The 243062-nt window shown below is 44.3% G+C and overlaps 75 protein-coding genes across 75 annotated transcripts; 39 read left to right on the forward strand and 36 right to left on the reverse strand.

Moving 5' to 3' along the window:
• Positions 1 to 1570: 1570 nt before the first annotated feature.
• On the forward strand, positions 1571 to 4083 carry FOBCDRAFT_246308 (amidohydrolase family-domain-containing protein; the record flags this gene model as incomplete). Its single annotated transcript, XM_059610754.1, has 6 exons — positions 1571 to 2494; positions 2600 to 2747; positions 2812 to 3252; positions 3334 to 3371; positions 3745 to 3794; positions 4044 to 4083. 6 exons carry the CDS (start codon positions 1571 to 1573, stop codon positions 4081 to 4083), a joined length of 1641 nt encoding a protein of 546 aa, XP_059466475.1.
• Positions 4084 to 5067: 984 nt separating this feature from the next.
• Positions 5068 to 5634, forward strand: FOBCDRAFT_150547 (uncharacterized protein; the record flags this gene model as incomplete). Its single annotated transcript, XM_059608347.1, has 1 exon — positions 5068 to 5634. One exon carries the CDS (start codon positions 5068 to 5070, stop codon positions 5632 to 5634), a length of 567 nt encoding a protein of 188 aa, XP_059468251.1.
• A 1143-nt stretch (positions 5635 to 6777) lies between these two features.
• On the reverse strand, positions 6778 to 7191 carry FOBCDRAFT_246310 (uncharacterized protein; the record flags this gene model as incomplete). The annotated part of the gene is made up of 1 exon (XM_031194211.2): positions 6778 to 7191. One exon carries the CDS (start codon positions 7189 to 7191, stop codon positions 6778 to 6780), a length of 414 nt encoding a protein of 137 aa, XP_031030832.2.
• Positions 7192 to 9716: 2525 nt separating this feature from the next.
• FOBCDRAFT_287423 (uncharacterized protein) lies at positions 9717 to 10382 on the reverse strand (the record flags this gene model as incomplete). Its single annotated transcript, XM_059611707.1, has 2 exons — positions 9717 to 10243; positions 10295 to 10382. 2 exons carry the CDS (start codon positions 10380 to 10382, stop codon positions 9717 to 9719), a joined length of 615 nt encoding a protein of 204 aa, XP_059468252.1.
• A 1918-nt stretch (positions 10383 to 12300) lies between these two features.
• On the forward strand, positions 12301 to 13341 carry FOBCDRAFT_282766 (thioesterase-like superfamily-domain-containing protein; the record flags this gene model as incomplete). Its single annotated transcript, XM_031194214.2, has 2 exons — positions 12301 to 12394; positions 12443 to 13341. The coding sequence occupies 2 exons, from the start codon at positions 12301 to 12303 to the stop codon at positions 13339 to 13341; spliced, it is 993 nt and encodes a 330-aa protein (XP_031030835.2).
• A 2099-nt stretch (positions 13342 to 15440) lies between these two features.
• Positions 15441 to 17144, reverse strand: FOBCDRAFT_254788 (glycoside hydrolase superfamily; the record flags this gene model as incomplete). Its single annotated transcript, XM_059611149.1, has 2 exons — positions 15441 to 16645; positions 16688 to 17144. 2 exons carry the CDS (start codon positions 17142 to 17144, stop codon positions 15441 to 15443), a joined length of 1662 nt encoding a protein of 553 aa, XP_059466476.1.
• Positions 17145 to 18685: 1541 nt separating this feature from the next.
• On the forward strand, positions 18686 to 20557 carry FOBCDRAFT_325149 (general substrate transporter; the record flags this gene model as incomplete). The annotated part of the gene is made up of 5 exons (XM_031194216.2): positions 18686 to 18907; positions 18961 to 19439; positions 19510 to 19847; positions 19923 to 20314; positions 20369 to 20557. 5 exons carry the CDS (start codon positions 18686 to 18688, stop codon positions 20555 to 20557), a joined length of 1620 nt encoding a protein of 539 aa, XP_031030837.2.
• A 1584-nt stretch (positions 20558 to 22141) lies between these two features.
• Positions 22142 to 23758, reverse strand: FOBCDRAFT_246315 (cytochrome P450; the record flags this gene model as incomplete). Its single annotated transcript, XM_031194218.2, has 1 exon — positions 22142 to 23758. The coding sequence occupies one exon, from the start codon at positions 23756 to 23758 to the stop codon at positions 22142 to 22144; it is 1617 nt and encodes a 538-aa protein (XP_031030839.2).
• A 1113-nt stretch (positions 23759 to 24871) lies between these two features.
• FOBCDRAFT_282771 (uncharacterized protein) lies at positions 24872 to 25667 on the reverse strand (the record flags this gene model as incomplete). Its single annotated transcript, XM_031194219.3, has 2 exons — positions 24872 to 25509; positions 25571 to 25667. 2 exons carry the CDS (start codon positions 25665 to 25667, stop codon positions 24872 to 24874), a joined length of 735 nt encoding a protein of 244 aa, XP_031030840.3.
• A 3063-nt stretch (positions 25668 to 28730) lies between these two features.
• FOBCDRAFT_149100 (uncharacterized protein) lies at positions 28731 to 31672 on the forward strand (the record flags this gene model as incomplete). Its single annotated transcript, XM_059608304.1, has 8 exons — positions 28731 to 28997; positions 29061 to 29120; positions 29187 to 29495; positions 29576 to 29788; positions 29872 to 30104; positions 30240 to 30567; positions 30738 to 30933; positions 30990 to 31672. Coding segments are annotated over 8 exons (2289 nt in total), but the record flags the coding sequence as incomplete, so codon positions are not given.
• On the forward strand, positions 31187 to 32453 carry FOBCDRAFT_234785 (uncharacterized protein). The gene has a single exon (XM_059609985.1). It carries the CDS (start codon positions 31673 to 31675, stop codon positions 32444 to 32446), a length of 774 nt encoding a protein of 257 aa, XP_059468254.1. The 5' UTR covers positions 31187 to 31672; the 3' UTR covers positions 32447 to 32453.
• Positions 32454 to 33901: 1448 nt separating this feature from the next.
• FOBCDRAFT_150164 (uncharacterized protein) lies at positions 33902 to 35099 on the forward strand (the record flags this gene model as incomplete). The annotated part of the gene is made up of 6 exons (XM_059608332.1): positions 33902 to 34013; positions 34061 to 34276; positions 34329 to 34382; positions 34438 to 34485; positions 34536 to 34711; positions 34764 to 35099. The coding sequence occupies 6 exons, from the start codon at positions 33902 to 33904 to the stop codon at positions 35097 to 35099; spliced, it is 942 nt and encodes a 313-aa protein (XP_059466477.1).
• A 715-nt stretch (positions 35100 to 35814) lies between these two features.
• FOBCDRAFT_246317 (superoxide dismutase) lies at positions 35815 to 36843 on the reverse strand (the record flags this gene model as incomplete). The annotated part of the gene is made up of 6 exons (XM_059610755.1): positions 35815 to 35864; positions 36145 to 36168; positions 36225 to 36328; positions 36372 to 36522; positions 36582 to 36761; positions 36831 to 36843. The coding sequence occupies 6 exons, from the start codon at positions 36841 to 36843 to the stop codon at positions 35815 to 35817; spliced, it is 522 nt and encodes a 173-aa protein (XP_059466478.1).
• Positions 36844 to 37109: 266 nt separating this feature from the next.
• Positions 37110 to 38327, forward strand: FOBCDRAFT_209793 (cytochrome P450; the record flags this gene model as incomplete). The annotated part of the gene is made up of 6 exons (XM_059609287.1): positions 37110 to 37155; positions 37317 to 37434; positions 37494 to 37597; positions 37711 to 37892; positions 38055 to 38145; positions 38197 to 38327. The coding sequence occupies 6 exons, from the start codon at positions 37110 to 37112 to the stop codon at positions 38325 to 38327; spliced, it is 672 nt and encodes a 223-aa protein (XP_059466479.1).
• A 411-nt stretch (positions 38328 to 38738) lies between these two features.
• FOBCDRAFT_246318 (Alpha/Beta hydrolase protein) lies at positions 38739 to 40519 on the reverse strand (the record flags this gene model as incomplete). Its single annotated transcript, XM_059610756.1, has 8 exons — positions 38739 to 38914; positions 38974 to 39005; positions 39051 to 39133; positions 39167 to 39194; positions 39225 to 39697; positions 39752 to 40229; positions 40260 to 40300; positions 40331 to 40519. 8 exons carry the CDS (start codon positions 40517 to 40519, stop codon positions 38739 to 38741), a joined length of 1500 nt encoding a protein of 499 aa, XP_059466480.1.
• Positions 40520 to 42174: 1655 nt separating this feature from the next.
• On the forward strand, positions 42175 to 44181 carry FOBCDRAFT_149832 (Alpha/Beta hydrolase protein; the record flags this gene model as incomplete). Its single annotated transcript, XM_059608327.1, has 7 exons — positions 42175 to 42393; positions 42482 to 42566; positions 42641 to 42955; positions 43031 to 43146; positions 43203 to 43500; positions 43566 to 43784; positions 43847 to 44181. The coding sequence occupies 7 exons, from the start codon at positions 42175 to 42177 to the stop codon at positions 44179 to 44181; spliced, it is 1587 nt and encodes a 528-aa protein (XP_059466481.1).
• Positions 44182 to 44322: 141 nt separating this feature from the next.
• On the reverse strand, positions 44323 to 45824 carry FOBCDRAFT_246320 (uncharacterized protein; the record flags this gene model as incomplete). The annotated part of the gene is made up of 5 exons (XM_059610757.1): positions 44323 to 44356; positions 44456 to 44588; positions 44721 to 44851; positions 44887 to 45328; positions 45752 to 45824. The coding sequence occupies 5 exons, from the start codon at positions 45822 to 45824 to the stop codon at positions 44323 to 44325; spliced, it is 813 nt and encodes a 270-aa protein (XP_059468255.1).
• Positions 45825 to 46924: 1100 nt separating this feature from the next.
• Positions 46925 to 47503, reverse strand: FOBCDRAFT_282779 (uncharacterized protein; the record flags this gene model as incomplete). The annotated part of the gene is made up of 2 exons (XM_031194222.2): positions 46925 to 47104; positions 47162 to 47503. 2 exons carry the CDS (start codon positions 47501 to 47503, stop codon positions 46925 to 46927), a joined length of 522 nt encoding a protein of 173 aa, XP_031030843.2.
• A 1231-nt stretch (positions 47504 to 48734) lies between these two features.
• Positions 48735 to 49922, reverse strand: FOBCDRAFT_150337 (uncharacterized protein; the record flags this gene model as incomplete). Its single annotated transcript, XM_031194223.2, has 1 exon — positions 48735 to 49922. One exon carries the CDS (start codon positions 49920 to 49922, stop codon positions 48735 to 48737), a length of 1188 nt encoding a protein of 395 aa, XP_031030844.2.
• An 817-nt stretch (positions 49923 to 50739) lies between these two features.
• FOBCDRAFT_193930 (uncharacterized protein) lies at positions 50740 to 52897 on the forward strand (the record flags this gene model as incomplete). The annotated part of the gene is made up of 3 exons (XM_059608764.1): positions 50740 to 51271; positions 51322 to 52130; positions 52273 to 52897. The coding sequence occupies 3 exons, from the start codon at positions 50740 to 50742 to the stop codon at positions 52456 to 52458; spliced, it is 1527 nt and encodes a 508-aa protein (XP_059466482.1). The 3' UTR covers positions 52459 to 52897.
• On the reverse strand, positions 52327 to 54304 carry FOBCDRAFT_325152 (glycoside hydrolase superfamily; the record flags this gene model as incomplete). The annotated part of the gene is made up of 2 exons (XM_031194225.3): positions 52327 to 53941; positions 53989 to 54304. The coding sequence occupies 2 exons, from the start codon at positions 54302 to 54304 to the stop codon at positions 52563 to 52565; spliced, it is 1695 nt and encodes a 564-aa protein (XP_031030846.2). The 3' UTR covers positions 52327 to 52562.
• A 554-nt stretch (positions 54305 to 54858) lies between these two features.
• On the forward strand, positions 54859 to 56329 carry FOBCDRAFT_282783 (uncharacterized protein; the record flags this gene model as incomplete). The annotated part of the gene is made up of 2 exons (XM_059611624.1): positions 54859 to 54934; positions 56040 to 56329. 2 exons carry the CDS (start codon positions 54859 to 54861, stop codon positions 56327 to 56329), a joined length of 366 nt encoding a protein of 121 aa, XP_059468256.1.
• A 575-nt stretch (positions 56330 to 56904) lies between these two features.
• On the forward strand, positions 56905 to 58366 carry FOBCDRAFT_246325 (Alpha/Beta hydrolase protein; the record flags this gene model as incomplete). Its single annotated transcript, XM_059610758.1, has 4 exons — positions 56905 to 57342; positions 57396 to 57468; positions 57521 to 58185; positions 58313 to 58366. The coding sequence occupies 4 exons, from the start codon at positions 56905 to 56907 to the stop codon at positions 58364 to 58366; spliced, it is 1230 nt and encodes a 409-aa protein (XP_059468257.1).
• Positions 58367 to 58701: 335 nt separating this feature from the next.
• FOBCDRAFT_209801 (uncharacterized protein) lies at positions 58702 to 59836 on the forward strand (the record flags this gene model as incomplete). Its single annotated transcript, XM_059609288.1, has 2 exons — positions 58702 to 58777; positions 59208 to 59836. 2 exons carry the CDS (start codon positions 58702 to 58704, stop codon positions 59834 to 59836), a joined length of 705 nt encoding a protein of 234 aa, XP_059468258.1.
• A 2509-nt stretch (positions 59837 to 62345) lies between these two features.
• FOBCDRAFT_193937 (uncharacterized protein) lies at positions 62346 to 65152 on the reverse strand (the record flags this gene model as incomplete). Its single annotated transcript, XM_031194230.2, has 2 exons — positions 62346 to 64659; positions 64713 to 65152. The coding sequence occupies 2 exons, from the start codon at positions 65150 to 65152 to the stop codon at positions 62346 to 62348; spliced, it is 2754 nt and encodes a 917-aa protein (XP_031030851.2).
• A 5634-nt stretch (positions 65153 to 70786) lies between these two features.
• Positions 70787 to 71720, reverse strand: FOBCDRAFT_193939 (S-adenosyl-L-methionine-dependent methyltransferase; the record flags this gene model as incomplete). The annotated part of the gene is made up of 1 exon (XM_031194232.3): positions 70787 to 71720. Exon 1 carries the CDS (start codon positions 71642 to 71644, stop codon positions 70787 to 70789), a length of 858 nt encoding a protein of 285 aa, XP_031030853.2. The 5' UTR covers positions 71645 to 71720.
• A 345-nt stretch (positions 71721 to 72065) lies between these two features.
• FOBCDRAFT_150549 (uncharacterized protein) lies at positions 72066 to 73364 on the forward strand (the record flags this gene model as incomplete). Its single annotated transcript, XM_059608348.1, has 1 exon — positions 72066 to 73364. One exon carries the CDS (start codon positions 72066 to 72068, stop codon positions 73362 to 73364), a length of 1299 nt encoding a protein of 432 aa, XP_059468259.1.
• A 538-nt stretch (positions 73365 to 73902) lies between these two features.
• On the forward strand, positions 73903 to 74891 carry FOBCDRAFT_209807 (uncharacterized protein; the record flags this gene model as incomplete). The annotated part of the gene is made up of 2 exons (XM_031194234.2): positions 73903 to 74294; positions 74342 to 74891. 2 exons carry the CDS (start codon positions 73903 to 73905, stop codon positions 74889 to 74891), a joined length of 942 nt encoding a protein of 313 aa, XP_031030855.2.
• An 827-nt stretch (positions 74892 to 75718) lies between these two features.
• Positions 75719 to 80865, reverse strand: FOBCDRAFT_149241 (uncharacterized protein; the record flags this gene model as incomplete). Its single annotated transcript, XM_059608309.1, is given in 4 exon segments — positions 75719 to 76244; positions 76261 to 77094; positions 77200 to 79519; positions 79569 to 80865. The coding sequence occupies 4 exon segments, from the start codon at positions 80863 to 80865 to the stop codon at positions 75719 to 75721; spliced, it is 4977 nt and encodes a 1658-aa protein (XP_059466483.1).
• A 929-nt stretch (positions 80866 to 81794) lies between these two features.
• FOBCDRAFT_209809 (uncharacterized protein) lies at positions 81795 to 85980 on the forward strand (the record flags this gene model as incomplete). Its single annotated transcript, XM_031194237.2, has 2 exons — positions 81795 to 84427; positions 84480 to 85980. 2 exons carry the CDS (start codon positions 81795 to 81797, stop codon positions 85978 to 85980), a joined length of 4134 nt encoding a protein of 1377 aa, XP_031030858.2.
• A 433-nt stretch (positions 85981 to 86413) lies between these two features.
• FOBCDRAFT_325155 (uncharacterized protein) lies at positions 86414 to 87582 on the reverse strand. The gene is made up of 3 exons (XM_031194238.3): positions 87081 to 87582; positions 86825 to 87024; positions 86414 to 86774 (listed from the first exon to the last, which is right to left on the reverse strand). The coding sequence occupies exons 1-3, from the start codon at positions 87488 to 87490 to the stop codon at positions 86491 to 86493; spliced, it is 894 nt and encodes a 297-aa protein (XP_031030859.2). The 5' UTR covers positions 87491 to 87582; the 3' UTR covers positions 86414 to 86490.
• Positions 87583 to 88624: 1042 nt separating this feature from the next.
• On the forward strand, positions 88625 to 92152 carry FOBCDRAFT_149403 (uncharacterized protein; the record flags this gene model as incomplete). The annotated part of the gene is made up of 2 exons (XM_059608319.1): positions 88625 to 90733; positions 90779 to 92152. The coding sequence occupies 2 exons, from the start codon at positions 88625 to 88627 to the stop codon at positions 92150 to 92152; spliced, it is 3483 nt and encodes a 1160-aa protein (XP_059466484.1).
• A 1532-nt stretch (positions 92153 to 93684) lies between these two features.
• FOBCDRAFT_282794 (uncharacterized protein) lies at positions 93685 to 95008 on the reverse strand (the record flags this gene model as incomplete). Its single annotated transcript, XM_059611625.1, has 4 exons — positions 93685 to 93943; positions 94015 to 94689; positions 94760 to 94872; positions 94934 to 95008. 4 exons carry the CDS (start codon positions 95006 to 95008, stop codon positions 93685 to 93687), a joined length of 1122 nt encoding a protein of 373 aa, XP_059466485.1.
• A 2906-nt stretch (positions 95009 to 97914) lies between these two features.
• FOBCDRAFT_234790 (uncharacterized protein) lies at positions 97915 to 99885 on the reverse strand. The gene is made up of 3 exons (XM_059609986.1): positions 98483 to 99885; positions 98251 to 98409; positions 97915 to 98190 (listed from the first exon to the last, which is right to left on the reverse strand). Exons 1-3 carry the CDS (start codon positions 99824 to 99826, stop codon positions 98044 to 98046), a joined length of 1650 nt encoding a protein of 549 aa, XP_059466486.1. The 5' UTR covers positions 99827 to 99885; the 3' UTR covers positions 97915 to 98043.
• Positions 99886 to 101141: 1256 nt separating this feature from the next.
• On the reverse strand, positions 101142 to 102923 carry FOBCDRAFT_209815 (uncharacterized protein; the record flags this gene model as incomplete). The annotated part of the gene is made up of 3 exons (XM_059609289.1): positions 101142 to 101636; positions 101729 to 102339; positions 102584 to 102923. 3 exons carry the CDS (start codon positions 102921 to 102923, stop codon positions 101142 to 101144), a joined length of 1446 nt encoding a protein of 481 aa, XP_059468260.1.
• Positions 102924 to 103847: 924 nt separating this feature from the next.
• FOBCDRAFT_150305 (uncharacterized protein) lies at positions 103848 to 104045 on the forward strand (the record flags this gene model as incomplete). The annotated part of the gene is made up of 1 exon (XM_059608338.1): positions 103848 to 104045. A coding segment is annotated over one exon (198 nt), but the record flags the coding sequence as incomplete, so codon positions are not given.
• Positions 104046 to 104202: 157 nt separating this feature from the next.
• Positions 104203 to 104792, reverse strand: FOBCDRAFT_234793 (uncharacterized protein). Its single transcript, XM_059609987.1, has 2 exons — positions 104742 to 104792; positions 104203 to 104683 (listed from the first exon to the last, which is right to left on the reverse strand). The coding sequence occupies exons 1-2, from the start codon at positions 104749 to 104751 to the stop codon at positions 104262 to 104264; spliced, it is 432 nt and encodes a 143-aa protein (XP_059468262.1). The 5' UTR covers positions 104752 to 104792; the 3' UTR covers positions 104203 to 104261.
• An 853-nt stretch (positions 104793 to 105645) lies between these two features.
• On the forward strand, positions 105646 to 106210 carry FOBCDRAFT_234794 (uncharacterized protein). The gene has a single exon (XM_031194247.3). It carries the CDS (start codon positions 105684 to 105686, stop codon positions 106176 to 106178), a length of 495 nt encoding a protein of 164 aa, XP_031030868.3. The 5' UTR covers positions 105646 to 105683; the 3' UTR covers positions 106179 to 106210.
• A 1724-nt stretch (positions 106211 to 107934) lies between these two features.
• Positions 107935 to 110284, forward strand: FOBCDRAFT_246334 (uncharacterized protein; the record flags this gene model as incomplete). Its single annotated transcript, XM_059610759.1, has 9 exons — positions 107935 to 108057; positions 108161 to 108309; positions 108371 to 108516; positions 108581 to 108700; positions 108733 to 108842; positions 109003 to 109608; positions 109672 to 109802; positions 109970 to 110110; positions 110170 to 110284. 9 exons carry the CDS (start codon positions 107935 to 107937, stop codon positions 110282 to 110284), a joined length of 1641 nt encoding a protein of 546 aa, XP_059466487.1.
• Positions 110285 to 110845: 561 nt separating this feature from the next.
• Positions 110846 to 112744, reverse strand: FOBCDRAFT_193949 (uncharacterized protein). The gene is made up of 6 exons (XM_054707966.2): positions 112446 to 112744; positions 112165 to 112399; positions 111943 to 112109; positions 111623 to 111883; positions 111370 to 111571; positions 110846 to 111315 (listed from the first exon to the last, which is right to left on the reverse strand). Exons 1-6 carry the CDS (start codon positions 112726 to 112728, stop codon positions 110931 to 110933), a joined length of 1533 nt encoding a protein of 510 aa, XP_054563941.2. The 5' UTR covers positions 112729 to 112744; the 3' UTR covers positions 110846 to 110930.
• A 264-nt stretch (positions 112745 to 113008) lies between these two features.
• FOBCDRAFT_234798 (cytochrome b5-like heme/steroid binding domain-containing protein) lies at positions 113009 to 113616 on the forward strand. Its single transcript, XM_059609988.1, has one exon. It carries the CDS (start codon positions 113096 to 113098, stop codon positions 113543 to 113545), a length of 450 nt encoding a protein of 149 aa, XP_059468263.1. The 5' UTR covers positions 113009 to 113095; the 3' UTR covers positions 113546 to 113616.
• Positions 113617 to 113814: 198 nt separating this feature from the next.
• On the reverse strand, positions 113815 to 115710 carry FOBCDRAFT_287445 (uncharacterized protein; the record flags this gene model as incomplete). The annotated part of the gene is made up of 3 exons (XM_031194244.2): positions 113815 to 114810; positions 114872 to 115051; positions 115111 to 115710. The coding sequence occupies 3 exons, from the start codon at positions 115708 to 115710 to the stop codon at positions 113815 to 113817; spliced, it is 1776 nt and encodes a 591-aa protein (XP_031030865.2).
• A 428-nt stretch (positions 115711 to 116138) lies between these two features.
• FOBCDRAFT_150463 (GPR1/FUN34/yaaH family-domain-containing protein) lies at positions 116139 to 117003 on the forward strand (the record flags this gene model as incomplete). The annotated part of the gene is made up of 2 exons (XM_059608343.1): positions 116139 to 116277; positions 116327 to 117003. 2 exons carry the CDS (start codon positions 116139 to 116141, stop codon positions 117001 to 117003), a joined length of 816 nt encoding a protein of 271 aa, XP_059466488.1.
• Positions 117004 to 117623: 620 nt separating this feature from the next.
• Positions 117624 to 121407, reverse strand: FOBCDRAFT_149264 (uncharacterized protein; the record flags this gene model as incomplete). The annotated part of the gene is made up of 7 exons (XM_059608310.1): positions 117624 to 117653; positions 117698 to 118885; positions 118945 to 119633; positions 119855 to 119890; positions 119979 to 120286; positions 120339 to 121038; positions 121113 to 121407. 7 exons carry the CDS (start codon positions 121405 to 121407, stop codon positions 117624 to 117626), a joined length of 3246 nt encoding a protein of 1081 aa, XP_059466489.1.
• Positions 121408 to 123014: 1607 nt separating this feature from the next.
• Positions 123015 to 124194, forward strand: FOBCDRAFT_234809 (C-4 sterol methyl oxidase). Its single transcript, XM_054707969.2, has 3 exons — positions 123015 to 123077; positions 123126 to 123228; positions 123283 to 124194. The coding sequence occupies exons 1-3, from the start codon at positions 123067 to 123069 to the stop codon at positions 124078 to 124080; spliced, it is 912 nt and encodes a 303-aa protein (XP_054563944.1). The 5' UTR covers positions 123015 to 123066; the 3' UTR covers positions 124081 to 124194.
• Positions 124195 to 124840: 646 nt separating this feature from the next.
• Positions 124841 to 126234, reverse strand: FOBCDRAFT_172459 (fatty acid hydroxylase superfamily protein). The gene is made up of 3 exons (XM_054707970.2): positions 125947 to 126234; positions 125315 to 125895; positions 124841 to 125224 (listed from the first exon to the last, which is right to left on the reverse strand). The coding sequence occupies exons 1-3, from the start codon at positions 126199 to 126201 to the stop codon at positions 125080 to 125082; spliced, it is 981 nt and encodes a 326-aa protein (XP_054563945.1). The 5' UTR covers positions 126202 to 126234; the 3' UTR covers positions 124841 to 125079.
• A 390-nt stretch (positions 126235 to 126624) lies between these two features.
• On the reverse strand, positions 126625 to 127417 carry FOBCDRAFT_150090 (ubiquinone biosynthesis protein COQ7; the record flags this gene model as incomplete). The annotated part of the gene is made up of 2 exons (XM_054707971.1): positions 126625 to 127158; positions 127211 to 127417. The coding sequence occupies 2 exons, from the start codon at positions 127415 to 127417 to the stop codon at positions 126625 to 126627; spliced, it is 741 nt and encodes a 246-aa protein (XP_054563946.1).
• A 983-nt stretch (positions 127418 to 128400) lies between these two features.
• Positions 128401 to 132293, reverse strand: FOBCDRAFT_193970 (glycosyl hydrolase family 3 C-terminal domain-containing protein; the record flags this gene model as incomplete). Its single annotated transcript, XM_059608765.1, has 7 exons — positions 131030 to 132293; positions 130939 to 130973; positions 130372 to 130646; positions 129559 to 130340; positions 128671 to 129502; positions 128500 to 128617; positions 128401 to 128451 (listed from the first exon to the last, which is right to left on the reverse strand). Exons 1-7 carry the CDS (start codon positions 132264 to 132266, stop codon positions 128401 to 128403), a joined length of 3330 nt encoding a protein of 1109 aa, XP_059468264.1. The 5' UTR covers positions 132267 to 132293.
• Positions 132294 to 132496: 203 nt separating this feature from the next.
• Positions 132497 to 133767, reverse strand: FOBCDRAFT_193973 (glycoside hydrolase superfamily; the record flags this gene model as incomplete). The annotated part of the gene is made up of 3 exons (XM_054707972.2): positions 132497 to 133202; positions 133255 to 133504; positions 133569 to 133767. The coding sequence occupies 3 exons, from the start codon at positions 133765 to 133767 to the stop codon at positions 132497 to 132499; spliced, it is 1155 nt and encodes a 384-aa protein (XP_054563947.2).
• Positions 133768 to 134337: 570 nt separating this feature from the next.
• FOBCDRAFT_325169 (general substrate transporter) lies at positions 134338 to 136112 on the forward strand (the record flags this gene model as incomplete). The annotated part of the gene is made up of 4 exons (XM_054707973.2): positions 134338 to 134488; positions 134545 to 135032; positions 135103 to 135360; positions 135442 to 136112. The coding sequence occupies 4 exons, from the start codon at positions 134338 to 134340 to the stop codon at positions 136084 to 136086; spliced, it is 1542 nt and encodes a 513-aa protein (XP_054563948.1). The 3' UTR covers positions 136087 to 136112.
• A 78-nt stretch (positions 136113 to 136190) lies between these two features.
• Positions 136191 to 138245, reverse strand: FOBCDRAFT_254805 (uncharacterized protein; the record flags this gene model as incomplete). Its single annotated transcript, XM_059611150.1, has 6 exons — positions 136191 to 136632; positions 136691 to 136975; positions 137049 to 137395; positions 137458 to 137773; positions 137894 to 137983; positions 138043 to 138245. 6 exons carry the CDS (start codon positions 138243 to 138245, stop codon positions 136191 to 136193), a joined length of 1683 nt encoding a protein of 560 aa, XP_059466490.1.
• A 2125-nt stretch (positions 138246 to 140370) lies between these two features.
• FOBCDRAFT_282812 (uncharacterized protein) lies at positions 140371 to 140778 on the forward strand (the record flags this gene model as incomplete). Its single annotated transcript, XM_059611626.1, has 2 exons — positions 140371 to 140557; positions 140642 to 140778. The coding sequence occupies 2 exons, from the start codon at positions 140371 to 140373 to the stop codon at positions 140776 to 140778; spliced, it is 324 nt and encodes a 107-aa protein (XP_059468265.1).
• A 3327-nt stretch (positions 140779 to 144105) lies between these two features.
• Positions 144106 to 145731, reverse strand: FOBCDRAFT_254806 (uncharacterized protein). The gene is made up of 6 exons (XM_059611151.1): positions 145630 to 145731; positions 145317 to 145544; positions 145060 to 145262; positions 144921 to 145009; positions 144697 to 144861; positions 144106 to 144642 (listed from the first exon to the last, which is right to left on the reverse strand). The coding sequence occupies exons 1-6, from the start codon at positions 145648 to 145650 to the stop codon at positions 144311 to 144313; spliced, it is 1038 nt and encodes a 345-aa protein (XP_059468266.1). The 5' UTR covers positions 145651 to 145731; the 3' UTR covers positions 144106 to 144310.
• Positions 145732 to 146810: 1079 nt separating this feature from the next.
• FOBCDRAFT_325170 (uncharacterized protein) lies at positions 146811 to 148568 on the forward strand (the record flags this gene model as incomplete). Its single annotated transcript, XM_059612127.1, has 3 exons — positions 146811 to 147339; positions 147391 to 148081; positions 148143 to 148568. The coding sequence occupies 3 exons, from the start codon at positions 146811 to 146813 to the stop codon at positions 148453 to 148455; spliced, it is 1533 nt and encodes a 510-aa protein (XP_059466491.1). The 3' UTR covers positions 148456 to 148568.
• A 156-nt stretch (positions 148569 to 148724) lies between these two features.
• On the forward strand, positions 148725 to 149057 carry FOBCDRAFT_282814 (uncharacterized protein; the record flags this gene model as incomplete). Its single annotated transcript, XM_059611627.1, has 1 exon — positions 148725 to 149057. One exon carries the CDS (start codon positions 148725 to 148727, stop codon positions 149055 to 149057), a length of 333 nt encoding a protein of 110 aa, XP_059468267.1.
• Positions 149058 to 151120: 2063 nt separating this feature from the next.
• FOBCDRAFT_149084 (uncharacterized protein) lies at positions 151121 to 151639 on the forward strand (the record flags this gene model as incomplete). Its single annotated transcript, XM_031194252.2, has 1 exon — positions 151121 to 151639. The coding sequence occupies one exon, from the start codon at positions 151121 to 151123 to the stop codon at positions 151637 to 151639; it is 519 nt and encodes a 172-aa protein (XP_031030873.2).
• Positions 151640 to 154064: 2425 nt separating this feature from the next.
• Positions 154065 to 155759, forward strand: FOBCDRAFT_149473 (uncharacterized protein; the record flags this gene model as incomplete). Its single annotated transcript, XM_059608320.1, has 3 exons — positions 154065 to 154155; positions 154233 to 154322; positions 154438 to 155759. The coding sequence occupies 3 exons, from the start codon at positions 154065 to 154067 to the stop codon at positions 155757 to 155759; spliced, it is 1503 nt and encodes a 500-aa protein (XP_059468268.1).
• FOBCDRAFT_234822 (nucleoporin autopeptidase-domain-containing protein) lies at positions 155546 to 156952 on the forward strand. Its single transcript, XM_059609989.1, has one exon. It carries the CDS (start codon positions 155946 to 155948, stop codon positions 156930 to 156932), a length of 987 nt encoding a protein of 328 aa, XP_059468269.1. The 5' UTR covers positions 155546 to 155945; the 3' UTR covers positions 156933 to 156952.
• A 1383-nt stretch (positions 156953 to 158335) lies between these two features.
• FOBCDRAFT_234823 (uncharacterized protein) lies at positions 158336 to 159334 on the forward strand. The gene has a single exon (XM_054707977.2). It carries the CDS (start codon positions 158382 to 158384, stop codon positions 159219 to 159221), a length of 840 nt encoding a protein of 279 aa, XP_054563952.1. The 5' UTR covers positions 158336 to 158381; the 3' UTR covers positions 159222 to 159334.
• An 818-nt stretch (positions 159335 to 160152) lies between these two features.
• Positions 160153 to 161114, forward strand: FOBCDRAFT_172482 (uncharacterized protein). The gene is made up of 2 exons (XM_054707978.2): positions 160153 to 160501; positions 160553 to 161114. The coding sequence occupies exons 1-2, from the start codon at positions 160217 to 160219 to the stop codon at positions 161051 to 161053; spliced, it is 786 nt and encodes a 261-aa protein (XP_054563953.1). The 5' UTR covers positions 160153 to 160216; the 3' UTR covers positions 161054 to 161114.
• A 543-nt stretch (positions 161115 to 161657) lies between these two features.
• Positions 161658 to 162278, reverse strand: FOBCDRAFT_102469 (putative phosphatase regulatory subunit-domain-containing protein; the record flags this gene model as incomplete). Its single annotated transcript, XM_054707979.2, has 1 exon — positions 161658 to 162278. A coding segment is annotated over one exon (621 nt), but the record flags the coding sequence as incomplete, so codon positions are not given.
• Positions 162279 to 165608: 3330 nt separating this feature from the next.
• Positions 165609 to 166383, forward strand: FOBCDRAFT_266267 (uncharacterized protein; the record flags this gene model as incomplete). The annotated part of the gene is made up of 3 exons (XM_059611379.1): positions 165609 to 165921; positions 166007 to 166050; positions 166111 to 166383. Exons 1-3 carry the CDS (start codon positions 165630 to 165632, stop codon positions 166381 to 166383), a joined length of 609 nt encoding a protein of 202 aa, XP_059463689.1. The 5' UTR covers positions 165609 to 165629.
• Positions 166384 to 168212: 1829 nt separating this feature from the next.
• Positions 168213 to 169416, reverse strand: FOBCDRAFT_246352 (uncharacterized protein; the record flags this gene model as incomplete). Its single annotated transcript, XM_054707981.1, has 3 exons — positions 168213 to 168817; positions 168876 to 169123; positions 169229 to 169416. The coding sequence occupies 3 exons, from the start codon at positions 169414 to 169416 to the stop codon at positions 168213 to 168215; spliced, it is 1041 nt and encodes a 346-aa protein (XP_054563956.1).
• Positions 169417 to 170818: 1402 nt separating this feature from the next.
• On the forward strand, positions 170819 to 172183 carry FOBCDRAFT_254811 (uncharacterized protein; the record flags this gene model as incomplete). The annotated part of the gene is made up of 1 exon (XM_054707982.1): positions 170819 to 172183. The coding sequence occupies one exon, from the start codon at positions 170819 to 170821 to the stop codon at positions 172181 to 172183; it is 1365 nt and encodes a 454-aa protein (XP_054563957.1).
• A 1465-nt stretch (positions 172184 to 173648) lies between these two features.
• Positions 173649 to 176537, forward strand: FOBCDRAFT_246354 (uncharacterized protein; the record flags this gene model as incomplete). The annotated part of the gene is made up of 9 exons (XM_054707983.2): positions 173649 to 173717; positions 173830 to 173857; positions 173914 to 174506; positions 175145 to 175220; positions 175677 to 175707; positions 175916 to 175933; positions 175981 to 176030; positions 176100 to 176237; positions 176284 to 176537. 9 exons carry the CDS (start codon positions 173649 to 173651, stop codon positions 176535 to 176537), a joined length of 1257 nt encoding a protein of 418 aa, XP_054563958.2.
• A 1687-nt stretch (positions 176538 to 178224) lies between these two features.
• FOBCDRAFT_172490 (uncharacterized protein) lies at positions 178225 to 179265 on the reverse strand (the record flags this gene model as incomplete). The annotated part of the gene is made up of 3 exons (XM_054707986.1): positions 178225 to 178662; positions 178715 to 178944; positions 179007 to 179265. The coding sequence occupies 3 exons, from the start codon at positions 179263 to 179265 to the stop codon at positions 178225 to 178227; spliced, it is 927 nt and encodes a 308-aa protein (XP_054563961.1).
• A 4221-nt stretch (positions 179266 to 183486) lies between these two features.
• Positions 183487 to 184608, forward strand: FOBCDRAFT_287483 (chaperonin 10-like protein; the record flags this gene model as incomplete). The annotated part of the gene is made up of 2 exons (XM_054707987.1): positions 183487 to 183547; positions 183608 to 184608. 2 exons carry the CDS (start codon positions 183487 to 183489, stop codon positions 184606 to 184608), a joined length of 1062 nt encoding a protein of 353 aa, XP_054563962.1.
• Positions 184609 to 186359: 1751 nt separating this feature from the next.
• FOBCDRAFT_246357 (uncharacterized protein) lies at positions 186360 to 187306 on the reverse strand (the record flags this gene model as incomplete). Its single annotated transcript, XM_059610760.1, has 3 exons — positions 186360 to 186833; positions 186905 to 186949; positions 187232 to 187306. The coding sequence occupies 3 exons, from the start codon at positions 187304 to 187306 to the stop codon at positions 186360 to 186362; spliced, it is 594 nt and encodes a 197-aa protein (XP_059468270.1).
• Positions 187307 to 187424: 118 nt separating this feature from the next.
• FOBCDRAFT_194005 (S-adenosyl-L-methionine-dependent methyltransferase) lies at positions 187425 to 188582 on the reverse strand. The gene is made up of 2 exons (XM_059608766.1): positions 188523 to 188582; positions 187425 to 188452 (listed from the first exon to the last, which is right to left on the reverse strand). The coding sequence occupies exons 1-2, from the start codon at positions 188534 to 188536 to the stop codon at positions 187552 to 187554; spliced, it is 915 nt and encodes a 304-aa protein (XP_059468271.1). The 5' UTR covers positions 188537 to 188582; the 3' UTR covers positions 187425 to 187551.
• Positions 188583 to 188847: 265 nt separating this feature from the next.
• FOBCDRAFT_246359 (uncharacterized protein) lies at positions 188848 to 189374 on the forward strand (the record flags this gene model as incomplete). The annotated part of the gene is made up of 4 exons (XM_059610761.1): positions 188848 to 188941; positions 189004 to 189149; positions 189187 to 189309; positions 189345 to 189374. The coding sequence occupies 4 exons, from the start codon at positions 188848 to 188850 to the stop codon at positions 189372 to 189374; spliced, it is 393 nt and encodes a 130-aa protein (XP_059466492.1).
• Positions 189375 to 218576: 29202 nt separating this feature from the next.
• Positions 218577 to 220969, reverse strand: FOBCDRAFT_282828 (uncharacterized protein; the record flags this gene model as incomplete). The annotated part of the gene is made up of 3 exons (XM_054707992.2): positions 218577 to 218586; positions 220392 to 220588; positions 220634 to 220969. 3 exons carry the CDS (start codon positions 220967 to 220969, stop codon positions 218577 to 218579), a joined length of 543 nt encoding a protein of 180 aa, XP_054563967.2.
• A 1545-nt stretch (positions 220970 to 222514) lies between these two features.
• FOBCDRAFT_287490 (uncharacterized protein) lies at positions 222515 to 223128 on the forward strand (the record flags this gene model as incomplete). The annotated part of the gene is made up of 2 exons (XM_059611708.1): positions 222515 to 222712; positions 223006 to 223128. Coding segments are annotated over 2 exons (321 nt in total), but the record flags the coding sequence as incomplete, so codon positions are not given.
• A 3737-nt stretch (positions 223129 to 226865) lies between these two features.
• FOBCDRAFT_282830 (uncharacterized protein) lies at positions 226866 to 227342 on the reverse strand (the record flags this gene model as incomplete). The annotated part of the gene is made up of 1 exon (XM_059611628.1): positions 226866 to 227342. One exon carries the CDS (start codon positions 227340 to 227342, stop codon positions 226866 to 226868), a length of 477 nt encoding a protein of 158 aa, XP_059468273.1.
• Positions 227343 to 227583: 241 nt separating this feature from the next.
• FOBCDRAFT_149385 (uncharacterized protein) lies at positions 227584 to 227805 on the reverse strand (the record flags this gene model as incomplete). The annotated part of the gene is made up of 1 exon (XM_059608317.1): positions 227584 to 227805. The coding sequence occupies one exon, from the start codon at positions 227803 to 227805 to the stop codon at positions 227584 to 227586; it is 222 nt and encodes a 73-aa protein (XP_059468274.1).
• Positions 227806 to 231280: 3475 nt separating this feature from the next.
• On the forward strand, positions 231281 to 232585 carry FOBCDRAFT_12847 (uncharacterized protein). The gene is made up of 2 exons (XM_059607839.1): positions 231281 to 232151; positions 232202 to 232585. The coding sequence occupies exon 1, from the start codon at positions 231370 to 231372 to the stop codon at positions 232105 to 232107; it is 738 nt and encodes a 245-aa protein (XP_059468275.1). The 5' UTR covers positions 231281 to 231369; the 3' UTR covers positions 232108 to 232151; positions 232202 to 232585.
• Positions 232586 to 243062: the final 10477 nt, after the last annotated feature.

The following is a 243062-nucleotide window of genomic DNA, read 5'->3' on the forward strand; positions in this document are numbered from 1 at the left end:
AATTTCCTTACAAAGGGAACCGAGGGGAAGGTTCTGAAAGCAACTTCGGAATGAAAGTTGGATGTAGTAATTCGAGCGACATTGTAGTCTAGATGTGAGATGTGGCCGATTCGTAATCTATGACGCCCAAAGTCGGGCATGTATGTCAATCTGCGCTAGAAACTACATCGAAATCGCGTAAAGTCGGTGTCTTTCCCACTGCCTAGACACTTGCACGATAGATGCGTTTCTCACAACCACGATAACAGTCTAGCGATTCAATCTCTTCATGAGTGCGCCAAGATGGAAATTCGTGAGCAAGACCAGTACGATACCCTCAATGGCTGGAGAGTTGTCGATGCCGCTGCAATCCGCAATTTGTGTACCCAGGCACCATCTACTCTTTGGGACGTTTATCTTCCTCACGGGTGTCAGTTCATTTGCCATCTGGCCATTTACCTCTAGTCTGGTTGTTCTTTACAGCTTTATCATCCTAAGCGGTATCGGCTGCGGCTTCTTCTTCAGCCTCGTTTCACCAATTCTAGGTCAAGTGTTTAGACCACAGAACTTAGTTAGGAATGGCTCTGGCACTATCTATTGGAATTTGGATATAGCAGTCTTTCCATAGATGCCCCGAGCGCCTTATCTGAGCCGAATGTTTAACATCTTTCAGGGGGGAAAAGGCATCCAACGACAGCAAAATGCCGTCGGATGGCGTATGAGCACTTATTCCCATGACATTTAGGCATGCCAGTGGCCCGGACAGAGGGATGTACTGGTTCCTGGAATCGTCTACGTAATGTAATCGAGGATGTCACATCGCCTGAGGACGGAAAGCACGCCGACATCGCTGTTAGTAACCGATTCATCCGCTTGTGGCCAAGATAAGCGCTGGTTTCTCTTAACAATGCCTGAAGGCGGGGTGTCTCTTACGATATACTACTGCCGAGCTGTCGACACTGCAGTGGGGGGGGGGGGTTCAAAAAGTATTCGCATACCCCCTTTATGGGGCACCGTAGTACTGCTTTTACACAGCCTCAAATGGTATCTTACAAAACATCTATGAGATAATACGAACCGCGTTAATGCTATAATGCTATAAACAGTCGGTATAAATTACCAATTCTGTTCGGATAGATATTGATAGATCAAGGTTCTAATCTTAAAGCAGCTATAGTACAATACCTTGATTCCGACTAGCCCAGACCCTCCTGTGCAGCGGGAATACGAATCCTTTTTGCCCCCCACTGTACTCCGTACCAACTGGGGAGTGATATCAGCCACAAAAGCGCAAACGTTGCTTATTGGCTTCTGGCTAGAACTAAAAAAGGCACTCAGCCATAAGCCGCAATTGGTAATGGTTGGTCGAAATAAGAACACCCCTGTCCCTGGTTTAGACAGGGCTCTTTCATGTTGAACCATCAACCACCTAAACCTAGTACGAAGTATATAATTATCCTCGGGCATGTGCCATGAAGACGTCCTTGTCACGACTACAGCCACCACTTAACTGTGATCGATATACCAGCACTTACTCTTATCTCTTTGAATCTTGTCTCTTCGAGCGCAGACTAAAACGAAATCCTTTATCATGGAACCACTGTCATCTGCTACCTGGGCCAATTCAGTAGCCTACTACAACGGTCGTGTTTACACCGTTAATGAAATGCAGGAATGGACAGAAGGCTTCATTGTCAACGAGACCGGGGTCTTCGAAGCCGTTGGCTCCAGCCAAGACATACTTGCCATTGCTGACAAGCGCAAGCTTGTTCGGTTTGACCTCCGGCAAAAGTTCATCATGCCAGGCATTCACGACGCTCACGCGCACATGTACTTTGCTGGTTTGGCTCAAATGAGTGAAGCTACACTGGAGCTTGAACCAAACGACGCCAAGATTGCGGAGAAGATTCAAAAAGGCCACTGCATGTGTTCTCACACCGGAGAGAGGCGCGATTGGATTCTCGGCAATTCCTATCTCCCAATTCATTTCCCCGACAACGTTCCGGATCGTCGTTATCTCGATGAGATTTTCCCTGATCGACCGGTCCTGATCCGCGAACTCTCAGTACATAGCATGTTGCTTAACACGACGGCCTTAGAACGGCTCAATATTAATGACGGTACACCAGACCCCCCGGGCGGTCGCTATGTACGTCGAGCTGATGGAACTTTGAGTGGCGAACTTTATGAGAGCGCCATGGAAAAGGTCTGGAATGCAGTTCCTTTCCCACCTATGTCTCACTACAAACGAGCGCTGAGCCACGCTGTGTCCATCTGCCACTCATACGGCATCACGTCTGCTCAAGAGGCCACTGCCAGCACCATGGAACTGCATGCCTTCAGAGAGCTTGAAGCTGAGAACCGTCTGGACTTTGATATCTACACACATATCGTCAGTGCCCCTGGTTCTGCTGTAGGAGAATCTGAAGATAGCCTTGCCGCTCAGATCAGCATCGCTGAAGGGTTTCGAACGAAGCATATCCATCCGCACTTTGTCAAATTTATCCTGGATGGTGTACCTATGGCACCCAACTTCACTCATGCCCAGCTTGATGCAGAGGGAAAAGTTGATCCGAATTTCTTGTTAGTTAAGCAGAATACTCTCTTGGAACGCATCAAGCTATATGACGCCAAGGGCTATACTTGTAAGGTCCACGCTGCAGGTGAAGGAAGTGCTAGACTGGCTCTGGACATCCTGGAACAAGTCCGAGCGCTGAATCCGAATGGTCCGAGACATGAGGTAGCCCACTGCAATTCTGTCCACGCAGGTGAGGAATTCTTGGAGCACAATTGCACACTATGGATATTGAAAGTTGACTGTCCTGTTTCCAGACGATGTGAAGCGATTTGCGCCATTGAGGGTGACCGCCGAGATGTCTCCAGCAATTTTCCATAATGAAGATATGATCAAAGCGAATCCCAAGTTCTTCAACTGGGACTTTGTTGGGATGCACAAGACCGGAGCCCTGACTACCATAGGTTCGGATTGGGTGGTTGTGCCCACTCCCAACGTGCTACCTTCAGTAGCTTGTCTCGCTGAGCCCATTGGTGCCGGGATTAAAACAGATGTAGATGACGGCCTAACAGACTTGCAAAGGGGAAGCCGAGTGATCATCCGCATGCTGACCCTTGGCGGCGCCGAAGCCGTTGACTCAAAGCGCTCAGCTGGTAGCATTGAGGTTGGTAAGAAGGCCAACTTCATTGCTCTGGATAGTGACCTTAGCGAAGGCGAGTTTGCTAATGCCACTTGCCTCCAGACATGGTTTGAAGGACGTATTGTATACACTGCAAGGAAGGATAGATCTGTGGCCTTGTAAATACAGCTTTAGTAGTTCGACGGTACTTTGTCTATAGGACGCTGCATCGCTGAGCTTAGGCTTTTCGTTCAAAGGGTAGGTAGGGTTCTTGCTTACACAAATCCTGATATAATGTTGATGAAGAGATTGTTGGAAGACTTGATTCTGCTCTCTCGCAACTAAACAGGGCCTTGACACGACTTATGTACTTGTTCAGAAACCAGGGCCCTACGTACTGATGATAAAGCTTTTATCCTCACCTTATAGGACCAAATAGGCTAGGTTATTTACAGTTCTAGGCCTTTTTGCTCGCGTCTCCTCGACGCCCCACGCTCAAAGGCGACTAATAGGCGGACGCCTGGGCCCTTTTATTCTTGGGCACTTGGGCGCGTTTCCTGACTAAACCAAGAGACGGTATATATATTATAATAATTGCTTTATAGGAGGTCTGTAGCCTATTGTAAATTAGACTGTTAGACTTGATCTGAATAATGGGTCGGACAAAGACAAGGGTATTAAGTAAGTAACCCCAGGAGGGAATTAGTACTTAGGTTTTTAAGACTATGAAAAAGATTTCATATCTTATATAACTCTTTCTAGAAACTTAGCTATTAGAAAGTATAAAAAATATCTTTTTAATAATTAGATTTGTATTTTTATTATAACTACTTATTAAACTTAGGGAATAATACTATTATTATATAACCTTAATACTCCTTAATACTAATTATTTTTAACTTTAAATAATTAAACTTCTATAAAACTTAGTATATTTTATTTTCCTTTTTCTAGTCCTAGAACCCTGTAATTACCCCCTTCTATGTTAAATATTATAATATACTTATTATAAAGTAAAGAGGGTTAAATGGATTATAGGATGTAACATATATTAGATTTATTAAATAAATAATATATTAATACATTATTAAAATAAATAAGAGAAATATAATTTATATATAAAAGATAATTATATAACTTAGTAAAAAGTAAAACTAATTTAAGGGCTAAATTAATAAAAATTAATACTACTTTATAATAATATAATCTTAAAATACTATAATTAAAGTAATTTAATAAAAAATAATTATTATTAAAATAAGTAATTTTATTATAATTAATAAAAATTATAAGGGCTATATAATATAATTTTAAAAGATATAATATAATATCTCCTTCTTATTAAGTTTTATTCTTAAGAATTATATATCTTCTTATTCTTATATTAGCCTTTAGGTATTAACTCTCTTTCTTAAATATTTTCCTATTATACTTATTATTTATCCTCTATGAACTATTTGCAGTTACCTATACAGGATAATCTAGAATCTGCTCTGCTTAATTTAAGTACTCAAATTATTAGGCCTAAAAGCTCTATCTTAGCGCTATCGCGGACGGTATCGCATACATGTAACATAGGAGTCACTACTTTCCCCACAGAAGGTGGCTTATCCTATTACGTATCATTGGCCTTAGCGTTCTGTATGTCTGGGGCGCTGCGTACATCGAGTTGCGCTATCCAGTTAGACCACCAAAGTCCTGTCAGCTTACTCAGAGCTACTACTGGATCCTCCCCAAGCCCCTGTCTTGTTTTGGGATAACAAGACAGCTTATCTAGGAACACTTCCCCAGCTGGTTTTATTCTTAAAGCTACTCTGCAATTGATTTTGGTATTGCCTATGATACTTACTCCGATACTTGATCGCAACAACTATACGTTCTGAATTGAGTCTGAGTCTTTCGCTACTTCGGTAATCTCTTAAGCTATCGCCATCAAGTCCCTCAACACGACACAATGGCTAGTAAAACATCTCAGCAAATCATATGGCTTTTGGTTTCAATTGTCGTACTGTCAACCCTTTTTGGACTCATTCTGCCAACCAAGGTCCTCCGTCTATTACCAGCCATATCATCAATAGTCAGCCTACAATTTGCTTACGACGAGTATGCCTTCCTCTCTTGCTGGATGTCACATCAATACCGCGTGCAGGCAAATGAGCTGCTACCGCGTTGGTTTACCAACTGGGGACCATGGGGAACCAAAGTCGTCTTTGGAAGTTTTACTCTGAGTTTGGCAAGCGGAATTGCGAATGCCGTGACTTCTTGGAATGGCACTGGGGCTCGGACTGTTGTTCTCTTTTACATGGCCGGAACTCTATTTGCGGCCGGTCATCTCCTTATTTTTGGACCGAAGGCACTCGGTTTGCTGGCCAGGATCCGGCGTAATGATGCTAATGCTTCAAGCACGGCATCATTAGAGCTGTGGTTGGAGATGCACCTGACGAGGTCTTTGGTGGTGGACTTACCAGCTGTTGTCTGCTTCATCATCGGTTTACTTTTGGCCATGGAGAGCGTGGTATAACTTTTGCAAGCAATTAATATAAAGGTTTCAGGGGTTAAGGAGAAGGATAAACATTGATTATTGATATGATTGTATCAGTTATCATTAGAATATATCAGACAAGTAGGAAATTGGCATCAGTACTGTAATGCGTCCGTTGACGTGAGGCTGACCTTGTATCTTCTTCTTTCCTGTTATAAATATCACAAATGTCAGCGATGGCAAATACCCGACCGGATCTTTTTCAGCTTCAAACTTCTTCCAGAACTCATTAACACCATGGTTACAAACACCATAAACTAGCTCTCTGATACTCTATTACCAATTGTCTTGCCAATATTTGAGCATATGCTTCTCTGACAGGGTTTCAATCATGTCGCTTTGTTCTAGTCGTTCAACGCTGCAAATCTCGTCCACCTTGGTGACTCCATTGGCTGCTGTGAGATTCGCGAGTCACCGTAAACAGCTCGGGCATGTGAGCCCATACCGAGCCTTCTGCTGTGACTGGGAGCTCAAAGTCGTACTCCAGCCGTTGAAGCTGGGCATCCGGTTTGAGGAGCTTGAAGATATTTGACGAATTAACGAGGGTCGCCATTAGCGATAGCTCCGAAAAATAAGTGAAGGTTGACGACATCGAATTATCCCTCATACTTTATCGGGAGGCGGCTGAAAAGCGTTCCCTGTGACCATGTCAACATTTGGTCATGTGTTTTCTTTCTCGGGGAACAGATCTCTGCTAATATCGAATCCAATAACAGTGGTCTTTTTTCCATATTGTGGGCTTACCACTTCAGTTTACCATATTCCATAGCCGCATGCTAAATTAACAAAACGTTTTGGCGATTCGGAGATCTCGGCCTGCGTAGACAGTGATTTTAGCTGCCACTTAAAGAGTTGCGTGGTAAATCGGTGCTGATTAGATTACCACGTATAAGCAAGTAAGGGAAGTCAAACCAATGTCTACTTCGCATAAGTATATTTGTGAGTCAAAAGCTGCTAAGTAAATATAGAAATGAGAAAACTAGAGGTTAGGATAAAATTGCATCAGTTCTCTGCAACCACACTCGCCACTACTGTTAGCTGCAATCTAGGAACAGCATGCTTGAATACATTATCGCCATCATACTTTCTTTTCAGGGCCAGCAGAACAGGGTAGTTGCGATTTTAAATTTTGTTGAGATCCATATCTTCATCACGAGATAAAGAGGTGTATGAGCCCTCTAGGATGTTCTCAGTATCCCCAGCCTCGAGATCAGCTTTCACTTGCACAGCCCACTTCACGCGCTCTCCTGCCAAACTTTCATCTGAAACAACTCGATTCATCTCGAGTATGTGATGGCTAGTCTGTGTCCCAAAAATCGACTTTGGTGCAGGCTCAAGCATAGATGGTACGGTATGGTATGTGAACACGAAACCACCTCCGAGTTTAAACGAGCAGTGTCTGGCTAGAACTTGAACAAGCTTCGCCATCAGCTGCTTGACATTCAATGTGAGCACTCGTCCGTACGGCGGCCATGTTACCAACCTCTCGTTCTTCTCAAGCGTCTCGGTGAGCGTGGTCTCTTCTGTAGCTTTCATGACGCATGTGCCTACACTTGCAAAGTTTTGCATCCATCGATTTCCCTCTTCCTTAGCTTCCCCATCTCAAACGGCCATTACTCCAGAAGTCAACACCTTATTTGGGTAACTGTAAGATGATGGAATGAAGCCGAAGGTATGCTGGAAGTTCCCGGGTGGCAACCATCTGTTCATAGTGCTGAGTAGATGCCATTATAACGATTTCCAAATCGCTAGAGTCATAAATGATTGTGGAAGACAACATCTGACAGGCTACTGGGTTAGTATGAATGGCGTCTTTCGGCCATCCATACCCGCACGGGTACCCGTGCAAATAAGATATCCTCACATCAGCAATGCCGATCAATTGCTAATACATATTATATATTATTAAATCGACCTTTTTTTGCTCAATTAAAACATATCTCTTTCACTCTGTTACGGCATTCAGTCCCCATTTCATTAGCAAGTAACTCAGTAGCAGCAAATACGCTGAATTCAGCCATATAGTAACCAGTCATGCATATACAAGCAGAAATTATATGTAAGGCAATATCACGTGTTCCTCAAGAGCTATAAACAAGGCATTACACTATTTAATATCCCTTCTACTGTCTCCCCTGCCAAGTCTACATAATATGCCCCTGTGGATTAACCGAGCTAATATGCATGCCATTCTGCTAGGCCACCTAAAGAGTCGGTGTATACATAGTTATTCCAACTCTGGGCGTAGGCCATATTGTACCAGGGACCGGAGCCCCTACTTGATATGCTGTATCTTGTTGCTGTAGACTTTGAGCTGTCTAGAAAGGCATAGAGTCAGGTACGGTGCTCGACACTGTCCGATCATTGTCCAACGCGGCGGCGTTCGACGCCTATATCTGGGCGACCGACTTGCCAGAGTCTATGCTAGATCGTATCATCAGCATTCTCAAAAATCAACTTTTAAACACCCAATTTTCGCCGAATCAGTTCATCACTTTGCTTCCAGGCGTTCAAGGGAAACCCATCTCCCTCCATAATGAGGGACAGTCACCTCCCTCATACGAGGCCTCCAACCAGATCACAACTCACGACGAGCCCACACCCAAGGTCTCATCCAAGAGACGTTATGTATCTCAAGGTCCCGATGCTCGTCCAGATATCGTTGCCATGATAGAAGATTTGCGACTGGAAATCTCTGATCTAAAGAACTAACAACAAGCAGACCGAATCGACATTAAGGACCTTACATGCGACGTGAGAGGGCAGGAAGCCGAAGCTCTGGTCATGGAGATCAAAGTTTGTGAGTTCGAGAAGGAAAGAAAAAGAACAAAGACAAGATTGTTCAAATAGAAAATGATATCAAGCACGTACAGGGAGACGTATCTGCCTTCGACGACAGGTACAAAACTCACGACGCGGATTTCCTCTAGACACGGGAAAAAGAGGAGGAATTGGTGAACAGGCTGGATACTATTGATGAGAATCAAGAGGAGCAGAAAAAGCAGCATGAGGAAACATAAGAAAGATCAGTGAAGATCTTCGCTGCGACGTGGCAAAGGAGTTGATGCAGGGCATAAATTGGGAGTAAGGCTGTGGTTCCCTACGATGTTACTTCAAAGGTATGTTTTATATTTCGATGATCAGGCTTTACTTATCTGACCAGATAAATCTTTGGCCTATATCTCAACAAGGACGATGATCTATATTATAGCATGAGTTTGGCTAGAGTACGTTTACTCGGAGGAGATGATTACTATAAACTGACAATTTGTCACTATTCTGTAGGGCCCCTAATGCAAACCTCCAAGGCAGCGACTGATAGAAGGAGAGCATCAAGCGCATCACAGCATTCGACAAGGCATCATTCCAACTGTTATGACAACTCTCCCTCAAGACTCGCTGTGACTTGCGGTATCAATCATAAGCCTTGAGATTCGCATCCACGCCTTGTCGCCCTGGCTTTGGTTCGTCCCGCAAGCGTTCCATCAGTCATCCCTTGCTTTTCACGTAGTTAACAGTTTCCTAAACCGAGCAGTGGGTTTGATCTGACCAATCAGAGAGTGCTGTGTTTCTCACAATGAAACATCTGGCTCTTGCCACAACGCCAAAGGCGCACATCGGTTCAGGAATAACCCAGAGAGAGACAAGACATAACCCGTATTTAGAAACCACATTCCCGAACATTATCACAAACTTTTTGCTGGCAATTTGCCAACTCAGCTTCAAGCGCAGAAAGTATGACATAGGGTGATAATTTGCGATACAGCAGCTGTAAAGTGATCCAATGCTAATGCCGGCAAGCACTGCTCTATGCGTCCTATATAGCCGACCCAAGCTGGGGATAATACAATGATGTGAATCTCGTCCAACCGTAGTCTTCAGACCACTTATCATGGCCTGATGGTATAGTAGATGGAGATATTTTCCACATCCCGGTGACAGAAACACTTATCTCAAGTCAAGTTAGCCTGGATAAACAGGAATCTTAAGCGGTTATCTAGATATATGTCCAAGCCTTATTTATTACAATAAGAGTAGCTAAACTAGCTTGCAAGCCTATCCTACAAATCCATCGGTAAATCGTATTCCCAAAACCCAAGCAACTGCTCAACATGTTTCATTGTTGACCTGGTAGTCAAGCTTATCATTGTCTTCTTTCCAGTCAGGGTATCAAGCGTAACAACGGATACCTCTACAGCATTGTTTAGTTTAACTTTGAGGTGATGACTCTCGGGAGAGAGATCGGAGGAGATATTGTTCTCAAGACTAGCACCAAGAGAATCGACAGTCTGCTGAATATTGGTGTTTCGATCCTTTGTTCGCTGGTGGCGCTGTATGCATAACATAGGGTTCTGGTAATTGATGCAGAGACATGGATGAAGCGACTGGTAGCGGAACATCTGATCCTCGATGTCTCGAAGATGTTGGATCCCTTGATGGTATTTAGTACACAGGCCTTCCCACTCTCGTTGTGTCGCTGATAGACCATCATTTAAGGGCGTCCTTGGCCGACTATATAAAGCAGAAGCCTCTGTTGAATCTTCAGTTTCCGAATCGTTCAAAGATAATAGGTCGTTCACGTCCACTTCTTTACCCTCTTGCATTAGTTTTATCAGCATTGTGGGTCAAGTCTTCTTACCCTCAAAGTCCGAAGTGAATGGGGTATCGATTCCTCCATCAGCAATGCTTGATGCCTCACTGTAGTAGTCACAGGTAAGATAGGTCATGGTCCGACGTGTTACTGGAAAGACGGGCCAATGTACAAGATAGATGTGATGTTCAGTACTGTCGACAAGTTTGTTTACTGAGCCGAATGTCAACAGGTTATGGAATCCCAGCCGCTTGAAAAGGAAGAACTTGCCTTCTTATGCCACCCTTTCTAGAGGTCAGAGCGGGGTAACTAAACTGTAAATCTACTAGCTTTGCCAAAAAGGGAGTGTAACGGTCATAAGCCAACGGCGATAACGGCGAATAGTGAAACAAACTTTGTAGCCACAAACTCAACATCCGCCGGAATAGGCTAGTTTACACCGTTTAGGATAACGTGTCTTTGACGATCCTTTCCGGTCACTTGTAAACGTTGTGGCCGCAGGTGGATGCTTCAGGAGGCAGACTTTTGGGCGGTGAAAGCTAAGGAAGTTGCCGTTCGAAGCAATTGCGTAACTCAAGTACATGACTAGCCCCTACACCATTGCGACACTCGACTGCGCCCACAACCTGTGGGGGAGGACCCACAATCGATCACGCATTTCAGTAGCATATAACATTTACAAAATCAACTCCAGCCCCGATAAGCAACGAAGCGAAGACAGCATGTAAATCTGCTGGCTTCAGGTCCAGAAAGAATGCCACTACGCACAACACCTTGGAGATCCATATCTCCTATCAAGTCTAGCGCGCGAGTATGTTATAACACAAAGCAAATCCTTCGGATAATTTAGGTGCAGAAGCTACTCCACGAGTAGAATCAACTCTACTTCAAGCCTCTTGAATTTTTATATAACATTTGATCATCCTTCGCTGTCAAGTTTTCGTTCCTCTGCTTCATCATTTGCAAAACAGTGGCTGTTTTTCACCATGCAGGTCTTAAATACAGGTATCTCGAAGACCTAGCTCCGCTTTTTGACGATGTCGGTGATGCCTTTATCTAGATCTGGAAGATATCGAGGTAAGGCGTGCAATGCAAGTATGAGCTGTCAGGTATATCAACTGAAAAACAGACTTCAGGCAGCATACCAACTACCCATACAATAGCTCGGTCATAAGATTTTCAACTCATCATCTGATCAGGTCTGGATGATATCAGCACGCTGATAGGCACAGATCCTGCTATGAGTGCCGGGAAACCTAAGCGCAACTCGTAGCAACATCTGTTCCACGACATTCATAAAAGCCACAACGACCCTTCAGATCACGATGGGTTACTTCGCTAATCCTCCGACACGTGGACTATTTACTACTCTTTACGCGATGCAGTTTGGAGATATAAGGTGAAACTGTGTAGAAGATTACTGCTTCTGCGAATGGCTTCTAGTATCAATGGCCCGCTTATAGGATGAAGATGCTAAGAGGCTTGAGTCGGTTCGAGATTTTGCGCTCTTAATACTGACTGATAAGACCAAACATATGTCACACTGTTTCAGTAAGCTTAGGTTTTTTTGTGAGTAGCCAGAGAGCTGCCTGCAATGTGCTTTTGGGAAGTTTTATTCAGAGTTGAGCTATCGCTTCTGGGGAGTCTACCAGCAACCTGTACGCTCACGCAAAGGGCTGGGAAATCCCTGAGCATGAAACCCATGATGGTGATGTATGCTGCTGAGTTGATACCTGTTGACTGCCAGAAAAATGCCACAATGTTATCATACGATAGGCAATGAAATAGAATAAAACTTAGAAGCTGGATAACTTTATATTATCATATTTCTCAAGCTATCTGAATGCTGCTGAATAAAGGCTAGGTAGAAAATAGGTAGAACTGTTAGTTACCTCGGTTAAATCAGAGGTTTGTTTGATCGTCAGCGCTAGCCTTTAATAGTAATAAGCATGCTTACAGTCATAGAAGAATAAAAGCACTCCAGAGCGCTCCCTGCCCTTCCCCTCTTTCAATTAACGATAGTCATTTGCCAATCCCCTAAGCATAAGGACAAGATGGTCGGAACGTTTCAACAGGAGGTCACGCCTCAGCAAACTGGACCATCGTCATACTCTGTATCCCCATCATATGATTGGACTATGGGCCCAGGTTAGTATCAATTGTGAAACAGCCAGTTCACTGCTTACATCGCCTTAGCTCTGAACGGTGGCTGCATTGCTGCAGTCATTCATTCTGTGGCTGTAAAACATTTCACCACAACCCTCGCCAAGTACGACCAACCTGATGTCCTTACCCTCCATCTCGAATACCTGCGATATTGCAGTACGGAAAAGCTCGACATCAACATCCTCGAGCTAAAGCGCGGCAGTTCTCACTGCACTATCCAGCTGCAGGTCTTACAGAATGAACAGCTCAAGGCCATCAGTCTTGCAACGTCCACAAACTTCGCCCAATCTCTTGGACCCACGTGCAATACCCGGTGGACTCTGAACCCTCCTTCTACGTCTAGACCTGACTTTCGTAAGGTTGAAGCCAACGAGCCTGACCTTACATGGGTTCCCGGACTCACGAAAGGCGAAGTTTTCCCTATGGGCCGCCGTATCGTATCTCTCTATGAGCGAGGCGGAATGCAAGTCGATGGTCTGCTGGATGGGTGGAATGGCTTTACCGGGGAATTCATGAACGCAACGCACATAGTTTTCATGTGCGACTTCATGCCTTCGATGGCAGATACATTACTACGCAACGGAGAAATGTATGATGGGCGAAATAATCTCCGCAAGATGGAAGAGTGGGCAGACAAGAATCCCGGGGTTGTTTGTGAGATGGAGACTTCTCTGGCTGAGGCAGCAAATGCGAAGTTCAGCGAGAATACATTGTCTTTGGATATCGAATTTAAGAGGCAACTTCCGAAGGATGGCCTTCGATGGATCTTCAGTCGCGTTGAAACGAAGAAGCTCCAAGGTGGTAGGATGGATATGGATATCACGATATGTGACGAGGGAATGGACTTGATTTGTTCGGCGAGACAAATCGTCCTCGTTCTAGATGCAAAGAAAAGGTATAATCCTGTCGCGAAAAAGGCGAATCTATAGAAATATCAGAACAGTCGCTATAACATGGTCAAAACGACTTTCGCCTGTGCTAGCATCTAGGCGCCGTTCTTCGCATATCAACGACACATCTACACAAGGAGGTCGTACGTTGCGCAGTTGAGTGATATATCTGATGTGAGCTGGGAAGGAAATCGTGGTTTGGCAGGAAGAAATTATGCAACAATTAGGGATCAAGGCAACAATGTATGCACAAGACTGCAATACTGTTCTAATGTCAAAAGTAGGGTAGCCCTGATCGGTTTAGCTTCCCTGACAAGGATCTGATGCTGCATCAGTATATAAGGAGCTCTGCTGGCCCCCTCCTATGATAGAATTAAGGCTCTTTTAACCCTCTCTTATGTGCCCCTCTGCTGTGCGTGCCACATCTAACCCTTATACAATGGCGATTGAACAAAGGACTAGTAAAGATCCAGCATTGTGATCTTCCCTACACAATGAAAATTACCCAAGTTGCCTTTGTCAGTGTCAATGCCGGCCACATAATTTCCTTTCTACCTAATATGAATAGACGTGAAGTTGACAGCTTGATCTCTGTTGTTACGATACTGGGCTCGTAAGAACTAATCATCTGAACATGTGATATTGAGCCAGCTGCACTCAAGTGAGGTTAGGAGTGTGACTTAGTTGCCAAAATGAGCTGGTCGAAGCTAGACCAATTTCGTGCATTTAGTCAGCCTAAATCCGCGCCGTATCTTAACATGGCTTATTAAGAACAGGATTTCCTTGGGGATGCGCCATAACGTTCAAGGGAATTTAGACTTATATTAAACAGGCGGTTTGCAAAAGGCACTTATCTATAAATAATGACAGTTCTCCACAGAAGCTATAGGCGCTTTTTATCATAGATGTGTTATCAAACAAGGCGAAACAAATCAGATCTTTTGTACATCGTTCTGGAAACGCTGCCAATTGAGTAATTGTGCATTGTTTAAGTAAGAACTGCTTGAAATCTCCTGGTCTTTCTAATGTATACTATCCTCAGCACGTGTATTGGATGTGTGTTGTTATTATTTTCGTGGCTTATATATCATCTTAAGATCAGACAGGCAGATGATTTAGAGCATCTAGGGTATCTCAGAATCCACTGCACGCAACACGACACGACGCATGTCAGCCTTCACCAAGTCAAGTTGAGGTCTAGCACTCTTATTACTAAGAATTAACGACAATATAACCACACATTGACAAATTGCACATTATTATTTACGTCAGGCAGTGTTTCTATTTGTCTTTGGCTTTCTATATCATTTTGCTCCCCCGCTTGCCCGTAACTGGCTAAATACCTTTTTAAACCCCTAATGGCTCTTATGGTGGTTTTCCTTTTAGCTCGGGCGCCTGCTGTGATAACTGACAACTAGACTCTCTCATAAAGTTGAGTTATCTATCCATGCAATCTGGGGTTAGGTCTCCAGCTGCGACAATGTCTGAGCTGGACGCTGCCAGTAGACATGGTGTGTTGGCGAAAGGAAGCTTGGGGGCAGTGGCCAAGTTGGCATGGTTGACGAATGTCGCTTTCGACAAGACGCGGACACTGACACGCATTGGGCTTGATCAAACACAGGGTCGACCAACAGAAAAGACACGTTATTAGTAAGGCTATTCTTAGATGGGATTATCACCACCTCAACAATTTGGAAAGACCTTTCGAAGTCCATCATCACCACGAATTTGATTGTCGCTGATGGGAAAGGATTTGCTGGAAAGCATTACGGCAAGATGATGGAGGCTGGACATCGTTGCCGGAAGTGCGAGGATAATCCAGGAAATTGCCGTCCTCCTATAAATAAATCGTCTTATGACCCTAATGATTGGTATACTAATTATATGCTGGATTAAATAGCAAATAGGCCAAATTCCTAACTCTAGAGAACATGTTTGGGCCCAGTGGTCGAGGAACTCGAAAAAGACTGGGAAAAATGGGACTGAACGCTTCTACTATTACTGGTTATAAAAGAACCAAAGCCATGCATATTTGGAAATATTTAACAGCTGCATTTAGTATTCTACTTAATCAGGGTAGCTAGCTCCTATTAAGGCCCACCAAGCCTGATGAACGCTGCGAGTCTTTACAAAAGAGGCTAGGCAATAACGGCCAGTCTGTCAAAATCAGGTGCCCAACCACCATTGACGCCCGAAATGGTAATGGTATTTGGCCCATTGGTGTTGAAGCCAGAAAGCTCTACGGCATAGCCCTTGTAGACATCCTTGTCCCAGTTGTAACCTGTCAGGGGAAAGCTCACAGTCTGCGCAGTACCGCCATTGACCTTGATGGAAGCCAGGCGCTCGTTGGTACTACCACCGAAACCTACATCGCCGTTGATGTAGTCGAATAGAACGTTTTGTGTGGCCTTGGACGTGCTGATATTCGAGAGGACAACCTGACCGTTGGAGCTGCCACCGAGGTTGCCGACCTTTGTTGAGGAGGTGCAGCCAGAACAAGAAGCAGTTTTGGCCCCTGAAGACAACGAACCGGTGGAAAGAGACGTGTACTTGTAATTGGCGGTGCTGCTGACTCTCTTGATGTTTGAGAGACGCAATGCGACAGAGCCGTGGCCGTTGACCTGTTTGGAGAATGAAGAAGCTCCAGTAGAAGTTTTGCCCGTCCACAGATCCTTGATGTCGGCTGACTGGAAGCCGAGAGCAGAAAGCTGGAGGCTGAGGGTTCTAGCACTGTTGCTCTGGTCGACATACAGAACTGCAATATCCCCGTTGGCAAGCGATCCCGCCCACAAGTCTCGATCACCGGTCCATCGTTGCACCAAGCTGATAGGCTTGACAGCTGCATCCTGGTTGATTGAGATCAAGTCCTTGTTCTGAAGAACAGCCACGGTCTGGGCCGACAGCGCCGTGATATCTGTGGAGATCATGAGAGCGGACTTGAGCATGGCCCATAGCGCGAAATGGGTCGCCTGCTCATCAAATGTCATGCCAGAGTTACCAACCTCGAGAAGATCAGCATCGGCAATGTGGCCAGGACCTGAGAGGTTCCTGTGTGCGATGTGGATGGCCTGGTTGGAGATGCGGTATACATTGCTCCAGCCTTCGCCGATGTCGTCTGAGAGGCGGAAAGAGGTGGATATGCTCTGAGTCCATTCCGCGGGACCTTCGAGGCCACTGGATGAGGAGTATGGAACACCCCATTGGCAAATGAGCATTCCAGGAATCCCAACCTTCTGCAACTCGCTCCACATTGTGCCGAAACGAGTGACAAAGTCAGTTCGTGGATCCTTGGGGGCGTTGTTGCTGGCGCTATCGGCGTAGCAGTTGTCATCTAGATTATACCCTGATTAATAGGATGCTATCGATTTCGCATGTAAATACTGACATTTCAAATACTCTGTATTCAACGATTTGAAGAACGCGGCGTCGACGGCTTCGTGGCCCAGGGATCCCAGCACAGGGGATGGATACTGGGGATCACACATGCGCTCACCAGCGTCGGAATACATAGTCCACTTCATGCCCTTGGACCTAGCCAAGTCGCTCAGAGGCTTAAGCCCGTCCGGGAAGGCATTGGAATCAACTTTCAAGGCTCCCGTGGTTGGATCACGCTGTGTATCGCGAGAGGCCCAGCCACAATCGATCTGGAAGAATTTGTAGCCAGCATCGACGAAACCACGGCTGGAGAGAGCTTCAATAGCTGTGGCGATGGTCTTGTTGTTGGGACTGCATGAAACCTGATTGTATGAGTTCCAGCCCATGACGGGAGTGGACTGGAAGGATTGACCAGAGGCCAGGGAGGGTATGGCGGCAACCGCCAGGATTGAAGGGAGGGACTTCATTGAGATAATAAACAAATTATGTTGTCAAAGGGATAGCCGAAATATATCTAGAGGAGGTCTGCTGAAAGGCTGATTTGATGGGGTTTCAATGCTGCCATGGCCTGCTATTTATGCTTCAAAAGTTCAGTCTAATACATCCAGCGATATATATCAGTAAGTTCCGTGCATTATTCTGGTCACAGCACCGCAATCGGGCCGTTTTTATTTCTTTCATGGTGTGCCCAAACTTGCTCAATGTATTATACCAGGGTAGCTACAACCTTGACTGAAGATCCCCCGTGGGGAAAGATCACGGGCCGCAGAGACTCGTTCCATTCCGCGATGATCTGCGCCCAGGCCTCGTGGCAGCGAGAAGCCGATATGTGCGGCTAACTAAACATAGACGCTGCAGGCCTTTCCCTGGGGATCTATTAGTGCGGTTCCCAGAATATTAGCTTCTTAAAGTTGGTTTGAACTTTATATAGGCGCAAACCCAAGTAATTGGCGCGCTTTCGTGTCCTCCTCAAATTACGAATATTCGTGGGTAAGTAATTCGATCTCTGATGAAGGGAGGGGGATAATGTCTTGTGTCTGCGGCCTCGAGAGAATTAATGCAAGGCTGAGATATTGAGCCATTCTTTAGTTGTTTGCTGAGTGTAGTGTTGTTTTGAGTTGATAGATCTGGCAGCTGATGCTTGCGTCGTGCCCCTTACCTCATTTGCTGAATGCGGTCTTGGAGATTAGCCATTGAGGAGATATGTCCTTTAATGCAGGTATTGAGAGGAGACTTTGTTCTCTTTCAAGTAATTTTGTTTACACGCATCAAGTGAACCTCGGCATTTAACAAGAGGTCTAAGCGCACTGGAATCCATGTCACGCGCGGTCGTGTCGGGATAAGTTTCGGGAGGCAAAGAGGAACAAAAACCCAAAGAACACATAACGCAAGCAGGGCTATTTAGCCATGTAAAAAGAGAGGGTGCCAGGAAACGCGTTGCCAAGGCTCCAGTCCCGGAATACGGCAGCGAACGGGAATAGACACTCGATGACAAGGTCTCCGGCTATCGATGCCGTGGAAAATACTCCAACGGCGCTAGAATGCAGCCTGGAGAAGCAGAAGCTACGTGCTGATAGGTGCGTCTAACACTAGCGCAACTCTAGTCGCGGTTGACGATCAGCACCACAAGACGCTTATCTCAAAACGGACTCTCAACCCCGTGGAGTTACCCCCAATACCCCATTCTTGACCCCATTACCTCCGTTCCCCCTCATGGCGCTAGAATCGAGTCTGGAGAAAGCACAGATAATACGGCCGAGATACCACCGTTTTATCCGCGATGCCAAGCTCCCATAGGCGCGTCTAAGACGAGGGTTTATCTCCTTGTCACACTTCATCAAAGGATTCTCGGATTGCCTATTCTCGTGCTCGAGGAGAAGCTGGAGATCAGCATATAATGAGTCCACCGTCGACCCCTTCCCGGCCATTACCAGCGTTCTCTCAATGACCTCTTTCGTCTCCTTTACTCCCTTCTAATCTATCAATAGTCGAGTAGAGTCCAGCCAACATGGGTATCTCTGAAAAAGAGGAGCCAGTCTCCGCCGCTGAGATTGAGACCCAGAAGCACACCATCAACCACCAGGCAGACCTCGATCACAAGGCTGAAATCGCCCAATTCAAAGGCGATGCCATCGAGGCTGAAAATGCCGAATTCAACATGGGCGTCCTCGAGGCCGTGCGTTCCTATCCCATGGCTACCCTCTGGGCATTCATCATGTCCTGCACCATTGTAAGTTCTACTCCATGGACCCTGGCCTTTTCTCCCCAAGCTGACAAAATCAGATCATGGAGTCATACTGCGTCTTCCTGATGGGAAACTTCATCGCCCTGCCCAAGTTCGCACAGGACTACGGTGTCTACAGCGAAAACGTCAACAAGTATGTCATCACCGGTCCTTGGCAGTCTGCCCTTCAGTGCTGCGGTCCCGTCGGTGCTCTTATTGGCGTCACTATTGCTGGCCCGATTACTAGCCGCATTGGGTACCGCTGGGCCACTATCGGAGGTCTGATGCTTCTCAACGCCTTTATCTTCGTTTTCTTCTTTGCCAATTCGCTGTCTGTTATGGTAGCGGCCCAGGTCCTCGAGGGTATTCCATGGGGTATCTTTATCGCCAATGCCCCTGCGTATTGCAGTGAAATTGTCCCCATGAGACTGCGTGCTCCTGCAACCCAGATGTTGCAGATGTTCTGGGCTATCGGTTCCATCATCGTCAACGGCGTGGCGTACCATTACAACGGACTCGAGGAGAAGGCAGCGTACAGGTACGTACTACACTACCCTGCCGTTTGAAGTTGCAAACAAGGATTCATTCTGACAATGTATGTCTTGCAGGGTCCCCATCGCTCTGCAGTGGATGTTCCCAACGCCCCTTGCTATCCTGATCTTCCTCGCCCCTGAATCTCCATGGTGGCTCACCCGTCGCGGCCGATACGAAGACGCAGTCAAGGCCGTCGCCCGCCTTGGTCGCAGCACAGTGGTGAAGAACCATGAGGAGTCCGTTGCTATGATGCGCCGAACTATCGAGCTCGAAAAGTCCGAGAAAGAACCTAGCTACCTCGAGCTTTTCAAGGGAACCGACCGTTACCGAACCCTTATTGTGTGCGGTGTATATGCTGCCCAGAACTTGACCGGCAATCTGATTGCCAACCAAGCCACATATTTCTTTGAGCGTACGTATCCTTGCTCTGCTACTCCAATCTTTTCAATCATCCATTAGACATGACATGTATTAATGTATTTGACAGAGGCTGGTATGACCACAAACACTGCTTTTGCCCTCGGACTTATCACTTCTGCTCTGCAGATGATCTTTGTCATGTTGTCCTGGATTCTGACTACCTACATTGGTCGACGCACCATCTACGTCTGGGGCTCATTCATCAACGTCTTGTTCCTTCTCGCCTTGGGTATTGCAGGTACTGTTGAGAAGAGCAACGCGTCCTCGTTGGCTCAAGCCTCATTGGGTCTGATCGTGTCCGTTCTCTTCACCCTTGGTCCAGCTCCTGTTTCGTACGCCATCATTGGCGAGACATCAGCTATTCGTCTCAGGCCTCTCACCACAGGTATCGGTCGTGCCAGTTACTACTTGGTTAATATCCCATGCATCTTCCTGTCGAGCTACATGCTCAACCCCAAGGTATGTATATCCTGCTTCTATCTTGGCTGTCGCGAAACTAATGATTTACTGTAGGAAGCTAACCTCGGCGGAAAATGTGGTTATGTCTGGGCTGGAACGGGATTTGTGTGCTTCGTCATGTCGTGGATCTGGCTTCCTGAGTTCAAGGGTCGCTCGTACCGTGAGATCGATATCCTGTTCAACCGCCGCGTCCAGGCTCGCAAGTGGTCCAAGACTGTTGTCGACCCCAACGACGATGAGTAGATGCTTCCGGGACTGACAGATGGCACTCATGATCTATATACATTCTTCTCGATATAGTTGAACCAGATTGACTTATATTCTTGCCCATACTGTGTGGTGAGGTTTGTCTTTCCGCAAACCAACCGGGTTTATAGGCCCGAGAGCTATTAGTCAGCATAGCAGGGCCGCTTCTATTAATGTTATAGATATATTGATATATTCTGGACCTTTCTCCATTGCGCAGTCCTCCTTCAGCACCCTCTCTTCTACTCAGCTAGTCGAAAGCTGTCTTCGAATGCTAGGGGAAGGGGAAAGACGATGTCATTTCAAGTATCAGCAGCAAAGTGTAAGAGAGTGGAGTGATCTTAATCCAGCGCATTGATGTTTTCAATAACACCGGCAAGCCTCCTGGCGGCTTAAGCACAATTATGAACAGACAATCATGCCTTTGGTTAATCACGGCCGTAGGAATGGGGCTCTGCTTCCACGCATCAACATCGATATCCTTGCAAAGAGCTCCAAAGCTATCATCTAGAAGCTCTTTGACAGGTCATTGTTTCCTGAAACTGCTAGTATGTGCACGGTACTCCGATTTTAAATCTCAAACCAGCCACCTGCCGGTGGATTGGTCTTGAGAAACGTTTTTAGTGTCTTTAAGATACCCGCAGTCGCACTTGATGGATTATTGACGTCTATGTTGCCATTAGAGAATTAGAGGTACGCGCGGGCAGTAGCATAATGAAAGGGTGTCCAGCCAAAGATGTCTCGAGCCATACCATTCTTCACTGGGATGCTGCTAGACTTATGGTCAGCTTTTCTGATATTTGGTGGTCGCATGCTGAGAATGCTCTCCAAAGCAAATCCTTCATCTCTTGCGTTGGTAAATTTGCGATGCAAATCTGTAAAGCCAAATGGGTCTATAAAATCGTCACTTGGCACCAGAGTAGACTAAATACTCTCATCGCGGTTCCACAAACAAGTGACGAAATAATCCACAATCGTCTTTTTACGGCCCTCAAGCTCGTAGAATAGGAACAACGTTTTAAGCGTATCAGAAAACGATCGTGAGAATAGCTCAAGAAGGGCGGCAAACTCATTGGAAGTCTTTCTCTTCTTAGGCCGATCGATGGCATGATCACTGGTGTTATCGGGCTCGGAATTGGCATCGCTTCTCACGGCGCTGTATCCAGGCCGCTCCGAGCCGGTATCTGGAGCATACCCCTCATCATCAGGTTTCAATGGCTGCTTTCTTTCAGATGGAGCCCTTGTATCGTTATTTGCAAGATCCAGAGCCATAAGATAAATGAACTCCATAGTTCCCACTACTCCAGCTATGGAATTGTATTTTCCCGGACTTGCACAGAACCAACATGCCTAACTGGTGAGCGATTGGGCCGCTCTCTAAGACCGCTATGTAGAAGGACCTGGGTAAGCATTTGCCGCAAATCGTTGACTAGGGACTAAAACGTGAATTGAGTGTGGCATGACAAGTCAAGCAAATTTGTTGTTATAGTTTGGTAAATAGAACAGCATATGAACCCTCTGTAGCATCGCAATCACTCCGTAACCTTGTCATCAACTCTCCCAGATCTCTCGGCATCACGTTCAGCTCTCAATATTACTCATCTTGCCCATAATGTTGCCAAGATCCTTATCTGCAGTCTTCCACTCCTCCTCAATAGCCTTGGACACCCATGGACCTCTCGGCTTTAGCTTGAACTTGAACGGCTTGGGCTCTGTCATAAACCAAACAACCTCCATCTCCATTAGATCTACATCTTCGGCAGGCTCAAAGTCAAATGCCCAGATCATCGCCGCAACCTGGGCGAACGTTCCGTCTACGGCGACGCGTTTGCCAAGACAGCTTCGCCGACCTTGACCGAATACTGATAGTGGAAGGGATGTCCTCAGCTCGCCTTGATTCTTAATGCCTGCGTCCATGCTTCCACCGTCTAGCCATCGCTCAGGAATGAATTCGTCGAGATCGCCCAGCGAAGGGTCAAATACAGCTTCATCGCGACCGATAGACCACGCATTAGTCAAGACGATGGCATTCTTGGCGATGCTGATGCCTTTAAAGTCGTCTTGCTTGTCCGCCCGACGAGGAACACCTCCAGGAGAAATAGGCCGCCAACGCAGAAGCTCAGATACAATGGCATCAATGTAAGTGAGGGAGGATCTGTCCGAGAAGCGAGGGAGTCGATCCCTTCCAACAACAGCATCCAGTACAGCATGCGCTCGCTTCATAAAGCTCTTGTTCGCCGTCGTAGCGATGAATAGCCAGAGCATTGTGCGAGTACTAGTCTCTATACCGCCTTGGACGCTCGTTGCGAGCGTGAAAGCAAGGTCAAGGTCGGATATCGGCTCCTTGGCGTATTTCACTGCAAGGGAGCGTGCTTGTTTCGTTGCGTTCCATCCAGAGCTGTCATTACCAAGGTTTAACAAGTGCAGGTTGAGGTCTTTCTGCTCATTGAATAGTTTGTCTGCAGCTCTGTGCCATGGTGAAATTGCTGCTGGGAGATTGGCAAGGAATGGGAAGATATCAGGCAGACCAGGCGTCGAGGCATACGAGGTGACCTTGGCCTGCGTCCCACGGACCCGGTCATATAGTGGCTCATCGAGGGTGAGAACCCGGACGCCATAGTGCAGTGCGAGAATGATACTCGCTTGCGCGCGCTCGAGGAAAGGGAAGACGTCGGCGCTGTCAACGACTGATAATTCGTGGCCGCCTAATTCGAGAAGGTCCCTGACGAGCTGCTTGGCTTCGAGTTCCATGACGGGCTGATATCGCGGAGCAGCGACACCCCCGAGCGACGGGGATAAGATGCGATGATGAAGCTTCAAATGCGCATCCATGTCATGCATCAGCGTGAACCGTGACTGTCCTGGCCCAGCGCCTGTAATCATCTCCATGCCCACGGACCTTGGGCGATTGCTATACCAAGCACCCCGCTTGCCCAGCAGCTCTGTCGCTGCCTCGGCTGTGTTGATAACGACAACCGGCACTATACCAAATAGTTTCGACGTTGCGATAGCGCCCTTTTCTTTTGCCCAAGCATCCCATCGCAGCAATGGCTTCCCAATCGGTGAGCTGTGGATGTCGCCAATGATGGGCAGTTTGAGCAGCTTCTTCCTGTCTTGTCTATCTGGTAACGAAAAGTACAACAACGTTGCACCTGCAATAATACTGAGGACCACAAGTGAAACTGAAGCAACCGCCATGTTGACTGGTGATCTATGGCTGTCTGAGGTTGCTGGAGAGCATTAGCCGCATCTTAAACCTCTCGCAGACCAAGACAATCCCCGCACGGGGTTACTTCCATATCTAGCCGTCCTCCGCAAATCCTATCATCAGCTTGCATTGCTGTGTCTAAACTGATAAGACGTCTTGTTCCAGTGATTCTAACAAAGACATTATCGGGGACCAAATTGATGCGGTATATGAGGTTATTCAAGCCCTAATATTAATCAGGGTTGAAGCCAAGGTAGCGGAATCTTGGTAGAAAGTATCATATCAGATCGGCAAGGCCTAATCAAGAAGTCCCCGCTCTTTGTAGGATCTCAGCCTTTCTGGGCCCAAACCCCTGCACAGGAACAGAGAGATGCAATTACTAGGGACGACTGATTCCCAACCAACGAACTTGCCAAAGCCGTACCGAGGGTCTTGGCACCTTCTGTCGCTTTACGCCTATCAAGATGACCGCAAGTAAGCTTTCAATGCTGAAAGGCTTCGTGTCGCTGTAGCCCCATTAGAAGCTTGTGATCAGTCCGGATGGTCTTCAGAGTCTTACGGGAGATGGCCAAGCTTCACAGATTGGACTAATCCTTGTTTGTGATAGTCAGATAGGTTATTACTAAGGCTGTAATACAGCAATCACTTCATGCGTGAATGGCGTTGGTGGATGTATAGCCCATAAGCTCGCGTTATTGGATTTCTTGGAACTTCGAGTCTCGCATAAGAGAATTTTGATTTCGCCCAAAGTTCTGCTGAGTTCAAATATAAATGACTTCAAGTCTTCAGATGTGAATTGATACCTTCCCAGTGATGTCTGCGACTCATGTCGAGCGATGACTAACATAGCATTCCTCTAGCACTTACGGGACGGCGAAGTTAAACTCACAAAGTATATCTGTGACTTTTATCGACCTTTCAGCCTGTTCTACGTAATCTATCTGTCTCAAACTATCAAGTACAGAATCTATCCTACATTTGATGTCTCTCAGTCCCGTGACCGGGCAGGCCTCTCAGCAATTCTTCTCCCCCTTGCGAGATGTACTGTGACTATTCATCTGATACTATGTTCCTTCTACCCCCGCTACAAATTGCAGGCTTCTTTATCTCTCGAGACAGGCCATGTTAATTAGACGCACAACCAATTCCATGTCGTCATCAGAGCAATCCTTTTTAAACCTTTCAAGAACACCCCAAGGCCAATCTCCATGTTTGCCCAGTTGCGTTCGCATTTTCGACCATGTTCCAGATACGTTATACTTCAGCTTTTCCTTCACGGAAACAATATTCACTTCAGCTGTCGAAATCTCACCTCTGAGTCTGTACACCTCAGCCCTGTGCCGCTCTTGTTCGATGTCGAGCTTTTCAAGATCTTCAACGGTACCCCATCGCAGCGAGGAACTCTCTGCCCATGAGTCTAGCTTGAGTAGGTTGTACTGACTCTCGCGTTGAGATTGGATTAGGGATAGATCTCGCATAATGGCTTTCCGTTGAGCTTCCTTTTCTTCAAATTGTTTCTCAAACGCGTTTCGTTGTTCTTCTGCATCTTGAAAGCTCTTCAACACTTCTTGGATGATCTGGCGGGCCTGGACTTCGGTCTTTGTGTCGTTTTGACCTTTTGTCTTGATGTTTTTCTTTCTGGTTGGCTGGAGACCCTGAGACGACCCTTCCTCTTGATCATCTCGACGCTGGGAACCAGCAACCGTGTGATTTGCTTTTGCGTATGGGTCCAAGACCCGAACTAGAGAAGTATGTGAGTTTTTCGTGAACACATAATTAACGTAGCTTGGTGAGGGGCATACGTAGGTGTGGTGGCACAGAGCCTGGGGCGTTGCGGCGGTTGCCAGGCCCGAACGTGTCCAGGGCGATCACTTGGCGGCTTTTTCGGGTTAGATTCATCAACGAGAAAGGAAGAAAGAAGAGGAAAAAGCAGCAATGCCACGAGGTGAAAATTTTAAAGACTGCATGACGTGCCAACGGGAGCTTACATATTCACCACAGTAACCAACTGATGTTGCACTATGTTGTGTTTGATTGTGAGCATGGACGAAAATTGCTCAACGTGGTATATAATACTCACATACAGAGTGGGAAGGCAAAGGCTTAGGAAGGGGTTCTAGTCAGATATGCGGAATCAGAAAAAGACTACATCCGGTTCCAGGCCGTGCTCCCGAGCCAGTATATCTCTCCTACCTTTCTGCTGGTCCAGCAAATACATTTGTCTTCTGGAACCTCAGGCACCTCATCCAAGTGCGTCAATAGCTTCTCAATTGTCAACAGTCAGGGAACGCAATGGGGATGACTTACTCCCGATGCTCAGGTTATACTCAGTTATGCAAGAAAGAGCCGCTGAAAATCCAGATACAATGACTCTTTTTGGCCTTACATCTCTTTCGATATTCATCTCTCACGAAATAGGATTTTGTTCAACGGGCCAGATTATTCGTCTTTGAAACATTTTAAGCATTGCTTCGACGACCGAGTGACAGCAATGCCATGAATCTTGCACGAGATGCCCTCAATCGTATTATGCCCCAGATAACAACCGGTGCTTTTGGCTTGTGCGCTACCAATGGCGATGGTGCTGGATGCATTCTGGACGAGTTTACGGGAGCGCCTTCCTTGAGGTTCTTTGGTGAAAGCATATTGCTCAAACAGAATCACGGCCTTTGATATATATTGAACCTCTCAGCGTGATCCAAGAATATTCGCCTTCCAGAATCATCCGAGGCTCAGCGGTGGCACTCCAACGGCGTGACCATGACGAGCGTCGGAGACAGCTTATAGTCTCCACTTCCAGACACCAACTCATTATCACTCTGCTCATGCCAGACAGAAGTCCTCATAGACCACTGGTATCCGCGTGACTCCTATCCAAGCCAAATCTCTAGGTAATTAGTAATCGGCCTGCGGGATTTACCACTGTTGCGGTGTAGAAGACTGCTTTATGAGTGTCGAAGTGGAGCGTAATCTTGCGATAACAAATTCCACTTGCTCTCCAGCCTCAATCAATGCGCAGTACACTTTTTGTCCAAAGTCACTGGTGGGACGCCAAATACAAGCAATATCAGTATTCATTCCAGCTGCTACATCAGCAGCATTGGAATCAACGCAGACTTAACCATTTGGTCACTATCTCCGTCGATACAAGCCGTTTTTCTCAGGCTCAGCACTAAAGGAGTTAAAATATAGTTAATTACAATTAATACTGTGCATCTACTACCTAAGCTTGCCACTATTATCGAAGAGCTTCGAGATATCAACCAGGGCATTCGGTAGCATCTCAATCGCTCCTAAGGTGGCAAGTATCTACAAAGCCAGGGATTATCATCAACTCACCTACATATAATCGCTTGGAGTTTCTTTGACTCGAGTCCGTGGCCAATATGGAGAAGGTGTTGATATAAAGCAGTAAAATGCTACAGTCACGAAAGGGAAAAACTAATATAAATTTAAGAAAAAGCTAGTTTTTCCTACCCTTGACCCTAGTATTATTATTAAGTTTAAGCCCTATAATTATGTACTAAACTTAATAATATATAAAAAATCCTAGTACTAATTAATTAATAAATACTATAAAACCCACAAGGCCTACAGGTCCTTATTTCTTTACAATATACTTATTAATTTCGCTACCAAAGTTTTCTAATATAAAAGCAAGAAAAATGCCGCTATAGACAGCAATAGTAATAGATACTGCAATGGCCAGCCATGATATAGCAATGAATAGCTAAATAGTTTTAAGAGTAAAGATATAGGATTCGGGGGCCCAAATATCAGCGGGATCGGTTATCTCCCCCATTATGACTGCAAATGTTAAGGCTCCAAAGACCGAGATAGCGATCATTATGACAACGAAGAAACGGAAGATCTCAAGGTCACCTCGACCACCATTCCGGATGGACCTACCAGACTTGCCTGGGTAACTGGTGGCTCTGCTGTCTGATACTTCTTTGAGCCTTTTTGAATTTCCGGCGTGAGCATAACACTTTGGAGAGGCTCCGCACTTTTGTCAATAGGTTGCCCATGCTGGGCGCTTAAGGACATTGAACTTTTGTGTTATTTCATGAGCGACAAACACTAGGCCAAATGTTAGATGCATATTCTTCTGAAAGCGGAGGCTATTTATACATGAAAATGAAATTCCCTTCTTTGTCTAGTTCCGTATATTTAGGTAAATACTACGTGCATAGCCGGCTGTACTTGTAACAGTATAAAAAGAGGAGCTATGAATTCAATCATCTGACTGCCTAATCCTTGAAGGGGCTTGGGTGGCTGATGTAATCACAAAGAGGTCTCTCTACCCGATATTTACCCGTCTGGCCACTAATCCGGCAGGATCGGCTACGAGAGAATTTTATCAGTAACCGTGGAATTAGGCACCACTCCTATCGAATTATGACATCTAAGTGAGCGCAGGGATATCATTCGGGGTAGACCCACCAGTGGGTGGCCTCTTTGGTGGAAATTGAGCTAATGATCACAAGGCATTCTGAAAATTGATATATAACTGTACATTGCCGCAGGGGTCCAGTTCACAACAGACTTTTCTCTTTTTTTACTCACCGATTTAAGTCACAATTGCATGCAAATTGAAATCTTGCCTTCCCACAACCATCATTCTAGATTTAAACGCAGAACAGCCGTCGCCGCTAGCTTAACTAAGTAGCAGACCTGAGTCTCGTCATAGTGTGACTGTTGTCATGCCTCGTCCTCCACTCGCTTTTATCTTAGCCCTCTTTATATGTGTGAGTATGTCCCTCGCGTCACTAATGATAGCTTCCATGTGACCTAGATCATTGCATTAACGTTATTTAAGTTCAGCGGGTTCTCATCTAGCCAAAAAGTCTCAAAAGAAGATAGAGTAAGGAACGAGTTTACAGAGAATGATGAAGGCTTGCACCTCCTCTACAGCCCGCCCAATTCGTGGATCGAGTGAGTTTGAATCGTCTGATCATAGCTATGGCTAAACCCTCAACCACTAAACTCCTTATCCTTAGTATCGTAGCTGTTCACGGGCTCGATGGTCATTGGAAAAGATCATGGACCGCCGATAACGGGTGCTTTTGGCTTAGGGATTTACTTCCTTCAATTATTCCTGGAGCTCGTATCTATTCGTTTGGCCATAACTCTAAAACTAGGGGTAGTACCGTACCGCTTGCGTATGATATTCCTGACCATGGGAAAGAGCTGGTTTCCGCGCTTAGTATAGAGCGACAATTAGAAAATGTGAGTAATCCTTTCTCTCCCTAAATGCCATTTTCGCTAATTATTCCATGCTTTGGCTTTAAGACCACGAAAGCTCCCATATTTTTCATCGGTCATAGTTTAGGGGGTCTTATCATTAAGAGTGTGAGCTTTCGTCGGATTGAATAGCACGTTATCGTTGATAGTGCTGTGGAAACTGACTGATTACAGGCCCTCTTACACGCGGATACGGCTCAAGTTGGCCACCTTGAGAGACAAAAGGCTGTAAAATTATCCACTTATGGTTTACTCTTTCTGGCAACTCCTCATCAAGGAGGTCAGGGTGTCTCAATCGCCAAAATCATCACTAATATTCTGTCCACGGTAACTTACACAAATAAGAAGCTCCTAGATCGAATCGAACCAAATTCCGAATGGCTTCAGGATCTCCAATCTAGATACAATTCCATAAGTCAAGATTTTGCGACAACATATTTCTACGAGACCCAGGAGATGAAAACCCCGATAGGAAGTCTGCTTGTTAGTCCACCAATCTCCCTCTGTGTCCTTCAATTTGGGATACAGGTGCTAGTCTCGAAACACTTACCGATTTGGGATAGGTCGTGCCAAAGTTCTCTGCAGTTGTGTTCGGGGCCGTTAATTCAGAGTCAGTGGCAATGGCCGCTGACCATTCAACGATAGCCAAATTTGCAAATTCCCAGAACTCAGACTTCCGGAAAATCTCTAGAATTCTTCAATTGTTCGCCAGTCAGGCGAAAGAAGCGGTGGCCTGGAACTGGAAGCGCTGGGAAGTATTCAGGGGTAACAGACAAGTACCCTCAACAAGCTTCCTTCAATAGTTGCTGACAGTTATTTAGATTATAGTACACCACCGTACCCCGAATCTCACTCACAGGATCGCTTCCATAAAGGATCTGAATTTTCGGCGTCAGAATTCAAGGTTGGCATCGCTTTCCATCTTATCAGAAACCCTCAGTTTTCAGGTCGACGAGGCATACTACAACGCTTAGATTATTCACTGCGGAAACCGTCTGGCGGTATTAACCCTAACATAGTTGTGCTATACGGGAGCGGCGGTGTAGGCAAGACGCAAGTTGCTCTCGAGTATGCTTATCGATCCAGGTCAAAGTATAGCTCAATCTTTTGGATCGATGGATCTCGCAATGATACGGCTATCTTTAGCGTGATATCATCGCTTCAGCATATCAGAGAGTACTATGAAGCGCACGGCATGACTAGTACTCCTCGATATCGCGTTATTAGGGAAGCACTGGATGAAGAACGGCGAGCAAATAAGAGTCAAGGATCCCGAAGATTGTTCCTTTCGTGGCTATCCTATGCCGATAATTGCTCTTGGCTTTTAGTTATCGACAATGTCGATGATTTTGAGGGATTCAACCTGCGCGAATGGCTTCCTTCGACGTTTTGTGGTGCCGTTATCATCACAAGTCGACGTCCAGAACTAGCGATCAATTGGGATTCTATCAAGATAAATCAAATGAATTCTCAAGAAGCCCTTTCGCTCCTCGAGAAAAGCAGCAAGATACAGATAGATCAGGTGCCAAGGAGTAAGTCTTTTCTTCTAAGGCTTGTTTCTTTTGCTAATCAGTACTAGAGGAACGAGACAGCGCTATAGAATTGGTCCAAGAGTTAGGCTTTTTTCCACTGGCAATCTCTCAAGCAGGAGCTAACATCGCCAAATCCGGACATGGGACCCCCATATATCACTACTTATCTCTTTTCCAAAAGTATCCAAAGGAGTCTCTTATGCAAAAAACAGCCGAGAGGCCATGGGACATAAAACAAGATACTGTCTTGACTACATGGGAGATTTCATTTATTGCTATTGAGAAACGGAATCCCTTAGCTATTCAGATTTTCAGTATCTGCAGCTTCCTATCTCCGAATTCTATCCGCGAGGAACTTTTCGTGCATCAGAATACTATACAAGCACAGGGTAGGTTCGAGTTTATAGCTTGCTGCTCCTAAGACAACTACTGACTAATGTGGTAGAGTGGCAGGTTTACGAAGCTTTTACAATACTTTCTTCCTATTCGTTTTTCAAACAAGCAATCCACGGCTCAAGCAGAACTTTCTCCATACATCCCCTGATACATTTTTGGACAAGAATCAGGATGGACTCTGAACAGCAGCGACAAACAGCCAGGCGCACAGTAAGCATACTACGAGATCTCTCTTTGAAGCACATTCCAACGAGTTCCCATGCAATTTTCCTCTCGTCACTTTTCAAAAAATGGTCTCCATGTGATAATGCACTTTCAAATATTATACCTATTACACCTGTGCCTCAGGAGAAAAGAATTTGGCCTGTGGACCTACGATTCGACACTACTACCCTAATCATCAATACTTTGAGGTTGCTTGGAAGAGAAGCATACGACCATGCGGCCTTCGCTACGCACAAGCTTTTAACAAATGGAAAATTCGAATCAGAAGACTGGGAAACTGTTGATTTGATCCCTACCCCAGATGGACCAGAGGCTATTAAAAATCTGGAATGGGTATTGTGTCACGCCACACAACGATTCTCAATCAAGGGCCCTCGCGTGCTCGGTATTGTCAGCGAGTATGCCTCTGTGCTTCTTGAGAATTCCCAAGGTGATGGGTCAGCCGCCAGAGCATGGTATTTGTGGTTACTAACTACATTGGCTGAGCAACTTGGCACCGATAATCCTATGGCGGTTCGTGCATACATTGGGTTTGGAACCGCTACAGTCGACTGTCGAGAGGCCTTATGGTTTCTAAGAGAAGCTTGGCATATCCTGAAGGATCGATATTGGTTACACCTCGACAAAAGAGGCGTCAATCTTGCTATGGAGAGGATTGGGCGAAAGGGTCGGGGCTGCTTCGCCGATGCGGGAGTAACCGAGGAGGAGCTTCATTGGGTGACCGCTCTGATCGACGTAGTGGGGCCACCACTGACCTCGATGGCATTTCGTGTCAAGCCTCATCCGCTGATGAGAGGGGCATCGGCTGATGCTGCGGTGGGATACTTGGAATCGCATTCTTTGGCAGAATACGATATTCCCCCTTATCTGTTGTTCCATCTCTTACGAGTTGGAAAGATTTGTGAGGCGATATACTTTTTCCCGCAACAATGGACAAAGACTCGGGAAGAGATTCTAGAGCCATTCTATAAGATGCTTTCAACCCTGCCTCGGGAACAGGCCAAAAGCGTGGGGCAGGGCATAGTCCTGGGTATAGATTGCGCAGTCAGGCCACCCAGGGATGCTTCTGAGCAGTTAGCCTTTGAATCCTCTTATCTCTACCTAGCTGGCCTACACCAAATAGCTCCTCGAGAGGAAATTTTGCAAAAAGGGTTAAGATGTCTAACTACTCCAGAAATCAAGAACCCTAGCTGGTATCAAGCATGCGATTGTTTACCGCCATCTTGTTTATCGCGCCATTTAGCTCAGCATATAGCTGATATTAGATTAGAGATATCATAGTTTAGGGTTGGTTTTAGTTATCATAAATAAAAACAATTCCTATTATAAATTCTGATTTAAGAGTACTTTTTTAATTTTAAAAAATGATACGTATATATATATATAACCTATTAATATATAAATAATATTTATAATTCTTAATTATGACATATAGCTTCTAAATATTAAGGAAGATATATCCCTTATTAAATACATTATAGGTTAAATAAAGGTATTAAAAGACTTAGCTTATTACTTAATACAGGGTTAAGATATATTAAGATAATAATAGGCCTTTATTAAGAGAATTATATTAGGTAATAGTAATACTTCATAATTAAATATAGTTTATAGAACTAAAATGCAGTCACAAAAGGTCACTACTACCCAGCACGCAAGTTGAATATCTCGGTCAGATCCAGCCCCAACAAGAATATACTGAAACGCACCTCTCTTGTTACAGAGTATCAAAGCTCTTATTTTAATAACCCCCGGCCGCTCTGTTATGCGCAATTTTGACTTGTGTCTTGGAAAGGTTACTGAATCTGCCTTGTAGAACACGAAGACAACAATCCGGGCGAAACCCGCGAAGAGCAGGTTGCGCAAATTGAACAAGACTAACTTGCACCACCCTAACAGTCTATGATGATTCGGCGGCCCACAGCATAATATTTGGTTCTATGTAAAGTACTTTGCGCGATTAGAGACGCTGATAATTGTCGCCATCATGAAAACAAAAGCCATGTTTGCGATGGTCCTTTCTCGATCATTATTGACTCTCCTCGACACAATCGCCTTCACAAGGCCCCAAAACTCAAAGCGATGAATCTTGTGGGAAGAATGAAATATTTCCAGACTTCCCCTGCTTCTTCTTCAATTCCACATTTTACAGTGCTGGCCAAAGCTGGTTTGAGGATATTATGCTGGAGAACCAGTCGTCGTCGGCACGCCAAGTTACATGTGACAACGCTATGACAGCACATCCGTGATTGTTTCCGAGAAGCTAGGTCCGTGCCTTTGACGCTCGGGTGCATTCTTGCTGTACCTGAACTCTGTTGCACGGGCTCCCAGCAGCAGATCCTGTCAAACATTCTTTCCACCTTCTCTTTCTGGACATTCACTCCACTTTCGCTGTCCTGAATAGTGTCATCAATATTTGTTTGAAACATCCCAGCGGCTGAAGATGAGAGCTGAACCTGACAAGCCTGAATCTCGAGATGAGAGGCCTTCCTAATAGGGTATAGTCACAGAAACGTGAGGTCATGGCACCTCGTTTCAGAACACGGTTTCTCAGGGCGTGCATCTATGTATAGCGCAATGTCGAAGATATCTTGAGATGGAAATCTGTTAGCAAGCACGTGAATATTCGCAGTCTGTTAGACTGTTAGGATATATATAGGTGTTTGGCATCCAGCAATCAGTTACTCATATCCTCCCAGTTATCTTATTTCTTCATCACTCATTACTTCTTTCAAAATGCTGACTACTTTGTTTCTTTCTGCCCTGGCCTGGAGCCACTTGGTGCAAGCCCATGGAACCATCACCAGAGTGATTGGCGCCAATGGTGTTGTTATGCCAGGACTTACTAGTAAGAACACTCCCAGGAAATTTGAACCTGGAGCTGACGGGGAACAGTCCTTGATGGAACTCCTCGATCTTCTACGTCCGCTGCTTCTGGAGCGCAGGTAGATACCAGCGTGATCCGTGACCCCGAACTTGGTACCAGTAAAGCCTCTGCACTTGGCCGAACCAGTAAGGGCCCAGTCGACGGCTCTCGTGTCATCAAGACATTTATGCAGGGTATCAAGAGCCGGTCCCTTGCTGACACCATTCTCGGGGGTGGAGAAGAAGGTATAGTGATATGGCAAGCAACGGAAGACTCTTGGAAACTGACGCTCTGTAGCTACGAGAGAAGCCGTATCTTTCGTGACCGGTAACGCTGGTGCAGTTGTGAACGGTAGGTCTTCATTGCGCCCTTTTTAGTCAGGTTTCTGATCACTAACTTATTTCAGGTGTACAAGACGGAATTGAAAGCTCCCCAGTCGGCGGTTTGGCCCTGGGTAAGTCGCTTTGAAGTAACTGATATTGCGACTCATATGCTAAGAGATAGTAGGAGCTGAGCACGGAGTCAACGGTCTTCTGGATGATTTCTTCCAAACCGCAAAGGGAGTTCCATCTCCTCGTGGATACATCGAAGACGGCGTCCAGAATTCCACTGGAGTTGGTGCCAAACTCGGGCTACCAACCACTGCATCCGACGGAACTCTCAAGTTGATCTACCATCAGGTTCGTGACCATGATTCTAATTCATAATTCATATTGACACTTCTACACTCAGGTCAACGAGGACGGCGCTGGCCCCCTACTAGTTGACATCGACTTTACTTCTGGAGGTACTGATCCGAAAGCTTTCAAGTCCGCTGAAGTGGTTCAGAACATCATTGGTGTGTTGGGCTTTTCGACCGTGAGCTCGACTGACTTCCCGGTCGTTGTCAAAGTTCCTGCCGGTCAGGTTTGTACTGGAAAGGTGGCTGGAGTTTCTGGGGTATGCATTGCGAGGGTTCGAAACAGTGCTACTGCTGGTCCTTTTGGCGGTGCTGCTGCTTTCACCCACAACCCGGAGGCTGCAAAGGGGAAGAAGGCCAGCGCAAAGTTCCGTCACCGCCGTATTTAGTTTGGCATTGGTCATTGAAGGACCTGGCGTCTGCTGGGAATGGCACTGTGTGGTGTCCTTGTGACCAGTTCCTTGGACTTGGTAACGATCGCGAGGGGGTACATTGGAATGATCGAGCAACACCCCCTGAACCACATCGGCAAGCTTTTTGACTTGATCAGGTGATCGCACGCCTTTCACAATATCGATTCTGACGAGAGGCATGGTTAAAATGTACAATAGTATTGGGATAAAAGAGTATTTTGAATACATATAGGGCTTAAAGTAAGATGCTTGGGAAGAAGTTCACCGGCAAAGGTGATTAACGCCTAAAATACTTTCCTCACCTTGCTGCTACTGGAAGGCTATTGGACTCATTGGGTAATAGTCATCAAGTGGTGATGTTATTACTATCGCATCCAAAGATTGCTAGATCCGCTTTGATCGGGTTGAACGGCTACGTCGGGATTTGGGGCACGGGACATGAATATTAATCTCTGGGACTTTGCTTGTATTTTCGTTACGAAGTAAGAGAAATCTAAGCTCTGATTCGTTACTTCAGCCTCTGAAGTGTCTCTGCTGAACCAATTCCTACACCCTGTGGCTGGTGTACCACGCAGCCCTTTATTACTCCACCACCATTTATAAGCTTCTAGTCACATAAAAGGATTTCCAGTTTGTTCACGGCTTTTCAAGAAGATCAAGGAACTTGATATTATGTAGTACCTAACTGAAATTATTTATTATGCCTAAATGTCGAATGCGTGACTGGTTCGTATGCAGAGCCTCCATCAGACAGCTTTTGGGCTCTAGCTCCCAACAGCGCTCGCAACAGCACTCTGTCACAACGGAATCACGAAATTCATACACGATTTTCCATATGAACCCTAAAGAAAAATCTTTGAATGCTTGATATTGACTTGCTATCCCAGAAATGATGCCTCTTTTCTTCTTGAACTAAAGAATGGGGACCGATCCCACATAATGATATACCGGTGTTACAAGTGACTCGTCGTCACTACCATGGCCGTTTCCACAGGACGGCGAGGTCTAGGATTGGCAGAACCGCTAGAAGATATACCGACCACGCCTATAAGTTATTAGAAACCAATAACGCGGAAAGTGTCGTCTGAGTAAGGTTCTTACCGCAAGCAGGCCTTCCGCCAGCATTCCCTGTAACTTTAGATTCCTTATCGGGTCTTTGGCCCAGGTCATCGGTCCCGCTATGAATGACGATTGTTGTCTGGTGGCTTGGTCAGTCCGGGTTTTCTCAAACCATTAAGTGGAACGTACTCCGATAACGCTCTCTGGCCTATTAGTTTCACCAAATGGTCTGTCATAGTGCCGATTGAGGTGCCGCTCGAGTCTGTCTGGGAGTTGCCCAAGTCGCCAACATGTCGCTCATGATGAGATGGAGAGCCATGAGTACTCCCGAAAGGATTGACTTGCCCAATGTCAGCCTCCCGTCAGTACGGCGTAGTCGATAGATAGATGCTAACGAACAATGCGGTCCAGCAGAGATGCATCCGTTGATCTTGTCACCAAACTCGTGGATATAGAATGCTCTTAGACTATTGGCATGGTTGCCGCAGATGTTCCAGGAGATGTTTGTTGGTGAGCTTTCGTCGAACTGCTCGAAGGTAATGGTGCCAAAGACGGTGGAAACACCTCGGACAGTAGCAACTGCAAGCCACAATGCGATTTTAGTCATCTGCACGCTCGAATGATTGTGTGAAACCTTAATCCATTTACTTGCCTTGACCATTCTGACTAATGAGAATTGTTGTGCGATTTTCCGGGCGATACTTTTGCCAAATCTGCAAGTACAGCATTCCATACTATATGCTAGACAATTTGGACGGATGGATAGACAATGACGTTGGCAGAAGGCAGTTTTGAGATATAAGATGAAGTTTATACATAAGAATGACGTCGGTGAGCAGGTAATACGGCTATGCCGGCATTATTATATTTACAACATCAGGATTGGTCCAGAAATCGACATCACTCAATACTCCTGCATTAGTACAGATGCAACGCTACACACTTGCTTTGCCGGCGCCTAGCCGCTCCGGAGGTCAGAAACTCTTAGATCGAGGAACTTGCGGAATTCGCGTTTTGGAACGTGTATGACGGAGAAAGGGTATATGTAAGGGACCCGTCGCATGTGAGTCTCGCTTGGGCCTGAGTGGTTTTTCTCCCATTCTATAAGTCGGCTTACTGATGAAACTTTCCAAGTACAGATTAACTATGACATTCTTGGCGTTGCCCTCAAGGACGTCGACTACTTGACCCAGTGTAATGCTACTCGTACTAATGGTAGTGCTACCGCGAGCGCGGCTCAAGATGCCAACATGTAAGCTCCTGCCATCATGAATCAGTAGTTTATGCATTGAAATTTAATCGACTTGATAGCGAGCTTCTGAATTATTTCGCAAAACTCGTCGACAAGAAGATCGAGTCACCAGAGCCAAGTAACGATGTCATAGGCTCGTTGGTCTCTAATGAGCTTGCAAATGGTGGATAAGAAGCATGTTATGGAACTCTCGTTCCTTCTCCTAGTCGCCGGGAATCTGACCATGATCAACATGATCGCCTTGGTATGTTCACGCCTTCTAAATACGTGTTACAGCGAAAACCAATGTTCGTGTTTTAGGTGTGTTAACTTTACTGGAGCAACCTAACCAACTCGACGCCTTGATTCAGGATCCGTCTCTGTTGAAACCGTTCGTCGAAGAGTTATGCCGGTACCATACCGCGTCTTCGTTTGCTACAAGACGTGTTGCTAAGGTCGATATCAAGATCCGCGGTCATGTTCGTCATCCCCGTACCCTCGTACAACTTTTATGCTCTGGGCGATCTCTGACAATCCTTTAGGAGGTAAAGGCAGGCGAAGGTATCATCGCCTAAAATCAAGCAGCGAACCGAGATCCTGATGTCTTCCCTGATCCGAATGTGTTTGAATTGTTCCGCAAGCGAGGGTCTGAAGAGGCCCTTGGCTTTGGATGGGGTGATCATGGGTGCATCGCAGCTTCCCTCGCTCGAGCTGAGCCTGAAGCTGTTTTCTGTAAGTTGCAAATCCCCTGGCTATTTCCAACACACTAATATCGGCATCTAGCTACTTTGTTCCAGACTCTTCCCACTCTGAAGCTCGCCATTCCTAGTTCTGAGATCAACGGGTCCGCTCCCAACAAGGACATCGGAGTATCAGAGCTGCCAGTTACATGGTCCTCTCCCCAAGTTTCTTAGTGAACAAAGATGCAACCAGCCATTATGGAGCCCATCGGTGGGAAAATATGCTGCTGGAGGGGGGTGAGTGTTTGTTATATCGGGCAGTAGTCCCTCTAGCCAATATAGACAAGTCTACCTTAACTAGAGTTAATACTCGATTATCACTATCTACAGCTACATTCAAAAGAATACGGTTTTTTAGGTGCATTATAACTTGATGCTTTTATGATTCTTAATTTTAACGTTTCTGGTTGTATTGCAGTTTGTGGAAAGAATTTAGGCTTAATACATCCCGAGTGATTATTACGTGCTATATTGGAAGTGGTATCGAGGTATGTGGTATCGGGTACGATGCCTCGGCTGTGTGCAAAAAATGCCCTGATCCTATTTTTGGATACGTAACAATGTCAAATACATAAGAAAATGCAGTTAGGGCCTGCTGAAATAGATAGCAGGTCTAGCTAAATATAGATTATCAATGATATAAGCAATCTGTTTGTGGCGGAACGAATCAGACTCGATATAAGCCAACCCTGTCACATTAACATCAAACACCAGATTCTTCTCAGACCGCTCTTGATACTGTGGCCAAGTGAGGGATTGAGCTATGCGTAAACATAATCAGTTAGAAATCGGAAAATTCAAGCGCCGAGGTTAATGTTACCGTAACTATTCGGATTGTGGTTAATAATAAAGCTAATCCAAGCTGTTGACATGACGTCTGCTAACTTGACTAGTCACGCGGGTTTCCCGGCCAATGGGTTGTTGGAGATAACTGTGTCGTATCCTTGGCCGTTAACATTGTTGAAAGTGAATACGACTTCCTGGAAGTGGCTTGCGCCTTTAGCTGGCGACACGTTCTCGACAAGGACGTTCCAGTGGTAACTCCACACTGGTATTTGCTGTTTGGCCCACGACTGGGTCGTGAGTCTTCGACCGGCATGCTGAAATACATCTCCGCTGAAGGCAGCGGCGCGCTTGTATTGCCGTCCAAGGTATGTAAGATGTCCTTCTGGTCTACCCTTGAGTGTGCCTGGTATGCCAACAGCAGGGTTGTTGGAATACAGCTTCTCAATGCTGTGGACTGCTGGCTTGGCAAGATCAACAGATCTAACATATTGAACGAACTGAGACGTTGTGTTAATCCCCTGAGGAGCAAACTCGGTGCCCTCATCGAAGTTAGTGCCCATAAGAAGAGGCACCTTGGCGAATTTTCCCTTCTTCAACAGGGCCCTTCCGCTTGCAGGGATGAAGTCGCCATCTACTACTTGACCCCAACTGGGCGGTGAAGCAAATGTGCTATTGAGAACCGCGCTGAGCTCGTTGGTGGGAAGCTTTCTAAGGCATGCCACTGGCTCTGCGACCGAACAGTTCGTAGTATGTAATAGCTTGTTTTAATACGGCTCCTAAGTGCTTGCAGTCTGGGGCTTGAGTCTGAAGACTAAGGGTGATCTGCTTTGGAGGATAGCGGCACTAAAGAGCTTGTCGTCCTGGCCTCCGTATGCGACCAGTTGAGAGCCGACAGAGAATGCTCCTGCACTCTCGCCCCATAAAGTGACGCGTTCCGAGTCTCCCCCAAAATTGGCAATGTTTTCCTTGATCCAGTGAAGGGCCAGCCGTTGATCTCTGTAACCAAGGTTGGTTGATCCCTCAGCCGCAAGCTCGGCGCTATGAAGGAATCCCCAGGCGTGAAGGCGATAATTCATGTTTGCGGCTATAATTGGCATGCCCTTCCTGACCGATTGTTCCACAATGAACGAGAGATTGTATCGGGGATCTGAACTCCCGCCATTCACCCAACCACCACCATGGATCCAGACAGCAACGGGGAGTTTGGTTCCTTCAGGTATACCGGCTGGGCGAACCACGTTGATACTCAGGCAGTCTTCAGAAACATGATTGCCCAATACCCAAGTATCACTGCCGTAGCCAATACAAGACGGTGAGTACTTGGTTGTGTTCCGGATGCCTGTCCAGGTACTATTCAGAGACTGTGGAACACGCAACCGGAGGTCATTGACTGGGGCTTTGGCGTAGGGCATGCCAAGGAAGAGGTCTCGGTGATAATGCTGATTGTAGGTGCCTCTGTAAGTGCCATTGGATAAGTCGACAATGGGGGCTCCATGATGAGCGGTAGGGCATGAGATGGCTAAGGGCGTCATTGACGTCACCAACAAAGCTCCAAGGTTGAGGACACTAATCGATTTCATGGTCAATGAGATATTGATGAGAATCAACTATAAGCTGAGTGACCTATTTCATTAATATATCGACTAGGGGCCTACGGTTAGTCATATGTACATTGTCAGCTCATTCAATCCCAAATCCAGTTCGACAAAATGGCACCCCTGCCCCGCGCACCCAGACCCCAGAATTAAAGTCTAGACCACGTGCCTATGCAAGCTAACGGACCTGTGCAGATCATGTGCATTAATCTGGGTTCCGACGTGTGGTCCCCGTACCTGTAGCCGTTATAGCCGTCATAGCCGCTCCGGGGGTGCAAAACTTTTGCAAGAGAACAACCTGTTATAAATAGGCCTTTTAGCCAAGCCATGTCACTAGCTCAGAGGCTGTTAAATAGTTATCGATCCTCATAATGGGCAGTCTCGATCGGCGTAACCGACCCAAACTGTTGGTATTACTCACGGTCGCTCATATCGCGATGAAGCTACGCCGCCTTTGTGAAAGAAAAGCTCGATATGAAATATAGACAGATGAGTCATATAAGCTACCTTTGAGAATCCCAACCGAAATGTTATTTGAGTCAGTACAATGTGCTCTATAAGGTGCGCTGGATTGGATTGCTTCGTATTAAAGTTGGCCGTTCTCAGTTGGCCAACTTTTCCTCCCACCCCGGAGCACAATGATTCGCCCCAGGTGCATGAAGACTAGGCTATAAAATTCGGACCGAAGAGGTGTTTCTTAATCCCTGGCTAGTTGTTTCGGGGAAGTTTAGCATGGCTGGGTTGGTCCGAGGTATGACATTGAACGCATGGAGGGATAATCGTAACGCTCTATCTCTTATCGTGGAAAGCGACTTGTGTTTCAAGGAAGAAGGAAAGCAGATTTGCAGCTCTATAAAGAGAGAGATGTTCTAGAAGAGTAGTAGTTTATCATAAAGTATGTTCTTAATACAGATTCGTGAGCGATTTCCCTGGCGACTTTGTTGATGAAGAAGCAGTGAGCTATAGCATTGCTCAAGAGGAAAGCTTGCCTTGAGCGCATCTTATCATAGTAAGGGGACTGGTCGGTTGGAAGAAGTGGAGTGTACAGAGTTAAAAGTTGTACCGTTTGGAGTGGCGTGGGTGGGTGGCTAGAAATACATGCTGCAAGGGTCAGGAATGTTAATTCCCGCGATTCCGCTTATTTCTTGTCAAAGTGGATGGGAAATCTCAATTTTGATTGGATCTCCCAACCTACGGGAGGCCAGTAAAGCTTACCGACTGTGGAGGCGGACATGAGCGAATTGTGGGTGATCACATACAGCATACCCCCGTCAACATTGTAGACTCCGTGGGACCTGTATTTGAGGGGGCTGTCAAGTTCAAGCTTGTCCTCCACACCCCAGCAAAAAGCGTGGACAAAATTCCCCCACAGTTTCCGCATGTACGGCTCACCTATTTCCTGGGGGTTTTTAGATCAAAATAATCGGCCCGGAAGCTCTCTCACAACATCATATGACAGTCACCGCATTGATGAGAGTTGCTACAGCACCGGGGAAAGTAGAAAGACTAGAGTATAAAGACATCATTTTTGCCAATGGTTACTTGAATCGAAAAAAAAAAAACGATTCAGAGATTCCTACTTGATTGGCTCTTTTATTACGTGACTCAGTATCATAAACCTTGTTTTTCACTCCTTCATCATGCAAACGGGCCCTTTGTTTGGCGTGTTGGGGCTATTAGCCACTACACAAACAAAACAATTCGATCCTTTTCTCGCCGACTTAACTCATCAGGGACCGCGGACTTTGCACCATGGTTGGGCTAATCTGACCGTGGAAACAAACACTGGAACATTTATTGGCATGTACAATGATACCTATCCTAACGTGCGCCAGTTCTTGCGCATTCCTTTTGCACAGGTACGTCAAGCCTTTCACCTGGGTTTTCAGCGAGGTCTAGCGTCCCGATATTCTGTTTGCAGTTGGCTTATTCGATCCTCTTTGGCAGCCGCCGGTGGGTGATCTCCGTTGGGAACCACCCCAGAAATTATCCAATTCCTCCAAAGTATACGATTCCACCCGTTTCGGTCCCGGTACGTGGCATGTTGCCTCGAGTATTATACTGTATCTTGCTATCGCTGACATTAATCATCTGGTATACCTGTAGCCTGTCCGCAATATGTTTCCTCATCACATGTTTTCTGGAACAAATATGCGCCACCTAACCCATTGCTCAGTCTGGGGGAGCGACGTGATCAGGGCGCTGTAGCCTGGTCCTCGGACGAGGACTGCCTCTCCCTCGCTGTGTGGACCCCTTCGTATGCAAATAAATCGTCGCAGTTGCCCGTCGCGCTCTTCGCCACAGGTGGCGGCGGCCTCACCGGAGGCATCACCGTCCCATCTCAGTTACCGGAGCAGTGGGTGTCACGTTCCCAGGAACATATTGTCGTCACCATCAACTACCGTGTCAACATCTTTGGAAGTAAACCAACCCCACTCTGAAAACCTAGGATCTATTCGTTGAGCTTGTAGCTGACGTGTTACCTTAAAACCCCAGACCCCAAGTCTCGCGCCGTGCAGGAGACGTCACTCACGCTGCTCGACGTAAGAGCCGCTGTTGAGTGGGTCCATGAAAATATTCAGCAGTTTGGAGGCGACAGAGACAACATACTTGTAAGTTCTTCGCCTAAGCTCCATCACTCCAGCGGGTTTAGCATTGACGTGTATAGTTGTGGGGAGAGTCCCAAGGCGCTAGGTTGGTAGACATGTATACCACGGCTTTCTGGGAAATGCCTCTCGCCACCAAATTTGGTCTTCTTTCCAACGGCCCAGACTACATCATCAACACCACTGAAGTTCAAGACCCTTACGCCGACTTCGACGTTGTGGCCAAAGGCCTTGGCTGCGACTACGGCGACGATTATAAAGCTGAGCTTGAATGCATGCGCCAAGTTTCTTGGGTGCAGATCGAGGAGTTCATCAACAGATATGATAAGAAGCCAAGCATTGCGTTCGACAACTATATTCGTATGTACCTACCCTCAAGCAATTCTTTCGAAAGGTGTTTTTATTGACCGGACCTGTTTCATTAGCCGATGAGAAATACATCTTTGCCAACAAGTCTGACCGGTATGCGAAGCACCTCGTGGCACGAGGACCTGCCATCCGTTCCACAACATCAACCGAGCTGCAGCCTTCGCCCAACTTGACTCAAACTGCTGAGGTTGCTCGCTACTTTGACTGCTTTGCATTACGTGATATCAAGTTGCGTGAGTCCATTGGCCTGGAGAGCTTCCGCTACTTCTATGTTGGTATGTGCCCATCGCACCCCTATCAATGTGGTTCTGTTCTTGTCCACTAAACTCAATGTCAGGTAACTATTCCAACATTAGCCCCCAGCCGTGGTTGGGTGCCTATCACTGGACGGATTTACTTATGATCTTTGGCACATACGTCAAGATGGTTGGCGATACTCCCCAGGCTGAAATCGACACATCTGCCGCCATGCAAGACTACTTTGTCGCTTTCCTCAAAGAGGGTGCCAATGTGACGAGCTCCGTGGGATGGCCTGTTTTTAAACACCAGGGTAAGAATAATGGCTCTATTATTGAGTTTGGGGCGCGTGGTTCTCCAGCTCGAAACATTACCGGTGATTATCTCGATGCTTCCTGTTACAACGCGTCAGTTCCCTTTCCTATATTGTCCTGAATAGAGGCAACAGGAACACCGCACAAGCTTGGATACAAGTGCTTGACGCTTTACTGGATCTGATTGCCGGGCTTATGTAGCTATCTAGTCGTACATTTGCCTAGGGCCGCGCTTAGCGAGACGATGAACACGTTTGGAGACTTAGCGAGGATAGTCGAGGCACCAATATTTAATTCTACTTCAACATAAGTGCATGTACGCTACATATATCACAACTTTGAACCATAAGGCGTTTGGCCTAGCACCCTGTTTGCCTGGCGCCTTAATTACAGACAACACAATATCCCTGGCCGGCATGACTTCTTTAATCAGACCCACCCTGGTACCTGCATAAGTTGTGATTCTACATTTTGGACCATATTCTTCACTCACTTTCTCTAATACATCCAAGTAAAGGTTCTGGTTGTCTTCCTCACTCAATCAGTTGACTGAATCAATATATGTCTAGTTGATCAGACCTCGGCCATTGTAGCAAGTTGGCCATCCATGAATATTACGGACTTTGTCGTATATTGTTGTTCGAGCAGTACTGCATCAACCGTCAGGTGCCCGCAGCGCCTCCTTCAGATAGCCATCTGCAATGAGGGCCTCGGGGCTTGCTAAGAATCTTGTTCCCAGCAAGCGTCCTTGCGCACCCAGTTGCACCAAGGCGGCTAGTCCCCGACCGTCACTGATCCACCTGCTGCCAGCAACTGAATGGGATACTCGACACGTTGCTGTTGTACTTGCATTTCTTGTATCTTATCATGCACCTCTGGCACCAGCGAGATAATGCTAGCGCCTCGAGCCAATGCATGGCCTCCAGCGTCTGTCCCCTGTACGACTAGGACACTGGGCCGCAGTAATTCGGTAGCCAAGGTAGCATCTGCCACCGAGCCAATCTGCACCCAAATCTTGGTTGCGTGCGAGGTCGCCTCCCGGATCTGCTGTACCCAAGGAATCAAGTCATGAATGCTTCTCGGAGGAGCAAATAGCCAAACCGCATAGGGTCGATATTTCCTCAGCGCAGGTATAGCAACCTCCAGCGAGGCGCTCCAAGTGATAAATCCTACCCCAACAGGCAGGGTACCACTCTCACCTATAGCAAGAGCGTCATTCCCTTCGGACAGGAGATTCGCGGCTTCCTCTAGTGATTCTTCCAAGGGATCTGAATTTTATGGATTGATTCTCTTTGTATCATACAGGGAGATACTACCGATTAGGCGTGGAAAGCATCCCTCATGGGGAAAGTGTTTCAGGGTGCATATTTATCAATCGCTACTTCCCAAGCCTTCGATGATTACGAGGGCTTTTTAACCTCTCGAAACCCCCCTACTTTGATGCTAAGAGTCTTCACGTGTGGAGGTCGAAGTACGAACATTTATCTTCAACTACAAAGGAGCTCTAATAATTTGTATGACCTTTTGGACGCGAGGGCTTGGACTTTGTAGGAGCGATATTTGTCTCGTCGCCAACTTCGACTCTTAGAAAACAAAATTCTGTGGGAGTGTCAGGAAATGATAACAGACGAGTCCGAAAGAGATCCAACTGAAGATTACATCAAGAACCACATCACCATCCCTCAACTTACTGAGACCAGTATTTGGGATAGGGAGGTAAACGATCAATGGTATTGAATGGTGTCTGGCTACTCTATTCGACATTTAACTTTCAAAAGGGACAAATTCCCGGCCACCTCTGGCTTGGTAGGTATTGTAGCCAGACATCGTGGCGACCGATATTGTGCAGGCATGTGGTGGAGAGATATTGGGCACGACATCTGTTGGAAGGTAAACCGTTACAAAGGGAATGCACCAAGACCAAAACAATACATCGCACCGTCCTGGTCTTGGACATCGGTTGCAGGGCTAGTCAAATTTCCGGCTACAGGAGCAAATCCTTCCTTCAAGGCGCCAGAGCCTCTACACTCAGTCAAGTACCTTGATTATGGACTGCAATATCGTAGTCAAGACATTTACGGACAACTAAACGGCGGTTGGCTTCGTCTCCAAGCACATGATGCCCCTCTCGTTAAGTCAACCCACAACGTGTCGAAGGCTTATCACTATCGTATGGGGGGTATTGAGGACATGGACCGAGCCAGCATTAATTTTGACATTCGAGGACACGAATAAAAGATGGTCCTGAGGCTTGTCTTGATGCGTGCGACTCGATCGACAAAAAGTAAAATAAGGTGGCCAAAGGATGTGATGCTCTCTGGCATTGCAGTGCAAGAAGTAGAGGGCAGGTTAGTAGAAGTTAATGGCCAAACACTCTGGACGGGTCTTTATGAGAGGGTTGGTTTCTTTGGGATTCAGGCTATGAAAAGTCAGGAATATGCACTTATTAACAGGGAACCAAAGAAGTTCATTCTAGTTTAAATATACAAACTTTTGTTATATAATCCTCGACCCCTTTCCATGTAACCCTTTCCATGTAATCTGATAGTATTCTTGGCACGGCAGTATAGGTACCCTTTCGAACATATGAATGTCAGCTTAAGTGGAGTTGAATTACACAGCAGAAGCGCTTAACACAACAGTCTCCTCCGTTTGTGCATAACAAGGTTCATCCTCCAAGCGGCTCGTACCCGAATTGTGAGACATGGAAACGTCAATGGCATTTATAATAGTTATAGTAAGAAGAAAACAAGATCTGTTGCCAAGAAGCTGTAACTAGCTAGCTAGACCTTGCTGTTGTAGTTCCAGATGCCCCAGGCTGGGGTGACGTTACCAAGAACACATCCAAAGGTCTCTCAAGAAGACTAGAAGTATGGATGATGGGACGTGGTGTTCTTTTCCATAGCCTGCAGGCAATCCCAGTGCTCAACAATGCAAGAGCCCTTGGTTCTGTAAACATCAAAGACATTTGTTAAAGAGTCATTGGCACCCCCAGCCCTGATATGAATCGTCGTATACTCCGGCCCTACCATAACACGAGCAATCTTGCACAATCATGTCAGTTACACCTTCATTTCACGCCACCCAAGACGGAAGTATACCTCAAATGTATTCTCTTTAGAACCAAACAATGGCGACAGGATCTTGACAGCTGCATCTCTCCCGTCCGGAATGCTGGGGTTATGCTGCACGTAGTTGCTTGCTACATAGCGCTCAAATGCACGCTTGACGTCTTTTTCAGTGTAGAATGTATACGCGAAATCGTTCATGGCGGTTTGAATCATAGATTGGCTGAGATCGGGACTGGTGGTTGAGGGACAGTCCCAGATTGTTACGTTGCTGGTGTTGATGCCGGCAATTTCCACGACGCGCTGCGTGTTTGTCGCTGTTGCTTTGTTGACGAATGTGAGCAGTGCGCTCAACACTAGTGAGTTTACAATCATCTTTGAAGAGTTCCTACAGCATTGCTGGCTAGTTTTACGTCCCATGAAGTATGAGTGGGACAACTGTTATATATTTATCAGGATGCATTGCTAATACGACTAAAGCGAAAATCCGGGGAAAAACCTGGGGGTGGAGGTCCCGACCCGGTCCGAGCAAATCCGAGCCGAACTATTAAGGTTGGGTAGATCCAAAACTATTATCACGGACTTGAGCCAGATGGAAGCCCCTGGTGATTTTGCTACGACTTTATCCGCCATCGAACTCGCCGAGGAGAATAGTGGCAAGAAGGTGGGTTCGTCTTCCCTCTGGCAAGATCATACGCCATCCCGATTTAAAGCAAGAGGTAACATTTCGGCTTTGTGTAAACGGTCAGGAATCCAGGTCCTGCCAACAGTGGTTGGATAGAATGAGAGTAATGATGGTTAGGTGACCAGCTGCCAGGTTTGCACAATTAAATACACTATTACTTGAACACGACACTGGGGTATGACGTTGAAGCAACTCTGAAGGTGACTGGCCATGCACCTGCATGAGAGAAACTGTATTGTTGAAGATGTGAATGTATGTAAGCTGGGGTTACAGCGTGTATTATGAAGTAGGAGATGAAAAATGATAATCAAAGCCCAATTAAGCCCCAGCCAAGATAGAATCCAGCCGCCACATCAAAGAACACCGCCATTCAGTGTACATATGTTAAAGGTCATGCCTTGCAAACAGGGCACGCGACAGCGACGCGCTGTCACGTGTTATCGTGATTGGCGACATCCCTGAATTGGTTCAATGGCGACACATTATTGATGCGTTTAGGTGAACTATTAGGCTCTGGCTTAGGGTTAAGTGCAGAACCCACGGGATAGAACCACTAAGGTCGACCAGAAGTTAGTCACACTCATTGTATACCATGATTTAATGATCTCGCTTGTTGAAAAGGATTTGATGAATATGTCTGAATGTGTGAACTGTAGCCATTGATGCAGTGAATTATTGGCTTATGGATATAGACTGGTGGTGAGATCCACGACAACATCTGAGTCAGTGGCAAATTATGCCAAAGTAAATCAAAGAAAGATTGCTTAATATAAAAGAAATAACTAATTGCAATCCCTCTCAAAAAGAAGAGTACTACCACTAGACAGATTTCCAACCAGGATCAGTTGAAAGAAATACGGTCTGCCAACCACTCATCCCATCCTACCAAATCTACCCAAAAGGTTAAGTCAAATCTACCGTTTAGTTCCGGGGATAACTGGGAATATCCACGAGCCCATCTGCAACATAGTTGTAACAGTCTCCTGAACAACCAATATTTCCGCCATTTGTAATAAGGAGCTTAGGCTCTCCCTCAGCGGCACTATTATCGGGAGTCTGAATAATTCGTAGCTCACGCGAATAAGCCGACCACTGCCCGACATTAACCGGCTTCCAACCATTAGGGTCAACAGCATCTGTGTTGACAAAGACTTCCTCCCGGCTGTTGCCGTTAGCGATGAAGATCCCGCTGCCCTTCTTTCCGGGCTCAGGCGTCCAGATCACAAATGGGCTGCCGTTGGGGTTCAGTTGTCCGTCATTAGGAATGATAGGCTGCGCAGTAGCGGATCCGAAGGCGAGAGGGTCGTTGGATACCTTGTAGTAGACAGGGCAACCGCCAGTAAGAGGTCCACCACAGTACTCAAACGTCATAACGTATTTCTTGGAGATAGGACTGTAGGCGACAGTCGCCATGCCAGGACGTTGATTGGTGTTAGGATAGGCAACGTCGTCAACAGCCTCGCTCCACTGTCGCAAATCCTTGGTTGTCTTGTGCGAGAGCTTCTGATTGTACTTGGGGTCGACTTGGGTGGAGAAGTAACAAACAAGCTGGCCATTGTGCATCATAAGAAACGGCTCCCAAACGGCTTGATCGCCCTGCTTGACAGTCTCCGGTCCAGGGCCGTAAACGATATGGCTGACAAACTCCCAGTCTTTGCCCTGATTCTTACTGGCATAGAGGTCGATGTAGGCTTCGGTCAGATTGCGAGGAGTAGAGACGCCGGCTAGCAGAATAGTGCCCTTACTGTATCCGCCAAAGTCCTGGGGCAAGGCGTAAAGAAAGGGTTGGTACCAATTACCCCAGCCGTTGACCTGATCCTCCACCCTAGCAAAAGGCGTGTATGTCGCACCGCCATCTGTAGACTTGTAGATAGGGAAGTAGGTGAACTCCACATCAGGATCGTAGTCCTCCCACGACAGAAGCAGAGATTTGTCGGGGAGCTGCAGAGTTCGGCCGTAGAGGGTTCGCCAGCTGGTAGCTTCCTTCTTGGGATAGAAGACAGCGTTGTCGTTGAAGTTGGACCAGGGCTTTACGGCCCGCGGTGCCAGTGACGCTGCGAGACTTGAGGTCGTGAGAACCGCGGTGGCGAATAGGTGGCTGAAAATCATGGCGAAAGATGATTGGGAAGCCAGAAGAGGGTGGTTGGTTTGCTTGGTGGCTCCTGGCGAGTGATGTTGACTGAGACTGAAGCTGGGAACGCTATATTTATAGTCATTTACGTGGTTTTATAACCCCGTCTGGCAGGGTCATGGATGGCAGTGAGCAGTAGAGACAAGCCATTTCGCCTTCTCATGCGTTGCTCGATTGATCTCAGACTGAAAAGTCTGTTGTCTGCGGGGTATAGCACACAAGATTTGTCAACCGTTGGCCAAAGCAGGAAATAGGTCAAGAATAATAGATGAAGTATCATCAATACGACCTGGCTTGGGCCAAAGCACCACCAAATATCCAGATTTACCGCCTACTTCCCCTTGTACCTTGCAGCATTACGAGGGGCAAGCGGCATTCAAGCCAATGAACATGTTTCATTTCCGATGCGGGGAATCGATCTCCTCGGGTGAAGCCATAGCTGGATAACGGCCTCTTGACCAAAGCGCGCGTATCGCAGAATCTCTCTCGACGCGCATAGATATTGATTGACAAACAGTAAGCCATTTCACAAAGACCTCACTTTTACCCCTGGTGATGGCTCCAAAGCTGATTGAGTTACTTTGTTAGCTTTCCACTCTTTACTCCGCTTCCCCACGCCATGACGATGGGCGGTCGGGGCAAGAGCCAATCAGAAATTGCCATTTCCGAGGACGAGAAGAATGCGGGCAAGCCTGAGATCAGCGCCCAAAGATTTACCCCGTGTTGTATTCCGCCCCCTGCTGTTCCCCAGATGATCCTAATTCCTCAAACAGAGAGTTTATTACCCTCAATACAATGAAACCCCCCAAAGCGTGCCACGAGTGCCGGAGAACTAAGCGGAGATGTACACGCCGAAGCGGCCAAGTAGGAGACTCGTGCGATCAGTGCCAAATTAAGAGTCTCAAGTGCACAGCTTCCTTGGCCAATGTCCCGGCCCGAACCCATGCCCTGCTGCCAAACCCAAGTCCCACGCGGCATCAAGACACTTCGATCGACGTTCCTGTTGACGTCGCTATTCGTCTTGTTGATTACTACCTCACCAAACTTCACAATCGACCTCATAGCTTGTTCCACCCAGCTACCCTGAAGAAACAGGTACAAAATGGCTCAGTCAATAAAGCTCTACTGCTCTCTATCTGCAGTATGGGTGCCAGATTCGACGCAGATGATGATGTTCGCTCTCTAGAAAGCACATATAATAATGAGTCTAAGCGCTTACTTCTGGCTGATTTGGAAAATATCTGTATCGAGAATGTGCAGACATGTATTTTGATCGCTAATCTCTATGCTGCCCATCTCAACCCCTCCTCTGAAGCCCTATTCTTTCGTAAGCTGCACCAACGACGTTCCATTCTGCCAGTCACTTACCGCTCACAGGTATCGGTGTCAACCTGCTACAAATCATGGAAGCCGGCACTGGTTCGGCGGCCAGCACATTGATAGATCGCGAGATAAGGATACGGGCTTGGTGGACGCTCTACATGGCTGATCGCTGGTCATCCTCCAGTCTTGGGCTGGCTCCTCAGATCCGAGACACCGATCTTGCTGTTGATCTTCCAATGCACGAGCCTATTTTCGAGTCTCTGTCTCCAGACGAGACAAAGCTGAATCTCCCGTGGCAGCCAGGACTTTGGGCGCACAAGATCTCGTTAGTTCGCCTCTTTGGACCGATCAAGGATCTCAACTATCGCAGTGTCTACGGAAACATTGACGATGAGGAAATCCATTCGAATGTTGCGTCCCTCTCCAAACTGCTAGATGACTGGGAATGGACTATTCCACCGAACGTCAGGCTGAGTACAGAGAATCTTGAGCGGTTCATCAAAGCAGGTCATGGGGGCGCCTTTATCGCTCTCCACTTGGGCTATCACCACTACGCCACGCTGCTATACTTTCGATTCCTCGAGCCCGCGGCATCATCATCACCTCTGGCGGCGATGTATCGAGCGAAGTGCAAGTTCCATGCTTCTTCATACAGCGATCTTCTGAAACTCGCTCGGCAGAAGGAAAATTGCGAAGTCATCTACCCGACTGTTGGCCATATGGCAGTAGTATCATCATCGGTCCTACTCCATACGCTTTTGTTCAGTGTGGATGAAGATGTTAAACCTGCTCGAGATGCCCTCAAGTCGAACTTTGAGGCGATCCTTGAACTGAGACGGTACTGGCCAAATACTGAATCCATGGTACGTGAGTCAGTTTGACCAAATGGCTAGGACTGATTCTCCACAGATTCATCGACTCGTTACCTTTCAGAATTATTGCCTGCTGTCCAGTGATTACAGAACACATACACTTGACGGCTGGATGCTGCGTTTCTTGATACAGTACTCACTTCCTTTGGGCGAGAAGGAAGTTGCACCAGTGACGTCGGGCATGGATCTTGACATGGATAGTTTTTCAGCTCGTACTCAAGCGGTGACTGAACAGGGGAGGTACACTGCATTTAATATTGATGACTTGATTTTAGATGACATGCAAATGTATTCTATGGAAGAAAATACCAGCAATTAAGAGATAAAAAATCATAGCAGGACAAAAGAAGGAGTCTGAGAATTAATCATTCAGATACATAAATAGAGGGTTTAACAAGATCAACAGTGTTTATGATCCATCACCTACTCGGAAATGGTATAAAAGGTGACCTCGGCAATCATTGTCCTCGCTGGGACAGTGACAGAGATAGGAAAGCCACCATAGTCAGGATCCTCGCCAGGCATCATGGCAAAGCTGCCACTCCTAGTCTCATCCCCGTTCAAGACGCGCACTGTTCGCAAGCGACCAGTTTCCTCGTCATCCACAGCCTTTTCCTCGAATTTGAGGATCCCCGTGAAGGTTGTATTCTTCAATAAACTCTTTGCACTAACATGGAATCCCCAGCCGATCAACAGGAACTTACCGGGCCCTCGATGAATAACCATGCCTGCCCCTGGTCCTGGTTTTCCAAAGACGAAGCATCGATCAATTGTGATGTCGAAATCTCCCCAGCTTCGCTTGATGGGGTGAGAGATATTTTTGGATGCGCCGTTCGGTATTTCATCAAAGCAGAAGCCAATAGATGAATTTGGCTGACGTTGAGCTTCAAGAACAATAGCCGACACTGACTTGAGAAGTCCGTAGTGCTTGGTGAAGGGATTGTCGGCTGGTTCTATGGTATCAACGCCAAAAGGAGCTACACCCATCGCCGCATAGGATCCGTAGGCAATCCACATACGCCGAGCGCCATACTCATCGCGTCGCTGTTCCGGAACAAAGAGTGGTTGATTTCTATGCCTATACTTTGCACAGGACCTTTCGTAATCGTTGAGATAGATGTCAGGACCGAGGAAGTCTAAGTTGGGCGCAAACTGCATCCAGACATCCATGACGTTGCTCACGGCACCACCGGAGGGATAATCCCCTGGCATACCGCCCCCACCTACAATAACCGGGAAGTCGTTGTCCGTATCGTCTCCGGCGTAGTTCATCCACATATTGGTGTAGTGCGGAATGGGATATTGTGTTTTTCCAGCTCCCGCCACTTGGTTGACGTAGAGAGCATAGTGGTATGCCATGAACAGTTCATCGGTACGAGGACTTGATCCAAAGACTGTCTCCCAGTCACCGCCTTCAAGTCCTGCAGGGTCGAAGTGGGCCAGGTTGTGCTTCTTGATATCTCCGTGAAGGTTTTCCCAGCTTGAAGTGAGGAACTCGATGAGCTCCTGTGGCACAGGTTGGCGAAACGCCTTTTCAGCTATTTCAGACCCATCACGCGAGTCGCCCAACAAGCCACTCTCATTCTCAACTTGAACCATGATGACAGTGGAGTGAGACTCATCCAATTCCCGGAGATGCTTCATTAGTGCGCCGAACGCTTTGGCGTCAGCCTTGCGAGATTCTGGGTGGAAGAGTGATACAACATCAGCGGTTTCAAGACGACCGCCAGCTTTGCGCAGTTTCGCTCGAGGGAATCGCTTCGGGTTCTGCTTAACCCATGATGGCACGTATGTCGAGAGCCCTGAGCCCATCAGTCCCTATCCACCACAGTATTTAGCGGGTTCTTACCGTTTTTGAATGAGCCGAACCAGAGCAACACAAGATGCAATGAACGCTTTCGCGCTGCAAGGATAATCTCGTCGAGAACAGAAAAGTCGAAAGTATCTTCTTCGGGCTCGATCATCTCCCAGGTCACGCAGCCTAGCAGAGTGTTGATGTTTGTGTCTACCATCTTCTGCCAAACTGGCTCCATGTACTCGACTGATGTCAAGGAAGAGTTTTGAAGTTCGCCTGCTCGTATGAGGAATGGGCGTCCGTTGACTATGAGTTGTTTGGAGTTCTCATTGCGCCTCAGGTGAGGAATGTTGATACTCAGTGATCCCATGCTGGATGGTTGTTAATCGGACGTGATGATTGTAAGATGCAGTTTTTTTCAAAATGCAAGGGAAGAAACACGGTTGGAAGTTAAGGCATAGAATAGAGTAACAGAGCGAGTAAGAAATAGGAAGAATAAGGGTGATAGTCCCCCGCCTCATACTGATCGGAAATGCCCTTTTGTGATTGGTTGATAAGCCGAATGGGCTTTGATGTGGCGGCCCGGAATAAAGTCTTTCTGAGTGGCTGCAATGCCGCTCCTCAAGAGGCCGTGGCGTGGTGATACGAAAATAAACCATGAACTCAAATTAAACCCGAATAGTCTAGAAATTGGGGCCATTCAATGAAAGTGGCTAAACCAATTCCTAAATCTGGGGTAAATGAATGGGGCGCCGTTTCTACTTCCCCAGCTTCAACAACTTCCAGTCGGGGCAGCATAAACTTGCCGCACTCAATTTCATGGCCTTAAGAATGTGATCTTTTCCCATACATCTCGAAAAGTCTTCACATACAATTAACTTTTATCTCTTTCTATGGCATTGACCTGTCACTTACTTGATCATTATGTCCTCCGAGAAGAACGACATGTATTCCGTCGAGCATGACGAGCAGCCTCATCTCCAAGTCCCCATGCAACATGGTACAAGTACTTCGACCTGCGCTGCTGATATATACGAATGCCACTGCTCATGCTCTGCGCTATAGTTAACGGCGTGAACAAAGACGAGGTCTTCTGAAAAAGACGCAAAGGCTGTGTTGCCTAGGTGTTGTACCTGTCGGCCTCTTTTACGCAGGACCAGTGCTGGAGTTGCCTTTGATCTGGCAAGACGACTGATGGAAGAACAGCATGGGCGCTGGTGTCAAACAACCGATCAAGCTCTTACGGTCCATTAGAGCTGACGACTTACTGCACCGAGAATAGGCCCTAGGCGAGTTGTAAAAAGAATAAGTCTTATTCATAGAAGGCTACATTAGAAACCAAGTCATTTCCGTCTCTGGCTTTGGCCGATCCTATAAGAGGAGTAAATCATTGACAGGGTTACAGTGACCATCAAGGGACATTAGATGAGTGCCGGTTTTCGCGTTCATCCTTAGCATCTTTGCAGGCCATATCATCAATGCTGAGTCTGCACCACTCCTTGCGCTACGGTGAAAAGGTTGCACGAAGACTTGAACGATTGCTCGTTGCGGTAGATGAGTTTCATGACAAGACCGGCCTCCCTGTTTCCTTCTTCCCTTCACCGACAACCTCGGAGCATTGGAATGAGCCCGCTGGGCATGATGCACCACGTGGAGATGTTTCAAGAGGCAGCATCTCTCTGCCCCAGGAACAACAACTCGCGCTATCATGATCATTTTCTTTGTCCATCGTCATGCTGAGCTTGATTGCGATGTTCTCTTTGAATCCGTCTTCAGACTCGATCTATTCGCGAGAAGTCTCTGGAAGGGTCCTCTGAAACGATTACCTTCTTTGTTCTATGCCCCAGTTTCTCGTTGTGTTGAATCCTAAACTTACTTGAAGAATCAACGCCCCCACTAATTCAGATAACCTGCCCTGCCATGACGTTGATAGTCTTTGGCTATCCAAGTTCAGGTCTATTGCGCTTATTCGCCTGTTTGATACTCTGCTGGCATGGGGTTAGTCTGTTCGTTTCTGAAGGCCAGTAAGTACTGTTAAGCAGGTCAAGTACCTGGAGCACCATCACCTTCAAGCTTGGGCATACTCCCGTCTGATGAATGTATAGATGGCATGGCTGTTCTATTTCACTGCATCCTGGTTTCTAGCTGGCCGCCCGTATTTGACCCTGTTGTGAAGCAACTACCTCCGGGTATGGAGCTTGACTATCGCATTCTGAGCGACGGTTGGAGAACGGTTCTCCCGAGCAACGCCATTGAATCTGGAATCAAGAAAGGATGTTCAAAATGCACAGAGCATAGGTTGGCAAATGCTCTTATGAGCGAGGAGAGAGATGTGTTGGTTCTGATCAAGAAGTTGATCAAGCCACCGCACGATGTTCAAGCCGAAAAGCTCTAGAAATATTTACTGTGCCGCAACTGCAGAATAAGCAGACCTGATCACACCGCGTCCAGCCTCCACCTCGGGCTCTTATTGCCTCGAGATGACATGGGACCGTACATGCCCATCCCAGGAACACCTACTTACGTTGAGATGCTTTTGTCACGCCGGAAATTGAGGTATTGCGAATACATGGGAAGCGAATCTTAGATAGCGAGTTTACCAGAACTCTCGAATGATTGTTAAAGAATGCGAGGGTGGGTGGTCGTGTACATCAGCAAGATACAAAGAAGCATGACATGACCAGTAACACCATCCGAATCCCTACAGACTATCAACGATACTGGTCCATCGTTTCAGCGATTTATCAACAGATACTAAGATCGAGCAAGTGGTTCAATTTACCAGAGCTCTTATCTATACATTCACGCTTCCGCCGAGTTAAACGGAGATAAGCTTACTTCCAGTCAAGGATTCAAATCCTGCCATGCATACAGATACTGATGGGTGCATATAACCCCGCTCTGACCCCAATCACAAGATTCTACCTTTCTATGCTTTCACAAACAATTCACGCCAGTGCTTTACGCAATATGTCGACTATAAAACCCTACCAGATAAACATACCCGACTCAAAGATTGAGCGCCTCAAGCAGAAGCTGGCACTGACAGACTTTCCTGCAGATAACAATCAGTCTTGGGAGCGAGGTGCACTAGTTGATGATGTCAAAAGACTGGCGAAAACATGGCAGACAACCTTTGACTGGCGGGCAGTTGAAGCCAGTCTGAATAAATTGCCCCATTTCATCACATCCATTGGTATCGAAGGTTTTGGGGCCCTTGACGTGCATTTTATCCACAAGAAAAGTGACAGGACAGACGCGATTCCTCTTCTGTTTCTTCATGGATGGCCCGGTAGTTTTGTCGAAGTGACCAGGGTTCTCGAATCTCTGGTCGACAGCAATGGCGGCCCCAGCTTTCATGTTGTCGCACCAAGTCTCATCGACTTTGGGTTCTCATCGGCGAGCAAGGTAATGACTAGTCTGAACCAAACAGTCTACATCGCGTACTGATGTTTTGACAGCCCGGATTCCAAGTTGAACATCACGCAAAGCTGTATGACAGACTTATGAATGAACTCGGATATGAGAAATACGGTATGAAACTTTCGCATGTGAGCATAGATATCGCGTGGCTAATGAGTCACAGTAATCCAAGCCGGCGACGTCGGAAGCATTATTGCGCGTGACATGGCGGCATCATTCGGCAACTCACGCTGCATGGCTCTTCACACCAACACGCCTCTGCCCAGTGAGCCAAAGGAGGATACCCATCCGGATCTGTACAAGCAATTACAAAAGACACCCCTTACCGAGGGCGAGCTCAAAGCGCTTGTACGTGCGGGCGAGGTCTCGAAAACCGGTATGGGATACTACAGCATCCAGTCAACAAAGCCAACGACAATCGGCTTCTCTCTCCGTGATAGCCCAGTCGGATTACTCGCATGGATCTACGAAAAACTCCTTCAATGGAGCGATGCGTATGAATGGACTGATGAAGAGATACTCACCTGGGTTAGCATCTATTGGTTCTCTACTGCGGGGCCTGATGCACCGAGTAACCTCTACTACGCATTTGAGCAATCCAACCCCGTCGCATTTGCTGCTGCAGGGGCGTTCATCGATGTACCTCTGGGCATCTCTCGGTTTATGAATGACCTTGTTCTGTTGCCCAAGTTGTGGAATCAGACTCTTGGTCCCGTCGTTTTTCAGGAGGAGCATGAGCGCGGTGGTCACTTTGCGGCGTGGGAACAGCCGGGCGCTATAGTTGGGGATCTGCGGTTGATGTTTGGCGATTCTGACATTGGACGGAAGGTTAGGGACAGGCTTCAAGCTAAGACTTCTGTTTGACGTGATGTACTGTACTGGTGCATGCAACAATTGACTTGGTGTAATTACTTAAATGTCATTGCACTTACTGGACTTCTTAGTTACAGACAAGTCTAGTAATCACTTCACTACTGATCACCTTACTAGTGATCGCTTTATTAGGTAAAGGAACCAATGAGCCACTGACAGACTTAACATTCAGCTATTCCCCGAGCATGATTTTCGACTTCCTTCTATTGGAAGGTAGAAATACTAATTAAATGGCATGAGAAAAGAGCCATATCCCTCATTCTCATCGGGAAACGCCCTTGAATGCCCTTGATAAATGATAGCCTGCGGGACATCAAATTTATCAGCTTGGCCTTACTCAATAACCTGATCCTGAGAAGTCGCCACTTGGATATCACTAACTGAACACTTGGTAAGCTCTAGAACAAGTAGGCAATGTTTATTTACAAATTCCAGATTGCCCATGCTTTTGGCTTTGTTTCGCGGCTCACCATGCCTGTTCTGATAGTCAAAGATTACCCTAGACGAATTACTTCAACGTTCGAAACAAAGATGAATGACATTCATAGTGCGAACAATAAAAATTTAACTGCACATATGCTTTTTCTTTCCCAACCATGCCGATGTTCTCACGAATGAGATAGACAACCCCTTCAGGTCTTTATGTTACTGAGTAGTCGAACTAAGGCAGTAATAACTTTCCATTTCTTGCTCGTGAACAACACCAGCTGTTCTTGATTTGCGTCAAAATAGAAGAGCCTCCACTTCTATAAGTGTGCAGTCTATTATCGCAAAGATGCTTTTCTTTCTTCACCAACTCGCACTGCGAAACAATTATCACGTTGATTACAACGCTTGTGATACCTTTTATCGTACCTGCAACTGATCATTAGCAAATTTTACGACAGAGATCTCACTTTTCATCAACAGCAGGCTTTCTCAATAACAACAACACTCTGAGTTTATTTCACCCTGCCGATATCCCTCCAACACTATAGATTCTGCCCAGGCTGCCCGTACCATTTCCAACCTCGAGCGCCTCGTCGACCGTGACGAGGCACTGATCCGCGACTGGGACGAGACCCGCGCACCCCGTCGCCTTCTTTCCGATGGAACGTACGACGAGACACCACGCCTCAGCAAGGCATATCTCAAGACCGACCCAAGATATGCTGAAGTCAGGGAGCAGCCTGCAATCGGACGAGCCTTTTCTCGTACCTTCATCGGTAAAGTTCAGCAGGCTGCTGGGTTTCCGGTCAGAAAAGACTTCATGATCCACCATTCGATTCCGCAGGACTGTGAGCTTGGGCAGGCCTGTAACCACTGGAGCATCTTGGATGAAGCGCATTGGCACAACCACCCTGAATCTCTTTGTCTTCAGGTCGTTGCGGTGCGAAGCGACTTTGTTGCTCTAGGTCAGAGCGGCTTTGGCCTGGTTCACATGTTTGATGATCGGGAGCCTCAACAGGATAGGATATCTACCATGCCTTCGTACATCTTCAAGTTTATAAAGCCGGATTTCAGCATCCTTGAGCGAGTTGGGTACACAGTTGTTTGTTGGAGACTGGTTGACGCTTCTCCCGATGCAGAGATCAAGTGGATGGATCAGTATGGACGTTGTATGTAAGGACAGGAGGAGAAAGGTGGCAATTAGAATGTTTGTTAGAGTTAAAGGGTAGGGGTAACAAGGAATTAGATAGCGACAATGGCAACTGCTGATGGTGTCATATGGTAGGGGTTTTGAAATCCAATCTGCGGCAATTGTGTAAACCACGTGAATTTAAGCTTTCGTCTTCTTTCTTGTTTTCTCACTTTATCCCCAATCGCAGCCTGGATGGTTAACCAACTATATAATAGCCGCTTCCCGCCCGGAGTGTCGCTGGACTGTCCCACCAAGAGCTGTCGAATGCTTCAGATAATTGGGATAATCGTAAGGCACGGAGCATTGGTGTTGTTTAGTGAACGTGGATTCATCTGATCGTGATGACGGAGACTTTCCCAAGGCATAAATCAACAAAGGAGATCTAATTCTTTACCCTTACTAATAAGCTCGATAAGTTATATGCAAGCACTTCCAATCGCGTCGCGTAATTGTTCCCTTCATGTTGCCTTCAACTCGGGGACTAGATTCATTTGAGAAGACCGCCATCTATACTACGCTTTGTGCTACCATGGCACACTGAAAGAGACAATTCTTCAGATACGGGCTTGTATTTTATTTGGAGCGAACGGTACGTCTGGGACCTCGAAGTCGTATGTGGCTCTATACCACTGGGGTCGAAACCCAGGACTGATTGCTTATGCTTCCATTATTCTTGACTCTTATTTCCCATGTTAGTACTAACAATTGACTGTGCGGATAAACTTAGGAAGATTGGCGAGGAGCGGTAACATAAAGGCAATGATGCTTTCCTCCAAGGTTGTGCCTTGGACTGGTGTTTGAGATGCCGCGCATCTTGGACATTTAATCCTTCACTGTTGTCGGTCTCTGGTATATTTGCATATTTTCCGCACCAGCAACCTCCTGATACTCCTGATTCGCATCTTCCAAGCTGGCTCTCGACTAGCACACCCAACGGCCCGCATATGCCTTTCCGCCGCAATCCAACGGCCCGCCCTCCAGGAAGAGATCCTCACTTCCACGCGATACCGATGCGACACCAAGTCCAAGTCGACCTGACCACCGAACGGAGAATATGTAGGAAGCGATGCGCTCCTCGATTCTTCAACTGCAGCAGAGTTGGTTCTCTATCGACAGCCCGACCACAACTCTCTCATCTTCTCATTCACGTCGCGCGATCAAGCCCGAGTCGATCCAATTATTGTCCGTCGCCGCAACTCCTAGAAAATGCGGCACACTTGCTTTGCCCACGGTCTGACTAGCCTCCACGTCAAGCACACCTTTGAGTAGTCCATGGCACCGTTTCTGTAAAACTCCATTATGTATCGTGTCGAGCGAGTTAGTATGGACTATGTCGACCCGAAGTAGATAACCTCGTCCTTCCTTGTTCGTTCTCGAGCTTGACCTTGCTGAGCTGGCGAAGAGCCTCCCGGCGTATACTTGAAGTCTTGCCAGCCGCGCGCACCTCCTTAAGTATGCCTCTTCTTTGAATCACGGCTTCAAATGAATGTGAATGGGGCACTTTCGAGGGATCCTCTTCGTATCTTTCAGAGTACAGGTCTGCAAGGTTGCGCCTTGCCTCAGCGACGCGGTCCTCGATGCAGGGCGAGCACAGTTGGGCAACGACGTCCACAGCTTTGGCGTTACGCTCGTCGATAGAAGCCTCGGAGCGCAATTCGGTGAGGTTTCTTGCCCGTCTGGCCGCAGAAATAGGGGTGTTGCTTCTACCGATATGATCTAGTAAGATTCCTTGTAGTACGAAGCCAGAATCCTACCTGTGATCTTGCTTTTCCTGACATTCCTGAATAGTAGATTGTAGCTTCGAGTCCTGTTTGTTCATTTCTGCAAATTTGCGTTCAAGTTTCTGAACCTCATCATCGAGCTTCTCCTGCAGCTCTTTCTTCAGAGCCATAACCTCTTCCTGCAACTTCTTGTTGTGCTTTTATTCTGACTATAACTATCAGAAAGTTAAATGCAAAGATCCGACTATTATTTGTGGCTGGTTTAGGCTCATATAGAATACAATTGCGAAGTATGGTATCCGATAAGATGATATCTGGCAAGGCAGGATATAATACAAGGACCTATTAGGTAGTTAATAAGACCTCTGGAGAAGAGTATAGCGAGTAGATTTTACTAAGTATATAGTTTATTATATTATTATATTAATTTAAAGACTATAGGCTAAGACTTTTAGAGTACTTACTTGTCTAGAGTACTTTGTTCTTATACATGTTAGCTTTACTTCATTTACTTTCATTTGACTTTCTCTCCTTTCTTTTTCTTTTTTCCTCTTCTTCCCTGCCGACGCCATGTCACTTCCCCGGCAGATTTCGCTGTGCCGGTTACCTCCCCAACCCGGCAGGGGTTTCCTCTTTTACTGAAAATGGGACGGACAATAACGATGTAGCTGATCTATTTAGGGACGATACAGACTTTGAGAATAATAAAATACAAAAATACTTTTTTATGTCTGCAGTAGAACAACTATATTATACAAAACAGCTTGTTAGTGCTACGTCCATTGTAGCCAAGACGTAATACTTGAGAGTAGTGATTGTTTCTCATCTTTGTTTTCAGTCATCTCTTGGATGCGATTGACCCAATGAGGTGGCAAGTTGATTTCATCAAGAAGCTCCATAAAGGTGAGGGGGCCAAAGTGTCCCTCCACTCTTGCTCCATAGTCTATCATAAGCTCCAGAGCAGCTGCTATCTTTTCGACTTCTTCGGGGCTTCGTTTCCGCGCAGCATGTTGTTGGCAAGTCTCCAAGAAACACCCCCATGTCGTTTTCCCATCGTACATATCTACTCTGGCGTTAGGGTTGGCTCCAAGGTGTAAGAGAAGTTTTAAAATAGGGATAATGGGAACTGTCTCTGAAGGTGACCTCAGCATAGTCGCAGTATTTCCTGGTCGTAGAGCGTAATCAAGCAGAGGTCGGCCAGTATTCAATTGAAGCTCTGAAGGGTGCCTGCGAAGGCGATCTTCGACATAGAGGAGCAATCCGGCCTGGACTGCAGGCGCCAAGACGTTATTCAAGCGGGGCTTTTTGAAGTAATCTTTTGAAAGATGCTCAAGATTGTCCAACAGATGAACATCCGGATTTACAGACCGTTCTGTATTAACCCTTGCCAATTCATCCAAGATGCCAAACATCTCGGTCAAACTGCCGAAACTGATTGGGGTGTCTCTATATAGGTCAGGCTGGCCGTACATGTCTTCGATAGTGCGTGCATAATACATGAGATCAGCAACGAATGTAGAGATTGACTGAAAGTTTGTCAGGGCCTTTGTCAAAGCCAGCATAACCTTACAGAGGGAGAGATGCGGATTGAAGTCCTGTGTTGGTCGTTCCTGAATGATCTTGTCTATCACCCCTGTGTCCAAGAAGAAGTCCCTAGCTGTTCGGTGAACAAAGTCGACTTGATACAGAAATACAGCTTCTCCAGTGTTTTTCGTGACGTAGAGCAAATCGCGGCAACGTGCGTTGAGGCGTGTCTTCGCCCGCTGATGGATCCTCTTATATCTCTCTTTCGACAAGGGCTGGGACTGCATAGTGATTGCATATGCGGGATCATCCACTTCCCGGTCTAGAAATTCAAAGCTTAGTAGTGGTAACGATTGTTCCGATACGAGAACAGTTCTGAATATTCGGGTAGTGTTGTCCCAGTAGACCTTCTCAATGGAATAGAGCATGTGTTCGAAGTATCGGTATAAGTCATCTGGGAGCTCATTCAGTCTTTGTTGGAGATCAGTGTAACTGTCATCGTTGCAAAGGCCTCGTAAGAGAGAGTTTACAACAAGAAAGACCCATAGGAAAACTCCTTGGGCTCTTTGAACAATTGTTTCTGGTATCTCAGAGCATTGTGGATTATTGTTAGACAGCTCTTGAAATTTCTGGTCGGCGCCCAGTTGTTCCGTCACATAGCTTCTGATGTCCTCTCTTGTTAGGTCTTCGAGCTGAAGTTGCCACTCGAGTCTGCCAAACTCTTTGTCGAATGAATTCCAAGGTCGACTAGACACACATAGCTTGATTGAAGGAGAGGAAGCTAGAACTCTTAATGGGGCAAGCAACTCCTCGAATGTGCCAGTATAACGCTGCTTTCCGGCTGTATACTCGTCTAGTCCATCAATGAAGAAGCAAAAATGCAAAGGGAGAGACTCTAGGCTTGAGAGCCTTTGGAAAGCTATGCGAAGTTCGTCGTCGTCCCATGGCTCTGCCAGCATAAGGTCCGATGGGTCTTTCCGGCACTCAATGACCATATCAATGAGCTCTGGGCACACCTTGACAACCTGGTAAAGTATCGTTTGAAACAGTCCAGTCAGGGATTTCTGCATTGGCGTCCCGGCATTCCAGAAGAAATGGCTCGCTGTGACAACTTTTTGCCCTTTTCCCCAGGTCTTCAATCGGATCTCTGTTTCGTCGTGGGTGGCAAGAAATTTCATCAGCGTTGACTTTCCACTGCCCGCCTTACCTTTAACCCAGAAGAATCCATCACCTGATTCAAGCCACTCTCCGAAACCGGTTTCGGTACTTGTAAATATCCACTGGAATGTCGCTTTGTGATGCTCCATAATAGCACTGTGTCTTTGCCTAATAGTAGGAAATCGAAGGCTCTTTAACAGCTTATGCTGTCTCTTCACCTGTTTCGCTTCGGTCGCAAGGTTATCCAAATGCGTTATCATCGTCGTAGCCCCGTCTGCGTCAATAGATGCAACTCCCTGGATGAGATTCTCAATAGACTCCAGTTTGCTTGTAGTATTGGCTTCCAAAACCGCGTTTTGCTGCTTCAACTGGCGGATGGCGCTAAGAGCAGATGATTGCTGGACACTGAACTTACGTTTCAGTGGCTTGAACTTGGTGTCAATAGGGGTAACACTCACTAAGATGTACTTATCAATGCAAGCATAAGATTATCTCGTGCTGCGATCATCTTCACTTCCAGGTTCCGAACATCCCTAGCCTTGAATTGTCGAAGCATGCTAATCTTAATAGATTGTAAGCCGCGAAACCCTCCAGACTTAAGACGCATTGGATCAAGAAGGGCTACAAGTTCGGATGCATATGCCTCACATATCTTGGCCGTCTCCATGAGGCTATCATCCAAGCGGCTCTCATAATGTTCTTCGGGAGTCCATTGGTTCTGATGGATAAGATACGCTAGTTTACGAGAGCGTTCGGTATCGGCCAGAAAGTCCCGGTCTTCCTTTATGAAGCCGTCTGTGGACTGATAAACTCTTGTCGCTGTGCGGGTCAACTTGATGCCGACCTCCAGAAACTGAAGGATATTGCCTGCCAAGGCGATAGCAGCAAGTTCGGCCATAATTCGAGATTCCAGAATGAAGATATGGAAGTGATGATGATCAGGCTGCGCAATGAGGCTTGGAGGTTGAAACATTTGGAGCCAATCCATCTGCCTTGCTGACCGGAAGATATGACGGGCCGATGCATAGCCAGCAGTTGGGCCAAATGGGGCTGACTGGCTAGATCTCAAGCAAGGTGAAATAGTGAAATATTGATAACTAAGAGACGTATTAAATTCAATCTAAAAAGAGAAAGTTTTTGAAGCCAAATCCTCCTTCATTCACAATCTGCGGCTGCTTAGCTATGATCCTGAGGGCAAATGGTAGTACCAACTCAAACGCGAAAAGTCGTCGGTGACATAAATAGCAACAAGAGGAATAAAAAAAGTAATTTAGGCAGGTTTTTTAAGGTTTTCTTATGTCTATAGATAGCTGGAATCATACCCTGACCTTATTCTTATCTTTTGTGACATAATAGCCTAGGCAGCAAGTTCTGCCTGAACTCTGAGTTAATTGGGCTTTTTTAATGTGTTAGCTTGATATATCTCGTTGAGATATGTCGCAGGCCGGGCTTGGTCTCAATGATCCTCAGGAACAACAGCCCTTAGTAATCAAGCTAGGTGATTTAAAGTAAAACCTGTGGGATGGAATACCCCACACAGAAGATAGAACCAATCAACTCACTACTGCTCATTATAAATGACCCAACCTTTAATCCATTTTAAGCACATCCAGTGCGACACCTCTCTTTATTTCTATCTTTTTATCTCTTTCTATCCCCCCTTTTTTATAGTTTTCTTAGTAATTTTCCTATTTTCTTTTATTATTTCTTAGGTATCTCTTTTAGAAAAATCCTCTCTCCTATTAAGCTTCTTTTTCTATTACTAGCTATTTTTTCTTACCAATCACCTTCGCCTCTTTTATTAAAATCATCTTTTACTTAACTCTTTCCTTACGACGTTCTAGAGGATTACGCTAGATCGGATTTGCATTAGTATAACTGCTATTTCCCTGAATAGCATCGCTTATTTCTAATTCATATTTAACGCCAAAGAAATATTCCTTCTATAACACTTAAGCTTTTAAATGGCTCCCTTGATATATTTATTTTCAATGCCTATTTAAGTATATATATACCAAATTAACTTATTGCCTTTCAACTAATTAAAGGTTAGAGCTGTTATTTAACCTTTTCTAGCGTTAAGTGGCTATCTTCTATTGCAAATATTAATTATTAAGACGTTTTTAGCTCCCTCTCGCGAGGCCCTTTAATAAGAGCCTTAAGTTTCTTGGCTATGCCCTGAAAAGCAGCAACTTCTTCACGGAGCCTTTCGATATTATCCCTGGCATTCTTTACCTCTCGGGAGTATTATAAGTACAGGAAAAGCACTTTGGCCGATAGATCGACTACTGTAATAACGCTGGATGCAATGCCGAGCGCTTCCGCCATTGAATCTGATTACTGCAACGCCTGGCATTAGCTCAAGGTCATGGCGACAGACCAAAAATGGGTCGGCGACGTGCTGATGTTATCATCCTTGGAAATCAGCATCTGGTTTCCTTACAGTAATCAACGGCATGAAACTCTTCTCTGTTCTCTCAAAATTCAGGGTCGACGTTCTCTGTCGCGTAACTCCAACACCACGGGCGTAGATAGCTCTGTGCGTTGCAGCAGATTACTCTTCAGCTGGAATTTCCCTACATGCGTTTGGTCATTCATGATCTTGTGAGGTGCTTATTTGGGGATAATCGGCACTCTTGATGCTTCAACTCAACATACCTACGCTTGCAACGTCCGGTTGGACATTTATGACATGTCTTTTCTTCCCCTGTTTCCAAGACGCCCCTGGGCTTTCCAGTCACCAGAATTCAACACTTCTGTATTGGTGTATCTCTGTGCTCTTAGTTTGCTGTCTTCCCCATATCTGGGATGCGAGGGACGGAAGTGTGAGCCGTACTGTTCCGGACTAAACATCGTGTTTTCGATCACTTCCCTCCTCATCCTTTCCTAGCTGCGAAGAACTTATCACTCTCTCCATCTGTTATCAACCGGAGCTTGCAGCCCCTACTGCATCGATATCGTTCCTTAAGCTCATCTCAATCCAATTCTTCTGGTCAGATCTCCTGTACTTCCACTAGTCACTATGGCAGCTTCACTTAGCAACGCCGGCTCGTCGGTTCAAAGTGACACTCGTTTTGGCGACTCTCAAGCCGCAGATCACAGCGCTCCCACAACTCCCCCTCAGAGAGCCACGGACGAGACCCCGTCGCCTCCTCCAATTTTCTCTGACCAACCTTCAACTCGCTTCCGTGACATTCCTGGAGCATCACCACATCGTCAGAATCTGGGCCATCGACGACGAGCTACTACCGCCATCGGGGGTCATTTCACCATTCCACCGCGGAGACTTCCCGTCATCAACTCTCGACACGAGGTACAGCGCCCTGGTAATCGAACTCCAGACCGAGCAGTTCGTCAACATCGCCGCATCCGTACCCTTGGCACCCATCGACGATCCGAAAGCTTCCTGCAATACCTCTCGTCTGTTCAGAATCTCAGTCGAGAAATCGCTGGCGTGCAGCAGACTGGCCTTCCTGGGCAAGGGAACAGACTACTACTTGCGAGTCATCCTCCGCGAATGCTTCCCATCAGCACAAACCGCCTGGTCTAATATCGGTCCTGGAGGGATCCTCCAACACCAATGCTTCAGCCGAACATCGCAGGTCTCGGGCAGAATGTGATCGGTCTATCGATTTGTACACGCAGATTTCGGCCATGTCATCTGCCAGCTAGCAGGGTGACTGCCCCGACTTCCACGCCGATGCCAGAGCCTTCTCGATTGAGCATGCATTCTTTGGGGAATACGGATAACCCCATCGCTGAGCATGATACTCAACTCTCTGTCCGTTTGAACGCTTTCCGCTGGCCGGGACACCCAATGCTATGCGAGTGCCAGATTTGCGTGGAGTACAATCGCTCGCCATAGCTCTTGATGTGGTTGGAGACTCAAGATGCGCGTTGGTGACGCTATTAGATATGGGTTGCTGAACTGAGCCTACACTGGACATTTTGAGGCTAGAAGTGGTACTGCGGAGTGACTGCGATGTCCTTGAAAGCATAGACATATTTGTTGTATTTATTCATGTTAGCACTTAAAATTTCACGAATTGTATCTCGCTGTCAATAAGAAGAAGTTGCTGCCTATAAGAAGTAACTGCTGTTAATTGCTATTTGTAGGAGGAGCTGCTGTTGATGAGAAGTGGCTGCTAACAATAATGCATTGCTCCTGGCATCTTGAGGCCTTTATGTCAAAGGTATACCAATAACATCAGAATCTACAGGCATGCGATACTGGCTTTTATATGCATTTACTGCATGCGATCTTGCGATAGAACGCGTTTGAAGAGCTTGACTCCATGAGTATTGCCCCATCAACCCTTGACCAGAAAGGGTTGCTGGTTCTTTTCTGAAACAGTTTGACTCTCCACTACTTCCCGGGAAGATAAGTACGGGTTCGTTGGCTCGGGTCATAGACTCCATGAACAGGCTGAAGGTCCATAAACAGCACCGAGGAATTCGGTCAAGATCTCGCCCATCCGCGCATGTCAGTAGAGCAAGTGAGTCCAGGACACCATACACAAATCATGGGTTCGTCGCTCTAAACGTTGGACTACAAGTGTCTTGTTTCCATTGCGTAGCCAAGACCAGCTACTTTCGTTGCCCAAGCGCATTTCCACCCATGCCTCGTCAAACAACAGGCACAAAGCATAGACATCATCCTCATAGTTATTGCTCTTATCCCATGAGGCCTTGGAGAAACAGGATTGTCTCAATCTATCACCGCAGCACCGTAATCTTTGGACAAAGCTGCAGTGACGAGTCAAGAACAATATGTCGATTTTGCTGTGGCTTGTATCTTAAGAAACGCGCAAAAGGGATGAATTCCTATGGTTCTGGCCATCGATATATTCCAGATCAGCCAGAGCAAGGGCAAAGATACTCGAAGTTACAACGTGGAGCGCGTTAATGCAAGAATAGTTTGACTGCCCTAAACCTGTTGCTTCGTGAAGAGCAGGATCTCTTGAGAAACTTGATCGCCAAGGAGTACTAAATGGATCTAGGTATTCCAGGAAGATCGAGAGATGCTTGACTGCAAAGGAGATATGCACCTATAGACAAGGAGTTGCTCACTACATTATTCAGAGCGAGGTTCTCAAGGACGAAACAGGCCGACCATTATTCAGACTCAGGAGGAGGCATGTAACATCAGGATTGGTCATGCAGATAACTTAACCAATGCTTAGAAAGAACATTCGGGTGACGCAGAAGCGCCCAAGATTACCAGACTTCTTAATTATCTAGAGACGGTTGTTTTGGGGATGAAGGATATAGCGTACGATGGCTCTCTTATCAGCTTCTTGACAGTTCTGTGTGCAAGCTGATTATGCTTGGGAGGGCTATGCAAACTTCACGTTAAACCTTTCTCCTACCACTCAGATAGCAGACGAAGACCAATAAGCGGTGAACACAGGATGGCGATCCCTTCCTCTGTTTCCTCCCCACTGCGGCCACCATCACCCATCTGGAATACCAGATGCGGAACTCGGCAACATTGACCAGCAAATCTGCACGCGTGCCGAATGCTCAAAGTTAAAAGCCATCCCAAAAGGTTCAGCCAGCCCAGTCCCAGTCCAAGCCATTCAAATCACCAACTTTGTCAGCAAAGATTCGACTGACCCGGCCAGCGTTGTGATAAAAGCCACTCCGGCCAATGATAACACCACTCTCGATATCTCATCCCTGTACACGAGCGTACTGCTGCTAGCATCGCAAACCACCAGGATGGTCCTGATGTATTGCCTGACTGCATATGTCAAGATCCTCACTTACATCCTCGACAATGAGGAATCGTCCTGTAGCTGTACATGACGACTAGCACGTTGACGTCTCCTCTGCATTGACAAGCTTGATATTAGGGTTATGACCGCTTTTGCTTGTTTCCTGATAAAACACCTACGAGTCTCAGACCAGAGAACTAAAAGTCTTACAGTTGAGCTCGATTCGCCGGCTGGTTAAAGTGATAGTTCTTCCAGCAATGGCAATAATATAGGTTCTCTTCAAGGATAATCGCATAAACAGCGGGACATTGAGTTGCAGAGAGATAATTTAATATAGCGCGGTAGGTTGGAAATAAAGGCTGTCGCTCTTTAAGTCCAGGGTAGCTCTGTAATTTTCAACAAGACGTCGCTTGCATCTAAGTCTCCGGTCTCTGTCGCTGTGTCCGGAGGTCTTTAAGAGCGTAGATGCAATTATATTGGAGTGAACCGATGGGTAGACGGACTTAGTATAAGAAACCGGGTCTGTTGTTGTAGCGCGGATCTTGAGATCCTAGCAACGTTTTATTCTAGCACCAGAGCGCAGGGTTATTTCTCCATGCCAGTAGCTCAGTTCCATTAGGCAATTATCATGACACCGCCCTAGAAACGATTGCAATTGAGCAAACTCTAATAACGATAGTCTATTTATTGCTGTAGACAGAACTCCGCAAGACTCAACTAAGTCTAAATAAAAATACAAATTTATAATACGTTGTACGAACTATTAAATCGGGTTGTGGCGATCTCAAGGAGAACCTCCCTAATCAGGAACAAATTCATGAACCTAGTACACGGCCAGATCCCTTGCGCGCAACAAAGATAGTTCCTGTCGCCTTAATACCGACGCCAGAGCCTGAGGGTCTGGTAAAAGGAACAGCCCGCTCCCGCACAATGTTCTTCATCACGGCAGCGCCCTTCTCCTTCTCCTCCTCGCTCCAAGACTGAAATGCCCTCGAGCCGAACCCATGTGTTAGAAGATCAGCGACTTCGTCGGCCGTCTTGCCGCCCAGATGCACGTCAATTACAGTGCTAGTATGTACGTCGAGCCCGGCACCTGACAGCACGGCCTTGGTATGCTCCGGGTCAAGCCAGATGTCGGGGACAGGCGGCTTGAATGGCGTATCGTCGGGGCGGATCTGCGCCTGGACCTCCTGAATGATCTTGATATGTCCCATCGTCGTCCAGCCGGTGACCACGGCCACTCCATCGGGGCGAAGTGTACGCGATATCTCTCGGGCGCCCTTGTCGGCGTCGGTGAAGTACATGAGGCCGAGGTTCGTAATGGAGTGGGTGAAGGTGTCGTCTGGAAAAGAGAGTTCCTCGCCGACCATGGCGGCCGCGTGGACGTTGGGATGGGAGGCGAACCGATCCCTAGCAATGCTGACCATATTCTCCGCGACGTCGATGGCGTGGATCTCAGGCTGGATCCCGGACTTAAGGATGATGTCAGTCACGATGCCGGTGCCGCATGCGTTGTCGAGAATCTTCGACTCGGACGTCAGAGGCTTTAGGTCCGCGATGAAAGAGATGGCATGCTGCGCGAGTTCACGGGTAGCTCCACCAGTGGTGGCCTCGTACTTGTCTGCAGTCTTGTTGAAGTGCTCGGTGGCTGTCAGCTTGGGAGCGGACGACATGGCGGCAGAGCAAATAGCTAAAGCATGACTTTAAGATAGCACCATCGGCATATTGTGACAGGTTCGCAGATTTATATTTCGTATCGAACTCTGATGAACGCTTCAGGTTTACGGATATCGCAATAATACTCTAATGATGTCCGGAAGTCGGAGGAATAACTGTTTACTCATCATTTCCGGGGCCCACGATCACACCTAACCTGAAGAGGCTAAGGTAGTTTATAAGGTTGGGCCGCTCTTAAGCATTAATCCATAATAGGCATAGTCTCTACTGAGTTCCCCAGCTCTGGACTGAAAATTAGAAACCCTCCGTGGAAATTTATGCAATAGTTCCCCCGGGTGGTCCAATTGCTTTTCGTGCTCTCGGATGTTTTCTTTACTGTTTTTGTCTTGTCAATTCTCTGACCATTGATCAAACAAAATGGGCGCGTCCATTCATCACTCACAACGGCGTGTCTCCTGCGAGGCTTGCCGGAATGCGAAAGCGAGATGCCAACGAATCCGACCAACTGACTCTCAGTGCGCGCGATGCTTTCTCCTGAAGATTGAATGCATTGTTGGACAACAGAGAAAGGTTGGTAGACCACGACTACCGACTTCTGGTCGACCTACGCATCGCGAACAGCACAACAATATTGCAAACGAGGTGATGCTATGGACAAGAGAAACTGGCGTTGTCGAGAATTCCAAACATTCATCAGATACACTTACGCCATCATATTATAACGATCAAGCCAGCTTGCTGAGTCCTGAATCCTCATTTGCCGACTCTCTTAGCGTCTTCAGCTCGGAAGCAAGCAGCTGGCAAGAAGCCATTCCTGACGAGGGCACTTCATCGACGTGGGATACATCATGGGAGCTAGACCTGGCTTCGCTCACTTCGGGTGGCAACGCCAGTTCTCACAGGTACAGGTTTCTCTCTCATCCGCCTTCGGTGGTGGATTTATCACCTTGGAGTCGTGAGGTAGCCTCACCGAGATACCCAAACATACAGCACCCGAGTCACACAGACAGCCTTTCCCAGTTGCAACGCATCAGTCTTGATCTTCACGTTCGTGCTGTAGCGGTCGAACACCACAAACAAGCACTCACTTTGGACATGATCAGCTATAAGCTAGGCCCGCTTTACAAAGATGGATTTACATTAGCCCAGTCAGTCTTGAAATCCTCTCAGGACTTTCTCGTTATCCTTGCTCGGCTTCATAGCTCCCGATCAGGGGCAGTATCGTCATCAATACCGCCACCCGCCCTCAATTTTGCTGATTTGGGTTTGCCGGTACTCCTGCCGCGTCCTTGTATCACGTACCAGCCCTTGAGTGGCCCTCTGGCTCTGACCATAATTAATGTGTTTACACAACTGATAGCTCTTTACGAGCTGATTATTGAAAAGCTCTCTGCACGAGTTAACCGTTCAGATGTTCTGCCGATCCCACCTATTCCTATTTCCGCCTTTGAAGGGTCAATGATGGTACACCCCTGCAAACAAGGCTTGCTTTTTACCCGTATGGCTGTGCCTCTATTAGAAAGAATGGAAAGTGTATTGGGAACTGTAGGAGGCCCTGAAAATTGGGAGGGTTTATTAACTCCACGACAATTGGACGTTCTGTGGATTGAGCTTGGCGGAGTGAATGGCGAGACTGACGTCGGTATGCTGCGTCCCATACGGTTGAGGAAGGCATTCCATGACGCTGAAATAATATTAAGGCGGGTTCTCTCCTAATGAAATCGAAGCAATGTTACATAGCCAATACGACTAGCTGATATTGATACTTAACTACTACTCCTGCTAAGTTATATGACAGTAGCTTGTATCTTGGCTAGAGGCGGAGCCGGTGTCACAGTGTGCCGTACTGGATTGCGAATACTACCGTAAGGACGCATTATTAGCCTCGTCCGTACACTCACGCTAACCTTTCTCTTGATGAACAATCAACCTCTGCGGTTTTTTAGCTTTTCCTGCGCCATAATCTTGATCGAGATGACGTGGATCTTGGTGTGGCGAAGATTACCAACCCTGCGTTCTGAAAACCCTCCCCGGAGGCTTTAAATAGAGAGCTACCTGGATCCTTGCACTATACCCGATATGGTGATAATGAATCCGTAAGTTCTCGTAGCATTCCCCCCAGAATGGAGTATATATCACATAGAGCTCTCTTCTTTCTCTCCTCCCCATGCCCTTTCTTCACAGCCTCACCACTAACCTCGTACCCAACTACTTCACATCCATAGCCACAAATTTGACAACCACCACATCAAACATGCCTCTCGTCGACGCCCTCATAATCGGCGCAGGTCCTGCGGGCCTGTCTGCAGCTCTTGCCCTTGCCCGCCAGCTGCACACAGCCGTCGTCTTTAACAGCTCGCTCTTCCGCAACGCACGTTCGGAGCATATGCATACCATACCCACATGGGATCACAAAGACCCCGCTGCCTTTAGGGGCGCGACACGTAAGGAGATCTTGGAGCGGTATAACACAATCTCGTTTAAGGATTGCGAAGTTGCCAAGGTCGAGAAGACGAGTGCGGGTGACTTTGCGGCCACGACTGTAGATGGGACAACATTTACTGGCAGGAGAGTCTTGCTTGCCAGTGGTGTTACTGATTTGCCGCTTGATATCCAGGGATATGTCGAGTGCTGGGGCCGATCCATGTGCGTGTTTCCCATTATGACATCCTGAATAACACTAACTCCTCTAGCTACCACTGTCTCTTCTGCCACGGTTATGAAGATATTGGAAAGCCCTCCGCTGGAATCCTTGCCCTCGGAGAGGTCTCCTCCCCCGCAGCAGCCACAGCCCTCGCGCGCAGTGCCAAGCAAATAACCTCCAAGGTTGTGATCTACACCTCAAACAACCCTGGCGTGCAAACCGCAATCGCAGCCCTCCTCGGCCAAAACAATACCGCCATCACAACAGACGACCGTGAAATCGCTTCTCTCGCTCTTGGTTCTGAAGGGAGCGGAATCATTATTACCTTTGCAGATGGAAGCTCGGTTCAGGAGGCGTTCCTTGCGCACAAGCCGCCTACGAAGCTTAACGGCCCGTTTGCAGAGCATTTAGGAGTGGAGTTGACGCCCGGTGGAGATATTCAAGTAACACCACCATTTGGAGCCACCAGTGTCAAGGGGGTTTATGCGGCAGGAGATTGCGCGGCCAAGATGAAGAATGTCATGCAGGCAATGCATATGGGGACGTTCGCGGGGGTAGGGATGGCGCATGACTTGCAGGCTGAGGGGTCCAAAATTTAGATGCGAGGGCTACGGGCTCTATGTTGCACATATACTCCAGAGACAGGGTTTGGATTAGTGTTAGGCTATCCTATCTAAGTTATCTTTGCCTAAGGGCTTTCTTTTAACTAAGATATAGCTATGAAGGGGGATAGATATATAAAGAGGTAAGAAAGGAAAATAAGAAAATAAAAACAAATAGTAATAAAATAAGAAAAAGGCAGATTAAAACACATAAGTAAGAAAATAAAGAAAACAAGGTTATAAGAGATATAGGTAGAAAGAGCTAAAAAGAATATATGTATATATTACTAGGAAGGCCATAAAAGAGAGAGGTAGCTAGAGAGCTATAAAAGCAGACTTTGCTATATAGCTTATATGTTTTTAGTTGCATATGCAGACTTCCTGTGCCGTCAAGATATGACATGGCGTCATTCATTGCAATAGCAGGGACTACTCATCTGAGCTGAGAAATCTATTATAATAACATCCTATATGAGATTCAGCTTTATTATTCTTTATTTCTATTCTATGGTTTATTATGGTATACGCAGCAAGTTAGGCTTCCTTGTAACACGTTTAACATCCATTGCTATTACTAACACTTTCTGTTAAACTAATTAATTCTGATATCTTAAGGTATACTCCTTGTTCCAGTATACTGATATAATTAAATTAATATAGTTGCCAACTAACTTTACGGTGAAGACTTTATGACAATCTGTGGAGAGCAAGTATATGAGCGAATTGATAGACGGCACTAATAGTTTGTTTGAGATCCTATCATAAATGTACCATAACTACTTAAACGAGTGACAAAAGATCGAAATGACGATCAATCTCCGCAGCTATCGAGTAAGAAGAGGTGCCTCAAGATACAAGTTCGTAAATCGCTTGTTTACCAAGTCCGGAATCTTGGCAATCTTAGAAAGTGACTCATCCCATTTGAAAGCCTTAGCCCATCGTGAGACCAAACCAGCCTGCAAATCGCCTTCATATCGCTCACTCCAGTCTGGCGTAGCCCACTTCTCATGGACCTTTTCAAATTGCTTCTTATACTTACCGGGAGCGTCATCGGGAATGGAGTCATCCTTCAACGGCGCGACTGGATCCCAATGTTCCAACGCCATTTGTTCATCTGGGAAGCCCTTGGCGGGAAGTATTCTCTCAAGATTAGCATCGAGGATCTTGAAAGTTTGGAGTTTGTCCTGTGACATGTCGGGTGGTGGTGCGATGAGAGATACACCCATCATGAGAGTTATGCCGCCGTCATCAGCTTTCAGAAGAGAGTCGATGTTGTTACCACTGTGGACGGGATCAGATCCACCATTATCTGGAATAATGTTAGTTGAAGACTCTGATGGAGAGAAAGTACTTGCACTGCGCCCACAATCCTGTAGGAACAGACTTCAACTCGCAGGCCATATCCCATCCAATGACATCTACTGGCTTATCATGGGCTTCACCCTGGGTGATGGTGAAATCAAGAGTAGACTGTAGAGGACGAGTTAACTCCATTGGCTTAGCATAGATGCTTGCCTTATTGTATGCCACATGGTCGACAACACCCTCTTCTTCGGTCTTGAGCTGTTCAGCCTTTGAAACAGCCATCTTGCAGCCTATCACAAGGGAGAAAGTACCACCGCGAACAGTCCAAGACGCATTAGGATCGCGCTGAGGCTTCTCACTGTCATTCATCAAACCAGACTGTGCAAGGAACGTGTGCCCTTGATTCTCTGGTGGTGTAGTGACGCTCGCCGATGAGACCTCTTCATCGTCGTCACCAACCTCCGTAATGCGAGATGGAGTAGGTTCTGCCAATGAGCTCGCACCACCGCCTTGACTGCTCGCTTGAAGAACAAGGGCATAAAACTGAGAAAGAGAAAGCTTCTTGTTTCCACTGTCAGAGTCACCAAAGTCGATGTGGAATTTGTGCACCTTGATGTCGATAGTAACACGACCTGCAAGAGGAGGCCCCCAAAGAGCCAGTTCAGCACCGACTTCCACAGATATACGAGCATGGATGAACAGGAAGTCTATGTCAGCCGCAACACCGACACAGATGCCGACGTCAGCCTTGAAGTAGAATGGCTGGTACTTGATGAGGAAGTTGGCAAATGCATCGAACCAAGCACTGATAGGGCCAGCATGGAACGCGGCATGGAGACGCCCACCAGCCATAGCTACCTTCGGTGTGATAGCAAAATAAGCTTGTCCTGTTATACTTAGGTTGCTTCCCAAATTCCAGCTGATACCAAGACGAGGAGGATTCGGGTATCCGGCAGGAAGGACAAACCCTTGGTGGTATCCTCCAAGAGTGTAGACAAACTCGCCAGCTATAGGATTGTGTCCATTCGGTGGATCGAACCAGTAGTACAGCGCAAAGCCTCCAGTTAGATGGCAGTCTGGGTGAAGGATATACGACTTAGGTGAAAGCTGAGCCTCAGCTTTGAAGAAGCCATGGACAAGATCCACCACGACAGCAATTCCTAATTCTACATGTGCAAGCTTTTCCTTGCTGTTAGAATTAGGAATATCAACTAAGGCAACTGCATATATGCCCATGATAATAGACTCTCCGAATTGCACCAGCGCCACAGCGTCTAGAGAGATCATCTGGAAGGCATCTACCTTGAGACCAGCAGCCGCCCAGTACGTGTCAACACTTGGTTTAAACCAGCCGTCGGCATTGGGACTGGTAAGTCTCTCAAGCGACTTGAGAGCACTTTCATCGGCATCAGCAAGGCCAGTTGACTTGATGAAGGGGAAATTGACCACCTGGTCTGGCGCTGGAGTTCGAACTTCAGAGTTATATCCAAAACCACCAGTCAGACCTGAAATCTCAGCGAACTCAAGAGTGATCAGTGGTCCATCTAGTTTGGCAAACACAAAGACGGAGCGGAACATTTGCTCCTTGGTTCCACCCTCGGGAATGCATTCACCGTAAAAGCCAGCTGCTTCGAGCTGATACGGAACCCATCCTATGATGAGACCTCCGGCATAGTACTCCGTGTTGCCTTCTTTGCCATGGCGAATAATACCCGCAATGGTTAGAGGGGGCTTCTCGAATGATGCTGACAAGCCTTCGAGACTTGGGAGAAGAGGCTTGATGTTCTTGAGCCCGTTGATCTCAAAGTTGAGTTGGAAGCCAATGAGGGAGAATTCAAGAGGTCCGAGGTCAAAGGTGGCAGTGAATTTGATACCAAGTTGCTTGTTCGCATATTTGAGACCGATGTTGCTGATGGACAGAGGACCAGCCTTTTTCTTGAGAGGAGCAGACGAGCTACTTCCATCTGAATCAGGTTTGACCTCTTCCGTAATTCCTTCAGCTGGAGCTGGAGCTCCATCAAGTTTATTCTCAATCTCCTTTCCTGTCTTGGGAGAAGAAGACGTCTTCTTCTTGAAGTCGTAGTCGAGAATACAGGTTCGATTCCCACTACTGTCCTTCGAGATAACAGCGAAGTGAGCTCCCGCGGTAACGAGGACATCTGTCTCTTTCTTATCTTTGAACTTGTCTCTGACAACAGGAGTGTATTCGGCAAGAGGACCTTGTAGAGTCTTCATCTCTTTCCGGGTCAAGCCAGCAACAGGGTCCTTCTTAGTGCTGTCCTGTACCCACATGATGTAAATCTCATCGAATGGCTGCGGAATATTGCCGATGAGAGGGATGGAAATTTCAGAAATTGGAGACACAAACGACACATTGATAAGCCTCTTGGAAGGGAGCTTGGGGTCCCAACCAGCCATGTGAACTTGTGCAAACAGCAAGTTGAGGTCCCATATCGTGATACGTGACACAAAAGTACTAGAATCTCCCTTGTGGTTCGCAACATCGAGGAAAATACCGCCTTCATCACTCTTTCCACTGAAAGGTGTATCTGCAAGGAATGGTGGAAGATCCAGATCATCGCCAGGAATGATGCTTGAAATGATATCTCCAATAGTAGCTTGCTTGTACTGTGGTGTAAGTTGAGCATTGAAGGTCCAGCCCTTTTGGTTCACAAAGTCAAACTTGAGTTGGAGTTCAAGCTCGCCCAGAAGAATGTCGCCGCGGAAATTGAACGAAGTTCCTTCTCCCTTGCTGTAGTCGTACTCAAAGGAAATATCCTTGATGAGAAGGGATTCAATCAAGGGAATCACCGTGTCGACAGACCCCGGATCAAATAGTTCGTACAAGTTTGAGCCATACAGATCGCTCATTGACGCCTGCAACTTCCAAGTGCCACCAGAAGTACCCCCAGAGGAATAGCTCAATGACCCCATCAATGCGGCCGTGTCTTGATGCTTGGAGTGCTTCCCAGGGTGCAGAAGCGTGGTAATACCTAGCTCAAGCTGGAAATTCGACTTACTGTTCCATTCAAAAGAGGCCTGGAGCATAATCTGACCAAGATCGAGTTGAGGCACTGTGCTCTCTTGACCGGGAAAGGCCTTTGATTGGAGCATTGCACCAATGGCGAAGTGCTTATCGGAAATCTCAATGCTTGCTTGTGTGAGCTGTGTTGGCACATTTTTGGGAATGTTTTCAATCTTCTCTCCGGCTATGAGGCTGGGGAGATCAATTGTCCCCGTTGGGTTTTGAGTTAGGGGTTGAAGATCAGTGATCTTCTCATAGCGAGGATCCAGGACCCTGGTCAGGTCGGTATTGAAGCCTGTAGCCTTGTAAGTCAAACGCCATGATGGGTGGAAGGATATCAATACCGTTCCAGAGGCGACCAAGCAAAGTGCCAAAAGATCCAATACCCCGAGTCCAAGAATATGTAATCAAGAACGGAACTCTCTTGCTCTGATCATTTTCGACACCGAACTTATCAGTGGAGACTTCAATGTCTACGCAGACACTTTCAAGTTGAATGTATCCTTCAGAAGTATCGAGATCAATGCGAACTTGGCGAAGGTGTATATGACTTGTGAAGAAGTTCTCTTTCCCAAGCAGCTTCTTAATATCATCGAGACTCTCTGAGTCAGGAAGAAAGCTTGCAAGCCAAAGGATAATGGTAGTAAGCGGATCGTCGTTCTGGCTATCTGAATTGAACTGAAAGACCAGGCTGTATCCCGTGGGAAAGATCTCGAGACCAACCAACAACTTGGCTTTGTGATTGTCATCAGCCTTGACGATGGCATCGATCTCAAACTCTATGCTTCCAGATGATAGAGGAAGATGGCCTTTATTGGTCACACAAAGAGTCTTTGAAGTCGTCAAGATCATCGCTGATTGAGTAAATTCCAGACCAGGAAGAACTTTAGTAAAAATACTGTTGAGCTCTTTATTATCATCGAGTGTGAAACGAAGCCTCATGATAGTCTCAAACTGATTCTCAGGACGAAACCACATGGCGTTTCTTTCCTTACCAGCGTCTTTGCGGATCAAGCTTACACCCCGATTCTGCAGAACGGGTGGCAAAACTTGGACAATACTGAGCAAGCCGGCCAGTTTGAAGAGGCCTCCAACTGTGGACTTCAAGTCATTTTGGGTTCGATTTATGTCAAGTCCAAAGTAGACCGGAGTTCCATCTTTGGTCATGCCTGGTCTGGGGACTTTAGCTGCGCTGGTTGTGAAGAAGTCCTCTCCACCAAAGGTGAAAGCGAGAGTTAGATCTGAAGAGCTGAAAGTGACGTTCCATGGTGCAGTGATTTCAAAGTTGAACGCCTGGATATTTAAATTGTCTTTATCGTCGAAAGTAACTGTCATCTTGCTTTGTTCGTCCCAGTTAGTCATCCAAGTCGCCCATGGATCACTGTCATCAAACTTTGCTGAAGTTCCATCTGGTTTGGCTGCAAGTACAATGCCCTTGTCTGGGAGGAAGCCAAGGAATTTCTCAAGATTGACATCATCACCAGAGATAGTGTGTACATTTGGTCCGCTTGGTTTCCCGGCGGCTTGTGAGTAGATGTAGAATTTCTTGTCGTCAGTTGCCGCGGCTTTAATCGCATGTCTTTTTGCGCCGGGGATGGCGGCTGCCATTAAGGCATCCTGGTAAGGACTCACTTTGACCATGTTGCTTGATAATTTAAGCTTAAGGATGATAGATCAAAGTGTGAGATGTTGGTCAGGAAGGTGGATTTTGCTGGTTCTGAGACGGTTGTCACCACCGCCAGTAACGCTCTAGTCAAAACACTCGGGGGATTGCCAAGTATCCCAACCAAACTATTGATCAAGACCCTCTCTCATAGTTATCACGCCACCTCTACCGCCTCTGAGTGATATGTACTGCGTCAATCCTGAATAGCGATTGTGAGCGAGCGAGGTGGGGGAGTGTTGGCAGCACTCCAACATATTGTTATATCGAGGCGTCATCAATTGAGAACTTCTGCTACACGCCACACCCAATATGCAACAAATCCTTGATCCGTCACTCGGCATATGCGACACGGCATATTATTGACCATCTTCACAGCCCATCTTTCAGCTTGCACCTTGCATATCCCTTTGTCGATCTTGACTCAAACTGGCATACTATCCTCTTTTGGCCAAACTCACAAGCATATATACAGGAATGCTAATATGACGGCAGCGGTTAAAGACGCTTTAGCCTTTTCACAAGTATTGACCTGCCAATCGAATTGTTGGCTTGTCACATGGGACTTTCGTTCAGCTCGAAACTATCATGCACGTTCAGACGTTTCAGGAAGAACTATTGAAAGAGGATGATCATATGTGTGATGAACAAGCAAGCCAAGGCTTGGATGGTGATGAGCTATCCGGATGCTCACGCACGCTGCAACGTGCCGTCATCATAATCATGATGTGACATGATTGCGGCAAAAGAGGCTAGTTGTCTAGGCCGAGCGGAGGCCCGTTGTAATTCCATCGGGTACTGGACGCTCCCCCGCATTGGTGATGAGTTCCATCCATGGTGAACTAGTCTCAAGGGACTCACTTCTGTCACTCATTGCACGTACCTATCATCAATCACATCAACCATCATGTCTGACAATTTACTACTCGTTCCAGTGCAATTGCACGCCTTCGTCTTGAATCCAGCTGTATGCAACGAGGAAGGCGACGATGGCGCCCGTATTGTTCCAATTACACAGCCCAATTACACCTTTCTACGTCTTGATAACTTTGTCGTTCAGAATGATGTCCTCAGACACATTGACGGCCACAACTGTGCTCCAGCATCCAAGAATTCACGCATGACTGACCTAGGGGCAAGAAACCAAGAAGGCAGCCCGGCGTATCGCCGCAATCGCCATGGTGTCTACATTCACTGGATCTTACCCCAAGTCTATCGCACCGGAGTCACGTCTGCAGACTCTGTGTCAAAGCAAACTCGCAATGATGCGCGTTTGAAGCATGGTCTCCAGGTGCTCCCTGATGGAAAGGCTGCTGAGGTCACGACGCCTGAGTTCATACAGCCGCCCACTAGGTGGCTTGTTGTTCGCAAGCTGGATATGAGCAGCATTGACCAGAAGGACGAAGTCGAGAAACACTTCAGGGAGTACCAGGCTTGGGTCATTGAGAGCGACTATCTCTGGGCTCTTGATGATATCCCGCTTGATTATGACCTTGAAGTCGACGTCACTCCCTTTGTCATGGGTGCAGAGGGGAGCAAAGTCAATGTTGAGCAGCAAGCTGAAGTTTTTATCGGTCGCAAGACTCGTCTTGAAGACTGGAAGCCTAAAAAGGAGGACAAACACATTGATATTACTCTTCTTCGGAGCAACAATGAACTGTTTGCCGACTTTCAGTTACATAACTCAAATGTTTTCAGCATGCTTGATAACTTTGACTACATTGGCGATGACGGTGAAACATATTATCTTGAGAACGCCAAGGCGAGCTATTATCTCTTTGGTTGGCACTCGGACAGCAAGAATGATCCACTCTGGGACAACCATGACTACACGCATGCGGAGAGGTTGGAGTCACTGTTCATGACACTTCAAGACACCGATATACCAGAGACTAAGGCATGGCTTGAATCATCAGAACCAGCTCGTCTATGCTGTCATGGAGCCATGTACGATGTCACCTGGGATCACGGCAACAAGCCTGCAAAAGTACCAGCAGATGACTACTCTGCTCGAATCAAAGACCAAAGACTCCCAGTTCTTTCTGTTGGCACTACCCCATTGGAAGCTCTGACCACTTACTGCAACGCTCACAAGAGCAAAGATCCTGGCCTTATTGGCCGAATTGAGGCTGATATCATCGCTATCGAAGCTTTGCTGCATACCAGAGACGATGGCGTCGAGGGCCAGAGAGAAGCTGCCGATACTGTCTACAACTGGAACTTTTCACGTTCCAAAGCCGGCACGCACTTTGAACTTGGCAGCAAAGACACATCCGGTAAACCAACCATACCGAACTCAGAGACTATCACTGCTCTGCGAGAGGTGAATGAATATCAACAGCTCTTGGATGCATGTGAACGCATGGTCAAACAGCGTCGTTGGGACATGTTCTCCCGATGGTGGAAATATGTCAGCGATGTTTCAAACCAGGATCGAGAGAAGAGATCGGATGAAGATGTCCGAGCTGCAGAACGGCTTGCGACACGTATCTATCAGCTTGAAAAGCAGATCGAGGACCTCAGAGGCAAGGTCGAAGGCAAGCTTAAGAAAGAAGAGCTGTCGGACACAAAACAAGGAGCCCAGCCCTTCTTTTACAGAGGCCGAGATCCTACTCTTTTAGTTGGCGGTATTGAATCTGGATGGCCTGATGACTTCTCTGAGAACGTGGCTGTTCGATTACCAGTCCAAACTGTTTCTAACATTGATGTACCACCCTTTCTTGCGGACCTGCTCACACTGATCCCGAGGATCTTCACTGACGAGATGTCAGTGAGGGCAGCTGAGAGTCTCCTAAAGGAGTTCTACAGCCTTCAGCCAGGTCTTGATCTGTATCCTGAAGACAGGCTGCCTCACGGCCAAGTATATCCCCAATTCCACGAGCCATCACCACCCGAAGGAACCACTTCTCGTGATGAATGGGGAGACACTCAACCCTGGTTCCCTCTGTTTGTGGAATGGGAAGTTGAATATTTTCACATCCCGTTTGAGAAATGGACTCTTGACGAGACTATCACTCACGTTTCTAAGCCCCCTCAGATGCGCTACGGAATTGACGTCAGTGACGGGAAGCCGTTGTGGAAAAAGCTTGAGAACGACAAACCACATGACGTCCGCGTACTCTCCGGACGAGTCTTGATCTTGCCTCAGCCCAGTTTCTCCCTCAGAGCAAAAGTTCGACAACTCTTTTCCGAAACCCCGCCGAGCATACTCGATGAGTATATCAAGGGCAAAGAGAATAGAGATCAGCTTCTCAAAGATATTGAGAAGTTGCCTTTTCTCTCATGTCCGCTGACGGGATTTACTGAGGGTCTCGTCACTATGCACCAGGGAACGCATATCAAACCTGAGAACAAGACAGTGACGTCTCAAGGAGAGAATGTCTCTGTGTTCGATGCAGCTGAGTTTCGAAATGCTGGTTTGACTAAAGATAAATTGGCGAAGATCATGGGTAACTCGGCCCTGACTCCGTTCGCATCATCGGTGAATTTCATTGATGAGAGGCACTGCCCCTTCAAGCCCGTTGAACATGGACAAATGAGGTATGTTTTGTTGCCCCGAAAGAATTGAAAATATCCCTAAAAATCCTGATAGATTCCGCAAGCTCAACATCATTGATAAGTTCGGTCAAGCCATTTTGGCCGTCGACCCCCAGCCTAGGGTAGGAGGCCCACCTCCTCTATACCCCTGCATCAGTAACTTCTACGAGCCACAGCATATGACCATCAATGGCAAGATAGTTCCCAACACGGTTCTAGAAAGCCACAACGGCCTCTGCGAGTTTATTCAGCTTCCACCGCAGATCAATCAAGATGCCCGCCTCAACGCCAACTTTGTCATCCCCACTACGGACGACAACAGGCCTGGTGACAAGTCTTATTGGCGACCCACAATGGAGTGGGAGATGCCTATTTGGGGTTGGATTCTTACCAACTACGCGGACTACGGTATTCAGCTTTTCCTTGCTGATGGTACTTTCTATGGTGAGGTACGCATTGGTGGAGCTGATGGCTCTATGGACTCGCCCAAGTGGTCTCCCTTTGAACCTCCGAAAGACTACAACCCTCAAGAAACAGCACGTCTGGATGCTCTTATTGCAAGACTCACAAGGCCCAATGACACAAAGTATATCCAAGGCTTTTGGACGATGCTCACCACTGCCATTGATAGTCTCCCCCCAGCACCATCTGCATACGCACAGTTTCTCGGATCTGTCGTAGGCAAGCCCTTCGCATTAGTCAACATGGGATGGTCTGTTGAGCTATCCGGTCCATCTCTTGCTATTCAGAGCACTAGTGCCAAGAAGACTGAACCAGAAAGACTTCTCATCAACCCTGACCCCAAGAACGAGGATCAATCTTACATCTTCCAAGTCAAGCTTGGTGATAAGGAGCGTGCATTCGACGGACTTGTCGGATACTTCGAAGGTTTCGACAAGCCGCATCCTGAAACCAAGGAGGAGCTGAACTACGATGTTGTTAACACGTACTTCATCCCTCGCGACACAGATGGCAATCCTATTTTCAAAGACTCTTTCAAGCCGGTGACTTCCGAGACTTACCCTAAGTTTCGCCCATACTGGATTCCCCCGGTTGAAGAAAGCAGGGACAAAGACAAACCCGCCAGCCCAGAGAGTTATGCCGACCAGCGTAACTCCAAGATGTCAATCTTCGGCGCCATCATCGATCCATTCACCTCCGTCCATGCATACTCCTCCTTCCTCCCCGCGAAAGAACTTGCCTTGCCATCATGGACATGCCAATCCGCCATGAACAAAATGCTAGCCTTCCTCCACGCAGGGCCAATGACGCTTACTTCCGATGTTGGACCGTTCAAGCCTGACCAGAGACTCACAATTGAAAAGGCCAAGCAGAAGCCACCCCGCGATCTTGGACTTCTTCCTATAGGGTCTGGTGACTGGAACTGGCTGCAGCCTTATGTCGATGGGGACTCTGGTGTACCTGCTTATAATGCTTTTGGGATCGATAAGAAGGGGAATTTGATGAAGCCGGGTTTTGAGAAAGGGCCGTACACGTCTATTGAGGGATTCTTACAGCTGAGGAGGCCTTTGATGGCGGAGAAGGCCGATGATTAGTTTGAGATAGCTTCACTACGTGTTTCTTACTGATTTAAATCTTTCGATGTTCTAACCATCGTGAATGTGAAACTTGTGTGCATACTTGTGATACTCTACAAGACCCTGAGTTGAACAGCCTTAAAGTAGCAGACCTCATTCTAGACACCAAACACCATGTATTCATAAGCTGTCGTGTCTACAGGAAATGTCCCCCTGCTGAGTTGATCATGTTAGTTGGCCTACTGCTGTGACTACTCGCCTATAACTTATCGATACAGTGGCTCGTTCACCTGCTAGGAAGCTATTACCTGGTGTTGACTTTGAGGGGTAAAGGTTACTTAAGCCCTGAACATTGATAAAGGCCACATCTCAATGACGACGCATAGGCAGTCTTAGCAGGATATAAGGCTTGATAACTATAGTAATTATAGCTATATAAGTCGATGACAGCAGATGTGCATAAATGAATGAACCCTCCTGACCCTATACTAAGCAAAAGGCTCTCCGTTCGATACTTCCAATGGCCACCTACCTCTTATGGAGGACATGGTTGATCTTGGATTTGGGATCGCCTTTGGCCACGTAGAATAGGTGGTTGCCCTTCTCGCTAGCAACGACAGTCAACTGACTTGCAAGATCCACCTTACTTCCCTTAACCTCCTGGGGACTACCCCAACTCTTTCCAACCTGCTTGCTCACAACGCGAATCTCCTGGCTACGGTTCGTGTAGTAGAGATAGACAGTTCCGTTGACATATGAAATAGCCGTAGTGGTGCCAGACTGTGCATCATCGGTGTACTTCAAGTGTTGAGCTGAGTTATTCGTTAGAATGCTTGAAATATAATGGTACTTTTACACTTACTGTCTCCGTCGCCGTCAGGAACGTACTCGTAGAATGTCTGGTTAGAAGAAGACTGGACGATCACACAGCGTCTATCATTCTCGGGATCATAGTAAGCCGCGACAGATGAATGCTGGTCAATCGAGATAGTATCATCAATGTCATGCTGCTCGCCTGAGTTGACATGCGTCTCAACCAGAAGGCGATCCTCAGGTGTTCCCCTGTCGTAGAATCAACATGTGATCTACCAAATGAACGTTCCAGGGCCATAGCTTACTTGAAGTAATAGACCCAAGCATCGTAGTCAGAGTTGCACGACGCAATGGTCAAGTTATTCTTCTCCGTCTTGTCGAGCGAGAAGTACACTGGACTGAGAACAGAGACACTGTGATACTTGTCATCATAATCGACGGCACCAGTATCAGCGACAGTAGCACCGTCCTTCTTCTTCTTGGTGAAACCAGTGACGATCTGGGTGCCAAGAAGGTATGAGGTGGCGATCTGACTGTTGTCAAGAATTATGCCTGGAATATCGTCGCTGCTAGAGATAAGAGTCTCGGGAGCGTCATTCACACGACCTTCATCACGATACTCAAAGGCGAGGTGGTTGTTAGTGGCTGTGTAGAAGATATGAAGCTTCTTGCCGTCGATGGCACCTGTGGTGTAAATACTACCAATGCCGGGCATGCTGAAGACTGTGATAAAAGTATAGAGTGGGAGATGATTTGATGTAGTGTGCTAAGTGGAGCGATGAATCTGGGTTGTTCTGGAGAGGGATTCTCTACGGGCTGCAAGTTTGCTGCCATTTATGCTTTGGCCACAAACGAACCTTAGAAATCACGCTCGGACTCTGTATTACCTGCATGTATATCAAACTAACGGTGATTCCGCAAAGGCTGAATATCACAACTGCGTTGGGACATTCAGCTTCTCAACATCGAGATTGGCGTTGAAAGATGGTCAAGATCATCTCTTTCCAAGAGCTGGAATGAGACACGGCTGGCGAGCCCCGCTCTCACAACGGCACACAAAGTAAGCATTAGTCCATCATTTTGGATATTCAGCTGGTGTTAGAAACAGCTATGAAACCAATTGACGCCATAGCACGGGCCGTCCCATTTGCGACCAATCCGCTTCCGTGCTGCGATACGCTGATCATGCAAGGGAAGTGCCCCACTGTCGCGTCATTCCGAAGGGACTAATCATGATGACCACTTGGAGCGGGGGGCAAGAGGCGGGTGAAAAGCGAGGATCAAGGGATGGTAGTGAGGGGTAGGGGGTGTATGCATACCACTCTAGACGCTCATGCATAACTATCTATATCTCTTAAATACATGTAGCAGCCATAAACTTCAAAGGATCGTTTTGACACCGTCACAACGGGCGCCATCTGCAGAGGTTGTCAATGTTGGAATTCCTATCACACTGCAGATTTCTGAAAACAGGATAACTCTGCTGCACTTATTCGTCATATATCGGTAAGTGAGGGGAAATATTGAATCACATGTCGTTTTCAAAGGCCGCTGAGACTAATAACTTCTTGTTGCTTTCATGTACCAGTACATGAGAATGAATCCCTCAGGCCGTGTCGGTTAGCTAAGGGTCTTAATCAAGTCTCGAGAGTCGGCTTGATGTGAACAGGGTCAAGGCGACCGCCCACCCGATTTCCAACTCCAAGTAGTCTCTTTCCCATGGATCCAAGTAGTCAATCGTTGTGACTTTTGAGCTTTGATCTTGGAACACCTTCATTTTGTTAGCCATCGTACAGTCATCTGTGGCCCATCAGTAATTAAACACATCCACGACAATTAATTGTCAAACATGGGGATCTACACAAGAGGAAGAAGCAAAGCTATCAACTCTCCACGTCATCTCACTCTCCGCCATGCTCGTCGCAGTGTAGCCACAAGCAAGTTCAATGCAGGCCTCACTGAAACGCACGAGGACCCTCCACCCCTTCTCAAGCCTGGCGAAGAGAAACTCAACTCCTTCTGGGCCCCAGGACTCGAGGCCGGCCCAGCTCATCTGATCAAAGCGACCCAGACAATCAAGTCGCCAAACCCCGGAGAAAATGACATCAAGCTCGTCTCTAAGCAAACCTTCTACGTTGATGCACCTCAGTTCTCACTACCCGAGGATTCGGTTTATTCTACATATCCGCCACCTGGATATTCTGATGATCATCGCATTCTTCCTCATGTCGTGCTGAGTGATCCTCATCTTCCATGGGAAAGACGCGGCAGTCCTAAGGATGATAAAAAGACGCCAAAAGATGAACGCAACAAAGTTCCGTGGTTGATCCTCCTCACCTTCACTGAGGATGAACTCAAACTAAAACCAGATGACCTTGGGACTGGGAATACCTTCAAACAGACGGTTACGTTATCTGTCAAGACGACTGTTGGAGATGTCCAAGACCTGACAACCAAGGGAAATGTTGTCAGCCCAATTTCTGAGATTTTGGACGTTGTCAAAAATGACACAAAAGAAACAGATAAGATCAGAAAATCTCAGGGCGAATTCATCTTCATGAAACCTGATCTCTTCAAGAGTGTCTTTTCCAATTTTGACAATAACAACGAACGTCAAGTTCCTGCCTCCCCCGACACGAACAAGTTCAAATATCTCTCTCACGTCAGAAATATCAACACCGCCGGTATGGCTGTCGCAGGTGTTGAAGAAGTGGGTGTTTTCTCTGTGGTTGTCGGCAGTCGAAGTGGCCCTTTGACCAACAAGGCCCCAGCGACTGCTTCAGTGCATCTTCTGTCTATTGAGGGTGTTGAAGGCATGAGCAGCTTTCCAGCTGACGACAAACTTGTTGCGCTCTGCTCTCTTCACAGCTGGAACTATACTGTCATGCCGCCTGGCATGCTCAACGTCTTTGATGCTTTCACATCTCTAGGTGAAACATTAGATGTTCTCCGTCCCCCAGAAGAGATTATTAAGGAGATTGCGGAGCCTAACGACGAGTTGGGTAAGAGACTCGCTGCTCGTCTTACAGATGGATATTCCATGGTCAAATATTGCACCCAGACAGGAGAACATACAGTTGCTCTTTTTCGAGGACCATTTACACCAAGCGTTGTTCTTCCAAACGAGTATCTTAACATATGCTCTAATTCTGGCCAGAACCTCCAGATTCTCGATCGAGAGGTTGGTATTATGGATATCAGCTATTCAGTTGCTTGGCAAGTTGGTCGTACCATGGCCCTCGGCGACCCTAACTTCTGCGGCGCTCTCTCACGATTCCGCACTGCTATTCATCAAGGAGCTATGAAAGAAGCTAAGATCAAAGCGGTTCAGTCTGCTGCTGGTGGTTCCGAGAGGTTCCGTCAAAAGGCTGATATTCTAGCAAATCTGTCTCAAACCATCAAGCACCTTGAGAGGATGCACCTGAACCACCAGGACAAGCACTTCCAGCTCAAGACGCCTTCTCAAAAGTGGCTCGGTCCACGACTGGGAAGAAAGGCATATCCAGCTCTTGGCTTCAACGCGAGCAAGATCAAAGATGATTACCTTGATCACGCGAAGAAGGTGGCTGAAGATCTTGCACTGTCTACAGACGGGGTGAACATCTACGACGAGACGAATGATCCCGTTTCAGAAGACTGGAAAGTCATTCTTGCCTGGGTCATGGATCGTATGTTTTTAGCCGGAGTTCCAGCCCACTACCTTATCACTGACCCAAGCCACCTTGAACATGAGAGGCTCAAGTTCTTTTATGTTGATCCCAACTGGGTTGATGCCATGATAGATGGTGGTTTGAGCTTGGCGAACCACATGGGTGAAGACCGCGACCGCGAGGCTATCAAACACATCATCAACAATTATGTCAAGCACAAAGCTGAGCACCAACTCCACACCCCTCAGATTCCCAGCTATGGCTTCTATCTTCGTTCTGATCTCGTTACTATGTTCCCTGATCTTAAGGTGGAGACGCTATCCAAGGCTCCTAAGAAAGCTGATGATAAAGAGTCTGGAGACAATAAAGTCGAGTCCCTTTCCGAACCTCCCAAAGAGGCTCATCCTAAGAAAGCTCCGCTTCTCAGACACAACATCATCGCAGATGGTGTTATGCTAGCACTCTTGGACAGACACCCTGGATCCGATGACTTTAAAGGTCTTCTCTTTACTCAACCGCCTCATCAACAGAGATTCGCCGTGGGTCATTCCCTATCTGATAGTGAGATCGGTATAAGCCTCCGTCGTCAATATACAGTGTCCCAAGAGATACGTGAGACGGATAAGCATCGCCATGATCCCTTGCAAAAGTTCACCAAAACTCGTCGAGATCGAGAAAATTGGTTCATCTGGAGCACCGAACCGGGTTCTCAGGCCAACGATGTGCGCATGCTTCGACTTCCCTACTTTGCTGAGCAGCAGATACAAATCCTGCAGAACATGCCAAAGCAGGAAAACGGAGAGAAATATTTCGATGATATTATCCCCAACTCTGCACTTCTTGCTATGCAGCTGGATGATCCGTACTACGAGTTCGCGGTACCCTTCAAGGACAAGCTGGCCGGTCTTGGTCCTGCACCTACCGAGTTTCGGACTCTGAACATGACCGGACATGCTCGTGTAATGAGACTTGCCAAACATGACGATGACCTCATCTGTCGTGGGGACGAGACCTCTGAGCCGAGTGATTCAGAGTCTTCTCCCGTCGACACCCCAGCCTCGTCTGATGACTCGCCATTTTTCGAACGACATGAAGAATACTCGCCAGCAGCTCACGTCCTGAGGCACAATATCGCGCCTCACGTACGGCAGCCTCACGTTGACGATGATGGATCTCATGTATCTCGCTTTCACTCAGCTATTAGTACCAGTGGATCAGGTGGTGGTCCATCAAATGTCCCTTCCTTCAACTGTGACATTTACAGTCCAGGCAAGGATGCTATTCATGTCAACAAAAAGAACCTTCCCGATGATCTAGTCTTCTCTGTGCTAGTCAGTGGTCAAGAGTATAGCAATGAACATCTCATCGAGTTCGATATCCTTGTCAAACTCGGCCCTGCTACTGACAAGCATACGAAACTCATGGAGAGCTACGATGGGCCTGGACCTCGTATGCTGAGTAACTTGAGGTTCAATATCTTGACGGCGATCATAGAGAAGAATGGGATGCAGTATCTCAAGCTGAGACTGCTGCCTAGGAATGCGATTGGATATGTCGTTGCGAATCGGATGAGTAATGAGGTCAGCTTTTTGCTGTGTTTGGCCAAGGTGAATATATTCGAGAAGCCAGAGGTTCTGGTTATGCTTGAAACTGAGGCGCATTATGTAAATCGGCCTCAGGTTTTCAAGGATACATTCACCATTATGGTGAAGAATGATAGTCTGTAGGGATGAGTTGTTCGGGAACGGTATGCATTTATATCAACTAGCAAATTGGTAATAATTTCTTATCTCAATATGTATGTCATTTCGTGACTCTTGCTGAGTCCTGCATGATTCGTATGGGAACCGTTATAGAGGCCTTTATTAGACAGCGAAACGGTTAATATCAAATTCTCACAAATATAACTGGTCAAAAGAGAAAGGTTTATATTCATAATCTATGTATAGTTAATTCATTGTTTAGTTCTTGTTTCCTATTCAAATATTGCATTATGATAACACAAGCTAGGCTGCCATCAATTCATCAGTTTGCCTTCACACTCCATTCCCCTCTTACATTTGTCGTTATCAAAAAAGGCTCTGCAAGCCAATATGCTATAATAAGCTCTTGCTTCTATGCGGCCTTGTCATAGCTCGTTGTCAGGCGAAAAGTTGTTTTGCCTGTTCCTCAAGGGACTCCTACATATTAAATGTCTGCAATTCGGACAAGCCCATAACGAATATACTAGCCTCCTCAGATCTCTACTGTGAAGAAAGCTGCCCAATTTTAATCTGTTGGGTGATTGTACAAGTACGTTCTATGCAACACCAAGCCATGCATGTCAGACCGCTGCATCATCCTCACAAAATTTCAACACCTGCAAGATTAATTATTTATTTCTAAAGCCAATAAATACAAGATGCAACAAAAGTAAGGCTATTCAGGCTGGACCGTTGTGGATTGGCCATGTTAATATATCACAATATGTCGGCTAACCCAGTACAGGCTCTTCCCCGTGACTGGACCCAGAATATCGTGTCCATGGGCGGTAATGCCGAATGGGGTGCTGACGGCGTTTCAGCCCAGGCCATAAAAAGAAAAGGTTCGCGGACCCAAGCCTTTACTTGGGTCAACTACTTACTCATGCAATGCCATGTTCTACTTCACGTCTGGTAGTATTTTTTTTATATGATGGCGTCGAGGGATCTATATGTACAGTTACGAAGCCAACAACAGTGGAAGCTATTAAAGACTTGGCAGCGAAAGACAGCCAGCGGGAGATTGAAGTTGAAGATCTTTAGGGGCAGTAATCTAAGATCGATCATATTTAAATCCCTTTAATATATTAAATTCTTTATTATGCTGTTGTATGAGAAATCAAGCCTTTAATAACTTAGAACCTAGTTACCTAGGGCAATAAAAGACCAACAAGATCGGTGTATAATATATCTGAAGTGCAAATAAGGATGCAAACAACAACAATAACCATGTCCGGAGTCTCTTAAACCACCTTTCCCTGATCAGCCTTACAGATCAGCTTAAGTATATTCAGAACAAAGATGTATTAAGGCTACTTGAATGAGCACATCTAGTTGAATTCAATTTGTGTGGCATGTTATCTCGGCCCGAACTACCCAACTACCTACACACTATCTGTAGGAATGTATAGTATCTGCTATAGTTACAATTGAATCACAGCCAAATACATTAACAAGCAAGCGAGAGGGCCAATGTGGATCCCTGTATTTTCCCATCCCCTCATCGCATCTTAACCGATCTACAGACCATTGTCTGGTGAAAAGTTGAAAACATTTGCCTGGGCCCTTCTGATCAAGTAACGGCAGTTCTCACAAGGCTGTCCTAAATATCTACGGTTCGGATAGGCTTTTCGGTCTTGGCCACGAAGTTGTTCAATGATTCTGTTGTAGCTGTATGGCATGGCCAAATCCGCGGGATCGCCAAGGTAGTCATACTTCAGCGCTAGGCCATGATATCTTGCCATCTCCTCGGGTCCCTGAGCTCTGTTGTGGCGATATCTGTAGTTGGAAATTATGAGTTAGGTCCCTTGCGGAGATTGTTTCCTTGATGAAGGTGAACAAAGACTTACCCAAGCATATTCATAAAAGGATACGTCTCAGCGCAGTTACCGAATCTCTGGCCAGTAGGGTTCCGTTCAAGAATAACTGGACTACGATCGAAATCATACTTCAAACCCAGGGGATGGTAGTTATCCGTCAGAAGCGCATAACGTGAGAACTTAAGCCCCAGACGGTTGAGGGGCTCGCGATCGAACTCTCTGGCTGGACGACCAAGCTCCCACTGCCCCACATTGCGACGCCAGTTGAATCCAGCAAGAGAAGCGCCGAGGAAGAAGGCTTTTGAATTGTCGTCCCATGTGCAGTTGTAATAGAACGATGAATTGCCCACGCCTCTGGGGTTTCCGCCAGGGCCCACTGGGTCTGGAGCTTCTCTGCCAGCGATAGTTCGACACCAATGCATGTACATGGCGGTCAGGGGCAGAAAGAAGTTCTGCTTGGTCGACCCGGCCTGGGCAGGACCGAGCTTGGACAAGAAGAGACCAAGAAGATCATATGGGGACCAATAGGGTTGCGCTATGGTTGAATCAATGAATTGATGATTCCAATTCTCACGCGCATGGAATTTGGATGCTTGTACGTCATTCCGCCAACCTTGATTCACTTGTCTGTATATGTGTTGATCCGGCGTTAGGCTTTGACGATTGAACTCAGCGTGTCCAGGGTCTCCAACTCTTACCGGGAGGCTGGGGAATACATTGTCAGTCGATGGCGCATACAGAGAAGGTGCCAGGATTTGTTTTGCAATCTACTTACCTCAATTGTTTGAGCCTGTTCTGTATACTTTGCAAGTCTGCAGCTTTGCCCTGGCCGCCTGGCACATTAAATGCTGCTGGGTTAGCTGCCACGTCGCGGAGAAAGTCATAGATCTGGACGTATCGCGGTGTTAGGTCATTGAGCTCTTTCGATGAAAAATGCTACCCAACGTACCTGGGTTCTGCTGTATAAGAACATAGCTTCAGGGCTTCTGTTGGCGATTACCGGAACAATATTTTGGTCGGCCATGGTGACTGATGCATGCAACTCTCTTGTCATGAATCAGGTTTTAATTAGGGACTGCTCACTACTAGAGTTGACCAAGAGTTCCAGGCGCATTGCCGTTCTTGGTGTCAATACCTACCTAGTTTATAGCTTGTTTTTTTAAATTACTCTACTTCGTTCCTTGGCAGCAAGTGTCTAGTTCTTTGACTCATGGAACGATCCGCGATACGTAGCATTATGTCCATGGTACACCGCACCTCATAAGATGACTTACAGTACAAGTCAGCTCAGGCTTCGACTATGCACGGAAATCCGATTCGGGAAATTGATAGCTCTGATGTGCTGTTATCAGCTAGCCACATACAGTCCTTCATTACGATGTTGGGCGGCTGTGTTTTAGAACGACATAATGGCGTATGGCTTTTGTGCGCGCATAATGTGGTTGCATCGGGAAATGCAAAGGTATTTTGTTATCACATTTTCCTTGGCCGTAACTAAGTTAGCTGTCTAAACGATTGGAAAGGGCGTGTTGCATATAGTGGCTACCTGAATACTGTTAAGCGCATATCTTCCCCGCTCCGCTGATCTTCCACAACGATTTGACCTTATCGCTCAACCTGAGTCCACGGAAAGCCACTTTTTATATCAAGGTTCAAAGCACCATATCTACCAGATAAAATCATCCACATTATTAGACCTAACAAAATGCCAGAAAATAAAGAGGTGAGCTATATGCCCGCGAGGTTATGAAGGACTGGCTCAGCAGCAACTAATGCCATATGACTCATGCAGGCCAAGCTTTCTCGAGAATGGACACAAGATATCGAATGGAAGCCTGGTAGCCGGGCAGTCGAGTCCATAACGGAGCAGGGTCTTACTGATCCGAAACCTTTCCTTGGGTCGACTACTGCGTCGGGTGACGCCACGTTCTATTTCACTTCTGGAAACAAAATCTACATGTTCGACGCATTTGACTCAGAGGTTTATTCAATTAAGAAGCCATCCACTGCGGGTGACCTTGTTGATCTGGTGGCACGGGGCAAGCAGAGAGAGATCGAGTTCGAAAGGTTCGAAGGACAATGATATGAGATGGTGCTTCATACTGTAGTTTTACTAGTGAAGCTGAATTATAATTCGCCGAGCTACACTAAAGTACTTCAGCTACGGCGGGTCTGTCTGACTGTTTTATACCAACCAACGCAACATAAGGCCTCTTCGCTTGCAGCTTTGACAGCTGAAGTTAGCTAAGAGAGACCTTTCAGGTGATGATTAGCTCCAATTCCCGAGTATCGCAAACTAGGACGCGGCAAGTCCATACAGTACTGTGGGGTTTCAAGGCAGCTGGGGACTAGATAGAAAAAAGAATAGTGTATCCCAGTGATTTGACAGCTACCTAGATTGGTACATCCCGAAAAGAACTTTTCAAACAGACCTAGTGGCGCATCGCTGAAAGGGGAAAGCATTTCGTGAAGGACACCTGAGTCAGTTGTCATTCCTTTCTCTAATTTCCTTGCTTTCTTTGAGTTATCGTCTGCAAGATACTATTGGAGAGGGGTCAGCTTAGTGCTACTGTAACCATACGTCCCATGCAGGATACCGTAAGTACGACTACGCATGATTACGTGTTTTGGATGGTTGACTGTTAGTATTCGGCATGTGACTTTCATGCGACTGCTAAGCTCATGGGGGTCAAGTGGATGCGCGTTCCCGCCAGGACTTATCCGAGCTGGCCTCCCCGGCCTTGTGACCGCGTCCTTAAGGCTCGGCGAGACGTCGAAATTACGGCTTGCGGACTCTCAGGGTAAATAGCAAAGGACTCGAAGTCCTGCTCATTTACCGTTCCAGATCTCTGGAGCGAGACAACTCGAGCCTCGGTTGTCTTGCTCATTGGCCGGCACCTGTTTCCCAATGTGTTTTTCCCGACAATGAGAGAACAAAACAGCATGCCGGCTAAAATTAGCGTCGTACCGGCTACGGTGCTAGGAAAGGCATGGTTCTCAATAATATCGTCTTTATTCAGCAGTTATAAAAGGAGGGGCAGATAGAAGGGCAAGTAGGCATATTAGGCGAGGATGTCGAGCTGAACGACGATACCAAATAACACCGCGGGATACAGCTCCCCCCTGCCTACTTGACTGTGAATATTAAGCGCGAGATCCGGTGTGTTGTCTTCAGTTCCCTTTTCTCGAATAACAACGACCGATAGGCCGTCTTTTCCAACATGGCCAATCCCCTCTTCAATTTCAAATTTGCTGGATATGCGTTTTTGAATGGTGGGCCCTGGTAAGGACATGAGCTCGGCGATTCCTAATGAAACAGGCTCACTGACTGCGCTCGTTTAGGTACTCATCCTGACCTTAGGTCTGGACGGCAGCGAAATCACTGTCCTAATAGCTTCCTGCAGGAACCATGATGACGCAAGGGACGCGATACAGTCTTACAGAGACAAGAAACACGGCTCTACACGTTGAGTGGCTATGGTGAATGTTATGAAATGCTTCGATAGACGTGGATGTCACTCTATAGACAACAGATTGAATACCAGAAGGCTGAACGGTTCGTCAAACGAATTCAGGATATGAAGAAAGAAGTAGAAGGTAAGAATAAAATAGAAACATACGTTCATTTGGTCGAGGAAGGACACCGCATCCAGGAGAGCGGTTATTGTCCCAAACAAAACAATGCGTAATTCTTTAGAACTCGATGGGTGCCAGAACATAACAGTACAAAGGTTCTTACCTAATCAAGAATCTTAAAATCAATACAGCTAGAGACCACTTACAAGAACAAAAACAAGAACAGTAGGCAAAGTCTGGTATATAAATCATTATGTTACATGCCGACAATAAATCTCTGAATTATACGGGTCATAGGTGTATCCGCGCAGCCCCGTCGCGCAATGCGTTAGATCTGACGCTTGAAAGTTCCTGATTTTAAACTTCAATATGTTTATATCTTCCATGGGCTTGAGACACATATTATTAGGTCGTGTTGCCAGCTAATATACTGAAGTAGAACAATGATTATGTAAAAGTCAACATATCTACCTTTGGACGCTATTAGTGAACTGAACGAGCCAAAGGGAACCTGGCGAAATCTTGAAAGTCATCCCAGTTGAGCGAGAGGAGTCCCTTCAGATCGCCATTGCAAAGAAGCTTGCAGTCAATTTTGTGGTCTTTCTCACTCCAGCCTGCCTTCTGACAGACCTGATTGGTATGGGATTAGCATCCTAATAGAATATTGGAAGTGGATTGTGACTGTCTTACCCCGTTACAGTACCAGAACAGCGAGCACTTCGCACACCTCTTCAAAGATGTAGCCTGTTTCTCGCACCCGTGACATAATCTCATGCCATTCGCTTCCATAGAAAACCTCTGGACTCGGTCGCTCAGCGCCAGCAAGTTGTCTAATGACAGTGGGAATATCTGTAGTCGGGGCGACGAGACAGGTTAAAAAGATGCCACAACTAAGTTGACCACAGAGGAATAGCAGGCATACCTTGAAAAATGTGGGGTCTTCGTGACGGATTCCTGGTTCCGAAAAGGCGAATGCATGCTGTTGTGCATAGAGAACTGCAATAGTATACCCCTTGCAAAGCTGTGACAGGTCTATTTCGCTGCCGCGCCTGTCTGTATAGAAGAAAAGCGGGATTATCATACCAGCCACGTCCCTAACTTCCATATGTAGACGAACGATTGTTGCAAAGTCGACGATTTCTGCCAAAAAGCACCAATGTCGCCAGGGCCGATAGTTGACCCCATCTCTGCTTTTGAAGAAGTCGTCATCAACATCTGTCTCGTCAGGCAGTAGAAGAAAACTCGGAAATATCACTTGGTTGCGGAGAATTCCCAGTTGCTCGAGTTCGTTTTCCTTCTCCCTCTTCCATATCCAGTTTTCAAACTCGTTTGAGTCAAGTCCCTGGGGGACATCATCCACGGCAGTCCTCCAAGCCGTTGAGTTCCCATATGTATCGTGGCTTGAAGGGTCTTGAGCAAGTTTCTTGGCGTTAAGCACTCTGGGGCTATCGTCACCTTCCAGGACAAGCCATCCAGCCGCCGCCCGTTCAGTAAAAACGCGTGCCCTGGCTAAGTCTCCGTGGGCGACAGTAATCTGTGCAGCATCAAAGAAAGCCCTGGGCAAGCCGACATCGTCCAGGGTTTGTTCATTGTATAGTCGGACTTGTTGATCCACGTATCCAAGTACTCGCTTTGGGTCCGACAAAATTCCCACGAGACCATCTCTACCAATACGGGCATCTAGCCTCAGGATCTCATCGAGCCGTCTGTCGCTTTCGGCGCTCAGATGTGGTGGCAATGAACAAAGGCTACATGAGCAGGTAAACTTGAACTTCTTTCGAAGGGCTTCTTGACGGGTTCTGCGATTGTTCAAGATACCGACGTAGGTGATGGTGATCTCTTCACCTTTGTCAATATCTCGCAAAGCATGGACCGTGTGCCGTTTGATGCCCTCATTCCAGGCTTTCTGTGCGTTGTTGTCGCAGGCGTGGTTGATGCGGCACGCTGCGAGAAAGATGCCACCTCCGCTATCAATGGGAAGAGCGTTTGTTCGAAAGATTCCAAGGTATTGCGAATCAGCTTCGCCGGGATAAATGTTGCACATAGATAGGAAGGCTCGCCGTTGGTCCGAAGTAAGTTCATCAACTTGCCTGCGTAGGGATGCTCGTAGGGCCGGACTGTCTGTCGCATCTTCAGGAATTCTGATAATGGGCTCTTCGGAGAGAACACGAGTGCCCTTGAGGATCTTATGGGTGGCAATGAGTCCTTTGCCTCTACCAGGAACCTCCCGAAGAGCGACCATTCCATTATCTGCTAAGCTCGACATTGTGGCTGTTCCTGTTTATCTTGGATATTGTGTCAAAGAATTACTACTGGTTGGGTAATGAAAGAGAAGTGAGGGTAAGAGACAAAGATGAGCCTCTAACGAGCTTAAAAATGTAAGAACAGAACTGGTGGGCCTCCTGCAGCCAAGGCAGGCTGGAGAAAGCTCGCCTTACGTAACCTTGATTGGTTGATTTCATTCACATGAGGCGCAGTATAAAGTACCGCCAGTAGCTACATAATATGCCAGTGAGACTCTAAATGCAGACAACGTTGGGCCGCCCTGCATATTAGGTACATATATGGTACTATATACTAAATAGGCTACTGTTTCTTAAAACTGCCATGATAATAAGAATATCTATTAAAGTGAGCAGGTTTAAGGAATAGAATTCTTCGTTCTGTTATATATTTTTCGCATATCTTTTGTCAAATTAGCAACAAACTACCACCGATAGCTTCATATTGGCCGGCGTTTCTAAAACTTCATTACTTATAACTAATATGAATATTTGCAGTCTTGCTCAACCGGGCGCCTATCAATCAGTTGCCTTATCGGATTTCGGTCTTAGTAACCACGAACACTCTACGAAGTCTAATAAACACAATTAATCTTGCGCCGACTTGCTGAACAACCTGCCGTAGGCGCTTTTCGGGCTGTCTTGGGTCTATGCCCACTCCAACAACGCCCGCCTTAATTAGTCCAGGCATGGCCACAGACATCAACATCGACTTTTTGAAAAGAAGAGGCACTGGTTGGCTGGACTTAACGCCTCTATCGATAGGCACTTTGGCAAACTTGGTGGAAAGCCCATCAAGTTGCTCGTAGCTGAGTTTGCCGTCCTATGCGTCTATTACCAACACGTGCGGTTGAACGAGAACCCTCGCTTCGATCAAGTCATACACATTTGACTCAATTATTTTGGGAGGGGTTGAGTTCCAAGACCAGATAAGATCTAGGTCAAGTGAAGAGACCTTGTTGAGATCTGTAAGCTTGGTTCGACTGTTTGAAGCATCGACCAGCTACCGCGACTGATCCAAGATTTCGAAATGAGGCGGAATGGAATTCCAAAAGCAGAGTGTTACTGTGTCGGAAGAGTTCGTGGTATTCCAACAAGATTGGACAACCAGTGAAATAGCGAATTGCATCGCCATAACTCGTTTTCCCACATGATCTATGAAGGAAACACGACAGGGGCCTGCACAATGCCGCGGTTTCCTCGCTGATGCGTTCGATACGGCCCAGGCGAGCCTCCTGGCACAGACCCATCTCTTGCCACTGGCTGGAATTTCTGTAGGAAGTCCACTAGATTCAATTCTCAGTCCAAATATGCTCTGATTGGGACCACTGAAGTATCGACTCCCGGAAAGATTTTGATCCCCAGAAGGTCGTCCGCTCGACGGTGAGAAATGACTGCCACAAAGATAACATCTTCGGAATCGAAGACTTGTGAAAGCACCATAGACCAAGCTGCCCGGCCTGGAACCTCAGTACTAAAGCCGCTGTGGTTGCCAATGTCCTGCATCACTAGTTTCATATGTTGATCCCTCTCAAATGCTGCGGTAGATCTGTCTCGAGTTGTTGGGTCAGAGGGATCAAGCCCGGCAAGCTGACTCTTCCAGAAATTGGAAGTGGCTCTTCTGTCTTTACCAGTCACGTAGCGGAAGAATCTGTCCTGGGGTCTGACTGACGCCTCTGATTCGCTGGAATCGATCATAGCGCTCGTGCTGCGGACGCAAAAACGGGCCCTGCAGACAAAAAGGACTGAATCGCTCATATCAGTATCGTACCGGCCTTTTGCACCTCGTCGTGACTAATACCCGCTGTTCGATAGTGCAAAGCAAGATCAAGGGTGCTAGGATGGAGATGGCCTTCGAGTACAAAATTGAACTCGTGCGAGCTGACCTGATGGTACTTCGCAAAGTACAACCGTTTGACACACAATAGATTGCTCCGAAGCAATGATACGATGGTGTTGAACAGTTGTCGTCGCTCATCTTTATTCCCCAGGTCGTGATGGATCTCCGCCAAAGAAGTCTGTTGATGGCGGCGGTGGCTCTTGAGATTTCTTGCTATCAAGGCTGCATCTGCTTCAAGAGATTCGCCTAGATCGGCGTGGTTAATGAGTATATTGGCCATGGGCCCGAAGATCCTGCCAATACCCTCCACAGGAACGTCTCTACCGGATATTATGTACCCAAAGAAAGTTTCGTCCATAACCGTGACATAAGATAGTACCAAAGCCCAAGCAAGGTGAACAAAGGTCGACAGGGTCAGCCCCACCTGCTTACATTGCTCGGTAACCCCAGTCATCGACTCAAAAGGTATGGAGATAGTATTATGGATATCTAGTTCTGGGCCGTTTTGGCACAACTTGGATACGGGAATCTGACATGGCTCTACTCCGTGTAGAAAAGGAGTCCAAAATGTTCGTGTCTCAGACATAGGTCGCCTCTTGATATGCCTGACAACATCACTGAATTGCGGCACATTCTGCATGACATCGCCACAATACACTGAGATCACATCCTAGCAAAATCGAAATAGAGTAGGAGTCGCATAAAGAGTGACAGATATCGAGCCTGCAGGTAACGCTGCCATCCTCCGATCGGAACATGGTGAAAGAGTGCTTCGGTTTATCATCCGTAAACTTTGGTCGAGATTGCCTTGCTAGCAGGGCCCCCGGGCAGGTTGGAGTCTGATATTGGGTTACAGGAGTCTCCGACTTATTGAGTACGATTTGAACAGAGCCATCCTCACTGGGGTGCGCGGCAAGTATCGTAGAAAAGGTTTTGTGTACTCCAACTACAGGATGATAAAATTTCCATATCCAGGCGGCTTCGTATCCATAGGAGCTTTGCAAGACTCCTTCCTGCAGCGGAGGGCAAGGAAGAATACCCGTGAGCTCAAAGGGATCGATATTCAAATCGCGAAGTTGCACGTTAACAAGATATTCCAATCCTTCGTAGGATGTAGCCACATAGGAAATCCCACCAGGAGCCACAGTGGTAGGATTCCGAGTTAGGCAATCACAGAGTCCTCCCAGGGCGTGAATCGATTTTTGGACCCATTCTAGGAATTGGTCTCCGAGCTCAGTCATTTGGGGATATCTCTTTAATACAGTTTACTAAATATATTGCATTTACTATATAAATAAGGGAATTATAAAACATATAATACTATTATAATAAGAAAATAAGTATGATATATAACCTTGGCAGAAGGTGTTCTATTATCCTAATGTTTTTCCCTTATCCAGCCTCTTATAATAAACCTGCTCTCAACGCCGATCACCCGCCCCCTCTCTCGGAAATGCATCTGCCTCTATACAAGAAATTAAGAGGCTCTAAAAGCGGCTATAGAAAGCGAACCGCCTATGCAAAGAAGAGTAACAATAATATAAAGCTGCTAAAGGTCGCGCCCTTAAGGAATAATATTAATATAAAGAAGAATAACACTAATATAAAGAAGCTGAGGAATATAGATATATTATAACTATTAATACTTTAATAATATCTTAAAATATATTATTTACTTAGCCTTAATATTAAAATAATAACTAATTATTCCTTCGTAATATAAGAAGATATAATAACCCTAAGTAGCTGAATTTATTCTTAATAAAGTATTTTATAAATTATATTTAAAAGAAAATAAGAAAAAATCTAGGATTAGCTTTTATTTAATTCTTATTTTCTTCTTAACCTGCCTTTTTATCCTAATACTAGTTAGCTTATATAAAATCCCTGCTTTACCTAGTTAATAATAAGATTAGACTCTAAAATAGTAAGCAAGATATTATAGAAAATATAATCTAGAAGTTAATAGATATAACACACAACGGCTCATCGCTAAGGAGTCATCTTAGTACTGCTAATAACTCCCTTTCCGATTTAATAGACCAAGTATTAATTAGCTCCGGACTATTTAGCCAAATAACTTAATAACATCAAAAGGCATAAGGGAAGGGCAGCCAAGGGGATTAATTCTGTATATACCGGACCCCTGATGATTAAAATGTCCCCCTGTTATTATAATTAAGTATAAAGTGTTATATAAGTGGAGATGCGGCAAGATTATCACAGGGCTGGCCTCAGAGATCCGGCTATATCGTGATGTGATTAACCAGGAGGATGAGGGATATGAAATCGCAGCGAGGCGATTACCACAGTATGATAGAGGCGTGTATGAAGACTTTATCTTCCTCAGCTACGGCGGGTGACCAGTCTTGAAGGGTTTGGGAGAAGTCAATACAGACGTCACTAACGAGATTCTCGCCGCACTCGGTCGATTGCATCAGCATGGAGTCCTCCAGCTGTTTTTATCCTAGATGTTAATATGCGTTGCTGTATTCGCTTGTCTGTTGCACTTATTATGTACGTTATTACATGCATAGTATCTTTCTCATTTGGAATTACTTGAGAACTAATACTTGAATTTAAATACAGATCCCTCTCCTACCAGTTGGACGCCTACAGATGTGACAATTAGTATAAGAATGACAAGTGACATCATAAAAGCAGCGAGGGTGACTGCATTGACGATAGGGTCCAGGAATCTCTACGTCTCGCCTTTTTGAAGTCTCTGTCTCTGCTTCGACCTCTATATCATCCTTTTCCAACTCTTTAATCAAGCTGTCAATCTGTTTGGTCATTTCCTCATCTGTCGCAAGAACAATTTTTCCATCGACTTCAATTACATTGCCACCGTATTTTTCAACCAAGGCTGTGTCGGGGTAATTTGCGCCCATTTCATGAAGTTGATCCCAGTTTGTGACCCAGATAGCATCTTTGGGAATCTTAATCGTGTACTTGGCGCTCACAAAGCTACCAGTAAGTAGGACTTTGAGGAAGGAGGATCCTGTCTACTTATTAGACCTTCACTCTAGCTTCGTCACGGTGAAGAGGCTTAACTATACCAGTCTTCATATTTGATAGAAGGTAAAGAGGCTTTTTGGTGGTTGTTTAACACGATAACACTGGGTAGACTTGCAGCTCTTATACCTGGATTCTGAACAAATCACGTGTTAGAGGCTGCGTGAGTATCGCCATTGTTGGTCGACAATAATCAGAGTGTACGGGGATTGAGGACCAACATGCATAAATCCTTCCTAAAAGGAAGGGTCCGTTGGAAAGAAATTACCGCTATGACAATTGAGCATACCGCTTTCCCGGACAAAGGCCTACAGATCAGTCTAACTTTCACTTTAATCTCATTTTATACTGGCCCATAATGAACCTTTTGAGTTGATATGGTATTGCCAGTATTACTCCAATAACAAGAGGGCGCAGCAATCAATCCGTACAAAGATGCAGGCGACGTCTCTAGTAATATGGGAAGCACCTTCGTGTGGTTATAAAACGCGGATCTAGCGGATCAGCTTCGGAACTCGGCACGACAAGTTGGTTAATATGTTCGATTTTGCAGGTAAAATGCATATGCATGTTAGTTGTTATCTTCCCATTTTAGATTATGATCTGTTTCAAGCTTGCCGAGAGCCGAGTATAATGGGACTTTTGGAGACTTATCTCGTATGCGAGCTTACGAATCTTTCAGTTTGTTGAGCCCTCTTTTGATGACTGGCCAGTGGGCTATGTGCTGTTAAGTTAAAGCGAATTTCTTGAGTTGACACATAATTTGGGTTTCATACAGGCCGAAGGTGCTCTTGAAAAGGCGCAACAGTTCTAGAACTTGTTAGTTCGGCCGATTAAAAGAATCAGGGTTCCAACTCGTATTACGTAACTATCACGTGTCATCACTACTGAAATCTGATTTATTTAAAGATAAGCCCACTCCCATGTTGAGCATTTATCTCTCACAATTCACCGCCAGTTTACATTCGATAAAATATTCTCTAATCATGTCTCAATCTGGTTCGGAGCATCAAGAGGCGGCTTATACTGAAGAAACTTGCCCCGGCATTACATACAAATATCTTTCGCCAGAACAACAAGAAATGAGCGATATTTTATATAAAATGGAGTGTCATGACCTAGACCTATTAGGCATTGTGCACCTCGGCCATGATGGGATTTTCCGCTACCTTGATGCTGATCGCAATATCCACTACGCAATTGCTCTAAGGCCTGCGTTAATAAAAGCTCTATTGGACCGCGGCCCTTATGATAAGGAGGAAGAGACAGTCTTTCGCGGAGTTGATGGAACAAAAGTTCCCAAAGAGCAGTGGTATAATCCACCCCTGGGTATCCTTCCCGAACCACTATCTGAGGAGCATCGGAAAGAGGGCCAAGAACTTATCAAGAAGAATAAAGAGAAGATTAACAGGAATCGTGAGGCTTCGAAGAATTACAAGGAACGTCTTGTATATATAGAGTCAGATCATAAGCTTGAATAAGTATACTGGAGTGCCGCCAGTTGAGAGACAAATATTTGCATGTAATCCGCCAACTTTATGTGACATGCCTGGTTCAGAAAGAGGCAAGTCGGAGGAGCCACTTGCGGGCCAAGCCGCACCGGATAAAGGTAACGAAATATAACTAACCGTCGAAAGGAGAGAATCAAAATCGAGGCACGTGTCCAGTGCGTCGGTGGAAGAGAAGATATAATATATACATAGGACGTCGGGCCCACTCTATACTTGTAATACAACTTGCCCTTACTATTATAGTAAAAGTCCATTTATTGCGCCAGGAGGAAGCCATCCCTCCTTAGAAGAATGCTAAAAACTTATGTTTCTATACCACTACAACTTCCCTAAGCCAGCTCGCGACCATAAGCATTGCTCGTTATATCACGACGGGCAACACCAGCAGCCTGCACAAGCTTCCTGGTAAACTCAATATACTTAATGCCTCGCTTGGTAGTAGTACGTTGCTGGGAAGTGATACTTGCACGGCAGTGAAGCGGGGACTTGGAAGTGCTTCAAGACGTTGATGGCATTGATGGCATGTAGTTCCTCTTGCTGATATTCCTCTTGTTACCTTTCGGTTTGGTTGGTAGCCAAGTTTAAACAAGACACTCACGGCGACCACGGTTGTAAGCATTTTAACAAGCTCACTCTTGCTATACCGGTAATGACTCTTGTAGCCATGAATGTTATTGGTAACATTGCATAGAAAGGACGAGAAGTATGCTTTCTAAAATTCCTCACCGAAAGCTAGGGCTTGAAAAGCAGTCTTGCTGCTGTCACCTAGCTTTGCAGGAAGAGGAGCATTGGATAATGTGCCGTCTGCTCGCCAAGAGATCTCCCTAAGCTGGTCTTTGGTGGGAGAAGGATATCCATCACTAGCGTCTGGTTGATTGGGCTTCCCACCAAATGGTTGGGCCAGAGTAATGCTGCTTGATAGCAAGACGACAATCTGAGTAAATTTCATTGTAATTAAAAGCTGAAACCGGTATAGATGGATGGAAGGGTTGACGTGAAATATTGTTCTGATCAGATGAGGACTGTATGCTGTTACTTTGGCAATGATGCTGCTTCTTATAGGACTGTCTTGAGTACTACGGCATCGGTTGCAACTGCATGAATGATTGTGACATAAAAAGGCCATTACCAATACGCTCGTAATAATGTCTCGGGACTTCTATCAACCGGGATCGGTAATAAACACAATAAGCACTAGAGTGAAGCTGGACGGTCAAGATAGTTCAGCGGCCGCCTTCATAAAAACTATGGATAGAGACTACAGCAAGCTTAATGATTCTCAGCCTATTACACCGCATTTTAGTGGGCATGTTGAAGACGCATATAAGTCCGATTTTTAAATAATAAATGCACGTTTTGGTTAAGTATTGGATGCTGTTGTGTTGGCTGCTAGTCTCGTGTAAATCCTGGAATGTAAATGCGGCAGCGGCAAAGAACTTAATTCCGTACTCTTAGTTAGCAGAGGCACTTGTCAGTAAGCGGCGCGGACCTTAAAAAACTGCCGCGCTCGGTAAGCAGCGTAAGTTATTGGAGCTTATTAAGTCCGCTTACCTCAAAATGGAGGGTTGTCTCATAATCACATTTATTAGTACTGACGTTCCGTGTTACGAAGGGTCTGCCTTCTATTCAACTGTCACTGGAATGAGGCTCAGACTAAAGGGGGACGTAATTCATATAGTTGGGATATTAGTACTGGGAGTTTATACATACAACGCGGGAGTTAATAATGACCGCTTCTAGGACGGACCAGTTGCACAAGATGGATGCCGTCTTGATTTGTTATATCCTGAAGCAGAGTCATGGTCGAAGTCATATGAGGTCTGAACATCTCAAGAACCGTTCAAGATCCGTATTAGTTTAAGCTACAAACATCTCCTTCTTACCTACCTCAATTCAGCCATTCCCTAACCGCAGACACTTCATTCCATCATGAAGACAAGACAAATGCTGAGTTTAATTTGACCCTTGCCTCGACTGTAAGCGCGACTCCGCTTCATCATGCTCCAAGCTCTCCTCAAGAACTTATAGGAGAGGCTCTCGATGCACTCGGCGGTGTTGGCCCAATTGGTAAATTGAAAGAATTGACCTATCAGGCTCCAAGGTGAGGCTCATCTTCAGGCTTGGAAACACAATACTAATATACCCGCTAAGTCGCGACATAGGATATTTCGCTCCCGTAGTCTTATGCAGAGCTACGATATGAGCAGGGCTGATACCTTTGTATCTATCCCAGGCTCGCAAAATATCTCCTTCCGACTTGACCAAGGCTTTTTGGAACAGCGTATCGATCGTCGTGCCACCCCCTCAAGTAAGTTATTGCCTTGAAGTCATAGGATAGAGGTGTTCCGGTTACTATTTACTAAATTTGATAGGCTACTGGTCATGGGGAAATAACGACCTGACACCTCTCGAATTCTCTCTGGTCATGAATGAGGGCAAGAATGGGTTTGCCTGCTATGTCCAAGGAAATAACCAGATTTTTCTCCCCCCAGGTCTCACGTCTGGTTACACTGATGGTATAAAGCCCCAAGTCTCTCTTCATTGGACACCGCTGATTCAGTTTCTTACAAAGCTGCTTTGACCTATCATCTCGTCCTCCAAGCTCAGATGCTGTCTCCTCATCTACTTTATCACGTAAGTTCACGAGCAGCGATGACCGTCACCAGCTATAAGACTGACAATGCTCAAGATGAAGGACACGAAATCGATCTCTGCCACTACCGTTGAAATTAACGGCATTGAATTCCCCGCCGGTAAACATGCCCTGGATCTAATATCGTATCGTGATTAATAGCCCATAGTTCGTGACCCCAGCCGGGAACTCACCGTAATATTTGACCCCAAAGCTAGTCTACCTTATATCATACGGACAATCGAAGACCACCCCATCTACGGGGAGTCGACCAAGGACTTGTATCTCTCGAGTTACAAGGTCGTGCAGGGTATAAAATTCGCACACACCGTTCAGACAATTTACAACTCTACCAACCAAGGCGTGAATCCAGTTCTTGAGGACTTTATCATCGACAAGGTCATTATTAACCCTAGTTTCCCTTCCAAGTTTTTCGATGGCATTTCTGAAGATAAAAGCCTTGCACCCAAGTCGGCAGCCAAGAAGATCCGAGGCATCTCGGCAGGTCTTATGACCGAGTATAACTCTAATATGCTTGGTACTGCCCTCAAGAACGCCAATATCGAAAACTTGAAGGTCGAGACTCCAGTCTCTGACCTCCCGCAGGTTCACTGGGTCATTGTTGACGATGATAATGATCTTGGTGTTAAGCAAATGGCCATTGAGTTTGAGCACGAAGTCATTATTCTCGATGCCCCGCCACAGTGGACCAAGGCTGTGATGAAGTGGGTTGCTAAGAACCTCAAGAAGCCCGTCACTTATGTCGCGGTATGTTGGTGTACATTGATGAATAATTTGCCGAATTATCTGCTCACATATTCTACTTTTCAGCCTTCGCATCGCCATCGTGATCATGCCGGAGGAATTGACAAGTACGTCGAAGCCGGTGTGAAGCTTATTGTACCCGAGGTTGCCGTCGACTTTTGGTCCAGCATCCCTGGTGCTAAGTTTGTGACCTTTAAGTAAGTGAAACAAACAGCTGCCAAGTAAGCTATTGAGCATGTTCTAACTCGGTAACAAGCCAAACACATCCCTATGTTCATCGTGATGGAAAGATTCAGGCCTAGTTCAACTGGGAGGATCAGGCTACCCATTCCGCCGACTGGTCGTACGTCACTGTAACCAAGAGTTGTCCTACCGCCAAGTCGCCTATTGTGGCATTCCAGGCTGATGCTTGGCAAGCTGGTTTGGACGCTGAGACATCGGATCAGGCCTTGATGAGAAAGTGGCTGGATCAGACCCTTCGTGATGGGTTGACTCGTGACGCCATGTAAGTGTTCTGTTCTCTTGAGATCATGTTTCAGAATTGAATCCTAACACGGTTCCTAGTGTTTTACCTATGCATGGGAAAGTCACGCCTCTTGGACAACTCATTAATATTACTGCTTATCCTTACCCTGACTTTGATGCTACTCATTGGCGTCATGGTGCAGCTCTATGCTAAGCCGCCTAACTATGAGAAGTAGATCTCATGGTCTAGACTAGTTAGTCGTGCCGGCCGGTGCTGCCGCAGTTCAACGTTATCTTTCTTTAGACCCACCCCTGTATTATAGATACGGATTTATAACAGAATAGTGATTCTCTTTTGTAACACCATACTAGTTGATACGGAGATGGGACGGTATTGAGGCAATTGCAGAGTTTTTCTATGGCCCTGAAGCCTTGGGGCAGAGAATCCAGAATAACAGGCTGCAAGCCGTAGCCCAAAATTCGAGCAATAATTTGTTTTAGCCATGATTGAGAAGAGAATAAAGAATGAATTTATCGGGCCAGGGCCAGCCAAGGAAGCGAACCCGTCGAGAGAGTTTGTGGCTAGGCTATCAGAAATTAGGATGAAGCTGCTTCTCGAGACTCAGATTCTGATGACGAGAGTCTGATTTCTGGCAGAAGTGAACGGAAGGCAAGTCAGTCACTAAGTGAGGAACCCTGAAATAGCAGTCGCTGCTTAACAGTTGAGTCTGGAAAGACCAAGCAATCAGAATATCGGGTCCGAAATGATAGAGTAGTCGAAGAAGGCGATGATGATATATATAATAGGTGACAAAGCACATAAGCCCATGCATACCGGGCTGACCTTCTTCTTAAACTATTTAAAATGTCTTTTGCATAGCTTGCTTTTTCTCTGGAAAGTCCCCTATTAAATGACGTGGGATCCCATGCGATAGTGATCCTGATGAGTCCATAAAGTACTCCTTCCTTCCCGCCTTATGAACTCGACCATTGATGATAATAACATTGAGCTTGTCGTGATCCTGCAGGATCGAGATGTCTTGCAAGGGATCGCCGTCTACAAGGATGCAGTCGGCATAGTATCCAGGCTGAATCTTCCCAAGCTCGTGGCCCCTCATCAAGAGTGCAGCAACTCCAGCGGTCGCGGCGATGATACTCTCGTGCGGGGTGAAACCGAGCAGGTTGACGAAATGTTCAAGATCACGCGCATAGGTTCCGTGAGGCGTCCACGCAAAGCCGTAGTCACTAACGCAAGTCAGTAATATACTTGGACAAGATAAGAATAGCGCAGTGGCTTACCCTCCTGGTAGAACGACAATGCCTCGCCTATGCATCTCGCGCAGTCCAGCGACCGCAACATCGAGTTCCCGCTTATATCCTGCTTTCTCTGCGGTTTCGTAGGCATATCCAAAGGCCTCGGCTTCATATGTCGTAGCAACCAGCCAGTTGATAGCTGGGACAACAATGTATTTTTCTCGCTCGCGTTCTAACATGTCCATGCCTACAGAATTAGCTTCAGGTAATAGCAGGGTCTAACGAACTTCACACACACCTTCGTCATCAATGTAACTGGCATGATATATCACATCCACGCCATGCTTCACACACATCTTGACCGAATCTCTAGCTCGAGCATGTGCACACAGTCGCTTTCCGCGTTTGTGTGCCTCATCGACGCAGGCAGCCATCTCATCGTCATGAAAGTAGCAGTCCTGCGCGGAACGAATCTCGGTGATCTCCTCGCCTGAGATGCTGAGCTTGATATTGTCGACGCCTATGTTTTCGATGTTGTGCTTGATAACCTCGCGCATTTCTATCAGATGAGCATGGGTGTTTGATCCGTGAGATACGAAGCATGATGACCGGACTTACCGTCTGGACCGTCCGCGAATCGCGTAATACCCGCGACCAATTCGCCATCAGTCTTGGCGATCTCTCTTGCATTAGCAAGATAACGAGGACCTGGAATATCACCAGCGTTGATGGCGTCTCGAACCACCACATCCAGGCGGTCTTTGGCTGAGGCCGCTCCAAAACACCTATGGGGGATAGGTTTTAATAACGCCAACGTAGCAGAGACATAACAACACTCACATGGTGTATCCCGAGTCAAGAAAGCACTGGGCACTCTTGATTGTCAGGAGAACATGCTCCTCGACCTCGAGATCTCCGAGTCTGTTGAGGTCACCTCCATTCCAGGTGAAATGAGTATGTCCATCTCCAAGGCCTGACATGAGTGTCCTGCCTCTTCCCTCAAAGACACGAACAGTAGGGTCTTTTTCAAGCGCTTCCCTGTTGGGAACTTGACCGACAGCACTGATCCTTTCACCTGTTCTTGGTAAGGTTGCGTTCTTGATTCAGTTTTTACAACATACCTCGAATCAATACATCACCCATGTACGGCTCACGGCCCGTAGACTCAATAATATTGACATTTTTAAAGAGAATCTTTGACTCGGGGTGTGTTCCTTCAATCTCGTACTCTTTAGGCTGGAGCTTCTTGTCGAGCTTCAAGTTGTTAATGAACTCGACATTTTTAGGAAACTTTTGGGCAAAGATAGTTTGCCCTGACCAGGAATCATGAGACCCCTGAGGCCACGAAGTCTTGATGAGTTCTCCTTTAGTCATTCTTGAGTATGTGAGCTTTTCTTGCGACATAAGACGAGCTTCTACATGCCCCATGGGGAAGCATAGTTATTTACAGGGGATCGTTTAGCGAGGAGACATCTCCGCTCGGGATCATGCGCCAGCCGTACCACGGCAATTCAGATCTCCGACTTGGAGCAGCCTTCCCCGCGCATCACCGCTTTCTCCGTGTGTGGCGTGTCACGGGATGCGGGGGATCGCCACCAACTTAATTCGAAGGGCTTGGGCATGGAGTAACCGAGTCCGGGCCGTCGGAGTTAAGGTACCTGTGCCATTTTCTTGCCGACAGATTCTTCAATCCAGCCAGCGGGATATAGTGTAGTAAACAGTTACACTATACACCAGGTCATTAGTTTGTTCTGTCCTCCACTCACTCGTCATGTTCTGGTCCAACTCCAAGTCTCGCTCAACGCAACCATCCTGCGCCGCCACGAAAGCTGATATTGAGCCGTCCGTGTCGTTTATTGAGAACTCCGACAGCCCAAGCCAATACAAGCCAGCGCCAACCACCACTGAAAACAACGCTTTACCTTTCATTGAAGCAGAGACTATCGCGGATGCCTGCCGTAACGGTCACCTATGGGTCATAATAGACGACATTATCTACGACTGCACAGATTTTGTGCACAACCATCCTGGGGGTGATCGTGTTATCGAATCATTTAGGGGCAGCAATTGCACCTGGCAGTTCTGGAGGTTTCACAGTCAGAAGGATCTGACCGAGTTTGGTAGATCGATTCGCGTAGGGCGGACTAAAGGGATCAAGAACAAGTTCAGGGAACCCCCGAGATTTGTTGGACTTCGGAAGTTTTGGAGCTCGGACAATTAGGCACCTTTAAATTCGAGAATACTTCAAAAACAATGAGGACGCCGATGCAAACAAAGAAATATGAGATCGAATTATGGATTGGTAATCAGTGATCCCCAAATCTATCTGTAGCTCTGTGTGAAACATTGTGAGAATGGCTTCTTGCTTGGGGAAAGATAAATATGTATAGAGAATTACACGCAGCTCCTTGAAAAGCTATGCTAGCTTGAGGGGATGGTTATGCCTTGTATAAATTCTATTCTGGCAGATCTTGCCTACTAATCTTGTAGTTACAGGAACTTGTCCACTGCTTGAGCAACACCGCCAACATCCTCAAAAACATGCCAATGCCCAACGTTGTTCAACACTACAAGTTGTGCATCTTGGATGCGAGACGCATACTTCTCACACAAAGAAGGAGGAGAAACCTTGTCCTCCTCACCAGTGATAATCAGAGTCTTGGCTTGGATCTGCTCAACCTTGAGCTCCTGGGTGGCTCCAGCAAGTGCCCAAGTTGCCTTGGCATAGGATTCGGGATCTTGGCCAAGTAGACTCAGTCTCACGGCAGCGATTGCGGTGGGGTTCATCTGTTTGGAGTTCCCAGAGGTTCCTGCATCCACTACAGCATCTGCAACAGCTCTCATACCCATACTCCTGACTATGGCCGCACGGGCATACGCTCCCTTGGATGCTGCGTCCGGTAGAGGGGACGGAGGAGGCCCGACAAGGACCAACTTGCCAACAAGGCTAGGGTTATCCAGCGCGAAGTTGAGGGCTGCCAAACATCCAAGAGAATGAGCGAATAGGGTGGCAGGAGCAGATGCAGTGATGTTGGCTGCATCGAAGATGGATCGAATGTCCAACGCAAACGATTCAATGCTCAACTTACTGAGGGGATGCGTCGGGCTGAGACCATGGCCCTCCAAGTCAAATAAGTGAAGGGAGTTGTTGTCAGCTAGGGAAAGCTTGGAGATCAAGGGGGTCCAGTAATCCAGAGTGCCTCCCAGACCGTGCACGAACACGATATGGTTATTTCCAGATCCTTTTCTCTGGTAGTTGAGTTGCTTGCCATTGAGTTCGGCCAGCCCAACACCAGCGCCAAGGGTCTTGGCCGAGTTCGTGATCTGGAATGGCGAATCTGAAGAAACCCTCTGGACTGTTGGATTGAGAATTTCCGGGGTTCCAATTTTGTTGGTCAAGGTTCCTAGACCTGTGACCGAGACAGAAACCTCGTCACCAGGCTGGAGAAAGACCGGTGGGTTCTTACCAATGCCAACACCGGCGGGCTTTGCATTACAGTCAGCAGAGATTCAACCAACATTCAATCAGTGAATGAGTCCAACTTACAGTGCCAGTAGCAATAACATCACCGGGCTGCAGTGTTTGGCCCTCAGAAATAGTCTTAATCAAGGTGGGAATGGAAAAGATGAGATCTTGGGTAGTAGAGCTTTGTCTAAGCTGACCGTTGACATGGGTCTCGACCTTAAGAACAGATGGCAGGTCGTCTTTCGAGACAGCAACAGGACCCTGTACAAGGTAGTTAGATTATGTGACTCATATTTCGGCCGAGGTTTGACTTGACTTACAATGGGACAGAAGGTATCGGCTGACTTTCCAATGAAGAACTGCTTGTGGTCGCGCTGACGCTCACGCGCAGTCATATCATTGATGATGGTGTAGCCCCAGACATAGTCCCATGCGTCAGCTTCACTAACGCGGTACCCGGTCTTTCCAACAACGACACCTATCTCTCCCTCATAATCCAGAGTCTGTGAGAACTCGGCATGAGGAAGTATAACATCGCCATGAGCGATGATGGACGTCGCCCTTTTGGTAAATATGACTGGATGGCTAGGCCGGTCTGTTTTATCAGAACTGTCATAACCCGAGCTGTTGAACTCTTTGGCGTGCTCCATGTAATTCTTGCCTACAGCCATAATGTCTCGGCCAGAAATGGTTGGCAATAGCTTGACATCTTTGGCCGCCAGCGCCTCACCGTCGGGAATGATTCGAGAGGCTCCTGCAGCTATGACTTGGTAAAGGTCCGTCACAGGAGTTCCAGAAATGAAGCTCAGAGGCTGGATGGTGCCATTGGCCAGGTCAAAGTGGCCGATACGAGGTAAGCCCGTGTTGGGTTGGACGTAGGCAGCGTATTGCATAATGTTGGAAGTAGACTGGGATCCCATTCTGGCTCACTGGTTGGGCAATGGTTAGTTCAGATTCAGATTAACCAGAATCAGCAGGATAAATAACAGCTGAAATAGGCATCGACTACTCTTGTCGAACCGCTTGGCTGTTCCTGTAGTGGGGATGACGGAGAAGGCGGAGATGACGGAGATCGCGGAGATCGCGGAGTGCGGGGTAGGCAATAAGGTAAGCGCGGACATTTTTAGGCTTGGAATCATTGCTGGGTTATCCGTAGAATGGGAGGAATTCCTGGGGAACCGTTTGACATTAGCTTCAGTAGCTCGGACCGGAATGACCGACCATGGAATCATGAATCTTTTTATTATTAAACCCGTCCCTCGCGATCGGAGACAACTTTTTGCAGTATCTTAGCAGTTTACTCCACTACTCACAAACCGAAAAGACTCCGAACGGCACATCAAGCACCATGTCTTCCGGAGAGAGCAAGCTACGACCCTGCACAACTGCAGGCGGTCATGTCGAGGATCGCGGGCAGCCGGCTCTCCCCGTCGTCCATAGGCGCTTTGCAAACCCATCCCCACTGGGTCTGCTCTCTTTCGCCACAGGTACCGTACATACTGAAGTCACCGGGGCACTCCTCAGCTAACCAATAAGGTATCTTCCTCATTTCCAGTTTCGGTGTCCACGCTCGCGGAATCCAGACCCCGAATGTCATGATTGCCGTGCTCATCTTCTTCGGCGGCATTTGCCAGTACATTGTCGGGATTATGGAATTTATCACTGGAAATACCTTTGGCACAGCTGTCTTCATGTCCTACGGCGCCTTCAACATCTCGTACAGCATGATCTACCTTCCTGGCTCGGGTATCATTGCTGCATATACTGATGAGTCGGGCGCTTTGAGTCCAGACTTCCAGCAGGCGATCGCTATGTATTTATGGGCATGGTTCATCCTGACAGTCATCTATACCGTAGCTGCAGTCCGAAGCTCCTGGGTGCTCTTCCTTGACCTTCTGGCACTGGATATCTGCCTCATCTTACTTGCTGCTGGCAATATGGTAAACAGCACCTCCGTCCTCAATACAGGCTACGCCTTTGGATACTTGGTTGCTGTTATGAGTTGTAAGTTGTTTCGGTTCCAGAGCCATGCCCTTACTAATCATCTTCCCAAGACTGGGCTGGCTGTGCAGGTCTTTTTGCTGGAGGTGTTACTCCATTCGAAGTCCCCACCTTCCCGATGTACAAAGAGGCATGATGCAGGATCCGTCAGAACTGTTGCTAGACTGTCATCAACATACTCTATGATTGATAATGGCTTTTGGTTAACCTAAATTGGCCGGCGCAAGCATTCTGTTGACTGTTGGTTGTTAATAGAGAAAATGTCACGAGGTGTCATGCCAATCAATGTGAGGATTTTACAAGACAGACTAGACCGCATCAAATCTTATGCTTCCTGGTACTTGAATGTGGAACTATACCAGTAGACTCTGTTCATCACCCTTGTTACTCGCCGTTGCCACTTTACCCACTTCAATAACATTCTGTCCTAAACCCTGAAGTACTTCTCAGGGTCTTGAACATCCATGGTTGAAACCTGTGGCTGAGGGCTTAGATCATCACATAGAACCTAGAACTTAGTGAACATTCATCGTGAGATACAAGACACTTCTGCGATAGGCCCTAAAGGGGACGTTCATATGCATAATGATATCCAAGACTTCGACATCGAATTTAGCAACTTTGAACTAGCCCACGTTCATTTCCTTCCACTCAAAATACATTTTCGATAGATCCATGCTCTAAAATTGTTGCCCAACCTTCCCAGCCCATGTTAGAAGGAGAAAGCCACTGCTGGGGGGCCAGATTCTCGATGTACTCATCAAATAGCTCCATATCATTTTCATAGGACGAATCTGAGTGATGGCATGTGGATTCTCTCCTTGCGCCCGAATCACGAGTATCCTGCGGATTCATCATGACCCTGTATTGATTAGCAGTGCATAGTCATGCCAAAGAAGTACATACGTACAATAGTTTCTCCAGAATTGGCGTTGCTTTGTTGCAAATTGCACTAATCCCAGTTTCCATGAAATACCGAAACACGTGAAGCGAGTCACGAACCAGTTTCTGAAAGGAGGTCTTGGTTTGAGGATCGAGATTCTTCCCGCTCATGCAGATATGAGCAAGACAGACTGCAGCATGAAATGCGTGAAAGCTCCCCAGTCCGCGGTTATACCATTGGTACGGAGAGAAGCTGGGATCTTCATGGAGTACCCGATGTATACCAAGCAATTCTTTCGAACTCTCAATGCATTTGATCTGGGAAGCCAGCCAGTCTTCGCGAGAATAGCCAGAGGCTCCTTGTCGCAAGACTGGTCGGTGGAGGAGGAGCGTGAGCTGGTGTGTATAGCCGAAAAGGATATTCAGCTGGACAGAGTGATGGGCTGCAATTGAGACGTCAAATAGATATTTGTAGTTCAACTTGTCTCGCATAGCTGATATCTCCGCATCGAGGGCCTGAACTTTGTTGTATGTGAGCGTGCGTGACGTTTCGAACACCTGGCTACATATGCGGGTGCAGAGGTCGTAAAGCTCAAATTTGAGTAATAAATAAGACATCTGGGTCGGCCCGTTTCGAGATTCCGGGATTTGATAGCCAACGACAAGCTCATCATCGTTGATATCAAGCGGAGGGTTCACAGTCGAAGGTATAGGAGTGGCGTCCAACATGCCCAGAGTCGTGTTCTGTATTGTGTAAAGCATTTTGAGTCCAGCCCAGCATCGACGTCTCTCCTCCACGCTGATTGGTTCTATCTGAAAGATTGTTGGCTCAACATGGCAGCCCAGAGAGAGTGCGATATTCCGTGCCGTGCCAAGCAAAGCCCAAGATTGTCCATGAGTATGATTGATTCCGTAGATGAGAATTACCATAGCTTGCAGAGTGTTCAGGTTATGTCTCCAGAGATAGTGGTCTGCTTCGAGGCACTTCATGACTCCTCCTCTATAGCGGCTGCTGAGTAGCGACATGCTATCGAGCGCAGAATTGCGTTTGCCTAGCTCTCGAAGAAGCGGGCTATCTTGAGGAAGTGCGATGACGGCTATGCTGAGTATGGCGAACAGCAGCGCAAGCCAAGGCAAGGATACTTTCTCGGGATCGGATTGAAAGCGAAGGTAGTCCATTTCGAACGTAGGGTCGTGTAGGATGTGGAAAAGCTATAATACGATCAATTGGACATTTCATTGGGCAGAAGATAGCACGATGGAGTACTCACAGGTGCAAATGCTTCGAAATAGAGGTTCTTGAGTTGCTCACAATACGAGGCAGGGGGGAGCAACTCCAGCAGGTCAGTAGTATTTGAGCTAATCATGGAAAATGGCACCGATCCCGATATATTCTCATCCGTGTTCGTCTTAGCGCCAATAACAACAGGGTTGTTTTGAATCACAGGCGACCATTGTGAAGAGGCTGGCTCGAATCGCTCATGGCCAGATTCAGATCGGATAATAACTCCTACTGGCGGCATACTTGAATGAGGTTGGGTGGGAGACGCATCACTTTGAGCGGAAGACCAAGTGGTTGCCGACGGATGCAGAGTCGATTCTGGCGACAATAAATCTACTGCCTGTTCCGGTTCCGGTTCTGGTTCCAGTTCGGGTTCGAGATCTAGCTCTGTATGTAGCTTCCTAAGCTCTGAACCCGCACCCGAGGCGCTTTGTCGCAGTAATTCTTCCAACCGGTCAATGCGAGCCACAAGAGCCGAGTTAGCGCCATGTCGAGGCATCAGGACGTTACGCCGTGACGATTGATCTCGTAGATAGATGCACTCAGTGACAGGTATACCCCTGCGTACACAAGTGTTGCAAGGCATTTGGCCACGGCTGTCGTTCCGTGGGCATTTGATCTTCCGTTGGCGACATGGCTCGCAACTGAGAGGCATGCGGCGGCTCCTTGGGCCTGGAACTGTCACTGGCATTTTGGCTGAGATGGATTGATGGGGGGAGGAAACGGGGGAAGGCGAAGATGGGGAATTGAGGTTCGCATGTTACCCCGGCATCTCCGCAGTTAAACTAACTACCACTAATTCCACATTCCCCGCAACTCGCATCATAGTTACCCCGGTACCATACACTGCCTCTAAGTTAAACCCACAGTTATCCAGTCCCCCGAACTTTCTATCTTACCCGTCTCCCTCGTGCGAGGCTCGTCTAGCAGCCTAGCTGCATAGTACTCTTACAAACTGTCCATGTAGTCAGATTTCTCACGGTTGACTGATGAAAATGGTGAATGATAGGTGGTGAAACTCACATGACAAGGCCATATCGCCCCCAAAATATGTTTGCAGCACATCACCTCCCCATGCGACGCCCGTTTGCGGTGCGTAAGCAACAGCACTCTTGGCGAGGGCGACAGCAATCATGGGCGAGAACTGTTCCAGGTCCTTCATCGCAGGTTCCCTGCCAGTAAGCTTCTGTATGATGCGCTGGTGGACATTGTGTGCGACTAATTGCCCCATGTGCATCGCGCCACTACAACGTTTGATCCCCGGCCACTGCACTATGTCGCCCGCTGAAAAATGATCTTGATAGTTTGGCGTTCCCGGCTTTAAGTTCAGACTGCAGAGTGTAAGCTTGCTGTGCAGATATTTTGAAGGACAAAGTGACTAACTTTGGCAAGACCTCGACGTAGCCATTCGAATCGAGAGCCGATGCTGGCAGGTATTCGGTCGAGGGCACGCTCTGTGAGATGGCGTATATGACTTTGCTAGCCACCATCTGCATGCCATTGTTGAATTCGAGACGGAATTCATGAAGTCCATCCGACGTCTGCTCATCAGTGATTTGGCTCAAACGATGATTCATCAATACCCTAACCCCAGTGTCCCTCAGAAGCTCGAGAATCTTTCCCTTGGCTTCATCAGGAATTGGTTCTGAGGATAGAAGTGTATCTCTTGAATGAGCGAGGGTTACTGTGAGTTTCGGGATACACGACTTGAGCTTTGCAGCTATTTCAACACCGACAGCCCCGCCACCAACAATGACGACACCACGTGAGGCACCTTCAACACTCGTCGTATGGTGCACTATATGAGATAAGAATTCATCTTTCGTTTTGGCTCGAGGGGCAATAGGCCAGGCACGGCGTAGACCTGAGGTTGCGACAAGAATATCGTAGGACTGGATCAGCCGCGTCTTGGTGGCTCTGTCAATGACCACTGCTTTCTTTTCAACACAATCGACTTCCGTCACGGCTCCGTGTATATGCTTGATAAGTGAACCATGCATTTCTGGGATATCTTGATACTTAATCCAGGTCTTCTTAGCATACTCCTCATCGAACAAGGCCAAAGGTGACCCGACAAGGTGGTCTATCAATATCATTAGTTAGCCAAGTTCCTTGACTTTCCCTTCTAAAAATCTATCCAGGGTCCGCCGTACGCACAGAAGCCATCGCGCTCATCTATAATCGTAATTTCGATGTTGTGCTTTGGGAGCTGGCGCTGATGTATATAGGGCTCTCTGCTTTGGCGCGGCTGCGAGCCACGCTGAAGATCAAGGAGATTGACAGCTGCAGAGAGACCAGCATAAGAACCACCAATGATGAGGATCTTGTATATGGGAGAGTCCTGTTGGACACGATTCATGATAGAGGGATGTCTGGATGGTGCGGTAAGAGCTGTGGCGTCGGAGTGATGAGAGGTAGCCGTGGTCAAAGTAGGAGAATTTAGAACAATCATGCTGTCCAAGAATTTCGAGGAAATTGCGCCAAAGTTCCGGTGCTGAGACATGGGGGGAAAGGCAATGAGAGAACTAGGAGTCGTTCGGGTCAATGGACGGCTAGCTAAAAGACAAGGGCGCACAAAAACGCTGTATAGCATGGTTGGGTGGTCCGAACAAATGTAACAGTAATAACAGGCATTAAGCCCCGGGCCAGTCGGAAATGATCAAGAGCATAAAGGATTCCGTCCGACTTATTATGGCCCCAACCATCTGTTATCAATCAGCACACTCCAAGCTTTATATATGGTTCAGTCAAGGGAAGGGTTATCCCAGATTTTACAAACACGCCATATCTTGCACCCGTGCTCGGAGCTAAATTTCGTTACTAATTCATTCGGGTACCTGATATGTAGGTGGGTTGCGTCGGATGACGTGTCACTAGATTGATAAGAAACACCTGTTTATCTGATCAAGGCGTTACGTATCAGCGCAAAGTTTGTGTTCACTGGTTATGACTCAATGGCGTGTAGTATTGGAGGTAGCAATCCATCGGGCCTTTTCTCAGCTTTCATCGGCTGGAAATATCCAGACACAAACTTCACATCACTGTATTGTATGTACGAGCTTATGATGCTTAACTATCATCTCCCAACCGAGACGATTAATGAATAAAGCTGCGGCAAGTAATATCCATTATGTATGTAGATACAAAGACTGTCCTCAATGCCTGACTAGCTGGCATAATAAAATGGCCCTCAAGTGTCAAGCAAACATTTGCCATCCCAGAACCCTGACTCGGTTGCCAGCGCGTTGGCTCACTCATTAGTAGACTAGTAAGAAAGAAAAGATTTTTGCCCCTGAGTTCTAAGTTAAACGCACCAAATTTTATGCCCTTGTCGCGAGCTAAGCACATATGAACGGAGACCCCGGAGATAGCCTTGGGGTACAATTCGGCAATTGCCGTCAAGCTTAGCCATATCTCAAATTGGTAAGAGTATAGGGTATGGCGATGATTTTTGTCACCATCCACATTGAGCAACCACGACGGTTTACAACTAATAATTGGCATTAGTTGATAACATTTTTCTCTACAGCTTTTAGCTAAAAGAAGAAACTAACTTGGAAAATGTTCTTTTAGCTTAAGTTATCCTCTATAGACGTATCACTTTTTATCAAAACACTAGGAACCTCAAGCATCGGAGATAATGGTTCACGCACTTTACTGCTTTGGGCTCTGCCGGAGATGCGGACTTGGCCACAGGTGGACACGATAGGTATCTCCGTTTCTTGGATAACGTCATATTGATATCCACAACACCCCCCTTTGACCCCTAAACTCCGATCACCAACAGTAAGAAATGGTCGGATGGCGTATTCGGATTCCAAGTATACGAGCTGTATACGACCGTATCCTCTGTGATTTCGCACTGAAGCCGCTAACATGGGTTAGTGGGGGCCAGAGGTGTATCACAAAAATATCCTTTGTGTGCACCTTGTTGACAATTCAACACGAATGGACCATTGGGGAGGCAAACAGAGTCTAATATTTACTCCACTAACTGGTGAATATATCTTATAAGTCTCATTCTTTAAGAACCTTTGAGCATTCATTACATTATAGTCCTCTTCTAACTTTCTTTTGGCCCGCACGATATCAACGAGATCCCGTTTTAGCCATGTATCCGTCGTAAGATCCTCGCCCGTTGCGCCCTGGCTCATCTGCTAACACTTGTAGCTTGAATATAACGAATTCGCTGCCTGGCCAGGGATATCTCGACGTCCTGGACCAAGTGTCTAGTGCCCATCCTGATCTCAATACGTTAGAACGTTTCTGGGCAGTGAGTTGGTCGCCTTCAAAGCCTTTCCAATGACTAATATGTGTATTTCTTCAGGCATGGTATGCTTTCATGCAGAATGATGTCTACGCGACCGGGATTATGAGTTTTGTTCTTCACGAGGTGGTTTACTTTGGCCGATGCTTGCCATTCATCATTATGGATAAGATTCCCCCCTTGAAGAAGTACAAGATCCAAACTCAGAAGATGCCAACACTTAGAGAGCAATGGCAATGCGCTATGATTGTCCTTGTCAGTCATTTCACCGCAGAACTGCCCCAGATTTGGTTTTTTCACCCGATTGCGACCTGGTCTGGAATGGAGTATAACGCACCATTTCCTCCAATCTGGAAAATGGTTATCCAGATCTGCGCTTGCTTTGTCATGGAGGATACGTGGCACTATTGGAGCCATCGCGCCCTCCATTACGGGCCACTTTATAAAAGCATTCATAAGATGCATCATACATATTCTGCTCCCTTTGGCCTTGCCGCAGAATATGCATCGCCTATCGAGACTGCGGTCCTTGGCTTAGGCGTCATTGGCTCACCGATCGTTCTGCTAATGAGAACTGGTGATTTTCATCTGTTCACAATGTATTTATGGATCATTCTACGCCTATTCCAAGCTATCGATGCGCATAGCGGATATGACTTTCCTTGGAGCCTTCGCAACTTTTTACCTTTTTGGGCTGGTGCTGACCATCATGATCTCCACCACGAAAAGTTCATTGGAAACTATGCGTCAAGCTTTCGCTGGTGGGATTATTTCTTGGGTACTGAAGCTGGAAGTGCCGCTGCTAGACGTCGCCGGGAGGCCCTGATCTCCAAGACTCGAGCCTCCAAGCAGGAGTAAATGCGTCTTAGTTGCAAAACTGTTGGCTAGAAACGGAATTGACCATAGGTCTGCAACAGACTCCTCGGTGGAGAGAAACATGTATTATAGATCAGATAGTGATCATTGTTTCAAATTGAAGCAAATTGAGATCTTTTATATCTGCTGAAATGTTAGTATTAGTGTTGTTTAATTTGAAGGGAAGTAGTTGTTAGTTTTCTAATTTGTGTTTTAACGTAGTATAGTAAGTCAACTCATGTTTGGTACTGCTTATGACAACAGAACATTAGTTGAATTGCTCTCATGACATCTCAATAAGGCACGTCGAGAGGCCCAGTCAAAAGAGCTCTCTTTTTTAACACTCTGAGCTCAATGTACAACACGACATTTTTAGACTCAAAGGCAATGCTGAGAGCATTGATCGCTGTTTTGATTGCGTATGTTACTGCATAAATTCAGAAGGTTCACTCTTCACCACTCCTGGCGCTTTATGCGCCAGAGAGGGCTGCTGAGAATATTAAAGTCGGTTGGTGTAGGAAATATTGAGAAATAGGGAGTAAGCATAGGCCGAGGGCCGACCAACTGTCAGAAAATACTAGTGCATCTTGAGAGCATCTTTAGAGAGTGGTTTTTATATATTATATGTTAAGAAGTTAAATTAGATCAACTAGAAAAAGAGTAGTAATAGCTCTTTTATAGCTATTATAATAATATTTCACTTTGTATCTAAAAGCTTTATCTTAGGTAACAGTAAAATTTAAGAGTATATTAGCCTTGACGGAATACATGTAACTTTACCTCTGGCAAATCGTATATTAGGCCCCCTAAAGCCTATTCCTTAACCATACTATACTCTTTATCAGAGGTAATACTAGATGCATTCCGTCAAGTGACTATTTTCTTTTCGCTACCAATGCTCCTGTCAAGGCTTGCTTCCAGATGAAGCGACGGAGTTATGAAGTCAAAGAGATTGCTCTTGAAGTCTTCTTCCTTACTGCCAGTCAACCGAAACTTGCTAGTTTAATCTAGCTTGGGAACTTCGGCTTTCCCGGCTCGCATTCCACGCTCTTTGGGTTCTTGCCGCTTATCAAACCATTCAGCATCTGGTCGTCGGTAGCTTCCACAAATGCGGTCCCATATTGTCAGAAACTGTCCATAATTGTAACTTAAAACGTTAGAATGAAGAAGTAGCAATATCAGACAAAGTAGACTATGTTGACTCAAGTAATACTTGGAAGAGAGCTGCTAGACTTACTTAAAGTATAAATGATGCGCCGCATGGCAAGCAGAGCCATTGACCAGCGGGTTATTGGCCAAGAAGTTACCATCGTGAATGGAGACAGTCCATATGTTGACGGAAATAAACATGCCTAAGAAGATAAACTTATTTAAGGGGAACAGCAGTGGATATATATGGTAGGGCATCGATTGAGAAAATCCGTCGAGTGGATGGAAGGCGTAACTGGCGTACGGGGTTGGGATAATCCATTTGTGGTGCGGCTTATGAAATCTTTTGTAGATAAGTGGGTGATGCAAGCCTCGGTGAATCCAATAGATTCCAAAGTCCGTGAACAGCATAAACAGGGGTATCTGAAGGATATCATACCAAAGCCCAGGACCTTGGGCCGTAGATTCGTACATTTTGCAGTAGCCACGGACTTCGAGAAGGAAGAAGAAAGCCGTCAACAAAGCCATTAACGGCATGGCTTCGGTAGCATGCTTAATTTCTCGCCATACCTGGTTCTTCATGACCTTTGGATGTGCTAGCGTTGATCTGTCAAATATGAAGAAGAATGAGATTGTTGCAAACAGGATGTAGTTAATGAGTCCGAAGATCTTAAGAGATTCGTTAGTCTATAGCTATCTGTGAACTGAGGATGAGGCTACCCATGTAAGCATAAGAAGGGTAATAAATTGTCGATAAGCATTATCCCTATTAAACGTGCTCATATATGCCGCGGGAGACGGTTCAAAGTGTATGAGGGCTGAGGCTGGCTCATATTTCCAATCAATCCGATCAAAAGCTGAGTGAGAGGATAAGGGATAGGGAGCATCATTTGTCTGATTTGAACCCTGCGGAAAAAGCCATGCGTAGATGTAGTCTGCGACAAAGGTATCCGTAAGCTCAAGAACAACGTCCATGGCCCAAAAAAAAATTGATAACTCAAAGTGAGACAAGTTCAGTGGCGCTAACGGAGGAGCAGCAAATGACTAGATCTGTAGGATAAAGAGCGTGGAAAAGCACTCTGATATAGCAGTATATCGATAAATAGGTATCTTTACGTGGACACTAGACGAAATACTTTTGCACTAATTAGCAAAACCAGCAGAGGCTTCAGCCTGTGCACGTATGGTCGGAGTTAGTAGTGGAGATGATCCACTACCGTTCCAAAGATATTATGAAACCCACCAGGCTATGTATTACGCACTCCCGATTCCGAATAAGACGTCGGATGTGATGTGCGGCGTCATGGTCAGGGGTCTTGTATTGCATTGAGTCGCAAATCGCGATATCCAAGTCATGCCTTTTCTCTTCGCTAATGATAGGAACTAGATGAGCTAATCTTAAATCCACTTGCTTACAAGAATTGCTCCTCTACACGACGCTCGGACAAAGCCGGTCAGTAAGTCATGCAGTGGCGCTTTCTTCGAGTCATGGTCAACCGCATGGTCCAGATGCTCTAGCTCCTCGTCCCGAATACGACGCAGCGTCTGAAGTAATTCAAGAATCTCAGGTCCCGTGTCGTAGCCTTCTTGCTCCCAGCCCTGTATAATTTTGATCACCTCTTGGACTTGTTCATTGTAATGAGTACCAATCTCAGTCTCGACAGCTTCAGTGCATGCCATAGCAGCTTCCTTTCCCATCATTGCCGTTGCCCATCCAAGCCCAGTTGCAAGGACCTGCCACAAAGGATACATAACAGTTGGGCGGATTCGATGTTTAGTTAGCAGATTGTTGAAGGTGCTTTGATGACCAGCTTCTTGATCATACATGTGCTGCATGAGCTGTCGCAGCTCTGGATGTTGGTTCACCAGAATGGGAGTCTGGGCGGCGTATATTAGGACGGCGCCTAATTCTCCTGTTTGGTTCACACGAATCTGAAGGCAGCGGTGAGCCACGGCACTACTCATGACCCTCAACCCTACGTACCGCTGCAGAAAGATAATCCAGCTGCTCTGGCGTCAGAGGTACCCGTCTGGGTTTCCTCAGAGTAGATTCTGGATACTGACGTGTTCGTTTGCGAGTTGTGAATTTTCTCGAGAGATCAGTAATTGAGGGTTTCCAAGCGACGCGATGGCGTGATAATAGTGGCAAAGACTTGAATAAAGCCCTTGGGGAGCTATTATGGATCGGCATTTCCAAGAACCACGGTACAGTATTGAGTACTTGCACCTTCCTCTCCGACAATAAATAACCTTTATTGATTAAAACAAAAAGTCCCATATATCGCCATAAGTATATATGCACACTATATATACTTTTATATATAACTAACAACCTGCAAGTTTATATACTTACCTAACAAAATTCAGCGGCAATACTTATTACTCATATTATCAGCTTATCTCCACTTCTCCAGATTTATAGCCTAACCCTCCACGCAACAGCAGTACTTCTAAGCACTTTTTTTACTTAGCTAGAAATTGCTTATACACCCATAAGGCGGCCAAATTCTCTCAAAACATCTGCATATAAGTTAGAGCCATGTACCCCTATAACCCTTCCCTAGACTTTACAAAGAGCATGTTGTATTGGAGCGTAAGGTGCAAGTGCTCAACACTGTACTCGTAAGAAGCGAATGCAGGGAAAAGTTTGATTTAACCCTCTAATGATACATTACTCTCACTATATCTATAGGTCATCATTCGGGCCGGTACTACTCCTCACCCAAAATTCGGCTATGGCCCATGACTTAGTGAAGTTCAACGAGAGCAGCAAATTGCATCTTGACATCAGCTCACCGCATTCTCGTACACTGTACATCTGGGCAGAAAATTATCTGAACAGGGGACTATCTGATTAAGAGAAACAGAAACGAATTGAATCGCTGTACCGTCCCTCGTGCTCTGTGCGCACTCAGTAAGAAACCCATATCATTACGAGTGCGACGTAGATACAGCCATTGAAGAGAGGTACTTAGTTGTCAGGAATAAAGAGAAGGGTAAGACAGGAAGATATAATTCTAAAAAGTTTATTTGTTCGCAGTATATCGGAATTAATAATACACATATTCTCGTCATCAGACTACACCTTTCTTGTCCATCAAAGCTCTAATATACCTTTGACTTCTGAATAAGCTTTTTGAAAAGAATTCGGCCCTTCAAAGACAAAAATGTGCCTCAAGAGGGGACCTCACTTAGCCCCGACTTTAAGATCTCGTCCCAGAAGTTCTAGTGATGTTAGTGATAAGCTAAATTAAACAGCAGTCTTTACGTTACCCAATCTATGGACTCGGGGTCGAGCCACTGCACGTTATCTATCCAATCATCAAAAGTAGTTCCAAATATCTGAGCAGTTTCAGAAGACCAAGGGATGCTGCCTGGAGAGAGCATTGACCTGTTATTATGTTTTGTTAGTTCTATTCTGACTCGAAACACCAGGGAACACACTGTAGCTGACGAAGAACAGGATATGCTTTTACATAAAGAGAACTCCGTTCTTGTAGCTTATTGAGACGCAGAACTGCGGCATCAAATGCCTTCCGCTCGGCAGAATCATCAATTTCTTGATCAGTTCGTTCCAGAAGACATGATGCCAATGTGACAGCGCCATGGAGAGCGCAAGATCCAACCACGCCATATGCATACCAGCTATAGCTGCTTAAACGGGGAAGTTCCATCCACTTCCGATGAATATCGAGAAGTACTAGGCTTGATGTGATGCACTTCTGTCTCGACTCCGGTCGATAAAGTGGTTGATTGGCGGGCCGTGAGAACGGCCGGTGCAAGAGGAGATATAGCTGATGTGCATAAACATCGAGCCCGCACCACAGAGCGTAGCTGGATGAGTCAAGAAGACTTGGGGCTCCATCCACGAGAAATATGGAAGCCCAGCGTTGTTGTTCGGAGGCTATCTCAGCATCCAGAGCCACGAGCCGGGCTTGGGTCAGTGGCGTCGCATCTGAAAGTTCTTTACAAATGCGAGCCGAAAGCCGGAACAGGGATATCTTGAATATCATGACAGACATTTGTGTCGGCTGTGTTGAAGGTTGTAGAATTCGATCGTGTAAAATATCAGTATCGTTGACGTTTTCAGGCATGGTTGTATAGTCACTAATAAGAGATGACATATCGACATCTCTAAACAGGATAGCCTGGTAGGTATGTAAGAGGAGTATACCGGCCCAGCATCGTCTGCGACGTTCCCTTTCAACAAGAGTCAGATTCGGATCTGGCTTGGCTGCATTACACTGCAAGGCTATGCCGATATTCGATGCCATCCCTATACTCAGCTGTAAGATTATTAATGGGCTTGGAACAAGGCATGGCAAGACTGACCGAGAATGACCCAACTTTGTTCAGCTCCCTCATTATGACTGATTGTGTAAACAAGGACAAGCAATGCCTCCAATGTACTTAATCGATAACGAACCAGAAATCTATCTTTACAAAGACAGATCATAGCCATGGCACGATATCGGTCTGATATTACTGCGATGTTAGGGCTGTGAGAGGAACTTGACGCGATGGAATCAATCACATCGTCGCCTTTATCGATTGTTTTTAGAGTGGCAGAGCAGATGAGAAAAAGCAGCGCCAGCCATGATAAGTCGCAACTAGATGTGTCTTTAAAAAAGCCTGCGAACTGTTTCTGGAAAGTCGGTCCATGAAGGATATGGAAAAAGGGAGATATGCAGGTGAAGTACCGAATGATCAGATATTCACATGACTCACGAGGTGGCAAGGCGCTCGTCAAATCATTGACTGTCACCTCTGAAGCAAGAGGAAATGGGAAATAAAAAGCTTCTGGTTGATGAAGGTTGCCCTGAGATGCAAGGGTGGAACGTCTGGTGTGATCAGTAGGTCTCTGCAACACTGCATCCCAGTGAGACTGAGTAAAGTCTTGGTAGAGGTTGCGATGTGGTTGGTCTTGATGCTGCTGTAGGCTAGCGTCTCCAAACGCCGAGGAATCCGAGGGAGGAGAAGGCTGTGAACCATTGGTTTCATCCCTCTGGGAGCTATCTGGTGATTGCAGAGGCACTGACAAGGGTGAAGTTTGGCTGGTAAGGTTGCCACTATCTGGCTGAGCTGCTGCGGGTGCCATCATCTCGTGCGTGTACCTGCATTTGGTAACACAATTTCTCCGCCTACATGATGCACATGGAGTCTGGCGGTCGCACCGTAATTTGCTCTGCCGACAAGGCCGGCAGCTGATGGGCGTACGATATCGGCGCCGCCTCCTCGCTCCACGTGAAACCTCGGTGTTTGAATTCATAGTGGTTAGTGTCCTTGTGTTGGCGGAGAAGAGCTGAAGTACTCGGAGAAGAGAAAATGAGCAAAGACTGCCATTGTGCTCCGTCATCTCCGTCATCTCCGCGTCGGAGATACCTCTTGCCGAAGCCCGATGACGAAGTGGCAATAATTAGCTTCATCTCCGTTTTACACCTAGACTGGTTTAAGACTAAGGTTAGATATGCAATTTCGGGGCTATCCGAAAGTCCGAGAATTGAAGTTTGAGGTCCTACAGCAGAGTCTCTAGAGATGTAAATCTAATTAAAAAAAAACTTTTTGTTCAACAATTACAAATGTGATCACGACCAACATTAAGCGCCGAATAATGTGTGTTTCGTTGGGCGTATTTTACTGAGCCTAGGCCCTTGTCGTGGCCCTTGCTGTCTCAAGGAGATAGGAAGACTACTGGTCCCAAAACGAGCCTACAGCCCGCGCCAATGCTGAGTGATTGGCACTTGAAACTGAGTAGACAGTAAGGATGAATCACTACTGTTACCAACAGATACTTTGTAACTACCTTCCTCCAGCAGCCAGGAATTGGTTGTTACGTCCCAGACGCTGACAGCGTTCTTGAGAGGAATTTCAACGGTTGCCAGCCTTGTTTCGCCAGCCGCGACGAAAAGTTTAGCAAATCCCTTCAACTCCTTGACAGGACGGCTAACTGACGATGGTGTAATGCGGCTCATATAGACCTGTATCACTTCTTTCCCGCTTGTGGTGGCCGAGTTGTTGCAAACGGATAGAGTGACGAGGATATTTGCGTCGACGCCGCTGCCCCTTAGCTGCACACTTGGTTGCTGGAGGATGAAGGACGCATACGATAGACCAAAGCCGAAAGGCCATTGCACCTTTCTCTTGGTCTTTTCATAGAAGCGGTATCCAACAAAGATGTCTTCGTTGTAATTACATGCGCCGGCTTCACTTCTGTAACTAAGAAAGGAAGGATTATCCTCAATGCAACGAGGCCAAGACAAGGGGAGTTTCCCCGAGGGACTCTCTCTACCCAGGACTATGTCTGCAATACCGTGGCCTAGCTCATCACCACCGTACCAGGTTTGCATCACAGCAGCAACTTGATCCCAAGGACCCGATACGGGAGTGCCAGACTGAATAATCACAACAACATGCTTGTTTACTGCTGTGACTCTGGATATCAGTTCACATTGCCTCCCGGGGAGTTCGTACAATGAACGGTCGGAACCTTCTGATTCCCATTCAGGGCCTAGGCCGACGCAGACAACCACTTGATCCGCAGTCTTGGCCAGTTCAACAGCGCGATCAAGCTCAAGGGACTCGTTGGAGCACCTGGCACAGCCAATACGGACACCGCCTGCCCCAAAGACGGGTGCGCCTGCTTTGTTCAAGTTGGAGGTCGAGGCACTGCCAAACTCAACTCGGAGCTTATAGACTCTGTTGGCGACGAGTTGTACATGGTTGATTTGCTCAACACTTCCGGAACCGAAGAAGCTGGTGCCCCTCTTCTGATCATGAGAGTTGTCAACGATGAGAGCGTTGTCTAGATACAATGTTGCGGTTCCAGCGACAGTGAGGCTGAAGGCATACGTATCCGTTTTCTCGACAACCAAGTCGGCAGTTATGGTAGCATAAACAACATTATCAGGTGCAGCAGCGTTGCTATAGTCGTACAAGACCACGTTCGAGTCGTTGAGCTGCAGGACGTCTATGGCCTCCCGCGTATCCGTGATTTCGCTATTGTTGGGTTGTATTGTTGGTGGCGAGGTGTAAATTCTCATCAGGAATTGCCCTGGAGTCCCGTCGGGAGCTGTAATAATATCGCCCAGCACTGGAAGTTGATTGTAGATCTGGCAGGCTTCGGCGTGCTCTACGGGCTGTTCGAGTTGATCTCGGAGACCTTCAAGTATCGAGACGACTCGTGTAGGCCGGAGCGATGCTGATCCACCACCGCAAAAGAAAGACTTCTGGGCATTAGGTCCGATGACTACAGTCTACTCGTCAATGTTAGTCAGAGGAGTAAGAAATAAAAGGGGAGACCTGCCTTCTTGTCGGCACGGAAAGGCAACACATGGTCGTCATTCTTGAGGAGAACAACACTTTCCGTCGCTAACCTCCTCAACACGCTACGGTCTTGGTCCGTATCAAGACATGATTCGGGGCCACCTTCGGGAATGCCAGATGCCCTCGCGCGATCAACGAGCTTGAGGACCGAGGCTACTCTTTCGTCAATGGTGCTGCTCTTGATCTTGCCAACTCCAAGTGCTGTCGCGACCCGTTTACCCCTCTGCTCTGTTGGGCCTGGCATTTCAAGATCCAACCCGTTATTGATAGCTGCAGCTGTCGAGTATGTTCCAAACCAATCGCTCATGATGCACCCTCGGTAGCCCCATTCATTCCTCACTATCTCTTGCAGTATCTCTTGGTGCTCACTCATGTGCTGTCCGTTGACTTTGTTATACGCTGTCATGAGGGCCCAAGGGTCGGCGTCTCGAATGGCGATCTGGAAGGGGAGGAGATAAATCTCTCGCAAGGCTCGGGGACTGATCCTGCAGTCTACAAGCGTTCGTTCGTGTTCCATATCATTTGCGACAAAGTGCTTTAGAGAACAAGCTATGCCGTTCTTCTGGACATTGGAGATGAGCGTGCTCGCCAGGCTTCCACCGAGCAAAGGGTCTTCGGAAAAGGATTCGAAACCGCGGCCGCCTAGTGGGCTCCTGTTCGGATATGTTAGCCTAGAAAAGCCGTGACAGGGGAGTTGCTTTAAACCTTTGAATGTTGGTTGTTGGGCCAAGCCATACATGGGCACTCTTAGCATGGCATCCCCTTGCAATAAGGTCTCCGGCCTCGCGCATCAGGTCATGGCTCCATGTGGCTGCCAGTCCAGTACCGCAAGGAAGACAAGCTCCGGGGACGCTGTTGAAGAACTTTGTGCCTCTGACTCCGTTGGGACCGTCCGACATGCGAAGTTTAGGAATGGATAGTCGCGGAATACCTTGCGTATGCCAAAAGTCGGAACCTGGGTAATGCAGAGATTAATTAGCTTAGTCCTTGTGATACTACCTAGAGAGGGATATGCTCACCTGATAAAAGGCTGATTTTCTCGCTCGTAGTCAGATGCTGTAAAAGCTCGTCGTATGGGAAGTTGAATGATTCTATGTCGCCCATATTGTTGTTGTTGTTGTTTTCGCCAAGGTTAGAAGGGTAATAGATGCGAAAGTCAAGGAAGGGAATCAACAGAAGGTGGCCGAGTCTGATCAAGAATGGTATCGAGAATGGCATCAAGTGACTTAGAGTAGAATATCAATTTCATCGACATGGACGAAGAACTAAGTTGAATGGGGTCGCCGAAGCAAGTCATCATTCTTTCTCATCGAGGCCATTCGAACGTTTTGTTGGGTGGCTTGTTCTAGGCATTGATCGGTGCAAAGTCGGATCATGCTTACAGCGAATCGGTGAAGCCTTTGCCGAAGCTCCCCGTTAGCGTCCTGTCGGCATCCACTCACAATGCCTGCCGAGTCTCCCCGACAAGAGACTATAGAACGGGCTCCACCTATCGCACTATTGAGCTCATACCGATCAGGGCTAGAGGCATTCTTTTTAAGCTTTGAATTGCAAATTCTGGGGATCCGGAGAAGGTGGATTCTCCATCTCGTGGTGTTTAAACCGGGGTAACGAACCAGGTAGTTCTTCGCAATTACATGAGAAGAAGAAAAAAGCATTTAAACATCAAAAGCAGGCCTTTGCTGCACTTGCAATCTTGCATCTCGTCTTGATTAAACAAGCCGTTCTTCACTCTATCACACGCACCCATATCTCATATCTGTACCGACGTTCCTAATTGCGTCTGAAATGCCTCCCACCAAGCAGCACAACGAACAACCTCTCCTGGCTAGCGTTCTTCCCAAAGAACAAAAGCCATGGTATCGTATCTCATACCTCGTCCAGCTCAATCTCCTTCTCCTTATTCCCCTCATGTCCTCCTCTGTAGCAGGATTCGACGGTGAGAAACGTTCCGTGTCTCCGTCATGTTGATAGCTTCGCTAACTTGTCGATGAGGCTCGTTGATGAATGGCCTACAGGCACTCCCTTCCTGGAAGAACAAGTTCGGTAATCCTCAAGGCCACACCCTTGGCTTCGTCAATGCTGCGCAGTCGTTCGGATCGATCCTTGCCCTCCCCTTCTGTGGCTCTCTGTCGGATAAGATTGGCCGCAAGAACACGCTCTTACTCGGCGGTGTGCTCATTATAGTGGCTTCTGTGATTCAGGCAGCCGCTATCAACTACGGAATGTTTGTCGCTTCCCGAGTGCTGGTTGGTATGGGCGCCATCACCATTATACAGCCCAGCCCTATGCTGATTTCAGAGCTGTGTTACCCAAGCCACCGAGGAGTCTACACGGCTCTGTTTTGGACATTCTACTACTTTGGCTCTATCATCGCTGCCTGGAGCACTTATGGTCTCCAGAAGCACATGCCCGAGAGTGTCTGGGCGTGGCGAGGTCCCTCCATCCTTCAGGGCTGTCTTCCCATACTCCAGCTAGTCTTTGTAAGTAGTCTGTTGACGCGTAATCCTCGACAACAAATGATTTGCTGGTATTTATCTTTCCTTTCTGCAGTGGTGGAAACTTCCTGAGTCCCCCCGATGGCTCATTGCCAATAATCGAGCTGACGAAGCGCGCGCTATCCTGGCCAAATATCATGCTGGTGGAGATTTCTCGAGCCCTCTTGTCGACTTCGAAATGAACGAGATTGTCACCGCTATTGAACTCGACCGACATGCCCAGGACGTCAAGTGGAGCGCTCTTGTGGCGACCCCCGGCAATCGAAAACGAGTTCTGATCTCTTTCTTGTTAGGCCTATTTTCGCAGTGGGTGGTAAGTCTTATATAAGCCCAGCCATTCTGCTTTTTGTAGTATTTCAGCAACTGACAAGTCACTTTCTTTCGAAACTTGTAGGGAAACAGTGTTGTTTCGTATTATTTGACTCTTGTCCTAGACACTGTTGGCGTCAAGAACCCTGATACCCAGACTCTGATCAACGGTCTTCTCCAGTTGTTCAACTTTTTTGCCGCCATCCTGGCCGCGTTCTTGGTAGACAGGCTCGGCAGACGTACTCTGTGGAACTGGTCAGGCGTTGGCATGTTGATCTCTTTCATCATATGGACTATTTGCTCCGCCCGGTTTGAGATCAACCCATCTAACGGCCTCGGTATTGCTGTCGTCGCGTTTATCTTCATCTACTTCTTCCATTACGATATCGCCTATACACCACTCGTCCTGGCTTACCCTACCGAGATTCTCCAATATTCTATTCGCTCCAAGGGACTGAGTCTGACTTTTGTTGCTATTTATTCGTCACTGATCGTCTTGTCTTTTGTCAACCCGATCGCGCTCGAGGCCATCGGCTGGAGGTACTACATTGTCTTTTCCTGCATTACAGGTGTATCCGTGGTTGTCAACTATTTCCTCCTGCCTGAAACGAAGGGCCTCTCTCTTGAAGAAATCGGAAGCCTTTTTGAGGAAAAGGGTGTTGCTGATGGCGAGATCGGATCATCGAAATTGGAAGGAGGAGAGGTTAGTCATGTTGATATTAAGCACTAGAAAGACCTCGGTAGTCGTGTGTCGAGGAACTGGTCCGAAAATTCCTATAAGTTCCCGGATAAATTTGATCTGGGTACCAATCGATCTAAATTAGGATAGCTTGTTTATGCAGACTTGATAATATCTAGACTTGCGCGCAGATCTCCAGCCTCGGTGCTCCAACTCTCCAGGATAGATAATGCCTTTCTCACTTCGTCCTGCCACCCTGGCGGCAGATTCATAGTATTAACTCTCGAGGCCGCCTTTATTGAGAGAGCAGAGCTGACTACCACACGCAGGGTATACCACGTCCCGTGATGCCGATGGTGATAGGTCACGTCGTTGATCGAGTCAATGCAGCTAACCAAGCAGTTGTATGCTAGTGGCTCCGCAATTGATCTGTGTTGAAGCAAATCGGATTGAGAGGCATGGATCATGATATAGAGTAACGGCCGAAGAGCCCAGGAACGATAGAGGAGATATCTGCTTCGGACATGTAACCCCAACTCATTTGACGATTCAGAGATAGGCTCAGCGACTCGTAGCTCATTAGGTAAGTTATACATCCTTATGACACTGTCAGTCGGTCTGTGATATTTGTGGCAACTATGAATGGTTATTTTACCATGCATCAAGCTTATCCAGTAGCTGTTGTGATCTAACACACAAACCAGGGATATCTTTTGTCCAAGTCAAGGGTTCTTGACTATACAACGTGCTGATGATCTCGTTGCCCACCCTACGCAGGGAGGTTTCAGACAGATAATACATCCAGCTTTCGAGCCCCGCGTTGGCGCCGGGGTCGAAAGGAGACGAGGGTCCATTTTGAGCTGGGGGTTGTGGGAATGCATAAGGGAAGGCTAGATGCTCGAGGCCTACAGTCGTGGTTCGCAGCTCGTTCGACAGCTCACTGATAATATACTGTAAGAACAAAGATGACAAGGAAATAACAGTCGGAGAATACGGAAACCGGCAAGACTCACCATTCTGATTGCATACACGACCAGTATAGTCTTTGCAGTAACCCACTATCCACTGAAGGATCAACTGGACAAGAAAAAGTTCTTGAATGGATGTGAAGCTTGAGTTGAAGGCTGGCTTGACTGAAGTGTAGCCAAGCGGCAACTGGACGAATACAAAACATCTCGTATACTCCACAGAAGAATCGACATTGGGTTGCCAAGAGCGAGGGCGGTTGCAAGGCCAAGATCTGAATGCCCCTGCGGAACAACTGCTCAGCCTGATCGTCTGCCGAGTTTCGCGGCACATGTTTCCTATCTCGGGATGGTACAAATGGTGACGAGCGGAGTCCTAGAGCGCAAGCAATAATCTGAGGGAAAGAACAAAAGTTAGTTTCCTGTCGGCCTGCAAAATACCAGAATCATGTTTTACCACGAGAGCAGATTCTTTACTCGTATCAAAGCCATTCTCAGAGCAGTATCGAACTGCTTCAGCTAACAAGCGAGAATCTAGTATGGGGTTTTTAGAATGGACGTTCTGCAAGAACATATGAATGGCATGATCAATATCGATATCAAGCCCAACCCCTGCAGCCTCAGAACTTTGCTCTGTCGGGTTGCCTGGTGACACATTGTAATCCTCTGAGTCTGAGTCAGCTATTGCCAAAGACTGGCCTTTCCTTAACGACGTAAGGTCTTCGAAGACTGGCCACTCGAGTATGGTTTCCATCACAGGATAATAGGTGAGCCTTGTATGGGCGGAAGAATTCGATATGTGGCTTTTATCACATTGGCTTACTGAGTTAACCATCGCTTCCTATAATCAAAATGGAGAAACGCCGATGGGATGGTTATAGGGAATGACAAACCTTGGTATGTTTCCTGTGCCGAGTCGTTCCTCCAAGTGCCGCTCTAAACTATCTAACCGGTCTATGATATGTACACTTGCTGCGTCGAAGCTGATACCTGTTGTTAGCCAACCAAGATGGCACATCAGGAGTAGAGCTCTGTGACGAACTTGGAGTAGTCAGACCGTTGATCTTCGTAGATACATATTGCGCCAGTCTGGAGGCAGAAACTGCATGACGGCCGGCCGTTATCACACTTGCTCTTGCGGCCACGGCAGATGTTACACGCCATAACAGAACGTCGCCGTGGATATACACTCTCTACCCGCTGTCTTTTCCTTTGGACAGTGGATGGAAGAGAAGGTGATACCATGCTGAGCCATTAATGAATACGTAGCCTGCTACTGTTTGGGTGTGTATCCGTGGGGTGTCGGGGGTACCAGATGGTCAGAAGTGCCTGTTTTAGCGTTTCATTAAAGGTTTTTAACAACAAAGCCTGGGGATTAGGAAGGGAGGGGCAAAGTTGAAGGAGACTGCAGTAGTAAATAGTCTCTTAGAAAGGGTTATGCACCTAAAGGGGTTATTCCCCTCGTCAAGCAGGCGCATGAAGCTAAGCCAGGCGACTCCACAGCTTAACCTATCGTGCTGCCAAAAGCACTGGCCACAGTGCCATGTCATGAAAGCCGTTCGTTTTGGTAGCCCGAACTTGTCAAAGATATCACAAGACGTTTTTTTGCTCTTAATTTAGACGAAAAAGTGAGCATAGCTGGAAAAATACCAGAATCTTGATTGGCTTTCAAAATGTTAAGATCGTTTTGTGGTCTTAGTCTTTAGGTCAAGCGACACCTCCAAATGTAGTGCTTCCTGGTCAATCAAGTGGCTTTACTCACATGTTTCGTTGCTATATAACATGTCATATTAATGTACATAATACAGTGAAACGGTGGATAAATGGAATATCGGGTCTTAACGCTTTCGACCGGCTTGTTCATTCCTGGTTATTTCTCATAATTCATCCAAGTTGGTGTTTTTTATAATCCAAACAAGACTGCTTACCCTACGTTGACAGATAAACCAACCATTTTCTGGAGCTATTCCTTGCCAGCCAAAAATCGCTTGGCGTTTCCGGCTCAAAATCTTGGCACCCTCACACCTCAGCTCTTCTACAACTATGTCTTTCGTTCAATGTAGTCGGTTAACCACGGCTCAATTGGCATCCCAAGCACTTGCAGGTATCACTAGATAGTGAATTACCAGGATGTACTATCCTCAGCCACCAGGAGCGTGTAGAAGTCTCCCAGGAAGGCTCGCCATTTTGCATCTACAGTTATTTGCCGATTAGCGGGCCCAGATTTCATCCCGATCAGGGATGAAAGTCGCGTTGTTCGTGGATAAGGAGTTAGGCCTGAGGATCGATTAAGAGCTGGAGGCGGGGAAAAATATTATCGTCAGATCTCTGGAACAGTGAATGTGGGGGACGGCGGGGTACCTAAAAGCTGACACTTGTTCCTGCAGTAGTAATCGACTGAAACGTAATTAATCTAGTTAGTCTACGTCTAGCCCACTGTAGATCAACAGTGCAAGCCACACGTGACGTAGGTGGTCTGTGCTTAATATTCTTTTCTTAAACAATGGAAGGCAGATGCTTATTTCGGTTTACCCTGTATATTAATATGTATGGGTACAAAGTGTAGAAGCTAGGGGTGGTTTTTTGAGGAATGTGGTGGCTTGAGATGGTAAAACGCCGGGGAAATCTGGGGTTGGCCGGTTTGGTACTGACGGTCCTCTGTATAGTAGTAGCTTATGCTTCTATGACCTCTCTCATAAGACAGGCGTCTGCGGCCAGACGAATTTGCTCCTGGCTTTAAACGACCACTTCTGCCATACAGATAATCTTGCGATGCTCATGGGTGAAGTCACGCCCGTCACGCAAGTTAATCGACAGCCTTGTTGCCCAATGCTGAAAACTGGTCTGAGTCTAATGCCTTTCACGGTCACATGCGGTAGCTGTGCCCTATTACAATTGCGAGGTAAGTAGCATTTAAACTCCTTTGGCATGTTCGCGTGTTATAAGGCTTAAGTCCAACGCCACTTCTGTCAGCCTCCCCGAACTTGAAAACTCAGCCCCACCGTCAATCGGCGGAGGTCAGCTTGTCAACTTGTAAAAGTCAGCCTTACTTCCATCAAGGCCTCAACTGCAATCAGGAACTTAAATACTTAAACGTCTCCCCTTTCAGACAGTTCAAGCTCACACAAATGTCAACAATAAATGAAACTCCAAGTGTTCTAGTTTATTCTACATTATCGCACATTATAAGCAACCCTAACCCATGCCCGTTTCGCATGTTTTCCTAAATCACTATCACCCCACGAACTGACAAGTCACTACCTCCGCTCGGGCATTTCAGTACTACAGACAGCTTCGGTTGTTCCCAAAGAAGAGAAAAGAAACTTTCTGCAGGAGTCAAGCCAGTTGTTCTGGACCATCATCGGCTACCATGATTGATCCGATTTCCATCACGATAATCACCCTCGCTTGCTCAGTAGCCGCTGCTTTGAAATCGGTCTACGATATGATCTGCAAGTTCTTCAAGTCGATCAGCAACTGGCGACTCTCCAGGATGTTCAAGGAGATCGGTTCTCTAATGCAGCAGTATAAGCGTGATGGTTGGCTGCCAGCCAGTCGTAAGTATTTTCAAGAAGCTAGAAAGCGAGGGTTGGAGAAAGATGTATATCGGACTGAATGCTAATATGATTATGATGAAATAGAAAAGGCCACCTTGAGCAAGTTAATGGAGCAAGCGAGGGCCGCTGACTGGAAAGGAAAGCTGCGCTCGGAAGGCCAATATAAGCTACTTAAAGAAGCAGACGGGATTGAGACGGATATATGCAATGCAACCAGCTGATGCTAGTTTTGGCGACGGAGCCGGGGGCAACAGGGGAGATAAGGAAGAATATCGTGGCTGAAGGTCTTTTTGTAAGGGCGGTCGTGGGCGTATTTTGTTGTGGTGCTCCTAGTAGAGATTATGAAGAGGGAATCATTCCGACGCCTAGTGGCTTGATGATTTAGATTGTTTATTTGCCGATGTTCTTTTGGTGGCTTGGTTCATTGTCGAGATGTGGAGGTGGCTTGGCAGTGCTTGCTGAGGCTCTTGTGTGAGAAATTCCAACATGATATCACAATCACAGCCTCAAGGGACCGGAATTATGAGATTACAGTAAAGAAAGGCAAGACTTGTCAAAGAGCACGAACGAAAGCTGGCATTAATATGGGTACATACAATTGTAGACAAGGGACTAGATTATGGATATAACATGAAAGCCCAATGTTCGTCGCCTCAAAACAACGCAGCCGTTATGCCTGGGCAGAGTCGTCAAAAGCTCCTTTGTCGTCGTGTGGTGTTTATCGGGTTCAAAGTCCCCAGTGTCGGACAACGAACTGTTCCCCGGTATTGTCCGTACATTCTATGTAGCAGAGTCGACGGTCTGATACGCCTCGGCCTGATGATTTGTAGTCTCAATATGTTTCGCTTTTTGCGGCTACCAGCATTTCTAGGTACATTATGATACGTTAAGATTCTTGGGCAGTGAGGACGGGCTAACCTGGTCAGGAAAATGTGACACTCAACGGCACTCTATTCTCTGATGGCCCTCGAGGTCGTTCATTTCAACCCCCGTAATACAACAGCAACGTAGATCTGAGATGGAAAAAAAATGTATTTTCAAGATATCTAGCCATCCAGGTACTCAATCAAGCTATACGAGACCAGGAGTTTGTGCTGTGGTTTGGAAAATCTAAGTGCTGATCCCCCTCTGGACTGATCCTGCCTTGCCAACTTCGAACCGTTAGAGTAAATATGTAATATTGTGACAACTGATTTGTAGAAATTGAAGAAGAGCATGGAAGCCAAAGTTTGTCAAATGAGAATGAGTAAAGAAAACCAGAGCTCAATATCTCAAGTTCAGAAGTAGCGCAAGAGGTTCGCTTATACCGCAACAGATATCTAGTTCATAAGACCCTCCTACTTACCTATGCCCCTTCACCATGTGATCTCGAAGCTTCCTAACGGATGACCACGCGACCAGCGTGTCTCTGGGGTATATGATATTTCAAACACTCTCGCGCTGTTGTCGCGAATTATAATATTATCATCTGTTACATCGATATTTGATGTAGCATGCATCGTAGTTCCTTGCTCATCATCAAAGTATGCAATGGCTATTCTTGCTGCATTAGGACCATCAACAAAGCATTCTAGAGGATCAGGAGAGATCGCCAGTGTGAAGCCTGGGAACTTGGCTTCCTGGGTCGTTCGACTAAAAGCAATGCAACGGAGTCTAGAAGGTATACCATCGCATACAATTTGGCATACATCCTGAAGTCCTTTCCCTCTGTTTCCTGCCCCCATATTCTTTCTGATAAACACAAGTACAGCAAATAAATTGCCATTGGGGTCTTCCTTGGCTTTAGTCAACTTCTGAATGTCCTTACCAATCAATACGGGTACCAAGCCCGTCGACAAGACTTCTCGCAGCTAATTTATGTCTTTTACAATACAGCCCCAAAGATGAAAAGGTTCCTGTTGTTCTTCATATAGAGGATAACAATGGTGACCAGCTAGCGCCTGTGTTTTCAAGTAGCTTGCTCTATCACGGAATGAAATAAAAGAGCCTATGCTCTGCAGAATTCCAACTGGTAATTTCCTTAATCCACCCATCCTCAGACTGCATTTTCTTATATTGCTAGAATTCTACAGCACCGAATGGAAGCGAGGATGATATATATGTTGTGCAAAAGGTCTAGAATAGACAACACCGATCTCAATATGGTAAAGCGCGAACCTAGCGTCAGGATTCAGCCTGTGCAGCTTCGCCAGAGGTGTCCCAGAGTGATCTAACGTGACCCTAAGCTAGGAATGACCTCTTTGTTTTCGCTGGCTCAAATTATCAACATCAACATCACGATTATCATCGCCATTATCGATTGACGTGGCTGCAGCAAATGGATTTCAACGCATCAATGCATCTAGTACCAAACTGGCTTGATACACTCCCTTTTGAACAATACCGCCACCTTCATCATCGCCATCCGATCTCAAACGACAATCAACGCCGCGTCACATGTTCTGTGACGATGTTACGAGCGAGGGCTTGAAACAGTCTAGGCCTGCTGTAATGGTATCAGAGTGGGAGGTTCTTCGTCGCGCTTCACGTGTCGCTGATTGGTCAGATTGATGCTCTCGGATGCCCAGTGACGAGGCGGCCTGGAACTGTCTTGTATATTGTCCTCTGCTCGACCTCTTTACTTTGGACGTGGGTCGGTCACGATGCAGATCATGACATTCTCGATTTTATATCTTAGTAAGTAAAGCTCCTACTAGAAGAAATGATGTCAACACTAACCCTCTAAGTATAACATCAAACATCGACTCTGTATACCATCGCTTCCCCGATCTTATAGCCGCGTCGACTTTGCCTTTTACTTTAGACCTGAGAATGACTCTAGTCTGAACTAAGACCGCTCTGCTATTCTGTGATTTGACTGGACTGCAGATAGGATGCTTTAATAGTACCCTTTTGCTATAAGTATCGAAACTAAGTACTACGGTGGCAATGCGGCAAAGGTGGAGCAGCAGATGGGAATCTGGCACGCGGCGCAGTGGGAATTTCTCACCACTTGCGCAGGTGCTGATGCGGTTTCCCAGCTACATTTCCTACCTGGCACTGTGATCTAGGGCCATACCTGGTCGCTTGTCATCACGACGAGGAACCACGGCACAACGGTAAGTTTGATGAGGGAGCTCTGGTAACATGGCTTGTGCTGATTTGTCTAGACTGTGCTTTGTAGTATCGAGTTTGGAAACACGAGCTCTGTCATTGGTGTGTTTCAGGTTATGGCTGGCCTGACGCGATTGTGGAATTGGTCTGTTGAAGTATTGTGGCCGTGATATAAGACGTATTTGCCGGATTGTGCGCAGATGAGGGAGCTAGTCTTGGTGAAGAAGCGACGACAACATGCCAATTACAAAGATAAATCTAGCACAGGAATATTACATACTAACCTTCGGTTCGGGCATGGTACCAAGCTGTGCACAGGTAAATAAGGTTGAATTATATAGATATCCCTCTATATAAAACATGATGTGAAGTACTACAAAGCTTGGTGATTAGTATTACAAGTAGGGAGAGGGCTGACAGGATTATGATATTACAATATGTATTATTGATCTTTTCAACTCTCTAGATCCTTAACCTTAAGCTATTTTAGAGGACCCAAAATGCAAGAAGGATATCCGCCTCTATATTTAATTATGATACATTCGGTAGTCAATAATTTGATCGAGCACTTAAGAAGATCAGGGAATGAGGGTTTTTTTGCTCCCTCGCTTGTCATACACGTTACGTTTCCTCCAACGCCAAACTCAAATATTCGTAACACTATACTTTAAAATTCTGACTGATTGCGCTTTGTCCGCTCGCGCTGCGAGTATCATCTGGATTGACCAGTTCGTGGGAAACGCGAATGTGAGTTACCAACTCGATCTCATCATCTCTTACGCCCCATTTAGCGTACTGCGATGGCGGGATTTGTCCTTTAGATGTGTCGGTATTCTGGCCTCTTCCGGTGATCTTTGTGTGGACACCGTAGCCGCTGGGCTGGTTCGACGAGGAGCGATTTGTAGATGTTTTAGATCGCATAATAAATCTTCGAAGGCCAGGGAGGCACACAACGATAACGGCGGTGCTCATCTCGGCGAGAGATAAGGTATCTATGCACTAGGTTAGCCTAAGAATGTTATAGAGCAAGGACAGCGAAGACATACTGCCAGATTGGTCGTCAAGCTCAAAATCAGTCGCATTATATGCAATAAACCGGGACAGGCTAACTATCAACGTGATAGCACCTAAAGAAAAGATCCCAATAAGGGCGATCTGTTGTTTTCTGTGAAGCTTTAAGTGTTTAAGCAGAAAGAAGGGGTAGAAAAAGACTATTTAGGGCCATGTTAAATGAATTCCTTCAAGTAGGTAGCAGGTACTTTGAACATACTAAGTAGATCCGTTGAGAAGTTGAGACCCCATTGAACACAAAAAGAAGCATATGAGTTCCATGCTGACTTTAGCTGGTTTTCGATAGACCTGATACCCGTCAGTCAGATGATTAGACAAGTCATGCCATTTAACTTTACCAATTATCAGAAAAAGGTACGCAAATAAGAGTGTTTACAAGCACTGATGTAAGCAAAGCGCAACCAAGATAAATCGAGATTGCAAGCAATACGCGTCTCAATGATCCCAAAATCCCAGGAATTAGCTTCCAATAAAACAAGACGATAGATATCTTGGGGAAGTAAATCCCAGTGTCGAAAAAGTACTCCGCTACTAATACTATCTGCACATAGTCAGCATCATAATTATCGTTCGCGCAGCTACTGCATTGCCATACCTTTAAGTATTCTACTGAGTTAACTATAAGTTCAGAGCCAACTGCAGGATTATCGATAAGAATTCGAAGTGCAAGAGTCGAGCAGATAAACCATCCTAAGCTAAAAACCCAACCCAGCCATGCGAGAATATCAGGCACGCTGAATAAAGCCTGCTTCATTAGATAATTCGCCCAGCATCGTAGGACCAGTACCACTAGTGCTAAAATAAGCAGCACTGCTTGGATACCCTGAAGAAATTAGTTACGACAAAAAGAAAAGAGAGGGAAAGACAGAAAAAGAAAAGTCTGGATTACATAGACTCGGCAAACATACAATTGAAGTATTGTTATCCATTGAGGCACTCGCTCGATAGAGCGACCCGAGGCTTTGGTTCTACAACTAGACTGAGAAGCAAACAGAGACAAGAGGGACATGGTTCGGCAGCAGAGGTTGGATAAAAACGGACTGAGGGATCTGCAATGTATTTAACCATCGAGGTTTAACTAAAAAATAACCAATAGAATTAACGATAGAGTTTAGAGCTGGCCTAAGCGAGTACCTGTGCAGAGCGCTATCCCAGGCTTGGAAAGGAGACGCTCGGGCACTTGCACATAAAGGTGGCGGAAAACGATAAGAGAAATAAAAAATCTAGTTTCATAATTTTGGGAGTTGAAGACCCACCGCCCCTGTAAAAATCGAAATCGATAACCTTAGCTCCTGCATACTTGGCATCGGGCTGCTGCCGCTGATCCTCCCGAAGCGACTTGGCGCAAATGCCAAGCCAACTAGCTCAGCTTCTGGAAACTGTACACATAATGGTATTTCTTCCTCTCAAGTTCAAGGGCGCTCATCAGTCTCGAGCCATATTCAAATTCGTGCTTGGAAGCGGTGCGGTTAGAGCAACAGCACGACATGGAATTGGTGGGTTAACGATTGAACGGTACTCCGTAATGAACAACAGAGCGCAATCCACCAAAAACTGTATTCGAGACCAAGGTAATCCGGATGTGGATTAGATCAATCTCCAATGCCCGTGCTCCGCGAATCGCAACTGTTGCATGTAGATTTCGGTGGACCCGATATAAGCGAACCTGGAAAACTAATTAGCGCGAGTCATGCCATCTTGTCTCCGATTAGCAGCGTCAGGGACCTACTTAGCTAGGTAAGAGCACCGACGAGCTAAGGGGCGCTACAAGACCAACAGCCTACGCTATCTGAAATTTGATAACTTCAGGGGCGAAAGCCGGCCTGGCCATGGCTAGAGATGCGGATGTTTTGCTTTATGTGATCAACAATGGCCTCGGGTCAGCATTGGGGCGGGGGGTTCCTCGGCTCCACCGGAGAAGTTGGGCGAACGAAGCTAAGGAATCATCGCGGCCTACGTATGCTCGGCGTGATGGAGCGTGCGATAGTTTAATTACTCCCCGGGGGGGTTCGTATAAAACCAAACTCCCTCCTTCTAGCTCTCTCAGAACTGTTGATCTCGGACACTCTTGTTACCAAAGACCACCAACATGAAGCAATCACCAGCACAGCTTCTGACTGTCCTTACAGCCTTCTTTACCGCAGCCGAGGCAGCCAGCCTCCCACCTCGAGATGAAGGAACCTGCAGGAAGACCAAGGTTGCTATTCTCGGAGCTGGTGTTGCTGGTATTGCTGCAGCCCAGAACCTGACCCAAGCGAAAATTACCGACTTCCTTATCGTTGAACATAATGACTATATTGGAGGTCGCCTGCGAAGTCAACAATTTGGCCGAAACACCAAGACCGGCAAGCCATACACTATTGAGCTAGGTGCCAACTGGGTGGAAGGCATCGGATCCCTCGAGACGCACGAGAACCCCATTTGGAAATTGGCGCAGAAGCACGGTTTAAAGACAACTTACGCCGACTACGATGCCCTCAAGACGTTTGACCACAAGGGCGCCAAGAACTGGACCGACAAAATCGCCGAGCTAGATGCCGCTTTTGAGAATGCGTCAGGCGACTCCGGTCACATCTTGCTGGATAACCTCCAGGACCTATCTGCTCGCGCTGGTCTTCGTACTGGAGGCTGAAGACCAGATAAGAACGATATGTATGCGCAGGCAGCAGATTGGTGGGGATGGGACTTTGAGGCTGCTTGGACGCCTGATGAGAGCGGTCTTGTTTTTGGCGTCGCTGGAGACAATGCTACCTTTGGTTATTTCAGCGATGTCAGCAACCTAGTTATCGACCAGCGCGGTTATAACTACTTTCTCAAGCAGGAAGCCAAAACTTTCCTCAAGGAGAACGATCCACGACTCCTCCTCAAGACTACTGTTGAAGGTATTGAGTATAACAAGAAGGGCGTCAAGGTCACAACCAAGGATGGTGGCTGTATAGAAGCTAGCTATGCTATCTGTACATTTTCTCTCGGTGTATTGCAGAAGGACGTCGTGGAGTTCAAACCGAAGCTGCCTCACTGGAAGCAGAGCGCTATCGACCAATTTGCGATGGGTACATACACCAAGATTTTTATGCAATTCAACGAGTCGTTCTGGGATACTGATGCCCAGTATCAGCTCTACGCCGACCCTATTGAGCGTGGACGTTATCCTCTGTTTCAGCCGCTCAATGGTAAAGGCTTCCTTGAGGGATCCAACATCATCTTCGCGACAGTCACTGGCGAGCAGGCCTACCAAGTCGAGCGACAAACGGACGAGGAGACCGAAGCGCAAGTCGTGGAGGTCCTGCAGTCCATGTACCCTGATAAGAAGGTCCATAAGCCTACAGCATTCACTTACCCACGCTGGAGCACCGAACCGTGAGTTGATAAACAGCCCCTTGTACCTAATTTCCATCCATAACTAACATGATATGTCTAGCTGGGCGTATGGATCTTACAGCAACTGGCCTGTAGGCATGACTCTTGAGAAGCACCAAAATATACGTGCCAACCTGGAACGCCTGTGGTTTGCCGGCGAGGCTAATTCAGCTGAATTCTTTGGCTTTGTCCATGGTGGATACACCGAGGGTCGCGAAATTGGTCATAGGATTGGTAGGATCATTAATGGAGAGGCTGGCGATGATGAATTTGAAATGGAGAGGTATGAGGTTCTGCATGGAACCACTCATAAGGACGAGTACAACGATGAGAACGGATGGTTGTTTCCTTACGATGTTGACGGTGACAACTGATCAAATCATGTTTCAGACATTCACAGTACATATTCATAAAGCGCAGTGCTCATAGTGCTTCGGGCATATACACAAATTTTCTAATGTATTACCTATCGAATTCAAGAGTGCAACATTTGTCGTTTTATGTCTTGAATGAGAACAAGCCAATGTGATATATCCTCGACTTAGCTGGGAGTCCTGCCGGCGAAGAATTACGGTAATCACTGTTCTAGACCGCGCGATACATTATCTCGTTCGCTTCAAGTGGAGGATTTTAAGCAGTTAATATGGATGTGACTGCGCTCTTCACAGCTGATCAATGTATACATCAAGGTGGAGATGACGCTATGTACATGTCCAAAGAGATACCAACTTCTTCCCATTTGACCATGACGGGCAATCATCTTCATACCGTTCCCATCTTGGGTCGTAACACCGAGGAGTCGGTACTTCGCATCAGTGTGCCTGTCATGAACGGATACGAGGCAACAGTCCGCATCAGGAAGAGCGGCGTGTGGCTGCTGATCATCGCCATAATCGCCTACGCAGTCAAGGGGGACATGGAGCTCTGTCTGGAGAAGGCGGTGGATGGCTACATTGCAAAGCCGGTGAACAGGTAGTTGCTAATTAAGAAGCTGCTAAAATGGCTTGCGGCACCCACCGATCCGGATGGCGGCCGCCAGGGTTTCCCGTGAGACCCTTCACCCGCCGAGCACTGTCTCTCTGCATTCTCGACTGGCGACACACATGCTGGAATCTAGACTACGGCAGAGTACAAGGTTAAACTTACGGTGCAAATGTGGACCGTGACCTGCCGCTTTTTCTCGGATGTTGCATCTCCTAATTATGTTAGATATCCTGATTCCCAGTAGACATCTGAAGCCAAAGCACAGAGAAGAGGATCCGGATTTAGCTGGCCAACCAAAACCTTTCAGTATCAGATGCTATCTCCACTGCCATCAAGGCCAAGTCTTAGCTCCCTCATAGCACAAACCTTTACACGGCCCGACCGTTCAGCCGTTGTCTCTGACCCTCCAACCACGTTATAGTGTCGTCATGACCCAGGTCGCCTTCTGAGAGGGATTGGTTAGTCAAGAGCCAGAGCGAGAGTTAATAAGCATACTAACCAGACAAGTATACTAACCACTACACAATGTAGCTAAAAATAAACTACCCTATAGTACTTTTGAGCTATAAATAAAATAATAAAAAATCTATTATAAATATTTTTTATAATAATATAGCTAATACTGGTATATTTTTTTTTTAAGAATTTTAAACTTTTTATCTTATATAGAAAGCCTTACAATTTAGTATACTTACTAATTTAGCTAAAATTTAAAGTTTATAACTATCTAGAATGTTTTTAAAATCTGTAAAAATATTAATATAACTTAATTTAAGATATATATACATATTATTAGAATTATATTTATTTTAGGCTTAAGTTAAGCTTTTTATAAGTTTTTATAAACTAAACTTCAAGGTGTATAGGGTAGTGGTCATTTTACTTGTCTAGTCAGTATGCTTATTAACCACGTTATAGTAAGAAGCGGAACTCGCTCAACCCCACACATCCGGACGGTCGGTGAACTGGAAGTACACCAGGTAACTCCTATTTGTTGTCAGACTCAAGCCCTTAGATGAGGCTGCGATTGAATTACGGAAAAGCAACTACAAGCTACAACGGGCATCCCATAGATTCCAGCTCCGGGAATCTGGACCCGGGAGAATGGTGTTGCCGCGCTTGACAGCGTTGATAGTGTGCGGGGAAATCGTATGGTTGGTGGGGTCTGAAGCGGGGAAGCACCTAAGACATTAATGATGGTTGTGTGTGCCCGATAGACTTCTAGCTCCTTTAGAGTATGACATTGTGCAGTTGTCGACTTCTGTTAGAGGATACTAACAAAAAGTCGATGGCTTCAAACCAGTGGTCATCAGGATCTTCTTCTCACGTGTGCTAACTCATGCTTTCCAGTTGCAGTCGGAAGCTCAGTATGCCGAAGCCTCTTTGTCACGATTAGTTCACTTGAACGAAAGCCATCAACAACTTAGATGAATGTGTGTTACTCAACGCGCTTGCCTATGATGTCAAGTTAGCTTCATTCGACAACAAGGATGTTCGTTCGGCGTGTTAACTCACCGGCTCCGTCGTCGATCCCTCCTCTTCTGTTTAGCCCTTGGCTGTTAAAGGGGCACAAATACTAATTTTTCTATTTAAGCTATTGGAGGAGTTTTGGACTGATCTAGACCCTCTAGAGACGGGTGCTTGACTATCAGTTCCTATTGTCGGACCAACAGTCTGGCCGGAGGACCTCGTATCCGATAAGATGGTGGGGTTGCGATGAAGGCGGCATGGCACTCGCGAAAGAATGACATAAACTGTATCTTACTTGCGTGGAGAGTCAACTCCGGAGGTGCAGGATAATTCTAAATATAGATGCAGAACTCAAGCTGAATTCACGGTAGATGGATAGTTAACGGTCGATGAACCTAAGGGGTATATATTAGAGGTAATCCTCTCTACCTCATGGTTTTGTTTCCCCTATGTTGAAGCCTCTGTATCTGAGATACGAGCATCTTCACTCTCGCGGTTTTCTTATTAGCAGTTAGCAGAGAGACCCGCTAAATTCTATATTCTACCTACTATAGCTTTATCTTATCAAACCATCCATCGGTCACCATGCTTCTCAAACACTTTCTCCTGGGCGCACTTCTTGCCCTGGGCTCCGTCACTGCACTTCCCAACCCCGAAGCCGACCTTCATGACGTCGAGGCCAGAGATAACAAGCACCACCGCCCCCGTTGCGGCAAGGACGCCGACTTTAATGATATAAAGAATAAGTGCATCTGCAAGGACGAGGGCAAAGAGTTCCATCGCGAACACAAGATATGCCGCTGCCCCGAGGACCAAATGAAGGATCCTGATGATCCCCATAAGTGCGTTTGTAAGGACCAGGACAAGGTGTTGATGAGGGGCGTATGCAAATGCAAGGGAGACTTGGAGTCGAGACATGGCAAGTGCAAGTGTCCCCAGGGAACCCGTCGGCACGGAGACAAGTGCATCTGCAAGGACCAGGACAAGAAGTTGATAATGGGGGTATGCAAATGCAAGGGAGACTTGGAGTCGAGACATGGCAAGTGCAAGTGTCCCCAGGGAACCCGTCGGCACGGATACAAGTGCAAGCGTCACGGGCATTGATCATGACCAAGACTGATGATGAATGATTTGGGCAATGGTTTCCTTTCACGTCCACTCTGCGCGAGCCTGCTTTGAGGCGTCGCGATTACGATCCTTAGACAGTTATCCCTCTTCTTCTACTATGTATAGTTTACTCAGATTGATCAAAAGCAAACAATACTGATATTTCACTTTGAATGACTGGTCCAACTTGATGTAGATGCGCTGACAGGCGTGCTTGAAGGCCAATTTCTCCTAGTGTTCAGCATCCTATCCTCAGCAGCTGAAGCACGGTCTGTCAAACTGAGACTGTGCAACGTTAGTGGGATTCGATCTGAATAGCTAGTGTGCTTGAGACTTTTGGTCCCTATCATGCCTCCCTGTTGCAGGGGCAAATTTGATCATCGCCCGTACTGCCCTGCATGTCTTGCGCCTATTTGTCACCGTCAGACGCTGCCTTTCCCCCCAAGAAGAACGACAGGTTTCCCATCCTTGTTCGTGAGCATTTCAGCATGTCTTCCCGTTCCGTTGTGCACCTTACACATCGAAATAGAAAATGCTCAACTGTCTCAGATGCTTAATCAGATTCGCACGTATCCGATTCCGATGCACCGATCCTGCGTAGAAAGCTGTTTAGTCTTGCATATTACTCTCGAGGCTGATGTGGGCTGCACAGACCCTGACACTCAACCGCCAAGGCAGCCCGAAACAAGCCCAGTTGTTCTTTAGAGCCGCTATCGTTGCATCAAGATTCGGCATTCTTTGGAGGTTTCTGTCGTCTCATGCTTCTATGAAGGACGTCGTCGCGATGCCTTCATGTCAGCGGGCGACTAGCGCCTTCGAATGGTGGCCAGGCTAGAACTCACGAGGGTCAAAAGACAAGTAGGAGGCTTGGGCTCAGTTCGCGAGGGATGCGGCAAGTATAAGTGGGCACGGAGTTATGGTCGCAAACAGATGTTCGGTTGCCTTGTCCCTTTTTACCACACCGAGTCGGATCCATGTTCCTCAGAATTACTGTTATCTAGTGTGGGTTATCTATCTATCTATCTAACCGCCAGGTAGATAAATAAAATATAAGGTAGATGCCAATTAAACTATTTAAGGTAGAGATACTTAAATATACTAGGATACTTTTAATCTATAGAGGTATTAGTACCCCTCCTTGTATTTTTACTTTTCTTTATATCTAGTCTTTTTCTTTCTTTTTAGTTTTAAGTCTCTTATTTAAATATAAATTAAATTTTACTTTTTAAATTCTATATATAAACTTATATAAAAATAAAGTATAATTTATATAATTATTTAATTAAATAAGTAAGCCTCTTTTTTACATTAAACTTAGTATTATTACTAAGATATTAATATAATATTAAGATTTATTTAAATTTTAATATAATAAAATCTTATTATAATAAGATAAGTTTTAAATAAGTAGACTAATTTATATTAAGTTTAATATTTTTAAAATTATAAAATATATATTAAGTAGTTATAAAGTATTATATCTCTTAATAATAAATAAAGTAGGTTAAGTATACTTAAATAAAAAAGACTTATTAATAGCTAATAAGCTAAGTTTTATAAAAGTATTAATTAAATATAATTTATATATTAAAGGTAGTTATTAAGCTTATTAGAAAGTAAATATAGTTTAAGGATTAAATTATTAGGAATTATTAGTAATTTATAGTAATAATACAGCTACTATTAATAGAATATTAGATTAGCCCTCTTCTATATATAGATTCTAGTCTCGGAGATTCTTTAGGTAGTATGCACATGCCTATAAATTGGTGTAGGGAGACTTGTCAATCCTCGAGTAACAACATACATGTACATCGGTTAACACCCATAGGTTTGATACTAACCATGTTCTTGCAGGAGGGAACTAAGGAGCTGTCTCTGTGTATGCTTACGACCCCATATCATATTTGTTTTTAACCCCAGACTAGGCTGGTATGTCTTGTAGGCTAATGATCAGGCTAATAAAAGTCCGTTTTATAGTTGTGAACCTATCCCAATCATAGTCTAGTATGGCTCCAGGCATACATTCTTTACAGGCATACATTCTTTACAGGCATAAATCATGCCACAAGGTGTATCTGCTAGTGACATGGCATGTGCTTTTGGGCTTACAATCTGTCGTCTTCTCGCCTACCCCACACCACCTTTAGTTGTCTGTTTAGTGGTAGCTTTGCTTTTACCAACGCCCAATCTTGGGTCACAAAACTATCAATGTGAGGTGATGACGCAACCCTAATTCGAACATCAGATCATGGCCGCATTTCCGAACAGCTTGCAACAGCTTCTTCTGCATTTATCTGCAACCGTCAGATCATATTGCGATCAGATGATATAGGAGCATGCTCCTAACCATCTGCAACTGATTCAAACATAAGTTCTGGAAGTCGCCCCCATGCGGCGATGACGCAATTCACTTTTCACAATGTCTGAATTTGGTAAGAAGCCTTTCGGGCAATGGCAGCAGCTACCGACCGGCTTTGACGCATTTGGATCAAACATTCACAACTCCAACCGTAAGATATCCTGCGGGCTTGCTCTTCCCTCTCATGAAGCAGAAATACCGCCTTTTTCAGCAATTAACTTATCGTAGATCCCAGTAGGTGGGATTTTGGTTCTGGCACGCCATCTTCCACTGGACCTTTTGCTACCACACGCGAATCATTATATGGAGCTTCGGGAGGTAAGATCCCTTTCGCGCCAAGTGTTATTTAGTTATTTATAGTTATCTAATGTCTACCCGAGTAATAAAAAGAGAATACAGCAGCAAACTATAATAAATAACCCTTCTCGCTCAGAGTTTATCATACTAAGTCAAGCTTTTCCAGATCCCGTCAGTTCGCTTGGACCCAGGTTGTCCAGCTCGGCGCCCACATTCCCGCCCACATTCCCGCCCACAAGAACCGGCACTGGCTGGCTTGAGCATCACAGTAACACACAAGGGTTAACTGTACTCAGCGATCCTGGCACAAGTAATGTCACAAATCATGCCGACCCGACCGGGTTTGGGGGCGGGTTCTTCGGTTCAAGCGCAAAGAAGACGGGCTTCAGCACAGGAATGAGCCCAAGTACAGCCGGGTTCCGCTCAAATGCTTGGACAAGATTCAGGACCCCTACGACCTCCGTTTTCAGCGCTCCGAGTCAGTCTTTTGGTGGTTGGGCCTGGGGAATCCTTGCGACGGATACTTCAAAGCAGCCATTCTCCCCATTTGTTGGAAGTGAGCTAGGCAACAGGCAGAAGAGTTCCTATCAAAATCTTTGCTTCCAAGGTCCATACAAGAACTTCTCACAGGAAGAGCTGAGGCTTGCCGATTATGCCCTCGGTCACCGGTACGGTCCAACATTTGGGTTCGGCGGCCCAAGTTTTGGAACCGGTTTTGGTACATCAATGCAGAGAAGTGCTTCTGGTCCACCTCAGACATTTGGAATCGGCTCCCAACAGGGTGCGTTTGGTACTGGTTTTGGATCCGCTACCACAACCACTTCGCCCTTCGGACAGACCAAGGCCGGCGAAACCTTCGTCTGGGGTCCAAAGTCTCAGGGTCCAAGTGTGTTTGGGACTCAGCCGGACGGTTTTCAAAGGCCAACAAGTAGCCAAAGAGATTTCGGAGTTTCTGGAAGCCCGGGATTCGGTTTTTCTCAACGGCCCTGGTATGGTAGTGCTCCACAAGAGAGTCACACTTCGTGGTCGAGTCCTTCCATTTTCCAGGCCCCAAGTCAACAACAAGCACAAGGATCGACATCTTTTGCTGAAGCACAAAGGCCAAGCAGTAGCCAGCCGCCTACCGGATCTATTTTTAGGACAGATTTGAGCACTGCTCCTAATCCATTTGCATCAGCGGCTACCCAAGTATCCGCTCTTTCAGGGCCCTCAAGCACAAGTCAAAGACTTTGGGTTATTGACAGGTACTCGACTACTCAGGCTGGGCAGCAGGCAACACAATTCCCTAGCACAGAGATGCCAGTTGGTAGAATTCAAGTTCCTCAACCATTCGGTCAACAGACTGAATATGGACAGACTGGCAATCTTTATTACCAGGTTCCTGGAAGGCCTTCTAGTAACACAAGGCTCATTCAGCAACCATTACAAGATGCTAGTCGTGCAACCATTCAACCATAATTGTTCGCCAAAATTGACGAAATTACTGCCTACGGACCACCTTGGCTATTCTTGACGACAGAGGAGAAGCAGCAACAGCAGGACGAAGGCCCGCTGGCCGTGCGGCGGGCAAGCAAGGGTAAACCCAGAAGCCAATCCGTACCCGCTGGATTTTCTTTTAGAAGCCCTAGATTGGCACCTTGTCATATGTCCCTAGGCTCTCCTAGGTCCAGCTTTCGTCATGCTTTGTATCCCGCGTCATACCCAGTCAAAAGAACACTTCTGAGCTCCGACTGGATGGGACCTCCAGACCTAGGCCATGAACTGACCAGGAGCCCATCTAGAAGAGGCTCTGACCAACGTCGCACCGGCGAAGACACAATATCAACCGGCGGCCATAGAAAGGGCTTTAACATAGTCGAGAAATCCCTCTCACAGATCTCTAAGCAGCTAAAGACACTCGAGATTGATCAAGACCGAGGTCGAGATCTATTAGTGAGTTCTTCTAACCGCAGGGGTCAAAAAGAGAATATCGACACAACGGCATTAACTGGCATTGCCGACCCCGGTAGGGAAGGAGGGGCAAAGAGCCAAACGCCAGGCACTAGGACTGAAACCAGCGAACATACTAGTAGTCCAACCAGCCCAGGTAACACTCTGGTAATATCAGATCACGAAGCGAATGTGGAACAAAACAAAACGATGACAGTACAGCGGCCGATTCCCGGCGGCGAGTACTGGATGCGGCCTTCAAAGGAAGACATTCTGGCTATGGACAAAGATCAGCGCAAAAGGGTGACGGACTTGACCATTGGCCGGGAGAACGTTGGTGTCATTCGCTTCAAACATCCAGTTGACTTTACGGGCATTGACCTTGAGAGTTTGCTCGGTGGTCTTGTCATACTTGAAAGTCGATCAGCAACGGTCTACCCCGACTCCTTTGGACTCAATCCCCCTCCTGGCGAGGGCCTTAATTTTCCTGCTTCAATTTCCTTGGAAAGTTCGTGGCCTCGAAAGAAGACAAAAGGAGAAGATCTGTCAGAGGATGAGGCCAGGCGTCAAGTTGCGAGCCATATCGAGCGCCCGAAAAGCGTTGCGGGAACAAGTTTTCAGAGTTATAGCAAGGAGGATGGAACCTGGACGTTCTCAGTCAATCATTTCTCGACCTACAACCAAGTCATGTGCAATTATTAAATTACTGACTATTTATTTACGATGCCATTTCATGTAATTAGGAATATTTTGGTTGACTGTGAATTAAAACCTTCCTGTCCTCAAATTTTAGAGCTCTAGTGACCAAACCTTCCGGAAGGCCTAACTATTCACGCCACTCTACAACTCACCACTGAGCTCCGCAGCCAGTAAACGCAATATGAAGCGTATACGAACAGATGATCCAGGCTTTCGTTCACGAGATCAAGTGGCTCGTCTATGTATATACTATTTTTACGTTCGATAGGTTTCATAGAATAGTAATTCTGAATGAGTGTCATGTTGATATTGATATTGATACAAAAGAAGTCCATTTCTACCGCCTCGATGCCATGCTAACGTATCCCTTGAGTTATGTTGAACCTCCCGCCAGGTCACAGCAGGGGGTTATAGCCAATTAAAGTGCATTGATTAAAAGATACCTGTCGCCCCCTTATTTCAGCCTGCGATAGAAGCACCAGCAATTTCTCGATTCATAACTCGCTATATCACATTGCTTATATTCCTAATCTATTAAGAAGTTCTACCTATGTATCTCCTAGAAGATAGTGGGCACATAGGGCCTGGTATGACCGGGAGCATATTGCTCGTCGGTAAGCGGTTCTGATGCGCTCAAATGAACAGAACCGAAGTTTGACAACAGCTGAGGGGCGTGTCCGGACTTTATGATGGGTGTAAGATGCTCGCTATGAGTTTCAGACGACTCTAGAATGTATTTTAGTGTTAGAACCCGAAGACCTTAAATGCCAGGTGAACAAGACATAGGGACGCATCACGGCTTCTTCAATTCAACGTCCCCCCGACGTGCATTCCATGACATGCTTTAGTGTCTGTCTCCTGATAGATCACGAGTTCGTGTATAGATGCAGATCCAAGGTTCACTTACGAGATTTTGATTAATTTCCTCTTCACATTCTCCCCGGAAATTCCTAGTCATCAATGGGTATTCATGTTAGATCCACCACATTGTCATCAGGCCTCCGCACCTCCTTCAGGCTATTAGAGTTCAGACTCGTATGAGCCCCCCCTTTCCTTGGCTGATGCACCCTTACCAGTCGTCTTACGACGTAGTCAGATCAACCGCAACCTTTGGACCCTATATCGCATGTTTCAATGAATCATTTCGTAGTCATGATATAATCTGGAAACCCTATTTCTGTATATTTTACCCTTGTTGAGGTAGAGAGAGTTTGGTGTGCTGCAGCCTATGATCTGATCTAATGGTGGGCCCATCTCTTGTCAACTCTAACGAGTCGGGGGCCTCCGAGCTGCCGAGCCACTGCTACTAATCATCTGATCCGTTGACGAACGTATTCTAGGGTGGGCAGAGGAATATGGACTATATTTATTGCAAACAAGGACCATTTTTCATTGACGTGGGTAAACCAGCGTCGGCCATCTCGCCATTATATGTTCTCAAACTAATTTGCAATGGCTTCATCTCGAAGTGGATTACTTGTGCTCGGTGCCGGCGGCATGGGCCTCGCCATTGCCCGTCGCCTTGGGGCAGGACGCCTCGTTTTTCTTGCCGATAACTCGCCGAAAGTCCTCGATTTTGCTGCATCTTCCCTCCGAAGTGATGGGCACGAAGTACAAACTCATATTGTTGACGTGTCAAGCAATGATTCTGTCAAAAATCTCGCCAAGATCGCTTCCGAGGCGGCTAGGTTGAACGCAGTAGTGAATACCGCTGGTATTTCCCCCGGGATGGGTACTGCTCGAAGGATCTTCGAGGTCAACCTGCTCGGAACAGCTAATGTCATTGACGTCTTCCTTGAGGTTATGCCTCCTGGTTCCTCGTTGATCTCTATTGCAAGTATAGCTGGCTATTTGGTCCAGAAGGCTATTAGTCCTGAGCTGGAGAAGCATCTCGCGACATCCCCAAGAGAACAACTACTAGGTCACGATGCTACCGACCTAGAGGGTTCACCTGAGCTGGCATACGGCATTTCCAAGTGGGGAAACATCGTTCGCATGCAGGCTGCAATTCGACAAGGACAAAAGAAAGGAGTGAGACTGAACACAATCAGTCCGGGTGTGATCATGACGGCAATGATACGAAAGGAGTTAGATTCAGAGTTGGGAGATCGGTTAAGAAAGATGATTCCGGAGACTCCAATTCCCAGAGCCGGCTGCGCTGATGAGGTTGCAAGTCTTGTCGCTTTCTTGTCAGGCCCGGATGCAAGCTTTATTAACGGTGCAGATTTTGTGATCGATGGTGGTGCTACTGCAGCATCCCGGTTTAGCGATCCAATCCTTGAGTTGGTTTAGCAGAACAAGTTATGCAGACGATGAGGTTTCTTGAGGGGTCGTTTTGAACTATAATGTTAGGTTTGCTGAACGAATAATATTTAATACTGAACCGGACGCTGTACTTGGCTTAACTGACTATCTTACCCTTCTCATTACCCTAGTCGGTGTCTGCATGAAGTTGATTGCTACTCATTAGGCTCCGGCGTAACTCGGCTTATTCCGCATACAATTATCGGCTAATGATCAGAGCCTTGAATCACATAATTTGACATACAGGTAGGGCATTCATATATTCATTTTTGCAAAATAATAGAGATGATAGAACATATTTGATTAGCTCTAAGTTTGCCTGATATCAATGGTTCCCGAGTTTCTTCCTACAACAATTTAATGACTCGTCTCCATTATGGAATTGGATCGGCCGTCGGGCCCCAGTGAATCCACAGTTTCCCAGTTCATCTGGATGGGCAAGGTAGCAGTTGTGACATGCGGGGCTTATAGCTGCTGCCAAAAAAGAGTTACTCGGCCACACGGTTTGAGGGACGCCAATAACTTGAGAAAGCGCTGAATGGTAACTTATTTTCACGTTCCTAAGTCGATTATTATTGAATATTTTTGGCATAATCTTCCCACCATGTGGCTTGGTTCAGATCATAGCGGGACTTTAAGTTGCCAGGTTGACGAATGAGCATCTGGGAATTCTGTCTTCGCATACGGAGAGTAACGCGCCTAATATCCTGTGGCTCATAACTACTTAATGACGTAGTAAAGCTGCCATTTCATCATTATTCGACACCGCATCGTCACGATAGCATGATTTACGCTATTAATTATCAGCTGCTTTAGTGCCTTCCTCCCTGGCGCCGAGATTTCATAGGGGGGATTTCTGCGCGGTCTATTTTAAGCGACCAGGACCATTATATTTGCCTTAACAAAGGCTTGCCTATCTCAGTAATGAACCACTCTCAGGCAATCGCCGAAGCACGCCGCCAGAGAGATTGGCAGCTTCTACAATGAGTCGACACGTCCTGATCATCGGCGGCCATGGTAGGATTGCTCAGATCCTTACGCAGCAACTACTCAAGAAGTCGTGGACTGTTACTAGCCTCGTTCGGAGCCAGGATCAAGTCTCCCAGCTCAACAGCCTGGCCACACCTAACCAGGGAAATTTGAACGTGCTGGTCCGTAATTTGGAACATGTCCATGATACTTCCCAGGCAAGATCGATCCTCGATGAAGTCAAACCATATACCGTTGTTTGGTGCGCTGGAGCAGGTGGGGAGGCAAGGCCTGACCGAGTAAGAAATATATTAACTCAATGGAGAATGACGACTAATAAACCTCGCTAGACGTTTGCCATCGACCGAGATGCTGCCATTAACTTTATTAAGGCTGCAGTCCAAGTGCCGACTGTTAAAAAATTACTTCTTATTTCGTATATTAACTGTCGTCGAGAGCGACCTAGTTGGTGGGATGAGGACGCCTGGATATACGCTCAAGAGATGCAGAGAGGCGGTCTCTTGAGCTACTGTCAAGCTAAATTAGCAGCAGATGAGATACTTCTTCAGGAGGCGTCCAGTCGAACTGACTTCTCGGGGATAAGTCTTCGCCTGGGCATACTGTCGGACGAACCCGCAGGGTTGATCGAACTTGGAAAAACTACAACGTCGAGGGGTAGTGTTAGCCGCGCATCTGTAGCTGAAGTTATTGTGTCGCTGCTTGAGCATGAGACGGTGCAGACAGCCTGGTTGGATATGCTTGATGGCGCTGAAGATATTGAAACTGCTGTTGAACGTGTAGTCAATGACCGAGAGAATGCGGCTGAGGAAGGAAAACGACCGCAGACCTAGATGGCCTCAACTTGAATCGTGGGTATATGGATGGCACTCAGAGTTTGAGACACGTTGTGATAGTGAGTATAATTACCAGAAGGATAAATATGAAGATCTGGCTATTTATTCGCGAATAGTTTACACTTGTGAACACAGTTGCAAAATTTGCTATTATCCTAGCTGATATCGATGGCTTTAATGAGACTAGCTCGAGGCCATCGAAGTGCTAACGAACCTGGTACATAACTAGATGCGATCTAACTGGAATCAGTGGTGTGTTGTCGGATCAATGCCGATTTATCAATGCTGGGAGAAATGTAAATAGGCTGAGATTTCGCGAGTTCCCTTTATAAGCTACACAAATTATCTCCATAACATAATAACAGCTATGGCGCATGATTCTAATTATTTAAACACTATCGCTCTCTGTCCCTTAGTGGGACCTAAAATGCCTTGAAACTTGGTGCAAGCGGCTGCCTAAAGTTAAATCCCCGGTGCGAATAAAAGCGCGTTAATATTTTAGCCTTTTCTTTTTTTCCACCCTGTCTTCGGAACCCTGGTTGAATGCACACGCGGAAGCTGGTTATAGCTACCCTTTATTACCCCAGCAGAGATATCTCTTTATAACGTCAACTTGAAAGTTGGTACCGGAATTATTATCCCAGTATTCTTGTCCGTTAACATCATAGCGTATACAAAGGAATAAAGGCTGTGCCTCAAAGTCAATAGTATCAGCCAGCATTATAGAGAAAACAAATCGATCATATCCGGGTATTTCGCCAGGATTAGTTTTATAATCGTATTTGGCTGTAGTTTCCGAAATAGTTTTCCAGAAATCGAATGTAAAACGGCAGATGACTGACTTTTCGAATGCCAAGTTGGCCACTATAACGGAACCTAGTATAGCCATTTGATTATTGCAAAGAGATACCCTCTCAAGCCTGACGGGCATGGTTTCATGAGCGGTAGTATGATGAGGGAAGCTAGGGGTAAATAACTCCCATTCATAAAACGATGTCCTTTTTTTGAGACTCTTATATGGAGGTGGGAACAAATCGGTTTCGTCACAATCTGTGACAGGTGATGTATCTTTCCTCACATCGAAGGGACGGTCCATCTCATGAAAATAGATAATATTCTCCAGGGCTGAGTCGAAACGAACCGATTTGTAAAGCGGGAGTGTGCCTGAAGACCGATGATGACGGCGTGAACGCAGAGCTGGTCGGATCTGTTCATTCGACTTTCTGTGGACGTTGTCGGCATACGTCCCGAGCACCTCATATTTTCCAGTATATTTTCTCAGCTCTCTTGGCGGGTTGTCATCATATCTGAAAACGCCAGCATGAGGGTTAGCTGCCTGGCGGAGAGGAGGAGACTCTACGCTCTTTCTCTCGTATATGCGAACCGTGCTACTGAGAAGGACTTTGCTGAAGCTAGAACGGATATTTTGACATCCGTCATCCAGATTCTGGTCGTGATTGTGATTCAGTGGCGATGTCCTGTATCGCAAGATATGATTGGTGAGGTCTATGATATCTTGTAGAGTTCTTGGATACTTCTCACAAATCTTTGGAATATGTCCATTATTGTTGCCAGGCAACGTCAAATCACGACGAGAGAGAGTCGATATTCCGTCCACGCCCCAATCCTGAGTCAGAGTGGGGGATTGCAGGCGGGGGATCGACGAGATAGTGGTTGCCATGGCTGGGTCCTCGGCTGGACCCCGCGGAGTCAAAAGGAACCACTGATTTATTACTAACGGCTGAGATTATCGCATATGACTTTTGGTGGCCCTGGGCTGTGTGTCTATGCAGGCCGAGATAATCACAGACTCAAGAAGCTGGGATTCGATATGACTGACATGCAAAGGCACCTCCGAAACAGCCTACCGGATATCCGACTTTGACAGTTGACCAATGTTCTGCGAACGAGGGATCGTCGTTAATGGCGGAAATAGGTAGCATAGACAATGTCGACTCGAAATCGTGTACGCAAGGAACGAGAGGGGAGAGAATTGCATACACGAGATTCAATGGGGAGATATGAGGCCCGAGGTTGGCATAACAGAGGGTCCTGGTGCAGGTAGAAATTCATCATTTATAGACAGGGTTATGAATGGCAGGTTGTAGCGCAACCTATAGCTTTGCAAGGGAGGGGTATTTAAGTGTACTAGAATGCCCATGTAGAGAGAACCTTCAAGATCGAAAAATTGCCTCTGGAGATGACCGTGAACTGTTGGCGGATACGAGGCTGTTTCCGAGTGTAGTAACGTCACAAAAGGTAAAGAGATGGAGGGCTGTCATCTATTAAACCTAGAATCATGTTATATATTATTGCCTTTATGTCAGATCATCGAATCTGCATCAAAGTTTGAAATCGCGTTAGTTTGACTCGACTCATCGCAAACCTATGAAGGACCGTGAATTCAAAGGATGGTAACTAAGAAATAACATGATATTTTGTCTGTCGATATCTGACCACCAGTTCGAATGCCGTGGGAAGTTACTGGAGCAAATGTCATCCCAGCGGCATGATCTGATGAACGAATGAATGGATAGGTGGCTGATTGGCGGCCGCTACACACTACGAATTGATATGTACACCACGTTGATTTCTAAATCAAATGTCTTAGCTATCATGTCGCCCAATGTCCAGCCAGCCATTTTCATCGAGCTATTAGGATCTAGGTTTTTATCTAATGTAAGGTAAGGTGTGAGGGAAAGCCCCGTTTGGTCGCTAATAGTCATCGACTTGTTTCATGTCCGATTGCCTTGCACATGTATCAAAATCAACGCACCGTAGCCACCGACGAGGCCATAATGATTCCATGTGCTCTGTACCGAGGTCGAGACCTATAATCGTTAGATACCACCTAGGAGGTAGGCAGTCGTTGGTTCTGGCTGGTGATCAGCTGGATCTTGACTCCAGTCCAGTTTTTAGCTACCGTGGTCAGTTGTCGCTGACACCCAGCTTGTCCCGTACACCATTAACCATACAGGTGAATCTCTACAACGCTCATGCTTTCTTCCTTTTTCTGCAACTTTTTATTGTTAACTGTATCAAACGAACCAAAAAAAAAAAAAAAAAAAAAAAAAAAAAAAAAAAAAAAAAAGAAAAAACACCAGGATCAGCCGTCGTATGGTTTAACATCGGTTAAGTTTTCTATTTGACTAGGTATCATGTGATAGTAGGACAATGCTGTGAAATCATTTTCCCAATTCGAAGCCATTGCCCGACCACTTACATGTTTTCACCTCTCACTTTGAAAATCTTTTGACAGCTGCAACGACAGGCTTGGAGAAAAAAATCGTCAGCAGATCTACACCGAAATGGCATCTAAGCCCAAGATTTGTACTGCTCTGTCTCGCATATTTATCAGGGACGAACGCTTCGATGCTCTTAGCTCCATGATTTGACTAGAAACTCAAATTAGTGACCCAACATTGATTCGGTGGCTTCGGATTCGCACTTCCCCGACGCGACTGGCAGGGTCATATCACAACGCCACTCGTGCCCCCGCTTACGACGAGCATATCTTCATGGTAGGTACCCGGGGTACCTCATTGCAAATGGTGAGGCTTAAGGCCTATTATTACTTCAGGAGTACGAACAACCAACGAGATTCTTCAAAAGGAACCTATTAGCATTGACTAAAAAGTGGAACTGTCCTTTTCTGACTAGTCTGAAAGCTTGGCTCAAGAACTGCTACAGGGGCGACTTATCCGAGTGACGTACGTTCTGGGGCGGTAGATGCAGGATGCGTCTACTCTCTTGACATCAGATCATTATATATTCTCAAAACAATTAAACTAACCACTCTTAGCAGACATATGTCAGATATTACGTGTATTCGGTCCATTGATGCAGATTGGTATATTCGTGTGGTGTTTTGTTTTAATCCTGTCCCTTAGAGGTTTTACCATTTCGGTTGTAATCTTAAAGTATCCCTGCTTGCATGTGAGACCCCAGCATCTGTTCAACAATATATACCCTTGTTAACCTAGATACGTGAAGTGGTTACGTCCCACAAATCATTCGGCGGGTATGATCTGATTCGGAAATTTTATCCCTTTCCCCTTCAGGACTCACAGCTCCTGTTAGTGACACTGCTCTCAATTTCGCTTTCAGAATTAGCAATGCCCGTTGAGCTGAAAAGGTGTTATATACACAGCTGACATTTATTATATCACCTTGGCTCCTGATTCAAGCCCTACACTTTTGGTTTCGAACTCGTCAGCCTTACCACTGTCTGGCCAACCCATTCGTGAGTTTGAGTCCGGCTAGAGATATTTTCTAAGAGCTCGGGCCACGACCAGTATCAATATGGCCAACTTGAGGGCCAAGACCGGCCATCCTCATGATGCCTCGAAACATTTACAGGAAAATTACAACAAACAGACACAACTCAATACATACATTTACGAGTATTTCCTTCACAATCTCCTAACATAGCTAACATGATACGTAGCAACAAAACTAGCCAAAGTGGAATGTTAGCTGGCCGCAGACCCAAAGCTCCTTACTACTACTGCAGGCTCCGGGCAGTGCCACCCATAACGCCTTCTATAACTCTGGCGAAGTGGGCGTAGGTAGCATGACTCCCGCAATCTCAGGTGTCCGAGATTGTGGTAGTAGCAATTCAGCCTCGCAGAAATCCCACGTGCAACTGACTTCGATGAAGCAGCAAAACGAGAATCAGATGACAGCGCGACAAGGCAGAAGCAGTCTGTATCGAAATGATGGAATATCTGGTGGCCGGGGAGGTCAGAGGCCTAGACAAAATTCAAAGCTTTTTCAACAACCCGGTCTACAAACATCAAGACCAGGCGCATTACCTGATACTACTAAGCAGATAAAACTCGGCACTCAACCAATAAACAACATCAGTGTGTTTTCCCATCTACTTTTTCGGATCTCGCCGTTATCTTAACTCCCTTAATTTTTTTGCCTAATAGCTTACCTACAGTATAGTACTTGATTTCCAGAAAGCAGAAGTAGACGGCCTAGGCGACAATGTGGGTGTAGTGCGCATGCATGACTGGACATAAGCCTCTAATTTACGTACTTTTCAACAGTCCAATAGCCAAACGACCCCGCCATCAATGACGGCGAAACAAACATCATTTCAACAGGAAGGGAACACGGATCACAATTGGTCGGTGCAGTGGCAGAACGATTCAAGTGAAAACCAGATTCCCGAGACGTCCCCGCGTGGGGTCCAGGGTACACTGCAAGAACGGTCTCGCCTCCCGCCAGTCCAGCCAGCAGATGCCAACAACAGTGTCAAGCCAAGAAGCACCGTTTCCCCACTGTCACAGACGAGCAAGCCTACCTTGCCAACTCCATAGCTTAGCAAAGCCGTTCGTGAGAAAATCCCCTTTCCCAAAGGGACTATTCTCAAGAGGAGGGCCACGAACGTCAAAGACGAGGTAATGGGCTTCTTGCATGAGACTGAGTTGCTTCCCCATTGCTAACATCCCGTAGATGATGACTTGTAAGATTCCGAAATTGAACGCTGGCTCTACAGCGACACGCCCCGCGAATGTTGCTCCGAGCCCAGTGCCTCATATCAACCCCGTCGGCATAAGGAAGGATGCCTCAAATTCTAGTCTTTCGCATGCCGTGCTTACGGGACAGCCAGCAGTAGCTCTGACACTTACACCTGCTTCTATGGCGGCTAACCCACCTTTTGACTTGGTTCAGAGCGCGACATTAAATATAGAAAACTGTAATATGACTGTAAATCCCGTTCTATCTCTTTAGGTACTGGTGAGGTGATAGCTAATATGGATGTAGGACTTTGCGAGTTTCCCTACGTTTGAGGATAAAATTGGTGAATTTGATTTGGGTGCTTTCCTAGAAAGTAGCGTTGAAGATGTAGGAGGCTTTCACTTCAACTATTTTCCGTCTAACATAAATACCGATAACATTGACCAAAGTTGACATGTTCATAGCTTCTAGATGTAGCCAATAGACAGCCTATGCCATCTGATTCCCTGTAGACCAATCCTGTTATCTAATCTCTAAGCCCCGGGGGGCTTCCTTGCCCGTGGCCAAGGAAAGTTCTCAGGGCGGTATCATGCCCAGACATATGCGGTCGTTTAATGTGATTTCTGCTATATATCATTGCGACGTTTCAGACACATATGGAGTCTATATCTGCTCACGAAGCGAAGGTTAATCCGGTCAGATGAGGATTCAATAGCACGGAAGGCGCGTCAGGAGTATGGTCAGACACTGTCGTCGGCAGCTGGGGAAGGATGACGTCGTTCCAGAGCTAGTGCGGGATATGAACAGCATCTATGCCAGCTCGAAAAAAAAAAAAAGAAGAAGAAAAAAAGGCACCCTTTGCTGGATACCCCTACGGTGAACAGTCAGCAAGGGATAAGATTAAATCGTCCAAGCTAAGAGACAACTAAGAAGCTCAGCGGCCAAAACATTCTCTACTTTCCCAGAGAACCCTATTATGGCAACTATGTTCTGCATCCCTGCTAACTTTGCCAAGCATTTTACAACTTCCTTACAATTCTACGACCACGACATCATCTGGCAATACCACCATAACACTACTGGGATAGTAAAACGTATTTATCAGGCAAAGGGTCGTATAAGATTCACTTAAGAGGACTAGTGGCTGTTTTAAACAAGACTATCTTGTAGATTTTACTATGAAAGTTGCAGAGAGCGTGTACCTTTAATAAATAAGCGAAGATAGGGGCCGAATTATATCATAGATATCCAAAAGAAGCCTCCAAAGGAAATAAGAATGGTAAGACAAGTTACAATCAGTGAAAGGTTAACCACGACGCCGTATTTGTTGCCCTCGCAGATCAGTTCAATTAATATTAATGGACTCGTGTTTCTTGACCATCAGGATAATAATACTTATGATGCCATCTTGGAAGCTGGCGCCGACACTATCCTAATCCATATAGGACGGGAAGCTGAAGGTATGGGAGAACTCGCTAACGCTGTGCTCAGCAAGCTAATACTTCGTCTTTTTATTATCTTTATCGCCCTTTTCTGGCTGTCGAGGTTGTTATTTGGTGTGGTCATAGCTATAGCTTTTAATAGCTCCATGCATAGATGGGCCTTTAACAAAACCTGCAGGAAGGTTCTTCTCGATTGTACCTCCTTCTTGTTCATACCAAGCTCGTCGATGGATATACCACTATGCTTAAATGATGTCTCCGCCAAATGGATTGCTTCCCCTTCCGTTACTAGGACCAGGGAATCTTGGGTTTCTACCAGGTCCAGTGGGATCCCATCGCGCTCCAGGCGGCACTTGAGGATCGAAGCCGGATGATTCATCGCCTCCTTGACCTCCAAATAATAGGTTATCAAAGGTGGGAGGCATAACCGAGCCACCACCGTGTCGAGGTAACCCACCGGTGCACGAACCACGAAGAGGATCATGGGGGCCAAGACCAGGCGGATTTAAGTCATCGTGGCCAATATTGTAAGGCGATTTACCAGGCATTTGAAGGCCGCTTCGTGGAGGCCGGTTCATTTCATACTCATCCTCAAATCCTGGAGGGGGAAAGTCGCCTACTTGATGAGGTCGAGGACGGGCCATCTCAGGGCGTGGAATCGCTGGAGGCGGGAGCATATAGGAGTTTAGAATGGGATCACCATGGCAAGGTCGGTTAGGGCCCTGCGCTACATGGGCCCTGCGCTCGGAGCGCGTGTTGACTTCTGCTTCAGCGGGCTCGACATAACCTTCGCTTCGAAGCTTAGGAATTAATTTCTGGATGATGTGGACTTTGAGATCATGAAGTATATCTGTGGAGGGTGTTCAGTATAAGGTAATAGATGAAAGCATCGACAAGGGGGAACACACCAGCGATGGCTAGCTCCGAGGTAAATAAGCCCCGAAGCTTTTCAGCAAGATCACTTCGATCTTCCTCATTGTCCTTAATTGTAATGCTAATGGGGAGTTCATTAGACTTCACGACTTCGCCAACAGATCGCTCAAAACGATGAATGTTGTCATCTCCAACCGCCAGTCCCAGGATCTCGACCTTTTTACCCATGGGATTGACACGGATACTGAAAGCCATGGACGACTGCTTGTACGAGTATAAAAAGCTATAAGAGCCAAAACCCGAGTTCCATTGTGGCGGTAGGCGAGGAGCCAACGATTAGCTATTGCTTTGGTGTCAGCTAAGACATGGTGGGGATGGAAGGGGATACTTACGTAGTTTCTTGTCCTCGTCAAAGCTTTGAAGCTTGAATCCAAGAGCGGCCAAGTAGGAATGAATGAGGAGAGCGATGGCTTCGTAGGACGATGCGAGATCCGATGAGTTATCGCTGGGAGGATGTGTAGGGAGAGCGTCTGCCATGCCACTGAGGATGGCGGTGACACTGAGGTGTTCTGGCATTATGGAGTGTGATGTCTTTAATGTTGAGTTCTTGATAGCGTTGATGAGTGGGATATTTTGTTGCTAAATACCTAGTAGGTAAGGTATGTAGTGGAGGAGATGCAAGTCAGAAGTTATTCCACGTGAGGTTTGGAGCCTGCATCATGAAGTAGTTGCCTCTCAGCCCAATATATGGATCCTTTGGGCATCACAGGGAAGTGATACTGAGGCAGTAGCGGGGCGTTTTGCAAGTTAAAATGCGATGCCTGGATCGGGCCCTGGCCATCTTATACCTAAAGGAGCATACTTCAAATTACATGTAGATACTATGAGATTAGCCAGGTAAATGGGTTTTGGTAGTGGAAACTCTCATTTAAAGGTATCAGGTACGACCACCAAGTCTAGGCACAAAATGCTACAATGTGCAGCAAGATGTAAGGATCCAGCAAGCCAACGCCGCAGAATACATACATTTACACATACACACTACAACAATAACAGATAAGGTACCGATTGGGCATAATGATAATATGTTATTTATTAGAATTTCCATATTAGGCGCTTCGGTAATTTGATGCATCACTTTTATGACGATGCTTACGTGATACCACTCTGTTGGCAACGAAATGTTTCAAGATGAGCTTGTTGGGAAGTAGTCCGCCTGCCATTGTAGACACTTCTTAGGAAATTATGACCCACAAAAATGCATGGAACTCTTCATAGCTCGTTGTTCTGACAGCCAACTGCCAAGGGTGTATATAGTATTGGAGGAGGCGCTGCCTTTATGCCTGGTGGGAGAGGACGCTCCATGACTCTACAGAGAATATTTGCTTGCCAATATGTTTTAAGCTCAACAGGACTCCACATGATCTGATATGATGATCTGAAGTGGCGGGTGCCTTCAAATGCAGCGCTAGGAATACCTGAGTAGGGAACCGTAGGGTTATGTAAATGATCTGACCTCTAGACGGCGTTTTTGACATTGTAATAATGACGTGCTTCCTTATCGACTTTACTATCCATGATCTGATGGTCAATACCTAGAGACGGTGTCTCCTGACCGAGGTCTTACCCCGCAATCGCCATTACGCCATTACAGACCTTAGGCCCAGTGAGTCGTGATGACGGGGCTGTCTAAATGGCATTATGTGATAATTTTCTGTGGGCCAGTCACATGATCCAGTCAAGCAAGACCAACACCAACAGCTAGGTGAGAGGATAGCTGTCTGAGCCACCACCATTTCGTCATACCTATTCTTGAATGGTTCCCACTAAGCGTCGAGGCCATGCATTTTGCCACCTTAGTGTACCTAACTCTGGATTTATTGTCCCGTTTTATACAAATCAACATGCCCATCTTAAACACCAAAGAGGAAGAAACGGCCTCGTTCTCACATATTCTTGTTTACTATTCATATAAAACATGCCTTTAGGTCTGGAAAGCTGTCCAGAACCTGTTGTCGAATGTATTGTTCAGCTGCTAGACCTCGACGATATTTGCAATCTTCGCCTCACCTGCAAATCACTTGCCTTGAGATCCTCTCAGTATCGTTTCAGGACGTTCTTTCGTTCGAAACACATCAAGCTTATGGTTGATGCTCTACGGACATTCGCTGAGGGTATTCAAGCTGGGGGTCTTCAATCTCTAATCCAGCACCTGTATCTTGTAGGTATCGTTGATGAATGCGGAAGCCGGAAACCAGGGAGGCAAAATTATTGGCAAAATGAAGAAACGCGGAGGACGCAAGAAGTCAATCTACTTAGCCAAGCATTCAACGGGCTTGCAAAATACAGCAAGAACGGAAGTCCTCGGTTGCTTACACTACGAGTAGCCATTGTCCGTAACGGCGAAGAAACAACCTTACCTGCCGATTCAGGGCCTTTAGTCCCCTTGCAGAGGAGTGTGTGGCTACGCACAATGCACACGTTTGATACGGTTGTATCTGCATTAGCCGCGAGCGGCTTGCGCATTGACGGCCTCAACATCTTCAGCGAACCGGACATGCATTGCTCTAGCTTGGCGTGCGATCAAATCAATGCAATCGAGTGGAATGACTCCGGTTTTGCTAAGACTTTGGCAACCCTAAGGTCATTATCAATAAGCCTCTCCACTCGGGTTTTCGCGTTTCCTAGAGCTCTACAAGAGAACAAACAGGACGTGGGGCGATCCTCCAAGAGGGATGCGGCTGAGGTACAAGCAGAGGCTGAAGATGAAAACGACTTTGTCGGCCTTTCAAGACTCCTTCGGCTATGCAACCAACTTGAAAACTTGGAAATAAATTATCTTCGGGTCCCAATAGGTTATTCGGCCTTAGTCGGTCATTTCTACTACGAAACCATTCTACAGCGCATAGTCGAACTCGATAGGCTGCCCATCCTAAAGCGTTGCAAGTTTTCTGGGATTTCTGCCAAAGAGGCGGATCTGCTTGGATTTATTCAGCGGGCACGAGTCCGTGAGCTATCACTCGAGAAGGTGATACTATGTACAGGAACATTTCGGTCAACCTTCGATTACTGTACCAGCAGGGCGGCAAGTATGACGAACCTACATTTTGACACTTTATATGAGACTTTATATGATAGTCATTATGTTGAGAAAAGGATTTTTTTTGCTGGTGGCGGAAAGTCTCGAACAGGCTTTCCTTCCGCACTCGCTACTGAAAGGCTGGACCGAGAAGAGGTGAGTGTTAGGACTTCTATTATTTACTATATCTCACCACGAACGCCGATCGACAATCCATGGATCCCAGAATGGGGGAGGTTCAGGCGCACGGAAAATGGCACATGATTGTGAAGATTTAGTTTTGATTCGCTTCTTCCTTTCCGCAACAGAAGTCTCTGATGAAATGTACGTTGCAGCGCAGAGCACACTGAACCTGTCATGGTTCTAACCGTGTGAAATAAATAACCCCTGTCAGTCATGGTGAATAATACCCTTCCTTCCAGCCTGAGCAAAGATCGTGCCACCGACCAAGATGTGAGTATGCTGCCTCAGTGTTTCGATAGACATGGTGGCGATGAATATGGCGGAAATTCTATTTTGAGGTGCGTATAATTCAATTGTAGAAGTCGGATCCTTCGTCTGTGCAAATAGTCACTAGTGCATATCGACTTTTCATCGCTGTAAGTCACTCGTAGAAGGCAGCGGCGGTCTGTTGACGAGAGGCAATCTGGCGGTGTCGTGACACCTGACACGGAGAGGAGAGTTATAGAGCGTGTTGTCTTAGAGAGGAACGGGATGAGGTGATAGGAGAATCAGACTGTTAGTGGAAAACTGTTGGTAATTTCTAGGCTAGTGTTGTCTTTTTGTTGACCAGCAGAGGTTATACGGTCTAGGCAGTACAACAAGACGGCATTGTGAAAAGGTTAAATTAATCTTTCACATCTCAATTTGGCCTGATCATAGTCAATTTTGATGGACTGAGGAATCAAGGATCTTGCCAATCAGAGTCAGATGACGGCTAGAAGGGCATTCGCAAAGTTTGACGCGCATCCGGCTTGTTCCATGTTGCCTGTCATCTCCTCTTCATCAATCACATGATTATTCCGTGGGCGGTTTTGAAAAGAAGATTTTAGTGGTCGAATTCTCACGACACTTTCCAATAACCACGGCATCTTTTGCGATAAGCCGCATACACTACGAATTCCAGCAATCCAGTTCGTGTTATCATGCTAAAATAAACCGCCTGCTCAGCTGTTTTCGCCAAAGTTGTTGCCAATACGTTCGATCAAAGTTAATAGGCTAGCAGCAAATAATGTCATCTCATCTACTCAAGGTGTATTGTAATGACACTCCATCTGACGCATCAAACTTAAGCTAAAGGTATGGACCGGTCTAGACCGCCATCCAGACAAAGCTTCGTTGACCAAGCCGAGGACCGGCCCGGGGTCGACCGCCCAACCCGGTTCCTCCATGGAGTTATCTTTACTCTGATAACTAATCAATGGGTGGACAAAACTCTGGAGGCGTGGAGGTGTCCGACGGTCAAGACATACGATCGATCTAAACTTGCTCACATCAGTCGATAGGATCTACGATTCGCCACTATCTTGATATGTAGTCCGTTATTGGCCCTGGAATTTCCGTCGAGAGTAAGCCATAAGATAGAATGGTAGAATTCATTTGTACAATGTCAGTTGCTCCTGGATGATATCGTAAACTTCATGACAAAACATTATAATTCATCTGATGTTCCTTTTGAAAGATTCATTAAAGTCCCCAACCGACTTAAAGCCCTAGCCATAACGCCCAAATGGCAACCGTGGAGGTTGATGGTATCCTTGACAGCCTTGCCCAAGGGTATGATGAATCCCAGTTTCAAGTAAGTTGCTCAAAGACTACTATTTACAGTCGGTAATACAGAGTAGTATGTGGGCATTACGCCTTCGCCTAATCTGACTTTGAGTGACCAGTGCAATGATAATTGTCTACAGATGCCTCCTGATTGCTCATCGGGGCAGGGTGAGTTTATTCCAGCCTGACAGCTAGAGCCACTACTTACAGGATCATAACAACAGCCACTATCAAGAGTCATATAACGAATATGAATGAGAATTTGACTTCTGAGCACCTTAACAACACATTCGGGTCATCTTGGCTTTCTGATTTACTGGAAGCCGATCTCTTTACGACCTACCAACCAAGTCTTGAGATGAACCTTGACTATATCTGCCCCGATACCAACAAAGAACCGCTGAGGGAGGCAACGAGTGGGCCATTGACTCTTCCTGAACAGGAGAGTAGCCCATCGGATCAACAAACCCCCAGCAAGAGTATTTCACTTCCTGCTCCCGACGTTCAACTTCGATCAGCATCGCGTGATTCAAAGAATCGCAAGCGTCGTGGCGCAGCTCCCAGCAACCAAGCACACGCCCGAGCAAGCCATAACCTTGTCGAGAAACATTACCGTGCCCGACTCAAGACGCAATTTGAAAGGCTTCTCGCAGTTCTGCCAGCGGCGCAGGCACTTAGCCTTGCTGACAGGGATACGGCAGCCAACCTTGGCCAGGTTCTTAGCAGAGGGCAAGTATTGGATATGGCAAGGAATCACATCCTCGAGTTAGAAGGAAAGCTTGAGGTTATACTGAATAAGAGAAGGGGCGGCTATTATGTATCATGATGGACACAAGGCAAGCAATTTACAATATGGGCACGGCATGGAAACCTTGTCATGGTGACCGTGTGATCTGAGATGAAAATCATTTTTGTTCAGGGCTATCAGATGATTTTAAGAGCAATTAGTCCACGACTTTTAACTTTTATCATGATGAAAAACATATTCAAAAAGGTACTTTTCGAAGCGCGATCTATGGTCTTGAAAGCGGTAGACTATCACTGGTCGCGAGCAGGCAACCAACAAAGTCATATTTACAGCTTTGATATCCTGATATATATATAACTTATAGAGTAACGTACATGATAAGCGTGCGGGTTAGTTAAGTGTGCAGGACAGAAATCCCTCAACCTTACATCTAACCATCTAATGAATTAGTTCTGAACTGCCTAGCATATCACAAACTAACAATGAAGTTAATATGCTTTTTTCACTTCGTTTCTATCAGGCAGATCCAAAACTAAGTCTCCGACGAAAGGTTATAGAGCTTTTCATCATATGCTCTATTTCTCGAATATAAGCCCTCTTAAGGGCCTAAAGCACCTGAAGCCAAGAGGCTGAAACAGGCGAGACATATGTGCCGGCATATAAAGTGTAATATTACTATTCTCCTTAATATAGCTCAACGTCGACAGAATGTTGACTTTGTTAGCCATCGAGGATTAGAAGACGATAGATACCAATTGCTTGCTTTAATAAATACTAGTTCAAGTGTTTTACCTACTTGAGACCCGACTTGTTATCTGTCTAGCAATTTTGGGTCGTTGCGATAGCCTAATCGCCCGAAATGTTGCATTCTTGGTACTAATTCTGAAGGTGATTTTGGCCTGCAACAACGATAAACGGCTCGATAGCCCAGCCTGCCGCATAAATCGCTTGGATTACCGTAACCCATTCCCGATTTCTAGCTTGTAAATTTATAGGTCGTCCATGCCTCTCTATATATGTAATGACCATACTGATTGAGAAAACGCCCATCATAAAGCCGGTCCCATCAAAGTTCCAGATATTATCGGAGTGGATACTTGTGGGGGGCAGACTCCTGTTAGATACGCACGAATACGATTGGATGAGTGTATCAAAAAGTGCGGGCTAGAATGTGGCAATGTTATGGTTCAATTCCCCCTCCTTTTCTGGATACAATGATAATATTGCCATAAAGGAAAGCGGAGCCCATTCCCAGCCACCAGTCTAACAGGTGTGTTGTTCACCCACAAATCATATCAGCCTAACTTTGTAGCCTATGGCATCAGGTGTCATGCTTGACTCCTTGGGTGAGGTCATAGTGATGCCACGGTCCTATAGCGCCCCCAGGTTGAGCACAATATCCTTGGGTCTTATAGTTGACGCTCGATCATATAATACGATGAGTTGCTCACATATTAGTGGCTTGATCTCCACCAAAGCAATCGTATAACCCAAGTGTGAGTGAAACATACATCTCAGATGAGTATGACTGACCGAAGTCAAGATTTAAGGCGTCCACGTCGGCTGTCGGCCAAGCCCGAATATTTCTGTGGAGTAAGGGTAACTACATCGGACTAGGCTAGACATACCAAACGGTGCTGAATAATCCCCCGATATTCCTAGCTCAGGATAAACAAGTGAGTTGTCCACCGGCCAATACGAGGTCACTTACCTTCCATCTCAAAGCTAAAGACAAACGCATCGTGTTCATGACAACAAGTATTTACAGTGAGGCTGCAGCCTTGCAGACCTTGATAGAAGGTACGTCCGCTTTCCCCGGCCAGGTTGCTAAGCTCTAACCCCCCAGCGAACCTGCGGGTGTTATACCCAATGCACCAAATGGAGGTCGTGACATACAAGGACGGCGGCGGTCAGATATACGCATGCGTAGTCGGGGTGCCGAGTCACCGTGAGTGGTACGTGGGAGAGATCGAGATTCTGCACAAGGGCGAGCCTGGAAATCCGCCATTGGGTTTCAAGCACTCGCTGGAGAGTGTTTTCCGCGAAACTCAGGACTTATTGGGGGCTCAACTACAAAGACAATGTCGCACGGGGAGATGAAACTTGACTGCATTATATTGTATTCCTGATATGTGATTGTGAAATGTATAAGTACTCCGCGATGTTAGCTTGCTCTCAGTTCAAGTACGCTTTCTCTAAGTGATTGTCAATACAAGATAAGCCAGCTCAATTACGAAATGAGCCATAACTCTGTCATTCTTAAAACGGCCTTTCAGCATCAACACATTTCCCAAAGTCTGGTTTCCCTTCTCGATTCGTCTCTGGTAGTTCAATTGCGTTGTGTATCTAAATTCAAACCTCTACCTGGAGAGTATCTGATATGGATGTTGGTCATTCTTTGTCACTATTCGGGAGATAGTTCTGTTACCCTGGATAATAGACAGTTCACCCGTGATTCCGTCTTTGGCCAATTCCATGTCCATCGGGCAGCCATAGTGTTATTCGGTGGTGCATCCCCAGCGGGCCAGCTGGAGGATCTCTACGTCGTTAAGCACGAAAACGGCTCGTTCTGCCTTTGACGTGGGCACATTGCGGGTTAGCGTGTATTAGTCACCATAGACCATTTTAATCTCCTTTTCGCCACGCTTCTTCTCCAAGATCAGATTAAGACAAGCATCGGATAAGAGCGGCTTAAAGACCTAAAACTCGTCGAGATTGACGGTCTCCTCTGACCTTGCATTCTTAGCTTGGGTTCATTTCGTGGTGTTGTGCTCTCGGCTGGATCCGCCCTAAGATCTGATGGACATGGTCTGTTCCACTGCCTCGCCATCTCACCACATCATCCTCGAACATGAGTCCAATAGGCCGAAGTCTCGAATCTCCATCCCTAAGTACATCTCGAGTCCAAAACTTAGTTAGAGACTGGCATGGGCGAGGAACCTACCTTTTTGTTCTGGATAAACACCAGCTAACCAGGGTTTCGCTATGTAGTCAGCCAGTAATACCAAGAACATGTGCCCCAGAAAGGCATAAATCTTGCCTATGACGAGATCTGGGACTCACCAGGCTGACAGTGGCAACGTACTGGCTGGGGTTGATGCGTTGATAGAATGTACCAAAAAAAAAAAAAAAAAAACTACACATTATCTGAGTTGCGTTAATGCCCCCGCTCTTGGCATATGACTATACAGAATGTATGATCTGCTTTTTAAACTTGCTTATATGATCAGAAATGATGTAATAAGAACAACAAGTTGGGAAATCCATAGGATTAGGTTCTTGAGACATAAAAGGTATACCTGATAATGAGCATATATCACCCACCACGAGCATTAGAAACAGGATAACATTTTCCTCATAAAAACTACATCACATATACAAACACATAACTCAAATATCCTTACACTGACCAACAGCCGAGGTTACATATTCTTCATCATGTCGAATAGTCCAGAGCTACTGTACCACATTATTCTGACGGTCATCGATTACCACGTCGACCCTTCTGGAGCTAAGCAATCCATCTATATCCCCGGCACTAATGCTACCCTCGAAGCCGCCAAAAACTCCGCCTTCAGGGTCTTGGGCACGCTGCGCTATAAACCTGAGGACTTAGGAGAGCTGGCTGATAGTGATGCCGAAACTTGGACTGAATAAATTTGTTTATTTTCAAGTTTAAAAAAAAAAAAAAAGATTACATTACTAATCAAGTCTGACGCAAGTGGCCGCTGTATACCAGATTGCCTAGCAGATAATAAAAGCCCAATCTGCCCACGGCATTCTTGGCTTAATAATTCCGATTGATCCAGTCAATAGTTTCGCTCAGTTCCTTCGCTGACTTAGCTATATGTGCCTCCTCGTCACTATCCAACGTCATCTGAATAGTACTCATAACTCCCTTCTTCCCGATGACAGCGGGCAAGCTGAAATAGCAACCAAAGTCAGGTTGGAAATGGCTGACGGGACGAACATTGCGCTTGTCCAAGAAGATAGACGCACACAAACTGGACACAATAGAGCCAAGCCCAAAGGGAGTCGAACCCTTAGCTCTGATTATGCTCTGCGACCAATGCTTGCTTTCATCCGCAAGCTCGACACGGTCAAGAATGTTGGGGGGGATTGATGTGTTAATGGGGACGCCAGCAACTGTTGCCGCTGACCATGCTACAACCTGGGAGTTTCCATGTACGCCCAACACGTGGATATCTATCGAATTAGCCGCAATCTAGAACTCCATTAGCCCAAGTTCAAAGATCGCAAGATCCATATGCACTCACTCCAGCCCGCATGGCCATGAGCCCACGGAGCCGCACCGAGTCTAGGAATGTGCCTGAGCCCAAGACTTGAGATGTCGGAAGTCCGGAGATTTCATGAGCGAGGGACGTGAGCAGGTCGACAGGGTTTGACACGACAAGCAGGATTGTGTCTGATCTGAACGGCTTCATTGTCTCAACTACTTCCCGAACAATTGACATGTTCCGGGATGTATAGTCGATGGTTGTTTGGCCTAGAGAACATGAAGCGCTTAATCACAGCAAGCAAACAGGATTTTCCTCTTTGACCGCTTACCTATCATGTGCTTGGATCCAGCTGTGATGACCACAATGTCGGCCTTGGCTGCCTCATGGTGTGAGGCCGCTCGCACGCGCGTGCTGCTGTTACAACTATAGGCCACGTCTGAAAGGTCACGGACTTGGCCGTCTCTCAAATCGATATCGATGTCGACGAGGAGTAATTCGCTCACAAAAGAGGTAAGGATGATGGAGTATGCTGCGGCGCCTCCGACCTGGCCCACGCCGACAATTGCGATCTGAGAAACCAAATTCATGGTTCTAGAGAGCTGTTCCAACCACCAGATTGATGCTTTTGCAGCCCCAAGGTACCCAAGTTGCTTTTAACAAGGCAATTCAGCCCCGTATCCTGTAGGAGCCCAGGGTCCGGCTTTCCGAACAAACCGGGGCATCGCCCGCACGCCGCATGGGACAACCACCTGACCCTGGTTTCTTACTTTCTTAGCGCACAACTAATATAAATACTAAGAATACCTTTTTGTTTATTGAGCGCGCCTAGGTTTCCAGGACCCCGCTTTACGCAAGTTCTGATTAACGATGACGACGATGGCATCAGCCACGACCAGCCCGCCTACAACCCAGATCCGTTCAATCAGGGAATCCATACTTCCACGAATCTTATCAGAGGCACGGTGCGGTAACCTTACAGTACCTCAGTTATTTGCTTATGGCTGATTACACCACCAACACCGCCGTAATAATAACATATACGTCTACGTACAGGTTGCTTTCGTCACTGCGCGTACATGGTGCAACGAATTCATCTGGTTCCAATGGGTGCTACGTTCCCAGGTTTCCGAGGCCTTTGGCCATGAAAATTGTGGCAGGGACGATGCGGAAGGGAATGGACCCGAATGACCAGTTTGGTAATATTTTCCATTAATAGCTTAAGGATGATCGCATCTCGTTGGTGAAGTGGTATGTGAGATTGAAGTTGGAAAACAGGGGAAACATGCAAATGATTCGGTGATTGAGACTTTCGGGGATGGAGAATAACTGTGCCTATTTAATTATTGCTATTGGCTGCTTATGACTCGGGATGATTTATATGTTGGAGGCGCCTAAGGCTGAGGAGAAGCACTCCTGTGAACTGTAGGTGTTTCAGGGGGATTCACCATGAACTTGTTTCCAACTCCACAGTTGCTGATAACCACTGCCAAATTCTTACCAAAACACCACATCTCTCCATGATCTGAATCTATGGACGGGAGGGTGGCAGAACTAAACTCAATAATTTTAATGCATTGATTCTGCCAAGAAAAAACAGCAGAAAGCAAAAGAGACTGGTAATATGAGGATCTACCTAATCGAGACGTCTTACAACCGTATCTTGCTGTTTCTTTGCTACAGCCACCAATACGTCGGCATGTTCGAGGCAAGCGCCTTTGATTTCATTAAAGAACACGCGATCAGAGTCGTAATCTATTGTGATCCGGGGGATATAATACAACGGGTCAGTATCCCCAGCCGTCGCGATGGGTTCGTCAGATGCAGCGAGCTGTCTGATGATCTGTTTGATAAAGATGTTTGCAGTAACGTTTTGCCCTGATAACCATGTTTCTGATTTCAGCAGTGGAAGTTTGCGCTTATTTGACAGTGTAGTCACTCTTATCTCATCCTCTAAATCTCTTATATTCATAGATATCTGGCCTGTCGTGTTATCCCCTCGACCAAGTTGAGGCTCCATTAAACATATTGCCCCACCTCAGTTATACGCGAGAAAGCCTTCTTAGTAAGGTAATACATGAAGAAATTCTTCACTAAAATCAGGATAATATTTATAACGCCTGTATCATGAGGACTTCGAAAACGGTGAGAATAGATGTAAAATAATGCATATCTTAACCTTTGCGAATTGTTAATAATATATCTCTTCATTAAACTGACTGGAAGCTTAACGAGCCCTCTTTGGTAATATGCCATACGCCCCTGACGCAAATGTTGCCCCATACAGCATCCAAGACCACTCCATGGACACCCCCAGCTAACGCACCACTAAAATTTTAATCCTACCATATAAATTCTGAATAACCTGTTTAGTATATAGTTCTAGGTGACTCCTTGACGATCCTGGTAGTCTACTGCTTGCCCCATGCTTGTTATCCAGTTAGCAAAAACAAAAGAGAAAGAAAAAAGAAGAAGAAGAAAACAAAACCTACAGATGCTTATAGTTCCAGAACCAAATTCATCTGCAGTAGACAACAAGGCACCGAAACAAAGACACAACTGTAAGCCAAGAAATGGCAGCTGAATCGCATAGTATAAAACAAGATGGGAAGCATAATTACAGTGATCCGCTGAAAAAGACCTTGATTGAAAATCCGTGAATGTAACCAGCGGGATTTTATGCGGGCATTAAATGAGACAAGAGGACAAAGCAAAGTATTCTAATGCCTGGGCCTCAAAGTGCAAAGGTTAAATAGGGAAGATTGCGGCATAGACTTCAACTGCATTTTAATCGATAAATATCTTGCCAAGAAGAGAAACAAGACGTGTCGAATTCTCGCCTTTTTCCTAGGCTCTATATTTCAACTAAATAGTAGTGAGGTCCTTATTCAGGACCTGAAATAATAACAACCCCTATTTTACTGAGGAACAAGGTCTTTAGATTTTGCTTAACGTGAAACCGAATCCTTTCTAAAACAAATTTCACTTATTAATATGAAAATGTTACTCTGTGTAATACTATGCAGAGATCTTATCAAGGATATTAAACAGCGGTACTTAATCAAGATTCCCAAGAAGGACCGTTTTGTTACTGATAGTATTAATCCTGGTTTTCAGTTAGATTTGTATTTTTCTGATATGTAGTTAAGGTCTTATGGTTAAGCTTTTGCTTTCACTTTCATAAGCCGCATTCTTGGGTGTTTTCACCGCAAAGTGTCCGATTGACAGATCGACTTGTCCCTATGTATCTATAGATCAGACAGTTTGCTTAGGCTACTTCCCGGGCCTGAGCCTTCCGCCCAAGCCAACAAAACTTTAGTTGGCTACGGTGTGGCTATCAATGTGCGCTTGCAAAAAGTGGAAGGTTGCTTGTGTCTTTACTGGTGGAGTCGCAGCGCCGACGATCACTATCAGGACTGTAATCATTGCAACTATTATCTTGATGGCTTGAGTGGGTAGCGAAGGGCAGTCTTCGAGCGACTTAGCTTTGCGATAACAACTCTTCTGGCGACAAGTGGCGGCTGATTGTGTATGGGTAAGGCTTTTGGAGTTAGGGGCATAATTGACCCAGAAGGAAGAGTATAAGATCATATACGAAGATAAGGAGTCCATGGATCCCTGGACATAAACTTTCCAGATCAGACCACAACAGGCCAAGGCCGATGGCGGACCATGGTCACAGCGCAAGAATACCAACGAGAAGTCCAAGATACGTATGCCTGATATAGGCACGAAGTGATTTATAATATAAATCCTGCAGTTATACGCTTCGTGCATTTTGGAATAATAGGTTAAGTAGTCTGATGAAGAAACCATTAAGCAATCACGACGATATTAAATAATACCCCACCAAGTCAAAACGACCAAACTTCAGGGCATCCAATGACTTCCTATCATCACCATTATCATGGTTTTTCTTATCTTATATAGCCTTCTCATATATAAGTATGTCGAGCCTTGGTCGACAAATAAGAGCTTATGGTACCAGAGCTAATATCAAGAATGTATAATTTCAGAACCCTTAGTAACAACCCACTCGCGAGCTCAGCGCAGTCAGAGAGCGTACAATCATCGAGTAGCACAAGGTACGAGGTTAGCAACTGGCAACAGCTAGACTCAGTAGCTCCACTGCAGACTTACAAGCAAGTAACATCAGATTTGGAAATCGAGGGCCCCGGAGAACATTGGGACTGGCCCGGCGCGCCTGTAATCTGGTAAGCTATTCCAATCATCAGATAGATTCATTCTTAAATTGACTGTTCTTGTTATATAGCGCGATATGCTTAGAAGGTATGGCAAATAGTGATACCGTCCGTTGGTTACCCTGCAGCCATACATTCGATTCAGGCTGCATTGGTCCATAGTACCTGGGGCAACCTAATATCTGTACCTTGTGCGTATCACACTTCATGCCATCGGAGCATGCACATATCAGAACGAACAGATGAAAAGCATAAGGCCTGGTTGTTCACCAACACCGAGTAATCATGACCTCACGAACTGTCACCTGTGATGCTAGTACAAGCTTTTGTGGCTCAACTTAAATCCAGTAATCAGAGTTTGTATCACATGGTTGAAGTGATATGGCTGCATTTTAACTTTATGGCTAGCCATCAATCATATGATACCTTCCGTGTTTAATTTAATCCAGCACAGCTTTGTGGAACATATCAGTGAGTTCCGTGGTTCCTGTTATGTGTCGAAGCTACTATTAAAAGTGGCAAGTTGTCTCGAATTCCTGGCGCGTATTGACGCATAGATGCTGAGCCGGCTCACCTTTGCTGATTTTTATTCCGAATATACTACCAACTATGCCTGTTATTGAAATCCCAAAGGAGCAATGGGCGCAAGTACTCGAAAAGCCCGGGGGCCGTATGTGTCTCCTTTTTTGTTTCAAACTTGGGTTCGCTAGATATTAATATCAGTTAACAGTGGTTGTTCATAAGAAAGTTCCCGTACATATGCCAGGTCCCGATGAGGTCTTGGTCAATGTAAAGTATTCCGGAGTCTGTCATACCGACTTACACGCTATGATGGGTGATTGGCCACTAAAGAGGAAGATGCCTCTAGTTGGTGGTCACGAAGGCGCTGGTGTCGTGGTCGCCAAGGGTGAGCTTGTCATGAACATAGAGATTAGTGACCACGTTGGGATCAAGTGGTTAAATGGCTCTTGTTTAAACTGCACTTTCTGCTTACAAGGCGATGAGCAGCTCTGTCCTCAGGCTCTCCTCTCCGGCTATACAGTAGACGGCACTTTCCAGCAATATGCTATTGCCAAGGCGGCACACATCACCCGAATCCCTAGCGAGTGTAGCCTGGAAGACGTTTGTCCGATCCTTTGCGCAGGACTCACCGTTTACAAGGGGCTTAAAGAATCTGGTGTTCGTCCGGGGCAATATGTCGCCATAGTTGGTGCAGGCGGTGGCCTCGGATGCGTCGCTCTACAGTACGCTAAGGCCATGGGTGTCCACAGCATTGCAATCGACGCAGGGAACGATAAATCCAAGGTTTGCAAAGATCTGGGTGCAGCAGCTTTTATCGACTTCCAAGAGTCCTCAGATATTGCCGCTGATGTTAGGGCCGCAGTCCCCGACGGGTTCGGGCCCCACGCTGTCCTCGTGCTCGCAACCCACGAGGTGCCATTCCAGCAGGCATACAAATATGTTCGATCACACGGCAGTGTTGTTTGCATTGGTATGCCGGGCTATGCATATCTCAAAGCACCAATCTTCGCCACTGTCGTTCGCATGGTCAACATCAAAGGCAGTTATGTGGGGAACCGCCAGGACGCAGCCGAGGCTATTGAATTCTTCCGACTTGGCCAGATTAAAGCGCCACACAAGCTTATTGGTTTGAGTCATCTACAGGATGTCTATGATATGATGCTTAAGGATGAGATTGTGGGTCGGTATGTCGTTGATACAAGCAAGTGATATCGGTTTCAAAGTTTTACCATGATAGTATGACTGGTCAAGTTGACAGAGATGGCATTGAATCGCCATATTGGCTGGCCACATTTTTAGCTGGAAAATCATTTTAGTTCATATAGTACTGGTATAAATGCTACTGATTCTCATACCTGCTACAGCCTAGCTGCCTTTAAGCCGTGGGATGTAGTATTTAGTAATATTGTTGCATTCTGCGCGATTGGAGACACCTGGTCCGAATTAAATTATAACTGGTTGGCTGAAATCATCCTTCGATTATCTTCTGGATCGGGATCGCTGCTAACCTGAGACCTAAGCTAAGCAACCGCCTTTTACGGTTTCTATCTTTGCTTTTCCATTTTCCTTTCTTTTAAGGTGCTCCGATGAGTCGTTCAGTCAGGGTGTTAGTATGGTTGTTGCGATTGTTATGGTAACCCTCTAAAGCTGATCTCGCCATGTTTCTCTACGTCTGCCACTCCCTAGGGCTAATCTTCCCAGCACTAGTTTCGAGTAAAGGAAGTTCGTGAGTAGCGCCAGGTAATAGGGACCCCATAACTCGAAGGAGATATATTGGTAGTGATTTACACACAGTATGGCCTCATCAGAGAAGAAATATCACCTATTCTCTAGAGTTTTAGGCAAAGTCTAGACTCGTAGGTTAATGTAAGGACTCCGATCTCTTGATATACAGCTAAGCTAAGAGTATATAGTCTATGATGGATTTTAAGCTGAAGCTTAAGCGGCCCGGCTGGTTTCGACCATTGACGTCAAAATTACAATGGGATTAGCATACTTCGTAGGTTAGTGTATCAAGTTTCTGGTTCTAGTTGATATTAATGAAATAATAAAAGGCGGGCTGGTTGTTATGCTACCCTACTTTGTGGTCCAGCATATCGATACTGCACTAATTATCTCAATGACAAATACAGCTGTTATGCTGTCAATATTCAGATACACTTAATCTGCGGTTACTCGATTCGGCTATTATTCCGCCTTCTACGGATCTTTAGAGACTTGATTTGTTGGAGGCGTTGCCGCCTGGGTTAGTTATGGTACTGTACGGGCTGTAAATAAAGGTTTAAAAATAACTTGAATAAGAGAGACAGGCTATGAATGGGCTTGAGAATATTATTCAGTTACGCGTTACTTGAAGGATCTGATTCAATCCCTATCGTACACGGTTAGCACGCTACAAGTGATGTACCAGGAAGTGAAGATGGTGATTCTTCCACCTATTCCATCCAGGATTGGCACCACAAAGTTCGCCGGGCCCAAACTCTCCCATCCTCGGTCCCCTAAAGTTGATATCGGCAGTTCACACTCTGCATTGCTATCCCTTCGACCGTGCGAAGGCTCCGTAATTTAACATACTCTATTGTCATAACACTGTCAGAAGCTTATTCTGCAGGCTGGCATAGTGACCAGTGCAGATTCAGACATACAAATATAGCCTCAAGACCAGCGCTTATTGGGTTAGATCTCTACGAGTGAACGCTAGGGAGTCCTAGCAAAGCGAAAAGAATGAATCACTAGGTAGTATTAGCTGTCAGAATGCTTATTCCTAGTGGTTATTGCATTGACTAGATAGATGTGAATGCATTATCTGGTTATCTATCTGAGGGAATTTCCATTCCCACTAAATCGGACGTATGTAGTGGTGCCGTCATAGAATGCCATGGCCAACAACAGCGGCCTTGGACCATTCAAGTCCTGTGGTAGTGTTGACGTCAATCTGGTCTTCTCTATTGATTGAAATTTTAGTTGACGGTATTGGTTGCCTCGGCCTTCTTCGGGTGCAACAGGCGACTGAGCCAAGAGAGGGCCTCATTGCTGACACCGAGAACGGTGGTAACTGCAGCCTTTCCGTGGGCGACAAGGCCTACTTGCTTGTTCTTCTTATACTCAGAGTCATAAACCTTAGGAACGTGGTCTCTACCCTCCAGGCCTTTGTGGTATGATAGGGAGATAAGGTCCTTAGTGTCGTTGTACAGCACCTGGGTAGGCTTTTTAATAATGGGGAATTGTTTTTCGACGTAATGGAGGATATTGTCGCCTAAGGAATCGACCTTGATATAAAGTAGAAGGTGTTGGTAGGGCTTCTGGAACCAAGTCGTGGTGGTGGCAGCGAAAGTCTGATAAGCGGCGTTGCCGAACGGGATGGACCTCTGGCCGTATTTGCCAGACTCGAAAGTATGAACGCCGTCGCTGATGACCTGGTAGCTGAGCAGATGCTATCATGAGCTTAGCATCCGAATAAGGCAATGCATAACAGTGTAAGTGTAGTAGGAGCTGTAAATTATACCTGGAAGCAAACCGAGTGGTGAGCAAGTCCCGCGTTATCGTTGAGCTGGGAAGACACTGTGCCGGATGGGTACCAACAAAGAATCAGGGCAAGCGAGAATAGTATATAGAGCAATAACAAGCCGGGCAAGTCACCGTAGCTGCCGGATTAATATGATAATAGCAATATAAGTAGAGAAGATGGCAGGTAGATATAGTGGCACTAAATAATAGGTACTATTAGATCGCGAAGGGCCTTTGAAGTGGGAGAGGTAGCGCGATTGGAGGAAAGTTTATAAATCGTAGGAGGCACAAGACACAAGAGTGGGGCCCAGGCTGGTCGCCTAACCGTAGCCTGGGTGACAAAATGAATCAAGAAGTTGATCGCCCCTTCAGGCCCAGTTATCGTGCAAGATGTCGGCATTATATTGTCACCCTCTTGCTAGCCAAGCAAGACGGTGAAACTATTTTAACTTCGGCAAATATGCAAAGCTCTTATCGAAAGGGGTTGATCTGTATGTGTAAAAAGAGAAAAGAGAAAATTGAAGAAAAGACGGACTCAGAGGCCATTCATTGCATTTGCATAAATAACTGTTGTGTAGCTGTCGATCACTTTCATCAAGTCTTGGCGCAATATTCGCTCTGATCAAGACCTCGCGGTTCTCGTCCTCACTTCCTCTTCGCTAGTAGAATGTACGTGCCCCAAACTGATTCAACCTCAATGTCTCTCCAGCGATCACCCTGTGCCTTCCACTCAGGTTCTGCCTCCAAGATCTGGTCAAACAAGATGTCCACAATGTCTCCCTCACCGCCTTCGGCACGACTCTTGTTGTCCGGGTGCGCATCCATCCAGCCCCGATAAGCAGTGAAGGCCCGCACATAAGCCTCAAACTGTCCTAGATTGATCTTGCTCCTCATCCAGGCCGTCTCTGCGTCTGCAACCTCAGTCGTGTCTTTGTCAACGTTGTAGGTGATTCGCTTGATCTTGTCCCAATGCGACCCAGGGGGCTTGACGTCCGCCAACAGGCCCCGGAGGATGTCTCGCGCGGGACGCTCCCAATACTGGTTCAACCCTCCCAGCCCGGGCGACACATCTCCTTCACCGTAGCAGAACCTCTCAAATATCTTGTTGGCTTGCGGGTGTCCAATGATGATGTTGTCCTTGTACCCCCAAAAGGCCAGTGAGCCGCCTGACTTGACTACCCTGGACAACTCTGGCCAGACTCTGGGGTAGTCGAACCAATGCGCTGACTCGCCGGCTACAGCCATGTCTACCGAGTGCGCCGGTAGAAAAGACAAGTCCTCGGCGCTGCCCTGGCGGAACGAGATCTTGGAGAACTGGGCAGTGGCTTGCATTCCTTGCTGCATCATACCAGCACTTGGGTCAATGGCGATGGCTCTGGCAAAGCGGGGGCTCAGCTCCCTAGCAACAATTCCATGGCCAGAACCCAAGTCCAGCAGCGTACCATGAGGATCCTCATGATGATAATACCCCAGAATTGTCTTGTACAGAGTTGCAGGATACGTGGGCCTGGCTGCGGCGTACCCTGCAGCAGAGAAAGTTGCCCTCCTGCCGTGGCGTCAGTTCAGTTGCGCAGTCTCCTAGGAGAAGATGCATTGATTTGACGATGATGACTCACCCATAAATGGACATTGTCACGTTCACAATGGCTAATTGATCAAAGGCTACTATACTCGGGAGAGTCGTTCAATAAACAAGAAAAGATGCACCAGCAGGATCGACTGATTTATACTTCGCAGCCGCGGCTTCGGCCTTACACATGACACAAGCACTCAAGATTTATGGAGTGATCGATCGGTGTATGCCGCTGCCCCGCAGCGCGGCGTGGGTGATAATGGAACCTATACGATCCCTTGAATTCCTGCACCCTTGATTGACAATCCTGAACGGCCGAAGACACAACCTATCCTGCTAGCCAAGCGTTCAGCCGACTTTGTGTTATAATGTCCACCGAAGCCAATGTTGGCAATTTCTTTGCGTCCTCAGCCTCCGCGGCTGTGGGTGCTAGCTCAAACCCCGCCAATTTCGGCCACCGAGGTCAGATCCTTGTCAATAACCTACTCATCAAGGCCGCGCTGGGCTGACAGTGTTTTAAATAGTCTGTGCATGGTATCTCTATTTCTATCATGACTTGCCAGTCACTCCCATTAATCCGGGGTCGGCAACTATTTCTGCTCTGGAAAAGGACCATCCCACTGTCCCCAGCGTCGCGGCGCTTCCCAACCCCAAACAGACGTCCATCACAGTCATTACTCCCCTCGGCAACCATCAAGGTGCTCCAGGAGGCAAAGGAGCTAAGGATCCTATCCGCGTGGCTGCAGCCTGGTAGCTTTGACGATGACGTCCTCAAGTTTGCCAATGAGCAAGGCGGATTCAATGCAGTCGTGGCTGGCGATGACGGCCGGGTCTCGAAGGGTGGTGCATTTTAGTGGATAGTAAGCGCAGGCTGAAAGCAGCTGGGAAGCTGTAAGCGGTCGATTGGAGGGCAGAGAATTATGACCAAAAAACACGTAGTTTGATGGTTATATCATATTTTACGAGCAGCCTAAGTTTTGGCACGCTCCCGCCCTCTCAGCTTGCGAGTTACCCGGTGGGCCGAGAAGCTGTTAGATACGCATGAATATGACGGGGTGAGTGTATCCCCGTGTGGACCAGAATGTGATGATGTTATTGGTTGCCGACTTGATTCTTTGGATTAGTCTGTCCATGAGGGGTTTTGCACCTCTGGATATAAGACTAATATTGCAATAAGGGAAGTGGGCCCGTTCCTTTTGGATTAGTGATAGTACCTTGATAAAAAAAAAAGGTATTTTATAGGCCCCTGGATATATTAATACCAGGTAGCAGGGAAAAACACCTAAAAGCATAGAACTATTACGACCCCAGCGGTTCCATCACGTGCACCCCACATTTTCCACCAATTATTATATGCCCTACTAAAACGGATTAGTGCTAAGACCCTATAATTATAGATAATCTATTATAATTAGTGCTAATTTAATATAATTACCACTAATCCTGTAATAAACCTCACTAATTATTATTATTATTTACTAATATATAGACTATATTTATTAATACTTTTATAGAACTTAGCTTACTAGCTATTAATAAGACTCCTTTATATTAATAAGCCTAATATGCATTACTTAACTATTAAGGGATATAATACCTAACCGAATTAGTATTAATGCCCTATGCATTCTGTAAACATAAACCTAGTATAGACTAGTTTCCCTATTTAAAACCCTATTCGTCACACATTAATAGTTCTTATTCAGAACATACTGCATTAGCAACTAAGCAATACCATACTATTAAGATATCCAGCAACGCTAACCCTAGACTAACACCTCCTTACACCAGAGCACTACCTAGCAATACAGAGATAGCAGCTAAAGTCTAACAGCTTCATAATACTATCCGCAACCTGCAGGCTTAAATAAACACACAACCTATAGCAACTACTAACAAAGGGGAAAGTCCTAACTAATTCTAATGCAACATTAAGGAATCCTTAAAACCACCTAAACCAGAACTATTTACCAGAAAAGCAGCTAATATAATTCTATTCCTAACCTAAAAAAAAATATACTTTTGCCTATTTCTAAACTGTTACGACCCTAGCGGTTACGTCACGTGTACCCCACAAAAACTCCATGTAAAGCATCAGCCGCGAGAGACCCACCTAACTTGCATCGACCAACCAATGCTATTATCATATTAGAACGACGGATGTTGGAACGATGCGCGCCAGGAACGCTGTGCGCCAGGAACGATTCGTCCCTAGGACTTATCGTTCCTCACATAATTACTTTAGTATATAGAACACATTTATTAGCACTTTCGTAGAACTTAGCTTACCAGCTATTAATAAAGCATCTTTACATTAATAAGCCTAATACGTATTACTTGATCATTAAGAGACGTGACACTTCATATCGCTTAGCATCACGCCCTATGTTATCTGTAAACATAAACCTAGTACAGACTAGTTTACCTGTTTGGAAACCCAACCGTCATATAAACCAACTAGATACCGCCACCAAGAAGGTGTTATATACCTTGCCACTAATCTAAGGAGATGCCAAGGATTAATAAGAGCTAATTATAAGAGACTTTCTTAAGAATAAGAAACCTACTTAAGAATAAGATACCTAGAATATTTTTATAAACTAAGATAACTTTAAATAAGCTCTTAAAGATAATTTTAAAGTAATTAATAAAAAATAATAAGCTATAGCAGAGTTAGTTATACTTAAATAGTATAAGTCTTATGCTGCCTACTTTACTAAATTTAGGTAACTTATATCTAAGACTAAATAGGATAATAAAGCCCTAATAGAAATATATTATAGAGGACTAAAAGAAGAAATTAAAGATAAGCTATACCTAGCTAATAGACCTAATAACCTAATTATATATATTACTATAGTAATTAAGATTAATAAATAATAATATAAATATAAAAGAGAAAAAGTAAACTATAAGTAAGGTAATAACTTTAACCTATATTACCCTAACTAATAATATAATAATAACTACTAAGATAACTCTTAAAACTAAAAATAATAATAGGATAACTAGTAAAATAATATATTATATAAAGTATAACTAGGACTTATAGTACTTAGAGCTATCTAGCCAGGTAATAACTATTACTAATAAGATATATTTAAATATAAATACTATAACTATAACTAGTTTAAATATATAATATATAATTACCTAAAACCTAGAAGAGCCAGGGACCTAAATTAAGATAAGTAAACCTTAGGACTAATTAAGTAATAAGACCCCTAAATAGCTATATATATATAAACACTAGGCATATATAGGTTAGGATATAATGCAGAACTCTGCTATTTCCTAGAAGAAAGCCTAAAGGAAGTAAAAAAAAAAAACAGGCAAAGTAAGACATAGAAGAATAAATAAAAGCCAAAAAATACTATAAATCCTTATAATAGGCATAATAAAAGTATAATACTAAAGAAAAAGTAAAAAAGAAAAAGAAATAATAAAAGAAAGAAAGGCAATAAGATTCTAAGTATTATAAGGAAGAAAATAAAAGATAATAAGAAAATAAATAAAAAAGACACCTTAGAGAACCTTAGACCCTCAGAGTTATTAGAGAAGGGAAAATAACCCCTCCTAAGAATAAAAAATAAGCCTACCTATCCAAGGCAGTAGATAATATCCCTATAAAAATAACACTCTAATAGAAGGAAGAAGTTATTAAACAAGAAAGAGAGGCAGAAACCAAAGTATATACCTACTATTATTAACACTCCTGAAGTATAAGATATAGAGGAGGCGTAGTGTAATTAATTATATAATACCTCTATAAGAAAGATAAATAACTCTAAAATAAGTAAAAATAACCCTGAAAGCTACTATATAATAAAATTAGAAAAAAGATATACCTATTACCTAAAGATATACCTATTACCTAAAGATAGATATATTTAAGGAGCCAAGGAATATAGGAATACTAAGGAAGTTAAAGAGATATATATTAGAGCTTATTACTAATATAATACTATAAACCTATTATATTAAGAGTAATAATTTAATAAAAATAATAATATTAGGATATTACTAAATAACCCTAACTATAAGGATATCTTATAGGTATTATATAAGTATTATTAGTATAAATACTATTAATAAAATAAGAAAGATAATAACTACTTTCTAGTAATAATACCTAGTATACCTAGTAATAACCTATATTATAAATAGGAAATATATAAATACTTAATATACTACTAGTATAAGAACCTTAGAGTAGTTATATTATAATTTAATTTAATATACTATAGGCAAATCTATAAGATAAAAAAAATACTAAAAGGAATTAAGTATTTTTAATAGCTAATTAAGGAAGCTAAAAAAGAATTTAAAAAAGTAACTTAAGGAAAATATACTTAGAAGAAAGCAGAAGTTAAAAAATAATACTAAGGATAAGAAAAAAAATACCAGGAAAGGATTACTAATGAATAATATTATTACCTAATAAAAAAACTATTAATTAATAATATAAGCTTAAATACTACTAAAGAACTATAAAGTAAATAAGAAGCTAATAGGCTTTACTTATATAATAATCTTATAAAACTATAATAACCTAATAAGATTATAATTATAAAAGATATAAATAGTAATAAGTTATTATTAAAAAAAGAATATATCTTTAAACTTATTAACCTTATAAAAGGATTTAATTAGGCCTTAATTAATAATAAATAACCTAAATAAGGAATTATATTAAATAAATAAAATATAAAACTAAAAAAATATTTCTAGTAATAACTATTTAATAAAGGATTTATTAATAATTACCTTAATAGAAAAGGATATAATAATAATAAATATAAATAAATATACTAAGATATATTAAGAAAGGTTATATACTATCTATAATAAAATATTAAATAAGTAAAAAGCAGAAATATAAATAACTTAATTTAATAAATACTTTAGGGTTATATAAAGACTTTATACTAAAATGCCTAATACTAAAAGTTTAAATTAAAGAAATATAGCTAAATACTTAAATTAATTATAAAGCTAAATAAAACTATATTAACCTAAGAATAGTTATATAGCTAAAATTACTATAAAAAAAGAAATAAGACCTATATTTACTATATAATACAAAAGGGTAATTATTTAATTATAATAATAAAATTATAAATTAAAAAATTAATTACCTTAAGGTCTTTATCTAAGGAAAGAATTAAGAGATAAACTTTAATATCCTTCCCTTAAATAGGGAAATTAATATCCTCCTTGGTATAAATTAGCTATAAGTAAAAAACCTATATATTAACTAGAGGACTAGCTAAGTTATTATTTTTAATAACCCTAATAGTAATAATAAAATAATTATAATAAATAATAAGAGATCTTAAACCCTAATTAAAGAGAATAATAAGGGAAAGTATAAAGTAAAGAATTTATTACCTCTAATAAGAGTATAATATAAGTATATAAAAGGCAAGAAATAATAGAATTATTAAATCCTAGGTCTTCTTAGAATATAACTATATAACTTAGATAAATAATTAAAATATTAGAAAGAACTTAAGAAGAAAGAATAATAAGATAAACTTAAGAATATTTTAAAAGAATATTATATCTATAAGAAACTATTTAAAGAGGAACTTAAAATAAAGGTATTATAATATAATTACTAAGACTATAAAATATAGCTTAAAATAAATAATTTATTTTTCTAAAAAATTTATAATATTAATAAAAAAAGACTTATTACCTTAAGAAAGTACTTAAAAATAAAACTAATAAAAGGAAATATTAAAATATTTATATTATTAGTAAGATTCCTAGTAATATTTATTCCTAAGAAAAATAAGAATTTATAACTTATTATAGATTATAAGAAGCTAAATACCCTTATAATTAAGGATAAGACCTTACTTTTACTTATTATAAAGCTTAAGAATTACCTATAAGGAAAATAAATCTTTATTACTTTAAACCTTAAGGGAGCTTATAACCTAATTTATATTAAAAAAAGAGATAAATATAAAATAGCATTTAACACTAAGTTTCAATTATTTAAATATTTAATAATATTATTTAGACTTACTAATATACTTATAATACTTTAATAGGTAATTAATAATATATTTCAATAATACTTAAATATCTTTATAATATACTACCTAGATAATATCTTAATCTTTTTAGATAATAAAAAAGAATATAAAGAATATATTTATAAGGTTTTAAAACCCTTATAAGATATTAACCTTTTAGTAAAATAAGAGAAAAATTACTTTTATATAAAGAAAGTAAACTTCTTAGGGTATATTATTACCCTAGGTAAAATTAAAATAAAATAAAAGAAAATCTTAATAGTAATTAACTAACTAAGACTTATTATAATTAAAGAAGTATAAAACTTTTTAGGTTTTACTAATTACTATTAATAATTTATTAAAGACTTTAATAGGATTATAAACCTTTTTATAAAATTAATTAAAAAAAATAGAAATTTATTTAATTACTAAAAGCCTAGAATATATTTAAATAGCTATAATAAGCTATCCTTAGTAAACCTATATTAATTAAATTTAATTCTAATAAGGAAATAAAACTAGAAATTAATTTATTAGACTTTATATTAAGAGGATAAATAGGTTAATATAATAACTAAGGCAATTTATATCTTATTATATTTTACTTATATAAGTTATATAAATTAGAACTTAATTAACTTATTTATAATAAAGAATTTCTAGTAATTATTAATTATTTTAAGGAATTTAAATATTATCTTATAGGAAGTATATATTAAATTAAAGTTTATATTAATTATTAGAATATTTTATACTTTATTATAATATAAGAACTTAACTAATAATAATTATATTATATTTAATACTTATATAAATTTAATTTTATAATTATTTATAAAAAAGGTTTAAATAATAAAAAAGTAAATATAATTCGTAAATAACTAAATTATAATATTAGTATACTTAAGATAAAGAAATAACTCCTAGAGAAAAATTAACAAGGAAAATATTAATATATATAACTAATATAAATATTAGGATAAATATAAATAATACTAATAAGAGAAATCCTAGAAGATAAAGTATATAACTTCCTTTATAAATTCTACTTATATTTATTATATAAATACTAATAAGTTATTAAGACCTTTAAATAATTACTATAATAAGAATATAAAATATAAAAAAAAAAGTAAAAAAAATAATTAAGTAATATAACTTATATATAAAAATAAAGGTATAATAATATAAACTATATAAAGAATTATAATTATTAGAAGTAGTAAAATAATTATATAGTTTTTTTTTTCTTTTTTTTCCTTACTATTAGCCTTATATAAGACCATTAAGCTTTTTAACTTTTCTATAAAGGCTTAAACAGTAAGACCCCTATAGCAGGCTATTATCGCAGAATTTAAAATCATATAAGGTTTATCTGCCTTAATGGCGTAATTACTGCCCTAACCAGGTAGTATTAATACTAGCTGCAGGCCCATTACCTCTCAGCAGTTAGGTCACCCTTCTTCCTTCATCCCACCCAAAGGACTAAGACAATACCGCGCCTGATCCATCCATCACACTTCAAGTATGTTCCCCAAACTGACTTCCTATACCTTCTGGTCACACTTGCTGACATCAATTATAGCCACTGACACGATGCCTGCTATATGCAATAGCCTGCAGCCTGATCAGGGCTATTACATAACTAACCACAATCTTATCGATATAATCAGACCAGTGCTAGAGCAAGCTAAGGGCAAAGATTACTATATATTATATAAGATAGCTAAAGCTATTAAGAAAAACTTCTCTTTAAGGGGCAGATTAAGCCTAGTTAGGATAGCTATCTTTAAATGCAGCCTAATTAGCTTAATTAGTTATATAGATCTAGATTACCTAGGTGGTATAATATCTCTGACCTGGCTAGCCAGAGAGCTATCTAGATTAAAGAAGCTAAAAGAAGCCCTATAGTAAGGCTAGTCTCTTAAGGCAGAAGAGGCAGCTTTCCTTGCTGTATTTATAGGCTCAGCCCGGTATAAAAAGTGGCTCAAGAACGTAATCATCAAGGCCGAATGGGTACTCTGTATCCTCCCTCTTGTATGGAAGTAATGTACAGACTAGGCTGGTCATAGTCTGAGACCATGAGAGCAAAGCTGAGATGAACGCGGGGTAAAGGCGGGGTTTAGAAATTCTATCAAAGTCAGAATTAAAGGAATTGGGTTGACTTTTATGTAAGTTAGTTGGCGAAAGTCAGATTGACCTCCATTAATTGAATGCACGTGGTGTGGCACGTGACTAATCGACCTTGCGTACGAGAACAGATCTAGTGAAATCAGTGGAAAAGCAGTGGTTTAAACTAGGGTAATTATATAGTTTAATTATAATAGATTTTATAATTAAATTACTATTATTAGAAGAACCCTTAATTAATATCTTTTATAATAGTATTATAATTATTATAAATAGACTTATAAAACTTTTAATTTACTTACCCTATAGAGAGGTAATAAATATAAAAATAATAGCTTATATCTTTTATAATAGGGTAATAAGAGGAAAAGAATTACTAAGGGAAATCCTATTAGATAAAGGACCTACCTTTATATTAAAATTTTAGTAAGTACTTATATTATATTAAGGATTAAATTACTAACTTTTAATAATATTTAGACCTTAAATAGATAAATAAATAAAATAAATAAATTAAGTATTAAAATAATACCTATAGTATTATATTAACTATAAATAAGATAATTAGGTTAAAAAACTATTATATACCTAACTTATTATAATCCCAGCAGTTATATCATATATACCCCATAAAAACTCCACCTTAGGTAACTAACCAGATAAGGACTAATACTTACAGGAACAACAGCACTCTAGGACTGCATCATTCCAGGACTAATAATAACCTCTTATTGTATCGCTCCTATATAACTATTATTAGTATATAGGACACATTTATTAGCACTTTTATAGAACTTAGCTTACTAGCTATTAATAAAGCATCTTTATATTAATAAGCCTAAATTATATTACTTAATTATTAAGAGATATAATACTTTATATTACTTAGTATTATGCCTTATATTATCTGTAAATATAAACCTAGTATAGATTAGTTTACTTATTTAGAAACCTAACTATTATATATTAATAGCTCTTATTTAGACTATATTATATAATATTAAGTAATATTTATATAATAGTACCTACTACTCTAAGCCGCCCTTTTACTACGGGATATACTTAATACTTTATGCCCCCTAAAGAAGTATAACCTCTTGCAGAAGAGCTGCAGGAGGTTCTAATAGAAATAGATAAGGAAGGAGAGATAGAGAGTCCTCCTATCTACCTAAACTCCTATAAGGATAAAGTTAAGAAACTTAAGAAAAAACTTTATAACCTAGGAGAATAATATAATACTCTCTTAGATAATACCAAAAATAATGCTAAGATTATATAAAATAGGATTAAGGCCTTAGAAAAGAAGATAGCTAACCTTACTAAGATAATAGACTTACTTAGAAAAATAGCTAAGAATAATTAGAAGCTATATAAGGAATATATTAAGTATACTGCAGCTCTTACTGCTATTAGAAAAGACCTTAGAGAAATCCTTAAACCTTATTAGCTTAATTTATTTAATAATAATACTAATAAATTATAAGGATTTCTTACTAGCCTCTAGAGCTACTAAATATACTACCTAATTTAGTTTACTATTAAAGAACTATAAGTTTAATATAAGATAGGATTCCTTAAGGATAAGGCGCTATAAATAATAAAGCCTATTATCTGTAATTATATTAATAATCTACCTTATAAATAGAAGTAAATAACTAAATATATCTATAAAAAATATAAATATTTTAAGTCTAAACTTAGAAATACCTTTAGAATTATAAATAAAAAATAAATAGCAGAAATAAAGATTTAATAACTTAAATAGAAAGGATTTACTGCAGATTATTTTATAAAATACTACTACTAAGTAGTAAAACTAAACTAGGGCAAAGAAGCTTATATAGCATAAGTATACTTAGGACTTAAATCTAAAGTTAAGGATACTATAATAAATATTAGATCTAAGCCAAAGGATTTAAATAAGCTTACTAGTATTACTATAGAAATTAATAACTAGCAGTATAAATAATATAAGGAGAAATAAGCTAAGAAATATAGAGGATTATATAATCCCTAATAAAATACTAAATAGCAGAATGCCAATTAGGGAAGGAAGAGATATATTAATACTTAATATGGCACTAAACTAGGACCTATAGTCCTCGGGGCTATATAATAGGATAATAATAGAAGACCTTATAATATATCTAAGGTTAAGTATTATAATTATAATTAATTTAGATATATTGCTAATAAATACCTAGAACCTAAGAGACCTAGAGACCCTAACCGAGGTAAGTAAATACTAGGAGTAATTAATAAATAGGACCCCTAAATGGCCATATAAACCCAGGTTCTAGGTATAATGCGAAGCGCTTATAACATAGCATAAGGCACTGCGCTACAAGGAAGTATCAGACCCCAAGTGGGATAGCGCCTGCACCCTGATAGCATAGTTAACCTGCCATAAGACAATAAGCCCAATCGCCTAGTGCTACAAGCTTAGATCAAGGGGAGATAGCTAAATGCATAGATTGACAGTAAAGCAAAGAAGAACTTTATTAACCTAAGAATAATTACTAAGCTAGGATTACTATAGAAGAAGAAGTAATTATTATACCGACTTATAAATACAGAAGGATAGTACTTTAATTATAATAATAGTATTATAAATTAAGAGATTAATTACCTTAAGGCCTATATTAGAGGAAAGAATTAAGGAATAAGTTTTAATATTATACCTTTAGGAGAGAATATAAATATTCTACTTAGTATAAACTGGCTTAGATAATAAAACCTATATATTAATTAGAGGACTAGCTAGATTACTTTCCTTAGTAACCCTAATAGTAATAATAAAATAATTATAATAAGTAAGAAGAGATCTTAATCTATAACTAAAGGAAAAAGTATAAACTAGTATAAAATAAAGATTCTACTACCTCTAAGAGGAGTATAATATAAGCATAAGAGAGGCCAGAGAAATAAGATAGAGATCCTAGGTATTCTCTAATAATAAGATTTATAAAAGGATAAATTACTAACTATAAGCTAGGACTAACTAAAAAATATTCTAAAAAAATACTAAATATATAATAACTTATTTAGAGAAGAATTAGAAATAGGAGTCCCTAAATATAGCTAATAGGACTATAAAATTAACCTTATAGATAATAACTTACTATTTTAGAAGTTATATTTACTTAATAAAAGAGAGCTATAAATATAGAAGGAATATATTAATAAGATATTAGCAAAAGGCTATATTAAGGAATCTAGCTTATCCTTAGTATTATTTATATTCTTTATACTAAAGAAAAGCAGAAAAGATAGCCTTATTATTAATTACTAACTAGTTAATATAAAAACCATTAAAGATTAAACCCTACTTCTGCTTATCCTAGAGCTTAAGGATTAGTTATAAGGCAAAAAGATCTTTACTACTTTAGACCTAAAGGGAGTATATAATCTAATCTGCATTAAGAAAGAAGATAAATAGAAAATGGCATTTAGAACTAGATTTAGGCTTTTTAAATACATAGTAATACTATTTAGTCTTATTAATATATCTATAATATTTTAGTAGATAATTAATAGTATATTTTAATAATACCTTAATATCTTTATAGTTTATTACCTAGATAATATCTTAATCTTCTTAGATAATAAAAAAGAATATAAAGGATATATCTATAAGGTCTTAAAAATACTATAGAATGCTAAATTATTAATTAAACTAGAGAAAAATTACTTTTATATTATAAAGGTAGACTTTTTAGGATATACTATTATACCTAAAGAAATCTAAAAAGAAAAGAAAAAAGTATTTATAATAGCAGAATAGAAGGTACCTACTAACATTAAGGAAATATAAGCCTTCTTAGGCTTTACTAACTATTATAGAAGGTTTATTAAGGACTTTAGTAAGATTATAAACCCTTTAATAGAACTTATAAAAAAGGATAAGCCCTTTGCCTAGAATAATAAGGCATAAGAAGCCTTTAATAGGCTTAAATAATTAATCCTTAGTAAACCTATATTAGTAATATTTAATCTAAATAAAGAAATTAAGCTAGAAATAGATTTATTAGACTTTATACTAGGAAGATAAATTAGTTAATAAGATAATATAGGAAAATTATATCTTATTGCATTTTACTTATATAAGCTATATAGAGCAGAACTTAACTACCTAATCTATAATAAGGAATTCCTAGCTATTATTAACTATTTTAAGGAGTTTAAATACTACTTAATAGAAAGTAAGTACTAAGTTAAGGTATATACTAATTACTAGAATATTTTATATTTTACTATAATATATAAACTTAACTAATAATAATTATATTATATAAAATATTTATATAAGTTTAATTTTATAATTATTTATTATAAGGGATCTGAAAATAGAAAAGTAGATATAATTAGTTAATAACTAGATTATAATACTAGTATTATTAAAGCTAAAGAGTAAGTATTAGAAAAAAATAATAAGGGAGAATACTAATTTACTTAGCAGATATAAACCTTAGGATAGATAGAAGTAAAGGTAACTAAAGAAATCTTAGGAGATCTATAAGAATTTATCTGAGAATTCTATATATATTTACTAAGTAAATACTAAGGTGTTACTAAGACCTTTAAGAGATTATTACAGTAAGGCTATAAAGTCTTAAGGATAGAAGTGGAGAAGATAGTTAAATAATATAACCTCTATATAAAAACTAAATCATAATAATATAAACTATATAGAGAATTATAACTACTATTAGTAATATAATAACTATAAGACTTAATTATAATAGACTTTATAACTAAGCTCTTACTATTAAAAAAACCCTTAATTAGAATCTTCTATAATAGTATTATAATTATAGTAAATTAACTTATAAAGTTTTTATATTACCTACCTTATAGAGAGGTAATAGATATAAAAGAACTTACTTATATCTTTTATAGAAATATTATTAGTATATATAGGTTACCAATAAAGATCCTTTTAGATAGAGGACCTATATTTATAGCTAAGTTTTAGTAGGTACTTATGGCACTACTAGGATTAAATTATTAGCTTACTATAGTATTTAGACCTTAAGTAGATAAATAAATAGAATAAATAAACTAAGTACTAAAATAATATCTCTGGTATTATATTAATTATAAATAAAATAACTGTGACGGTTGGGTTTCCAAACAGGTAAACTAGTCCGTACTAGGTTTATGTTTGCAGATAACGTAGGGCGTGATGCTGAGCGATGCGAAGTGTCACGTTTCTTAATGATCAAGTAATGCGTGTTAGGCTTATTGATGTAAAGATGCTTTATTGATAGCTGGTGAGCTAAGTTCTATGAAAGTGCAAATGAATGTGTTCTATATACTACTGTGTGTGATGTGAGGACGACGATATGTGCGGACGCTGTCGTCCTTGGGACGCTTCGTTCCATGGGACGACGGCGTCCCTACGCTGGTCGTCCCTGCATGGTTGCATCGTGATTGGTTCTTGAAAGGAGTGAAATTGTGGGGTACACGTGACGTAACCGCTGGGGTCGTAACACGATCTCTCCCCTCCGTTGGGCCTCGTCCTCGAGACCTGCATACCCTGTCCATCCCGAATTTCACTTGGTGCGTTCTAACCTAAACCTTTCATCATCATGTCGCGAAATGTCTGACCGTGTCTCCAAACAGTATTCTCGCAAGACCCACGCGGAACGTGAGTTAGAAAAATTAAAAAAGGAGCGTGACGTTGCCAAACTTGCTGAGTCCGTTGCGTTGTCCGGCGAGCAAGCGGATATGCCGTGCACCCGTTGTTTTAGGGCAGGTAATGGGGACAAATGTTTGATGTCTCCCGATTCCAGTCGTTGTAGCGAATGTGTGCGCAAGAGAAAACCTTGTGATGGTACGCGGGTGGCGTCCTCTCGTGAGTTCTTTTCTGTGTTTTCTTGTTTGTCGCTGATTGCTTTTAGTATCTTCCCTTATGAAGCAGGAGAAGAAACTGGAGGTGGATGAGGATGAAGCGAGCGATGACCTTTTGAAGCTTCATGAGGAAATGGCGGCCTTGCAATCTCGTCTTGCTGCGGCTGCTGGGCGTCTGTCTCGTATCCGGAAGATTCGTGCTAGGGTGAAGGAGAAACGTTCTGAGGCCACTCGCCGTGGTCTCCAAGAAGTCGAGAAGGAGGATGGTATCTTGTCCATGTTGGATGCTCATGAAGATGCCGTGGTGCGTGATCTCCAGGTGGATCATGTTCCTAATGATGTTGACTGGTCTTCTCTTGGTTTGGGGGATGATTTTCTGAACGCATCGCCTTTGTTTGATTTTGGTGAAAGTTCTTCAGGAGCCGCTGGGCACCAACAAGGTGCTTAGTTGGTTCCCACGTATTCTCGCTTTCTGGGTAGTTTTTCCATTTCACCAAGTATTCCTTTCTGCCGTTTTCTTTGCGCATCTTCCTGATTTCTTCTGCTTCGTATACCTCTGGTCCTGTGATTTGTCGGGGTTCGTTGCCGGTCTTGACATGTATTGTGTCGGCGGCTGATTCTAACATCGAGATATGGTAGATTGGGTGACATCTGATGTTCGGGGGTAGATCTAATTCGTATCTGTCTTCCCCTGTCTTCCGTTTGATCTTAACTGGTCCTAGGTACTTGTAGTCCAGTTTGTGACTTGGTCGGTCTGTTTTGATGTTTTTGGTGGATAAGTAGACCATGTCCCCTTCCTTAAAGGTTGGTCCCTTCAACCTTTTAGGGTCATAGTGTCTCTGCATCCTTTTTCTGACGAATTCTAGCTCTGTCTTGAGTTCGTCGTGTATTTCCTTCAGCTTGTCGCTTGCGATAATGGCTGCGGGGTTCACATTCTTGGGTTCTTGAGCGTCGTAGTACGCGTTTGGGGTGAATCCGGCGTTTGCGTCGAACGGCGTGAGTTTCGTACTTTCGTTGTAGGCGGTGTTGTAGGCTAGCTGGGCGTTCGGTAGTTTCTCAACCCAGTTATCCTGTTCGTAATTGATGTAACACCGAAGGTACTGTTCTAGCACTTGGTTCATTCGTTCTGTCTGTCCGTCTGCCTGTGGTCTGAAAGCCGTTGTGAGCCGGTGTTTGACTCCCATGAGTGCCATAAGCGATTGCCAAAATTTAGAGGCAAATGTCGGTCCTCTATCCGATAGGATTTCCTTGGGTAATCCTCGTTCTCTTACTACCCTGTCGTAGAAAATGTAGGCCATGACTTCTGCGTCCGTTGCCTCTCTGTAGGGTAAGTAGATTGAGAATTTCGTGAGTCTGTCCACGATAACCATGATACTGTCGTAAAAGATTCCGGTTGAGGGGTCTTCAGATAACGGTAATTTAGTTATGAAGTCCATAGTGATTGAACTCCATGGTCGTTCTGCAACTTCGATTGGTTGTAGTTCTCCGTAGGGTTTGTGTCGTCGTGCTTTCGTTCTAGCACAGACATCGCATTGTTTGACAACCTCTTCTACTACCTTTCGTGTCGTGCGATATCCTTGCTGTAATAGCCGTTTCAGGGTCTTGGTGACCCCTGGGTGTCCATGTAGTGGATGTGCGTGGAATTCTTGGATAAACTCTTGTGGATCTCCTGGAATTTCTTTGGTGTCTGCTGCTTGTATCCATCCCAATGTTTGCATTTGTTGGGTGAATCGGTATTCTCCCTTTTCGTTCTTTTCTAGCACTTGTTCTCTTGCTTTGGTAGTGCCAGTGTCGTAATCTGGTCGTCGACTGATTGCGTCTGCTCTTCCATTTTCGGATCCCTTGCGGTGGATGATTACAAAATCAAATTCGCATAGGTACTCTGCGTAGCGTAATTGTCGTCGGTTGAGTTCGTGTGTCGTGGCGAAGTACGAAATATTTTGATGGTCGGTGTAAACCTTGACCTGATGTCTACTTCCCATTAAGTAATGTCTGAACTCCTTGAAACAGTTGACAATTGCTAAGAACTCCTTGTCGTAGATTGGATAGTTAAGTTCTGCTCCGTGCAACTTGTGTGAATAGAAGGCAATAGGGTGCAATTTTCCTGTGTCGTCTCGTTGACCGATTTGCCCTCCTAGTGCGAAATCCGATGAATCCGTCTCTAGTTCGATTTCCTTGTCGGGATCGAACATCGCTAGTACGGGTTCGCTGAGGATTGATTGTTTGAGCCCGTCGAAGGCTTCTTGTGCCTTGTCGTTCCAGGTGAAGGGCTTATCCTTCTTCGTAAGTTCTGTTAAGGGGTTCGCGATCTTGCTGAAGTCCTTAATGAATCGTCTATAGTAGTTGGCAAAGCCTAAGAAGGCTTGCGTTTCTTTGACGTTGTTGGGTACTTTCCATTCTGCTACCGCGGATATCTTCTTCTTTTCCATTCGGATTTCTCCGGGTGTGATGGTGTGTCCCAGGAAGTCTACCTTCGTAACGTGAAAGTGACTTTTCTCTGGTTCGACCAATAGCTTGGCGTCTTGTAGTGTTTTCAAGACCTTGTGGACGTGTTCCTTGTGTTCTTTTTCGTTGTCCGAGAAGATTAGGATGTCGTCCAGGTAACAGACTACAAAGATGTCGAGGTATTGTCGAAGTACGCTGTTGATCATCCGCTGAAACGTTGCGGGTGCGTTGGTGAGACCGAAAGGCATTACCAGGTATTCGAACAGTCCGAATCTGGTTCTGAACGCCGTCTTCCATTCGTCTCCTTCCTTGATACGGATGAGGTTGTACGCGCCTTTAAGGTCTAGAGCTGTGAAGATCTTTTTGCCTTGTAACCGATCCTTGAGTTCCGTGATGAGCGGAAGCGGGGTTCGATCTTTGATGGTTTTCGCGTTGACCGGTCGGTAGTCGATGACGGGTCTATCCTTTCCGTTTTTTTTTGGTACAAAGAACATGGATGATGCTGAGGGTGAACTAGATTCCCTGATATAGCCTTTTGCTAGCATCTCGTCGATGTATTCCTTCTGTACTCGTAGCTCTTTTTCGTTGAGCGAATACAACTTCTGAAATGGTAAGTTGTCGTCTGTGAGATTGATTTCGTGGTCCCATTGGCTGTGTTCGGGGACTCCTGTTTCTAATTCTTCTCTGAACAGTTTGTCGTATATCCGGTATTCTTTCGGAATGTTTTTTAGTCGGTCCTGGCTTGTCGTTGGTGGTTCGTCCTTTCTTGGATCTTGTTGTTGGAGAATGCCTAGGATTTCTGTTTTATTTCTTTGGCCTTTCTTGTGCTTGTGTCGTACTCCTTTTGGAGGTGGTGGAATCTTTGTTCCATGCCGGTCCACGCTTTCTCCTTTAGTCGTGGATTGAGATCTCTTCTTGCTCATCGTGATCGTTTTACTATCGCTGTCGGGGTCACTGGGGAAAGTGATCTGGCCGGTCCTCCAGTCGATGTGCGGGTTTTGTCGTCTAAGCCAGTTCATACCAAGTAGAATGTCCATATTCTCTCCCAAAGGTATGATGTCGAAGCTTATCCCTTGATTCTTTCCTCCGATACGGACCTTGAGGTGATCAATCTCTTGATCCACAATACCGTTGTTGTAATCAAAGTACTGTCCTTCCGCATTCACAAGTCGGTATGACAGTCGCTTCTTCTTCCATGGTAATCCTAGCTTTGTGACTATTCTTGGGTCGATGAAGTTCTTCTTTGCTCCACTATCGATCCATGCGTTTAGCCATCTTCCCTTGATCTGAGCTCGTAGCACTAGGCGATCGGGTTTGTTGTCTTGTGTGGCTCCCAGAGCACTTGTAGGTACGGGTCTTGTCCGTCCTTGTCTGGCGCTTTCCTGTGGCTCTGTTGTTACAGGAAGCGTATCTCTTTTCCCGAGGCGTCCTTGTGAGTTTGTTCGCAGTCGCTGTCTGCGCATTCTTCGCCGTCGGTGCAATCGTTGCTGAATTCGTCGTCGAATAGTCGCTGTTGAAAGCGTATTTCCAATTCTTCGTATTGTTTTTCAGATGTCTTTAGACGTGCTTCATATTTTTCGGATTCCGTCATCTGTCTGTCATGTAACGCTCCGATGTTTTCGAGGTATAGTTGGTGACATTTTTCCGGATCCGTACATCCTTCGATGTGATCCACCTCGCTTAGTTCTTGTCGTTCTTTCATGAGTTCTAACTCATATCTGCACCATCGTCGCCATGCTTTCTTTTGTTCGTCTGTTGGCTTCCCTCTGGTGTCGTGAGGTTTTTTGAAGAATTCCTCTATGGCTTCGAGTTCGCTGTCTGGCATCGTGTCCTCCGAACTGGTGTCGTCGATTGAAGCCTGATCGAATCCTTCGCCGAAGTCGATGGATTTGAAGGTGCTTCCTTGTTTCGCACATTCTTTCAAGGTCAAGGCTTCGAGTTCTTTTTCAACTTCTGTGATTTCCAGCGTCATTTGCTTGATTCCTTCGCAGAGGTTCTTGTTCTTTTGGATCTCGCGATAGTACGGCATATGGAACCGTAATTCCACTACTCCGAGATTTTCGTACCATAGGTGTACTAGGTATCCTTCTGTTTCAGTTGCTAGGTAGGGCTTGTCGTTCGGTGTGCCAGGAATCGTCACAGGAAAGCAGTCGTTGTCTTCCTTGTTTTGTCTATGTTCCTTACACCAATGATATTTGCATGAGAGCCACGATAGTTCCTCATGTTCTGAATGCGTTGGAAATGTTCTTACATCGTCCTTGACGTTGAACTTTGGTTCCCTGTGGAGTGGGTTTGTAGCAGTGTCCATGTGGTAGGCGCGTATGTTCAGGGGTGCGAGTTTGTTTGTTTCGCCATGTTCTCTGGCTTCCTGGGTGTACCTGTCTTCGGGTGAGGTCCACATCCTGCTGCCTGTTTCGTCGAACAGTTGTTCGTAGGGTTGTTGCCATTTCTGTTCCAGGCGTTCATCTTGTTTGCGGAGGTATCGTGCGGTTTCTCGTGCTACTCCTCCTCTGTGTCCCATGTGGCGGGATTGTCGATGGTGGTAGGTGCGGATCTTTGCTCCTGCCTCTCGTGCCTTTTGGAATGCCTGCTCGGTGTCTTGTAGGGTGACTCTAACTGGGATATCATCCACTTGTTTGAGTACTTCGGGTTGCTTGCCCTTGTTAGGGGTAGCGTCCTTCCCTTGTAGACCCTCTAGGTATTCCTTTGTTCCTTGTTTTGAGAGTCTTTGTTCTCTCATCATGCCTAGGGTTTCGGTGGGTGCATCTTGTGTGCTATTCTTCTTGTCTTGCTTGTATTTTCTGTGTCGGGCGTTTGTTCGTTCTCTGTATTCAGGATCGTCGCGAAGTTTCTGTTTTCTCCTTTCGTTGTATTCTGCCATCCTTTTGCGGTATGCTTCTTCGTCTCGCATCCTTTGTGCATGCCTTTCTCTCTGGAGTTGATTTTGGATTTCCCTAGTTCGTGGTTCTGGTTTCTCTTTGTTTGCTTCCTCGTAAGTGGGAAATATATCCCGGGGCTCTCTGATTGAGCTGTCCGGGTGCGGGTTCCATTCTTTTGCTGGCGTGTAGTCTTCATACAGGGCGGTGGTTTCCGCCATGTCGTACAGACTTCGTGTCATTCCCAGTGTCTGGGTCTTGATGGCCATCTGAGGGTCCTGTTCGTTAGTTGCTCCTAGTGTTTGCTTACCTCGATTAGGGTCTCTAGGTTTCTTAGGTTCCGGGCATTTGCTGGCCATATGTCCCATCCTGTTGCAATTGTAACACCTGATTTTGGACATGTCGCGGGGTCTTCTGTTGTTGTCTCGCTGTGTGGCCCCGAGGACCATGGGTCCAGGCTCAGTTCCGTGTTGAGTGTCGACGTGTCTCTTGCGTCCTTGATTGGCATTTTGCTGTTTGGTGTTCCACCGGGGGTTGTATGATCCTCCGTGTTTCTCAGCCTGTTTTTCTTTACGTCGTTCATACTGCTGGTTGTCGATTTCTACAGCGATGCTGGCAAGTTCGTTTAAATCCTTGGGCTTGGGCCTAATGTTCACCATGGCATCCTTTACTTCGGACTTGAGTCCCAAGTATACCTGTGCCATATGGGCCTCTTCGCCCCAGTTTAACTTGGCTGCCTGGTAGCGGTATTCAGCTAGGTAGTCTGCAGCTGATCCTCTTTGTTTGAGTTGCCGGATCTTCATTTCCGCCATTCGTTTTTCGTCCATGATTCCGAAAGCATTCCTGAGTTCGGATTCGAAGTGTTCGTATTTCTCATAGACATATTTGGTCATTTGCTTCCGTTCGTGGGGTGGATTATTGACATAGTCGCGGATGATAGGCTCCATCATTCGTAACGCCTTGTCCTTGAGGAATCCCATCCCGTGTCGAACCCTCAGTTCCTCGGTGGTGAACTGAATCGGGTAGTACATTTGGTAACTCCGAAGGCTGGTGAGGAATCCTTGTAATTTATCGGCGTCGCCGTTGAACGAGTCAGGCTGACGGGGTCTAAGGATCTCTCCAGGGTCTTTTCCGGTAGCAGTAAGAGCTGCGGTGTGTTCGATATGTTCCTTGTACAGCTTCTGACTGTTCTCAGCTGTTTTTCCGAGTGACTCTGCAATCTCGGCGAGGTCGGCCACCTTCTTCTCCAAGGCCTCGATCCTGTTTTGCGCGATCTTGGCGTTGTTTTTGGCGTTGTCCAGGAGGGTGTCATGCTGTTTTCCCAGGTCACGAAGTCTTTTCTTGAGCTTCTTGACTTCGTCCTCATGGGAATTCGGATGAATAGGAGGACTCTGTATCTCGTCCTCTTCGTCCGTTTCCATTGGGACCTCCTGCAGTTCCTCTGCGAGGGGTCGTGGTTCCTCAGGGGGAGTAACGTGCTGGGCACGTCCTGCGGTTGAAGGGCGGTTTGGAGTAGCAGGTGCCATTGCGTGGATATTGCTCAGCGTTACGCGGTACGGTCTGAACAAGAGCTATCAACGTGTGACGGTTGGGTTTCCAAACAGGTAAACTAGTCCGTACTAGGTTTATGTTTGCAGATAACGTAGGGCGTGATGCTGAGCGATGCGAAGTGTCACGTTTCTTAATGATCAAGTAATGCGTGTTAGGCTTATTGATGTAAAGATGCTTTATTGATAGCTGGTGAGCTAAGTTCTATGAAAGTGCAAATGAATGTGTTCTATATACTACTGTGTGTGATGTGAGGACGACGATATGTGCGGACGCTGTCGTCCTTGGGACGCTTCGTTCCATGGGACGACGGCGTCCCTACGCTGGTCGTCCCTGCATGGTTGCATCGTGATTGGTTCTTGAAAGGAGTGAAATTGTGGGGTACACGTGACGTAACCGCTGGGGTCGTAACAATAACTAGGTTAAGAAATTACTATATGCCTAGTTAGTATATAATACTGCCTATAATAAAAGTATAAAGCTTATACTAGCCTATGCTAATTTCGGATTTATGCTAGATATATATTATAATATATAAAAAACTAAAACTATTAACCTTATAGTAATTATTAGGAGTAATAATTTAAAGAATCTATATAATAAACTCTAAATAGAACTAGAATTTATAAGAAAAAGGATATAATAGTATTATAACCCTAAAAGAGTAGGAGGTCTTACCTTTTCAGAGGGAGATATAATATACCTATTTATAAAAAATATTATTATAAAATAACTAAGTTATAAACTTAACTTTAAATATATTAGACCCTATAAGATTATTAAGAAGGTCTTAAAGAATAACTATAAATTAGACTTACTATTAAAAGTTAGGCTCTATCTAATCTTTTATATTTTACTTCTTGAATTAGCAGAAGGGACTATATAAGTTAGAATAAATAATAAACTAATAGAGGTTAAGGAACTAGAAGTCTATAAAGCAGAGGAAATCTAGGATATATAAAAGATTAATAGATAAATAATATACCTAGTAAAATAGAAAAACTACCTAGAAAGCGAAAATATATAGGAATTACTAAAATACCTTATTAATGCCTAGTAACTCCTAAAGAACTTCTACTAACCTTAAATAAAGGAGAAGTATTAAGAAAATTATTACTTAAACCTAAAGCAGACTAATTAATATTATTAGGAATATAATCTACCTAGAGGTCTTAAAGCAGTATATCTTTATATATATCTAATCTAGATAAAATCTTATCCTAATAATCTACTTCCTAAAGGCTATAATAAGTAGCCTTAGAATGCTTTTTTTTTATATAATTATAGATCTTACAGATCCTAGATAATTAACTAGCAGCTAGGGCTAGATAAGATTATAATACCGCTATTTCCTTATAAAGCTTAAGAAGATCCTTACTTGCCTTATCTTTATTATTCTCTAGTTTCTTTTCTTATTTTATTAAATTTATAACTATTGCAGTTAGTAAAAGAATTAATAAATAACGCATAGTAACCTATAAGAAGATGCAATATAAGTACTATTATAGGATTTTTTAGCCTAAATATATTTACTATAATAAGCAGAATTAGTAGATATTAAATACTTCTTGCCTACCTAGAAATAATAAGTATAAGGCATATTAGCTTCTTTATTAGCAAACTTAACAGAGAGAGTAAGTATTTAGATTTTATAATCCTTATAAGATAACTGCTTAGATATATAGTTAAATATTACGAGATATAATAATAAAAGGTCTAAGTTAGGCCTTACTAAAAGAAGGATAATATTAGTTAAGATAATAGGCCTTAGGGATAAGACTACTAGAGAGGAGAGATTATATTATAATCCTAGTAGTTATATTATATATATCCTATAAAAACTCTACCTTAGGTAACTAACTAGATAAGGACTAATACTTATAGGAATAATAGTGCTCTAGGACTGCATCGTTCTAGGACTAATAATAACCTCTTATTATATTACTTTTATATAACTATTATTAGTATATAAGATATATTTATTAGCACTTTTATAGAACTTAGCTTACTAGCTATTAATAAAGTATCTTTATATTAATAAGCCTAAACTATATTACTTAATTATTAAGAGATATAATACTTTATATTACTTAGTATTATGCCCTATATTATCTATAAATATAAACCTAGTATGGACTAGTTTACCTATTTAGAAACCTAACCGTTATATAACTAGCCTATAATATTATATATAATAAAAGTATAAAGTTAATATTATTAGATATAAATTTTAGGTTTATATTAAATACTTATTATAATATATAAGAGCCTAAATTAATTAACCTAGCTATTATACTTAAAAATAATATATTAAAAAACTTATATAAGGAAATAAAAATAAAACTTAAATATATTAAAAAATAAATATAATAGAATTATAACCCTAAGAGGTTAAAGGGCTTAACCTTCTTAGAGAGGGATATAATTTACCTATTTACTAAAAATATTAAAATAAACTAATTAAGTTATAAGTTAAATTATAAATATCTTAGATTAATTAAAATTAAATAAAAAAAAGAAAAAAGGTATTTATAAGTTAGATTTACCTTTAATAATTTAATACTACTTAGTATATTATATCTTAATACTAGAATTAGTAATAAATATAATATAACGTGGTTGATAAGCATGCCGACCAGACAAGTATGCCAACCAAAAATCTCAGCCTTAAACTTTTAAATGCATTTAAAAACACCACAAACCATCTAATCAAGTAAAACTACTTACTATACTCTTCCCTAGATGTCTCAATTACTACCTGACAGGTCCTTGCATTATACCCGGCTTTACTGCATACACCACAACGCCGACTGCCTGGTTACTCCGACCTTCCTCGACCACCACTTCTTGATGATTCGGCCACTACCTGCGCATTAACATCCATCTGATCAATTACTTGTGATGCTTCCTGTATAGTCATTGCCTCTCCTTTCTGTAGTCTAGTCCTTTTTGCCCTCCGGCGCCGGCTTAGTATCTCATTCGCATCTCGAAGATTTCGCACCTTATTTCTCAATAAGACAACCTTATACATAATTACCCTTATTGCTTTAGTATTTAACTTTAAAGCCTCTATAATTAACTCTGGGGAGCTGCTTTTATATCTTCTGATTTATCTTTCTAGGTATTTAGACTGAGATTAAGCCTTTATTGCTGTTTTAGGAGTCTTTGAAACCTATGGGGTTAATAGTTGGCTAACCTCCCCGGGAGGCGTTAGGGTCCGTAGCTGCACATCAAGTTTTAAGATCACGGTTTCTGGGTCAAGAGGAGCAAGTCCAGCTCCTCTAAAACCCCCCTGGATATTGCTTTCTGTAAAAGTAGCTTTAAAGGCGGCATAAAAGGCCGGGAAGAACTCAGTCTTAGAAATATAGGTTATAGAGCATCTAATCAGATGTTCTATTTCTTGACCATAAGCCTTTTTCAGTACTGCAAAGCACCTAATATCGAGAGGCTGGAGTAGGTGAGATGCATGAGCAGGCATGCAGAGCGTAATAATCTTGCTCTCTTTGCAATATCTCTCGAAATCGGCCGAGTGGTGGCTTTCGTGGCCATCGAGGATCAGAAGACGATAGGGACCAGTTAATCGGTTAGTTATAGACCAATCAAAGTGCTTTAGCCACTCAAGACCTAGCTGATTATTGGTCTAACCATTTTGGCTTGTTGCAATAACCCAGTCGGCCGGGAGGTTGCTTTCTCGTTACCAGTTGGTAAGGTGATATTGGCCTGCACTAATAATAAACGGCGCGATTGATTGACCTTCTGCATTAATCGCCTAGATTACTATAATCCATTCCTGATTTCCAGGCTGCACTGATTTTGGTCTTCCTTGCCTTTCCGAGCCTATAACTGCCATTCCGGCCATTATAAGGCCTATCATAAAGCCAGTCTCATCAAAGTTCCAGATATCATCTGATTGGATATTATATTTCGCGATTATGTTCTATATGAGCCTAAACCAGCCACGAATAATAGTCGGATCTTCGCATTTAGCTCTCTGGTAGCTATATTTCCGAAATAAATGCATCTTTAGCTCTGGTTGCCGGTTAACGAAGTTATGAGCCCAGCGCTTGCCAACAGGTGATGCATCGCGGTCAGCGAGCAGAGAATTGGCTATTTCTTCCATAAAACGCAGTCGCATAGGAAATCCTCAGGAATCTAGGTCAAGGAGGAATTGAACTATTATCTGTTCTTCTAGATCAGATAGTTTCCATGACTTTGGGACCTAATTACTTCGCGATTAAATGCCATTCCTTCAGTCACGGAGGGTACTATATCTAACCTTATATATAGTAGCAGCGCGTCAGAGACGTAATTTTAGGTTATTTTAAAGGGCCTGAAGGGCAAGAAGAATTCTAGCTTTATTTAAAGGTTGTGATATAATAGGTGGTTGAGAAGTATCTAATCAGATGGAAATGATGTAGGATGAGGGATTTTTGGTTGGCATACTTGTCTGGTCGGCATGCTTATTAACCACGTTATATTAAAACTAATAATAAATTATAATAAATTATAAGACTAAAAGTTTATAAAGCAAAGACTATAAGAAATATAAATAAAATTAATAAATAAACTATATACCTAATTAAATAAAAAAACTACTTAGAAAATAAAAATATATAAAAACTACTAAAATACCTTATAAATACCTAATAACTCCTAAAAAACATCTATTAATATTAAAACCAAAAGAATAATTAATAAAAGCACTTAAATTAAGAAAATCCTACTTAGACTACTTAGTAGTAATAAACTAGTCTTAAAAAGTATTATCTACTATAGTATTTTTTAATATAACTTATTTATTTTATTTTGCCTTTTTTAATTTATTTATAGAGCTAAGGCTATATTAAATTATATTTATACCTCTTACCTCTACTTAATAATATTAATACTATAAATAAGTAATTTTAGTAAATTAAGTACTTATTATATTATAAATATAAATAAACTCTGCTTAAAAATTAATTAGTTTATTCTTAGCTGCCTCTTTTTTATACTTAAGGTAATACTTCTTATTAATAATCTTTTAAGCTAATATTATATTAATAAACCTATAAAATATATTTATATTAAATATATATACTTACTGCTATAAATAAGCTATAATTATTATAAGATATCTTAGATTTAATATAAAGATTATAGTAATTTAATTTTATAAGATTAAGGATATATAAATCTTTTATCTTCTAATAAATATAATTAAAATAAGGCATAATAGGGTTCCTAAATACTATAATAAGAATATAAAGAGATTTTTAGTTTTTAATAGATGTTTTCCTAGCCTTTATTATATAATTAAATATCTTAAGGGGATTATAAGATTAAGATTAGACTTACTAGGGGATAACTAATAGAAAATATAATAACTAAGCCTTAAGGACAAGGCCTAGCAGAGAGGAGAAATTATATTATAACCCTAGTAGTTTTATTATATATATCTTATATTTTTTACTAATTATTATATACCCTATTAAAATAAATTAATACTAAGATTATATAATAATAAATAATTTATTATACTTAGTATTAATCTAATATAATTACTACTAATCTTATAATAAACCTTACTAATTATTACTATTATTTACTAGTATATAAATTATATTTATTAGCACTTTTATAGAACTTAGCTTATTAGCTATTAATAAGACTTCTTTATATTAATAAGCCTAATATATATTACTTAACTATTAAGGGATATAATACTTAACCTACTTAGTATTAATGCCTTATATATTTTATATATATAATCTTAGTATAAATTAGTTTCCCTGTTTAAAACCCTATTTATTATAAGAATATAGATAAAAAGAAAATAAGCTCTAGGGACTATATTAATACTTAAGTATAAAACTAACCTTATTTTAATTAGCTATTATAAAACCATAGAAGCTAAATTAGTAATGTATTTTTATAAAAGAAGCTGCTTTTTTAAAAAAAAAAAAATTATTAAAATAATTACTTCTTTTTTTTTAAATAAATATTATAAATAAAATAATTAAATAATTTAATTAATTTATTAATAAGTTTAATAATTAAAAGTCTTAGAGTTATATCTCTTAAAGGTAATTATATTATAGAAAATAAATTATTATAATATATTTAATAAGTAAGTATAATAGATAAGTAAGTATAATAGATAAGTAAGTATAATAAAAGTCCTTACTCTTAATTTTTTAATTTACCTTAGAATACTATAAACTATTAGATTATTTAAAGCTATTTATTATATTCTTCTCTAGAGGGCTAAATATCTTCTTAATAGGTTCTTATATTATAACTAGTCTTACTATATATACTATAGTATTAAATACCTAGTCTAACTAACCTTCTTTAACTACTACCTCTTAATACTTTAGCTACTATCTATATATTAATATCTATCTAATTAATTACTTATAATATATCCTATATAATTATTATCTCTTCTTTTTATAATTTAGTCCTTTTTGCCCTTTAGTACTAACTTAATATCTTATTTACTTCTTTAATATTCTTTAACTTTACCTTTACTAATGCTAGCTAATATAAAGTTGCCTTTATTACTTTAGTATTAGACTTTAAAGCTTTAATTATTAACTTTAGGGAGCTACTCTTATATCTTCTAATTTATTTTTCTAGGTATTTAAACTAAGACTAGGCCTTAATTATTATTATTAGGGTTTTTAAAGTCTAAGAAGTAAAAGGTTTAGCTGCCTTCTTAGAAGGTATTAGAGTCTATAATTATATATTAAGCTTTAATATTATAGTTTTTAAGTTAAAGAGATAAAGTCTAGCTCCTTTAAAAGCCCCCTAGATATTACTTTTTATAAAGGTAGCTTAAAAAGTAAGATAAAAGGCTAAGAAGAACTTAATCTTTAAAATATAAGTTATAAAATATCTAATTTAATACTTTATTTTTTAATTATAGGTATTCTTTAATATTAAAAAATATCTAATTTTAAAAACTAAAGTAAGTAAAATATATAAGTAGGTATATAAAGTATAATAATCTTATAATCCTAATAATATTATTTAAAGTTTATAAAGTAATAACTTTTATAATTATTAAGGTATTATAACCTTATGGTTATATTATATATATCTTATATTTTTTAACCTATTATTAGATAATCTAAAATAATTATACTTTTAATTATAATTATTTATAAAGGATTATAAAGTAAATTATAATTTCTTTCTAGGATTATAATTATAATTATAATTACCTAAAAAATTACTTTAATATATAAAATACTTTTATTAATACTTTTATAGATTCTAGCTTATTAGCTATTAATAAAACTTCTTTATATTAATTAAGCCTAACTTATATTAAATTTAGTATTAAGAGATATAATACTTTAATAATGCTTAGTATTATATCTTATATAATTTACTAATAATAAACCTAGTATGGCTTAGTTTATTATAATTAGAAAACCCACTATTATATAAGGATTAAAAGATAATAGAGATTAATTAATTACTTAGTTATAAATTAATTTAAGTACTTTAACTACTTAAGATTTAGCTTATTATAATAACCTAATTAGCTAGGAGGTTATTATCTTAATATTAGTTTATAAAATAATACTAGCCTATATTAATAATAAATACTAGGATTAATTAACCTTTTATATTAATTATTAGAATTATAATAATTTATTTATAGTTTCTAGGCTATACTAATTTTAGCCTCTCTTGCCTTTCTATACTTATAATAACTATCCTAGATTATAAAAGGCCTATTATAAAGCTAATCTTATTAAAGTTTTAAATATCTTCTAATTAAATATTATATTTTATAATTATATTTTATATAAGCTTAAACTAGCTATAAATACTAATAGGATTTTTATATTTAGCTTTTTTATAATTATATTTATAATAAATCTATATCTTAAGCTCTGGTTATTAGTTAATAAAGTTATAAGCTTATTATTTACTAATAAGAAGTATATTATAGCTAATAAGTAGAGAATTAATTATTTCTTTTATAATATACTATTATAAAGGAATTCCTTATAAATCTAAATTAAGAATAAATTAAATTATAATTTATTCTTTTTAATTAGATAATTACTATAAGTTTAGGCTATAATTATATTATAATTAAATACCTTATTATTAGCATTATAGCTATATTTAGCTAACTTAGTAGATCTCTATAGTATATTAAGTGCTTAGATTTAAATTATTTTAAAGGGCCTAAAGGGCAAGGATAATTCTAGCTTTATTTAAAGATTATAATATATTAAGTAATTAAGAATTATTTAATTAGATTATATTAATAAAGGTAAGGGATTTTTATATACTTACTTATCTATTATACTGGCTTATTAAGTATATTATAAATAATTAATAATTAAATAGGATATTAGTAATTATAAATATAAGAACCTATCTTTTAAATAAACTTAATAATTAAAAGTCTATTAAGTAATTTTATATTTTAAAAATATTTAATTAGAATATTTATTAAAAATATATATATATAGTTTTAAGTTTATAAATTAGCTTTAAAAAATACATTTAAATATCTTAAAAGTTTATTATAATTTAAATATTTATTACCTTTTAATAAGTAAAGATTTATTAAGTTAATATTATTATAATTAGTTATTTTAATTATAACTTAAACCTAGCTATATATATATTAACTAAAAAGCCTTATTTACTTTTAAACTAGGCTTAATTATATTTTTATAATTTACTTTAAAAAATATTATATTTTAATTATCTAATAACTTTACTTCGAGGTTAATTAAATATATTAAAGACTAATTTATTAATATATTAATAAGTTATTTAATTTAAATATATATCTTTTAATTATAACTATTAATTATAATAATTAAAGTCTTTAAATAAATAAGTTAATTATATTAAGTTTATATTTATAAATTATATAAAGTATATATAATAATAGGTTTTCTAACTAAAGTAAACTAAGTTATACTAGGTTTATTATTAGCAGATTATATAAGGCATAGTATTAAGTATAATTAAAGTATTATATCCTTAATAGTAGATTTAATATATATTAGGCTTAATTAATATACAGAAGTTTTATTAATAGCTAGTAAGCTAAAATCTATAAAAGTAAAAATAAAAGTAATTTATATAGTAAAGGTAATAATTATATAATTATAGTTATAGTTATAATCCTAATAGTAGGATTATAGTTAAGGTTATAATCCTATATAGGCAATTATAATTAAGAGTATAAGTATATTAGAGGTCTCTAATAATAGGTTAGAAAATATAAAGTATATATAATATAACTGCAGGGTTTATAATAATATATTACTAAGTTTTATAAAGTATTTTATTTTTAAATAATTAAATAATATATATTAGGCTTATTAATATAAGAATACTTTTATAATATTTAATAAACTAAGTTTTATAAAAGTATTAATAAGTATAATTTATATATTAATAATTTATTTTAATTAAGTAATATAATATAAGGTTATTATTAATCTTATAGTAACTTAGTCTTAGGTTATTATTAGTTTTATATTATTAGTCTTAACCTGTTTCATAAATAAAAATAAAAATATAAGATATATATATTATAATTATTAGAATTATAATATAATTTCTCCTTTTTAGTAATTTTACCCTTATGGCTTATTATCCTAATTAATATTTTCTTTTTTTTAATAAGTCTTACCTTAAACATTTTTTAAGCTTTTAATATTTTTATAATAATTATTATTATTATATTTAGTATATTATAGCTAGTAATTGCCTACTTATTAGTATTTAGTATTATAAATATACTATAGATAATCTACTTATAAACCTTTAAATAACTAAGTTTACTTAATTTTAAGATTAATAATCCCTTATAATATATCTTTTATATAAACTTTATATTTTCCTTTAATTTTAATCCTATAAAGTATATAATTAATAACTTTATAAGAATTACTACTATTTATACCTAGAAGTTAAGAGATTAAGAAATCCTTTATAACTAGGACTTATTAAGTCTCTTATAGAGGCCTTCTTTTCTTATAACTATAATATAATAACTTCTCGCCTTATTATTAAATATAATAGATATAATATATGCATTAGAGGTTATTGCCATGGCAACCTTGCTTAAAACTAAGTTATGCTTTACTAGCTCCTTAATAGTAATATTATATACTATTATAAATAGGTAGGAAGTTTTATTAATGCAGTGTTGCGCCTAAAGGCATTTACTAAATCTAATATCTAAGAACTTAAATAAGAAAAACCTTAAACTAACTAAAAAGTAAACTACTTAGGGTTATATAATAATTAGGGGCATTTTGGCTTTAAATAAGTAAGTATTAGCTAATACCCTTTAGTAGTATAATTAGTAGTAAATAATAACTATCTTATTAATAAATAGAAATAAAACTACTTCTCTTAATAATAATAATACTTTACTAAGCTTTATATTAGAAGATATTACTCTCTTAGTTAAACCTAGACAGAAGGTAGTATTATTTAGCTAAACTAGTAGGTTCTTATTAATTATCTTATGATTTAAGAAAATTAAATCTTAGGATATTTTAGTAATAAATCCTCTACAATTCTTCTTCTTCTTTATCTTCTAAATCAACTGCATCGAGAGGGTAAGCCATTTCCCATACCCAATGAATACCGCCTCCTGTTACGACAAGGATGACGAGGAATCGGCGGCGGCAAATCTTGTCTCCCTTGATGATGGTCCACTTGACAAAGCTTATGAACCAAGATATCACTGCCACAGGGATAGAAACGACCAGCCAAAGTAGGGAGGTCAATGGGCTGATTACCAAGGAATGAAAGAGAGATGAAATCCCTTTAAGAATCCGAGACCGCCAGCTTCTCAGCTTTCCTAGGCAAAAGCTTACAAAGCGCCCAGTCTCGGTTGACGCCATTCTCTTCTACTCGATACTGTACCAGCCAGCAAAGCCGAGAATGAAGATGACAGTGCCTCCAATAACATATACACAAGATATATACCCAACCATGGCGTTGATGTGTTCCAAGAATGGTATGGAAGGTAGATTGTTTTATGTCAACAAATCATTGCCCTTGTCAAGGTAACAAATGCCAATGCAGATTGCAACAGCGACAGTAGTGAACAGGACAGATACAACAACCTTCCAGTGCCTAATACTGAACTGGATCCAACTCCAGAGTACTATGAGGTGATTTAGGAAAACTGTTTCCTGCACATATCCATCATCTTCTGGCTGATCATCGACTGGTGCTTTATCCTGTTCGAGGTCAGGCCTCTCACAGTAGGCCGGTGGCTAACCAACAGTCCCGGAATGAGATGCATCTGCATCCTTCAGCGGAGAGGTGAAAGGATCTTGAACCTTGATCTCAGACGTTTCAAGCTCCTCCATTGATGGTGTCGAAAGCCCAGAGGAGGATGAAGCGGGATTAGAAGCACTCGACGCTTCGGGAGAGGGAGATCGTGAGGATGAAGTACTGGGCCGGCCAGTTGCATCCTGTTCCTGAAAGTCGGATGAACAAGGAGACTGAGGGCATGAAGAGCCGGTAGTGGTAGATCCCGAAGACCGAGGGCGCGGGGAGCCCTGCGAAGTAGGCCCGGCGTTGCGGCGGGGCTTTCTGTGAGGTGACTTAGGTGCCATTGCGAGTAATGATGAAACCCTTGAAGAGAATTGTCGTGAGTTGTTGGTTGAAGTATGTGTTTGTTACAAGTGTTGTGATTATGATTGTGAATTGAAGTGAATGGTTGTTGTTTCTGAAGACTACAGTTACCGGAATTCATCATAAATTAAATAATTAACTACACGTTGTTTCAATTCCTTGCATTATGACCTTCAATCTCAGTGCTCACCGAGATGTCAATGGCCTTTCAGATGCTGAACAACATCATTCTTTGACTTGTAATAGCCAATAGCCGCGGCAATGTCCAAGCGGCGTAGGTGTTTAGGGTAGCTCCGAGCTAAAATTAGCCAGGGCCATTGAGCATTGGTTGGGTATATTTTTAGCGCACCAACACAAGAACAGATGAGCATTGATTCGCTTTCAGGTATGCCTTTGTTCAAGTGTCCTGAACAGCGCGACCGTGAGGGACAGAGCGTGTTTACATGTTACAGAGTGAGCCCAGTGATAAAGAGTCATTTGTCTTGGATGTCTTTGACTTGTAAGGTCTTGCAGACCAATCGCCCGACAAAGAGAAGCTGCTACGGAAGCTCAAACACCAAGCGGCAGAGGAGTCGGTCAAACCATGCGCATTCGGTTCTTTGTGGACCTTTACTCATCTTGTTTCTGACATTGCGTTGTTCGCGTTGTCTTGACTTCTGCCAACCTCAATGCAATGCATGATGCACTTGAAGCATCGGGGTTCTCGAGGTGTCTGATGGACGTTGAGCCAGGAAGCAAAGCGAACGTATTCATTAAGAAATTGACAATTTAGTGTGATTTTCAATAAATGGAGGAGAAAGTGCCAGGGATGGAAACGGAGGTTGGAATGACCGAAGCTGGCAGCCCAATGTCTGATCTCAGTTCTCTTCGCTTAAGCTCGTTCGTTGATCTGGTAAAGCATGAATTGCGGCATGAGCTTATGACAGTCGTCTAAGCTTAGTGGGATCACGATCAACACTTCCAACACTGCCGCGACTCTCTGGAACAGTCCCTAATGAATCGAGACCCATTGCCATCAACATGCGCGACATGCCATTATCAGTCAAAGGCGCATTCGCAGCTGCAATTGAGCCAGGACGAGCGCCTTGTGAACCAACCACGATTCTGGGAAGCACATAAAATGGTGACTCAATTGATTCGTCGCGCGCATTGTTAATTAAATCAAGCTCCTTTCAGTTCTGGCTGAGCCGGCGTACGCCAGCAAATCTCAATCCGATGAACTTAACCAAGCGCAATTAGAGCTAGACTTGCACTCAACATTACATACAGTCAAATGAGGATCAAAATCGGCTTTTTGTATCATGTATTTTTGAAGGATTGAATGACATACTTGGCTTTACAGTAGGTCTCTGTGATGACCAGCTAATTGTGCTGAAGTGAGCTTGAGAATGCCGACTGAGAGACCGAATTAGCTAAGATGAGATGGCTGGAGCGAGGGCCTCGTCAGGTGGAGGAAATCGCGCTAGGATAACCAGACAGGACCCTGCGACCCCGAAGGTCTTGGTGGTGTCCTCCCACGACCCGCGCGTTTCGACCCCGAGGCAGTCGCTGAAGCCATCAACACCCTCGCTCAGCAGGGGATCCTCTTCAAGAATGAGGTCGAAGCGGCCCAGCGCCCTCGTGACGGTGTCGAAGACCTCCTCCGTCAAATGGGGGCACAACTGGGCGGCATCAACACTCGTCTCCGAATTCTTGAAGGCAGTGTCAATCGCATGGAAGCAACCGTCGCTGGCTAAGGTGACCGTTTGGATAGTATCGATGGTCATCTCGCCAACCTGTTAGCACCATAAACCTTTCCCGCCCTTCTTCATCAACATATGTAGGACCTCCGCAACAAGGAACGTTCGCGCCCGAGCTTCCAACGCCCGAGTCACTGAGACTGTCACCGCCCTGACCCCTCTTGTCAATCCAGAGACTGGCGAGGACATTCCCAACTTCCCCCGCATCAATGGCGATGCCCAAGAGCTCAACAGTATGTATATGTATTCCTCCCATCCTATCGCCAATTAATTCTAAGATCTGCATTGCAGTTCGCGAGCTTGGAGCCCTTCTGGAAGTCCTCGGCGTGCGCTGCAATAGAACTGCTGAGCGCAAGCGAGCTGCTTTCTTCAATGCCATTGGCACAACACTCATGGCGCACAAGTTAGTGCTTTTTCAGTTTATCGCATTCTGGAATGGAGTTTGGTGTAATCGGTTCAAGAGAACTATACCTATCTGTAGTTGGCTATCAATTTTGGTATACCTAGACCTAGGGAACACGGAATAGACATGGAAAATGTCTTGATGAATATGCTTTCAACTGAGTAACTGTTTGTGACTGCGAAATGCGACGAGTCGAGATGCGCGCGGTCTGTCACCCGGAAATATCGTTTGGAGGGCGTTTTAGTGATTGCATAGGGCATCTTCCACTGGAACACCTCCTGAAGCTGGCCACTACGAGCGCATTAATCAGCAGCCGAGTCCCGTTGCCTTCTGGACAGATCAGCTGTCGGGAAATCTACGGGCCCATGTTTATCTTAGCGCGGTTTCCCTTATCTGAAGCAAGCCACTGACAAATTGGTCTCGCCTCAGCGATTTTATCTTAGCCCGTATTCTTAAGCTTACTTCAGTGCAATTTGCTGGCCGTTACATCAACCCTCAAATCTGGAACAGTCAATGCATGTAAACTGTGTCTTGACTCTCAAATAGATTAAACCAATTGGAGACCAAGATTTCACTACTTCAATATTCTAATCTAGATGCTGGTGTTTCTGGTTGCAAATAATACAGTACCTAAAAGCTGGATGAGAATTACCCCTCAAGGTTGGGTATATTGGTGCGCTCTGCCAATACAATGCAGGGAGAGTAGTCTGAACAAACAGCTATCCTGTCAACGTAAATACAATTCTTATTATTATACGTGCTGTTTATATAATTATTTCGTATCGAACTGCACCTTTCAATTCCGTAGCTTGCAAGCTGGAGATGCTGAGCTTGAAAAAACCATAACTCAAGATGGCGCCATGTGTAACCACAAAGCCAGCATAGACCTGCACCAAGATCAAATTACACGTCATCCTCAACATTTGGTTTTTTTTATTGAGCTTAATGATTGCAGGCTCTGTTACCATGTCTTTCTCCTTTCATTATTTATCATATTCTCTCCACAACTCACTGCGAGTCACGCTACTGATGTTACCCGAAACGGTATTGCCAATCGAACTCATTTTACTATGCCACAGGTCAAACTTCACAGTACGTCGTGGAAACACGTCCGGAGGCACCAATTCTGTGTACTCATAACATGAGGCTGTTGTCCAAGGTGTCAGAACCTCCCTCTTCAGAGAGCTCCCATGGAATGAAGCGCCCCTGCAATGCAAGCACCCAAGACTTGAACGACGAAAAGTCAATTCCACAAGTCACCCGCTCTAAACAGCTAACAGTGAAGCATCGGACATGAAGAGTGCCAATAGAATCCGCTACCATGCCCGAGGAGCAAAGGCCGAGGACGACAAGGCCAACAGAGCCTTAGAATACGCCAAGAATATGAATCAAATGGCCGAACGAAGCATCAAAGCGGCTAGAGCGCTTCTTGAAGGGGACACACTTCCAGGGAGAGAGCCGCAAAGAAGGCCTATGATGGGGTAGAAGCAGAAGCAGAAGACATGAACAGGACATATAGGACAGCTGAACGTCGGTTGGAAGAGTTTCTGGACAGCGAAGTATAATCGCTCCCACGCTGGCCCTTAAGCAAGATTGGAGATATAGACAGTCAGGTTGAAAGACGCAGGGATAAAACGATTGATTTGGTAGAGGCGTTAATTTAAATCTCTTGCTCAAACCATGGGCGAGAAATGCCAATAGCCAAGAAAGTAGTAGTTCAGGCTTGCGGAGCTAGGATTCACTATTATGCTGTTAATATTTTAGCGGCATAATGAAATGTTCTCCAGGCAGTCTTGGTCAATCTCGATTATGGCTTTGCCGCTTGCTACCATTCTTTTTACATACCTGCACGTATTAATTGATTCGCATATCTTGAGTAAATGTGTATTTATATAGACATCTTCTCGATCTAGAGAAGAGCGTCGCCATTAATATTCCCTAAATTATAAATGCTGAATCTGGCGGCGTTACGACAGGCACGAAGGATGCTGTATGATGTGATGCAACGACCAACCGTTCACAACCAACGCTCAGGAATGGAACGCGTTGTATTGACTTTAACTTGTCCCGTGCTGAAAGTGAAGAAACCATGGTTGCCTGAGTGAAGATTTTAGATGGTTCACTCTGGCCAGGTACTGGACACTGTTGTCAATGAGTGATGAGTTGTTAACGACGTTGGAATGTTCAGCCTCCCTATGTGGCAACTAATAGCTGAGCCTGGTGCTGATTTAACGTTTGCTATATAAAAATAGGTACTATTGCTTCCTTACCCTTGGCGTTGCTAGTGCCGCGTATCGAGTACAGTGAATTGAGTCTGAGATGATACTGAGATTGTCAGAGTTGAAAGCAGCCCATGGAATGCAACAGCTCTTCCATACCTAGGAATTCATGACTATCTCTGAGAACTGACATGGTAGATCCGTTGGCGACATCTCCGCGCCCTCCTTGCCTCAAGATACGATCATCTGGTCAAGTATTACCCCATAACAAGAGCTTCAGAAATACATACGACTTACGGCAAGCGAAAAACCGTTCAAAATGTAGTTTTTCCCGGTCACCTGTTACTTGGATAAACTATCATGATGTTGATCACATGATAAGTCTTAGTACTGGTGATATGCACCAAATCTCATGGCTGCTTCGGAGTCCTGGTCGGTCATAAGAAGATGCAGCAGCACCCTAACTTTCAATAAGCTACTCTATTAATTCTATAATTAAAAAAGCTCAGGATCGATAATAATCTAACTCTCGACCTCCTGGCCCACCAGTCTCTGTCCCAAGGTCTTACATCGACGGTCGAAGAGTATTGATTTAAATTCATCGTCGCTGTGACCCGCTTCACTTACAAGCCATCAGCCTTACTCCCCGACGGCGCCGGAAGAAGTGAGATAATTATCGGTGTGAATAAACAAACAGAAGCCGCGTATCTCCCAAAAGGGAACGCTATGGTCACGGTTGGGGGACTGGGGATAGGGACGAATCATTTTCAAGAGCAACAGACTAAGAGCACAATAGACCAGCACCAAACACTTGGCAGCACCAGCACCGCTTTCACCGTCAGGTACAAAGCCAGCCGATGAATCAGTTTAACTGGCATTAAGAAGACCAGCAGTGGCAGCGGCAAGAGTCTTAGGTCCCAGAAAGACAGGAAATCAACACCCAGCATTCATATGACGCTGAGATGTCCTCTTTGAGCCATAGATCTGATGAGTGATAATAGTGGGAGTGGTAACAAGCTACCTAGCCTCATGTCCAGCAGTGCCAGTCGTAGTCGATCGTCGAGCAACTCAGCGAATGCCTCGACAGGTTCTGGAGCACAACTGCCTCTCGTCTCCCCAATATCAACGTACGCGTTCCAACTAGTATTGTTACTCATGACTTCTAGATTGCTTTATCCAAGCCACTCTCGAAGTCCACGGCTTGGGCCCTTATGACGCTCCTCAAGAAACTCTCCTTCCACGTCAACAAGGCTCTCTCCTGATGAACCAGGAGGAACAATTGACATGTTCTGTTGGCACTGTCAGTTGAAATGCCAGAGGACATTGAGATTATGAATACCCATTTGTTCTGAAGCCTAAGGAAATGGACGCCGAAAAACTAAGTTGATATATCAGTGAAAGCGGAATCTACGTCTATCTAGGAATGACCAGCTTGGGGTTCCCGTTGATAAGATTCATCAATGGTGGATTCAAAAAATTCACAGTATCTGAGTGGCTCTATGTAGACGTAAAGGTATCAAGAAGGTTGGAAGGCGAACTCGTCCAAAGCTCTCGAATACATCGCTAGGCCAGCAATAGCCCTCATCTGCTTCGCTGGAGCTGGATTTGATACGGAGAAAGGAAGCATGCGTTGTATGGCGCTGTGGTCCCTTATGCGATCCCAGCGACCCGAATCCTTCAGAGAGTCTCCATCCAGGTCACGGCATAGGACGGCCCTGAACAGGTCTGTGGAAGCGTTGAACGACGAGCCTAAGATGCCAAAGCTGGTCCCGCGTGTTAGCTTCAAGTGCACAGTATATGCTGAGTACATGCTTTCCCTCGCATCTCCAAGCGGGGTCAATTTCACCATGAACGACTGGATTATCGAGAGATTGTGCTCTGCTGTTTTTAGTGACCTGGTTTGACCTTCCATGTAAACGGTGTCCTGCAGCAGGTCTTCTAATATTGTCGCTTCTTTTTCGGCCATCTTGAGCTCTTTGCTCTTTTGTGTCATGATATTTGGTGCTTCATGCTTTGATCTTCGTGTTTCTTGCTGTCGTCGATCGATCGTCGCACTTCCACTTCGAGAGACTTGACTTTCTCTTGTAGCCCCGCCACAGCAACCTCCTTGAGCTTCTGGTATGCTGCCGCCTTCTCGTCTGTTAGCTTCTGTTGCTTCTTGGCTGTGTCCCGGATCTTCGTCTCGAGAATGCCCCTTTCAGCTTTCCACTCTCCAGCTTGTTAGCCAAACTCTTTCATATTCTTTTATTAAGCCGTTCCGGTTTCTTCGAGTAGCTTTCGGAGTCTGTCTTTATCGAGAGCAATCCGGAGCCGACGGACGTTGGTGGCCTACTTGCATAATGTAGCCAAGCGGCTGCTTGAGCTTCTTCTCCGCGGCTCTGTTGTATGACAACACATCTCTCATGAACTAAGATGGGAGGAAAGCCCATTCGTTCATTGGACTCAGGTCCAAGCATTAGGACAATAGCTTTTGGTGCCAAGGCTGTCTACTTACATGGTGCAGCTAGCCGCTGTAGCCACGGTAGAAGCCATGCTCAGTCTATTTGTACCACTTGCAACACCCTTCCGCTTATGAGCGAACAATGGATCGCTTCCACTGCAACGAAGCTCGCTATGTACCGGCGCTTCGTGCTTCATGAATTGATTCAGCTGAGAAAAGAACGGTATCCTATCACGTGGTCTTGTGCCAGCCCCGAATGTCAAATCAATTCAAGTTTCCTGTTCAGCTTCTCTTGACTGCCGCGTCTGCCGTCCCAAAGTAAAGAGTACGATGTAATAGACACAGGACAAGGAGCAGAGGACCAGGGGTCATGCATGTTTTCTCCTCTCTGAAGAAGCGCGAAGGCCAACATCAAGCATTTGGGCATCCGCATGCTCATCGTCAGGATCATGCAGCAGGGGATCTTTGCCTCCCCTGCTCTTAGTCCCATTGACCATATCTAGGTACACCGCCTAGAAAAGCAGTATCGCTAACAGATCAAGGCTATCGTTCTCGGGAGGGAAGATGCTCGTATTCCTGGGCCAGTGATACGTGAGTCAAAGGAGGAGATCGTCAACGCCTATCACAGGCTTGTATTTAGCGAGAGTGTCGAGACCGAAATTGTCCTTAACTTGACCATTGACATACTTCAGTGGTTAGCTTCCCAAACTTACAGAAATAAGTAATATCACTAAACAAGTACCTTACTGATCTCATCAGTTATTCGCGTTGACGACATCCCCTCTCACATGGCAATCCCCTTATATGGCTATTACCAGCAATAAATTACCAGTAACATATTTCCAGCAACTTATGGCCACCCCAGGCAGGGCTTTTATTCTCTGTTCTAGCTGGAGTAGGCCGGCTTTTGAAGGGGCAGGCCACAAAGTGCTAGACGTCTCGAGTGATTACAGCCTCTTATGGAAACGGCAAACCAAGAGGGTAGGATTTCCGATGTCTGTTGTCCTCACTGCCAGGCTCCCAGCACAGGGCCGTGATTTCTACCACCTTATCAGGCTGCGCTGGATCCGAGGGTGACGAGGTTAGGCTTTCTGATCATCGAACGAGCTGTTCGACCTGTTGTTATCTTCATTTGGCGAACAGCTATCGGATGTGTTATTATTCCTTATGAAGCTTGTTGCTGTCCATTGAACAGGTAATGGCCAGACAAAGTCGAGTTCCTCGCCGATCTTCGGCCAGCGCAGACCTTTACCGGAATCATGCTTATAGGCAAGTTTGGGGTCTGCGTCAATAGCATCGACTTCTTAACAAAGCGGAGCATTTGACGACGAATCACTTTGCGTACCTCATCAAAACCAGCAACATTAGCATCAAATAGAGATTTGTCGTCAACAAGCGGGTCGAAGCCCTCCTTTTTAGTGCTCTGTAGTGCCTGGTTAGAAGATGCCCCTGCTTATTTGGATTCAATCTTATATAAAATAAACATAGGTTGGTCAACCCACACTTACAATAAGTAATAGGGGCATTGAAGTCAACTTCACGAATGCATATTTAGAACTCTATATATAAGTAATAGATAATAAAACTAAGTATAAATTACTTATACTGCTGTTATTCTTGCAGCAAATGACCTTAGCATTGCAAATCTCAGAGTTAGTGCAGGTTTAACCATAAAGCGTTAGGTAAGTAGTATAATTAAGGAGTAAAAGATGTCTACTGCTATTCGCGTCAGTAGTACAGCAGAACTGAGTTCCTAAAGAACAGGCATTGTGCTGCTGAGTAGCTGAGGGAGCTGGGCAGTTCGTGCTATTAACATCCCTTTTGGTTACTTCTAAGCATACATCATGTTAGAGACGTTGTTAGATGCATTAAAAAAAGCTTACAACGGAGGGCCGGCATTATGGTCCAGGGAAAGTCACCGAAATTCGGGCCACTAGGGTCAATATCTTAGCCTCAACCTCTGCAGCCGGTTCGGCAATAGGAGATGCTAAAGCGCCTTGCAGCAGCGCGAGACCGCAGCAGAGAGTGGAAGGTTGCATGGTGATAGTGTGTAGCTTAAGTGCAGGGCGAGTAGCTAAAGATAGGCTGTAGTAGAAAGAGATTGTGTGGTCAAGTAGCTAAGGGAGTAGCGAGATGTAGAGTGACCGACATGGTTGAAAGGTTGAAAGGTGGAAAGGGCGAACAGGACAGACTAATATTCGTATAGAGTCTTTTACAGTACTTTATTCATAAAGGGCATCCCATCTAGGAAATGTCTGAGCTGAAAAGGTCAATTCGCACCCGTTGCATCGCTGTGCATCTCCCACCGTTAGTTATTGTTAGTTATGACTAGATATGATATAAGTGTAGTCTTTGCTAAATTGTTGAGACAACATGGTGTAAAGTATAAATTGTAAGCTAGATGTGTTATTTGTCGATGAGACCTGTGGCTAAAAGCTTATCTTTAAGGATCAACTTAGTAGTTTGTGCTAAGGTTTGCATCTCGTTTCAGATTGGCGGAAGTCGGTGGTTGGGTCAATGCATATGCAAGGGCATCCGGGCATATGGCAATAACCATTAATCAGCCAGTTATGAGACCACTCACCATTCTGTAGTCAGTGGCTTGCCGTTTCGTGAGAGAACGATTAAATGTAACTGTGGCTTGTCTTGTTGCCTTTGTCTAGGACTACTTTCAACGTCTATTATTACATGTGATTTGAAGTGATTACACTTTGCTAGTTTTGAAGTTCTCTATAATCGGTCTGGCTTTAATTTCACTCTCCTTTGTCTGTTAGGTAAAAGCGTTTATTTATATGTAAGGCCTGAGACTTTTAACTCATCCTTAAGTATCTGTGCTGCTATATTTGTTAAGCTATTATATTTTCTTATTTACTGCTAGTTTTTAAATAATAACGGACTGCTTAGTATAGTATTTATATACTAATATATACTCAGCCTGCTGCATTCCAAATGGCATCAGCCATCTCACAGCGGTGGCTCAGTAGGGTAGATTGCCATACAATATGCATCTAAGGAGGTTGCCGCGAAAAGCTATCTTACGACTACAAGTTTGCTCTGAGGGCTGCCCTTGGGCGTCATAACGACATCACAGGTGGTATACAACTCTGTAGCCGAACTTACTGAGATCCTCTTAGGAGCCTGATATGTTGGGTGGATATTAAGTTGAGTAATTTGCCTAATATGCAGCCATCTATTTGGGTGGTGCCGCTGGTCCGATGAAATCAGTGTTAAGTATTGCTTCATTGCGTAGGAATGATTATTGAACTTTACGCGGATCATAGATCCTGGCCAACGAAGTCAAAACTAGGCTCAACAATGTGACCCCAACGAGAATTATGCAAGTGGCGCTTTGGTAGTGTTTGTAGACCTCTAATCTAGTTACCGCTCCTGACCCGGAGATAACCTCCTAATGGTACAAGAAGATAGTGTAACAACAAATTGTCTATATATAGGCTGTTCCCCTCGGCGGTTGACGAGCGGTTATGCCCTATCCTAGAGTCAGGCCTTAAGTTGATTCACAGCACTCGTTCAAGAGCCAAAACCAACTTTGCATCACACGTCTCAGCCTATTTCCTGCAAAATGAAGTTCTTCGTTCTTGTACCCTTCTTTTCCATGCCACTGGTTCTGGCTGCTCCTGGCGGTTACTACCCGCCGCCGGGCCAAACTGTCACGGTCACCAAGCCGGTCACGGTCACCAAACCAGCAGACACGGTCACGGTCACCAAACCTGGGGCCACGATCACCAAGCCGGTCACGGTCACCAAACCAGCAGATACGGTCACGGTCACCAAACCTGGGGCCACGATCACCAAGCCGGTCACGGTCACCAAGCCAGTATACACGGTCACGATCACCAAGCCCGCATACACGGTCACGATCACCAAGCCAGCATACACGGTCACGTTCACCAAGCCAGCATACACGATCACGGTCACCAAGCCGGTCACGGTCACCAAGCCAGCAGATACGGTCACGGTCACCAAACCTGGGGCCACGATCACCAAGCCGGTCACGGTCACCAAGCCAGCATACACGGTCACGGTCACCAAACCTTGTAAGCCAACCAATACACACCACGGTGATGGCCACGGTGATGATGGCCACGGTGATGATGGCCACGGTGATGATGGCCACGGTGATGATGGCCACGGTGATGATGGCCACGGTGATGATGGCCACGGTGATGATGGCCACGGTGATGATGGCCACGGTGATGATGGCCACGGTGATGATGGCCACGGTGATGGTGGCTCCAAAGATGGTGGCTCCAACGATGGTGGCTCCAACGATGGTGGCCACGGCGATTCTGGCTCGTAAAAGTGCCAAGTTGGACAACAAGAACCAGCGCAACAAGTAAGGAGGTATGTAACTCACGGACCATATTAGCTCGTTGCAGCGGCTGACATATCAGGGGTATTCACAATTGGATGAGGTAACTGTCACGAGTTGGCAGGACCGAGGACTTCGAGTGTTAGCCCTAGTGGTACTTAAGTGACTCGGTTTTGAATGCTTTTGGATTGCCGGATTACAAGGCAGCTTGCTTTTTCACTTCTCTAAAGCTCGCCTACTCTATGGCTTAGTATGCTCTTTTTGTTATAGTTTAAGTCAAGCCACTTTATTATTGGCTTAGGTGAGGGCTTAGGCTAATGAGTTGGGTGTCTGATTGCTTGATAGTGATCTTTTAAATTATGCTTTTTGGCTGCAGTTATTAAATTATAGTTAGTTGCAGCTTATTACCAGGTGTCCAGCCGCCTCTGGATTAAAATTAAGCCGTATTCTGTTAATATCTATGAGCATCCTGTAATTTTACCTAGTTCCTAAGACCTTAAGTCTAAAAGGGATTTTACCTACTATTAATTAGTATATAAAGGTAATTAAGAGGTATAAAGGTTCAAGTAAGTAGGTTAAGGGCCTAGTTATATAGACTGAAATTAATTATTATATAATTAATTTATTTTACCCTGCTTTTCAGGGGGTAGACCGGGCTTATTTAATAGTTACTATAAATCTTTATCTCCCATGCCGTCCAAAGCAGGGTAACTAAGCTCTCTGGTAGAGAATAACCTAATCCTTTGGCTTAGACCTAGATACACACCAAAATCAGCTAGGATTCAAGGCGATGATCGGGCCAGGTTACCTCACTTCTTACTATTAACTCTGATCCAACTCCCATCCGGACCCCGACGATGACAGGGCTATGCCCAGGCCTGAGAGCCCCATACCGGTCGACAATATCATTGCCGTTATCCGCATCTTCATAAGCCTCGAGACTTGAAATAGCTATGCATAATAATTACCTGGCATTCCGCGGTTCGGCATCTACATTGTTATATGGTTAGTTTTATTAGAAGTCTTGTCATTCTACCCATGATCCCAGTATCGCTTATTCTTCTGACTAGTATATCTTATTAATTACTAGTCTTTGCTCTAAGATATGAAGTATATAGGCAGTTAATCGGTGTGGGAAGGAATTAAGGATATGAACTTTAGGATTATTTACTGCCAGAGGATACTTCTTTTTAAATTTATATTTTAATTATAATATACTTTATATAGTAATAGTGGTATTTATTTAAGTTATTAAATATTAGATTTTCAGGTATATTAAGTAGTGGTGCACTTACTTACCTAGTATATATGCTTATTATATATATTACATATTATTAATAATACTACTAAAGTATAAGATATAAAGTAAATATAATAAAAATAATAATATATTACCTCTATAAGGAAGATAAATATATTAAAAATAAGTAAAGTAATTATATAAACTATTAATATATTTTATAAGTAAGTGTCCTATATAAGTAAGTATCTTAAAAATCCCTTATCTTATATTATGACTATTTAATTTAATACTCCTTAATAACTTAATATATCACAGTCTTTATATAAAGCTTAGATCTTTAATGCCCTTTAGGCCCTTTAAAATAACCTAAAATTAAGTACCTAAAAAGTAGTAATTATATATTAAGTTAATTACTATATCTTAGGCTAATGCCAGAATAGTATTTATTTAATATATAATATTACTATAAAGTTATAAAAACTATTTAAATTAGAAAAGTAAATAATAGTTTAATTTATTTTTAATATAAATTTATAAGGATTTCCTTTATAATAGGATTTTATAAAAGGAATAATTAATTCCCTATTTATTAACTAAGATATATTACTAGTTAATAGGCTCTAGGTTTATAACTTTTATTTAATAATAACTAAAACTTAAAATATATTAATTTTAGAGATATAACTATTAGAGAGTTAAATATAAAGATTTAATAATTATTTAAGGCTAGTTTTATATTATAAAAAATATAATTATAAAATATAATATTTAATTAAATAATATTTAAAACTTTAATAAGGTTAGCTTTATAATAGGTATAATTAAGCCTAGAATAATTATTATAAATATAAAAAGGTAAGAGATATTAAAATTAATAAAGCCTAAAAATTAAAAATAAATTTTAATAATTAAAGTAGTTAATATAAAAGATTAATTAATTATATTATTTATTATTAGTTTAAGCTAATATTACCTTATTAATTAATATTAAGAATATAACCTTCTTAATAATTAGGTTATTATATTAAGTAAAAATAAATAAACTAATAACTAGTTAGGTTACTTATAGATATAGGAGTAAGGGTTAGCCAAAAAGTTCATAAGTTCAGGGTACACTTTTCTTAAAATATAATAATATCTTATCCCTGCAATCTTAAGTAGACTATTTAAAGCTAATTAAAGGTTTCCTAGACTTAATAGCTATTTTCTAGAATTACTTATAGAGTTTTAAAATATAATAATAGAAATAAGGTTAATAGTTATAATACTCCACCTAGAAGTCTTAGCTTATATTTAATTTAATTAGGTTTAGCGCAAAAAGCTAACTACTAGAATCTACCTTTTAATCTTAAATAACATATAGATAGCTTTACTAAGATAATTTATAATATAATAAATCTAATAATTTAGTATACTAGCTCTATGGCATATTAATATATATAATTAGTATATTATATAGTAAATATATAATTATAATACTACTTATAGGAGATGCCTATTATAAACTTTTTCCTTATAATAATATTATTATATATAAAGTAGACTTAAAAACCACTAATAAATATCTTACTTTTAGTTATTTCTTACTTCTTATTTATAAGGCCTCTAAGCTAATTAATATTATAAGAAACTATTTTTTTTTACCTCTTGGCCTATATAGACTAATATATACTATAATACTAGTAACCTATAAACCTATAACTGCCAGGAAAAAAAAAGAAAATAATAAGATTTAATTACTATATAAGCCATAGCAGCTACTACAGGGGATAGTAAGTAATAAATGCATTATATTACTAATTACTTAGAAAACACATAAAGACCTATTATACTAATAAGGTAATAAGAATAACTACTTTAGCTAGTTTATATAAAAGATAATATCTTAAGCTGCTTTAAAACGCTAAGGCTATCCCCTAAGGAAAGTGCTATAAATAGAAGAGGAGCGGCTTACCTTATAATATATATAATTATAATAATAATACTAATAATAATATAAATAATCTATTAATACCTATTATATTACTATTAAATTATAAAATACAGAGTTTATATATTATTATTAACCCTATCTACCTGCTTTACTATTAACTATAAACCTTATTATTAGCCTCTACCTAAAGCCATATCTTAATATATTAATACCTTTAGAGTAAGATATAATAGCTAGCCACTATTGCTGGGGACTCTTTCAGTAAAAGGGGCAACCCTGGTCAGGTCTGGAGGTACCCTGCGCAGCATAACACGGCTGGGAAATGACATGGCGTTGACAGGGGCATGGCGGGCGTTAAGTGAAAGGGGATTTCAGTGAAAGGGTTAATTATAATTAGACAGATATCAACCGAAGACGGTAAGCAGGAAGTTTAAATCAATAGGTAGATAGAGAAGAAAATAAAAGAGAGAAAAAAAGAAAAAGGAGAGAAAGTTAAAATAAATATAATATATAAGAATATAGATATAGATAAATTAAGGCTCCCTATTTTATTTATTATTCCTAGATTAATAAAAATACATTATCTTATAGTTATAGTACTACCTACTATAGGTCTTAACAGCTTCTATTATAACGCTAATTACCAGGTCATAGTCTGCCGCCTCTGCGGAATATGCCTGGTTCTAAAATAAATAAGCTAGAGGAGTTACTTACAGGCCAAGCCGCACCAGATAAGAGGTGATAAACTATAACTAATAATTAAGCGGTTTTTAAGCTATAAACTATACTTAGTTAAGGCATTACAGTAGTAGAGGGCTAATAGAAAAAGGCCATACCGGCCTATAGAGGGTCTTATTATATATAAAGGCTATATTTATACCTATATAGAAGTCTAATATAACTATTATATATAGTAGGCTAGGAAGATATATAATTATATGCTGGTTTATAGGAGGAAGGCCTTAAAGTATATAAATACTATACCTCTCTAGAGGGCATATAAGCTTTAGATATACTTTATAGCTAAGGGCCTTATTAACTATTTTCTAATTAAAGAAGACCTATCTCTGCTACTTATAAGAGGAGCACTAATAAGGTTAGGCCTAGCTATAGTATTTATATTACAGGAGAAAGAAAAGCTATTTAAAGACCTAAAGGCTAACATCATTTAGGCCTCGCGCAACCTAGGTACTATTAAGAGACGATTGAACAGTAATCGTCTAATAAATTGTGTTATCTCGCTTAGATTTTGGACTTGAATCGGTTGGGCTTGGGCCGAGTTGCTGATTGGCTTAAAATAACCCCAACCCCACACTTGGGGTTAGCTAGTACGAGCTTGGGGTTAGCATAATGCAGAGGAAAGGGGACTATAATTGATAGAGAAAAACAACAAGACTGCTTCTCTAGGTACTATTAAGAGACGATTGAACAGTAATCGTCTAATAAATTGTGTTATCTCGCTTAGATTTTGGACTTGAATCGGTTGGGCTTGGGCCGAGTTGCTGATTGGCTTAAAATAACCCCAACCCCACACTTGGGGTTAGCTAGTACGAGCTTGGGGTTAGCATAATGCAGAGGAAAGGGGACTATAATTGATAGAGAAAAACAACAAGACTGCTTCTCTCTTTACTTTCTCTTTACTTTCTATAATCAAGATTAAAGAGGCGATATCAAACAACAATGGAGGACATCGTACAGCTCAATCAGGATTATCAAATACTCATCTGCCGGCTATGTCAAGCAGCCGTTCGGCCCGGCAGCAGCATTGAGTCACATTTTCGACGGCAGCATCAGCTCAAGGGACAAGTGCTCAAGGATATCATAGACTACTATGGTGAACTAAAACTAGCTGACCCGAAGCGTATTGCAGTACCAGAAGATAACGGCCCAGCAATCGAAGAGCTCGTTATTTCAGGTGGGTATAGCTGTTGTATATGCCGATATCTTACTATTGCATACGATAATATTGTCCGTCATTGGAGAGAGGCAGGGCATAATACAGCAGAGGAACCGTGGACTAAGGTGCGGCTACAGACGTGGATGGGAGGAAGGCATGCGCGCTACTGGATCGTTCGAGATGATAGCGATAGGAATGGCCCGTTAGAAGTGGCTAACAAAGCTGATGCTGGAAATCAGAGTGCTATAGACAAGGTCATTGCTGCAAGTCTGGCTCGACTAAAGGAAGAAGACGCCGTACGACTACGGAAGGGTGACTTGGAGGAAGATATCGACCGTGATTCGCCGTGGGTCAAGAGGCTAGGCTGGGTACGACACTTTGGCTCCCGGGACTTGATCAGTATTCACGATGCAGCCCAGTGGCTACGGGCGAGGGCAGCAACAGGCAGGTGGGCTCAGAATCAGGAAGATGAGGAAGCAGCTCGTGAGCGACTATTGCTCAGCCGGCTCGGACAGAGCTTTGATCGTGAGGTGGACCGTTGCTGCTGGCGGCTCGATAGCGTGCCGACCGAGACGTTGCAGTGGCTCGGCAGCATCACATCAATGACCCCAAGCGGCGTGCCGTTTGGCCGTAAAGGCAAGGAAGAATCGATGAGCCAGTATAAGTCTGTCGGTCACCGTTACTTAAGCTTCTGCTGGAAGGCATACCGTATCGGGCGGAAGGAAGCGTTTAAATGCTGGGCCGTTCGCTTTACGGATGAGCAGTGGAGCTTATTGCATGATGTCGCTGAAGAGCTCGAGAGTGATAGGGTTCCAAGCAGTCATGACAGCGGATTCTTCAGCGGCAGAGAGAGACAAGCTAAAGATAAAGACGAAGACGAAGACGGGGACGGAGACGGAGACGGAGACGGAGACGGAGACGGAGACGGAGACGGAGACGGAGACGGAGACGGAGACGGAGACGAATATCAAGACGATGATGATAGTGACGAAGGCGAGCAAGGGGATGAAGGTATGACTAGCCCGCTGCAGGATGCACTAGACCGAGCCGTCTTCCGGTTTATCGTGGCTTCGATCAAAACTCACGTTGGCGGAAACACATATACGAATTCGCTACTGTGCTTCTGTGCGGCACTTGGTATCAAACCACGCCCGATGGGCTATATAGAGCCGCATTTATATACTGGTCTGCTAGCTGCTATAGTATGGTGGGCCCGGCTGTTCTTTTTGGAGGCTGCATTTGAGAATCAGCCGCTAGATCGGGACGAGGTCGGGGTCGAGGCCGTACTTGCATTTCAAGAGCAGCATACATCGTGGATGTGTATGGGCACTCACACTGTCATGAGCACGATCATCGGATGGATGGCATACGGGAAAGGGTATCGGCAGAAGATGGGGGGGCAGCCGTCGATACGATGGTCCGAGGACGGAGAGGGCTTATTTCACATGGGCGAGCATATCAGCGTCGAGGATTTCACCCGCACACTGCGCGATGAGGTGACCGAGGCAGAGAAGCTACTGGATAAGCTGTTCGGGGGGGTGTGGCAGTCGGTCAGTAAGAAGATCGATATGGGGCGGATCATCGATAATATGGTACGGCTCGGGGCAGGTCAGTCATTCGCAAGCAACCCGAAGAACAACTGGCTCGAGCCCGGGCCGGCAAAGGTGATGCGGCTGATGGAAGCATCGATATGGGATGCTGCAAGGGTTCGATGGAAGCGACAGCGTGTTAAGAGGTGGCTTCGAGACTTGCGGCTGCTGCGAGAGACGCTGCTCGTGCTCGTACATACGTGGGGTGGGCTTCCGGGAAGGGGACCGGAAGTCACAACACTGCGGCACTGCGATTCGTGGCAGCTGATCCGGAATATATTCATATTAGATGGTCAGGTCATGATCGTGACCGATCGAGATAAGATGAAGGCAATCCGTGACAACGGCCGGAAGGTCGCACGGTTCGTCCCCGACCGGATCGGGCGGATGATTGTGGCATATATCGCATGGCTAATTCCGACTGAGAGGGTGCTACGGCGGGAATGTCAGCTTACCGAGCCGCGTGGAGAGCAGCTAGAGTATATGTGGAGGGATGGCAACTCGTCGGTATGGGAAACCGACCGGCTTAGCAGGAAGCTTGCTCGCGTTATGCAGGCCGGGACGGGGGTCAGACTCGGGGTGGGACGATATCGAGCGATCGCGATCGAGATGGGACGGAAGATTCGAGGGCTTGTGATGAAGCAGCTAGAAGGTAAGATGGATGATGAAGATGAGGATGATAACGTCGAGATCGATCCGATCACAGGTGAGCCGGTTGACTGTGGAGGAAGCTGGAATATCGTGTGGGATTTGCAGTCGACGCACGGAACACGGATTGCGAGGCAGCACTATGCCGTACATATCGGCTTCCCGGGTAAGCTGCAACCGGAGATGATCGCGACATTCAAGGAGATCAGCAGGCTGTGGCATCAGTATTTGGAGGGAAGCGGTGCAGAGGGAGAGGGGGATAAAGAGAAGACGGCGGTGAAGCGTAAGCGGGATAGTCAAGTGACGGGGCAGCAGCAGCAGCAAAAGGCTGATAGTTCAAACCGAGCAACTAGCCGCAAGCGGAGAAAGACGAATAAGGAGGGAGAGGCGGCTCAGAAGAGGAAGAAGCTAGAGGACGAGATGGCGGATGGGCTGCGAAGGCTGCTTGGACCGAAGACGACTTGGCGATCCGACAAGCAGGCTGAGTGCATGCGATCGATCATGGCACTCAAAGCAGATCAGACGGCGATCAATGTGCTACCGACCGGGGCCGGCAAGAGCATATTATTCATGCTGCCGGCCGTGATGCAGGATACAGGCACGAGCATCGTGGTCGTGCCGTTTGTTGCACTGATGGATGACTTGGTGGCAAGAGCAACAGATATGGGGGTCGACTGCATCCGATATAGGTCATCGATGAATTCGGGACGAGAGGGCATGCCGCGGGCGGCACGCTTGATCGTTGTCAGTGCCGATATCGTGTCAAGCGCCGAGTTTTCCGGGTACGTTGACGGGCTGTCGTGTACAGGGCTGCTGCAGCGGATATTCGTGGATGAATGTCATACTGTGATCATGGATATCGGCTACCGGGCTAAGCTTGGCGAGCTAATTGGGCTACGTCGGTTTGGCTGCCCGTTAGTACTGCTCACAGCAACGCTACCCGTCGTGCTGGAGGACTGGTTCCGTGGTGAGATGCTAGCGAAGTCAGCGGTCATGGTGCGGGATCGGACGGTCAAGCCGAACTGCCGCTATGAAGTTCAGCAGGTCAAGCCCGGGCGTGATGCTGTTGAGGATCGCACGGTCGAGGTGATCAAACAGCTAGACAGAGATATGACGGGTTGTCAGAAGGGGGTCATATACTGCCGGTCAAAGAGTCAGTGTGAAGCGATAGCTGAAGAGATCGGCTGCGGGTTTCATCACAGCGGCATGAGCGAAAAGGACCGTCACGAGGCACGAACGGCATGGATAGAGGGCAGACACACAAGCCGTTGGATTGCAGCAACAACAGGGTTAGGGACAGGTATTGATATCGAGGGGATTGTGGCCGTGGTTCATATGGAGAAGCCGTATGGGCTCGTTGATTTTGTGCAGCAGACTGGGCGAGGAGGGCGGCGGGCAGGCGAGGTGGTCCGGTCAATCATCGTACACGACGGACGGCGGCAACGAGAGGATCAGCATCGAAGCTTTGTAGATGATATCAATCAGGCACAGATGGAGGCATTCATATCGACGCCGGGATGTCGAAGGGCTGTGGTTTCGGCGTTTATGGACGGAGCAGCCGGCGAAACGTGTAAGGATGTGGATGGGGCTGCACTTTGTGATCGATGTGAGCTGCTTCAGCAGGATAATAACAGTGATGAGGGTGCGGGCAGGGCCGAGGAGGTGATTGAAGGAGAGAGTGAGGCAGAGAGTGAGGGTGAGGGTGAGGGTGAGGGTGAGGGTGAGGGTTATGACACGAGAAAAGGCGGGAGGATTTGGAAGGCATTTGGCAAGGAAGAGGGTATGCGGATCAGAATGCTTTTCCGATGGCTAGACGATGTTGCAGAGGAGTGTCCGGTATGTCACGTCCGACGTCATCAGAAGGGACTAGAGGTAGGGGAGGTCCCAGATGAGCCGCGGCATGAGAAGGCCGGGCAGTGGTGCAAGGTAGTAGGAGAGGAAGGGTATGATGCGGCGCGCAGGGAGATCAGGTTTAAAGAGCTATCATGCTGCTTTATATGCAAGCTGCCGTTAGACTGGTGTGAGGAAACCCGGGATGAAGAGGGTAAGTGTGTGTATAAGGATAAGCTGCTGCCGGTGGTGTTGATGGGGTTGAGGAGCTGGCGGATCGGAGATATAGCAAGGGCTGCATTCGGGATTGATATAAAGGATAGGGAGGGATTTTATCGCTGGCTAGGGGTTGAAAGGCGGTTTCACGGGATGAAGGGGACAAATGCACACGCGTTATGGGAAGCAGTCGTTTGGCAGATATATAAGGATAAGGAGTAGCTATAGGGTAGCTATAGGGATTATAATAAGGATATATTAGTATAAGAGAGGTGAAGAGATAGAGAGAGTAATAAAGAGATATAGGGTAGAGAGAGATAAAGAGGAGGTAGGGGGGTATAGGGTAAGAGGGGTAAGGGGATAAGAGAGCAGGAGGGTGAGAGGGTTAGGGATAGGGAGGGGCGGTTAGGGACGTGAACCCCGTGTATCTGCTAACGGCAGGTATGTGTATAATGCTAAGGGTTAGGAGATAAGGGATATAAATGGTAAGGGAGCAAGAGAGGGAGAGGGTAAGAGATAAGGAGGGTTAGAGGGAGTAATTAATATAAAGGTTAAGGTAAGTGGTTAATATAAAATAAAGGTTAGGGGAAGGGATTACGATAAGGGTTAGGTAAAGTAAATAGTGTAATAATAAGGGGGTTAGGTTAGGGGGAGGGCATAGAGGGTAGAGAATAATATAAGGTAAGTAGGTTATAGGGTATAAAAAGCTAATAATAAAGGAAGTAAATGCAATAATAAATAAGGGATAAGATTAGGGGAAGCTATTACTATAAAGGTTAGAGTAAGAGTAAGGGGATTAAAGGGTAAGGAAATTAAAGTGAGGGGAAAGGGATTAGAGAGATTAAGAGGTTAAGGTAAGGGCAGATAGGTCAGAGGGTAAGACAGAGAGTAAAGGATAGTATAAGGCAAGTAAGTCAGAGGGTATAGAGAGGTAAGGGTAATATAGAGTAAGGAGGTTAGTAGGTAAAAAGGGCAGAGAGTAGGGGAAGTAAATATTACTATAATTAAGAGATAGGGTTAGGGTGAGTAACTAATATGAGGGTTAGGGTGAGTAATTAATATGAGGGTTAGGGTGAGTAATTAATATGAGGGTTAGGGTGAGTAATTAATATAAGGGTTAGGAGATAAGAGGGTAAGGTAGGAAGGAAGGTAATAGTAGGCGCCGAAGGCGCAGCTCACGGCAGGTGCAAGCGCGATAGCGGTTTAAGTAGGGGCTTAGGGACTTAGGGGTTAATAGAAGGGTATAATAGGAAGGAAGGTAATGCTATCCGCCGGAGGCGGGGCGCACGGCAGGTGCAGCGCGTAGGGCTGGGTTAGGGCTGGGTTAGGGTTAGGATTAGGGTTAAAAGAAAGGTTTCTTTAGGTGGGTGGGTGAACCCGTATATTTAGCTCCCGGCAGGGGTGTGGCAGCACAAGAGATAGGGTTAGAGAGAAGGATTTTGTGGGTTGGTGGGTGAACCCGTGCAAATCCGCTAACGGCAGGTCGCGCGGCAGCGTTAGGGTTAGGGTTAGGGTTAGGGTTAGGGTTAGGGTTAGGTTAGGGTTAGGGTTAGGGTTAGGGTTAGGGTTAGGTTAGGGTTAGGGTTA

The sequence above is a fragment of the Fusarium oxysporum genome, chromosome XII, assembly GCF_013085055.1.
Source record: "Fusarium oxysporum Fo47 chromosome XII, complete sequence".
Classification (NCBI taxonomy): Eukaryota; Fungi; Ascomycota; class Sordariomycetes; order Hypocreales; family Nectriaceae; genus Fusarium; species Fusarium oxysporum.

Coding starts and splice junctions, on each gene's coding strand:
- FOBCDRAFT_234785 (XM_059609985.1), top strand. CDS start 31,673: ATGGCGGTTCGTGCATACATTGGGTTTGGAACCGCTACAGTCGACTGT.
- FOBCDRAFT_325155 (XM_031194238.3), bottom strand. CDS start 87,490: ATGCCCGGCATTGGTAGTATTTACACCACAGGTGCCATCGACGGCAAG. Junction 87,025..87,080: donor GCTTGGGTCTATTACTTCAA/GTAAGCTATGGC, acceptor ATTCTACGACAG/GGGAACACCTGAGGATCGCC. Junction 86,775..86,824: donor TCCTGACGGCGACGGAGACA/GTAAGTGTAAAA, acceptor CGAATAACTCAG/CTCAACACTTGAAGTACACC.
- FOBCDRAFT_234790 (XM_059609986.1), bottom strand. CDS start 99,826: ATGTCGAGCTTAGCAGATAATGGAATGGTCGCTCTTCGGGAGGTTCCT. Junction 98,410..98,482: donor AAGACCCCACATTTTTCAAG/GTATGCCTGCTA, acceptor CCCCGACTACAG/ATATTCCCACTGTCATTAGA. Junction 98,191..98,250: donor TGTTCTGGTACTGTAACGGG/GTAAGACAGTCA, acceptor CATACCAATCAG/GTCTGTCAGAAGGCAGGCTG.
- FOBCDRAFT_234794 (XM_031194247.3), top strand. CDS start 105,684: ATGTCTCAATCTGGTTCGGAGCATCAAGAGGCGGCTTATACTGAAGAA.
- FOBCDRAFT_193949 (XM_054707966.2), bottom strand. CDS start 112,728: ATGTCGCAAGAAAAGCTCACATACTCAAGAATGACTAAAGGAGAACTC. Junction 111,884..111,942: donor ATTCGCGGACGGTCCAGACG/GTAAGTCCGGTC, acceptor CTCATCTGATAG/AAATGCGCGAGGTTATCAAG. Junction 111,572..111,622: donor CAGTTACATTGATGACGAAG/GTGTGTGTGAAG, acceptor CTAATTCTGTAG/GCATGGACATGTTAGAACGC.
- FOBCDRAFT_234798 (XM_059609988.1), top strand. CDS start 113,096: ATGTTCTGGTCCAACTCCAAGTCTCGCTCAACGCAACCATCCTGCGCC.
- FOBCDRAFT_234809 (XM_054707969.2), top strand. Junction 123,229..123,282: donor CGTTAGAACGTTTCTGGGCA/GTGAGTTGGTCG, acceptor GTATTTCTTCAG/GCATGGTATGCTTTCATGCA.
- FOBCDRAFT_172459 (XM_054707970.2), bottom strand. CDS start 126,201: ATGGACGTTGTTCTTGAGCTTACGGATACCTTTGTCGCAGACTACATC. Junction 125,896..125,946: donor CCCTTCTTATGCTTACATGG/GTAGCCTCATCC, acceptor GAATCTCTTAAG/ATCTTCGGACTCATTAACTA. Junction 125,225..125,314: donor GCGCATCATTTATACTTTAA/GTAAGTCTAGCA, acceptor TAACGTTTTAAG/TTACAATTATGGACAGTTTC.
- FOBCDRAFT_254806 (XM_059611151.1), bottom strand. CDS start 145,650: ATGGATAACAATACTTCAATT. Junction 145,545..145,629: donor TGGATAACAATACTTCAATT/GTATGTTTGCCG, acceptor TAATTTCTTCAG/GGTATCCAAGCAGTGCTGCT. Junction 144,862..144,920: donor CTTCTCAACGGATCTACTTA/GTATGTTCAAAG, acceptor GGCCCTAAATAG/TCTTTTTCTACCCCTTCTTT.
- FOBCDRAFT_234822 (XM_059609989.1), top strand. CDS start 155,946: ATGTCCCTAGGCTCTCCTAGGTCCAGCTTTCGTCATGCTTTGTATCCC.
- FOBCDRAFT_234823 (XM_054707977.2), top strand. CDS start 158,382: ATGGCTTCATCTCGAAGTGGATTACTTGTGCTCGGTGCCGGCGGCATG.
- FOBCDRAFT_172482 (XM_054707978.2), top strand. CDS start 160,217: ATGAGTCGACACGTCCTGATCATCGGCGGCCATGGTAGGATTGCTCAG. Junction 160,502..160,552: donor GGGAGGCAAGGCCTGACCGA/GTAAGAAATATA, acceptor AAACCTCGCTAG/ACGTTTGCCATCGACCGAGA.
- FOBCDRAFT_12847 (XM_059607839.1), top strand. CDS start 231,370: ATGAAGTTCTTCGTTCTTGTACCCTTCTTTTCCATGCCACTGGTTCTG.